This window comes from Oncorhynchus mykiss, chromosome 27 (assembly GCF_057628025.1).
Source record: "Oncorhynchus mykiss isolate SJ-2025 chromosome 27, ASM5762802v1, whole genome shotgun sequence".
Lineage (NCBI taxonomy): Eukaryota > Metazoa > Chordata > Actinopteri > Salmoniformes > Salmonidae > Oncorhynchus > Oncorhynchus mykiss.
Window position 1 is genome coordinate 10,965,905 of NC_143048.1, and position 216,596 is coordinate 11,182,500.

Below are 216,596 nucleotides of genomic sequence, written 5' to 3' on the forward strand. Positions count from 1 at the left end.
GTAAATAAACACTATATACAGTATATACTGAATAAAAATTTAAACACAACATGCAACAATTTCAAAGATTTTACTGAGTTACATTTCATATAAGGAAATCAGTTAATTGAAATAAATTCATTAGGCCCTTAACTATAAAAATATGAACGCAACATGTAAAGTGTTGGTCCCATGTTTCATGAGATGAAGTAAACGATCCAAGAAATGTTCCATAAGCACAAAAAGCTTATTCTCTCACATTTTTAGCACAAATCTGTTTACATCCCTGTTAGTGAGCATTTTGCCTTTGCCAAGATAATCCACCCACCTGACAAGTATGGAATATCAAGAAGCTGATTAAACAGCATGATCATTACACAGGTGAACTTTGTGCTGTGGACAATAAAAGGTCATTCTAAAATGTGCAGTGCCACAGATGTCACATGTTTTGAGGGAGCAGGCTGACTGCATGATTGTCCAACAGAGCTGTTACCAGAAAATGTAATGTTCATTCCTCTACCATAAGCCACCTCCAACGTCGTTTTAGAGAATCTACCCCTGAAACACATAAAAGCCTATAGTAGCAAAATCGCCCTAATACGGTGTGAGTCAGTCACGGTTCAGACATAGCAACATAAGCTAGGTGAAACGATGTGAGTCCTCACTCATAGCCTGGGGTTCCCATAGTCAACTGATGTACTCTGACATCTGGACAGGTGTTTAATTACCAACAACACAGAAGGTTGTCTTGGACACGTTAGGAAACCATTTGTGGGTTCACCTAGTAAAAATGATAGTGTGGCCTTGGCCTATAGAAATAGTACAGTTCATTCCATTGAATTAATTTGACTACGGTCACTATAGGAGCATTTAACATTAAGTTGCTCTTATAGCCTACCTGTACTTACACAGTAGTAACATCAGTCACAGTTTTGTATTTACTTACTCTGTCATTTTACTGTACTTGTCTTTACTCCTTTATAATAGAGTGGTGACCAATTAACAGCTGTGTAAAAAAAAATAGAAATCTGATGAAAATGTATTGTTAGTCATATGAGCTTTTCATTCTACATGAGAATTTTAACACATTTGAAATTCCCACATAGCTTAAATTGCCTCATATCCCTAAATTGCCATGATTTTTTCCAAACAATAGAGTGCAGTTTTGCAGCACAACCCAGAATTTTGGGGGGATTTACAAATATTCATTCCCACACCTGAGGTCTGCTCTATAGTGCTGGTGAAGGATCTTGCTCAAGTGTACAGAAGCCACACATTCTGAGACATAAGTTTGTTTGGTATCCAGAGCCAAGCCACTGTTGTTGTGTGTGCACATGCACAGAACTACACGCTCATTGGAATGCTTTAAAGATCTCCAATGTGTCCCGTTCTGACCTGAGTTCTTTTGTTATGTCTTTGTTTTAGTATGGTCAGGGCGTGAGTTGTGTGGGTTGTCTATGTTCTTTTTTCTATGATTTGGGATATCTGTGTTTGGCCTGGTATGGTTCTCAATCAGAGGCAGCTGTCAATCGTTGTCCCTGATTGAGAACCATACTTAGGTAGCCCGGTTTCATCCTTTGAGTTGTGGGTGATTATTTTCTGTTATGTGTATGTCACCTTTCAGAACTGTTTCGTTTCTCCTTTTGCTATTTTGTTTAGTGTTCTCGGTTTAATAAATATATGATGAACACTTACCACGCTGCGCTTTGGTCCTCACCTCATTCCAACGACCAACGTTACACAATGGAACGTTGTGATACAAAAGACCCACGTTTTTAGAGGTCCATATTTGCACACTCTGTCATACTGTACACTGTATGCGCTTAGACACTCAAGCACATTCTGTCATGCACAACTGAACACAAACACGTGCAATGGCCCAGAGACCCACTAAGCATAATGAGAGTGTGGGGAGAAAGGGTCGAGGAGGGGAAGTGTAAGATATTCCAAAGGCACATCTGACTTCAACACAAACAAACAGCATCCCTGCTTTGAAAAGGATCAGACTGACCAGGAGTTTACCAGTCTGCATGGGCACAAGGTTTATTTTGGGAAGATAAAGAGAAATGTCATGTTTGCTCCGTTCATGTGAGTCTTTGGTGCCACAGATGAGACATTTTTGAGTCCCATTTTCTCTGCTAACATTCCATTCAAATGAGGAGCCAGTCACATATTGGAGTGGATACCCATGCTAGGAGTCGCGGAATGTCAAATGATTACAGTGCTTTGTCAATAAAATAAGCACAGCTCAAACTACTGTAGTTCCACATGATGACCATATTATGTGCTCCTTGATCTGTTATGTCATCAAATACCATCTTTGATTTACTATTGCAATACCAATAATCCTATACTTTTTCATTGATAATAATCACACACTGCAGCCATGTGGAACCGTTTCCCATATCATTACTGTTGAAGGCCCAGCAGGTCACATTGACGCATCCGACCCAGTCTGACTCTGACGACCAGACGGAATTTGCAGCAGACAGCTAAAAACTAAGTGATTCCACAGAACATTCTGGAGTTCAGATATATCTGATATGTAATGCCATCCCATGACGCTCCACTCCAGTGAATCTTGGGTAGAAACAGGAAGCTAGCAGGAAGCTGGGCCAGAGGCGGTCTTCAGATGTCTGATGGGTGACTGGCGCTTTAACCATGTAGAGGCTTTCAAGCCCAATAGTCAAAACTATCCCGAGAATCCTGCATTCCATTCTAGGTCAGGAGAGGGAAGCCAAACAGAAGTCGTAATATGGTTTAGCATTGTTTCAACGACTGACCTGCTTGCGCTGAAGCTGCTGAATAGCTGATCAAGGAGGAAAGAGGGTAGGAGAATTGTACAGGACAGGCGTTGAAGGAGAGGAAAGGCTAGATATTTCACCATGCAACGATACTACTCTAACAGGTCCATATGGTCTTAGATATAGCTTTTTAATATGCACCACAAAGTACAGAGCGAGATCTAAATGAACAGCAGGAATGGTGATTAAAGAGAGGAATCTCTGGCCCCCGGAGTTAGAATATCATTCATTCCACTATGTTGAAATATCACAGGACTACAGCCAGCGTCTCTGCAGCCAGCCTTGCCAAACGTAAACCACCAGCCGCAGAGTGGAGGGGAAAAAACACACGCTTCATCTCCACCACAGCTGAAAGTGCTTGACTGGAGCAAGCCTGTAGATTAGGCCCGGGGCCCAGCCAAAGCCACACGCATCCCAATGACCTACATATACACTGCGGTGGTTTTTAGCCCCTGCTTGGCCCTGTGAGCCTTGTTACCACTAGCAGCTAGCACTGTCCGGGCCCAGAGGAGAGCAGGCTCATGTTACTCTTAATTACCCTTGCCTGGTCATTGGCATTGACCCGTAGCTGTTCAACTGCACAGAGCTCCATCTGCACTATGATGTGTGACTGAGTGGCAGCCCTCAGGTGACTACTGTACCCAGAGGTTTACACAGACACACCCGCTTTCGCAGCACAGGTCAGCTCTCAGCCTGGGAAGCCAGGGATTGGCCCTTTGACTAATCACCCTGTCAGACACCTGCCGTGGGAAACCAGTCATCACGTCAGACTTGTAGCAACAGCCGAGGTGTGACAGTTTGGCTGGAGTAATAAGGTGAGTGAGCTGCTGGAAGGGTTTTTGGATTTTAAAATGGCAGCTGAACATCCCTGAGGAGGGATTGCATAGGTTACCTGGATGAGTCCGAGCACGTGCTAGGGAACACACACAGCTGCCAGTCACTAGCTCTAGGCCTGTTTCAGTGGAGGAAATTACAGGCCTCCGACAGAGGCTGTAGTTAGGCCGATATTTTGAGAAGTATGGGGGAACAGTGTCAGTGGAAGCGGCCATGTAATTTTGTCCTCTGCTGTTTGTCATTTCAAGAACAAGTGACGTAACAATTCAGATGTGGCTGTTCTTGTTACTTAACATTACCGGTGTCCAAATTCCTATCCCTCTGAACAACATTTTTCTCAAGATGGAAGTTAAAAAACTGATAAGTTTTTTCATTGTCCTCTGATGTAATGAATGCTATCTAGGAGAACATGTTCCTTCAACAACTAGCTTACCAAGCACGTAAAATAATTAGTGTCATGTTTCACATTAGAATCTCCAGAGCAGATAAGAACAAGCAGTAATCATTTTATTCAGAGAGAACTCTGGGTCTTGGAAAAAACTTTACCATGTGTTTTTTTTTTTTAAGTAACCCCTCCCCTTTCCCTACACTGAAAAACAATAAAGGTTCTTAAATGGTTCTTCCTCAGCTCTTAAGGTTCCTTGGAGATCTCTTACCTGATAAGGAAAACTCCACTCAAAAAACAATATTTTGGTCATTTTTGTCATTAGTTCACTGTTGATACAGTCCCAAAATGTTTTGCGTGTCAGCAGTCAAGTTTTAAAGATATTGGACTTTCAAGAAGCAAAGTGTCAACAGCCACATCGTCATGATGATTCAATATGCAGTTGTGTAAAAGAAGCTCAGTGTTGGTGTTAATAACCAGAATTGAACCAAAAGCTAGCCCATCATTATCATATTTCTCAGCATGCACTATCGCAGGTTGATTTTTTAGAATTTTTAGTTTTTGATACATATGTTCTTGCGTGTATTTTGACGGACTAATTAGTCTTGTACATTTTTCTAAACTATTCCAAGCTGTTACCTGGACTTATTGCACCCGCTATTGAAATGGTTGTTCCAGTTTAGATATTTAAGACGTTCTCATATGTTATTTTTCCCGACCCTGACAGTCATTTCGAATGCAGGTTGCGGGTGAATAAAAATTTCTAATGTTGGATATCCACACTTTGGCTGAATAGGAATTACACATCATTTTGCGAGCCAGCATAATGTGACTTCCAAGCCTGATGTTGCCTGTAAACGATGAGTTTCAGGTCACTGTGCTAGGCTAAAACCAGGCCCCCAAAAGAAGGCCTTATGAAAAAATGTATTGTATAGTCTTAAATAATAACATTTTAATGACACCCTTATTCACCTAGGATCTCACTTGGCGAAAGTCACAGAACTGAAAATGACTGCAACAAACATGTCTCTGTTACTAGCAAACACAGTATTAGGTGGCACTGTTAACTCTAAAATTCACTCAAAATGCACCCTGGGATATATGCAAATAAGGCTTAAAACCCTTCAGCAGGACTATTCAATTCCAGTCCTGGAGAGCTGAAATGTTTCTCATTTTGGATTTTTGTATGGTTCTTCAAAGCACCATAACATTTATGGCTCTTCAGATACCCTAAAATGGTTCCCAATGGCATCGCTCTCAATTATCTTTTTTGGTTCCACCTTGATTTCTAAGAGTGTAATGCACACATGGGCTTTCACAGTTTCAGCTTTTGTGTGGCTCATACTGTAGCGTTGACACTATATTTTGACAATGAGCACGGTAACCAACACAGGGCCCATCGACCCCAGGCCTGAGCATGCAGTGACCAGACCAACAACAGGAAAAGGTTGTAGCCTTTGGCCAAGAAAACAGTCCCCCAACTTCCTGCCCCGTGCATCTTGAGACTAGAAGACGATGCTCACCGTCCAGCAGTGGGTTGGCAAGGACCCCAAAGTTCAGCAAAATGACCCCTTTGCCCTCCCTTTCACCCATTGCTATGACAACGGGGGCATAAGAAGTGCATTGCCAATTGTGTTCTATTGTCACAGCTGGTGGCAGTTACAGTGTTTGCACCCCTGTCCTTATACCCCCCCTCTCTCCTCTACCTCAAGACCCTCACACTCTTAAATGGTGTCTGAAAATGTTGGAGTTGAGGTGCGCCATGGGGGGGGGGGGGGGGGGATTGTATCACCCCACATGGGATCCAAACCTTAATGAGGATAAATCTACACATTAGCAACAGGGCCAAGACACACTACACTGACACACTTTAAAAAATAACTCCCCAAACAGTTGTGGCCATTAGTCTACAAAGGGAAGAGTTACATAAGTGGACCTGGTGGAGTTGTACTAATTGTCTGTAATCTAGTCCCTGAGGTCTTATTGGTGGGGGCAGCTGTGCAGAGCCATATGATTACTGACCACCCATAAAGTGTGGATCAGGAAGAGCTTCTAAGGAAAGCCTCTCTGACATGAGCATTCACAGCTACTTGAACCCCATGTACAGTGCATTCGGATAGTATTCCCTTGACATTTTCCACATTTTGTTACGTTACAGCCTTATTCTAAAATGGATTAAATAAATACAATTTCTGATCAATCTACACACAAAAGCAAAAACAGGTTTTTAGAAATGTTTGCAAATGTATGTAAAAAAAATAATGAAATACCTTATTTCCATAATTTTCAGAACCTTTGCTATGAGACTCAAAATTGAGCTCAGGTCAAAATAAAATAAAATAAAATATGTTATTGGTCACATACACATGGTTAGCAGATGTTAATGCGAGTGTAGCAAAATGCTTGTGCTTCTAGTTCCGACAGTGCAGTAATATCTAACAAGTAATCTAACAATTCCACAACAACTATCAAATCAAATCAAATTTATTTATATAGCCCTTCGTACATCAGCTGATATCTCAAAGTGCTGTACATAAACCCAGCCTAAAACCCCAAACAGCAAGCAATGCAGGTGTAGAAGCACGGTGGCTAGGAAAAACTCCATAGAAAGGCCAAAACCTAGGAAGAAACCTAGAGAGGAACCACTACCTAATACACACAAATCTAAAGGGATGGAATAAGAATATGTACATATGAATATATGGATGAGCGATGGCCGAGCGGCATAGGCAAGAAGCAATAGATGGTATAAGATACAGTTTATACATATGAGATGAGTAATGTAAGATATGTAAACATAATTAGAGTGGCGTTATTTAAAGTGACTAATGATCCATTTATTAAAGTGACTAATGATTTCAAGTCTGTATGTAGGCAGCAGCCTCTCTATGTTAGTGATGGCTGTTTAACAATCTGATGGCCTTGAGATAGAAGCTGTTTTTCAGTCTCTCGGTCCGAGCTTGATGCACCTGTACCGCACTACCCTCTGGAGAGCCTTGCGGTTGAGGGCGGTGCAGTTGCTGTACCAGGCGGTGATACAGTCCGACAGGATGCTCTCAATTGTGCATCTGTAGTTTGTCAGGGTTTTAGGTGACAAGCCATATTTTTTCAGCCTCCTGAGGTTGAAGAGGCACTGTTGCGTCTTCTTCACCACACTGTCTGTGTGGGTGGACCTTTTCAGTTTGAACATTGTAAGAAATAATACATAATCCTGTTTAATACATAATGCCTAATCATGTTTTCATTGATCATCCTTGAGATTTTTCTACAACTTGATTGGAGTCCATCTGTGGTAAATTAAATTGATTGGACATGATTTGGAAAGGCACACACCTGTCTTACATAAGGTCCCACAGTTGACAGTGCATGTCAGAGCATAAACCAAGCCATGACGTTGAAGGAATTGTCCATAGAGCCCCCGAGACAGGATTGTGTCGAGGCACTGATCTGAAATGGAAGTTATGAACCACCAAGACTCTTCCTAGAGCTGTCCGCCCTGGCCAAACTGAGCAATCGGGGGAGAAGGACCTTGGTCAGACAGGTGACTAAGAACCTGATGGTCACTCTGACAGAGCTCCAGAGTTCCTCTGTGGAGATGAGAGAACCTTCCAGAAGGACAATCATCTCTGCAGCACTCCACCAACCAGGCCTTTATGGTAGAGTGGCCAGATGGAAGACACTCTTCAGTAAAAGGCACATGACAACCCGCTTGGGTTTTCTAAAAGGCACCTAAAGACTCTCAGACCACGAGAGTCCAGATTCTCTGGTCTGATGTAACCAAGATTTAAGTCTTTGGCCTGAATGTCAAGCGTCACGTCTGGAGGAAACCTGGCACCATCCCTACGGTAAAGCGTCATGCTGTGGGGATGTTTTTCAGTGGCAGGGACTGGGAGACTAGTCAGGATCGATGGAAAGATGAATGGAGTAAAGTACAGAGAGATCCTTGATGAAAACCTGCTCCAGAGCACTCGGGACCACAGACTGGGGCGAAGGTTCACCTTCCAACAGGACCATGACACTAAGCACACAGCCAAAACAACGCAGGAGTGGTTTCAGGACAAGTCTCTGAATGTCCTTGAATGGCCCAGCCAGAGCCCGGACTTGAACCCGATCGAACATCTCTGGAGAGACCTGAAAAGAGCTGTGCAGCGACGTTCCCCATCCAACATGACAGAGCTTGAGAGGATCTGCAGAGAAGAGTGGGAGAAACTCTCCAAATACAGGTGTGCCAAGCTTGTAGCGTCATAGGGAGGGCGGTGTGGGGTAGAGGTTAGGGGGAAGAGATGAACAGCCTCCACCCCATACACACTGTCACATCCTCTAGCATGAGGCTGGAGAGAGCAGGGGAGAGGGAAGAGAGGAAGGAGGGGAAGGAATTGGGGAGAGCGATGGAGAAGGAGTGAACAGATTTGAGATAGGGGGAGAAAGATTGTGAGACTAAGCGAAAAACAAAGAGATGGAAAGATAGCGACAGACAGATTAGTTTATCAAGATGGCTTAACTGTGTCTCCAAACTATTTTGCACATCATCACTTCCCTTTGTCTCTCAGTTCCGTATTATTAGAACAAACATTAAGATGTGTACTTTATAGGGTCTCTTTGGGGAAAAGAGAGGGCTGTGGTAGAACATTCTAACTGTGTCTAATTTGGCAGATGACATCACCCTCTGATGTCATACTAGGACGAATAAGAACCCAATGCTTTGATTACTACTCTCACCATGCAGGGATCCTGGCTCCAGTTCACCAGATATGGGAACATTGGGATGAAGAAACAGAGAGAGAGAGAGAGAAAGGGAGGCCGACAGAGATAGAATCTCGCGACAGATGTTGGAGTCTGGGAGAACAAGATGGTCTGCAGTCATGGTTGCTAATCGCTGAGACAGCAATAACCCATCAGACAATAGGAGAGCTCCTATTATTATATATCCAAAGCGACTAACAGTCATGCATGCAAACATTATTTGTTTGGGTGGCCCACAGCAGGAATCAAACCCACGATCGTGGCATTGCATGCGCCATGCTCTACCTATCAGGTTTGAAGTCAAGACCCAGATGCAGACAACATTGAATAAACAACAGTTTAATAAACCAACAGGGGCAGGCGATAGACAGGTCAAGGACAGGCAGAGGTCAATGATCCAGAGGTGGGGCAAAGTTACAGGACGGCAGGCAGGCAGGCAGGCTCAGGGGCAGGCAGAGTAGTCAGGCAGGCGGGCTCAGAGTCAGGACAGGCAAAGGTCAAAACCAGGAGGGCGAGAAAGAGAGAGACTGGGGGAAAAACAGGAGCTGAGAAAACGCAGGTTGACTTGAACAAACAAGACGAACTGGCACAGACAGACAGAAAACACAGGTATAAATACACAGGGGATAATGGGGAAGATGGGTGACACCTGGGGGGGGTGGAGACAAGCACAAGGACAGGTGAAACAGACCAGGGTGTGACACTACCACAGAGGAGAACATGTGACTACCTACATCATGATAGGGAAAGGGTTAAAAGACCCAGAGGAGGTCAGGGAAAGGGACATGTGTTTTCATGATGTGGTGAATACACACTAATTGAATACAGCAGGCTCCCCTAACGGATGGCGGGCCCTCGATTTAAGCCCCCCTAAGTGGCAGACATTCCCTAACTGTTTGTCACCCTCTTTCCTGGTACTGGCATATACTACGCGTGTATGTTTCTCTCTGGGGGGGCTGGAAAAAAGGTTTTGTCCACGCTGCAGACGGCTATATCGGTCCGCTAATACAGGACATTTAAAGGCCCAGTGCACTACTTTTGTGAAAAATAAATTTAAAAAAAATGTATATATATTTTTTCATTTCATTACGATTTTAAGGGGGTGCAGCACCCCTACTTCCTGCAGCTATGTATCTGTGTGTACGTGTTTCTGTCTCTGTATGTGTGTGAGTGTGAGCGTGCGTACCTTTGTGTGACTGGATCAGGTGAAGTGGCATTTGCTGCATAAGCACGGTTCCTGTTCACACTGTAGAAATAGTAGGGTACGAGTTGGTTAGGGTGTGTGTGTGTGTGTGTGTGTGTGTCTGAATGACTGTTTACAACACCGTCTATTAATCAATTGTTTTTATAGAGCCCTTCTTACATCAGCTGATGTGACAAAGTGCTGTACAGAAACCCAGCCTAAAACCCCAAACAGCAAGCAATGCAGGTGTAGAAGCACAGTGGCTAGGAAAAACTCCCTAAAAAGGCCGGAACCTAGGAAGAAACCTAGAGAGGAACCATGCTATGAGGGGTGGCCAGTACCTTCTGGCCGTGCCGGGTGGAGATTATAACAGAACATGGCCAAGATGTTCAAATGTTCATAGATGACCAGCAGGGTCAAATAATAATAATCACAGTGGTTGTAGAGGGGGCAACAGTTCAGCACCTCAGGAGTAAATGTCAGTTGGCTTTTCATAGCCAATCATTCAGAGTATCTCTACCGCTCCTGCTGTCTCTAGAGAGTTGAAAACAGCAGGTCTGAGACAAGCTAGCACATCCAGTGAAGAGGCCAGGGTTCCATAGCCGCAGGCAGAACAGTTGAAACTGGAGCAGCAGCACGACCAGGTGGACTGGGGACAGCAAGGAGTCATCATGCCAGGTAGTCCTTTGGCATGGCTCTAAGGCTCAGGTCCTCCGAGAGAAAGAAAGAGAGAAAAGAGAGAGAGAATTAGAGAGAGCATACTTAAATTCACACAGGACACTGGATAAGACAGGAGAAATACTCCAGATATAACAGACTGACCCTAGCCTCCCGACACATAAACTATTGCAGCATAAATACTGGAGGCTGAGACAGGAGGGGTCGGGAGACAATGTGGCCCTGTCCAATTATACCCACGAACAGGACCAAACAGGCAGGTTATAATCCCACCCACCTTGCCAAAGCACAGCTCCCACACCACTAGAGGGATATTTTCAACCACCAACTTACTATCCTGAGACAAGGCCGAGTATAGCCCATGAAGATCTCCCCCACGGCACGAACCCAAGGGGGGCGCCAACCCAGACAGGAAGATCACGTCAGTGACTCAACCCACTCAAGTGACGCACCCCTCCTAGGGACGGCATGGAAGAGCACCAGTAAGCCAGTGACTCAGCCCCTGTAATAGGGTTTGAGGCAGAGAATCCCAGTGAAGAGAGGAGAACCGGCCAGGCAGAGACAGCAAGGGCGGTTCGTTGCTCCAGTGCCTTTCCGTTCACCTTCACACTCCTGGGCCAGACTACACTCAATCATAGGACCTACTGAAGAGATGAGTCTTCAATAAAGACTTAAAGGTCAAGACCGAGTCTGCGTCTCTCACATGGATAGGCAAACCATTCCATAACAATTTAGCTCTATAGGAGAAAGCCCTGCCTCCAGCTGTTTTCTTAGAAACTCTAGGGACAGTAAGGAGGCCTGCGTCTTGTGACCGTAGCATACGATGATGTGTCTGGGAAGTTATTTATGTAAATATCTCTGTAGCCTACTAGGATGTGTTGGTTAGTCTGGAATGTGTGTACTTCATGATTGTCTGGGAGAGAGCGAGAGCGAGAGAGAGAGAGCGAGTGCGAGAGAGAGAGAGAGAGAGAGAGAGAGAGAAGAGTTTGTTACACTGTCTTATTGTGTCCCTGTTCATAATACCTTTGTCAGCACACCTTTAAAAGCCTCTCATCTTTTCCCCCTGCGGTGGGTCCTCTCTCTACCTCCACAACCGTGGTGAAAGACCCACTCCGAGCCTCTGGCCTGGGGAGACTCATCTGGTTTCACTTAGCCCTTACAGCTCAAACCACAAAATGATTCAGTCAAATATATGTGTCAGATGAAGCTCCATCCCTCCAGGTGTATGGAAAATAAAAGCCAGCTCTTAGATGACTTCAGTTACCCAACATGGTCATATGCATACAGAGAGCTAGTCACGTTCAAACCAGCGGCACTACCTTCGAACAGTAAACATGGATTATTCATATGACTGACTAAAAAAAGTATCTTATAGTTGTGCAATGTATGGAGCCGCATTTGAACTCCTGGCTGTGCCAGTGTCAACTTTGTCGCTTTGCCTACAATGAATCATCCATTATGTCTGCACAATTATCTATTACTCATCTGTTCCCTGCGGCAGGATCACCATGGAAGTGTCTCTGAGGGTAATGAGAGAGTACAGTTGCTTCTCACTCAACCCCCCCCAGGTAAACTCCCTGGTATTTCTGTTTTCATTGGCTCAAATGAAATAGCTCAATGTGGTCTGTAATCATCGCTGGCAAACTACAAAGTGTCTACCCCACTCATGTCTCACTCCAGAGTATTTCCCTGTTTGTGTCTGAGTGGTGTGACTGACATGTGTCTGGGAGAAGACGTCAAGAGAGGAGGAGGAGGAGAAGCATTATGGGTAGAGCGTTTCATATGCCTAATTTCACCTCATGTCGTTACAAGCAAAGTACTAACACGGTTTCCACATTACCGGTATAACCACAAGAATTAAATACTGACCGTAGTAAAAATGTGCATGTCTTCAACTTTTTTCCCAGTCTCTACGCACAACGTTGTTTGACTAGCGGTTAATTACATATTTGAATCTACACCGAAACATTCCTAAACACTGACGATTGCATCTCGTAATACCACAATAGGGTCATTCTGACAAAAGTCCAAGTCGTTCAGTTTCACCACAACTGAAATGACCTTAGAACAGCTTAACTTCCCTCAGGTTTGACACCAAACTGAAGAGTCCTACCTCGGAGGTGAATAGCTGCTCGATTAAGAATGCCTCTCTCCCATTCCTCTAACGTCATCAACACAGTTTATTGCCTGTAAAGTTTACCACACACATCGACTTGGCTACCATGAGGAACACGACACAGATTTCACCTGGCTTTAACTCGCAGTAGATACAAGACCCTGATTGGTCTGTTGTCCTGGCAAGGGAGGTTTAGAGACGTACAGCCATCAAGGGCCATTTGGTGTTCATCTCAAGGTAACAATAGGTTATAAACTGATCCCTGATGTGACACGGAGTCTGGCGGCATTTAGCATACAGTTTGCATTAAAAAAATGACCAATATTTGTTATGGCTGTCAGGTGTGTGCGTACTGGTAGCGAAGTCAGATGCAGGAGAGCAGAGTTGTGAACAGGCACTCACTTTATTGAGGCAGAAGAAATCAACAGACGGACACAACTGCGTCGAAACCTCCAGCCCATAGGCAAAAGTGCAAAACCCGAAAAACAGTCACAATGATTTATGTTGAACGATAAACATCTTCGTGAACAACACGGTATAAGCAAACCAGTCTGGCGCGTCAACAATTAACACAAAGACATGAGGGGGAACAGAGGAATAAATACATGCAGTGTGATTGGGGAATGTAAACCAGGTGTGCGGGGAACAAGACAAAACAAATCGATCAATGAAAAAAGGAGCGGCGAAGGCTAGAAATCCGGTGACGGTGACCGCTGAACGCCGCCCGAACGAGGAGCCGAATTCGGCGGAAGTCGTGACAATGGCCCTCTATCATAGAATGTGCGTCCTAAAAGAAGAGGTTGGGAGAACATACACAGTACGTACCTCTTCATACAGGTGTAGCCACATATTTAACTTGGATACTGTTAAATAGACTAAATACTCATTCACAACACTTCACTTCACTTCATTGACTCAGTTGGTAGAGCATGGCACTTGTAACGCCAGGGTTGTGGGTTCGATTCCCGGTGTCCATACGTAAAATGTATGTCGCTTTGGATAAAAGCTTCTGCTAAATGTTATATGTTGTTATTATGATATTAACATTATGTAACATATCTTGTATCTTGTCAATCTTGTTTTATGCTTGTGAGGTTCTCATGGCCTGAGAGGTTCTCATGGCCTCGACTTACAAACATGTATAAACCCATCAACACTTTGCCCAACATATGTCTTTGACAACACTTTCCCTCCTCCACACATTCCCTCTATCATCATACTGCTCTCGGTGTTTCTCTCACACTTTCACAAATCAAAATCATCAGTGAAATAGAGCCACATACCAGGAAGTGTTTGGAGGGGTCAAAGGACATGGTGTCGTCTAGCCTTCTAAACCATCCGCCAAAACCTTTTTCCATTTCATAGCCATTTTATATTTCTCAAGGTCGCTTTTTTATAAGCATCTTCCACTCCAACCCGGTGAACCCATCCCCCCTCTTCGTCTTGCCTTTTTAAGTGTGACTGGTTATGACCAACGGTCTAAAATGCCACCAGACTTCCCATTTATAGGCACGGGGACCAACGAAAGAATGAGAGAAAGAAAGAGAAAATAGAGGGGAAGTGGAGAAAAAAAGAGAAGTGGAGGTCGCTTGGTGTCGTGGGAAATGGGAGCGGAGTCTGGATCGCAAACACTTCGGCCCTCCAGAGGATTCGCAACTGCTTTCAATTTTAGTCGGGGTCACTCGGATTTCAGTCCCCTTTTCCACCATGATATCAACTTCCCTTTAGGACCTCCCCTCCACGCTCTAGAGAGCCAAAGTCATGACATCATACTTAGTGGAGAAGTACTCTTCCTAGCTTTCACCTCCCTACTGTCTTTCTCTCGCTTTTCCTCACATTCCCTTTGTCTTTCCTCCCTTTTTGTCTCTCACACTTTTCTATTATCACACCATAACCTCTCCAACTCTTCCTCACTCTAATTCGCTCCTTTGATAACTTCCTTCCTTCCCTCTCTCTTTCTCTCCTCTGTTCCTCGTCTCTGGCATGGCTGATCTGGGGTCAGTTCCTGTGGTTGGCTCTGTGGAGTTTCAGGGCTCTGTCATCAGCCTGCTAATGATGAGGTGATGGTTGGGAGCGGGCTTGAGGAGAGGGGGAGTACCGGGGGTGAACTGGCCCACTGTTACAGGTCCTATCCTGCTGGGGGGGGGGGGGGGCAGACCGAGGTGTCTTTCAGAATGAAGAGCTTACACACATAAACAGACAAACTCACTCACTTGTCCTTGCCATCACAATAACACACCATCTATAACTTCCTGATACACAAACCCTAACATTGTTGGAGAATGGGAAAAGGGGGGACCACACTCACACTCATTTGCAGGCAACTGGTGAGTGGTGGAGGTGTAAAGGGGGTGGGGGGTTAGGGGTTGGGGGCTGAGGAGGAGAGGGGGTGTCTTGCACAATTGCACAAAATAAGCACAATTACACCAACACCGGATGGAAAACAGATGACCACAGGCACTGACAACAACACTGAGAGAGATTACCAAGGCCAGGGTACACACCGGGCCAAACAAAGCCCTGCATAATGCACACCACTGGAACTGCATGAGGAGAGTTATAGGTTACAGGCCTGGGAGCACGACTGTGGAGAGAAGAGAAGGATTAGACTGTATAAGCAGGGCTGACAGTGTCCTATGGACTTTCCTTGGACAGTCAGTGAGAGTTATAGGGGTGGGCAGTGTCCAGAGTATCTGCTTTCAGACAGTGAGTTTAGGGTTACAGGCTCCCTATAAACATTATCCCCCCCATGCTGTGCTGTTGGAGTTGTGCTTTCGAAGTTTCCCTGCTCTACCCAACATCCTTATCGCTAACACTCCCCTGTACTTTCTCTTTGGTTTCGCTATCTATCCCCCTCTCCTCCTACCCCCGCAATCCTCTTTGATCATCAGTTACCTTAACGTTTTGTGTCAGAGCCGGGGCACAATTGCAATGATCATTCTGTTTGACTGTTTATGGAAATGAGTTTGAATCTCATTGACTGATAATGAGTGTGATTGTGTGTGTGTGTGTTTGCGGGAGGAGAAGTTGGATTTACATGGTTTGGAAATGAGCGTATCATTTTGTCTTTAGGGCCTCATTTTAGAGCTCAGCAAAAGCAGAGGACTTCAGTACCCAAGGACACAACGACAAGGAGGCCAGCTTCTTCGTATTGAGCCTCTTCAGCAGAAAGGAACAGGAGAGGAAGGTGAACTTTACACTGGGGGGCGCTATCTCAATGTCTTTCCGTGGTTCCTCGCATTCTATCCATGCGCCTCCTTTTCGACAGCATTCGAGGAGAAGGTCCAACGTCACTCCCTTCCAATGGATTTTGAGAAGGAGGCGAGGAGAGAGGGTGCAAGGAATCAAGATAAATTGAGAAAGAGCCAGGAACATAACACAGAACCACTCCACAGCCTCTGTAGCAGACTACCTACTTTATCACTAACCATTTCCCAGGCCTGGAACCAATTCATACGGAATTAAGTTTGCTCAATTAGCTAGGTCATTTTCAAAATCGGAATGAAAATGTTTAGCCCATTTCTGCAATTAATACAAAACGACTCACCCCATCAAGATAAACTAAGAGGTTATGAGCTTTTCTGTATGGCGACGAAATGTGCAAAGTGATAAATTGATAGTGAAATACAAATGGCATTTAGGAACCTACATTACTATGATCATTCTGAATAGGATGTTTTGATGTAGAAAAAATCACGTAAAATGTACTAATAGGGTCAGTTTAAGGAGCGCCGTCAAATATCAGTCTAGTTTCTTCACCAGGAAGATCCTGATTATGTATCAGTGGTGCAAAGTACTTAAGTAAAAATACTTTAAAGTACTACTTAAGTTGTTTTTTGGGGTATCTGTACTTTACTATTTGTATTTTTGACAACTTTTACTTCACCACATTCCTTTAAAAAATATTGTACTTTTTACTCCATACATTTTACCTGACACCCAAAAGTACTCATATTTTGAATGCTTAGCAGGACAGAAAAAATGGTCCAATTCACACACTTATCAACAGAACATCTCTGGTCATCCCTACTGCCTCTGATCTGGCGGACTCATTTAACACACAGGCTTCATTTGGAAATGATGTCTGAATGTTGGGAGTGTGCCCCTGGCTATCCGTAAATGATGTCTGAATGTTGGGAGTGTGCCCCTGGCTATCCGTAAATGATGTCTGAATGTTGGGAGTGTGCCCCTGGCTATCCGTAAATGTAAAAAAATAAGAAAATGGTGCCGTCTGGTTTGCTTAATAGAAGGAATTTGAAATTATTTATACTTTTACTATTTGATACTTAAGTATATTTAAAACCAAATACTTCGACTAACTCAAGTAGTATTTTACTGAGTGACTTTTATTTGAGTCATTTTCTATTAATTAAGTTATCTTTACTTTTACTCAAGTATGACAACTGGGTACTTTTTCCCACCACTGGTATGCATCATGGTCACTTCTGCCCTCTAGAGGTAAGAAAAACTCCAGCCCTGTCCTCTCCAATCTCTAGTAAAACATGCAGATGGGAGTGAGTTGACAAACTGTTGACATGAAGAAAAAGCTCATACCTTTCACCTAGGGCACTTTTAATTGTCTGTGTCACCATCTTCATTTATAAATGTATTACGCTTTAGTCATTATGTATGTGAAGCACTTTGCACTGCCTTGTACAGCATTTGCTTTATAAAAGAGACATTCAGCAATCAACAAAAAAAAAGTACCAGTATATTTTATTTATTAAATGCATTCAGTAGTTAATACAGAGGACGCACTGTTGACATCGTCCATCCCTCTGCTGAATTACAAGTAGAACAGCAAAGCCCACAATAAAGCCACTGAATATTTACATTCAATATGGAGGAGATAAGTGTTTGGTATTAGTGTAAGTCGTGAAGAATATGTCATCCATGACACGTTTAAGATTTAAAATTGTAAGTAAAACATGTTGCATTACATATGTATTCATTCATTAAAATTTACTTTATTATATTTTGATTTAAAAAGGCAATTTTGCCACTGAATATCGGCGTACAAAATAACTTCTCACAGGTAAAAGAGTGCATAGTATAGCAGTTCGTTCATTAACTAAAGCAAAGGTCACAAAGGGTTTTAAAACCACATTCAGGTGAGGTTCCCTGGACACACATTGACGTGCCTAATCCTGGACTAAAAAGCATTTTAAATGGAGATTCTCCATTGAGGTTGTTTTTTACTCCAGGATTAGGCTTAATCTGTGACCGGGAGACTGCCCGTCAAAATTTCAGCCTTTTAAATAAACAAAAGTAAAAATGACAGCAGCAGAAATTCACTACGATCTGAAAATGTCACGCACAGTCTAAAACTCACTAAAACGTCACACCCTGGCCTAAACACCCGAGAGGGGTGTTCAATATATCTAAGTAATTAGTAGTGGCTAATCGGACAAAAAGCCACAATTAACACTTTCCCATTGTATATGAATACATCCCTTGACAAATCAGCAGATGCAGGCATTCTGGGTCAGTGATATTTAGAATGGAAAGTTACAGTGGAGTAAGGTGAGTGTCTCCATGGCGAGGGGGGGGGGCTCCCTCCTTATGGTGCGGTGGCCACTTTGGGGAGCTCTTCCTCAGGCAGCTGTTCCTCAGGCAGCTGTTCCTCAGACAGCTGTTCCTCAGACAGCTGTTCCTCAGACAGCTGTTCCTCAGACAGCTGCTCGTAGGGGAGCAGGTCCTCCTTGTCGCTGAGCCGGCGGTGGTCATGCTGCAGCCTGGTGCGCCGGATGGTGATGAGGATCAGACCCACCAGGATCAGGGCTGAAATCGCTGCCAAGGTAGCCACCAGGAAGAATGCTGGAGGGGAAGGAAGGACACATTTATTTAGTTATTTATTAAGTGCACTCCCCTACGTATTTATTTGGACAGTGAAGCTAAACCTTTTAATTTGGCTCTATACTCCAGGATTCTGGATCAAATGTTTTATATGAGGCAATAGTACAGATCTTTTATTTGAGGATATTTTCATAAATATCCGTATTACCATTTAGAAATGAAATCACTTTATGTATCTAGTCCTCCCATTTGAAGGTGCTATAAGTATTTCGACAAATTGAATAAAAAAATATCACATTTAAAAATCACTTTACTCAGTACTCTGTTGAAGCACCTTTGGCAGTGATTACAGCATCGAGTCTTCTTGGGTATGACGCTACAAGCTTGGCACACCTGTATTTGGGGAGATCCTCTCAAGCTCTGTCAGGTTGGATGGGGAGCGTTGCTGCACAGCTATTTTAAAGTCTCCCCAGAGATGTTCGATCGGTTTCAAGTCTGGGCTCTGGCTGGGCCTCTCAAGGACATTGAGACGTGTCCCGAAGCCACTCCTGCACGGTGTTGGCTGAGTGCTTAGGGTCGTTGTCCTGTTGGAAGGTGAACCAGTCTGAGGTCCTGGGAGCTCTGGAGCAGGTTTTCATTAAGGATCTCTGTACTTTGCTCCGTTCATCTGATCCTGAATAGTCTCCCAGTCCCTGCGCTGAAAAACATCCCCACATCAAGATGCTGCCACCACCATGCTTCACCATAGGGATGGTGCCAGGTTTTCTCCAGACGTGACGATTGGCATTCAGGCCAAAGAGTTCAATCTTGGTTTCATCAGACTAGAGAATCTTGCAGGCTGTCATTTCCCTTTTACTGAGGAGTGGCTTCCGTCTGGCCACTCTACCATAAAGGCCTGATGGGAGAACCTTCCAGAAGGACACCAATCTCCACAGAGGAACTCCGTGGCTGTCAGAGTGACCATCGGATTATTGGTCACTTCCCTGACCAACACCCTTCTCTCCCGATTGCTCAGTTTGGTCGGGCGGCCAGCTCTAGGAAGTCTTGGTGGTTCCAAACTTTTTCGGTTTAAGAATGATGAAGGCCACTGTGTTCTATGGGATCTTCAAATGCTGCAGAAATGTTTTGGTAACCTTCCCCAGATCTGTGCCTCGACACAATCCTGTCTCAGAGCTCTATGGACAATTCCTTCGACCTCATGGCTTGGTTTCTGCTCTGACATGCACTGTCAACAGTGGGACCTTATATAGACAGGCGTGTGCCTTTCTAAATCATGTCCAATCAATTGAATTTACCACAGGTGGAGTTGTAGAAATGTCTCATGGATGATCAATGGAAACAGGATGCACCTGAGCTCAATTTTGAGTCTCATAGCAAAGTGTCTGAATACTATGTAAATATTTATTTTTATACATTTGCAAAAATTTCCCCCCCAAAACATTTTTGCTTTGTCATTATGGGGTATCGTGTGTAGATTGCTGAGGATATATATTTTTTTTTAAAATCCATTTTAGGCTGTAACGTAACAAAATTTGGAAAAAGTCAAGGGATCTGAATACTTTCCGAAGGCACTGTATGTATGAAAATAGCCTCAAAAAGGTGACATTCTGTCAGTACTGTCGCTGAAACATTTGATCTCAAATCCAAAAGTTGTAGCGTCCCTGTCCAAATAAATACGTAGTGGAGTATACAGTGAGTGTACCAAACATTAGGAACACCAGCACTTTCCACTGACTAGGTGAAAGCTATGATCCCTTATTGGATGTTAAATCCACCTCAAAATCAGTGTAGATGAAAGGGAGGAGACAGGTTAAAGAAGGATTTTTAAGCCTCGAGACAATTACGAAATGGCGTGTGTGTGTGTGCCATTCAGAGGCTGAATGGGCAAGACAAAATATTTAAGTGCCTTGAAAAGGGTATGGTAGTACGTGCCAGGCGCACCGTTTTAGTGTCAAGAACTGAAACACTGCTGGATTTTTCCTCGCTCAACAGTTTCCCTTGAGTATCAAGAACGGTCCCAAAGGCCGACCAGACAACTTGACAACTATGAGAAGCATTACCGTCAACATGGGACAGCTTTCCTGTAGAACACTTGACACCTTGTAGAGTCCATGCCCTGACGAATTGAGGCAAAATAAAGGTGTTCCTAATGCTTTTCTACACAGTATATGCTCAGTGAATGTATCGGTTGTTCATTATCGCTCTTTGGTTTCACATCACGTGGTGTTGTTTATAAGTGTCTAATTTGACCAACGAGACCAACTCAGTGGCTTGTGGTTAGTGTCCGCCCTCAGATTGAAAGGTTTGGAGTTGGCCGGGTCATACCAAAGACTGTACAAATGGGACCTGAGGCACTTAGCATTAAGGAGATAGATTGGTGGTAATGCCCTGCGATAGACTAACGTTCTGTCCAGGGGTTGTACTTGTACCTCAAGCTGCAGAAACAGGAGATGGGCTCCTGCTCCTATGAGCCATTCTGACTTCGCACAAGCCAAGTTCATATACTACACCCCCACCCCCCAAAAAAAGTTGAATCCCAAACCTCTTTAGAGACTCTCCTGAAGTTGTATTCAGAACTGTTAAGTGCTGCTATATCACACCCGGTGGAACACAACCCTTTAAACCTCCCAGCCAGCCTAGAACTTAAGGAAGGTTAGCTTACCTGGTGTCATGCGGTTACGGCCATTGTGTTGCCCATGCTCGCCTGTGAAAAGGACGGAATCGGAAAAGAGAAATATCACTACATCCTTGCCTCACATGAACATCCCTCAATTTCATCTTGTTGACTTGACTATTGAAAGTCTGAAGACCATGAATATTCAATTTGGTGTTGGAATGGGAGCGCAGGCATTGGCTGCTCACATTTCATTGTCTCCAAGTAGGAAAGGTGAATTCCCCTCTCAGTGTCTGGTGTAAAGCATACTGACCTCTAGGATTTTGCATGTGCTTAGCTCCATCCCATTTATTTTATCCTGAAAAGCTCCCCGGTCTTTGCCAATGTCAAGCATACTCATACCATGATGCAGCCACCACCGTGCTTCAAAATAAGGCGGCAGTTACACAGTGACGTGTTCGGTTGGATTCTCCCCAAACATAAGGCTTAGTATTCAGGCAAAAAACTGTGTTCCTTTGCTGTTTTTTGCAGTATTACTTTAATGCATGTTTTGGAATATTCATATTCTTTTCAGTCTGTCATTTAGGCGGTTATCGTGGTTTAGCGATTAACTGATATGTCGGTTATTATTATTATTTTTTTTTTTAACTAATTGAACAACGTTTCAATTATTAGAATTCCATTTAGCCAAACTCAGCTAGCCGAACCAAAAGGATGTGCTTGCATACTTGCAACAATAGTACTGTTTGTCCATTTTGAGACTGTAGTCACTTCCTCAAGTCAGAATCAATAATCAAAGACTACTCAACAAAAAAAAAATCTGTCATTCATTTTGACGTTGCCGAGATTTTAGTCGTGCAATTTTACATTAACCAAGATGTTTGGCGCAGTATTTTGTAATGAAAAGATGTGCATGGAAACAAGTTGTCTCTCAAGTTTTCACGTTAACCTATGGATATTATGTCACAGAACAAAACGTATAAAGATCTCCGAAACCGGTGTTAAACTCCAAAAATAAGGTCTGAGGTTATCCCTAAACCTTAAATCTTTCCCTATAGGAATGGCTGAACGAACCAGAGATAACTCATTTTCGGGTTTTAGGACTACAAGCTGAACGAGCTCTATCGCGCTGCAGTTGCTCTAGATATAAATACGATCAGGCGCGAACTGTGCAATGTTTTCAACAGGCCAATGTTCTACAAAATTATCACGTTTTCTGTGATAAACTACAATGACCATAATCCATTGCTACTTGTCTGGTCTGTTTCTTTTACGCCTGCTGTGTAAAAGAGACAAGAATGTGGAGATCGAGAGAGGATACAACGAGAGCAGTCGCTTCGCAAAGTATTGGTATTCAGCAGTCATGAAAGTATGCTTGTTTACTTTGAAGAATTACTAAAATAGTGACTATGTCAAGACAGCAGTTCTATAGAGAAGAGATGACTTGGAATGAAATTAAAGTCCTCGAATAAAACAATAATTCACACGACTATTTTAATAAAATATTTGTTGTGTGTAACTGATGGTTAATAAGTGATAAGCAGTCATGGGTCACTTCCACCATAAGACTTTTGTTCATTGTTTTATTCCGTGTTACAAAATTCAACCGCATAATGCAGAGTGCATTTAATGTTTTTTTTTAAAAAGTGTTTAATTATTATTATTATTATTTTTTTAAATATTCGAACCAACCTCAAAAGCACTAATCATTCAGCACGATCGTGGAGTAACTGCAATGTTGTTGATCCATCCTCAGTTGTCTTTCTTCACAGCCATCGTAGCTGTTTTAAAAATCACCAATGGTCTCATGGCGACATTTCCTTCCTATCCTGCAGCTCAGTTCGGAAAGACTACTGGTTCTTTGTTGTGTCTGGGTGGCTTTAATACATCCTCCACAGCATAATTATTAACTTGACCGTGCTTATTTTGAACTCTGTGAGAAGGCTGAAGCTAACTTTAATCACTCCCATAACCACACAATTTATATTATCATCCCATTTGTCATATCGCTGAAATGCAGTCCATCCTTACCGTCCTCTCCAGTGCACCGGGCCATGCATTCGTCCAGTGTGCGGTAACGGTTGTTGTTTCCTTTGCAACCACCGTAGATGAAATGCTGGCAGGAGCTAGTGCTGTGGTCAAAGTAGAACATAGTGAAGGCAGCACGGCAAGGGCCCGAGTCCGAGGCCACCATGCAAGCATCTGTGGAGGAGAGGAGCAGGAGACAATCAGAACTGATCTCAAACCTGATGACCGCAACTTGTGAAAAAGGCAACCCGCATCAGGAAGGACATGTTTGAGACTGATCCCAGAACAGCCAACTACACCGTGCCGGGGGAATGGTTTACACTGAAACTCAACATAAAGGAGCTAGCCAAAAGCCATACTGCAGAAATATATGTCCTTCATCCAGTTACCTTTATATTCAATGCGCTTGTCATCTGTAGGTTTGTTTGCACCAGACCCTTTCCTTCCCTTAGAGCCAGGGATGACGGTCACTGGAAAGATTCAAAATAAGTCAATGTCAGAGAGGGAGGGGTTGCTGGGTGGGGAGGCCTGTTGGGAGGTGAGTAGTGTCAGGTAATAATGGGAGGAGGTGAGAGAGGGGGAGGTTGAAGAGCACCTGTGCAGGTGGCGAGGCACCTCTCGGCGGTATCATAGTTGTTCTTGTTGCCAAGGCAGCCGCCGTAGGTGAAGGGCTGGCAGGCGCCGGTGGAGCTGTCGTAGTAGTAGTGGCGGAGGGAGGCGCGGCACGGCCCCGTTTCTGGACCGGCCTGGCACAGCTCTAATGGGACAGGAGGAAAAAAAAGTTTGAAGGTCAGCACCACTAGAACAGGAAGTGACAGATTAAGAGAGAATAGGAAGGAAAGAGAGCATATCATTCACTAAACACAGTTAAGATAGTTATCCATTTAAATTTACAGGGAAGGGAAGACAGCAGGAATAAAAATAAACAGGAGTGAGAGAAATAGACAACTTGCCGATAAAGTCATCTGACGTCATCTTGGGAAGGAGATCCTTAGAACTGGCAGGATCCTCAGAACTGGCAGCTAGGGACCCAGTCAAAAAATGTTTGAATTACAGTGATCCCACACTACACTGTCACCATGGATACAGTATGTTGACCTTTGTGCCGTAAAAAAATAAAAACGCTTCCCAGCCAGTGTACTTGAATAGGCCCGCACTTCTACTTTTGGCATAGGAAAATAATCTCAGCGAATCAGAGATCAGCTTCCCTGTTATTAACCAATGACGCAATGTGTCAAGACAAATGTATTTACCTAATCTTCATAGTAACAAAATGCACATATTCAGGATTCAGAGCATGCCTAGGAGTTAGGGCTGGGCGAGATAAGTTTGTTTTGCACAATATTCCAAATGCCTCTATCACAAGAACCAGTTTTTTTATTCACATTTTAATTTATGTCCACTTGTTCTCATGTTGTCTTTTTGGTCTTATCCTTCCTAGCTGTCAAAGTACCAGGATGTGGTCTCTGGTTTTTCATCTGAATTTAGAGAACTGAATTTGAAAACTGAATCTGAGAAGTTGAAGATATGAAACTTTGATAAACTTGAAATTAGAGCACGCACACAGTGCATTCGGAAAGTATTCAGCCCCCTCTACTTTTTCCACGCTACATCACAGCCTTATTCTAAAATGTATCAAATATATTTTTCCCTCATTAATCCACACACACACACACACACACACAATGCCAAAGCGAAAAACAAGTTTAGAAATGTTTACAAATGTATTAAAAATAAAAAACAGAAGTGGCTTCCAGACGAAAGCCACTCCTCAGTAAAAGCACCTAAAGACTCTCAGACCATGAGAAACAAGTATCACTGGTCTGATGAAAACCAAAATTGAACTCTTTGGCCTGAATGCCAAGCTTCACCTCTGGAGGAAACCTGGCACGAACCCTACAATGAAGCGCATGGTGGCAGCATCATGCTGTGGGGATGTTTTTCAGCGGTAGGGACTGGGAGACCAGTCAGGATCGAGGGACAGATGAACAGCACAAAGTACAGAGAGATCCTTGATGAGAGATCCAGAGAGATCCTTGATGAAAAACTGCTTCAGAGCACTCAGGACCTGACTGGGGCGAAGGTTCACCTTCCAACAGGACAACGACCCTAAGCACATAGCAAAGAACGCAGAAGTGGCTTCTGAACAAGTCTTTGAATGTCCTTGAGTGGCCCAGCCAGAGCCTGGACTTGAACATCATCAAACATCTCTGGAGAGACGTGGAAATAGCTGTGCAGCAACGCTCCCCATCTAATCTGACAGAGCTTGAGAGGATCTGCAGAGAAGACTGGGACAAACTCGCCAAATACAGGTGTGTCAAGTAGAGGTCGACCGATTAATCGGAATGGCCGATTAATTAGGGCCGACTTCAAGTTTTCATAACAATGGGAAAACTGTATTTTTGGACACCGATTTGAATGAAATAAATAAATAAATAAATAGATAAATATATATATATATATATATTCAATGACGGCCTAGGAACGCTCTAACCACCTGCTTTACATTGCACTCCACAGGGAGCCTGCCTGTTACGCGAATGCAGTAAAAAGCCAAGGTAAGTTGCTAGCTAGCATTAAAATTATCCTATAAAAAACAAAATTAATCATAATCACTAGTTAACTACATATGGTTGATGATATTACAAGTTTATCTAGCGTGTCCTGTGTTGCCAATAGTCGATGCGGTGCGTATGCGCGAAAAAGGATTGTCTTTCTCCAATGTGTACCTAACCATAAACATCAATGCCTTTCTTAAAATCAATACACAAGTATATACACTGCTCAAAAAAATAAAAGGGAACACTAAAATAACATATCCTAGATCTGAATGAATGAAATATTCTTATTAAATATTTTTTTCTTTACATAGTTGAATGTGCTGACAACAAAATCACACAAAAGTTAAATGGAAATCAAATGTATCAACCCATGGAGGTCTGGATTTGGAGTGACACTCAAAATTAAAGTGGAAAAGCACACTACAGGCTGATCCAACTTTGATGTAATGTCCTTAAAACAAGTCCAAATGAGGCTCAGTAGTGTGTGTGGCCTCCACGTGCCTGTATGACCTCCCTACAACACCTGGGCATGCTCCTGATGAGGTGGCGGATGGTCTCCTGAGGGATCTCCTCCCAGACATGGACTAAAGCATCTGCCAACTCCTGGACAGTCTGTTGGTGGATTGAGCGAGACATGATGTCCCAGATGTGCTCAATTGGATTCAGGTCTGGGGAACGGGCGGGCCAGTCCATAGCATCCATGCCTTCCTCTTGCAGGAACTGCTGACACACTCCAGCCACATGAGGTCTAGCATTGTCTTGCATTAGGAGGAACCCAGGGCCAACCGCACCAGCATATGGTCTCACAAGGGGTCTGAGGATCTCATCTCAGTACCTAATGGCAGTCAGGCTACCTCTGGCGAGCACATGGAGGGCTGTGCGGCCCCCCAAAGAAATGCCACCCCACCCCACGACTGACCCACCGCCAAACCGGTCATGCTGGAGGATGTTGCAGGCAGCAGAACGTTCTCCATGGCGTCTCCAGACTCTGTCACGTCTGTCACATGTGCTCAATGTGAACCTGCTTTCATCTGTGAAGAGCACAGGGTGCCAGTGGCAAATTTGCCAATCTTGGTGTTCTCTGGCAAATGCCAAACGTCCTGCACGGTGTTGGGCTGTAAGCACAACCCCCACCTGTGGACGTCGAGCCCTCATACCACCCTCACGGAGTCTGTTTCTGACCGTTTGATCAGACACATGCACATTTGTGGCCTGCTGGAGGTCATTTTGCAGGGCTCTGGCAGTGCTCCTTCTGTTCCCCCTTGCTCAAAGGCGGAGGTAGCGGTCCTGCTACTGGGTTGTTGCCCTCCTACGGCCTCCTCCATGTCTCCTGATGTACTGGCCTGTCTCCTGGTAGCGCCTCCATGCTCTGGACACTACGCTGACAGACACAGCAAACCTTCTTGCCACAGCTCGCATTGATGTTCCATCCTGGATGAGCTGCACTACCTGAGCCACCTGTGTGGGTTGTAGACTCCGTCTCATGCTACCATTAGAGTGAAAGCACCGCCAGCATTCAAAAGTGACCAAAACATCAGCCAGGAAGCATAGGAACTGAGAAGTGGTCTGTGGTCACCACCTGCAGAACCACTCCTCTTGCTAATTGCCTATAATTTCCACCTGTTGTCTATTCCATTTGCACAACAGCATGTGACATTTATTGTCAATCAGTGTTGCTTCCTAAGTGGACAGTTTGATTTCACAGAAGTGTGATTGACTTGTGTTGTTTAAGTGTTCCCTTTATTTTTTTGAGCAGTGTATTTTTAAACCTGCATATTTAGTTAATATTGCCTGCTAACCTGGCTCGTTGCAAACTCTGTGAAGACTATTTCTTCCTAACAAAGTCAGCCAACTTCGCCAAACGGGGGATGATTTAAAAGCGCATTTGCAAAAAAAGCACAATCGTTGCACGACTGTACCTAACCATAAACATCAATGCCTTTCTTAAAATCAATACACAGAAGTATACATTTTTAAACCTGCATATTTTGCTAAAAGAAATCCAGGTTAGTGGACAATATTAACCAGGTGAAATTGTGTCACTCCTCTTGCGTTCATTGCACGCAGAGTCAGGGCATATATAACAGTTTGGGCCACCTAATTTGCCAGAATTTTACGTAATTATGACATAACATTGAAGGTTGTGCAATGTAACAGGAATATTTAGACTTATGGATGCCACCCTTTAGACAAAATATGGAACGGTATTATAACTAAGTCTATGATTTGATAGAGCAGTCTGACTGAGCGATGGTAGGCACCAGCAGGCTCGTAAGCATTCTTTCAAACAGCACTTTCGTGCGTTTTGCCAGCAGCTCGTCGCTGTGCTTCAAGCATTGAGCCGTTTATGACTTCAAGCCTATCAACTCGCAAGATTAGGCTGATGTAACCAATGTGAAATGGCTAGCTAGTTAGCGGGTTGCGCGCTAATAGCGTTTCAAACATCACTCGCTCTGAGACTTGGAGTGGTTGTTCCCCTTGCTCTGCATGGGTAACGCTACTTCGAGGGTGGCTGTTGTCGATGTGTTCCTGGATCGAGCCCAGGTAGGGGCGAGGAGAGGGACGGAAGCTATACTGTTACACTGGCAATACTAAAGTGCCTATAAGAACATCCAATAGTCAAAGGTATGTGAAATACAAATGGTATAGAGAGAAATAGTCCTATAATAACTACAACCTAAAACTTCTTACCTGGGAATATTGAAGACTCATGTTAAAAGGAACCACCAGCTTTCATGTGTTCTGAGCAAGGAACTTAAACGTTAGCCTTTTTACATGGCACATATTGCACTTTTACTTTCTTCTCCAACACTTTGTCTTTGCATTATTTAAACCAAATTGAACATGTTTCGTTATTTATTTGAGGCTAAATTGATTTTATTGATGTAGTATATTAAGTTAAAATAAGTGTTCATTCAGTATTGTAAAAAAAAAAAAATGTTTAAAAATGTATTAAAATAAAATACAAAAATCGGCATCGGCTTTTTTCTGGTCCTCCAATAAATCGGTATCGGTGTTGAAAAAAAATATATATCGGTGCACAATATATCGGTGACCACATCGGAATCGGACAATATTAGGTAAAAATGCGTACATCTGCCCAACGTCTACTTTAATGCCGATGAGCAAAACCGATGTCAAAGCTGACATCCATATCTATATAACGTAGATAACGTATACAGCACTATACGTGCAACACAGCATTCCTAACCTAGCCCACAATGTCTGCATCAAGCAGTCAACAAGTCGAGCAGTCATTTGAAAGAGTAAGAACATTTCAGCGAGACAACTCAAAGGCGAAATCCATTAACACCAAGATGATGGAATTCATTGCCCTTGACAATCAACCGTTGTCGTGGGTGATGTTGCCGTTCGTGACTGGTCGCACCAGTACACGCTACCAAGGGCGCTATTTTTCAGATGTTGCCCTACCAAAGTTAACACAGTAATAGCGTCACTGCTATTAGCTTCACGACATACAATGTAACGCCTTTTGGGTCTGCGTGTCACAAAAGATAGATACACGTCAAATAACACTATTTGACAATAACACTATTGACACATTAAATAAGCTTTTAATTTGACATGTCAAATAAACAGTTCTATTATAGAATGTTGTGTTTTCTGAATTTGAACCTGCAAGCCAACTGCCACCACTACTATCAGTAGCACTGTCAAAGCTGTACAAAAAAGTATTCTAACACCGGCCACGAACAATGTGTTTACAATACCGCATTGGTAATAAAGCATTATTTGTTCGACCACAACTTCTGGGGTAGCTAGCTAGCTTTAGCTTGGTACCTAGCTAGAACCAACACAACCAGCCTGAAAACAATGACCAGTAGAAACTGCAGTCATTTTCATTATTCTTAGCAATGATTTGTTTTTCGCCTATTGAAATTGAACAGTTCATGAAAATAAATAGCTAGCCAGCTACTTAACCCTGTTGCCCAAAGCTAACGTTATAAGCAGCCAGCTAGCTTCATCTGGCTAGTGAAGCTCAACCGGACCGTGTTATGTGTTGTGAAGCTAGCCACAATAAGGATTAGGCACAATAGTGGAATTTGCAGTTTGCCTTCAAAATAAAAGTGCCTATTTGAAAGTAATGCAGAAGGTTACAATTGGTGGAAACAAACCTTATTTAGACTAGATAATGGTAAACAAGGTTGGAATGTGAATCAATGAAATGGGCTATTAGTTTACTCAGTGACACCCACAGAACACAACTGTGAAGAGTTGACGCAAATATTAGCGTTGTAGCTGTTATCGCGGGACTGTGACTGTGTGAAATCACCTCCCCAGTCAGTCTAATGTGTGTATTGACATTCATAATGCACTGCACAGCTTTACCTAAGGATTGGGGGGGTCAATGAAATGGGGTAACAGTATACGCAAGATGGTGTCCTTGCTGGGATGACAAATCTACTGCCGGAGAATATCAACACCAAACACATTGGTTCACCGTTCCACGGGAGCGGACAGTACACAGCATACCATAATGTTCTGAATAATGACCAAGTCTACCTCGCTCCCTATTCCACTGAACCGCTTAGGCGTAACAAACACAAGTCCAACATTTATCGGAAACTGTTAAACTACCTGTTCACTACCCTCCTCTGCTCTCCGGGGATGCGCAACTCAATCCTGGGCCTAACATCACAGAGCCAGCGATACTCACCGGAGTGGAAGGCAGTGGATGGCCTCATCCACTGATCGTCGCTGCTGTGGAAGTGGGTGAGTGCTATGGTCCCATGGTTTCTCTCGACTCACCCGGCATCGGATAGATTTTGACTCTTCAAACATACCCAAGTCGCTATATGCGATCCCTGACTCTGTTTCTGGTATGCAAGCTGTTTTAATAAGTTCCCCGCATCCAGTGCAGGCGGGAGGGATTGTTAATTGAGCTACCAAACTGCCCCTAATCAAAACTAAACAAAACGGCCTAAACCCAGCAGTCAGAAAATGTAACTTTTTTCAATGTGTCAATCACTCTCGAGTCATCTGGGACCCACGAGCTAAGCCCAAGGGACTACTAGGGGGGGGGGGGGGGGGGGGGGGCACTTGAACATTCGTAGTGTCATTCTAAAAAGTGATCAAATTCAACATCTACTCAAAGACGCCAACCTTGACTTCTTCTGGAGACATGGCTCCATAAAACCTCTCCATATGCTGCTGTGATTGTGATTGGCTACAATGTCTTCAGGAGAGACAGGATTGAAGGAAGAGGAGGTGTGATGATTTACATTAAAGAACATATCCGATGTAAACAAATTGAGTGGTCATGTGATAATGAACTAGAATGTATTGGCCTGAAAGTTACACTGTCTCCCCAAATGCCTTTTATCCTTATTGGAATGTATAGGCCACCTTCCACCAAAAGTGTGTTTTTTGATCAGTTTAATAACATGCTTAGGGAATGTGACTTTGGGAAAGAGGTCATCTTAAATGGGAGATTTTAACATTAATTATGAAGACAAGTCTTGTAGGAAAACCCTCAAACGAATCACTAATACCTCTGACCTTACACAGCTAGTTAAAGGGCCAACCAGGGTGACTTGTTGCTCTAAAACACAGATTGATTTGGTGTTCAATAATAAACCAGAGAGAGTGACTAAATCATTCAATATGGTTACTGGGCTATCTGATCATAATCTGACACTTATAGCCAGAAAGCTGTGTAAGAGCAGGTTTAACCTCTACTGTTGTAAGCCGGATCAACTAAGAATATCTAAGAGTGAATTAAACTACTTTGAAAACGCAATAAAGGGAATTAACTGGAATGATCTCTTGTCCTATACAGACATGGAAGCTGATAGTCAAGTTTTTCTATCCACAATCCAGACTACAATAAATGGTTTCCTAAAGGAAATCAAATCCAAACCTGGCCAAGAGAGCACGCTTCCTTGGCTAAATGAAGAAATCTGGAAATTGATGAAAGAACGATATTATGCTCTAAAAATAGCCCTAAGATCCAAATTAGAGAATGACAGACATATGTTTACCATGTTGAGAAATAAGGTGATGAAAGAAATCAGACAGGCCAAGGCAAACTTTTTTATTAACATAATCGGTGAAGCAAAGGGAAATTCTAAACGGATCTGGGAGAATCTAAAAAAGTTAAACAGGGAAAGACCATAGTAACACTGCAAAAAGACTAGAACTCATGGTGAATAACAATCTAACACAGGATGCAGTCGAAATAGCAATAGCCTTCAATTCCTACTTTATTGACTCTGTCAGGGTACGGACACAGAACCCCTCCTATGGTTTCTTGGGCTCAGTGCTAGTGAATGACACTCAACCTGTCTTCATCATAAGGGAGGTTTCTGAGTCAAAGGTGAACAAGGTGATTAGCTCACTAAAGAACTCTAAAGCCAGAGATGTGTTTGGGCTGGACTTTCTTAAAAACTACAAGAGTCACTCATTGGCCCCATTACTAAGGTCACCAACACATCTATTGGTCTCGGGGTGTTTCCAAGGGTATGGAAGTCGGCGATATTAACGGCCATCTTTAAATCAGGCGACCCTGCTGACGTTAGTAACTACAGGCCCATTAGTATACTACCTGTGGTGTCAAAGGTTGTTGAAAAGTGTGTAGCAGAACATCTGATTGCCCACCTCAACAACAGCCCCTTCACATTACACTCAATGCAGTTTGGCTTCAGAGCGAAACACTCCACAGAAACAGCCAACTGCTTTCTTCTGGAAAATGTGAAGTCCAAGATAGACAAAGGGGGCGTTGTTGGGGCTGTGTTTCTGGACCTAAGGAAGGCTTTTGATACTGTTAACCATGAGATTCTCATCACAAAATTGGCCAAGTTCAACATTTCCCCCCAGTGCCTTGAGATGGATGAAATCATACCTTGAAGGCAGAACTCATTGTGTCAGAGTGAGCAATGAGCTGTCACCACTCTTAGCTATGATGTTGGCGTGCCCCAAGGATCAATACTGGGGCCCCTCCTGTTCAGCCTGTACATTAATGATCTGCCTTCTGTCTGTACTGGGTCTGAAGTTCAAATGTATGCAGATGATACAGTGATATATGTGCATGCAAAGAGCAAACAACAAGCTGCACAAGAACTCACTACGGTAATGGTCCAGGTTACAAAGTGTCTCAGTGACTCATGTTTGCATCTCAATGTGAAAGAAACGGTTTGCATGTTCTTTTCAAAGAGGGCAACAGATGCTACTGAGCCAGATGTCTATGTATCAGGGGAGAAGCTCCAGGTGGTATCTGATTTTAAGTACCTTGGCATCATACTTGATTCCAACCTCTCTTTTAAAAAGCATGTGAAAAAGTTCATTCAAATAACCAAATTCAACCTAGCTAATTTCCGATTTATACGAAATTGTTTGACTACAGAGGTAGCAAAACTGTACTTAAAATCTATGATACCCACTTAACATACTGCTTGACTAGTTGGGCCCAAGCTTGCTGTACAACATTAAAACCTATTCAGTCTGTCTACAAACAGTCTCTCAAAGTGCTTGATAGGAAGCCCAATAGCCATCATCACTGTTACATCCTCAGAAAGCATGAGCTCCTGAGTTGGGAAAATCTTGTGCAATACACCGACGCATGTCTTGTATTCAAGATCCTAAATGGCCTGGCTCCCCCGCCACTCAGTATTTTTGTTAAACAGAAAACCCAGACATATGGCAGCAGATCCACAAGGTCTACCATGAGAAGTGACTGTATAGTTCCCTTAAGGAAAAGCACCTTTAGTAAATCCATTTTCTCTGTGAGAGCTTCCCATGTCTGGAATACACTGCCATCAGACACACATAACTGCACCACATATCACACTTTCACAAAATGCTTGAAGACATGGCTAAAGGTCAATCAGATTTGTGAACATCCCTAGCTGTGTATTGCCGCTTTCCATGTTGCCTGTAGCTTATGAGGTGTGGAAACACTGTTGCTTTTATGAATTTTGTCTTGCTGCTTTTTGTTCTATGTTGCTCTGTCTGTATGCTACGTCTTGTCCTATGTTGCGCCGCGTGTGCTCACTGCTCAATGATTGTCTATGTTGTAATGGTTTTTAATAACCTGCCCAGGGACTGCGGTTGAAAATTAGCCAGCTGGCTAAAACAGGCACTTTTACTGAAACGTTGATTAATGTGCACTGTTCCTGTAAAAATAAAATAAACTCAAAGACACTATCTTTTTTTCCAATGTCGTCCTCAGACTCAAAAACTAATGCAGTATTGTTTTCCTCAGGAAAAGTGTTAAATACACATAGGTTGACAATAAATGTGGCTCAATTCAGTTGTTTCAGAGTCCCGCAATAAGAGCTACAGTGCTAATGTTCTCTGGGTGTCACTGAGTAGACTGATACCCCATGTCATTGATCCACAATCCATACTGTAGGTAAGGCTGTACAGTGAAATAAGTATGCCCACAATGGAATTCTAATAAGTATGCCCACAATGCAATTCTGACCACCATTAATCAAATAAGAACCATTTAAATAAATGAGGGTTATTTTAGATGATGACACCTGGCTATATAGTTAGCTAGCTAACAATAGCTACCTAAACAGATTGTCATTTGCTATGTTTTTGGGGAAGAACATTGTTTGCATCCATGAGCTAGCTAGCGTTTTTTTAAATAACCAGCACTGTAGGTGCACGAGACAACTTCACCAGTATCATAGCATACGTGTCAATTAATCGTTGTGACATATGAAATACGAGTGAGTGTAATAAATACGTGAAAAATTGATTAACGTGTTAAATTATGTGATGTGCAGTCATATTCAGGTCCTAATTGGTCAACAAGCTTATTTGACGTGTATCTTTGACACGCAAAAGACCCAAACGGCGTTCAATAGAAATCCTGGTTGAGAATGAAACAGCACAGCAGGTAAGTGAAAGAAATAGGTTTTGATCATGTTTTACTGGTAATGGTGCCATATGTAAATGCCAACAAAGTAACTTTTGTGTGTGTAACCTTTTTATTTAACTAGGCAGGTCAGTTAAGAACACATTTTTATTTACAATGACAGCCAAACCCGCTGGGTCAATTGTGCGCAGCCATATGGGACTCCCAATCATGCCCAGATGTGATACAGCCTGGATTCGAACCAGGGACTGTAGTGACACCTCTTGCACGGAGATGCATTTCCTTAGACTGCTGTGTGTGTTAACTATTTAACTGTACTAGAATGCTTAAAAGGCCGCTAAAATTTTTAATATTGGTATCGTTTTTTTTGGGCAAGGAAAATATCGTCTTTCAGTATCGGCCAAAAATGTAATATCGGTGCATTGATGATTTTTTTATTTATTTTTATATACATTTGCAAACATTTCTAAAACTGTTCTCACCTTGTTATTATGGGGTATTGTGTACAATACCAGTCAAATGTTTGGACACCTACTCATTCCAGGGTTTTTGTTTATTTGTACTATTTTCTACATTGCAGAATAATAGTGAAGACATCAAATCTATGAAATAACACATATGGAATCATGTGGTAAACAAATCAAAATCTATTTTATATTTGAGATTCTTCAAAGTAGCCACCCTTTACCTTGATGACAGCTTTGCACACTCTTGGAATTCTCTCAACCACCTTCATGAGGTACTGGAATGCTGGTCAACTGGAATGCATTTCAATTAACAGGTGTGCCTTATTAATTTGTGGAATTAATTTTCTTCTTAATGGGTTTGAGCCAATCAGTTGTGTTGTGACATGGTAGGGGTGGTATACAGAAGATGGTCCTATTTGGTAAAAGACCAAGTCCATATTACGGCAAGAACAGCTCAAATAAGCAAAGAGAAACAACAGTCCATCATTACTTTAAGACAATCTGGAAAATATCAAGACGTTTCTTCAAGTGCAGCAGTCAATTAACTCATAAGTCATTTTTAAAGGCTCAGTTGTAACAATAAAACTGAATCAGAACCATTTAATGAGTCAACTACTAAGCTAGTTAGTTTTACATCATCCTTTTGAGGTGTAGTGTTTGTCATGGGTGTGTCGTGTGCATAGCTAGTGTTATGATTGTTTGAGCTTACCCTATACCAAACCGGTTAAGCGACCTCTATACGATGAGATTAACTGCATTTTTCACAAGGGTTGGCTTGAGCCGTGCTCTACAAAGTCTCGCATCATAATAAACTGTTCATGGTCAGGCTCTTGCGGTTGGAGCTAATGTGTTTATATCTAATGTGTTTATATCTGATCATATCTGTGCTGTGTCTATTGTAGCTCAGGCTTACTTCCACGAACAGCCAATGAACCTCTTCTCTGGTTCCTTTTGGTCATGTGAGCCTTCTGGCATTGTGTTTTCCAAATTCCTATTGGACTAGTAGATGAGAGTGAGAAAGGAGATGGGTAACTCGTGAAAATGTCTAGCCAAAAGATCTAGCAAATTAAAATAAAAAAATAAATATAAAAAGTATGTATGTGATCTGAAAACAAGATTCAAAGATGTCTGCAGAAAGAATGGAGTGTCTCTTTTGGTTATTGAACTACAGTAAATAAGTTAACACAGTTACGGTCCTTGAGCTGTACTACACAGAAATGCATAATTATGGATATGAATGTAATTCTCTTCATAGTGGCGTATCCTAAATGGGTAAACAAAAAAAAGGTAGAAATCTGCAATATCAATTTTTTTTTGCATATTTGGGTCTTGTTCTAAACACTGGCTATTATTTTAATGACCTCCGCCCCCAAACAAGACATAATATGGTTGGACCCGACCAAATCTGAACCAATTGTATACGTCTGTTTTAATAAGTTTGGACATTAAAGTACAGCACAGTGTGCATGGTCAAAGAGCTATATTTTCATGTCATCCAAACAAATGTAAACGCCTGGAGTTTGCTAAACGGTATTGGCACTTGGATTGAAACCGGTGATATGGTCAGTGTTTAAGGATGCATGAGAAGAAATTAACCCAATACCTACTGTAAAATATAGTGTTGGGTCTTTGCTGTTATGGGTGTATTTTGCTTCCACCAGTCCATTGTTAAGGTCAATGGCATCATGAACTGTACCTAGTACCAGGACATTTTAGCCCAAAATCTGGTTGCTCCCGCCCGCAGACTGAAGCTTGGCCGCAAGTGGATCTTCCAGCAAGACAATAACCCCAAGCGCGCATGAAAATTGTTAATTGACCACAAAATAAACATTTTGCAATGGCCATCTCAGTCTCTGGATTTAAATCCCATTGAGAACCTGTGGTTTGAATTGAAGAACTACAGACGCCTAAAGTCCTCAACTGGCAGCTTCATTAAATAGTACCCGCAAAACACCAGTCTCAACATCAACAGTGAAGAGGCGACTCCGGGATGCTGGCCTTCTAGGCAGAGTTGCAAAGAAAAAGCCATATCTCAGACTGGCCAATAAAAGAGTAAGAGGGGAAAAAGAACAGACACTGGACAGAGGAACTCTGCCTAGAAGGCCAGCATCCCGGAGTCGCCTCTTCACTGTTGATGTTGAGACTGGTGTTTTGCGGGTACTATTTAATGAAGCTGCCAGTTCAGGACTTGAGGCATCTGTTTCTCAAACTAGACTCTAATGTACTTGTCCTCTTGTTCAGTTGTGCACCGGGGCCTCCCACTCTTTCTATTCTGGTTAGAGCCCCCCCAAAAATGTAATACTTTCTCAAGGCTCTTCTCCTAATTTGGGCTGGGCGATATGGCCGTAAAATCTTATTTTTTTCCTGACTTATGCTCGATTCAAGATACAGTGCATTTGGAAAGTATTCAGACCCCTTCCCCTTTTCCACATTTTGTTCGGTTACAGTCTAATTCTGAAATGGATTAAATAAAATGTTTCCCTTATCTACACACAATACCACATAATGACAAAGCGAAAACTCAAACTCAACAAATAAAAAAAACACATCACGAATACATAAGTATTCAGACCCTTTACTCTACTTTGTTGAAGCACCTTTTTAGCAGCAATTACAGCCTTGCGTCTTCTTGGGTATGACGCTACAAGCTTGACACTAGAGGTCGACCGATTATGATTTTTCAACACCGATATCGAGGACCAAAGGAGGACCAAAAAAGGCCCACACCGATTAATTCATCCAATTTTTTAAAAGTTGTATTTATTTGTAATAATGACAATTACAACAATACTGAATTAAGACTTATTTTAACTTAATATAATACATCAAATAAACAATGAAACATGTTCAATTTGGTTTAAATAATACAAAGACAAAGTGTTGGAGAAGAAAGTAAAAGTGCAATATGTGTCATGTAAAAAAGCTTCCTTGCTCAGAACATGAGAACATATGAAAGCTGGCGGTTCATTTTAACATGAGTCTTCAATATTCCCAGGTAAGAAGTTTTAGGTTGTAGTTATTATAGGACAATCTCTCTATACGATTTGTATTTCATATACCTTTGAATATTGGATGTTCTTATAGGCACTTTAGTATTGCAAGTGTAACAATATAGCTTCCGTCCCTCTCCTCGCCCCTACCTGGGCTCAAACCAGGAACACATCGACAACAGTCACCCTCGAAGCAGCGTTACCCATGCAGAGCAAGGGGAACAACTACTCCAAGTCTCAGAGCGAGTGACGTTTGAAACGCTATTAGCACGCACCCCACTAACTAGCTAGCCATTTCACATTGGTTACACCAGCCTCATCTCGGGAGTTGATAGGCTTGAAGTCATAAACAGTGCAATGCTTGAAGCACAGTGAAGAGCTGTTGGCAAAACGCACGAAAGTGCTGTTTGAATGAATGCTTACGAGCATGCTGCTGCCTACCATCGCTCAGTCAGACTGCTCTATCAAATATCAAATCATAGACTTAATTATAACATAAGAACACACAGAAATATGAGCCTTTGGTCATTAATATGGTCGAATCCGGAGCATGCATGTCTAGACATGTCTAGTGAGTATGCAGGCCATGGAAGAACTGGGGCATTTATTAGCTTCAAGGAACTGTGTACAGATCCAATTGTGTTCGATGTCCGTAGCTTATGCCTGCCCATACCGTAATCCCACCACCACGGGGCACTCTGTTCACAATGTTGACATCAGTAAACCGCTCGTCATACAATCTGAGACATCTGTGGCATTGTGTTGTATGATAAAACGGTGTCTTTTTATTGTCCACAGCACAAGGCGCACCTGTGTAATTATCATGCCGTTTAAACAGCTTCCTGATATGCCACACCTGTCAGGTGGATGGATTATCTTGGCAGAGGAGAAATGCTCACTAACAGGGATGTAAAGAAAATAGTGTACAAAATGAGAGAAATGTAACATTTCTGGGATATTTTATTTCAGCTCATGAAACAAACACTTTACATGTTGCATTTATATTTTTGTTCAGTGTAGAATACACAAGATGCACTATCGAAATTTGGTTGTGCATCAGCAGTTTTTCTATTGTTAGGTCAGTCACTGACAGTCCCTCAACTAGCCGATGAGTTCCGATTTTTTTGGGGCCCCCACCCCCATCAAAGTTGCCCATCCCTGCCCTACAGCAAAGCAGCAACAATAGAACCACTACCCATTGCTGTGAAAAAGGGAATTCACTAAGCAGTAGAGTTAGTTAAACCTGCTGAAAAAAGGTGTTGACAAAATCATTCTGTCTTTTGGCAGTTTGAGTTGAAACAAAACACCTACTGCCAAATCCAGTTTAGGAGTTAAGACTTTGGGAGATTAAATGCACATTAAATAATGATCAACAATACACAAGTTGGGGCAGGGGGAAAATGTAAGATGTAGAGAAAATTACCAAGAAAACATACTTAACCCTAACATGGCATATCTTTTAACCCTGGGCACTTCCACAGTGACAGATTTACACTGACTCAGATTTTTCACTTAAAAAAAAAAAGTAAAACCATTGACTTCAAACTATGCACAACGATGACTTTGAACAATTTACGCAGTAAATTAAACATTTAAAAAACGTTTACTTGGAAAAACTGTGCAGATGCAAAGGTGGACAACAGAATTACAATAAAAGAGCCCTCGTTTTTATTCTGTTACCAAACTTTGCATCTGCACAGTTATTCCCAGTAAATGTTTCTCAAAATGTTTAAATTTACTGCGTAAATTGTTCAGTCGTCGTCATTGTGCATAGAGTTGTATGGGAGGAACCCACTACCACGGGCATGCGGCACTTATCTGTGTAAAGAGGAAAGAGCCGACGATAGTTTAACACTGAAGCTGGTCACGATGATCAGCTCAATTCACAAGGAAACATTGCATTTGTCGCCCTAAATTACATGCTTAAAAAGGTGCAATTTTTTTAATCAAAGAGTTGTAAAATCGGGAACTTCATCGGGCAAGATGAAAATATGATTAACAACAATACAAAATAATATAAGTATAAATAAAAATGTACGATGAGGGCCTAGCTCCCAAAGAAAAATCCCCTTTTCTAGGATGGGAGTTAGTAGGTCTACTGTAGGTCTCGCAAGCTTTTATTTACCTATGATTTACATACCGAGTGAAACCATGAGAGCTGGAATGGAAAAACAAAACAGGACAAAAAGAGCTGAGACCCGAGTCTCTCCACACCTATGGAGCAGGGTCATAGGACAGTCAAAACCCCAATGTGGCATTTCAAATGAGAGAGAACGTGTATTGTAGGCATGTTTGTGTGTCCTGGCACACATTACTATAGACATGTATATTCTGGGACATTATTTGCATTCAGCACGACTTTATTACACGTCAGAAAAACATTCCATCCGATTACACAAATCAATCCTGTTGTGCACCTGGTTGACTGGTTGGCCCAGTCTCTTACGGCGTTCAAAACAACTGCGAAGTGGGAACTCGGAAATCTCCGACTTCCGAGCGTTTTAGACAACTGGGAACTCGGAAAAAACGAGCTCCGATGGGGGAAAAAATCGTTTCACGCTCATCCAACTCGGGAACTTGGGCCTCTTTCTAGACTAGAGCTTCGAATTTCGTCATAATTTCACCTCGTTTTCAGAGTTCCCAGTTGTCTTGAAAGCAACATCTGTCCCCATGAAAGCTCACCTATCAGGAAGTAAGTGTGCATGCCAGAGAAATTGGGTGGAGTTGCTACACACAACAACTTCCTGTATACTCCAATGGGAGTCAATACAGATAAACCCCTCTTTCCTAATTGTTCCACTTTGTAAAACGCACCTGGCCTGGCTACGAATTTATGACTGTATGCAAAGCAGTGCATGGCGTATGTGAGATGCAAACACAGCACCATTGATCGATCTAGAAATAATGAGAATGAAATCCAGAAGAATGAGCACCTGTCGCTACTAGGTTATTGTGTATTGGAAGAATCAAATAGAGAAAATACTGTATAAACTTGAGTGGTGGTCCACAAGTAATTTTCTCATTTTAACTGAAAGTCCAGGTAATATTGAATTGATAGAGTGCTTAATTTACACTGACTCCTTAGGTAAAAAAGGATTGCAAAACCAGGACAGAGCTGGGGAATGGTCCTCTGCCACATGACCCTAATTTATAAGCCATACCACCCCCCCCCCCCCACCCCCCAAAAAAAAAGGCTATTGGCAAATTGGCTGATAAAACCTAGGCTAGCCTAACGTAGTCCCTAGAAGTGCCAATGACGCACCTGCATTTCCATTGTCCTAAAGACCAATATGCATACCTGTTGAGTTGACTTCCCTGGGGACAACAGCTTCACTAAGAGCGTCAACTTCGACTTTTGTTGTCTTGGGCTGAGTCTTTTTGCGGTAGACCTTGAACTGTGTATCGGACTGTAACACGCAGACGTCCTTTCCATCTTTCATGCAGCTGACGAGAAAACACTCCGGTGTTCCATCCGCTGGGGTTCCAATCAAAGCGAGCTGACAGTCCTGGTTGCCGCAGCACGCGTCCTGACACCCCTTGCTGTCTGATATCTCCGGCAAGGGAGCCAAATGTCTGGCTCCAGCTTCAAGGGATTTTGGGTCAAGACCTTGGTCGGGGTTGGTGTCCTCATCCCAAGCGCATCCTTGTTTCGCTTCGTCGAACTGACCGCGGACCAGTACCGCGAGCAGTAGGAACAGTACACCATAGCTCCACACCTGTTTCATTGTTTGTTTGTTTTTTCTTCCGTGAAAGCCTTCGTCCAGGTAAATAATCGTCTTCCAAATAAGCTTTTCTTGATCGAAGTAGCAATTTCTCTTAGGCTAGAAGAAGTAAGTTAAACTACTTCCCTGTTGAAGCGACTTCCCTTTGTCTTGAATACACCGTAGCCGAGGTGCTCTTTTCCCCGCCCACGGAATAATGAACAAGGCCACGTTTAGTCACCAAACGTTTTCGAACGTTGCATATATAAATGTTGTGCATAGAGTCAACGTGATTCCTCAACCTGGTCTCAGCGCATTCCGTATTATTCTGCACGTAAATTCTATGCACGTATATTACGTTTCGTATGGTATGTATTCATTTTTGGATTTGAATTGTAATACGTATATGTTACGTATTACAATTCAAATGATATATGTTGTGAATTTTCTAAAAATACAATATTTTACGAATTTTCTAAACGTGATATGTTACGAATTCTAATTTGTTGTGGCTAATGTTAGCTAGCTGGCTAATGTTGGACAGTGGTTAAGGTTATGAGTTAGGGGAAGGGTTAGCTAAAAGGATTAAGGTTAGGCGAAGGGTTAGCTAACATGCTAAGTAGTTGCAAAGTAGCTACAAGTAGTCATAGTAATTTGAGTGTCCCGGATTGACATTTACTATGTTAGGTCTAGAGACCAGGCTAGATTCCTAATGACCTAGAGAGGATTATTTGTTCATATTTATATCTGAAAGTTCCAACCCGTTCCGTCCTGCTGAAGCGCCCCAAGGGTCCTTATGGGCGTGACGTCAGGTTTAACTTTTTCAAAATGTCCCTCTTCTGTGTTCTTTTGCGTGACTTTCAGACGTATCAGATATTTACTTCGCCATTGTTAGTCCTTCGGATTCGTTCAATCTAATCACTAGTTGAGTTATTTTGTTGTTGTCGTAGACTAATACAGATACTGTATTACAGTATACCTGAATACAGGTAGTCGACATTACTCTCCCAATAGAGAATCAATTTTATTTAGATACCACAAGATGTCACCATTACCCTTCTGCCATAAACTTGATATCCAGTGGTACATGGTATGTCACCCCACTAGAGCGCAGTCAAGAGCAAGAAAAAGTACAAAAAAGACAGACACACTCCAAGGTTGGAGCATAGGACAGCCACAGTGGAGCGCCTGCACATTATTAGGTGCCTTGCTCAAGGGCACAACGGCAGGAGATGGCATTTAGAACACTGATGCCAGTAATCCTCCCGTTGCTGGCCCACTCTTGACCATATTTCTTTCCGTCTGACGTTGGATTTAAATCTGCAACCCTCTAGTTCTGGGCTCTCCAACCCTGTTCCTGAGCAGCTACTGCCCTCTAGGTTTTTTGCTCCAACCCTAATATAGAGCACCTGATTCAAATACTTAACTGGTTGATAACATAAATCAGGTTAGTAACACCTGGGGTTGGAGTGAAAACCTACAGGAGGATAGCTCTCCAGGAACAGGGATGGAAAACCCTGCTCTAGTTGCTGGCCCACTTCTCTATTAACCTCTAGGTGTGTGTTACATTCAACCAAATCATTGTCATTACAGTATGACAGTTCTGTATGTTTATATATCACCTTAAAACAACCAAATATTCTCCCCTGCTGTGTTCATGATTTATGGAGGTTCAGGCTTTCTGGATATAAATAACCAATGAAAACAGAAAGTCATCCCAGGGTGAAGCTTTAGGCCCCTCAAATTCAAATCTGGACCATGATGCCAGTTCCACTGCTTTTTTCCCCCCTTCATTATTCTCCTCTATTCAGGGACTGATTTCGACCTGGGACACCAGGTGGAGGCAAATCATTATCAGGTAGAACAGAAAAACAGAAGGCTCCACACCTCATAGGGTAAGATTTGAATACCTCATGCACTAGTGGGCAAACTTTTTGGCTCGAGGGCCACAACTGATTTTTTTTTTACCTATTTGTTTGTCAAAATCCATTTGCAGGCCAGAAAAGGGCAGGCTGTCATGTAGGCTCATAGAGATAGATAGAGGACTCATCTTTGCATCTCTGCTATTATAGCGTCTGTGACAGCATGGGCAGCGCCATTGAGAGGCAATCACCATTTATAAGTAGTCCATTTTCTTCTTTCTTTGATTGGCTGATCACCAAGAGAAATCAGACAATTAAGTTGGAAGTCCGACCCAGTTGTCTACATTAGAACGATGGAAGCCCTCAATGGCGTTGCCCATGCTAATACGGCTTTGGCCTTTTGGCCAGTAGAGGACTCTATCATTCCTTATGTGTAGGCTAAATCATTTATAAATAGTGGTGACCATGGTGAGTCATTGTACTTTCCCCAGAATACAGAATACCTAGTTCTTGTAAATTCTTATCACACGATTCAGAAAGTGTAGAACTTCCTTATGGACACAATTGTACAGAGCTAAGTTCAATTAAATACTGATCACATTGCTCTCGGCGCACAACTGTTTCCCTGACCTGTATCGGTGTGGCACTAGGACCCATAGCCGAGTTCTCCAGCAGTGCCCTACTATTGCCAAATGATAGCGCACCTCTTCCACTCTCTAGCCACTGTTTGCACGTGTATGTGATCCGAAGTGGATATGGCAGCGAACCGGGTCGGGAGGAGATGTAACAACAAGGTCCATTCCCCGAGTAGGGGTCTAGGTAGGGACCCGGGGCTTAGCTTGCAGAAGAGGCAAGCACGGGTCACGGTAAAGTACAACAGAAAGGAGCTCCAAAGGCGCTTGGATGTGGAGAAGTGGATTGACTGTAGTTTGGACGAGCTCTATTTGGGCAGGGTGAGTCCCATTAATTTGAACTGAAACGGATCTCGATTGATAGGCTACGCATACAGTCACATACCAATGGGAAACGTTTATTTGATTTATTGTAAGAATACAAAACGGGTTTTACGCAATAACAATTATTAATCTTAGCATCAGTGTCCACCGAATGACATAAAGCCACTTTGGCAGCAGCTTCGGTGTACGAAATTCATTGTAGCATGGCACATCACTCTTCAGTGGGACATAATCGCTATAATGGATATATCGGTTTGGCGCATTTGGGACCATAATAGTCATGTTGTGAGCGGTTACGCAACCATGGCGTATTTTCAGTCTCAAGATATGTAAATACAACTATTCACAGAATGTCATGAAGTCTGTTTTTCAGAGATCGTACTGCCTCGTGTCCCTTGCCAAATGGGATGTGCCTACGACGTTAATCAATTTTACATGGGGGTGGCTGCCTTGTCTCCCTTGTCTCCTTGCGCCCTGGGCCTGTCTGCTTCACATTCGATGAATCAAGAATGTGGAGATGGATGCCTTCTAGTGTTTTGACTGTCTCGTCAACACTGGCTGTCATATTGGTAAATTCATGGTCTCATCAAATCCAGATAAATGGTATTGTGCGTGTTTTCTTATCAGACACTATTGACTGGACACTTGTCCTTTAGTTAATAATACAAGCAAACGTTTCTCTGTCGGCAGAAGAAGCGGGATTAGAATGATCTACAAAGCCATGATTAGCAAGGCCATGGAGTACGTGCAGAGGACAATAAGGTTAACCATGTCAAGCTTTGTTTTCTCTTTACACCCTTGTTAGCCAATGACATCAATGCTAGCATGGCGTCCTTCTCTACAGTCATTAAGGAAATGAGGGTGTGTATTTTATTAGCTGAACACAAATCTATCACACTTCACACACCACAGTTGCACAGGTTTATTTTGATGTAGGAGAGCACCAGCCAAGGTGTTATACACCTGCTTGGCATGCTTCCTCATATTAGCAAAGAGTGGAAAGACCTAGCACAAAAAAAAATAGACTTGGCATCCAATGCAAAATATTAAAGTAGATATGGTAGATTCCCTTCATGTTGTTCCCTTCTTGTTGTATGTAAGGGGATAGACAGTCATTGGAAGACATGGAGGGGTCAGTATACTCCCTGTGAGTGTGAAAGTCTGTCTCTTTGCCAGGGGTGACATGGGAAAGGTCAGAGGTCCAATTGAAAGTGTTCCCAGAAACATAACTGGTCTGTGGCTTGGCGCTTGTTGCTTTACATGGACAGCCTTGAGGGTTTATGGCTTCTGGCTGACACAACAGGAGGATCCTGGGGGATCAGGTGCGGTGTGTGGCATCACGAGCGAGGGCATGGGCCGCCAAAGGATGTTGGTGGGCGTTGGGCCAAGGCACTGCATGGTGGAGTCTGAGCGGGGTTGGGGAGGATGGTTGATGTACCAACCACTTAAAGAGCAGAGAATATATAAATATAGCTTTTGATCCTATTTAGTGTTCATGACAGCTTAACCTAGTGTACCATTCTGTTTCTTGTGGATGCTTTTCATGTTGTTGCTTTCTCACAAACCCATGGCCACAGCTTTATATCTTTTGTTAATGAGTTAATTGCTGTGCTGATAGTGGAACGGGCATGTGTAATGATGGCGTAATCAGATATCACCAATTCTAATTTCCTCCTAGACCAAAGCCCACACTGGCTGCCCCGGCAACGTGAAAACCCCTTGACCAGGCCTGAACGGACGCTAACTATCCCAGTTATTGATTGATGACATCTCTGTCTCCTGGGATGATTCTGATGAATGGGAGAATGGGGAGGTTTGGAGGAAGTGAAGGTCCCATATGTCACCAAATAGCACAAAGAGAATACCCCCCCCCCCCCTCCCACCACAGAGCCTGTTGTTAAAGCTCAAAGCATTGAATGTAGAACATTGCTTGGGCAATTAGTCTCGTATCAACGCTCTATCAACACTCTCTCAACGCTCAATCGGCGGCCTAGATTAAGACCCCCGCAGTGTTCTGCTATCTGCATGATTGTCTGCGAGGCTCGGGGTCTTTTCTCTTTTAGTCCCACCCCTACACCCAGCCATTTATAACCATTCTATTGAGTCGTCACTGCCCACTAAGCCACACAGATGTGACAGCCAGTTGTTATGCAATATACCACCGCAAACTGGGTGAGAGAAACATCGGTGAACTAAGGTTTTTAGAGTGCAATTGTTTACTTTTGTACAAACAATAAATATCTAATGGGTGTGAAACATCTATTGTAACTAATCTATAGCAGCTGGTTCCCCGACATGGAACTTCATCTCATAAGACTCATCAAATATATAAATCACATAATTATGTTATGTCTTGAACCAGAACATATGTCCACAATTTAGTGATAAATGAATAACCTAATGGAAATACCTTTTAATTTGCATGCCTATGTAGATGAAACGGTCATCAATCTCCTGATGAAAAGGCCCATTTCCTGGTGTAGAGGGAACCTCTTGGAAATCTGTGCCGATCATATATCTCAATCATTATGGTTTTAACTTTGAAATGAAGTCACCCACCCAATCAATAACCATGATTTCACTGATGGCACTAAACCATCTTTTTTTTGTTGTTGACTGATTCATTTTTGGTAGTGCTCTGACCACATGCTAATACTGTTGTAATTAATACTAGATCACGTGTCAAACTCATTCCACGGCGGGACGAGTGTCTGCAACTTTCGCACCCCTGTACTAGATCATATTAATCAAATGTATTTATAAAGCCCTTCTTACATCAGCTGATATCTCAAAGTGCTGTACAGAAACCCAGCCCAAAACCCCAAACAGCAAGCAATGCAGGTGTGGAATCTATCGGCTGTAGCAGTAAGTAACTGTGGGAACGCAACAATGATGTTTTGAATAGGAATGACTTGTTAGGATGTGACAGCAGGGGTTGGCCTTTGAGAGACAAGGTGTGAGAAACGGTAGAAGAGAGGAAACATGTAACGGCATGTCATACAGGCAGTAATGAGGATATGAATATTAAGAGGAGAAGACCAGTCATGAATCTGGAAATGATATGTTAATGTACTGTATTACGGGGTAAATGGATATTGTAGTGCGTCTGCATTTAGCAGTCAGCCTGTTGCAGGATATGAAATGGTAGAATGAGAGGGGTTGGAGGAAATGGTGGTTTGGAAACTTGAGTCAAGCCAGATAAGCGTCTGTCAATACTGCAGGCTCTAAAGGAAACCCAACAGTTGAGGGTTAACATGGTGTACACAAACTGACCCACAACAATTTCTATTTCGAGACATTTCTAAACATTTGTGTCAGTGCAGTATAATGACTCATCAGTGAAATGAATTGAGGCTGAATGTTTTGTGTTTATTGATTTGGTTGAAATGATTTTATAAATCATGTCCTTCCACCTCAATGGGTTAAGGAAATTCATGTGCATTTTTAAAGTGTGGTCGCCACCCTTATAAATGCATTTTACTTTACGTTCGTCTCCAGTTCAACCTGACAGGTTATTTTGGCCCAGATTTCTTTTGTCACTAGTGTGGAACAGACCACTTACTGTATCAGGGTGTTGGCTTTGGAAAACATTACACACACATGGACACAGGTGCACAGCTGGACACTGACACAGGGACCAGTGGACTATCACCCAGAGTACCCAAGCGAACAAAAACCACGTTACCCTCGACCCACTGGCCTGGAAGTGATGTGGACTAAATCACTGCCTTTTACCGCCCTCGACTGATGTGAAACTGGGTGGAATGACTCGCTCCCATTTTCTGTCTCTGCTACAGAGGAGTGAGGGCCCAGCCATACTCGTTTCAAAAGTACCACCTTGATATGATATTGTTGCTGGTGTTACATTCTCACCTTTTTTAAAAATTTCGTTCATAGAATTATACTGCCCCTTTAGCCAAACGCAATTTTTAACAGGCCTTAATGTTCTGCTAAAACACAGTCATCACACAGATAAACTAAAGCCACAGATGAAAGGGAGTTTGTTAAAATGATCGTTGCTGGAAATCAACGACTGCTAAAAATCCTGGGGTGGGCGATATCGTCAGATCATCGCGAATGTAGGCGACATGAATCAGTTAGCTACACTATGCTTGCGAACTAGTCTTTGCTTGTAACCTACTACTGGTGGAATTAATTTCACACTCGTGTATGCAGGAAGAGTGCAGCAATATGTTTGAGAAATGGTCTACTTTGATGGCCAATTTGTTGCATTAAGTTACGAGAAAACGGAGACAACATGGCATTATGCCACCAAACAACTTTTATTAAACTTTTTACATATGAGGGCTCTATCTGCACCTGTCTGCTCACATTTACTATTAGCCTCCTGCACAAGTAAGATAGGAAAAAAGGATGGGACACATTAGCCCACCTGACATCACACATCCCCTCACAGAAAACTAATTTGATCTAAGCGTAATGTGAAATCCGGGCATGGACAATGAAAGCAGTTGAATCCCATTTTTCTTTTCTTTTTTTAAATATATATTTTTAAAGCATTGCATCAGCCAAAAGTGACTTAACGCATCCTGACAGGCCTGAGTCATCATGTTTGTCTCACGATGGAGGCTGTGTTTACTCAACCCTGCCAGGAATGTGATTTTTAGCTGCTTTACTGAGCCTCATTATCCTCAGAGTTGAGCATTACAATAATCATTTTTGATGTTAGCGTTTGAATTAAGATTTGTTTTACCAGCTCCTGTCATTACGGAATAGATCTGCTGGTGTGCACATGTCGTTTCATTGCATATGTATATTACAACATCATGTATTACATTGTTTGTGTGGTATGAGAGTGATTGTGGACTTGCTCATGTGACTATTTTTGATATATGCCTGTGTGTGTGGGCAGAATGAGACAGTATTTCATTGGCATTTGGAGTTGAAAGAAAGGTCAGGGATGCCTGGGCAGGAAAGGACTGCTTGGATCTGCCTGGACGGACCTTTACACTACCGGTATCCGAATCACTAAGTCCCTCCGCCCCGACGGCACCCACAGACAGACCCAACGGGGCTGGTTAACCTTACTGCTGAGGATTCAGGTCAGACTGAACTCTCATATGGCCTATTGCATGAGTGTCACTAGTCAACATGTCACATGCGCGTCTTTGTTGTGTACTGTGGTTGATGTTTGGATTAGGTTCTGAAAACAGCCTCCCATCTAGTCTAAAGTGATATTTGCAATCTTCATCAATTTCCATATGTTGTTATTCAAAGAATCTCTGCATTACCAAAAAGGGCAATAAAAAAGCGATCAGGGTTAATTTTTGGCCACTATGTTGATAGCAGCACATCATGAATAATTCCCTTTTGAATGTGCTGTTTGTGCCAATGAGCAGACTTGCCCCAAGGGAAAAATAAATAAGGTGGAATCTCAGCATGAGACGCTTGGCCAGAAGCCATGGTGGAATGTTTTTCTGTTCAGAATGAGAGAAGCTGTTTGAAAACAGGGTGTGTTCGGGGCGACTACATCTTATACCGAAGAAAAATATAAACGCAACATGTGCAGTGTTGGTCCCATGTTTCATGAGCTGAAATAAAAGATCCCAGAAATGTTCCAAATGTGTTTAAATCCCTGTTAGTGAACATTTCTCATTTGCCAAGATAATCCAACCACCTGACAGGTGTGGCATGTCAAGAAGTTGATTAAACAGCATAGTCATTACGCAGATACACCTTGTGCTGGGGACAATAAAAGGCCACTTTGCCTTCAATGCCCTTTTAGAGAATTTGGCAGTACATCCAATCGGCCTCACAACTGCAGACCACGTGTAACCATGCCAGACCAGGACCTCCATCTGGCTTCACCTGCAGGATCAGCTGAGACCAGCCGCTGTATGACAGCGTATTCCAATTCAAGCCAATATCCAGCAACTTCGCACAGCCGTTTAAGAGTGGGACAACATTCATTAGGCCACAATCAACAGCCTGATCAACTCTATGCGAAAGAGATGTCGCGCTGCATGAGACATAGTGGTCACACCATGATCCACGCCCCTACCTTCTTTCTTTTTTTAAATGTACTGTATCTGTGACCAACAGATGCATACAGTATCTCTATTCCCAGTCATGTGAAATCCATAGATTATGGCCTAATGAATGTATTTATTTATTTTATATATATTTATTTTTTAACTGAAACTGAGAAATCTTTGAAATAGTTGCATGTTGTTATTTTTATTTATTTTTTACATTTCAGTGTAGTTACTTCATTTGGGACATTTTCACAGATCATTAACTACATAGACTGTAATACAAATAGTGTCTGCTTTTCTGAGACTTGGGGGGAGCTGAAGGCACTGAGTATGACCAATTTTAGGAGGCTGTGAGAAAGCATAGTTTTCATGATCTGTGATGGAGAATGTCTGGTCTTGGCGGTGGCTTCCGTCCTTACAGCATACCTAGACTAGTAGTAGCCTGGTTCGTTCATTCCCCCCCTCTTCCTTTCTCCTCTCTTTCTCCTCTCCCTTCTCCTCACATGCAGTGTCCCCAATGAAACTTAATCCTAAGACTATGGAGGCACTTGACCGATTCCAAGACGGCACTGCCATCTAAATGATAGTCCCCCCCCCCCCCCCCCCCCAGTCATCCCTAGCCCTTAACTGCCAGCCCACCCATCAATCATCCTGCATCTTGCATATGTTGACTCAACAGCCACCATGGACACTCAATTACACACACACACACACACACACTGCAGTGCTTCAGGGTCTGTGAATATCTCATGGTGTGTTGCACTCTAAAAACACGTGCAGCTCTTCCTCCGTGTCTGCAAGACCCACGCAACTCCAAACATGGCAAGACCTGACTTTTGCGAGTGACGTGTATATATTTATATGCTTGTATCTGAGCCTGTCCCTTTTTTCATATGGGGTATGTGATAGTTGTACGTTAGGATACTGCTCTGGGTGGAGGATGTGGACAGTTTGACTGACACTCGGTCACTTTGTGTCCCCAGGAGGAGGAGATGCCGGAGGAGGTGAACATCGACGGGCTGTTAGACCTGAAGAGTGACGAGGAGAGAACGCACAGGCTCCAGGTGAACTGTACTACTCACTAGCTAAATCATCGGTGGACTTTTATCATTTTATCAATTAAAAGCTGTGTGAACAAGTTGTACTGTTTTGATTGTGGGAATAACAGTAATAGCTGTAGATTTGGTTGCTATTTTATGCTATTTTATATATTGTTTCAGCAGCAGGCTGGCCAGATGAACTAAAATCTTATTTGGTCTGGGGATTTTTTTTTCCAGGAAATGTTTCACACGTGCAATAACACAGAGGTAAGTGAGGTAATCTATGTAAAATAGTAATATCTAACAATGTGTTTTAAGATTGTTTTGGGTAGTATTTTATGCCATTTATGTCCATAGACTGACTATACAGAATGATGTCACAGTGAAGGGACCCAATCAGAGAGCAGTTATGACTATTTCATTATGAAGGGGCCAATCAGATTACAGGATTACGAAGCCATTATTAAGGGACCAATCAGAGAACAGGGTTATGACCATGTCATTATAAAGGTTGCAAAACTGTACTGGTTGGTTTTCCTTCTTATTCCCTCCTGATTTTGGAAATCCTCCAACCTGGGATTTTGGGGAAGCCAGGTAATTTATTGAACGTTCCTAGAATTTTTCAACCCTAGTCATTATGAAGGGACCAATCAGAGAATAGGGCTATGACGTCATTATTAAAGGACCAATCACCACTGGTCAAGTCTGAGTTGAGTCACAATTCATGAAAATTGTGACTTGATTCCCAAGTCTTAAACTCAAGTACTACAACATTGCCTTTCTCCCTCTCTCGATCATCTCCTCGCTCTTTCTTTCAGGAACAGAAGTAACCAATGACGACTCCACATATAGTAGCTGACAATGCTAGTCTTGTCCCTCATATGCGAGGTCCTTCTTTCACACTGTCTCTGTATCCTTCGTGGTCAGCATCACTCAACCTGTCTGTGTTGGCAGACTATGTTGACACCCCCCCCACACACACACACACGTTGATATCATACACACGAAATTAAGTGATGTCTCTGAAACATGTTTCACTGTGAATTATTCAACGTTACTGACGCTGTGTGTCGCTGCCTTTCACTGTATCCATTCTGAGCATGTTTTGTATGTTGACTGACTGCCCTTTTTCCCTGCACACACAGGTTTTCATCAAGGAACTGGTGTTGAAACTCCACGGGCTGCAGAAACAGGAGGACCTCCACAACAATGGCATCGAACAACCCCAGCTACACATCTTCCCCAACCGGCAAAACTCTGCAGACCGAGAGGTGATCTGAAGGCCGTGTTACGTTACCCTTCAACCCCAGAACCCGACTCCCCATTCCCCCCCAGCCTGATGCCACGGACCTCATCTGAAAAACATGGGGTCTTGCTGGTCTTTACACTGTGCTCTACACACTGTGCTCTACACATCAAGCAGCTAGCCAGATCTGACAACTTATCACAAACTTTGCAGACACCTTATCTTCTGTCCACACACACACACACACACACACAGCCACAATGCACAGGCAGTCCCTGCAACATTTGTACCTCTATGATGTCAAATGAGTTCTGTTTTATTTTTGTTAAGGCCGTGTCCGAAATGTTTGAAACATGCTGCTCTCTGTTGGGTCGCTACCGCTACTTGTGTTCTGTGTGTCCTTGAATTGCTTTAATTGGACAACTCATTAGGGCCTCGACTGTTGGTCGGTGTGTCTCATGTTGTGAGATGCACCTCTGATTCTGTTTAGCTCATAAACCAGAACCAAAGAGTCCAGCAATGTACTGTAGATACCAATGTCAGTCGGAAGGTAATAGAGACTCTATAGAGCTTTCATATACCCCCAATGGGTTAGTCAACGGTTCCTTGCTATGAGCAGGTCTACCATATTTCCAAACTGCATCCAGTAACATGAGACAGTAGCTCACGAGGTCAACTTGAAGAAAAATATATAAATATACACTGCTAAAAAAAATAAAGGGAACACTAAAATAACACATCCTAGATCTGAACGAATGAAATATTCTTATTAAATGCTTTTTTCTTTACATAGTTGAATGTGCTGACAACAAAATCACACACAAATTATCAATGGAAATCAAATTTATCAATCCATGGAGGTCTGGATTTGGAGTCACACTCAAAATTAAAGTGGAAAACCACACTACAGGCTGATCCAACTTTGATGTAATGTCCTTAAAACAAGTCAAAATGAGGCTCGGTAGTGTGTGTGGCCTCCACGTGCCTGTATGACCTCCCTACAACGCCTGGGCATGCTCCTGATGAGGTGGCGGATGGTCTCCTGAGGGATCTCCTCCCAGACCTGGACTAAAGCATCCGCCAACTCCTGGACTGTCTGTGGTGCAATGTGGCGTTGGTGGATGGAGCGAGACATGATGTCCCAGATGTGATCAATTGGATTCAGGTCTGGGGAACGGGCGGGCCAGTCCATAGCATCAATGCCTTCCTCTTGCAGGAACTGCTGACACACTCCAGCCACATGAGGTCTATCATTGTCTTGCATTAGGAGGAACCCAGGGCCAACCGCACCAGCATATGGTCTCACAAGGGGTCTGAGGATCTCATCTCGGTACCTAATGGCAGTCAGGCTACCTCTGGCGAGCACATGGAGGGATGTGCGGCCCCCCCAAAAAATGCCGCCCCACACCATGACTGACCCACCACCAAACCGGAGGATGTTGCAGGCAGCAGAACGTTCTCCATGGCGTCTCCAGACTCTGTCACGTCTGTCACATGTGCTCAGTGTGAACCTGCTTTCATCTGTGAAGAGCACAGGGCGCTAGTGGCGAATTTGCCAATCTTGGTGTTCTCTGGCAAATTCCAAACGTCCTGCACGGTGTTGGGCTGTAAGCACAACCCCCACCTGTGGATGTCGGGCCCTCATACCACCCTCATGGAGTCTGTTTCTGACCGTTTGAGCAGACACATGCTCAAACGGGGCGGCAGGGTCGCCTAGTGGTTAGAGCATTTGACTAGTAACCGGAAGGTTGCAAGTTCAAACCCCCGAGCTGACAAGGTACAAATCTGTCGTTCTGCCCCTGAACAGGCAGTTAACCCACTGTTCCTAGGCCGTCATTGAAAATAAGAATTTGTTCTTAACTGACTCGCCTAGTTAAATAAAGGTCAAATAAATAAATAAAAATGTGTGGCCTGCTGGAGGTCATTTTGCAGGGCTCTGGCAGTGCTCCTCCTTGCACAAAGGCGGAGGTAGTGGTCCTGCTGCTGGGTTGTTGCCCTCCTACGGCCTCCTCCACGTCTCCTGATGTACCTGCCTGTCTCCTGGTAGCGCCTCCATGCTCTGGACACTACGCTGACAGACACAGCAAACCTTGCCACAGCTTGCATTGATGTGCCATCCTGGATGAGCTGCACTACCTGAGCCACTTGTGTGGGTTGTAGACTCCGTCTCATGCGTGAAAACACCGCCAGCATTCAAACGTGACCAAACATCAGCCAGGAAGCATAGGAACTGAGAAGTGGTCTGTGGTCACCACCTGCAGAACCACTCCTTTATTGGGGGTGTCTTGCTAAATGCCTATAATTTCCACCTGTTGTCTATTCCATTTGCACAACAGCATGTGAAATTTATTGTCAATCAGTGTTGCTTCCTAAGTGGACAGTTTGATTTCACAGAAGTGTGATTGACTTGGGAGTTACATTGTGTTGTTTAAGTGTTCCCTTTATTTTTTTGAGCAGTATATAGATATATATATTAAAAGGGGGAGAAATATTGTTGTGATATTCCCAATGATTTTAATGACCATATAGATAAAGCTACAAAGGATATTTTTTATGAAGACTAAGCAGTATTGCTTGGTAGGTTGTCAACTGCCACTCAAAGATGGTTTTGACTAGCTATTAAGGATAATTTAAGATAACATTTAAGCTGTCAGGAATACCAGGTATTTTTATTTCTCACCAAAATATTTGTATATCTGTAGAGGTTTTTTCAGTCAGCTAAAGGATAGAAACCCAACTGTACTCCTATGTGCCTCCTCAGGTACACCATTTAAAAAAAAAAAAATTGTTTACACGAGTTTCAACACGGTTTGTAAATGTGTAGATCTCGGTTGGCTGTATTGGTTTAAATACATTTTGAATTCAATGTTTCCCAGAGTAACTTTGAATCATTATCAGCATAGTGTTTTATAGATTAGAGGCTGTATTTACATGCTGCTGTACCATAGAGAAGGCCCGTGTTTAAAATAAATAAAAAAATGCTATGAGTCGTATTGATAAACAGCGCCCTCTTCTGACTAAATGTACTGAGTTATTTACAAAAACATTACATTTTGGCATGACAGTCTACTCTTTTGACAAACTGGGTGTTTATTTAATCCCATAGGGGTCAACCCATTTACCATCATTGTAAATCGATTGCTATGGTGTGGGGGTTGGTAGATAGATAGTAGCCTATATGATGCTAACTGAAGTGTCAGCCCGAGGATGCATGTAATATCAGAGACGGGTCAGATTTTTCAAGCACCCATAACTTTATCACAGCAATCCTACAGTATGAACTCTTGCTCAAACCAATCCAATACTATCTAATCTGACAGACTGTCATGTTTCATTGGAATAACCTGTAGATGGCAGGAGAACACAAGTCAACATTTCCTTTCTCATTATATTAAGGACACCATAGAGTCAGCTTCAGGAACGTCATTAGTAAGATACAACCGCTTACAGAGCATTATTATGGCTACTGTAGTACATCATGCCGCATCTCTTTTGAGCTCCGCATCATGCTACGGACGTTAGCCTCAATTTAACAATTTTCTGTTGCTCAAAAAAACGCTTTGTGTATGTATATGCCTGTTTGTTGCTGAAGCTCCGCTGTTCCACCAGACACAGACCAACCAGGCTCAACACACCTTTGTCTACGTTTGTGAAGTAAACATGACACATTCCACCCGGGCATTGAGGACTTCTGGTCTGTAAGGTGCACATTTATAAATGTCTTCGTGTGTCATGATCATGGAATCAGATGGATTTGTGAAGTGAACTTTCCCCGTTTACATGATGGTTTGGTATGCGTATGCATTTAGACCTTGTAAGGGTCGTTCCCACAAAATGATTGCCTTTTGTGTCCCTTTGATATTTGAAGTAGAAATTGTGCACAACTATTGCATTTTAAAAGCCTGTTATATTAATAAATGTGCCCCTTTCATACGGACTACATACATTATTCCTATTTAAAATCAGATTTTTTTTAATGAAGACTTGCTAAAGTGTAAAAATCCAGCATTTTGCACTCTGTGAAGTGTTTTAACCCACTTCATCCGCAAATTTCTCCCAAGTTTTCACATCACTGTATTTTGTTGCTTTGACTAAAGTCAGTCATTTCTGAAAATGATGATTTCTTTAATGTGATTAGTGAATAATTGATGTCTACCTCATTTTAAAGTCAACCCTGTAACGTGAACTGAACTCTCGTTTTTACGTGGTGAAACTATTGCTTTTCAAATATAATTTTTTTCTCAAAATAAACATTGAACATCTAACCAAACATTGAACATTTAGTCAAACCATAGAGTAAAAGCTGGTTCTAGAATTTTTGGCTATGTTCTGGTGTTTTGTGGTGGGGAAATGAGTGGGTCGATCATAAGATGTCAACCCTGTTACCCATAGTTAGACAGGCTGTAAATGTAAAAATAAATATTCAAATAAAATTTGTTAAGCTTAATTTCAATCGCCTCTCCCTGTTGCGCATAACAAACTCCCCCCCCCCCCCCCCCCATGCAAGGGGATTTACCTCTGTTTTATGATGAAATCATCAACCCTGTTACTTAATAGGCATTTACTATAGTACTAAATGTAACCTCTTGAGATGGGAAAACACTTTTTATGAAGTTGAACATGTGCTCCTTATGACAAAATGTTCAAATGAGAGGAAATCCCTCCCCCCCCAAAAAACTTGACACTACTCAAAAGGTTGACAATTCATGCTCCAAAAGACTAAGGCTATTAAGTGGGCTGGACAAACAGTATACAGTAAAGGGTTAGAACTCCAAGTGCTTTGTTCCACAGCATCAATACATCCCAAAGTCTCACAGATGCTCAAAGCACATAAACAAACATGGGCCTCAAACAAAGAGCTTTACACATGAACTCTATGACCACATCCGTGTGTAGGTGTGTTCATTGCAGAATACGTTCATAAACAAAGTTCAAAACAACTAGGTGACGGGAGAATACTCCAAAACAAATCCTAGATCCGGTGGATAGGGCATAGGGGGGTTGCCTATGGTAGATTACTTAAAATAGATAATCTCTATGAGGTGGGGGGATTCAATATACATATGGGTCTAAAACAAACAAACAAATTAATAAACGAAATGAAAGTCTAGCCACAATAACCCCCCCCCCCCCCCCCCCCCCCCCCCCTCTCCAAAGGCAATTAGTATAATCAGCCTCTCTCCCTGAGGGGCCTGTAGCTCGCTGTGGAGGAGGAGGCAGGGTTGGGGGGGCAAAAATGGGATGGCCCGCTTCCTCAGGAAAAAGCATCTTGCGCTATAGGCAGGAAATGGCCAACGCCAGCCCTGGAGTCCAGACGAGCCTCTGGAACGGAGAAGCAGGCATTACTTCTGAGCTGTCGGACCTGTGAGGACACAGCCACTCACACACCCACTTCGACCAGCTACATTGCCCGTGTGGCCAGGGATGCCACTGCTGTGAGAATCACAGGGATCCCCTTTTTAACAGCATAACAAGGTAAGAGCTGGACTCTGGGCCCCGGGTGATGCCATTTTAGACTTTTCATCTCAGTTTCATGTTGTCCAGGTGCCCCTGGTTTGGTTGGGCTCCAGTCAGAGCTCTCCTCAGAAGCATGTGTCCTCACCCACTCATAGAGAGCAGGGCTTGGGTTCCGTATTGGTCAGAGCGGAGACCAATGAGAGACCAGTGAGCGGCAGTATTCAGTGGATAACATTCTGTTTGCTTTTTTCAGAGTCATACAGTACATCACTGTTGTTTCATGTATAGTCTTTATGGAATATTTATGCGTCTGCTGTTGTGTCTTTACTAGGGCCTATAGAATACCATAATTTAAATATAACTTCCTCCAATATAAGTATTTTGTTATCATGTATTGCAGCACTTATAATACAGACAGGGCTCCAAAGCCTTGTGGATCAGGAAAAGCCATGCATCGATAACTACAGGAATATACAGTGCATTTCGGAAAGTATTCAGACCCCTTCCCTTTTTCCACATTTTGTTATGTTACAGTCTTATTCTAAAATGGATTAAATAAATACAAAAAATCCTCATCAATCTACACGCAACACCCCATAAAGACAAATTGAAAACAGGTTTTTCGTAATGTTTGCTAATTTATACACCTTATATAAGGTCCCACAGTTTACAGTGCATGTCGGAGCAAAAACCAAGCCATGAGGTCGAAGGGATTGTCAGTAGAGCGCAGAGACAATATTGTGTCAAGGTACAGATCTGGGGAAGGGTACCAAAAAATGTCTGCAGCATTGAAGGTCCCCAAGAACACAGTGGCCTCCATCATTCTTCAATTGAAGAAGTTTGGAACCACCAAAACTCTTCCAAGAGCTGGCCACCCGGCCAAACTGAGCAATTGGGGGAGAAACGCCTTGGTCAGGGAGGTGACCAAGAACCCGATGGTCACTCTGAAAAGATGAATGGAGTAAAGTACAGAGAGATCCTTGATGAAAACCTGCTCCAGAGCGCTCAGGACCTCAGACTGGGGCTCTGGAACATCTAATAGGGTTCACCTTCCAATAGGACAACAACCCTAAGCACACAGCCAAATACAGGTGTGCCAAGCTTGTAGCGTCATACCTAAGCTGTAATCGCTGCCAAAGGTGCTTCAACAAAGTACTGACTACTTGAGTACTTCAACAAAGTACAAAGTATTTTAATTAAATTTGCAATAAATTCTAAAAGTCTGTTTTTGCTTTGTCATTATGGGGTATTTTTGTGTAGATTGATGAAGAGGGGGAAAAAAACAATTGAATCAGTTTTAGAATAAGGCTGTAACGTAACAAAATGTGGAAAAAGTCAAGGGGTCTGATGGCCTTCTGAATGCACTGTACATACAGAGCAGATTTGCTCCACTTTAGTCCTTCTAGAAACAGCCCACATAGTGGACTATCCACAGCTGTTCATCTGTTGGCTGTTTATATCATGTTTTATGGATGAAATGTGAAGAGTGCATTGTATAATTATTTTTTTTACAGAATTTCGTGGGTGAAGCTTTAACTTCGGTGCCGTTTTAATCCATGTTTCAATGGTATGAAAGCCTTGTTTGATGCGGTGTAGCACATTTGAATTACACTGACCGCTGACCACATGTCCAGTGTTGAGGGAGTATCTGATAATCTGATGAGTCATTGATGGTTATCTGAGTGTCCTTCAGGGAATCTCTGTTGTCTGTATTGTTTATCCCTGCATGTTCGTGACGCACGCACAGTCACGGGAAAATCTCAATAACCTTTTCTATAAACATTAGAGCGACAATGACAAAGTCTAAAGATGCAACATATGAACAGTAGCTTAATATAAGCCAATGTACAGTGGCCAGTATAGGCCTTCTTGTGAGATGTCTCACAGTGAGGAACCATGCAACCAAGGCCCCCATTAGTCACAGAGGTACACCTAGACAATTACAGTTAGGACAGTTCAAGGGAACAAGACCTGTTGCCACTAAGGATTTCAACATTGAACGATCTCACCAGTACTTCAAAACTTACCATGTAAAAGTTTCTGTCTAGCCTAAGTGATGGTACATGGTGTGGTATTACATAATGCTGTAGTCAGTACAGTAACGCAGTAGATATAGCAGTCACAGTACCTTATGAGAGATAATACGATGTTTCCAGGCTATAAAGTGTGTTAAGTGGATAGCTACACCGTTAAAATGAGTTGCTTTGTAACGCCAAAACTAGTGGCAACTGAGCTGCCACCAACTCCAAGGAGAATGCCAAGAGTGTGCAAAGCTGTCATCAATGCAAAAGGTGGCTACTTTGAAGAATCTCAAATATTAAATAGATTTAGATTTGTTTCACACTTTTTTGGTTACTACATGATTCCATATGTGTTATTTCATAGTTTTGATGTCTTCACTATTATTCTACAATGTAGAAAATAGTAAAACAAATCAAGAAAAACCCTTGAATGAGTAGGTGTGTCCAATCTTTTGACTGGTACTGTTCATTTGGGTTTTACATTCCAACACGCTCCGAACACCACATCTCAGCTTAGAGGCATTACTTTTCATGGTTTCATTGCACAATCATGGTGTTATGAGTCTTTCTATTTTCACGGTGTACTATGACCAGTAAACAAAAGCAAGCAATACAAACGTGACAAACAAAGAGCAACTTAATTGTCAACAACAAGGCCTGCCAAACTAAGGACATCATGGCCATGTTGCCAAGGTCAGCGGAACCAATGTCATGATTACAAAAGAGTTTAACTCAGGAAGGAAAAGCTGAGGCAGAGAGAGAAACATGGGATGTGTGGGAGTATACTGTACATGATTATGTTTGTCACCAAGCCATTACAGCGCACCCTTTGGTGACAAAAATGGTTCTGTGAGATCCTTTTTTATCCTCTTATTCCTACAGTCTACATTACAAATGACTCGCCTGCTGAGTGATAGGCTGGCTACCTTCCTCCTCCGTCCACCTGAATTAGCATTGAATTAGAACACTCTAAACCTCTTCAGGTCAGGGAAACGAGTCTGACGTCTATCCGCTCCCCAGATGGGTGAATCGTGAAGGCACCAGGATGCTACTTACTGCAGTCAGCGCAAATAAAGGATAACCTTAATTCCTCCTGTGCTGTTGGCTGTGTGTGTTTGAGTGGGACAGGGGACAGATTGATGCACTGAGACTGATGAACCGAGGGCATTCAATAGGGGCCCTTCACTCAGTGAGGGGTGGTAGAGGTGCTCCGAGGGGGCTTCCTGTGGCCCGTGTGGGGCGATCAGTACAGGATGCAGGCAGGCTATGATTGGAGCGCCCCCTGTTGACCCCACACACAGGTGCTGCATTGGGGAATGTTACATAACCATGGCGACAAACAACAAAAATGTCCTGATTGGATTTGTTTTTAGCATCTTATAGCTTATCAGTAGCAAAATGCTACCTGCCTATTTCTGCAGAGTTTGAGAATGTGAAAGTTAACGCAAAAGATGGAACCCTTTTCTAATAACATTATATAATCTTGTTCGTTTAGGAATTCCTCAACCTCAGTGGTAGAACTTCTACAACAAAAAGAATTGAGCAACTAGAACTACCCTCATTCTGTTACCTATCTTCCGCAGTCAGGAAGATGACCTGAAGATAACTCCCTATCTAAAACCAAAATAATAGTACATCTGGCCGTTTAGGATCCAACATGAACCAACAGGTCTGCTGGGGGCCGTTGCGAAACCGTTGAAACGCTGCCAAGGTGGACTGTGGTGACAGCTTGGGGAAAAGGATGGAGAGACAGAGAGAGAATGTTGCACTTAACAATGAAGAAGGCAATCTTATGCGTTGCTATTTCCTGTTCCCTAAAGCCTGAAATACACTCCAATTGCAGGCTCCTCCATATAGAAGCCAAGGCACACAGTGAAATAGCCACTCTGTATTCACGGCAGGCCTTAGATGTGCTGCCAGGAGCCATGTTTCCTGTCCCTCTCGCCACCCCCATGGCAATCAACAGGAACAGACCTGACTAGTGGTGTGCTCACAGTGCTTCCACTCAGACAGATCCAATCACTGCTCTGTAATTGATTAGTTCGGTCTGTTTGGGACAGGACGTGCGGGGACTCACTCAATGGAATGCTGAAAAGTGGCAAAGATGATATCTTTCATTCCAACTCTCATCCATGCAGTACTCTCAACCCGCAGACACCAGGCCCGCCATGGAATGAGTTTGACTCCCCTGCTGTAGAGTATCTTCATGCAATTCATTGGTCCTGACAAATAAGTTATCGTGCACAGTGGTATTCCACCATGACTTGGCACTATGTGAGGTGGGGTAACTGAGTACACAACTGTCCAGAACTGCAGGCCAACTGCCTTAGCCAAGGTGACTGGTGGTGCCTCTCATTATACCGGTTCAGAGTCTGTGTCCAGCGGCAGCCCAAGTTAATCAGTATCGCCATCCATTTTCAAAGTCAAAATCCCTAAAAGGTTGATGCTTGTTTGGTGAGTGTTGTGCAAAAAAACACTTATAAGAAACTATTGCTATTCTAAGTGTCCACCAGCTATGGAGAGTAAATATTTGTGATGAATGTGTATTAGACTCTCTGACTTGCCCCCACGACTTAACCTTGTAGAATGTTAAGATGGTTTTCCAGGTCAGCCAGGCCAAAAGGGTACTCTCCGGACCATCCTTTGTTTATGCATCAATACATCAGCGGCTAAGCTTTACCCAATTGTTTACCGTACTCTCAGCCTCCCAGGCTCAAACTGATTTCTCAATGTTGACATTGAGTGCCTGAATTGCGAGGGAAACGGGAGTTTATGTCGTCTGGGGTGCTTCGTCCAACACGGCTCCAAACAATGGCGTCCATATTGGCTGCCACAAATGAAATGTATCCCGCCGAGACGCACTCGTACACAACTCCTATTGTCTTTTTGAGAGTGAACTGATTTGTATTTGAGGGACTTCCTCTCAGCGCGTGCTGAGGCCGTTTGTTCTGGACAACTTACAGGCCAGTGAGAGAAGGGCAGAGACAGGGCATTGACCTGTTGAGGGGTGTGCTCCATCCGTTCACAAGGCACAAGGTGAACTTTTACATTCAATCTTAAAGGATCAGCCCTTTTCTTTCAATTTTTGCCTAAAATGACATACCCAAATCTAACTGCCTATAGCTCAGGACCTGAAGCAAGGGCATGCATATTCTTGATACCATTTGAAAGGAAACACTTTGACGTTTGTGGAATTGTTTGTAGGGGAATATAAAACAGTAGATCTGGTAAGAGATAAGAGATAATACAAAGAAAAAACATGCGTTTTTTTGTATTTTTTTGTACCATTCTCTTTGAAATGCAAAAGAAAGGCCATAATGTATTATTCCAGCCCAGACACAGTTTAGATTTTGGCCACTAGATGGCAGCAGTGAATGTGCAAAGTTTTAGGCTGATCCAATGAACCATTGCATTGCATCAAGACTGCCCAAATATGCCTAATTGGTTTATTAATACATTTTCAAGTTCATAACTGTGCACTTTCCTCAAACGATTGCATGTTATTCTTTCACTGTAATAGCTACTGTAAATTGGACAGCGCAGTTAGATTAACAAGAATGTAAGCTTTCTGACAATATCAGTCCTGGTAAATTTTCTTGTCACTTCCAATCTCATGCTAATCACATTAGCCTACGTTAGTTCAACTGTCCAACGGGGGACCCACCAATCCTGTGGAGGTTTTAATGGACATGTTCTTTTGGAAAAAATATGTGTAGGGAGCCTGTTAGGATTCAATTCTAACTCTATGGCAACACCTATCCTACAATATCCGTCATTGAATATTGCCATCAATGCTCATCATGATAGGTAGGCTTGCATAACACAATAATGTAATGCAGAACACATAACATTTCATACTGCATTTCTTTCGTGAATAAACTGTCCACATTCCTAATAAATCATCAGTTGGGATGATTGCCAGAAGCTCATGATATTGGCTGATCCTGGGTCATAATGTGACAGGTGTAGTGTAGCACTGTAGCACCTAATTGGAAATTCAAGGGGAATCCCATCTGTGTTTTTTTCTTCCATTACGCGGATGTATACTATTTTAATGGAAACGCGCGGAAAAGACAGAGTGGCATTACAAGTCTGTAAGATAAAACTTAGGAACTTGATTATAACAGCAACTCTGGAGAACTCAGTCGCACAGTTGTCAATGCCTTTGCGCGATGCCAACGCGGCTGCTGCGAGTGACAGCGATAGGCGAGGAGTTCAGAAACCAGCCCACAGAAAATAAAGGGTGAAAGCTTTATGGAACTCTCCGCAGCGCACTGAGCGCAGCAGTCTCTCACCTGACGAGACGACCTTATCTTGGTTTTGACTAGCTCAAGGATTTCACTTTTGTTTGTATTTTTGGTGCATGTTTTTAATAAGCGACTAATCATGAATCATGTAAGTAGATTCACCTGTTTCACCTGTGTGTTTCTCAGATTGTTATTGGATATCCATTATGATTATGTTACTAATAGACTGACACTGATGACATTGACAACTGGCATTAACCTACAAACAGTAATGTCTAGGGAAATGTGATACATTTAGACGTTTTCAGTGTTGTTATGTTGTGTATGATGAAACATAAAGTGCTGTATTTTGGGGGGTCTTTAATTGAAAGGTTTTTGCAGAGATCATCTCCGATTTTTAGCATTTGTGTTATATTTTTGTGGCAGTAGGCTATGACAAACTCTGGTCTGGGATTAGCTACAGATTGTAATAATAGACAGTTGAACAATTATTACACATTATCTGGTGTTACAATCTGTAGCTAATTGAGGCATGTGACTCATTCCCGAATCTCTTGAAAATGCTTGAGTTTCTAAAGAGAGTCATGCTCAGGGTTCTGCGTTAGAGACTAACCTGATCAGTTAATAAGTCATATTTATTCTGAGACAACTCAGGCCAAACCTTTGTCGAATAAATATGATTTATTAACTCTCTTTATAAACTCAAGTATTTTCATGATTCATGATTTATTCCTCTGTACTCTCAGGAGAACTGAACTCTAAATGAGCTGACTGTGACATATTTTCTTCCTGCAGAAGAAATTCCCCCCCTTTAGATCTACCCCCCCCCCCCCCCCCCCCCCCCCATTTAGCTCTGCTCACAGCCAGCCCTGTGTCAGTTAACAATTTACTGCCCTAAATATGTTGAAATAAGGGAAGTGTCATGGAAAAAACACAATCTTAGCAGAGGTCTTGTAGGGCACGCACAGCCATTATGTGAACTGTTGCAGCTACTGAGCAATGCTGATATGATAGTGAACTGCTTTGCTTCATCCTTTAACATTATCCTGATGATTGGCAAGGTATTAGAGTTCATTGTTCATAGCCAACACTGAGATTGGAAGCCTTGATTGAGAGGAAATCTGGTCAATCAAGGACGTTGAGGGGCGAAATCACATGTTGATACATTTGATAGATAGTTGATAGAATTGAGAGAAAAAAAAGCAGCCTTTCCAAACTAATCGTACTTACTCATATAGGTATTTCCTATGTTGCTAATATGTTTTATTGGATTCACCGACCCATGTCGCCAGTCTCCATAACCCTGTCACTCTCAGAACAGCTTCTGTCCTCAAGGAAAGTTATACAAGACCGTATGTTTTTGGGGCCCTTCCAACAATATTGGGCCTGTCCTCTAACCGCTGCCTTCATTGAGTGGCCTTAGGCCAGAATGGAGCCGCAGCGGAGCCCCTCATATCTGACACATCTTGACGGTAGGCCTGGCCTCTCTGCAGTAGCCTGATGCCCGCTCTCTCCCTTCTGAAGAGACAAGATGTCTGCAGAGAGGGGACTTTGGACCAAGTGAAGTCTTCAATTACACACTATTGTGTTCAGTTCGACAGTTCAAACGTATTCTAAAATGTTAAATAGCTGAAGTTCAAGCCTGAGTGTAGGCCTATTCAAGACATGAGATTAAATAGTGTTATTTGTTGATATGGCTATAAAAAAAACACATTGGCATCATACATATCCAGCCAATCCAGAAGGACATGATGTACAAGCTTTTGAAGTTTATCTGTGTCAAGAGAGATGAGACCCTCGATAGTGTGTGTTAACGAAACAGAGATGTCTGGCCTGGCTGGTGGGTTGTGCTGTTGGCCTGTTGGAGAGGTGGAGAGGAAGGGACCAATGGGAACCTGTCCCTTTTGTCTGCTACTTGGTCCTGGACGAGACAGGAAGTGGAGTTAGTCTGGGAAAGTGGTCCCCGTATCTCCCCCAGTGATCTAACCGCTGCTTTCATAATGGCAGCTCTGATTAGGTTATAATTAGAGCAGGAATTGCAGTGTGGCTTTAGTAGCTGAGTAGATGAGGAGGTGTGGGAGAGCACGGGATAAACAACAGGGAGGGCTGTCCACGGGACCACTTGTTACAGCCGCTCTCGAAAGCTTATCAGACATCCGTGTCGCTGGTGTCACCGACTGTCTGCAATGCCACATGCTTTACGTAACTCGGGTTGTCGACATCACGTTTCATGTTGATATCTGTGAATTTAGAAAGCCATTGTTCATGAGGCTTTGTGTTGACTACCAAAGGTCAAGGATAGGCCTGGCATTTGCTTTGCAGAACTATTCGGTATCTTTTTTTGTTTCCTTGTTGTCACGCCGCTAGTTGCGCTTGCGTCTTGTTGTTTGCTCACATGGCTTTTCTTGCAAGTCATGACATGGAACCAAATGGACAAGATCTAACTTCATTAGTAAGGGTGTGTAATAACACATTTTATAACCCTATTCGGTCACATCTTTTGGACTCATATAGCCAATGTATAGGCTAAGTTCATGTTGTGTAAACAAAAGTGAAAGGGTTCACTGTTATGTAATATCCCTTTTGCCACAAACCAGTCATCAGTCGTACGTTTCAGTCGTAGCAGTTTCCTTTGCCCCATGGTTAACTTCCCCTCTCTAGACAGGTGGGTCTTTTTCCAAGCCGGCGACCTGGTCTAAATAAGTTCAGCTGTGTATGAAGCTTCTATACAATATCACAACATTCTCAGTGTAGTTCCCCTGAAGGTTGGCTCTCTGATTGTACATGGACACCTTGAATGCCCCAGCTACCCACATGGAAAAAGCATCCAGAAGCACTGTCATTCTAAAACACTTAGGGACGCTACAAAACAATAGGTCTTCTTTGGGAATTGAAAATGCCCTGGCCATAATAATTTGTGTAAAGCCATGCACGTTACTGTGAAACATCATAAATCAAGTCATTTTTTAAAATCTAATATGGAATGTGTTTTAGTATATGCTATATCCCAAGCGTACCATTCATAATGTTTGACTTAGTTTATAGTTTACCCAGAATTCATCATGGAATTTTTATTCATTAGAACAAAATCAATACTTTTTATATTTGTATCTGGTATCAGTAGGAGTAGGAAGGAGAACATTGTAAACTGGTGAGCAGAGGTCTCTTGAGTTTTCAAGTGATCAATTCAGGACTTTCCACTCAAATGTTCTCAGAGGTCACTTTCAATTTCCCCAAAAGTAAGGGCACGGAAATAGCGGTCTCCATTATTTTCCCAAAGCTTGTTGAGCACACACATACACATAAGAGGGAAGTGATTCAGCGTTGTCCCTTCCCCTTGTCACCAGACGTAAATATCCCAGGGCTCTCGGTGTGGCAGGAAGCCCATGAAGAGGGACAAACATGTTTTATTGAAAAGGGTCAAAGGGCATCAAAGACTGTAGCACATAAACAAGTAGAACAAGGATCTGAAACCTAATAAAATAGGCCCAGATCCTGGACCTCAGCCACATGACCATGATAGCATAGCACATCTATTCACAACTGTCTTTCCACCCAAACGGAAGCAAGGTTGGTGTTTCCATGGTGATTCCTGTTTGGGTGGTAAAGGCAGAAGGTTACCTGTTAATGTTTTATCAGATAGACTCTCTCTTTAAAGATGATTAATGATTGCTGATAACCATCCTGTATCTGAACTATCCTATTACCCGGCACAAGGGTGGGGCGATGACACTGGGTGAACAGATGACTGTTATCGTAAACTGTATATCTGAGTTACTTTAGTAACTATCCTCGTTAGCTGTATCAGACAAAATCTTATTAGGTAGCCTATTAAAATGAACAAAGAAAGATGTGTGACATACTGTGCTATCAGTTTTATTCAGGTCCAATTTAAAGGAAGCATCTCTTGGAAGAGGTCCTAAGTAATCATTCCACATCTCTTTCTCTGTCTGTTCCTTAGTTTAAACCCCAAGTGGAAGCATGCCCATCCTCAAGAACCTCCCAGCGCGGCTGAAGGGAGGCAGCAGGGTAAACGGGGAGTTGGAGAACACGCGTGGCGAGCTGATCCTTCGCAAAATGAGCCTGAACCTGAAATCCAGCGCCTTTGAGGAGCCCAGTGGCAATGAGAAATGGGCTCAGGCAAACTCACTCCTGGACGGGGGAGCGCCACGAGACCGTAACCCCTTCGAAGACGAGGAGGATGAGAACGAGGCGAACGAGGAGAGACGTGGCGGGAAGAGTTCGTTCAAGGGCACCCTGGACCGTATCCGAGGCGTCTCCCCGCTGAAGACTCTGGGCAAGCTGGGCAAGGGGCTCCGTATGTCAGGCCGCAGTAAGGGCACTGCCACCCCTTCCCCTCAGGGGTCCGTAGCAAGCACCCCCACCTCAGAGAAGAAGAAGAAGGGCCGACGGAGCTCAGAGGGAAGCTTACTCAGGTACGAGAGGTGTAGAGGGAAGCTTACTCAGGTACGAGAGGTGTAGAGGGAAGCTTACTCAGGTACGAGAGGTGTAGAGAAAAGCTGTTGAGGAGTGGTTTAGTAGAGGATGTTGAGCCCAGCCCACATCTCCTATAACATAACCCCTTAACCCTCAATTCCACCTCTTCTCTGCACAGATTTGCAGGGAAGTGCAGGGAGAGCCTTCGCAAGGAAAGCCTGCCCAACGGGGAGCTGTGCTCAGAGAGCGAGGGGGGCGACTCTTCCAGCCGCCGGCTCTCCTTCATGAAGATGGTGGGCCTGGGTAAGCTGAAGAGGGAGTCCGTGGCCGACCACTCGTCTCATGAAGAGGAGGTGGTGGAGGAGGAAGTGGTGGAGGAGGTGAAGCCAAGGGAGCCCCTCTCAGGTAAGGACAGCCCTCAGTGGAGCACTGGGTTACTAAGGGTCAGCCAGTATGCACTGGGATCCACTCTAAATTATTCCAACGGGGGTCTTATGATGACTGTTGATTGGTAACTGAACCAGTAGGGTATGCTATCCCCCCATTACATTTGAAGAGATAAGATACTGAAAAAATGCATGGAGATCATGGCCGATAATAACCCAAACAGTTAGTTGATAGTCATGGCCAAGGTTTACTTCAATTCAGCTGAGCATTCCATGTTTCACAGGTCTACCATAAAACAGGGTCAGCCTCCCTTCCAGTAAACAATCAATCCCGCTTATATTCTCCGCAGTGTGCTGCTATTTTCACAACAGAGATGATGCTATGAATGTCTCAATGTCTGGGGCTGTTTTTGGACACTTTGGAAACAATGGGAGAAAGATGTCGCTGGGATAGAGGAGACCAGGTCCAACTAGGCCACGGCTGAGCGATGCGGTCATCCCCATGCAGGAGGACCAACCTAAGGGTTTCCCACAGAGATATTCGATGTAAGATGTGGCATAGAAAAAAAAAGCATAGAACTTGATTCCGTGAGTCTGAATTGAATAATCCAGAGCTTAACGTTCGGGATAGCGTGAGGGAACTCGGTAATGGTGCACCACCATGTCAGCATGGCTAGAGATCAGCTTTCATGTTTAATACCAACAGGATGTGCCTGTCTCTCTGTGTGAAGAGTAAAGGTAAGGCTAAAAGTGGTAGCAACAGTCCCATTTAAAACAATTTTTTATAAAGAATGTACAAGTCCTTTTAACCAGCTTCACCAACAGCACATAGAAACTGCTGAGAGCTCAGGATCAGACATGTTCACTCTTTATCCTGGCCTTTCACTAAGCAAGCTGTCCAAATACCATCGTATCACACTCAAAATATCACTGAGATGTGTTGTTTACAGGCTGTTGACTTCATGCCTCCATTGATGTGACCCAGAGGACATGTCACACATTCTGAGTCTTTATATATAGTGGGGAGAACAAGTATTTGATACACTGCCGATTTTGCAGGTTTTCCTACTTACAAAGCATGTAGAGGTCTGTAATTTTTATCATAGGTACACTTCAACTGTGAGAGATGGAATCTAAATCCAAAAATCCAGAAAATCACATTGTATGATTTTTAAGTAATTAAAAATTAAAATTAAAATGAATTTGCATGAAGTGTACCTATGATACAAATTACAGACCTCTACATGCTTTGTAAGTAGGAAAACCTGCAAAATCGGCAGTGTATCAAATACTTGTTCTCCCCACTGTAGATGCTGCTTCTCCATGTTCATGCCATTCTACCTGCGCCACTGGGCCCCATGACATATCTGAGACTAGTGAAGCAGGACAGAATGGCCTTATCGCCTTAGAGATTCAGCCATACAGGCTGTCATATCAAAGCTTTACACCATTACACCTCGCCCCGGGGATCCATGCATGAGTGCCGTACGAAGAGAGTGATGAAAGAGGGATCCATGGAGGAGGAATGGGATGCGTGCTCCACTCTGTGTGTTTCAAACATGTGTGTTATTTCTTGGTTGAACCCCCCCCCCTCCAGCTGACCCACAGCGAAGAGGCGTTATATTTGTTTATTTGACCATGTTTGTTAGGGGAAAACACAGCTCTTTCTGGCATTGTTCTCTCAGCTGTCAGCACAAACTGTTGTGCAGCAGAACAGTGACGGTGGTTGTTAGCCCCCTTAAATCACAAAGACATGACCAGTAGGGAACTCTTGTTTCTTTCAGTCATCGCTTGTTAGATTCATTTCCTCATTTTACAAAACTGAAACCTCTACTTTAAAGGTATTTTCAGGGTTATGTTGAAGCTGGTAAATATTTAACACTATCATTGTCTTCATAAGAAAGGTTGCCGGATCGAATCCCCGAGCTGACAAGGTAAAAATCTGCCGTTCTGCCCCTGAACAAGGCAGTTAACCCAATGAATTTCTTCTTAACTGACTTGCCTAGTTAAATAAAACAATTAGGAGAAGATGGTTTAAGAGCAGTAGCAGTAACATTCTCACCAGGCCATCCCTCTGTAAAGAGTTGGGCCCTCCTTCAACATGGAACAAGCCTTTGTTCCTTGAGGCTGTTTGTTTCTAGACTGGTCCTTATTAAAAGAGCCAGGAGCTAAGGAAAAAAGAACGGACAGTGTATGTTTGCGGACATCAGTACTGTGGCATTGATTCCAGAAAGAAAAACAGCCTGTGCTCGGCTAAGTAGACTGTGTGGCTGTGCTCAGGTGTCAGGAAATACCTGAGTAATGGAGAGTGAGTGACTATTCAGACTCTTTGCCAACTGTTTCAGACAAATTGAGAGCTACATTTGAATGATCCCTCAATCAAAGATGCAGCATGTTGATACTAAATCATTCAAGACAGAATAAAGAAAAGAGGATGCAGTCATGATAGGTATTGAAACTAAGGAAACACATATTCATAGGTGAAACCACAGCACATCTTGCAACCCATCTGTACCTTGAAAGTAAAGCAGTGACATATGTATAGCGTGAAAGGGCACAAAGCCACAGCAACCTCAACACTGCTCCCTGTACCTCCGCATGGGATGTCCCCTTCGGTGTTCTTCCAATCAGATAAGTGTGGCAACCAACCTGGCCTCAGGTATTCAGAAAGCTAGGGTCAGATTACAACATATTCTGACCAAGCCCTCAGCCCACAGCCTCCTGTTCCAACCCACTTTCCCCATCATCATCAGCCCTCTCTGGTTACCCAGCTAACATGGCAGTCGTAATCTCTGTGTGTCATACTCCTCTGATTGGCTGGGTGCGTCCACATTAGGTTGAGTTCACAGCGGTCCAGACGGCATCCGAGAGCGCCTTGATAACAGGGCCATATAGGAGGTGCAGGCCACAGCCTAGTGAATGATTTCCAGGCCTTGCCAAATGACAACCCCAAGGCCCCTGGACCATAAAACTGTAACTAGCACTGGCTCATGTCCTGCAGTAACTGCTATGAAAACTGTGTCCAGCTCAGGATCCTAGCAACAAATGGCTATGTTAGCCATGATGGAATGCATGCTGCTTCCTCTCATATTCAATATATGACCTTGAAACACACCAGCTGTAACACAGTCAGTTTCACTATGGCAGCAAATAGAAAAACAGTATAACGAGCAATCAGTTGGTAAAAAAATAAATAATTCAAACTGGGCAGAGCCGCCTTTTCTGCCGGAGTGACAACCCAGGCAGTGCACTTTTCCTATGATCCGGTTAGTGTTTGTTTTGTCAGTGTCAGTTGAATGTCCATAGCAATGAGGAGAAAGGGGAATTTGAGTACAGTGCACTATTGACTCCCAGGATGAGTTAATGTGATCAGTCCCAGCCCTGCCGGGGCATGTGCTGACGGGAGGGAGTGGCTGGGGAGGAGGCCTCTTTGTTTCTGGGCCGACGCTCACTTCACATGGACGCCATGTCACTCTCCGACCGAGGCCTGGAGGGCTTGCCTGGGACCAAAGGCTTTCTCAGGACATGGCCGGGTCAGGGCCAGGTTTGCTTTGTTGTGGCTGAGCTTAGGATTATGGAGAAAAGGATGGAAGGAGAGGATAGGAAGGAAAGGGGGGAACAAATTTGACCCAGCTGTGCCTGCAGGAATATGGGGGATTTTGGTGGAGCTGTGGGAAGGTTGTTGGATGCTCCTCTGCTTATTTGATTTTCTGCTTTTGGATCGCACGCGCTTAGATGTGAAGGCGGGCAGGCTGCCTCTAGCTTGGTCCCATGTCTGTTTGACATTGACAACAACCATAGCAGTTGGCTTCACGACAGCACAAACAGATCTGGGACCAGGCTAGGCTTCTTCTGTCTAGATAAAGGCTGAATGGGTACCAGAGAATGGGAGATGAGGTTCTAGAGCTCAGGTGTCCACCTACAGTACCCATAGAAAGCCTGCCGAGGACTGAGGAGGTGGTGGGCGTAGATGGGGGTCTTAGATCTTAGACATGCAGTTTAAGGGGAACATATGATGCTGCTTTGAATTCACTGCAGAGAGAACTGTGGTTTTGCTATCCAGGAAGGAGGCTCATATTTTACTTCATGCTTGACACCCCCGGACAATATAACCCTCTGTGCTGCTAGGCTCTGAGCAACATGACTGGAGATCGTCTTAATGGCAGTTCTGCAGGTGCGTTGATACCCTGCATAATTTGAAAAGAGAGTACACTACATATCCTGCTTAGTCAGTGCTTTTATTTGAGGGAAGAATTTATTTTACTCCCTTTGGGAATAAAAAAGGCCAACATTTCTCCCTAAATTCCTCAAGGTAAAGTTACATAATATGTAAGCCTTTATAGATCCCATAGGCGGCCCTCGCAACATTATACCCTTTGTGGTTTTCACTGAGGAAGGGTGGTGCCACTGCTATACATTAGCTGGGCCTGTTGCTTATGACAGGCTTAGAGGGCAAGTGCCTTGGAACAAAAGACAAGTGTTCCCCTGTTCTGTATAGCTTAGCTAAGCATCTGTGGAACTGCCCATTCCAGGCCAATTCGTGCTTTTAATGACTCCTGGATAGGCCGTCAAATCTCTGTGCAGAGCCCTCAAACATCTGGCAATCCAGTTTTGGTGCATTTTGGGGCTGACCTCTCACCTTAACGTGGTGATTGGGCGCAGGCTGAGCCACGGCGGACTAATCGTCCCAGTGGGTGACACAGTTACACCCTCTGTGACACGTCACCACCAGCTACATCATGTGACAGGTAACGCCCAGGCTGAGGGCTCTGTCTGGGGGGAGACACCCATCATGTGGAAGACGTGGTGTCCTCCTAAAGGGAGGAAGAACAGTCATTTTCCACCTCCCACTCTCTTTAAGGGAGATGTGCCTGGCTGCATTGTGTTTCATATTTAGATGTCCTTCCGCTGCGTTGGCAGGCAACTTTGGCCATAATGGAGTGTTGTTGGGGGAGGGGTATCGGCGGAGCCATGGCATCGCTGGGCGCAACTTCTCTTCCTCAAGCGGGACAGGGAAGGATGAGCAAGGAGGCAGGCCGGAAGCGGAGCGCCCCCGCATCCTCTAAACGGGCAACTCAGCACTGCAAAGGCTCCTGGAAGCCGTGCAGTGCCCCGAACAGAGAGAGCGGGATGGTTATTTACACAGCTGATCTGTGATGCACCATAGCATTGGTGCGATGTGCTTCGTAGGCCTATAAGAGAGAGTCCCCAAAGTGGTGTCATGTCACCGCCCCAGCCCCACACCTCCCTGCCCCTTTTCCTGGGGTCGTTGTGTTCAGTTACCACACCACTGGACTGGAGGAGTAGGAAATTACATCATTTCCTGCCATGCTGCTGGGCTATGCAGGACAACAGCATGTAAATTGCTATCCGGCTGCCCAGAGCCACAAATGAGCTATGCAAGCAGATCGGGAGCCTTATTGAGTTTGACACCTAATGCTGAGACACACAGCAGCCCAATCATTAGCAGACAGTAAGAGACATGGCTGACTCCTCCTGGTTCTCATCCGACAGTTTCCTTCTCCTCCAAGTGCTATGCTCCAGTCACCTCACTTGGGCTGACCGGTATGCTGAGACAAGCATCTCCAAACACTCTAGGACACAGTGATTCACTACACTAACCCCTCTAATCACATTGTGTAATGACTGTAAATACCAGACCTACCCCCTAGCACTTATCACACAGAATGTGTAAACAACTCTTTGAGTTTTCTTTTGAGTACACTATTGTAACACAATAGCATTCCATGTACAGTTGAAGTCAGAAGTTTACATACACTTAGGTTGGTGTCATTAAAACTAGTTTTTCAACCACCACAAATTTCTTGTTAACAAATTATAGTTTGGGAAAGTTGGTTAGGACATCTACTTTGTGCATGACACAAGTATTTTTTCCAGCAATTGTTTCTGACAGATTATTTCACTTATAATTCACTGTATCACAATTCCAGTGGGACAGAAGTTTACATACACTAAGTTGACTTTGTCTTTAAACAGCTTGGAAAATTCCAGAAAAATATGTCATGGCTTTAGAAGCCTGTGATAGGCTAATTGACATAATTGGAGCCAATTGGAGATGTACCTGTGCATGTATTTCAAGGCCTACCTTCAAACTCAGTGCCTCTTTGCTTGACATTATGGGAAAATCAAAAGAAATCAACCAAGACCTCGGAAAAATAATTGTAGACCTCCACAAGTCTGGTTCATCATTGGGAGCAATTTCCAAATGCCTGAAAGTGCCACATTCATCTGTACAAACAATAGTACGCAAGTATAAACACTATGGGACCACGCAGCCGTCATACCTCTCAGGAAGGACGTGTCTCCTAGAGATGAATGTACTTTGGTGCGAAAAGTGCAAATCAATCCCAGAACAACAGCAAAGGACCTTGTGAAGATGCTGGAGGAAACAGGTATAAAAGTATCTATATCCACAGTAAAATGAGTCCTATATCGACATAACCTGAAAGGCCGCTCAGCAAGGAAGAAGCCACTGCTCCAAAACCACCATAAAAAAGCCAGACTACGGTTTGCAACTGCACATGGGGACAAATATCGTACTTTTTGGAGAAATGTCCTCTGGTCTGATGAAACAAAACTGTTTGGCCATAATGACCATCATTATGTTTGGAGGAAAAAGGGGGAGGCTTGCAAGCCAAAGAACACCATTCCAACCGTGAAGCACGGGGGTGGCAGCATCATGTTGTGGGGGTGATTTGCTGCAGGAGGGACTGGTGCACTTCACAAAATAGATGGCATCATGAGGCAGGAAAGTTATGTGGATATATTGAAGCAACATCTCAAAACATCAGTCAGGAAGTTAAAGCTTGGTCGCAAATGGGTCTTCCAAATGGACAATGACCCCAAGCATACTTCCAAAGTTGTGGCAAAATGGCTTAAGGACAACAAAGTCTAAGTATTGGAGTGGCCAACACAAAGCCCTGACATCAATCCTATATCAAATTTGTGGGCAGAACTGAAAAAGCGTGTGCGAGCAAGGAGGCCTAGAAACCTGACTCAGTTACACCAGCTCTGTCAGGAGGAATGGGCTAAAATTCACCCAACTTATTGTGGAAAACTTGTGGAAGGCTACCTGAAATGTTTGACCCAAGTTAAACAATTTAAAGGCAATGCTACCAAATACGAATTGAGTGTATGTAAACTTCTCACCCATTGGGAATGTGATGAAAGAAATTAAAACTGAAATAAATAATTCTAGACTATTGTTCTGACATTTCACATTCTTGAAACAAAGTGGTGATCCTATCTGACCTAAAACAGGGCCATTTTTACTCGGATTAAATGTCAGGAATTGTGAAAAACTGAGTTTAAATGTATTTGGCTAAGGTGTATCTAAACTTCCAACTTCAACTGTATGTTTCACAAGCAAGCATTCAATACTTAAAAAAATAACTGTAGTTAGTTGCTTTGAATGGAGGGGTTGGCTTTATAAAGGTGTAGTTGTACTCTGATAGCTTGGACCCACAACTAGTTCTCTGTAAGTCATAAAATGGTTTGGTTTATTGGTGCGGTAAAAACTGGTAATATATACCTTGACGTGTTCCTTGCGGTATAGAGCTTAGAAGCTTTAAATATGTCTGTATTGAAATATACATAGTGCTAGCTTTGTTGCTTTGTAGGTATGATTGGAAAGCTTCCTCCATCCACCTGTTTCAGGTACTGGGAACACTCTGTCAATGGCTGATCTTTGGATTGGTCAGTTAATAAGCAACTTAGAATGTGAGACCGTTCCCCATTTGTCCTAATGTTCTCTTGAACTTCTGCTATGCTTTTGTTACCTGCCGGGTCCCACCATAGAGTCCCGAGTGGCGCAGCGATGTAAGGCACTGCATCTCAGTGCTAGAGGTGACACTACAGACACCCTGGTTTGAATCCAGGCTGTATCACAACCGGCCGTGTTTGGGAGTGCCGTAGGGTGGCGCACAATTGGCCCAGAGTCGTCTGTATTTGGCCGGTGTAGGCCGTCATTGTAAATAAGTATTTGTTCTTACCTGACTTGGCTAGTTAAATAAAGGTTATAAAAAAAATTAAAATGTGGACAGAGGCACTTTTGCCAGCCAAATCCCATAACCACCAATAAGTTAATCAACATGGGTACTTTGCCATCAGATAAAAACTGACTGAACTTTGGTCTGAAATGTTATCGCAGTATACAGTTCATGGGGCCCAGACAAGAAGAGCATTTCAAAGCTCTCTGCTCTAGAAAAGCATCAGAACCTGAAGTGGTGTATTCCTGTAAAAGGATAGCACTTAAGACTGTTTATTGGGAATGAACTATGTAAATGAGTCACAGTGTTTTGCACAATATCCCTAAAAAAGGGTCTGTTCCATTTCACAGTTGCATTCAGTGTGTGAGGTCAAGTGAAAAGGACTCAAGGAGCCTGACAGTATATCAGCCAATTACATTAGGGCGGAAAACCACAGATTGAATGAAAGCCATAAAGTAGGGCTTGATCTCAGGGGCATCATGCACCCATTGTTTTAGAGGTGTCAGGAAGTATGTGACAAAAGATTTTTCCTGCAATCTACAGCCATAATCACTATGTAAAAAGAGTATATTTTTCTGCATTAGTTATCGAAAGCATACCTCTTTGCCCGTTACAATTTCATTTTAATGAGTGTTTTATTCTGACTGCCATAAATCACACATATTAATATACTGCACGAACATGCCTAGGATATTACATCGAAGTTACAACACAGTACATGGGCTCATAACACACATCATCAACACAGGCACATATCATCTCATCCTAATGAATACACAAACATCAAAATATTATCATAAGGTGCCAGATTACATTTAAACCAAGCATTTTTATATCTAAGCATACCTCTTGAGCTGTCTGTACACTTCCTCACTTCCCTCATCAACTCATCCCTGACCATATATATATGTAGGGTTTTTCTTTATTTTATCAATACTATGAAATAACACATATGGAATCGTGTATTAACCAAAAAAGTATTAAACAAATCAAAGTCCTTTGCCTTCATGACAGCTTTGCACACGCTTGGCATTCTCTCAACCAGCTTCATGAGGTAGTCACCTAGAATGCATTTCAATTAACAAGTGTGCCTTGTTAAAAGTTCAAATGCCGGCCATATTACCTCCCAAGATAATTCTCGTCAGATATCATCACAGGTGTGTACATTCCCTCTCAAGCAGACACCAAGACGGCCCTCAAGGAACTTCACTGGATACCATATAATACACTCGATCACTGCTACTCTAACTTCAGCGATGCATACAAAGCCCTCCCCCGCCCTCCCGTTGGGCAAATCCGACCATGACGCCATCTTGTTCCTCCCGTCTTATAGGCAGAAACTCAAACAGGATGTACCAGTGACTAGAACCATTTAATGCTGGTCTGACAAATTGGAATCCACGCATCAAGATTGTTTTGATCACGCCGACTGGGATATGTTCCAGTCAGCCTCAGAGAACAACATTGATCTATACGCTGACTCGGTGAGTGAGTTCATAAAGAAGTGCATTGCAGATGATGTACCCACTGTGACTATTAGAACCTACCCTAACCATAAACAGTGGATGGATGACGGCATTCGCGCAAAACTGAAAGAGTGAACTACCGCATTTACCCATGTAAAGAGGTCTGGGAATATGGCTGAATATAAACAGTGTAGTTATTCTCTCCGCAAGGCAATCAAACAAGCAAAATGCCAGTACAGGGACAAAGTGGAGATGCAATTCAACGGCTCAGACACGAGACGTATGTGGCAGGGTCCACAGGGAATCACGGACTACAAAATGAAAACCAGCCATGTCACGCTTCCAGACAAACTAAACACCTTCTTTGCCTGCTTTGAGGATAATACAGTGCCACTGTTGTGGCCCGCTAACAAGGACTGGGCCCCCCTCTCCTCCTCCGTGGCCGACCTGAGTAAAATACTTAAACGTGTTAACCCTCGTAAAGGCTGCTGGCCCAGACTGCATCCCTAGCCGCGTCCTCAGAGCATGTGCAGACCAGCTGGGTGGTGTGTTTAAGGCCATATTGAATCACTCCCAATCCCAGTGTGCTGTCCCCACATGCTTCAAGATGGCCACCATTGTCCCTGTACCCAAGAAGGCAAAGAGAACTGTACTAAATGACTACCTTCCCGTAACACTCTATCATCATGAAGTGCTTTGAGAGACTAGTCAAGGATCATATCACCTCAACCTTACCGGCCACCCTAGACCCACTTCAGTTTGCATACTGTCCAAACAGGTCAACAAACGATGCATTCGCCATCGCACTGCACACTGCCCTATCCCATCTGGACCAGAGGAATACCTATGTAAGAATTCTGTTCGTTGACTACAGCTCAGCATTCAACACCATAGTACCCCTCCAAGCACATCATCAAGCTGGAGGTCCTGGGTCTCAAACCCGCCCTGTGCATTTGGGTCCTGGACTTTCTGATGGGCCACTCCCAGGTGTTGAAGGTAGGAAACAACATCTCCACTTCAGTGACCATCAACACTGGGGCTCCACAAGGGTACGTGCTCAGCCCCCTCCTGTACTCCCTGTTCACCCACGACTGCGTGGCCATGCACGCATCCAACTCAATCTTCAAGTTTGCAGTCGACACAACAGTAGTGGGCTTGATTACCAACAACGACGAGACAGCCTACAGGGAGGAGGTGAGGGCACTCAGAGTGTGGTGTCAGGAAAACAACCTCTCACTCAACATCAACAAAACAAAGGAGATAATTGTGGACTTCAGGAAACAGCAGAGGGAGTATCCCCCTATCCACATCGAAGGGACAGCAGTAGAGAAGGTGGAAAGTTTTAAGTTCCTCGGCGTATACATCACAGACAAATGGAAATGGTCCACCCATAAAGACAACCTCAGAAGGCTGACAAAATTTGGCTTGTCACCCAAATCCCTGACAAACTTTTACAGATCCACAATCGAGAGCATCCTGCTCCGCCTTCAACCGCAAGGCTCTTCAGAGGGTGGTGAGGTCTGCACAACACATCACCGGGGGCAAACTACCCGATCTCCATGTCTCCTACAGCACCCCATGTCACAGGATGGCCAGAAAGATCATCAAGGACAACAACGACCCGAGCCACCCCCTGTTCACACTCCAGAAGGCGAGGTCAGTACAGATGCATCAAAGCTGGGACCGAGAGACTGAAAAACAGCTTCTATCTCAATGCCATCAGACTGCTAAACAGTAATCACTAACTCAGAGAGGCTGCTGCCTACATTGAGACCCAATCACTGGCCACTTTAAGAAATGGATCACTAGTCACTTAAAACAACACCACGTTAAATAATGCCACTTTAATAATGTTTACATATCTTACATTACTCATATCATATGTATATACTGTATTTTGTACCATCTATTGCACCTTTCCTATGCCACTCGGCCATCGCTCATCCATATATTTATATGTACATATTCTCATTCACCCCTTTAGATTTGTGTGTATTAGGTAGTTGTTGGGAAATTGTTAGATTACTTGTTAGATATTACTGGACTGTCGGAACTAGAAGCACAAGCATTTCACTACACTCGCATTAACGTCTGCTAACCATGTGTATGTGACCAATACAATTAGATTTGGTTTGATATGATTTTGATTTGATACAGAAGATAGCCCTATTTGGTAAAATACCAAGTCCATATTATGGCAACAATAGCTCAAATAAGCAAAGAGAAATGACAGTCCATCATTACTTTAAGACATGAAGGTCAATCAATACGGAAAATATCAAGAACTTTGAAAGTGCAGTCGCAAAAAACATCAAGCGCTGTGATGAAACTGGCTCTCATGAGCCAGAAAATGAAGACCCAGAGTTACCTCTGTTGCAGAGGACAAGTTCATTAGAGTTACAAGCCTCAGAAATTGCAGCCCAAATTAATGCTTCCCAGAGTTCAAGTAACAGACACATCTCAACATCAACTGTTCAGAGGAGACTGCGTGAATAAGACCTTCATGGTCGAATTGCTGCAAAGAAACCACTACTAAAGGACATCAATAAGAAGGAGAGACTTGCTTGAGCCAAGAAACACAAGCAATGGACATTAGACCGGTGGAAATCCAAATTTGAGATTTGTGGTTGCAACCGCCGTGTCTTTGTGAGATGCAGAGTAGGTGAACGCATGTGTGGTTCCCACCGTGAAGCATGGAGGAGGAGGTGTGATGGTGTGGGGGTGCTTTGCTGGTGACACTGTCAGTGATTTATTTTGAGTTCAAGGCACACTTAACAAGCATGGCTACCACATGATTCTGCAGTGATACGCCATCGCATCTGAGTTGCGTTTAGTGGGGCTGTCATTTGTTTTTCAACAGGACAGCCAGTCTGTGCAAGGGCTATTTGATCAAGAAGGAGGGTGATGGAGTGCTGCACAACCAACCGACCTCAACGCTATTGAGATGGTTTGGGATGAGTTAGACCGCAGAGTGAAGGAAAAGCAGCCAACAAATGCTCAGCATATGTGGGAACTCATTCAAGTCTGTTGGTAAAGCATTCCAGGTGGTTCCAAGCTGGTTGAGAGAATGCCAAGAGCGTGCAAAGCTGTCATCAAGGCAAAGGGTGGCTACTTTGGTTACTACATGATTCCATATTTGTTATTTCATAATGTTGATGTCTTCACTATTATTCTACCTAGTAGAAAATAGTAAAAATAAAGAAAAACCCTAGAATGAGTAGGTGGTTCCAAATACTGTATGATAGATAATTATATATATATATATATATATAGGCCTTTCTTTGATGGCCTAGTTATACCCTAACACAGCAGCGTTAGGACACTCCTGATTTACAGGCCACATCAAGTCACATTAAGCTGGCTTGCAAAGTGATGTGTAATTCCTATTGGAATCCAGCCAGAGTTAGGATATCCAACAACAATTTTAACTTCTAATCACCCGCAACCTGCATTCAGAATGACTGCCAGGGTAGGGTAGATTGAATACTGAGACTCAATCATCTAAACTGGAACAACCATCTCAGTAACGGATGCAATAAGCCCAACTTCTAACAAATTGGATGAGTTTAGAAAAATATATGTTATTTATCTTTGTGTAGCATACAAATATTCAACCAATCAATGCAAAAACACAGATTTTAAAACAAACAATTCTTAAAATCACCCTGCAATAGAGCATGCTGGGAAGATATGATGTACATGTAGGGTTCTATGTACAACACTTAATGCCTTCCAAAGAACCCTTTTTGCCTTCCAAAGAATATCATAAGAACATTTTTGAAAAACTGGACAAATCTGAGCGCGCATGTACCCTTGTATGACGCCTCTACTTTGTTTTATCCTCTAGTTGAGGACCAAAGGACTTATTGACAGCTTCTACCCCCAAGCCAAAAGACTCCTGAACAGCTAATCAAAGGGCTACCCAGACCCCTCTTTTACACTACTGCTACGCTCTGTTCATTATCTATACATAGTCACTTTAACTCTTCCTACATGTACATATTACCTCAATAACCACGACTAACCGGTGCCCCCCCACATTGACTCTGTACCGGTACCACCTGTATATAGCCTCGCTATTGTTATTTTAGTGCTGCTGTTTAATTATTTGTTACTTTTATTTTTCTATTTTTTACTTATCCATTTTTTACCTAACACTTTTTTTTCTTAAAACTTCTTGAATCATTGTTGGTTAAGGGCCTGTAAGTAAGCATTTCACTATAAGGTGAAATGTACCTGTTGTATTCAATGCATGTGACAAATACAATTGAATGTGATTTGATTTGATTTGACACACAGACTTTTCTGTGAACTGAATCAAAAAGGACTGTTAGACGTAAAGTACAGGCTTGGTCTTGACAGTCAGACTTCGTTGATTTTGACGAGCTGTGTTGCTCCTCCCAGAGGGCGAGGGGTGATGTCAGAGAGGAGTGTCTGGTGACTTCGATGGGAAATGGTCGACTTCATCACTGGTTTTAGTACTTCATTTAAAAACTTTTTCTCAGACCACGTCAGAGTAAGAGAGGATGAGATCACCTCAATGGGTGAGACTGGACTCTAAAAGTCTGTGTACACTTAACGCAACTCTCTGAAGCCAAGATGGAGTTCCACAAGAAATACAATTTCTCCACTTTAATGCAAAGCACTGGGTACTTTTATTATATACTATTCCATAGCTATGCTAGCCGTATAAGAGGCCTCAAACTGATAGGGAAGCGTCTAAGGAGAGGACAGTGAGTGGACACACGATTAGCCATTCTGTGGGAATCTACTGTAGGATGATTTATGTTTGGCACCCACATGTCCCTGATGGGATCTTTTGAAGTGTGCAACTGAAGTCGAGATGAAACTAACCCACCTCCAGAGAGATCGGTCTAACCGTGTCCAATCTGCCCAAAAACAACACGCCAAAAAGGGACAAACAACATCTGTCTCTCAGGCCTGGAGCCTCTGATATGGATAGGACCTGATGTGGGAACCTGTGTAGGAAGTGACACTGTGGCTCAGCCTTTAGCTTGACGCGAAAACAAACATAGCTCTTTGACACGTTCAAAGCAAAGAATAGTCATGTTTATTTGAGTGGGTCTTGGATTTACATAGGACTTGATCCATTTGACCAGGTCGTGGGTTGTGTACCATAACAGATAGGCAGGTGAGAGCCCAGACCTTTCCATTAGGATTGTGTCTCCATTATACCTTTTGACTTCATACAGCTGTATTGCCTACGCATGGTTTATCATGTGTTATGTGGAGTTGTATCACGCATTTCCCTCCTCTCTCCTTTAGTTCTAGAAATTCTGCAGCTGGTGACTAAGAGAGACCTGTTCCTGGCTGACACACACATCCTGGAGCTGGAGCAGGAGTGTAACGAGGCGGCCGCTGCGACCCTGCCCTCATCGCCAGCAGGTGGTGCTGTCCCAGAGGACCTCAACAGCCCTGGGAGCAAAGATGGCGGCAGGCGCAAAGCCAAAGACGTGGAGCTGCTGTACGAAGCCCTGCAGAAGGAGCTGTGGGCGGTGGTGCGTGAGTCACTCCGCTCCCCAACGGCGGGGCCCAACCTGGGGCTGGTGGTGCAGGTGCTGCAGCAGGAGGAGCAGGCGGACCGGGACTGGGCGCAGGGTGAGGGGGCGCTCCCCGGAGGCCCCAGACCCAGGCAGCTGAAGAAGCAGTGGAAGGAGGCGTTGGCGGAAGCAGCAAACGGGAGCCTTCCCCAGAGGAACGAGGCCCAGGGCGGGGAGCTGGCGGACTACCTGGACAGGGTGCGGACCCGGGTGGTGGAGGACCTGGGGGCGGCCAAGAGGAACGTGGTGCCAGTGTACCCAGAGGAGTATGAACCCTTCCAGGTGTACCTACAGAGCTACCACCAGGCTGTAGCCCGCAGACTGCAGAGCATCACAGACGACCAGCTGCTGATTACTGATATCTACTCTCTGCTGGACTGGCTCTACAACATCTATAACAAGTGGGTGTCCATCCATTCAATAATTGTGTATTGCAACTTGTGGTTTTATGCATATCAGATTCTGGAAGTAGCAGAATTGCATGAAAAACAAGAAAGAACAAAAGTATATAGCTAAATGTCAGGTTGTAAAGAACTTGCACAACTTGTCAGAAATGTTTCATTTCGTTTTCACTGTAACGCATGTTACAAGGTAGTGTAATGTTATTGTCCATAATACTGTACATAAATACTGTCTTCACATAAACAATTGTTTATTAGTTAAGTGCTACTGTATGAGTATGCCACTGACTCTGTCCTCCTACTGTAATCGCTCCAGGGACGTCCTTGGAACAGTCAGCATGACGATGCCCTTCAACAGGTCCAAGCTGGGGCCACTGTTGCCCTCGGAGACCGTGGACAAACTGGAGCTGGACTGCCTCAACTCCGTCAGGGTAAGGGCCGAACCATCCACCCCTCAACCCCCGCCCCCCCCCCCCCCCCCCCCCCCCTTCATTTGGTGCGCCCCGTGTCTCCCTACCGGCCTAAGGAAAGGGTGCACCTATGGTCCTTCCTGTCCACCTAAAGGGAGGGCTATCACTCCGACCAGTGCAGCCAATCAGTGCGCGGCGTCTCAGGGTCAGCCCATGGGTTTTCCTGTCTGCAACGGCCACCACACAATAGAAGCCAGACAACAGGCCATTTAGCTTAGGTCATTATCAGGTCCAAGTAGGCTAGAACACTGTTGTATGTGTATTACAGTCAGTGTTTGAGATGGAGGGTCCACGTAGGTAGATATGATAGTCCACAAGTGAATCCTGCAGTGGAAAAAGTGAACAGGGGTTATTGGCAGCGTGGCCTGTCGGCTGGCAATCACTCAGCTGGGTCAAGCAACAATGGGAGGAAACCTTAACTTAAAATACAGGGGGGTATTTACAAGGGTTTAGCTATTACTGGTGATATACTAAATATCACAACAAACCAAGTCAGATTTACAGTATTGTATTATCTTTGATTCTATACCTTTTTCCATCTTGATGTCTTGATGGCATCAATTGGAAATATTTTGATGGTTTGTGGCTGGAGAGCTCACAGTGGTTCAGTGCATGGTTGAGTTGTGTCTGACCGCACGGTCTGGTTGCGTTTCAGGAGAAGGTGACCACAGAGCTGTCTCAGGTGCTGGACGAGGAGGAGAAGCGTTGGATGGAGACGCTGCACATCGAGGAGTATCAGATCACACTAGCTCGCACCGTCATCCAGGTACGCACACGCACGCATACACACACACACACACCAGGAGCTTATGTAAATAACTGATTTCTTCCCCTGATTTTGATGAGGCCGGTCATGATGGTTTTGTGTTGCACGCTAAATGTGGTCCTTTTGTATTTTGAGGATAAGCTCATCCATCTGGTGGAGCAGAGAAAACATTCCTCAAGCAGCAGCCAAAGTCAATACAGACACTTCCCTTAGAACTCCATCACAGCTCACTGTTTTAGAGTCACTTCACTGGCCTCTAGTGGCCGTGATTGATACTAACACCTTCTATACATCATCGTCATTCATGCGTCAGTTCATGTTTCACAGATGCGGTGGAAGAGAAAAAGAAAGCATCTGTTTGCACTTCACACATAATACACATTTGCCAACGTAACATCGTGTGTGTGTGTGTGTGTGTGTGTGTGTGTGTGTGTGTGTGTGTGTGTGTGTGTGTGCGCAGAGGCTGCAGGTAGATCTTGAACAGTCGGCTGCCATCAACAGAAACCTGGGTTCCCGTGTGGCTCAGTGCAGTCTGAATGGTCTAGCAGACTTCCTGTACAGGTGAGAGGACCACACACTGTAGTAGACCTGAACACACTGTATCATTCCATATGACATACTAAGGCCTAGAACACACTGTATCATTCCATATGGCATACTAAGGCCTAGAACACACTGTATCATTCCATATGGCATACTAAGGCCTAAAACAAAGTCTCTGTCATCCTTCATAGAATGACACAGGGCCGAACCTATAGTTTCCTCACTGCCAGCAACATTTTATTGTGCAATAATTCAAGAATATATCAACTGGAACCAACCAGTTCAACTGGAAAATGGAAAGGAACATCTCTATGAGACATGAGACATACTGTTAATACTGCTTAACTTAAAGCTTCCAAAGGAAAGTGGAGATGTTCCACGAGTGTCTGGTCAACATGGTTGGGGATAACGAGGACGGATATGTCTCCAAGACCATCGCCCTGGTCAACTGCTGTCCCCCTTTCAGGTAGGACTGTTGTAGCAGGAGTAGCCTGCATTGTGTTATAGTAGGTCTATGCTGCAAAACGCAGCATCGTTTCGATATATTTTAAGTTATATATCTTGAAAACTGGATTGCAGACATGCAACTTTATCAACAATGGACTAATAAAACAAATACCACCATTTTGTTTTTGGGTGGAGTTTTCTTTTAACCACTCTACTCAAAAAACAGATTCTAGTATTTTGTCCATTAGTCCACTGTTAATACAGTCGCCCAAAATGGTGCATATCAGCCGTCAAGTTTTCAAGTACAGAGCAAGAACTGTCTCGATTATGTGTTTTGCATCATAGTATTCCTTAAAACATGCGTAAATCATGTAAGTGTACAATGTATTCATTAGTCTGCTGTGACTGTGTGTGTGCAGGGGTTTTGTCCAGCGCTGTGTGCAGTGCGACCCTGCCATCAGTGAGGACTCAGCCAGGCGAGCAAACACTTCCCTGGACAGAATAGTCAACCAGGGAGTGAAGGTGCTGAGCGACAGACTGTATGAGTGCATAAGGGTAAGTGTTCTTAACACACACACACACGCAGGCGAACACACACACCACATACACACACTCACACAAAGGATTCATAAACACACCCATGATCACAGCTTTCCAAAACAACATGTAAACAACCTCAAATGCGCACACACACACACACACACACACGCACACACACACACACACACACACACACACACACACACAGCTATGTCTTACTATACTTGTGAGGACTTTTTGGGGACCAACAATTGATTCCTATTCAAAATACAATCGAACCCTTACCCTAACCCTTACCTTAAACCTAACCTTAACCCCCAACCCTATTCCCTAAACCTAACCCCTAACCCTAACCCTAATTCTAACCCTAACCCTAATTCTTACCCTAACCCAAAACCTAACACACAAACCTAAAATAGCCTTTCTGTCCTCACTTCTCTGAATTTTAGTTGGTTTACTATTCTTATGATGACTCCTGGTACTCACAAAAATAGTGAAACGTTTACACCCCCCCCCACACACACACACACACACACACACACACACACAGACACACACCCTCAAGCGTCCCTCTGTCTGCCAAGTGTCCCAGAATATAAAGCACATCTTATCAGTGTTCTCCTCATGGCTTGCCCTCAAAGTTCTCAGGGATGTGCTGAGGAACTGAGGCCCTAAAATAGACGCTCCAATGTGACAAACATGGTTAAATAAGATTAGATTGGCAGCATGCCACATAGTTACTGGCAGGCTATGAAGTTCCACTCCTCTTCAGTAGCCGCCATAGAGACGGGCACTGCCAGTCCTCCAGAGGCACAGAGCCGCATGTCGCATCCTCTTGACCGGGCTGGGATTTTTTATGCTGTTGTCGTCGGGTAGGAAGTCACAATCTATGGAATTCTTGGTCCAAATGGCCCACACATCCTGATAGGAAGACACAGCTCCAGTCAGACTGTAGTTATGCATCAAACAAGGATCTGACTCAGGTAACGTGGCCGTCTCCACACCCACATCTCTCTGCCTCCTTCTCTTCTTCACTCTCTCACCATTTTCCTGTCTCTCTCGCTCCCTCACATTTTCCCTCTCCTGGCCATATTTAGCCCTTCTTTGACAAGCTGGTGAAGAGGAAGTGGCTGAACAACACAGAGACCTATGAGCAAATCGAGTCCCATATTAAGGAACACTTCAAGAAGTTCCGCCGGGTGGACAGCCCACCCTATCAGGTACATGGCAGAGACGCAGCAAGTAGGAGCCATGTAAACATGGAGAGGTGCTTAAGGTCCTCTGACACAATGTACACTAATAACTCAAAGTTCTGGTACTGTTTTTAATTCTAAGCCACAGGTTTGTTTTTTTATCGATTGACTGAATGGATGATTGGTTGATAGAATGGATGAATCAATCTTTATCCTTGTTCTCCCAGGTCCTGGTGGGAGAGGTGCATAGAAGGGTTCTGATGGAATACCTGCGCTCCATCATGAGGGGGAGGATCATCTGCACGTCACTCAGAATGAGGAAGAGGATGGCAGGGCGACTGCGCGACGAGGGCAAGCAGATCGAAGTGCTCTTCAAAGATCTGGTGAGCCATTCTAGAACAACTGTATTAGAGAAGCGTAGTCAGAGCAACAGTGCTGCCTGTGACATGACGCAACGAACAGTGTGTGTGTGGGAGTGTGTGTGTTTGCACGAGTGTGTGCTCATTAATCACGTTTGACTGGTATGTGGCCTGTCTGTGAGGGTTACTGAAACAACTCCGGATGAGTTCAAACAAAGGAGACAAGTGAAGAATGGATACTGTAGCCGAGATAGAGATGGATGATCAGACAGGCCGTATGCACAAGTGGGCAATCACCTCACCCCAGCCCACTCCCTATCCTTCCCCTGTGGCGTCCGCCCCTTGCTCTAGATAAAACATCCGTTTGTCACCTCTCTGGACAACAGGATAGCGTTGTTTACAGACGAGTGGTCTGGCATCCTGCCCTGGGCTTTAGAAGCCCTGACCGGCCTTTCGGGTCGAGTGGAGGACCAGGATGGACCTCTGGTCGACCACACGGTTTAGTCTTCTCAGAATAACAGGGTCACTTTGATGCTCAGGGGATCGAGTTTGCACGCTCAATACTGTCGCTGTACTTCTAACCTTGGGTGTTTTGGGTCTATGTTATCTGATGGTTCCCTCTAGTCAAACGAATGTGTGAACATCACCAATCTAGTTGTAACCATTAAGACTTGAAACCACGTAATCTAGTTGCCAAGGTTTTAGATTCAAAGGCTTTGAGTCAGAGTCAGCCAGTTGACCTGTCATGAGCTGCAGAGGTATTTGAACATGACTAGCCCTGTTTAGACGGTTGTATCCTCATCTGTGCTGTGTAGAGGATCTGTTCTGATCACATCTCTCTCTCTCTATCTCTCCCCTTTAGGAATCTCCCTCCTCCTGGCTGGACAGTTCTATCCCACACCTCTCTGAGATCATCCTCCTGGAAGACATCCCCTCCATCCAAATGGAGGTGGGGGTGCTGGTGAGGGAGTTCCCAGACATTCGGTAAGGAACACAGGAGGCAGCGAACACCTATGCGGAATGACAGTCATATTTTCAGGACTTCCATCATGCCACATGATCACCAACATTTCCAAAAGCTCAGGTTGACTGAAACACCCCAAAACAAATGGCTACTGTTCTATCTTGATTGTGTATGGCAAATGAGGGACTTGTTAAAAGCAAACAAGAGCTGAGTCGTTTCCTTATTTTTATGGGGAGCTGTTTGGCTTTCGCTGGCGCACATGAAAGGATGGGGGGGGGGGGTCTTGTCCGTTTGTCCGTCTCGGGTCCTGGGCGAAGACGAAGCAAAAACACGGACTTCCTGCCCAGGCGTGACATGGTAGCTGTGTAGCATAACCTGGCGTTGGCAGCCGGCTACTAAAGAGTCCCGTAGGAACACACAGGCGTGAGGAGGCAGTCCTCAATGGAATCTTTTTCTAAATTAAGATTTGTCTCCATCCTTAACTCATAACAGACCCACATGTATTGTTTGGAATCTTGACTTGGATCTGGTGAATGCTAACCGTTGCCCTCTGGGTTCTCCCAGTTCCTTTTGAAAACAGGAACTATAACGTACAATCCTTGACATATTGTAAGTATGTTAAATACCTCTGTAAAGTACACACCTGATGTTTTCAACTGTGCCAGATATTGACCCTTCAGAGTCTCATACTATCCTGTATACTATGTAGAATAATACCCTCATTGGTTTTATGGCATCATTCGCTCCAAAGACCAATTGCAATCAACTGGTTTCATGTAACTGCTAGTTAAGCCTCTGTAGCAGCTAACAGGAAAATAAAGTTTAAATTCAGATTTCCCGGAAGCCAAGAAGCCCACCACTTTATCGTTGTATTCTTTTGGGTGATAGTCACTGGTCATGGTGGGAATTGAGTTTAGGCTCCATCATCAAAATCAAATCAAGTGTTATTGGTCACATACACATATTTTGCAGATGCTATCGCGGTTGCAGAGAAAATGCTAATGTTCCTAACTTCAACTGTGCAGTAATACCTAACAATACAAAAAAACACACGCAAATCCCCCCCAAAAATTAAGTAAGGAATTGAGAAATATTAGACGAGCAATGTCGTTGTCCGGAATATAAATGTAAATGTATATGATAGTGTTTGTAGACAATATGGACAGCATATGAATAGAAAAGGTGTGTACAGCAGTAGTTATATAGGATGAGCCTTGACTAGAATACAGTATATACATATGAAGTGGGTAAAACAGTATGCAAATATTGTTAAAGTGACCAATGTTCAATGACTATGTACATAGGGCAGCAGTGTCTAAGGTGCAGGGTTGAGTACGGGTGGTAGCCGATAAGTAGCAGTGACTAAAGTTCAGGGCAGGGTATTGGGCGGAGGCCGGATAGTGGTGAATACTTAACAGTCTGATGGCCTGGAGATAGAAGATGGACTGTCTCCGCCTTGTAGATGGTAGCAGGGGTGAACAGGCCATGGCTCGGGTGGCTGATGTCATTGTTGATCTTCTTGGCCTTCCTGTGACACTGGGTGCTGTAGATGTCCTGGAAGGCAGGAAGTGTGCCCCCGGTAATGGGTTGGACTGACTTCACTACCCTCTGGAGAGCCCTGTGGTTGTGGATGGTACAGTTGCCATATCAGGCGGTGATACAGCCCGACAGGATGCTCTCAATTGTGCATCTGTAGAATTTCTTCAACCTCTTAAAGTTGAAGACGTACTTTTGCGCCTTCTTCACCACACTTTCTGTGTGGATGGACAATTTCAGGTGGTCAGTGATGTGCCTGCCGAGGAACTTGAAGCGTTTCACCCTCTCCACTGCGGCCCTGTCAATGTGGATGGGGGCATGCTCCCTCTGCTGTCTCCTGAAGTCCACGATTATCTCCTTCATTTTGCACCATTTCGCCAGGGCCCTCATTTCCTCCCTGTAGGCTGTCTCATCATTGTTGGAAATCAGGCTCAACTCTTTTGTGTCGTCCGCATACTTGATGGTTGACTTGGAGACATGCGCGACCACGCAGTCATGGGTGAACAGGAAGTACAGGAGGGGCTGAGCACGCACCCTTGTGGCGCCCCCGTGTTGAGGATCAGCGTAGCGGAGGTGTTGTTGCCTATATTCACCACCTGGGGTCGAACCGTCAGGAAGTCCAGGACCCAGTTGCACAGGGAGGGTTTCAGACCCAGGGCCCCAAACTTAGTGATTAGCTTGGAGGGCACTATGGGGTTGAAGGTAGTGGGTCTAGGGTGTCAGGTAAGGTGGAGTTACTATCGTCCTAGGGCTAGGGCTGCTTTTAGTCTTCAGAGCTGGTTGTCATTCAGCCTCGTGCTGCTGCTCAGCTTGTGTCGCCACAGACAGGAAGCTGCATCAGAGCAGCTCCTGCTTTCTTGCAGGGAGACTTCCAGAGGCCAAGGTGTCGAATCGAAGGACAGTCAGGCACCCTCGAACAGGGACAGATGTTTTATTCATTTTGTGTGTGTGTTTGTATGTAAGTGTGTGAGCCAACCATTGGGAATGTTCTCTAACTAACTGTATTTTGCAAACTCTTTTGTCCAATTTTCCCTGTTCCTTAGGGACTGCCCTCTCTATAATGTATTTTCATGATTATTTTTATTCCTAGCCTTATCATGTCCTTGTGATGGTTGACTCTGCCATTGCAGTGATGCAAGATACACTCTTCTCAATTCAACTCAATGTTTATTGGCTAGATGTGGCCTATATGACATCTTTGTTGCATATCAATTTTTATTGGTAGATCAAAACATGAACTAGACTAAGCCCTCTTTCTCCTCCTCTGTTTGCAGGAAGAAACATGTGTCGGCCATCTTGAACATCCGGGGGATGACTCGGCAGACGGAGCGCCAGGAGATCCTGAATATCGTGAAGGACATTGAGAACAGTGACACACTGACACGGCTGTCCCGCGACCGTGCCCTCTTCTCCGAGGTGCCCGTCACATCCGAGGTGCACTGCCTGAACTTGGGCCTGAGCCGCATCGCCCTCACTGCCTCCTCCTGCTTCTCCAGCCTGAGACCACGCCGTACCAAGAGGGCCCCGGTCAGAGAGGCGTACGACGACATGCTCTAACGGCCCCAACCGCTCTGGAAACGTTCTGATGACTCAAGCAGACAGACAGCTGTTTAACAGCAAGTCACAATGGAGCTCGTTGTCAAGTTCTGCACATGGTGCCGATACCATGGGCGGACAGCACAACACATTGAGGAAGTGGAACAACACAGGGAAAGAATAGCCATGTTGTGACCTTTCACCTTTCACAGCCACCTAGATAAAGAAAGTGTGACGGCTGTTTCCCTTGTGAGCGATATGCCTAGTCCTTGCTCATCTAGAGAAAGACTGGGGAAGAGCTTTCATAAGTCCAATTTAAAAAAGACCAATTTAAGAGAACTTTGTGGACTTGAATCTTTGTGGTTTGTGGGTATTGACTCCTTTTGACAAAGGGCAGTGGAAAGAGACACAAGCAACATATTGGGGAAGATCTTAATGCTGCACATACTGTATGTGACTATGAGGGTAACATAGGAACGATGGTTTAAATCAGTACTACTGATAAAGAGCACTGTTTGGAAAAAATAAATCAAAATGTCACATATAATCCCATAACGTGCTGACATTGATATGGGTAAAGTTGGAGTCTGTTTTATAGTTGCACACGATAAAGGCTCGATCTAAGGTACTACATCATTTTTATTATCTATCATCTCTGTGCTGATTTTCATTGTATTTAAAATAAAAGATTCATAGTTTATTTTCATTTTGTGATATACAGTATATGGGCTAATGTATGTTGAGCAACTCAAGAGATGATTGAAGCCTGTGTGAATGGATGACATCATAACAAGCCTATTTATGTACCAACCAATGAACGTATTTATTGTAGGTGTGGTTTGATTGTCTTGTAATCAATGTCAAACTCTAAATCCCAGTCAAACGAATGTCTAGTCATTTCAAGCATGTGTTTTCTCCAGGTTTTGTCAAATGCTGAGACCCTGACTAAAATAATCTGACAGCCATCATTGAAGATTAAGATAAAGATTATTTTCAGAAGTGTACTTTTACCTCTGTAAATTAAACAGTTAATAATTACTGTTATTCATGATTGTTGATCATTTAAATATTGTAATCCTCAGATAATTAGATTGATACTTAGATTGTTAGTCATGATTGATACACCTTTTTATTTTATTTTAATTAGCCGTATTATTATTATTATTTTTTTACCAACAAGCAGACATTGTAGACTGAGACTACTCCACCTGTTCTGTGGTCACACACTGATTTAAAACGTTTCATCGGTTCACCCTGCCTGTGATGTTCCATAATTGAACAGCTGGATGCAGTAATTGATCTACCTTGAAATTGTACATAAATCATTGAATTAAATGAGAATAAACGACAACAGAGATCAAATATTTTGGCTTTGTTTTAAATGACCATTAAGGATGGGATATTGATGGGACCTCAGTCCCAAATCATCTCAGTGTTTTGAAGGGACTGCTGTTCACTTTCCTTTATGTCGTTGACGAGAGAGGGTTAAACCAATCATGTAACGTTTTCATTGACAGAGCTGAGCTGACAACTCCTGGGTAACCAACCTGAATGGAAAACAAGGTTCACAGACAGATCTTACCATGCGCTGTCTGGATGGAGTCATCTGCCGTAGCTGTTTTCTGGCACCTAACTACAGGGTTAGAAAGCTACAGCACAACTGTTGTGTGTAGGTCTGCATCTATTTGTGTTTTACAATGCTATTTCTTTCTGTTTTGTTTTCCACCCATCCACCCAAAGAGTCCCCAGGGGTGTTACAGAGACGAGACTCAAGCTTGGTTTCCGAAAGAAAACAGCAGGGGGGGGGGGGGGTCATATGGGTATGTGGTGTATTTGGGCAACGTGGAAAAAGTGCTTGGTCGGTTCAGGAGTATAGGACTTCTAATAATGCTTACAGAGAAGCTCTTTTTCAGTAAACAGAGCTTTCCTGTTGTCCAACTAGGTGGCAAAATAAAATGTTTAGTTGAGGCAAATGTACACCACTCAGTGGGAGAAAACTTCCTGTAGTCGTTTTTTCCCAAGAAGCTTTTCTGTTACACTTTCATGTAAGGTAACAACAGTAATTTACCTTAACAACAACAAAATCAACAGCAACCATTTGAGCCTGCAGTGTGTTTAGTACACAGTGGTGGCCCTCGAGGCCCTGGCTCTCTTCTACTCCACCAGGGTGTTCAATCTTCTCTCAGAGCATTTTGTATTATTCTTTACATAAATCCGAGACACTCCATTTAGTACAATATGCTACGTTTCACATGGGGTGTAGTAATTTGTGGATTTGTTACAAATTACAATTCGTATGATATGTTACGATTTTGCTAAAGTAAAAAATGTTACGAATTTGCAAAACCTACAATATGTTACGAATAGTTAGGGTTAGGGGAATGGTTAGCTAACATGCTAAGTAGGTGTAAAGTAGCTAAAAAGTATTAAACAGTTGAAAAGTTGGTAAAATTTGAACATGCACCCTTTGGGTTGCTAGACGTTTGCGTTATACATCCACCCCGACCAACCATCCTCCTTTCAATTTTTACCTTAAGTAGCCATCTGCCTTATTTACAGTATCAAAACTAATATACTAATTTGAGTGCCGCGAATATACATTTACTATGTTACGTCTAGTATGAAACTAGGCTGGGATGTTCAGTACAGATGGCGCCAGTACAGTGACAGTAGAGACAGCGCCTCTTCGGATTGAACCAAAACAACAAGCTTCTCTACCAGGAGAGTGGGGTGCAGGACAGGGCAAGAAGGTGATTGCCAGTCAGGGGAATTTCAGTGACACTTGTCATGAACAAGTGAATGTCCTAGCTTTTTCCCAGTCAATGTCATCAAACTTAATTCATAATTTGTATTTGTATGCAACAGCAAGAAGAGAAGGAAGTGTATCTCTGAACACATTTTAGCAGAGATAGATGCAACATATTTCGTCAGCAAACTGATTGTCAAGCCTTTCCATCATTACCAGTGTTAAATCTAGTCAGCTATAGTAGCATTACCTATGACTCAAAATGGGTTATTATTACCAATTATGTATTCAAAGACATGTAGTATACTGTTCAAAGCTGCGCATCCACGATCTACGGAAAATATCCAGACGTTTCATGAAGCCACGTCATTTCCGGGATGAGAGGGGGGGCAATGACAGCTGGATCAACAACAAGACATTTACACAGAGTAGGTCAATAAAGGTGAGTTTGGAAATGCGAAAATATTACATGCATGTCTATTGCTTTTGGATTATATCTAGCTAATGCAATCGTATTATGACAATAGTATTTGTGCCATGTTGATGCATTGTCTTTACATTGGGTCATTCAATGATGCTGAGTGTGGAGTCTGGACCAGTCTGACCATTCGTAGAGGAGAAGATGCAATGTAACGTTTTGGTTAGCTGATCTAGTTTGCTAATCGTACTAGTGTAATCGTAATAAATTGTCAGTTTGCAAAACACTGATCCTGCAGATAACTAGCAGGTGAAAGCTACAGTCAAATTGTACAGAATGATTATGTATAACGTTTATGAAATAATGTTGTAATCATCCTCGACGTTTATCCTAGCTATAAAATACGTTTCACGCTTGACATCTTTATTTTCTAACGTAGCGTTGTCCGTTCACGGTTCTTGTTTCGTGTTCTTTTTCGTGCTCGAGTCCATCTGCACGTAATTGTCCCTGGTATGATTGGCATATTATTAGCTAGCTCTCTGCAGTACTCATTATGTACATTTGCTGTACTGTAGTACTAGCTAGTATATAAAATACTTAATTTGAGCAAAAAATTAGCTAGATAGCTATTCTCACAGAATGAGTGACAGGTATTTGGCACGGATTGCACAAACATAATGTTTGGCTTGACAATGACAGAAATGTAATTGGCAATAGCACAAACAGATCTGAGACCAGACTAACTATTCTCACAACCTATCTTATGCCCATAGCTTTTTAACAGAGGTTCAGATTTGTAATTCGGTCCTTCTATTCCCTCTATTCTGAAGCTAACAGCACCATATTATGGACAGTTAATGTGCCACTTGATATTCATCAGAGCCAAGCTATTCATAAAACATGATCAAATGTCAGTGACATCACCTAGGCCAGGTTTCCCAACTGGTGGCCCGCTTGTCATTTTATTTGGCCCCTTAATTTTTCTATGCAAAATGTCCAACAAATGTTTTCAATGTTGGACATAAAAGACTGAAAGTACCAGCAAATCAGCCCAGAGTGATTTTAATTTTGTAAATATGTTCCAAAGTATTGCCACGCATAATAGAGAGATACAGCATGTGATTGTATGCAAGGTTTGAAACGATTATGTTTTAGTTGTGATGCACTTAGGCGTGCGTAGTGGCTGCGGAGTCAGGTGCAGGAGGCAGAAGGTACAGAACAATGCTTTAATCTCCGGCACAGAGAAAATAGTACACGCCAATACAGGGCGCACATAAACGACCGGCCCAAAACCAGGACCTAACCAGTCCGGAGAAAAACAAAACTGAAACGCACTACCACACACAAACACAGAGGGAAAAATAAGCCCGCACAAAGAGCAGGCGGGCCTTACCGGCTTAAATAGCCCAACTAAAAACCTAAACAAGAAACAGGTGTAACCAGGTGTAAGACAAAACCAACAGAAAAGGGATGTAAACTGGCTAACATAGTGCTTCAGCACAAAGTAGTACCTGATAATAACATACAGTATGCCTACAACTGAGTAACAAGCATTCTAACTGGCAGCTAGTAGACCGGTGACGACGACCGCCGAGCGCCGCCCGAACAGGATAAGGAGCCACCTTCGGTGGGGGTCATGACAGGACCCCCCCCTCTAACAGAAACCTACCCACCTCCTGGTTCACTCTCTCCACCTGCCCATTACTCTCGGGGTGATAACAGGAGGTCAAGCTGACCGAGACCCCCCAGACGCTCCATAAACGCCCTCCACACTCGGGATGTGAACTGGGGACCCCGATCAGAGACGATGTCCTCCAGCACCTCGTAGTGCCGGAAGACGTGGGTAAATAGGGCCTCCGCAGTCTGTAGGGCCGTAGGGAGACCGGGCAACGGGAGGAGACTGCAGGACTTAGAAAACCGATCCACAACAACCAGGATCGTAGTGTTCCCCTGAGACGGGGGAAGATCGGTAAGGAAGTCCACTGACAGGTGAGACCATGGTCGTTGTGGAATGGGGAGGGGCTGTAACTTCCCTCTAGGCATGTGCCTAGGAGCCTTACTCTGAGCGCACACCGAACAGGAAGAGACATAGAACCTCACGTCCCTAACTAAGGTGGGCCACCAGTACTTCCCCCTAAGACCCCGCGCTGTCCTCGCCACACCAGGATGACCCGAAGAGGGTAGTGTGTGAGCCCACCGAATCAATTGATCACGAACACCAAGCGGCACGTACTTACGACCTGTAGGACACTGTGGAGGCGCAGGTTCCAACCGTAATGCCGGCTCAATGTCCGTGTCCACCTCCCATACCACCAGTGCCACCAGTTTAGAAGCTGGAAGGATGGGAGTAGGATCGATGGGCCGATCCTCCGTGTCATAGAGACGGGACAGCGCGTCGGCCTTCGTGTTCAGGGAACCTGGTCTGTACGAGATCGTAAACCTAAATCTGGTGAAAAACATAGCCCACCTTGCCTGACGCGGATTCAGTCTCCTCGCTGACCGATATTCTCCAGATTACGGTGGTCAGTCCAGATGAGGAAAGGGTGCTTAGCCCCCTCAAGCCAGTGTCTCCACACCTTCAGGGCCTTTACCACAGCTAACAACTCAGGGTCCCCCACATCATAGTTTCGCTCCGCCGGACCGAGCTTCTTCGAAAAGAAAGCGCAGGGGCGGAGCTTCGGTGGTGTACCCAAGCGCTGTGATAGCACGGCTCCAACCCCAGCCTCGGATGCGTCCACTTCCAGTATGAACGCTTAAGTGTGGTCCGGGTGTGCCAACACGGGAGCATCAGTGAACAGCGCCTTCAACCGACTGAAGGCTCTGCCCGCCTCTGCCGACCACCATAAACGCGCCGGCCCCCACTTCAGCAGTGAGGTAATGGGAGCCGCCACCTGGCCAAAACCCCGGATAAACCTCCTGTAGTAATTGGCAAACCCTAAAAACCGCTGCACCTCCTTTACCGTGGTTGGAGTCGGCCAATTACGCACGGCCTTAACGCGGTCACACTCCATCACCACCCCCGAGGTGGAAATGCGATAACCCAGGAAGGAGACGGCTCGTTTGGAGAACACACACTTCTCAGCCTTAACGTATAGGTCATGCTCCAGCAGTCGACCAAGCACCTTGCTCACCAGAGACACACGCGCGGCGCGTGTGGTGGAATTGATCAGGATATCATCAATATATACCACCACACCCTGCCCGTGCAGGTCCCTGAGAATCTCGTCTACAATGGATTGAAAGACGGCTGGAGCATTCTTTAACCCATATGTCATGACAAGGTACTCATAATGGCCAGATGTGGTACTAAACGCGGTTTTCCACTCACCTCCCTCCCGAATGCGCACCAGATTCACCAGCTTCTGAGGTCCAGTTTTGTGAAAAAACGTGCTCCTTGAAATGATTCCACCGCCGTAGTGATGAGAGGTAGCAGATAACTAAACCCCACTGGGATGGAATTGAGACCTCGATAATCAATGCACGGATGCAGACCGCCCTCCTTTTTTCACAAAAAAGAAACTCGAGGAGACGGGGGACGTGGAGGGCCGAATGTTCCCCTGTCCCAGAGATTCCGTGACATAGGTCTCCATAGCCAACGTCTCCTCCTGTGACAACGGGTACACGTGACTCCTGGGAAGCACAGCGTTTACCTGGAGGTTTATCGCACGATCCCCCTGTCGATGAGGTGGTAATTTGGAAGAAGGCGATAGCCACAGTAGGCGATAGCCAAATCAGCATACTCAGAGGGAATGCGCACAGTGGAAACCTGGTCTGGACTCTCCACCGACGTGGCACCGATGGAAACTCCCATACACCTACCTGAACACTCCTCTGACCACCCCTGGAGAGCCCCCTGTTTCCACGAAATCCTGGGATTGTGACTGGCCAGCCAGGGAACCCCCAGCACCACTGGAAACGCAGGTGAATCGATAAGGAACAGACTAATCCACTCCCTATGATCCCCCTGCGTTACCATGTCCAGTGGAACCGTGGCCTCCCTGGCCAGCCCTGACCCTAACGGTCGGCTATCTAAGGAGTGCATGGGGAAGGGTGGATCTATCGGCACCAGCGGAATCCCCAGCTTACGGGCGAGTCCGCGATCCATAAAGTTCCCAGCTGCGCCTGAATCGACTAGCGCCTTATGCGCGAGAAGGGAGAAAATGGAGAAGGGAGAAAATTTAAGAAAAAAAATAATACAAACATGTGACCAACAGGGGGCTCTGGGTGAGTTTGATGCTGACTCACCTGGGGTGACCGAGAAGTGTTCTGCCTGCCCTCTCGACTCCCAGACAGGCTCCTCCAGCACCGGTCGGAAGTGTGTCCTTTCCGACCACAGCTAGTGCAGGAGGAGCCTCCTCCTCCGGTACCCCTCGATGCGGCCCCCCCTAACTCCAGGTATGGGAGCGGGAGGGCCAGGAGGTGGAACTGACAGGACCCTTTCTGAACGCCCGCGGGCAGCTAGCAGATTGTCCAGCCGGATTGACATGTTTATGAGTTCGTCGAGGGAGAGAGTGGCGTCCCGACAAGCTAGCTCCCTGCGGACGTCCTCCCGGAGACTGCACCGGTAGTGGTCCATCAGGGCCCTGTCATTCCACCCGGCCCCAGCGGCCAAGGTCCGGAACTCCAACGCGAGGTCCTGCGCGCTCCTCGTCTCCTGCCTAAGGTGGAATAGCCGCTCACCCGCCGCTCGGCCCTCCGGAGGGTGGTTGAACACGGCCCGGAAACGGCAGGTGAACTCTGGATAGTGATCCCTCGCCGAGTCTGGACCATTCCAAACAGCGTTGGCCCACTCCAGGGCTCGGCCCGTCGGGCAGGAGACGAGGACGTTCACACTCTCCTCGCCCGAGGGAGTCTGCCTCATGGTAGCCAGGTACAACTTGAGCTGGAGTAAAAAACCCTGGCACCCAGCTGCCGCCCATCGTACTCCCTCGGGGGCGCAAGACGTAGTGCCGCCAGAGGAGTGGGTTGAGGTGAGGTGGGGAGACCACTCCTCTCCCATCGGTCCATTCGCTCCATCATCTGCTCCATCGCCGACCCAATTTGATGGAGGATGGACGTATGATGGAGGACGCGCTCCTCCATCGATGGAAGGGGGGTGGCCGCTGCTCCTGCTGACTCCATTCGATGGTGCGGGCTTCTGTGACGCACTTAGGCGTAGTGGGTGCGGAGTCATGCGCAGAAGGTACAGAACAATGCTTTAAATCTCCGGCACAGAGAAAATAGTACACACCAATACAGGGCGCACATAAACGACCGGCCCAAAACCAGGACCTAACCAGTCCGGAGAAAAAGAAACAGGTGTAACCAATAAGACAAAACCAATAGAATAGGGAAAAGGGACCACCGCGCGAACAGGAAGAGGAGCCACCTTCGGTGGGAGTCGTGACATTAGTCAAATATTATATCTGTTTGGGATTGTTTCTGTCATTTTGCAGTCTACAAATTATTTGTAATGATGTTCCGGTCCCCTGACCATCTGCCCAATAATAAATCGGCCCGCGGCAGAGTCTAGTTGATGATCCCTGAACTAGGCTATAGCCTACTCAAACTAATATAGTTAGTAAGCCTAGGCCAGTTTACCATCTGAATTCCTTTTCATGCAGATATTTATTTGACCTGCTCCTCAAAGTTATGCTTTAACAAGTCAACAATGCATATATATTTATGTAGATTTCTTTAATGTCATTTGAATATCATGCCTAACTGCATATGGTGTCACGCCCTGACCTTAGTATTATTTGTTTTCTTTATTGTTTTGGTTCGGTCAGGGTGTGACATGGGTGATGTATGTGTTTTTGTACTGTCTAGGGGTTTTGTAGGTTTATGGGGTCATTTACTATCTAGGTGTTTATGTATGTCTATGGTTGCCTAGATTGGTTCTCAATTAGAGTCAGCTGTTTTTCGTTGTCTCTAATTGGGAACCATATTTGGCAGCCATCTTCTTTTGGTATTCGTGGGTTATTGTCTATGTCTATGTGATGTTTGCACTCAGTTTTGATAGCAGCCACGGTCGTCTTGTTATTTTGTTTGTTTAGTGTACTTCGTGTTTTTTCGTCTTTCATAAAAAAATATGTATTCACATCACGCTGCGCTTTGGTCTCCTCACTACAACAATTGTGACATAGTTTGTTTTGATTTCAGTGTCTACTCTCACGTGGTGCCTGCGTGTCCCTCCTGTTCACCTAGCAGCCCTTCACTGGAGAGAAGTCTGAAGGAGGAGGGCTCAGCCTCTCTTCCCCTGCCCAGCCAGCCACTATGGAGTAAGCATTGAGACTGATAGAGATATCATCTTTATAAATGTCCCATTATGGCGTCTGTGTGCGCACAGGCAGCGCCATCACAGAGATCAAGGAGCCAGATGTTTCATCAGCTGTATCAATCAAATATGGGTGAGGACAGGAAGCCCAGTGGTTGGCAGTGGGAGAGCATGGACCGAGATGGAACCGGGCCGACATTCTGCTGATTTTCTCATTGAAGAAAAGCCCAATCTCAATACAGTTTATAGTTCAACTAGAATCTGTTGTGAACAGAGTGCACTAAGCTTTGTAGACTTGACCCTTTGATTTAAAAAAAAAAATGGCATTGTTTACAAGGAGTGCAATGGCAAATTGAGTTATTGCACACTGTTCAAAGGAGGTGTTCCCTAATGGAAATATGCAAATACATGATTGAATGCGTCAATAGGATCTCTCTAGCGCGTGTTTGACTCTGCCCACCTCCTTGCTTATTCTGCCCACTATGCTTAATTTGCTCCCATTGGAAATTTGATTTTGGGTTAGTTATAAATATCTTTGGTTCCACTGAGGCATCTCTATTTTGAAGTAGTCCATTTTGGCAAAAAAAAAACTGAAAAGGTGTATACTGCCACCTAGAGTGTGTTTTGAATGAACAGGTGTAAGTCCAAGGTTTAGCAATTTACTGCCGCCTACTGTTATGGAATGTTTGCTCACAAGTATAATCCCAATGACCTGGATACAATCATGTGATCCTTCCTTAACCCATATGAAGTCCCACCCAGTTGACTACTTTAAAATGGTGTAAGCACTCAATGGCACTGTCCATGCCAAAACAGGTTTATCCATCTAGAGTCAAACTATGGGAGTAAGAGAGATGTGTACTTCCTTTTATACTAATTTTGCTTGCAAGTCCGTCCCACCAGCACATGACTTGTCCTTAATTCCAAAAACTGTGTTCCTCTGACAGGCCTTCTCTGCAGAAACCCACAATGAGCTGTGATAGTGGACCGGTGGAGAGGAACATTGCTGGAGGTAAGACACTTAGCCTACAGAGCACACTTGTTCCTGTATAGTCATTGTACTTTATACTAACTATTGTTTTCCTCACACTCATGTATGTTAAGGACATAATTTAAAATCATGTTATTATTAGGCTATTGACTAATAACGTGTCAGTTTTGTACAATGATAAGTATATTATGGATACTGTAATCTATCATTTCCTTTTATGGTTGTTGTAATATAACAGATCTATAGGAAAATTCCACTGTTTAAGAACACATCATCATAGGGAATATTTCTATAGCATTTAATTTCCGTTCTCTTGTACTTATCAACATGACACTGTGGAACATAAACCATTTTACACGCAGTGACGACCATAAACACTTAGAAACGATGAGTATACAACAGGAGTTGAAATAAATAAGCAAAAGTGGAAAAGTGTTTACTGTGACCTACACCTGCCCGGTGAAGTACTTTAATTTGATACTATAACTTTCATCTCAGTAAAACCTCAACATTATTTATGTAGCCAGCAGCAGATGATGGTTTATCTAGGGCAACCTGAGAGGCGTTCAAAAATGTGTTTTTGTTTTTTTTCACTGTTGAATATCGTTATTTTTGTCTTTTTTGTTGTCGAAATTTCACCACTTGACAACCTCATTCATCATCTCCAGCACCACCCCATTATCAACATATTTGAAAATGACATTTTTTATGTTTTGTAGTCAAACACTACTAACATTTGCCTGCTCATAGTTGTTTAAAATCACATGATGCACACCAGATGATGTCATCAGTGTTTCCGGATTATGTCAAACTTTGCCTGCTCAGTTGGTTAAACATGAAATATTATGGCCAAAGAGCAGAAGTCTATCCACTTTTTCAATTAATACATTTTTGGTCTCGAGTACATAAAAAGAGAATCACCGGGAGAGGCCTACCCTTTCCTCAGGCGTTCAGAGGGCTTTAAAGTTTAAATGGCAAAGTCTCACTGCGTTTTACTGATAAGGACTTTAGGACAGACGACTCCCTCCGTCACTCCCTTCTTTAGTATTATCACTGAGGCTCCTTTTCCCTCTTAAAGGGAAATACATATTGAAATACCAATAATTATGCTCTGTCTGTTTTGTGTCCAAGGCATTTATATCAAGCAGCATCAACTGACTGACCATGTAAAATAGTAACCGTTTTAAAAAAGAAATACAAATCGAACCTTTATTTAACTAGGCAAGTCGGTTAAGAACAAATTCTTATTTACAATGACGACCTACAGGGATACAGTGGGTTAACTGCCTTGTTCAAGGCCAGAATGACAGATTTTTACCTTGTCAACTCAGGGATTCTATCCAGCAACCTTTCGGTTACTGGCCCAACACTCTAACCACTAGGCTACCTGCCACCCCATAATCTAGTTGATCTAATCTGTTAACATGCCTGATTGAAATACTGTAGCTGAAAATGGAATGTCTCGTATGTGACTAGCATACTTTTCAATGAAGACTGGTATGTATTGTAAAGTGCATTCGGAAAGTATAGAAACCGTTATTCTTCAATGTATTATATCATTTTTTTTCGTCATCAATCTACACACAATACCCCATAATGACAAAGCGAAAACAGGTTTTTAGAAATGTTTGCAAATGTTTAAATGTAAAAAACAGAAATACCTTATATTACATAAGTATTCAGACCCTTTGCTACGGGACTTGAAATTGAGCTCCGGTGCATCCTGTTTCCATTGATCATCCTTGAGATGTTTCTACAACTTGATTGGAGTCCACCTGTGGTAAATTCAATTGATTGAACATGATTTGGAAAGGCACACACCTGTCTATATAAGGTCCCACAGCTGACAGTGCATGTCAGAACAAAAACCAAGCCATGAGGTCGAAGGAATTGTCCGTAGTGCTCCGATACAGGATTGTGTCGAGTGGCCAGACGGAAGCCACTCCTCAGTAAAAGGCACATGACAGCCCACTTGGAGTTTGGCACCTAACTCTCAGACCATGAGAAACAAGATTCTCGGGCCTGATGAAACCAAGATTGAACTATTTGGCCTGAATGCCAAGTGTCACATTTGGAGGAAACCTTGCACCATTCCTACGGTGAAGCATGGTGGTGGCATCATCATGCTGTGGGGATGTTTTTCAGTGGTAGGGACTGGGAGACTAGTCAGGATCGAGGGAAAGATGAACAGAGAAAAGTACAGAGAGATCCTTAATGAAAACCTGCTCCAGAGCACTCAGGACCTCAGACTGGGGTGAAGGTTCACCTTCCAACAGGACAACGACCCTAAGCACAAAGCCAAGACAGTGCATGGGTGGCTTCTGAACAAGTCTTTGAATGTCCTTGAGTGGCCCCGCCAGAGCCCGGACTTGAACCAGATCGAAAATCTCTGGAGATACCTGAATATAGCTGTGCCGCGATGCTCCCCATCCAACCTGACAGAGATTGAGAGGATCTGCAGAGACGAATGGGAGAAACTCCCCAAATACAGGTGTGCCAAGCTTGTAGTATGATACCCAAGAAGACTCGAGGCTGTAATCACTGCCAAAGGTGCTTCAACAAAGTACTCAATAAAGGGTCTAACTACTTATGTAAATGTGATATTTCAGTTTTGAATTTTTAATATAATACAATGTCTAAACTTGTTTTTGCTTTGTCATTATGGGGTATTGTGTGTATATTGATGAAAAACAACAATTCAATTCATTTTAGAATAAGGCTATAACGTAACAAAATGTGGAAAAAGTCAAGGGGTCTGAATACTTTCCGAATGCACTGTATGACCATAACTGTTTAGAAGGGGAAACGGGTCAGGCTAATGTCAGTGATGGCCAAGCCCCTCCGAGGGATTGGATGTGGGCGTGAAGGTGAATGACTTCCACTATTGTCTCAGCCAGCTGACCCTGCCAAGCTAACCTCTATGAGTGTTTGGCTCTTTTACCACTTCGGCGACCCAGCCGACCCAGAGGGGATGTGGGACAGTGGGGCCGTGGATCCACCCGAGGAGGAGGGCCGCACCTTCATGCAGGTTCTCAGCGAGAAGTACAGCCCGGAGAACTTCCCGTATCGCCGAGGGCCCGGCATGGGCGTGGTGGTAGTGCCAACTCTCCCACAAGGCTCACCCATGAAAGGTGAGGTCTTCGATATGATCCATCCACAGTTTTACCCATTTGAACCCTGTTTTAAAAATGCCATTGGCATCCCTGAGTAGGTTCCTTCCTCTTCAGCAGCTCAGTTAGGATGATGATGAGGATTTTAATGATTGAGCGGTGGTATAGATAGGCCTGGTTTCCTCAAGTTATTCTGCTCTCTCTCTCCAGATCGTTTGAACCTTCCCAGTGTGCTCGTCCTGGCTGGCTGTGGAATCAGCCATGCGGGAGAGCAGAGAGAGATCGCAGCCTTCTGTGCCCACGTGATGGAGCTCGACTTGTCCCACAACAAGTTCCAGGACTGGCATGAGGTGGGTAGGCTCAACTAGGGTACTCTGCCAAGATGGGAAACATTGAGTACAAGAATTGGGTACATTTCATAGTAACTTTGTACAAGAATTCCTCTACCAGTATGCAATCTCACCCATATCCTTGTAGCTATTTACATGTATGCATGAATCATTATATTGAGGATGTCACACTAAGTTTGAAGCCACTCCTTTCAGATCAGTAAGATTGTGTCAAACATCCCCAACCTGGACTTCCTCAACCTGAGCTCCAACCCGCTAAGTGAGGTTGTCTTGGAGCCTAGCGGTGCTAAGGCCTTTGCCCGAGTCCGACGCCTGGTCCTCAACAACACTCAAGTATCCTGGAACACGGTGCTCGTACTAACACGGGAGATGCCTGAGTAAGTTAAACCTTGATGCTACACTGCTATTGAACACCTTTTTTAAAAAATCAGTCAACTTCTGATTGTTCACTTCTCAAGAGAGAGAAATGTGTTTTCCCAAGCCAGTGAGAGGGATTTTGTGTCCTTCTCGAGTATTGTGGATTGGAGAGAGTAGTGAGTGGTCATCTGTTATGAGGTCCAGGTTTCAGGCAGCTAACAGTACATTACAGTAGAAGCATTAAGAAAAGTTAATGGTCTCTATACTGAGCCTTGTGTTGCTCCCTGCCCTGCCCGCCAGGCTGGAAGAGCTGTTCCTGTGCCTTAATGAGTACACCACCGTGTCAGCCTCTACTGTGCCCTGCCCCACACTGCGCCTACTGCACATCACTGACAACAACCTGCAGGACTGGGCCGAGGTGCGCAAGATTGGCCCCATGTTCCCCGGCTTGGAAACTCTGGTCATGTCCAACTGCAACCTGAGTTCCATTCAGGACTCAGAAGAAATGCTGCGACGCCTCTTCCCCAACCTACGCAGCATCAATCTGCACAACTCAGGTATCAACCAGAGCCTTCACTGGAAACTGTCCTTGGACTCCTTTCAGTTCTTGTCAGAGCCGGGGCACAAATGTAAAGATCATTCTGTTTGACTGTTTATGGAAATGTGTTTAATAAGGTGTGGGTGTGTGGTCACCTATGCGTCTCTGTGTGTGCCAGCTCTTAACCGATGGGAGGACATAGAGAAGCTGAACCAGTTTCCTAAACTGGAAGATGTGAGGCTGCAGGGGATTCCCTTACTGCAGACCTATACCAACACGGAGCGTCGGAGCCTCATGGTATCACAGTAAGTTTCTCTGGGAGCTACTGGGTGAGTGAGGCAACCACACAGACCTCAACACACAAATAGTGGAAAGATCTAGTTTTTATCTGAGTACGGTTACATGCACACAATAATGTGAGAATTGTGGAATGTCAGATGAATATAATAGTTTGAATAATAATGTTTACATGCTTTGCTGGAGATAACAATTTCCCTAACAACCCTGTTTCCATGGACACATCTGAAATCAGGCTGCCTGATGGGACTCTGATAAGTGCAGAACATCGGCAATCGAAATAAACATTCTACCACAGCAACCATGTTGTTTTTGGGAAGCAATTCTCATCCGAAGGTCGGACATGTACATTTTGTATGTGAAAACTACTTCTAAGACAGATACGTTAATTTGTTCCGAACTCACCTCACTCGCTCTGATGCGGGAGACTCACTCTGCTGGTGCTGGCATGTGTGCAGATCAAAGACACCGCTGGGAACGCCACTTAAGTTGTTTATATGTCCTAATAATTAGAAAGATTATTCAGAAAAACAGGTGTATTTATCGGTGTATGCTTACTTCAATTTTGTCCTTGAGCCAATAATGCTAAACAGAGTAAGGTGTTTACATTACTATTGCCTACTGCCATAATCAGTTTAATATCAAATTATTCCTCTGCATGTAAACGTACTCACTGTGACATTGCGTTAACACACACACACACACACACACACAATACTGCAACAGTGCCATATATCTCTAGATAGTGAAAAGCTCACCCTTTATCCTCGCAGCCTGCCCTCTGTATCTTCGCTCAATGGCAGTGTGGTGACGGATGGGGAGAGAGAGGACTCCGAGAGGTTCTTCATCCGTTACCATGTCGACTACCCAGAGGAGGAGCTACCTTACAGGTATACCACACTATGCTACTCCTTTAACTGATCCAATGAGACTGCATATATCCATTCAATAGAATTTGGCACGTACTTTACTGGCTTAATTGTAGTATCAGTTGCCTATTAAAATGTGCACATTCAAAATAAAATGTTCATGTTCGTTAAAAATAATGACTGTAACCTCACCTAACCGTAATGTTAAATAACTTAGTCTAGATGACTGTGGTATATTTAGTATGATTGTGTGTTGCTAAACCCGTCTATACCTGCCGTTCTAGGTACCACTGTCTGGTGACCAAATACGGGAAGCTGGAACCCTTGGCTGAGATCGACCTTCGACCCCGCTGCCACGCCAAGGTGGAGGTGCACTGCGAGGACAAGGTGGCGGAGGTGAGTATCCGCCTGGACCAGACTGTGGCCGAGCTGAAGAAACAGCTGAGGACAGTCGTGCAGCTGTCGGCCAATCAGATGCGTCTTTACTACATCGACAAGGAGTGTGTCTTTGGGCCGGAGGAGATGAAGTACCACACCAGAGCCCTCCACTCCTACAGTATCCAGGACGGAGACGAACTCCTGGTGGTGCCTAAAGCTGGCCGGGGGACTACCACCACTGCCAAACCACTATCAAACCTTAACTCCAAAACCTTAACTCCCCCGCCATAGAAATATAATTACTAGAACGGTCCACCTATCATGGCACATTGATTTGAAGGGGGCGCAGTTCTAGTAATTATATTTCTATGCTCATACCCTTCCCCATCCTAATCTTGTCTGAAGAGTTCCCTGCACCCCTCCTTTCGCCCGTCCTATGTTCTACATTCAGTGTGGGACACACTATCAGGAATAACAGTGACTCTGACTCTGATTCTGACTGGCTTTGTTGTGTTTCACCTCACTGCACCACACATGCACACACACACCAACTAATCACAACAAATTTGTCTTGTATGCTGCCCTCTAAAGGTGTGCATATTCTGTGTGACTGAGTCCCCTCTTCGTATTGGTGTAGCACCTCTGCCCTTGACTCCTAAAAAGTATTATCTTCAGGGGAGGAGCACAGGAGATATTGCAGAGTACAACTAGTGTATCTTTTATCTTTAAAACAATCAATCTCCCCTTTGCATACCCTGTGGTATGCAGAGGATGTTGATTAAAGGATATGGTATACTGCTGTGCCACAGACTCTGTTTTGAGTGTACTAGGGTGACTGTACTGTAGCTAATGGAAGTCTTCATTGCGCTGTGTCATTCCACTTCCTCACAAGACCGAGCCATCGTTTTTGATGGGTTATTCTAAGTTAGGTTTAGTTATTCTAAGTAGTGTTCAGTGAGATGAGTATTTTTGGAAGATACGTCTTATTCAAACTCAAATCACCTTGAGTTTTCAAATTGTCTTTCTTTGGCCAGTTGTACCGTAGTGTTTTTAGGCTATTGATGCCTCTGGCTGAAAAAATTGATGTACCATATAGTGCTGCATGACAATGTCCTTTGCGAAGTATGTTTTTATGTAGTGTGTGTTCAGTTTTTTTGCATTCGTGTGGATCCTTCCACTGTCGGGGACCGTCAGTACACGGTAGATCTAGGTTACGTTTGAACACCTATTGACACGTTTGCTTCTGTGCCAGAGCCACAGTATTTTAGGTCTATTGCAGACAAGAGGCTTTGTGTGTTCACCAAAGATTTGTATGAACTCTTGTGTGCTATTCATTGCATTGTTGACGCATTTTCCTTGCGTGTAGAGGCTCATGCTTGGTGTTATTTTTGTCATCGCGGGGGGCGAAGGTCACTAGGTCAGTAGCTGGGACAGTAGAACTAAGGCATTGCTTGGTACTTCACAGCTGAGGGGCACCGCCACTTTAAATCCCAATTTCCACGCTGCTTGTTTCCCTGGAATTTACAGAATTTGTCAGCTTTATGTCATTGTCTGATTTGGAAGACAGTAAAGTATTGGAAGATGCACTTAGCAGAGTTAGACCTCTCAAAAGATTGAACGTTAGACCATAGCAATATATCTTATACAGCTTGTTGTATTTATTTTGCCATTGCATAGTAATATGCAGTAAGGGTCCATTAGGCCTGATCTTTTTATGTGGCCTAGACCGCTTCCCTTGGTTAGTGAACCCATGCTTTAATGGAGTCAGCATGCACTGGCAGGCACACTTAATGCACGAATGTTACGACTGAGAGGGACACTGTGTAAAGGGATAAAGATGTAATCAAATATAAAGGAATAAAACATTCATTTGAATCTGGAGTCGTGGCTCCATGTACATTTAGATAATGCCATAGGCCTAGATGTAATGGTTTCTGAAGTATCGTTTTAGTGTAGGCAGTAGGCACCACTGCTTAGTGTGATAATTGAGAGTGGCACAGTACAGTAATTTAAAGGAAAATTGAATCAGCTATTGGCTAATGGCACGTGACAGTCATCTGAGCCTGTAACCATTGCTTCCTGGACGTGCAGTTCTTACTGCAATGTTTTTGTTTCACTTTCATCAGCTTAAACATTGCACATTTGAAGGATTCTGAATCAAGTTATCAACTTATATCTGCTAGAGTTTGACATGTTTGAAGTGCAAAAATGTGTAATACATTTTGATGGATTATTTTTGTGTGATGAGCTTTCCCTAGTAGTGTCAGCACACACTGAATTGGTGCACTAGTTACGTTCAGGATCGGTATGTTTTAGTGTGAAGGACCTGTCTTTGATCTATTCCATGTCACCACCTCACTCTTGTCTGGCTTTAATAGCCAATGCTTTAGAATTCATTCATGTGTTATTTGCTCCGGAGTAGTAAATATATTTATCATTGTTGTGGGTCAGTGCCTATCCTGAACTGCAAATTATTTATAAAGCCATTATGCAGGTCCACAATAATCAGGGACAGTACATATATCTCCTGCTGTTGTGTTGTAGGTATGAGACCTTCTGCTTATTCAACCTAACCCAGTGTATTCTCATCGTTGTGTAAAATGTGGGAAGAAGAAAGGAATACTTAACGTAATGTACCACTTACTGTTTTATTGAAGGGAATGGGTTTACGTGTGGCAAAATAATCGGAACATTTCAGCCATTACAGGCTAGGTAAACTGGGGCAGCTAGCTACATCGAAATTAGCGTGATGCTAAACACCTGATATGTGTGTTCCATGAGTTCAACCAGTATAGAGACTGTTTTCTGATTGTCTGCCTCCTGGATGTAACAGTGCTGTACAAATGTGCTTACTACAGTACATGCAAATGTTTAGAAAAGGTATATCTGTGTGGCATAAATATAAGTGTGGAACATGGATCATTCAATGATGGCTTTATGAGTTTACATGATCGAATGCAACTTGAATGGTAAATGAGCAGACGGATGTAAGTCCTCTGAACTCCATATTACTTACCTGTGTAGAGAAAGATGCATACAAGAATAAACAGTAGTGTTCTTTCTACAGTGCAGCATTCAATTATTCTACTGTTACTTTGATTGTGAGATGTTGGAAGACATAGACAAGATCAATGCTGTCATTGCTATCAGCCTCTGTTTTGTAAGGCTGGCTTATTATGAAGTTGTCTGTGGTATTGTTTCCAGTCCCAGTTATTTTATTTCCCATTGCATTGGTGGAAGTTACAAAACAACTGGCCCCATTTCAGCACAAATACGCTGCAACACTATAAATCCAAATCAATGTGGCACATTTTTTTTTAGGGCATGGGACTTATAGAGGTGCTGCTATAATACTGTTAAAGATTATGCTGGCTTCTAAACCATTATTTTCATAAGAGGCAGGGCAGGTGATAAAACATTCAATGACACAGATTGTAGATTTATGATTTGTATTATGTGAATTATATGTGTCCCCCTGCTGAATGACAAAAAAAAGACAATTGGTCGCTGCAGTGTGAGTAGCTAGAATGCAAAATAACTAAATTATTCTCATCAGCTTTGGTAGCTGTGAAACAAACTAAAGGAATTGTAACCAAGGGACACACATGCACCATTTAATTTAACTCATTGGCTCTTGCATTAAACATGTATTAAATATTGTATGGTGTTGGGTGTGTGAATTATGTGGTATTACTGAATTCCAAATCAAACATTTTGAAGTGTCAACCACTATCCTTAGCCATGACATATATGAAAATGTCTGCGTGGTTATGTGACCAGATGGATTTTGGAAAAGCTTTGTTGTGACGTAACAGGCACTCATTATGACACAACACTGCCCTCTTCCGGAATTGTCATTTTTCTAACTTGATTATTTTCAAGCGACGAGTCTAGAACTCAACGGGACGCAAGGGGAGTTGTGATAAATATACAATTGTTTGCAACCAGTTGTGTGAGCAATGTCAGATCATATGTGAATGTGAGTGTGTGGATCTGAATCAGTGTGGGGGGTCTGCTTGCTGTTTACGTCCGTCACTAAGGTGAAAGTGTGGGAGGCGGTCCTCTGGTTTTACGTTCGTGGACAAGAATAAACCAATCAACGGCAGCTATTTGTTGAACCAACGTCACAGTTAAAGAGAAACGGCCGTTACTTGGTCAGCTAAAAAACTATTGAAACGCAAAGGCAGTGATGGCGAAAAGTATCTAGCTATTTTAATCTGTCAAATGTTATCGGTTCAGCATACCGATATTCAAAACTGTGGTCTAACGACGCCGATAGACTAGCTAGAAGCCACTTTGGGGACGCTCTGCCAGCGGGACTGACAGTAGACGGGATGATCTCGGACTGGGGTGAGTGAATAATGCAGTGGTCAGTAGCTGCAGGCAAACCTTGATCAGTTGCTTTGATGCCGCTCGGATAGTTTATCTAAAATGTGTATGCTTCATATGTGTATGCTTCATCTCTTAATATGAATGCATCTAAGCTAAAAAACCGGTGGTCTTGAGTCACATTCAGGTGCTTAGCTATAAAAAACAAAAAACTCTGCCCCCCCCCCCCCCTTTTTAATACACGGCCGCGCTCTGACTAGTTCGCGTGCACGCTCTGCTAACAAGTTAGCCTAGCTAGCCAACTTGCCTGCCATGGGAGTGGTGCGAGGTTCCAACCAACTGCTGCAGTATATCATTTTGGGGAGCTGCTAGCTCCTAGTGTATTAACCGTTAGTCCTTCATCCACTGCAAATGCACAACCATGAATCGAGATCATTCATGAATTGCTATAGAAGCTTAAAACAACTTCTGGCTGACTTTGTAGTTCGGTGTCATAGAGGCTTGCTCTCATTGAATTTGGCGCTGACAGTAGCTGGCTGTAATGTCACTGCTTCCTCGCCCCCGTACACCCACTCCCATCCCTGCACTCGAAGTAGCTGTCAGCTCAGGGTTTCAGTTTTCATCACTTTCAACTATCCATTATGTGATATGCATTTCAAACCAGACTATGTAATATTGCAGGTGAACTACCCCCATTTTAAAAATAGGCCTAACACAAATTATGACAAAAGCTGCCTGTTTGTATCCAAATGGTGTCATACACCCATTATAATATAAGTATAATTTATATTTTTAATATAAAACTAGCCATGGTTAGTAGATATAAACGATATTTTCATTAGTCTTTTTCTACTTTTGGATGACATTTATGGGGACATTTCACTGACTACCATTCCTTGTAGGTTTACAATGAAAACACCTTTAGATAACAGAGAGAGAGCACATCCCAGTGGTTGCTGCTGGCCTACATTGCATGGCCTATTCATGGCCTATAAAAAAAAAAACTTGACGTGAGTGTTGAGTGACCTGTGGAGGTCATAGGCAACTGCTATATTTACCATCTCTGTAACTTGATCTCTGGCATTCTGGATCGCTGTGCTCATACAATCCCTCCCTGGCTCCTTTCACTCAGAGGCTACAGCCTCCTATACAGCACCCTACTCTGGCTGTCCGCTTGATACGCCACTGGTGAGCCTCTCCACCAATTGACACATTGTTTCCCTTTTACAAGGGGTACCTTTCTGTTATTTTAACTGACAATCATTGTGTGTGGTGTTGGTTGTTTGAAGCCTAGGCTTACTTACTTTTTTTTGTCTTCATTTTGCTTATCCATATTTTGTTTTGTTAAAGAGACAAGGTATAACGTTTCTCAGAAAATCATCTTGAGACCTATTTATTCATTGGTAATTGTCTGTTGGCTGTGCTAGGCCTATTCGTTGAACTTCATTGGTTGTGCCAGGGTTGTGGGGACGCAGGTCTGTTGGTATGGTGTGTTTGGACCATATTGGGACGCAAGTGCTGGATTATTAAGATACTCAACAAGTACAGTATTTCCGAAACAGATAATTTTTTTGTGGATTTGACAACAAGCACTGAAGAATAGTCTACAGTCGTTATGCTTTTTACATTTTTTTTTATAGATGAACCTAAAATACTGACAACTTGCTGACTGGAGACCTGTAGTGAATGATCACTTGGACCTATTTCTGTGCCTGTCAATTGATGCAGTTGATGAGGAGGCATGAGGTGTAGCCTAGGCTACTGTAGGCTACCGGTAGATTGTTTTGTTATGGGATGTTTTGCTCCTCCCATAAAGCGGTGTTGTTTTAATGCAATTCCTTGAATTCTGTGTAATTTGAAGAGGAATAATTGGACATGATCAAACCAGTAATGTTAGAAAATGTATGTTCTAATGGCTCAACATCGATCTGCTAGCCTCATGGCAGTGGTATCCAACAAAGTCCATGTTAGCGAGACTGCAAATCCATTACCGTAGTCATTTTTTTTGCCCGGGTAATATCCGCATGGCTGTGTGTCTGTCATTTGATGTGTCTCTGTCTCCCCACAGGTCTGATCAGTGAGAGGTCCCTGTGACTGTGAATGGGTCTGTGAAATACATTAGGATGAGCGGGCTCCACTCCATCGCTGCCTGCGTGGACTGAGAGACACCGCCCTATACACAGCAGGTGATCATAACTGAATAAACACACGTGCACACGCGCGCACGCACAGCGTGCATCTCACAAACACGATGAGAGGCAAGCACTTTCTCAAGGACTGATGGTACTTTGGGAGTGAAAAACATGTTCAAAGATATGCAGTGGCTCCGACTCTCACACAGACACGAGGCTTAAACGGGCAATCAGCAGTTGCTACATCCATTTGTGGACTTCTAAATGAACGATATGTACCCATTGATTCTTGAAGAATATAACTTAGAAATGCCTCACGAGGTCAGCTCAACTGTCGTGCCCCATCAGGACCCAAAATATAAGCTTGTTTTGTAAACAAAGTAAATGTAAACAAACCGTTTATACTGCAGCCTCAAAACACGGTTAAAACTATATTTGAGAGTGTTTTTTGAGAGTGGTTACATCCAACCCCACTTCTCAGCTTTTTGACGAAACAGGGGCGAGGAAGACGCTTTGTTATTGTTTCTACTGCTGATTGCCTCTTTTTAAAAAAAGAGACACAACGTTTGATTTGACCCTTTTCCTATAAGTATTCAGTACAGAACAACATTTCACACAGTGGCACAGAGCACGGATTGATGGTGTTTAAAATAGTAATGATGTCTAATTGAGCTAATCTTTAGGACAGCGAATAAGGAACGAAGTCACTTACAGCAGACATTGGGAGCGTCAATCACGCACACATTCTGCCCTTTCTGAGGTTACTTTGAGCTAGTGCTCTCATCTGAGTTACGAAACAGAAGAAAGGGGTTGTTGTTAATTGTGCTATAACTGAGTAGGCCTATCTCTCAGCTGACCGGATGATATCAGAGTCTAATTCTTAGTGTATGGTAGACTGTAAAAAAAAAAGCTCATTTAACCAATTGCATAATCAGCGTTATTCGGTGAGTTGGGTGCACTTCAGAAGGACAAGAAATTGAGCTAATGTGTGAACGTTTGTTCACTCAACAAACTTTGCTCACGGGAGCTGAATATCTAAAAAAAAAAAATGTGTTGAGGCGAATTACAAATTCATGTTTGCCTTTGGAAGGTATGTTGTTTCAGCTAGATTATATGCCCAAATGTTTAGCAAACTCACAAGCCTATTGTCGCTGGTTTCCTAACGATTGTACGTTGAATCAACAAACTCAGCTTGAAGTGAGCTGAATTTGAACAAGCTTGTTGAGTAAAATTACAAATGTACGTTTGCTCAAAACCACGTCCGTCATTGTCATATTTCCCATCATGCTCTATTGCGGGTTGATTTTAAGAGTTATTTATTTCAATACCTGTATTTTTGTGTCTACATTGATTGGTTTAGTAATCTTATGCAACACAAACATAAATAACATACATTTTTATAAACTTATCCAATCTGTTAGGAATTTGACTTTTTTGTTACTGTTCGAGTTTATATGATTTAGGGAGTCTCAATAATCAGTTTACCCTACCCTGGCAGTCATTCTCAATGCAGGTTGCGGGCGATTAAAAGCTTCAATAATAATGTGACATGTGGCATGTAAAACAGAAGTTCCAGACCACTGCATTAAGTTGCCACTGGGCAAACATGGGTTGAAGCAATGTTGTTTCAATGTAATTGGTCAATGTATTGTGACATGGAATCAACATAGAAAATACATTGGATATGAACATTTTTGAATAACTACTGTACTGTTTTCATCTCATTTCAACCAGCGTTGTAAACATTGATATTAGGGTAAAACTTACATTTAAATATATTGACTTAACCTGACTAACCGGTTGTTGCATCAATATAATTTCAACGTAATTATCAGAACTATGTATACATTGAAATTGTGTTGAAAATTTCACATAGAAACCTAAAATATATTTTTCATCCTTGTATTCAATATATAGTACACTGAGTGTACAAAACATTAAGAACACCTTCCTAATATTGAGTTGCAATGGACCCGACAAGGTGTTGAAAGCGATCCACAGGATTGCTCGCCCATGTTAACTCCAATGTTTCCCACAGTTGTGTCAAGATGGTTAGATGTCCTTTGGGTAGTGGACCATTATTGATACACACTGGAAACTGTTGAGTGTGAAACACCCAGCAGCGTTGCAGTTCTTGACACAAACTGATGCGTCTGGTACCTACTACCATACCCCGTTCAAAGGCACTTAAATCTTTTGTCTTTTCCATTCACACTCGGAATGGCACAGATACACAGTCGATGTCTCAAGGCTTGAAAATCCTTCTTTAACCTGTCTCCTCCCCTTCAGCTACACAGATTGAAGTGGATTTAACAATTGACATCAATAAAGGATCATAGCTTTCACCTGGTCAGTCTATTTCATGGAAAGAGCAGGTGTTCATACTGTTTTGTACGCTCAGTGTATATTGGGTGGTTGAGATTATGTTGAATTTTAGATTAGATTAGACATATTTTATTTTACCTTGTTTCAATGTTGATAGTCAAATGGTATGTTTGAATCAACTAAATTATCAAATGAAGACTTACATTGAAATAAAATGTAAAGACACAGTCCAACGATTTCTTCCTGAACAGGGACTCCTACTGGTATATGAGGGGTATTGCACTTCAGTGTGAACTTGTTCACCATCCAGATGCCGACCTCTATGTACCCTGCTTGGCTTTTGGAATAAGCGGCGCTATTGTCAGCTGAGCTATGACGTCAACACAATTATACATTGATCAGCTTCCATACTCATTTGCATTGACTACCTAAATAGCGTTGAAAGTAACTAACTTTTCTTACATGTGACCTTTATTTAACTAGGCAAGTCAGTTAAGCACTAATTCTTACACAAGCTGTATGTGAAAGTAAATTTGGGGTGAGGTTGGGTTGATGTAGGCTACATTAACATCTGATCTGCCCAACAAAGGACACCATGATTTCAACATGTAGCTAGGTACTTTCATTCATCCATGGCTGATTGGATCTTTGGAAGTTTAGAACTAGTTACCATTAGCCCTATAAATAGGATACCAAATGTATGATATTGATAATACACTTTTACAGTGTCATTTTTTTGGGGTGGGGGGGGGGGGGTGATTTCAATTTTTTGTGATTCTTTTTTTATCTGCTGAAAGTTGCTTCATGGTTATCGAGTCTAAGGAGGATCAGTTCAACTGTTATTCCATTCTGATTGATATAGATTTTCAAAGAAGCTTTTCAAATTGTTATTAATAGTGTTGTTTTTTTCTAATTAAAGCATTTGTATCCTTATCTTTCAAAATGATAACTGGTTTGCCGTGTATTCGTTTTGTGAGGGCTGCGAGGTGTTTACCAGGTTTGTTTGCCATTAAATGGTGTGCTTTATTTGAGTTGTGGGCTCTCTTCAAAAGTAAAAGATCATAAGCCTGCTTAAGTTCAGAAATTGTATTTTCTTTACCATGTAAAGATTTTTTTAATGGTATTTTTTTAAGATAGTGATTTCTAACTCAGATTTAACTTTTGCCGAGTAAGAGATTATCATTCCCCTAATGCACGGCTTTAAAGCCTCCCAACTCGTGTTGGCTATTCTCTGTCCTCTATGTCTACATTTGTAATGGTAAAGGTCTTTATTTTTTTTGTTTATGTATTTAATACATTTCGGGTCTTGAAGGTGCGCTCTGTTCATTCTTCATATTCTGTCACTAAGCGTATTTTCTGTTGGTGTAATTAAGCATGATACAGGGGAATGATCCGGTATCACTATATCATGGATTTTAGATCCCAATGTGTTGTTGAGTGCATTTTGTTTTTAAATGTAGCTCATTCTTGAATAGCTTTTCTTACTTTGAGGGGGGGGGGAATTATAGTAATCTCTGGGTGTCCTGTAGGAGTAACCTTTCAACTTTTCAATGTTATTTAGGTAGTCTACGTAAATGAGTATGGAAGCTGATCAATGTCTAAATGTGTTGGCATGATAGCTCAGCTGAGCATCTGGATGGTAGACTAGTTCTCACTGAAATGCATTACCCCTCATATATACCAGTAGATGTTGGACTGCGGCTTCACGTTTTATTTCAATCTTTATTTAGGTTGCTATAGCGTGACATTGAAACAATGATGTGGATTCAAACAAACCATTTTACTATCAATGCTGAGAAAAAGGTCACATGAAATATGTCTAATCAAATATGAAATTCAACATCGTTTCAACCAATCAATTGAATATAGGATGAAAAAGATTTGTCAGAAATTTCAACGTATACATAGTTCTGGTGATTATGTTGAAATTATATTGATGTAGCAACATGTTAAGTCAATGTATTTAAGTTGAAGTTTTACCCTAATTTCAATGTTTACAACGCTGGTTGAAATGAGATAAACAGCACTTGTTAACTTTTCTCAAATTTGATATTTGTATTGTATTGTCATAAAGAATTTAATTTAACACTGGGAAATATGCAAATATGGTAGAATAAATTCTCAAGCTGAATTGTATGTTTGCTCAACCCAAAATAAAAAATTGAGTGAACATACACTTCAAATTCAGAATGTATGCTGGTTCAGCTATATGCCCAAATGTTGAGCAAACTCACAATCCTATTGCAGCTGGTTGCCTTACAATTGTACGTTGAATCCATTTTTTAATTTTTTTTGTGCATAGAGTTGTGATGTAGACTAAGTTGGCATGGACAGTTTGCTGCGATTGACGGTGGGCCGAGTTAGGGCTTTGGCGTCAGTGAGGCACCTCACAGACGCTAGTCTCTTATCTGCTCACATTTCAGGGTAAATATAGCTCCCCCCTAAGATCCAGGCAACAGGGTACATTACGTGCTCTGATTTCCAACAGTATTCCCAATAGCATTTGGTTTTGTAAGATGACCAAATATATATATATATACAGTGGGGCAAAAAAGTATTTAGTCAGCCACCAATTGTGCAAGTTCTCCCACTTAAAAAGATGAGAGGTCTGTAATTTTCATCATAGGTACACTTCAACTATGACAGACAAAATGAGAAAAAAAATCCAGAAAATAACATTGTAGGATTTTTAATGAATTTATTTGCAAATTATGGTGGAAAATAAGTATTTGGTCAATAACAAAAGTTTATCTCAATACTTTGTTATATACCCTTTGTTGGCAATGACAGAGGTCAAAAGTTTTCTGTAAGTCTTCACAAGGTTTCCACACACTGTTGCTGGTATTTTGGCCCATTCCTCCATGCAGATCTCCTCAGTGATGTTTTGGGGCTGTTGCTGGGCAACACAGACTTTCAACTCCCTCCAAAGATTTTCTATGGGGTTGAGATCTGGAGACAGGCTAGGCCACTCCAGGACATTGAAATGCTTCTTACGAAGCCACTCCTTCATTGCCCGGGCGGTGTGTTTGGGATCATTGTCATGCTGAAAGACCCAGCCACGTTTCATCTTCAATGCCCTTGCTGATGGAAGGAGGTTTTCACTCAAAATCTCACAATACATGGCCCCATTCATTCTTTCCTTTACACGGATCAGTCGTCCTGGTCCCTTTGCAGAAAAACAGCCCCAAAGCATGATGTTTCCACCCCCATGCTTCACAGTAGGTATGGTGTTTTTTGGATGCAACTCAGCATTCTTTGTCCTCCAAACACGACGAGTTGAGTTTTTACCAAAAAGTTATATTTTGGTTTCATCTGACATTCTCCCAATCTTCTTCTGGATCATCCAAATTCTCTCTAGCAAACTTCAGACGGGCCTGGACATGTACTGGCTTAAGCAGGGGGACACGTCTGGCACTGCAGGATTTGAGTCCCTGGCGGCGTAGTGTGTTCCTGATGGTAGGCTTTGTTACTTTGGTCCCAGGTCTCTGCAGGTCATTCACTAGGTCCCCCCGTGTGGTTCTGGGATTTTTGCTCACCGTTCTTGTGACCATTTTGACCCCCACGGGGTGAGATCTTGCGTGGAGCCCCAGATCGAGGGAGATTATCAGTGGTCTTGTATGTCTTCCATTTCCTAATAATTGCTCCCACAGTTGATTTCTTCAAACCAAGCTGCTTACCTATTGCAGATTCAGTCTTCCCAGCCTGGTGCAGGTCTACAATTTTGTTTCTGGTGTCCTTTGACAGCTCTTTGGACTTGGCCATAGTGGAGTTTGGAGTGTAACTGTTTGAGGTTGTGGACAGGTGTCTTTTATACTGATAACAAGTTCAAACAGGTGCCATTAATACAGGTAACGAGTGGAGGACAGGGGAGCCTCTTAAAGAAGAAGTTACAGGTCTGTGAGAGCCAGAAATCTTGCTTGTTTGTAGGTGACCAAATACTTATTTTCCACTATAATTTGCAAATAAATTCATTAAAAATCCTACAATGTGATTTTCTGGATTTTTTTTCTCATTTTGTCTGTCATAGTTGAAGTGTACCTATGATGAAAATTATAGGCCTCTATCATCTTTTTAAGTGGGGGAACTTGCACAATTGTTGGCTGACTAAATACTTTTTTGCCCCACTGTGTGTGTATATATATATATATATATATATATTCATTCAAACATCTGGACACACCTACTCATTCAAGGGTTTTTCTTTATTTTTACTATTTCCTACATTTGTCGAATCATAGTGAAGACATCAAAACTATGAAATAACACATATGGAATCAAGTAGTAACCAAAAAAGATGATTGAGTAGCCGTCCTTTGCCTTGATGACAGCTTTGCACACGCTAGGCATTCTCTCTGAGAGATCAAAAGTACACAGTTACACTGTGATAAGTGGGAGAAGTAGGAATGGACAGACTGTGGGAAAGAGTGGCTCATTGTGAGGTTTCAGAGTTTAGGCCCTATTCAATTATATAGCCTACACCTGCTTGGGAATTACTGGATTTTACAGGTAAAGATGGTAACAGAAATATATCCTCTTCGGCAATAAACTTGGATTAGGCCTATAAGTCTTTTCAATCTATCTGCCCTTTCTGTATGCTCAAGTAGACTCCCATCTACTGGACCCTAGGCTATAGCTATAGCTTTGTATTTCTGCAGGGTAAGGGAATCAGGAAGTCAATGGGATCAGTGCAACACCTGCTTTCCTGTTTTGACACTGAGATTGTGTGGCAGTCAAATGGTGCTTGTTGCCATGTAGTCATGGAAACCCCCGTTTAACAGAGCCTTTGGGGAGGCTGAAACGCAGGGCAACTAGCATATTTGTGTGTTTTTGGTTTGAGAAATGAATAACATAATAGTGCTGTGCTACCGCCATCTTACAAATCCCATGTCCATTTAGGCTGTATTCCCCATGGATGTTGTTTGCGTTTTCCCATTTGAAGTGACGCCGCCAGGCTAGCCTGAACTTGTCTCAGTCAAGGCCCTCATTTTTTGGGACGAGACACCTGCAGCAGCCTAAACGATGTGTATGTTTATAATGAGGGCAATTAGGAATGGGTGGGAGTAGGAGTCAGGGATTACAAGTACAAGCACTCTCTCGGGTTTGTACATTTAGATAGACATGGCCAGGTTTGCCTTGTAGTGCAAACTGGCACTGTCGCTGTTGTTTGGTAGTGTGATGGAGGTAGTGTTCGATGTTTGTTATCACCTGTTCTCTGCCTATTTAAACAACACACTAAGAGAGGTTGACTTGAAAACATTCATCCCAGCGAAAACAGGGAATCACAAACAAGCTACATTATGTCTGCGTACTCTAGGACCTAGGGGTGTTATAGTACTGCTGTTTTATTTAGGGGGGGGGGGGGGGACAAAACAATAGTGATGCAGACTACAGTATATTGACTTGAGATACTGGCCCATGTTTATCAGCTGTGTACCTTTACAGTCCAGCCATCTTTGCGCAGGATATAGGCGAAATGGTAGGGTGCATAAGCAGAGGCCTCTTGTACCCACAGTGGGGTTTTGGTAAGAACCTAAGCAAGGTTCGGTTGGGCATGGCCTAGCTAAGCTAACCTAGCAGTAGTATTCCGGCTGGGTCTAGCTAGCGGCACAAAGCTGTATGTCTTGGCCTGGCTCCAGTGCTCTGCCTATTCCAGATCCATATGCTGAATTATTTATATATATATATATATATATATATATATATATATATATATGAAAGAGAGAGAAGCCTCCCCCACTGAACCCAACACGGATCGACAACACCAGATACTTTTATTTATTCAGACGCTGCACTGCCTGTCTCTCCTCAGGAACAGACTGTGCCACCAGAAACATTCGGGTGCTTCGCTTAGGTGCTTCTCCCATTACAGGATTCCCAGGGGGCGCGTTCAGCCGGCAACAATGTTGTGCAACCCAACGATACGACAGTACATCATATTATCAAACATGACGTTCCAGTTGGTTGCGTAAACAGTGTTTCAGGGTTCTACTTCAGGATGAATACTGATGACACAGTTGATATTGTGTAATGTGTTCCAATGAGGGTCACATAACGTTGCTTGTCAAATATCTGTATCCTGTACACGAGTAAAACCTCAGGCTCGAGCAATGAGCCATGGTATAGTGTATTCAGCCCGTTGATAAATAGTGCACCCGTATGTTAAGAGTTGGATGATGCCCTAGTGACCTTTGGCATCCTACCTCTCTCGGGATCAGACAAGACTAACCCATAAAAACTAAGATGGAACCGATATGATATAAAATATACAATTAAATTTGGTGGTTATAAAGATTCAAATGTTGCTAAATAAGTTTTCATTTTTGGAAATGAAGTTTTTCCCGCTCACAGTCTGAAAATAGAAACAAACTGATTTCTGTTCTTTCTCTTGTCTTGTAGTCGATGCGGTCTTCCACTGCATCACCCGTGGCTGAGAACCCAGCATGTCTCGCGTCTCCACCACCGCCAAGCGTTACACCGGCTCCTCCTATACCAGTGCCTATAGCTCTTATGGCTCCTCCCTGACGCCCTCCTCCCTCAGCTCCTACACCTCCGACCGGGACAGGCTGCCCTCCTACAGGAGCAACGCTGCCTCCTCCTCGGGCTACTCCTCCTCCAGCTACCTGAGCAGCGCCGCCAGCCGCGCCCGCAACTACAGCACCTCCTCGGAGCTTGACCGGGGCCGGCCCATCCCCCGCACTGACCTCCTGAGCAGCAGCAGCCGGCGAAGCGAGAGCCTGAGCCGCACCCCGGTGAAGACCTATGGCTCGTCGGGCCTGAGCGGCGGCTCCGGTTACACTGGCTACAGCAGCTACTCCTCGTCCACCACGCCCAGCCGCTCCAGCTACCTCTCCTCGTCGCCCGGGGCCTCCAGCATCTCTCTCAGCCGCCGGAGGTCGTCAAGCCAGAGTGACCTGACGCGGGACCTGTCGTCCCTGGGCCTCACCGAGCCCACGTCCCCCTCCTGCTCCTCCTCCAGCGCCCTGAGGGGTTACCGGAGCAGGGCCAGCGATGTGGCCGACTCCTACAACAGCAGCCTGCAGAGCTCCAGTTATGGCTTGTCCCACAGCGCCACGCAGGAGGCCTTGAGCAGCAGCAGCCTAAAGAGCGGTGGTGGTAGCCGCTTCACCTCCTCCTATGAGAGGAGCGACAGCAGCAGCAATGGACGATCCAGCTCCCCCACCAGGGACTCCCTGGTAAGACCAGTGTTCTTCTGTTTGCTCAACTGTTTTGCTGTGATCTTAGATTTAGCCTCTCAGGCCACTGACATGGCAGACTGACACCATGTGGGGGCACTCATGGTCAGTACAGATGCTCTGCACAGTTACTATACAGTACTAAGATCCTGTGTTGGGGAACACTGTCACTCACTACACAGTATAAAATAGGCATTACACAATTGTCACAGTATTCATTCATTCGTACAGTATTGAATTAGAAAATGCATCTATGTCAGCTAGCTATATTAGGTCTATTTCCTATAAGAAAGGAAATGAATCTCACAGAGACAAGAACATGCTTAACAAAATCTCCAAGCCCCTATATGTAAGATTGTAAACATTCCTGTTGCCATAGCTCCCATAAGGTCCTCAGAAATTCAATTTCTCTCTATGATGATGAATCAGGAAGTTCCTCAGTGAGTCCGTAGCTATAGCCTGGTCCCAGATCTGTTTTTGCTGTATTGCCAACTCCTATGGGTCCTGCATGTTTGACGTGACAATGACCATAGGAGTTGGCAAGGCAGTGGGACCAGGCTAGACAAACAGGCTGTGTGTCTGTCTGTGTGTCACTAGCTATGTTTCCATGAACTTGTCCAGTGATTTAATTTTTTTTTTTAGATAAAATAGATTTATTTAACTATCGTGTGTCGTTAAAAACAGCTGGATGTAATGATGTCATACCAACAACAAAAAATGACCCGTTTAGGCAAATTGCGCATTTTATAAATTGTCGACAGCCTGTATGACATCCCCCCTATCATGTCTCAGGTAGACCGCAAAAGCCAGCATGGATAGAATGCAATAATTTACAAATATTTGCCATATTCTAATAATTCTTATGTGCCAACGTATCGCCACGGTTCGTGCCATGGTGAGACTTGCACTCCCGTAGATCTGTAATAATTGGATGATGAAACTTGCCAGCCAACCAGAAAAGCAAGGCAAAGCAATTCAGGCCTTGAAAGTCAGGATAGGCCTCCCGGGTGGCGCAGTGGTCTAAGGCTGCAGAGACTCTGGGTTCGAGCCCAGGCTCTGTCGCAGCCGGCTGCGACCTGGAGGCCCATTTGGCCTAGCGTCGTCCGGGTTAGGGAGGGTGTGGCCGGCAGGGATATCCTTGTCTCATCGCCCACTAGCGACTCCTGTAGCGGCCCGGGCGCAGGGCCAATTGTGCGCCGTCTCATGGGTCTCCCGGTTGCGGACGGCTGCGACACAGCCCGGGATCAAATCCGGGTCTGTAGTGACGCCTCAAGTACTCAGGAGGCCTCGCATGGAGAGTAATGACATCTGCGGAGGTGGCTGGCCTGGCTATCCTCCTCTCCCTCTCCTTAGAGAGCAGAGTGTGAATTAACCCAGTTACGGGATTAGCCCTGATTGCTGACAAAGCGATCTCTTTGACAAGGCTGTTTTGTTGTTGTTACTTTCGCAAACATCATCTATCATCTATCACCTGAGCATCAGGCTCAGGCAGACAACCGTTAGCCTCAATGCATCCTTCACTGAAGAGTTTCATTACAGCACATCAACAGCCTCTTTGCCTGCCTGAGCCTGATGCTTGTGATAGATGTTTGCGAAAGTAACAACAACAAAACAGCCTTGTCGACTTGGCTGGTTGTGAAACAAATGGTGGCAAACAACCGTCAGCCTGTTTACTGAAGCCACTCAAAGGTTGTATGGAATCGTCTCCGTAATTAACAGTTATCAATCAATGAGGGAATGAATCTCCTGGACTTGGAACAGTGGAACTGGGTTGCCTATTGGACCAAGAGGTTCAGATTTTGTAATTAATGTCACGAGAGGATTTCGTGAGCCCTGTGCTCGAATGTTCTCATCAAGTCATTTTAATTATCCTTCCTAATTCTCATAATGTTCCACCCGGACTGGTTTAGAGAAGGGAGTTTATACAATAAATCCCCTTACTATGACAGGAGAGTAGCCAGAGCAGGTGAAGTAAGGGCTAGGGGGTCATGTATAACTGTGATTGCGCTGTATGTGGGTTTGATTTAGGAGATATGGGCTGAAAGTTCACCCCACTCTAGAAGATCAACTTGCCAAAGGAGGTTTCTAACCGCAAGGGTCTTTCCTGGTTAAATAAAGGTTAGCATAAATAAATATCTGCGCTGAATCTTCATCCTGACTGTCAGGCATCCCTGTTGGCTGAGTAACAATGTTCTGTCAGCTCATCCCTGTTGGCTGAGTCACAATGTTCTGTCAGGCATCCCTGTTGGCTGAGTCACAATGTTCTGTCAGCTCATCCAGTCCAATGGTTAGGAGGAGTTTTTATGGAGTCATGTTTTGAGGAATGTGTTGGATTATGACTCAGTGAGACCAGTAGGACCAGCAGCTCCTCATCAGAGCAGCTCTCTCCCAGGCTGAGTGCTGGAAGGTCAGGATGGAAGAAGAGAGGTTGTGTAGGTCAAGTACACTGGTGTATTGATCATTCTAGGAAGACTGATTTTCGGCCCCTCCCTGCCCACTCTCAAAGACATCTAATTATTCACCTCTCTCTCATTGATTAACAAGATGTTGTGTTTTACACAAGCATCAAAAGACAACTGGCCTAGCTGCTTACTTTAACCAGGTTTCCATCCATTAATTACCTGATGCATGACAAAAGTCACGACAGGGCTGATAGAAACAGGACATTCCAGTACAATTTAATAATTGTTGATAAACAATTTGTTCGCTCGACGTGGTGGGATCTTTTTGTCTTTAAAATTAATGATGCGAGAAATGAAGGTGGACACATCTTTATGCGCACATATTGATATAATAAGCACCATATCGAAGTAAACTTGAGCTGTGTTTGAATACTCATACTAACCACACTAACTGTACTATTTGTGACGTGAATTGAGTATATTGTATTCTTATTGGTCATAGTATGGATATAGTTAGTAAGCCAAAAGTTCCCAGATGTCGTACTAAATTCACCAAAATATGAAGTATACACGGAGAGGACACTATTTCCGTACTTTATGGCATAATGCAATTCTTCAGGAAATGGGCGTGGCTTCACACCGTTTTCAGATTTGAAGAAAATGGCGGAAAATATGTAGTCGAAGTTGAGCAATGTAAAAAAGTAATGACTTTTCAAATAAGTTACCTTACACGTTATATTGGCTGACAATTTGTTAGCTACAGTTTTGAAGTCGGAAGTTTACATATACCTTAGCCAAATACATTTTATCTCAGTTTTTCAAATTTCCTGACATTTAATCCTAGTAAAAACTCCCTGTCTTAGGTCAGTTAGGATCACCACTTTATTTTAAGAATGTGAAATGTCAGAATAATAGTAGAGAGAATGATTTATTTCAGCTTTTATTTCATTCATTATATTCCCAGTGGGTCAGATGCAGGCAATTAGTATTTGGTAGCATTGCCTTTAAATTGTTTAACTTGGGTCATACATTTCCGGTAGCCTTTCACAAGCTTCCCATAATAAGATGGGTGAATTTTGGCCCATTCCTCCTGACAGAGCTGGTGTAACTGAGTCAGGGTTGTTCGCACATGCTTTTTCAGTTCTGCCCACAAATTTTCTATAGGATTGAGGTCAGGGCTTTGTGATGGCCACTCCAATACCTTGACTTTCTTGCCCTTAAGCCATTTTGCCACAACTTTGGAAGTATGCTTGGGGTCAATGTTCATTTGGAAGACCCATTTGCGACCAAACTTTAACTTCCTGACTGATGTTTTGAGATGTTGCCTCAATATATCTACATAATTTCCCTTCCTCATGGTGCCATCTATTTTGTGAAGTGCACCAGTCCCTCCTGCAGCAAAGCACCCCCACAACAAAGCACCCCCACAACAGCACCCCCACAGCACCCCCACAACATGATGCTGCCCCGTGCTACACGGTTGGGATGGTGTTCTTCGGCTTGCAAGCTTCCTCCAAACATAACAATGGTCATTATGGCCAAACAGTTCTATTTTTGTTTCATTAGACTAGAGGACATTTCTCGAAAAAGTACGATCTTTGTCCCCATATGCAGTTGCAAACCGTAGTCTGTTTCTTTATGGCGGTTTTGGAGCAGTGGCTTCTTCCTTGCTGAGCAGCCTTTCAGGTTATGTCGATATAGTACTCGTTTTATTGTGGATACTTTTGTACCTGTTTCCTCCAGCATCTTCACAAGGTCCTTTGCTGTTGTTCTGGGATTGATTTGCACTTTTCGCACCAAAGTACATTCATCTCTAGGAGACAGAACGTGTCTCCTTCCTGAGCGGTATGACGACTGCTTGGTCCCATGGTGTTTATACTTCTTATACTTCTTGTCAGATTTCAAATCAAATGTATTTATGTAGCCCTTCTTAAATCAGCTGATATATCAGTGCTGTACAGAAACCCAGCCTAAAACCCCAAACAGCAACCAATGCAGGTGTAGAAGCACGGTGGATAGGAAAAACTCCCTAGAAAGGCCAAAACCTAGGAAGAAACCTAGAGAGGAACCAGGCTATGAGGGGTGGCCAGTCCTCTTCTGGCCGTGCCGGGTGGAGATTATAACAGAACATGGCCAAGATGTTCAAATGTTCATAAATGACTAGCATGGTCAAATAATAATAATCAGAGTAGTTGTCGAGTGTGCAACAGGTCACCTCAGGAGTAAATGTCAGTTGGCTTTTCATAGCCGATCATTGAAAGTAATTCTACCGCTCCTGCTGTCTCTAGAGAGTTGAAAACAGCAGGTAGGGACAGGTAGCACGTCCGGTGAACAGGTCAGGGTTCCATAGCCGCAGGCAGAACAGTTGAAACTGGAGCAGCAGCAATCTTTTGATTTTCCCATGATGTCAAGCAAAGAGGCACTGAGTTTGAAGGTAGGCCTTGAAATACATCCACAGGTACACCTCCAATTGACTCATGATCCTAAACGAGGACCTAAGCGATATCTTAACTGCCATTGATAAGAAACAATACTGTGCAGCCATATTCATTGACCTGGCCAAGGCATCACCACATCCTCATCGGCAGACTCGATAGCCTTGGTTTCTCAAATGATTGCCTCGCCTGGTTCACCAAGGCGGAGATGTCATTTACAAAATAGCCTCCAATACCCTATTCAATAAATTGGATGCAGTCTATCACAGTGCCATCCGTTTTGTCACCAAAGCCCCATATACTACCCACCACTGCGACCTGTATGCTCTCGTTGGCTGGCCCTCGCTTCATAATCGTCGCCAAACCCACTGGCTCCAGGTCCTCTACAAGACCCTGCCAGGTAAAGTCCCCCCTTATCTCAACTCACTGGTCTCCATAGCAACACCCACCTGTAGCACGCGCTCCAGCAGGTATATCTCTCTGGTCACCCCCAAAACCAATTCTTCCTTTGGTTGCATCTCCTTCCAGTTCTCTGCTGCCAATGACTGGAACGAACTACACAAATCTCTGAAACTGGAAGCACATCTCCCTCACTAGCTTTAAGCACCAGCTGTCAGAGCAGCTCACAGATTACTGCACCTGTACATAGCACATCTATAATTTAGCCCAAACAACTACCTCTCCCCCTACTGTATTTATTTATTTATTTTGCTCCTTTGCACCCCATTATTTATATCTCTACTTTGCACATTCTTCCACTGCAAATCTACCATTTCAGTGTTTTACTTGCTATATTGTATTTACTTCGCCACCATGGCCTTTTCTTTTGCCTTTACCTCCCTTATCTCACCTCATTTGCTCACATTGTATATAGACTTATTTTTCTACTGTATGTTTGTTTTACTCCATGTGTAACTCTGTGTTGTTGTATGTGTCGAACTGCTTTGCTTTATCTTGGCCAGGTCGCAATTGTAAATTAGAACTTGTTCTCAACTTGCCCACCTGGTTAAATAAAGGTGAAATAAAATAAATAAATAAAAATGATGTCAATTAGCCTATCAGAAGCTTCTAAAGCCATGACATAATTTTCTGGAATTTTCCAAGTTGTTTAAAGGCACAGTCAACTTAGTGCATGTAAACTTCTGACCCACTGGAATTGTGATACAGTGAATTATAAGTGAAATAATCTGTCTGTAAACAATTTTGGGAAAAATTACTTGTGTCATGCACAACGTAGATATCCTAACCAACTTGCCAAAACTATAGTTTGTTAACAAGAAATTTGTGGAGTGGTTGAAAAACAAGTTTTAATGACTCCAACCTAAGTGTATGTAAACTTCCGACTTCAACTGTACTTTGTCCAAAAGAACCACATAGCATATCATTACAGCAGTATGTACTGGCATGTTGTTAACTAGCTACCTAATGTTACTTATACTTCAAACTTGCCAGTGTATTAACGATAGGCTGTCTAACTAACTACCCAACGTTTATTGACTTGATTATTGCCGTCATTATTAGCTTAGCTAAATGGTATTGTCTTTGTGCGTTCTCAATGGATATTCGGGTGCTTTCGTAAATTCGCTCTGGCTAGCTACTCCAATTTCAGAGGACTCTCGTCTGAGTGTGCCAGAGCACAGAATAATTCATTTACGAGCGCTCAACACCCGTTGAATATGGCCGACGTCAGTAAACGTTGGCAAAAAAAGCGTAATTAAATTGTCTACATATTGTCTACATACCACCACAGACCTAGGTTGGCACTAAAACCGCACTCAATGAGCTGTATTCCGCTATAAGTAAACAGGAACACGCTCATCCAGTGGCGGCTCTCCTAGTGGCCGGGGACTTTAATGGCCGGGGACTTTAATGCAGGGAAACTTAAATCAGTTTTACCTAATTTCTATCAGCATGTTAAATGTGCAACCAGAGGGAAATAAATTTGAGATCACTTTTACTCCACACACAGAGACACGTACAAAGCTCTCCCTCGCCCTCCATTTGGTAAATCTGACCATAACTCTATCCTCATGATTCCTGCTTACAAGTAAACATTAATGAAGGAAGCACCAGTGACTCAGTCTATAAGGTAGTGGTCAGATGATGCAGATGCTAAACTACATGACTGTTTTGCTAGCACAGACTGGAATATATTCCGGGATTCTTACGAGGGCATTGAGGAGAACACCACATCAGTCACTGGCTTTATCAATAAGTGCATTGAGGACGTCGTCCCCACAGTGACTGTACGTACATACCCCAACCAGAAGCCATGGATTACAGGCAACATTCGCATTGAGCTAAACTGTAGAGCTGCCGCTTTCAAGGAGCGGTACTCTAACCCGAAAGCTTATAAGAAATCCTGCTATGCCCTCCGAACCATCAAACACGCAAAGCGTCAATACACGAATAAGATCGAATCGTACTACACCAGCTCCGACGCTCGTCGGATGTGGCAGGGTTTGTAAACTATTGCAGACTACGAAGGGAAGCATAGCCAAGAGCTGCCCAGTGACACGAGCCCACCAGAAGAGCTAAATAACTTCTATGCTCGCTTCGAGGCAAGTAACACTGAAACATGCATGAGAGCATCAGCTGTTCTGGATGACTGTGTGATCACACTCTGCGCAGCAAACGTGAGTAAGACCTTTAAACAGGTCAACATTCACAAGGCCATTGGGCCAGACGGATTACCAGGACGTGTACTGGTATGCGCTGACCAACTGGCAAGTGTCTTCATTGACATTTTCAACCTCTCCCTGTCTGAGTCTGTAATACCAACATGTTTCAAGCAGACCACCATAGTCCCTGTGCCCAAGAACACTAAGGTAACCTGCATAAATGAGTACCGACCCGTAGCACGTCTGTAGCCATGAAATGCTTTGAAAGGCTGGTCATGGCTCACATCAACACCATTATCCCAGAAACCCTAGACCCACTCCAATTTGTATATCGCACCAACAGATCCACAGATGAGTCAATCTCTATTGCACTCCACTCTGCCCTTTCCCACCTGGACAAAAGGAACACCTATGTGAGAATGCTATTCATTGACTACAGCTCAGTGTTCAGCACCATAGTGCCCTCAAAGCTCCACTAAGCTAAGGACCCTGGGACTAAACACCTTCCTCTACAACTGGATCCTGGACTTCCTAACGTGCCGCCCCCAGGTGGTAAGGGTAGGTAACAACACATCCGCCACACTGATCCTCAACACGGGGGCTCCTCAGGGGTGTGTGCTCAGTCCCCTCCTGTACTCACTGTTCACTCATGACTGCATGGCCAGGCACGACTCCAACACCATCATTAAGTTTGCTGATGACACAACAGTGGTAGGCCTGATCAACGACAACGATGAGACAGCCTATAGGGAGGAGGTCAGAGACCTGACTGTGTGGTGCAAGGAAAATAACCTCTCCCTCAACGTGATCAAGACAAAGAAGATGATTGTGGACTACAGGAAAAGGAGGACCGAGCACGCCCCCATTCTCATCTACGAGGCTGTAGTGGAGCAGTTTGAGAGCTTCAAGTTCCTTGGCGTCCACATCACCAACAGACTAACATGGTCCAAGCACACCAAGACAGTTGTGAAGAGGGCATGACAAAACCTGTTCCCCCTCAGAGACTGAAAAGATTTGGCATGGGTCCTCAGATCCTCAAAAGATTTTACAGCTGCACCATCGAGAGCATCCTGACGGGTTGCATCACTGCCTGGTATGGCAACTGCTCGGCCTCCAACCGCAAGGCACTACAGAAGGTAGTACGTACAGCCCAATACATCACCGGGACCAAGCTTACCTCAATTACCTCGACACTGGTGCCTCCGCACATTGACACATTGACTCTTTTCCCCGCTATTGTTATTTACTGCTGCTCTTTAATTATTCCTTTTTCTGATCTCTTACTTTTAAAGAAAATGTTGGTTAAGGGCTTGTAAGTAAGCATTCCACTGTATTTGGCGCATGTGACAAATAATGATTTGATTTGATAGTATGGGTATTCAAACACAGGTTTTGGGTCACGTGATGGCATGTTGTGTGGTCTTCCCACTATGACTCGGGAAAGCATGCAGTTTGTTAGGCTACAAATGAACTTTGTTGATGAACTTTCCACAGGGTGGTGAAAGTGCGTGGTGATGATCTTGATACTCCTTTCCAATAAATACTGAGGGTCTTATTCTGGTGACAGGTGACATGATGATCGATGCATGGCTGCCATTTGACAAATATCAAATGATCTCGCTCTTATCCAAGATAATCTCATCATAATGTAGGCTAGCCTCCCGCACTTGATCTGCGAGCTGCTGGCTAGAGTGCAGGTGCCAAAACCAGAGTGGGCACATTTGCTATAATATAACACAACAGTTTTTGTGACAAAACCATTGGTAGAGTTTAAAATGCAATTTGTATTCGGTACATAGGAATTTAACTGCAAAAGTTATTTTCATGTGCACTACGTCATCACGCACAGTTTGATGAAAACATCTATTGTGGGAACATTTTGAATATTCACATGAAAATCTGTCGCCAATTAAAGGGAAACCGAGCTAATGATATCAATCAATCAATTGTATTTTATAAAGCCCTTTTCCCTTGTTAAGGTTAACAGCATCATGAACTCTACAAAGTAGCAGGACATTTTAGCCAAAACTCTGGTGTCCTCAGCCAGGAGGCTGAAACTTGGCCGCAAGTGGATCTTCCAGCAAGACAATAACCCCAAGCACACATCAAATTCCACAACTAAACGGTTAATAGACCACAAAATCAACATTTTGCAATGACCATCTCAGCCCCCATTGAAAACCTGTGATTTGAATTGAAGAGGGCCGTCCATAAGCGCAGACAAAGGATATCAAGGATCTGGAAAGATCATGTATGGTAGAATGGTCTAAGATCCTTCCCAATGTGTTCTTTCAATGTCATAAAACATTTTAGAAAAAGGCTCAGTGTCGTTATCCTCGCAAGGAAAGGGTGCTAGAGTATTGAAAACAGGGGTGCCAATCATTTGGACGCCTATCATTTTTAGATTTGTTACTTGTTAACAAAATCTCTTTCTCTTAGCAATTGTATTAGTATAAAATAATATACATTTTTGGAGAATACAATATAGTTCAGTATTTGTATTATTAATTTTATACTGTATTTCTTGCTCATCTTTATCAAGGGTGGCAATAATTCTGGCTTATTGCAGCATAGATACTGGGGACCGAGACAGGGAATGTCGGAGGACACTGTAGCCCCGTTCAAAGTTACCCCTGGCCAACCATGCAGGATAAACCTACCCACTTTGCCAAAGCAAGCCCCCACACCACTTAAAGAGCAACTGCCCCTAAACACCAACTTCTCAGAGAACAGCCCATGTGGCATCAATGTGAGTCCAACATTTATTCTACTGTCAAAATGTACTACAAAGTGAAAATAAGATCATTTTAGAGTTCTGTGAGAATTGTGGTCGTGACTGCATCACAACTTTAATGGGTTGGGTTTGTTACAATCCTGCCCACATGCCCACAGCTTGCAGCACACAAGTAATCATAGATTTGGACTGCAGCTGCCTATGGGGGATAATTTGGACCATTGGTAAATTACACAATGTACATGGAACAATATGTTAAAATTCCAATATCTCCAAATTTCAATGACCTAAAAACCTTAAACCAATGATAAATTGTAAAAATTCATATACAAATATTGAAAGCATTTAATGAAAAAAATAAAAGGTGTGAAACATGAAATTGTCTAATTTACATTGTGTAATTTATTGACGGTCCTTAACTATCCCCGGGAGATAGGCTATCCAATGTCAAACCAACTTTGCCACAGTCGCACACCAGCTGGCTAAAGCCAATTGGCAAAATAATTTCAAACTCACGTTTGAATTCAGTCATGGCCACTACCATTTCTTAATGAAACAAATCTAAAAACGAGGCCAAATCACAAAGGGCAGTCGCCCTTTAAGTGATATCAACAGACAATTGACTTACTACCCTGAGACAAGGCTGAGTATAGCCCACAAAGATCTCTCCCCACCGCACGAGCCTGAGGGGTCGCAAAACCGGACCGGATGATTACATCAATAACTCAACCCACCCAAGGGAATTGAGAATAGCGAAAAAAGCCTGGCATGACAAGATGCGCTCTGGTAGCGACGGAATGGGAGAGTGCGAGCAAAATAGTGGCTCAGCCCCCGTAATAAGATTCCTAGTGGAGAGTAGGGTGGTTCGTCACTCCATTGCCTTGCTGTTCACCTTTGCACCCTTGGGCCAGACTACACTCAATCGTAGGACCTGCTGAAGAGAAGAGTCTTCAGTAAAGACTTATAGGTTGAGACTGAATCTGCGTCTCTCACATGGATCGGCAGACCATTCCATAAAAGAGGAGCTCTAAAGGGGAAAGCCCTGCCTCCAGCTGTTTGCTTAGAAATTCTAGGAGCAATAAGAAATCTTATTGACCGTAGCATACGTGTAGGTATGTACGGCAGGACCAAATTAGAGAGATAAGTACAAGCAAGTCCATACAATGCTTTGTAGGTTAACAGTCAAACCTTGAGATCAGCCCTAGCCTTAATAGGAAGACAGTAGAGAGGCTAGCACAGGAATAATACTGTAAGATCAAAGTTTGGGGTTCTAGTCACGATTCTAGCAGCTGCATTTTGCACTAGCGGAAGTTTTAGTGCCTTATCCAGTTAGCCGGAGAGTAGAGCAGTGCAGTAGTCTAATCTTAAAGTGACAAAAGCAAATTCAAAGGTAAACTCGATGTATTCGGCTGTGATGATGCCTAGTCAACTGAAACCGTTCCTAATTAAGAGCGTCAGAAGTGGGTAGGATGACGAGTGATTGGGTGCCACCTCCTGTGACTGTTAGCAAGCGGCATTGTAAAATAGGCCTCCATGCCTATTATACTGCGCGTCCTTGGGAGTCGATCCACATAAGCCTACTGCGTGGGATTTGTGTTCAGCCTCACAAAGCTGATTGACCGACGAACCATGGGAAAACATTGTGAAGGAATTTCCAGTTTTGTGACGCCATCCTGATCTCACATCATGCCATTTTATGTCATATAGCCAGGCACGGCCCGGCAAATGGTTTAATCCTAAAGCTCAGTGCTGCCTGCTCCAGCTGTTGCACACTACCCAGTGCCCTGGGTTGTATTCATTAAGGCACACTATAGCAAAATGTTCTGCAACGGAAAAAAATAAAATGAGCGTTTCTTATCGGTCAAGTTCAGGTACTCCCTCCCTAATTCAGTTAGTTTTCTTCCATTTGGAGCATAATACAACCCCAATACACAGCTCCTAGTTACAACGAACAATGGCATCGACATTAGAAGTGGCACTGAGAATAATACCTCCGTTATTTTCACCAAATCCCATAAACTAATTTTCAATGCCAAATCACTGGTGTGGTGGAATCTAACTCTAAACTCCCTCGTGGCAGTGGTCCTAGAAATAGCCCTGGCAGTAAAGTCAACTCCATCATCCTATCTCTTGACCCGGGGCGAGCTGGCTGGCACAGTCCTGGACACAGTAATAATAACGCTGTGTAGTGCTACACCTTCATGCACAGCCTACTGTTCTGTCTTCATACTGTTCTATAGTCTGGGGTGGAAAAGCCTGGGCTTTAAAAACCTAGCTTTTAGGCTACTTCTCTATCACCCTTAGCGCTAAGTTTGAGTTACATAGGCCTACTGTGTTCTATAGTCCGCACAGCAACCCTTTTCCCTTTACCTGAGAGGGCTAGGAGGAGTTTTGGGTGGCTGAATAAGTGGCCAGGTCCTTACAACAGGTACTAACACACTTTCAGAACCATTGTACAACTCCTGTCAGATGAGACCCCCGGCTTCCCATTATGTGTCCGCAACTCTGCATAAGTGATGCCAGCCTATCACACGTGGGGGAAATTTGTCTGTCGTTTGTCTCTTGGTTGCTTTAGCCTAAGTCTGGCCACCTTGTTCAGTCCGATACAGTAGCATAATGCTTTGCTGAAAATGTAACGCCAGTCTGGTCTGTGTGAGAGCTTTAATACTGAGCCCTCTGGAAAACAATTACCCAGAACTCATTAGGCATTGTATTAATTCCGAGGAGTTTAGAGGGCGGGATCGTGAGAAATAGGTCTACCACTCAGCAAGCTGCCCATGATGTCAAACAGTAGCCTAACATTCACACTGCTCAACGTCAACATCTGGTTGGCTGTTGAATTTAAAGCCTTGGGGAGTGGATTCAAACAGTTCAGTGTGTAGCCAAACTGTATCTCTGTACTCTACTTGGCACTGAGAACAGCAGGCCTTTTGATGTTGGTATTTTAAGTGCAACGATGACCATTCAGAGCGTTTTCCTCCTTTCCGTTCCAGTCAGTGCCCGCAGAATGATGAGTAGCCTAAATATCAACAGAAACACAAAGTCCTTTCCATTAATGTTGTGTTCTGTATTTGAGTGACTGTTGGGTTTAGCCTAGTTTCAGAACTTTGAAATGTAGCCTAGCTTTATGCTGAACCATGGTATTACTTTCCTTTTGGTTGTGCTGACCAATTTGGGTGTTTACTTAAACAATTGAATCTCCTTGACATGCCCTTATCTAGGAAATGTGGTTGGCAGATGTTCATTGATCAAATGTGTAATGATTTGCCTAGCTAACCAGGTCTTTATCTCAGAAGTCAAAATACAAAAATTGATTTCTTTGTCGTGTTTTGTAGTTTGCTATCCTTTAGGCTCTGTGTTTTCTTGCATCTCCCCTCAAGGTGGGATTGTTTTACACACACACACATGCTCAGCCTGGTGAGTAATGGAATGTGTTCCTTGGCTGTTTGTTGTGTACACATGCTAGGTCACAAGACTGAGCCGAGGACATACTGCTCTCTCTCTCTCTTTCCCATTTAGCCTACACATCACCTCAATGAAACCCAGTATGTACAACAATATACCTCTCCTCTTGACTCACATTCATGTTTTGAATATTTTATTGAACCTTTATTTATCAAGGTTAGTCTCATTGAGATCAAATCTATGTTTCAAAAGAGTCCTGGTTCAGACAAGACAGCAGTTGTAGGGGGAACAAATGTTTCAGACAAATATCAGACATAACAACTTACAGACTTAGACACCATAAACAGAATGTGGTCGTAGACGACACATACATTACAGAAACAGACGCAATGCTCACGGCTTTTAATAAAGTTAGTCCGGTACAATTTAGCTCAGATGAGCATGAGTCACGTCACAGCCAGCAATGCTTTTGGTAGGACATGTGAATTTTAACGTCAGATTCCTTCTAGATCAGAAGCGCAATTACAGAGGAAGACATTTCGAAAGCCCAAAGGCTAAAGAAGTAGCTGTGGCAGCATGAAAGCAGTTTTGGTTCATTAACCCATAATCTATGGCAGTGTTGTTATATTTTAGTAGACCTATCTAGTAGATCATTTCATATGGAATCAAGGCAATAGTCTAGGTAGCTTATAGGTAGACAGTTCTCCTGGCAGCGGTCTGCTGTTCGCGCTAGGCCTAATGCTACTCTCTGCAGCTGTTATCCTACTCTGACTGAAGTTTTAGACCAGCTTCATATCGTCTCCTGTTTACCAATCCCCTTTCTTGGCAGACCGCTGTTCTATGTGTGACTGGTATGGGGAAATGTCATTCTGATCTCCTCAAATGTAATAGGCAACATCATTGCAAATACAATTATCTGTGTCTGTACTCTGTACTTTTCCAATGCCTATGCCATTTGTTAGGTTTTAAGAGAGGTGGTGAACTTGAAATGGAGTGATGGAATTTTAGCTGCCTAAAGGCATCTGTATTTTCCCACTCACTTTTTTAATCCTAATGAATCGGGGTATTTTTAGACTTTGAGCAAGAGGGGTGAGCAACAAGATTGAGTGTTGAAGCCTGTAAACAAGCAAACATGTTTGTCTCTCATAAGGTGAGAGTTCAGAACTAACGGTGCTAAATGTTTATTACAGAGGGTGTCAAGTCAGCACTTTTCACTTTTATTGATTAACAGGAAATTGACAATGGTTTGTCAATTATTCCTATTTGTTCCATGTTCTACCCTACAATCTGTTTGTACCATCTTGTAAAACCTCACCTTTTGTACTTCTCACCTTTTGGTACTGTATGTAGCTCAAATATATTAGGCCTACCATATTCTCCTTCAGCAGAATTTTCACATTGCAGAGAATGAGCTCTTCTTTACTAGGAATTTACAAAAAAGGCTTGATCCTGATGTTTCTCCCCATCTGCCACAACGAACAGAAGAGCCATACTGTAGGCATCACAGTTTGACCTTCAAAATAGCCTGAAAACCTCATGCTGTGGCTGAGTTGCAGGTGTCAGAATTAACAGTCTTCCTCTGTGAAGCTATCTACAGTTGAAGTCGGAAGTTTACATACACTTAGGTTGGAGTCATTAAAACTCGTTTTTCAACCACTCCACAAATGTCATGTTAACAAACTATAGTTTTGGTAAGTTGGTTAGGACATCTACTTTGTGCATGACACAAGTCATTTTTCCAGCAATTGTTTACAGACAGATTATTTCACTTAAAATTCACTGTATCACAATTCCAGTTGGTCAGAAGTTTACATACACTAAGTTGACTGTACCTTTAAACAGCTTGGAAAATTCCAGAAAATTATGTCATGGCTTTAGAAGCTTCTGATAAGCTTATTGACATAATTTGAGTCAATTGGAGGTGTACCTGTGGATGTATTTCAAGGCCTACCATCAAACTCAGTGCCTCTTTGCTTGACATCATGAGAAAATCAAAAGAAATCAGCCAAGACCACAGAAAAAAAATTGTAGACCTCAACAAGTCTGGTCCATCCTTGGGAGCAATTTCCAAACGCCTGAAGGTACCACATTCATCTGCACAAACAATAGTACGCAAGTATAAACACCATGGGACCACACAGTCGTCATACTGCTCAGGAAGGAGACATGTTCTGTCTCCTAGAGATGAACGTACTTTGGTGCAAAAAAGTGCAAATCAATCCCAGAACAACAGCAAAGGACCTTGTGAAGATGCTGGAGGAAACAGGTACAAAAGTATCTATGTCCACAGTAAAACGAGTCCTACAGTGGGACAAAAAAGTATTTAGTCAGCCACCAATTGTGAAAGTTCTCCCACTTAAAAAGATGAGAGAGGCCTGTAATTTATCATAGGTACACTTCAACTATGACAGGCAAAATGAGAAAAAAAATCCAGAAAATTACATTGTAGGATTTTTAATGAATTTATTTGCAAATTATGGTGGAAAATAAGTATTTGGTCACCTACAAACAAGCAAGATTTCTGGCTCTCACAGACCTGTAACTTCTTCTTTAAGACCTGTATTAATGGCACCTGTTTGAACTTGTTATCAGTATAAAAGACACCTGTCCACAACCTCAAACAGTCACACTCCAAACTCCACTATGGCCAAGACCAAAGAGCTGTCAAAGGACACCAAAAACAAAATTGTAGACCTGCACCAGGCTGGGAAGACTGAATCTGCAATAGGTAAGCAGCTTGGTTTGAAGAAAATCAACTGTGGGAGCAATTATTAGGAAATGGAAGACATACAAGACCACTGATAATCTCCCTCGATCTGGGGCTCCACGCAAGATCTCACCCCGTGGTGTCAAAATGATCACAAGAACGGTGAGCAAAAATCCCAGAACCACACGGGGGGGACCTAGTGAATGACCTGCAGAGAGCTGGGACCAAAGTAACAAAGCCTACCATCAGGAACACACTACGCCGCCAGGGACTCAAATCCTGCAGTGCCAGACGTGTCCCCCTGCTTAAGCCAGTGCATGTCCAGGCCCGTCTGAAGTTTGCTAGAGCGCATTTGGATGATCCAGAAGACGATTGGGAGAATGTCAAATGGTCAGATGAAACAACAATATAACTTTTTGGTAAAAACTCAACTCGTCGTGTTTGGAGGACAAAGAATGCTGAGTTGCATCCAAAGAACACCATACCTACTGTGAAGCATGGGGGTGGAAACGTCATGCTTTGGGGCTGTTTTTCTGCAAAGGGACCAGGACGACTGATCCGTGTAAAGGAAAGAATGAATGGGGCCATGTATCGTGAGATTTTGAGTGAAAACCTCCTTCCATCAGCAAGGGCATTGTAGATGAAACGTGGCTGGGTCTTTCAGCATGACAATGATCCCAAACACACCGCCCGGGCAATGAAGGAGTGGCTTCGTAAGAAGCATTTCAATGTCCTGGAGTGGCCTAGCCTGTCTCCAGATCTCAACCACATAGAAAATCTTTGGAGGGAGTTGAAAGTCTGTGTTGCCCAGCAACAGCCCCAAAACATCACTGCTCTAGAGGAGATCTGCATGGAGGAATGGGCCGAAATACCAGCAACAGTGTGTGAAAACCTTGTGAAGACTTACAGAAAACTTTTGACCTCTGTCATTGCCAACAAAGGGTATATAACAAAGTATTGAGATAAACTTTTGTTATTGACCAAATACTTATTTTCCACCATAATTTGCAAATAAATTCATTAAAAATCATACAATGTGATTTTCTGGATGTTCTTTCTTATTTTGTCTGTCATAGTTGAAGTGTACGTATGATGACAATTACAGGCCTCTCTCATCTTTTTAAGTGGGAGAACTTGCACAATTGGTGGCTGACTAAATACTTTTTTGCCCCACTGTATATCGACATAACCTGAAAGGCCGCTCAGCAAGGAAGAAGCCACTGCTCCAAAACCATCATAAAAAAATCCAGACTACGGTTTTCAACTGCACATGGGGACAAATATCGTACTTTTTGGAGAAATGTCCTCTGGTCTGGTGAAACAAAAATACAACTGTTCGGTCATAATGACCATCGTTATGTTTGAAGGAAAAAGGGGGAGGCTTGCAAGCCAAAGAACACCATCCCAACCGTGAAGCACGGGGGTGGCAGCATCATGTTGTGGGGGGTGCTTTGCTGCAGTGGGGACTGGTGCACTTCACAAAATAGATGGTATCATGAGGGAGGAAAATGATGTGGATATATTGAAGCAAAATTTCAAGACATCAGTCAGGAAGTTAAAGCTTGGTTGCAAATGGTCTTCCAAATGGACAATGACCCCAAGCATACTTCCAAAGTTGTGGCAAAATGACTTAAGGACAACAAAGTCAAAGTATTGGAGTGGCCATCACAAAGCCCTGACCTCAATCCTGTAGAAAATTTGTGGGCAGAACTGAAAAAGAGTGTGTGAACAAGGAGGCCTACTTACTTGACTCAGTTACACCAGCTCTGTCAGGAGGAATGGGCCAAAATTCACCCATCTTATTATGGGAAGCTTGTGAAAGGCTACCGGAAATGTATGACCCAAGTTAAACAATTTAAAGGCAATGCTACCAAATACTAATTGAGTGCATGTAAACTTCTGACCCACTGGGAATATAATGAATGAAATAAAAGCCTAAATAAATCATTCTCTCTACTATTATTCTGACATGTCACCTTCTTAAAATAAAGTGGTGATCCTAATTTACCTAAAACGGGGAATTTTTACTAGGATTAAATGTCAGGAATTGTGCAAAAACAGTTTAAATGTATTTGGCTAAGGTGTATGTACACTTCCGACTTCAACTGTATGAAGAGATGTATTATTACAGCCATGGTCAATAGCCTAACAGATTATGAGCTTGTAGTACAGTAGTAGTAGCCTACTCTCCCCAACACGATATACTGTACTCCTCTGAAATGTAGTCCTGCGTTGAATGAATGGGTCTCACGCTGAGTAGCCCTTCAGAAAAGCCTTATTCGACCGTGAATGTGTTGTATCTCTCTGCTTGATGTATGGACAACGGGAATGAATGTTCCACGGGTGTCATCGGAAGCACCATTCGAGTAATAAGCATAAACGTAATTCGTAGAAATGTGAATGGACCACATGGTGTTTGACGTCGGAGAGGTTTGTGGCAGCGGCTGACGTCTGTTGTACTAAACCGAAAAGAGGCGTGTCTTCGGGGTTGTAAAAACGATGGAGAGGCAGTGGTCATTTACTTCTCAAACAGCCCGGTGATTGATATACTGCACGAGTGAAATTGTTTTGATTTGCGTATACTCAAGGTCTTCGATTTCTGAAATATATAGGGGAGAAAAAAAGACCTTGCTCAGTCTGTTTTCATTGCGAAACTATTTCATTCATGTATTGTTTATGTGTTTTTTCATGATATCAGGAGTGTCAGTCTGGTATATATCGCTTGTAAATCAAGTGTAGATGAGATGAATGGCTCGGTTTTTCTTGACAACCGCAAAAAGGAAACGAACAAGCTCGAGCAAAAATACTGATATATTCGTAACGTAGGCTACACTTTCATACAAAGATCCTGCGACATAGAATATCAGGAGAACGAGCGCAACTCCCGGTGAATCAAGAGCGCACCGGCTCTATCTGCCTGATACCGGCAGAGCATCAGAACACACCGGTAGCCGACTATATCAGACAGTCATCATGCCCAGCATGAGACAGTCATACACGGTGACCGTACCCGAAGAACCCCCGGCCTCGGTTTTCCCGTTCTTGAAGCAAGAGATGCGGCGGAAAAGCTCGAGCATGTCTGGCTCCGTGCTGGTGTCAACCTTTGTAGGACTTCTCATTAATCAAGCCAAGGTAAAACATTTAAAAAAAACAAGAGAGGATATATTGGCACCAAGATAAACTATCGAATGTTTGTCTGCGAATTAGTTACAGTAATATATATGTGTTGTTAATCAATAAGGATCTAGGATTGATGTTGCGTTTCCTGGATGAAAATCACTAGGGGTTCTTCTACACGGCATTGACGGCGATATAGCGTTGCAGTCACTCTAGCAGTAGCCTAAACCCCCGCTAAACCTCTGTGGAGGATCAGTATTCTGGCAGGTCATTAGACTAGTTATACAATCTCAAATTAATCTCACTCCATAGCAGGCCTTTGATACATTATATTACATAGCCTAGGCCTGTATCAGAATATATTTAGAATGGGGTTTTGTATTCTTTTTTTATTATGCAACATCTGTGATATCGTATGGGACAATATATCCCACCCTCTCGCTATTTTTATCCATAATTCCATGTCCATAGAGAGAAACAAATCAAGGTACAATTGTTGGTCAAGGGGTCTATTTTCAGACTGATGTTGAAATCATCTGACATGAGCTAATGGTGTTTATGGCTCTAGCAGTGACTGGATTACTCGTTGGTCAACAGTCACCCACTGTAGTCTAATGATTGACTATTTTATTACAACCTTCAACGTTGACACTTCATTGATCATCTTCAATAATCGGGGTTCCTCCTAGAGAGAGTGTATTGAACGTTTCAGGAAAACAAACTCAATAGAAGGAGCGGAGCGGCATGACTGAAAGCGCCTGGCTACTCTATCTTTGGCTCCCAGGCTTCGCTCTCATGAGGCGAAAGCCTGTGGCAGACGCTAGTATCTGGCTATCACAATGAAGAGTGTTTTTTTTCTTCTTCTCGCTTGTCCCTCATGTTTTATCTATGGCTCATATTAGATCTTGCGAGGCTTTTCTATAACCTGTTTTGGGAACGTGTTGCTATTGTTTCAGTGCATTATCTTGGTCTTGAATAGTCTTGAGAGACAAGTGGATGTAAATATCAATTGATTAAGCTGGCCCATGACTGGTCCATCCATGACTCATCCATGGCTGGTCCATGACTGGTCAGTCACTCCATGTGAAGACAGTTGGTGGGTTGCTGTTGTTGTTGTCCCCCAACAGGGGCCAGGCACAGGGAGATTAGAACATGCTGTTCTCCATCTCCAGCAGCCATCAACACAACACAACCCCGCTGCCAGCTAATGATTATAGCGCATTCCATGGAGCAAGGTGGAACCGTGTCAGGCAGGCCAGGCCTATTCAACCCATTCAGGGCTCAACTTGTTTCATCATGAGATAGTTCAGCTCAGTATCGATGTCAGTGACGGCCAAGGGCCACGGAACCCAAAACAGCAAAACAACAGATAACATTTAAATCAAATGTCTCGGATTGGTAGTGTGGTGGCAGTAATCATGGTATGTGTAAATACATTCCGAGTGCAAGGCAATTCATTAATCGGTCTCTGTGTTACGTGAAAACCAGGCCCACGTTTGTATCTGTAGATGGAATGACTGTAGACGAGAGATTGGACTACTGTAGCTACAGTTTGAACCAAACATGGCCTACTACTGAATGGCCTCCATCATGGATTTGGAGTAATGGATGTGCCTGGGCATGTTTTAACGCTCCACATAGCCTGGTCCTAGAAGTGTTCTGGCATGACAATAGGAGTTGGCAAGACAGCATGGGACCTGCACGGCTAGCATTCAGACAGAGAGTACAATATTGGTCCTTTTGCACAGATATTCTTCATTTGTTGCTGTCACACAACACAGGCTGGGAGCAGCACAGGGGCAGTATACAGGGATATTGAAGCCGGTAACGCTGCCTGTTCTGCAAATTTCACCGCAGGCAGCTCGGGGGGGTTTGAACCGGCAACCTTTTCCGATCACAAGGTGATTGGTGCACTGCTATGATGATTAACAGCAGTGGGCTTCTTGCATGTGCTGGGGCTTGTCATACCACTGTGAAGACTAAGAGTTCTATAACTAAGTTTATCATCAAAGGTTAATGAATAAGACATTTTCATAATGGGGGACACGGATTCATCTGTTGCTAGTCCAAAGAAGAACACTGGTCGGTCAGTCAGTTCATCAGTAAGTCACACTAAAGCCCTTGCCAGATGTTGTGAGTGTGACCAAGTGCGTTTGTCATATTGTCCTCTATCTTGTTCATGTAAAAATAGCGTTCCCTGGGAGAGAGGCTGTCAGGATGACTTCTGCAGTGACAGTCACACCGCTCTGACAGCAACCAGCCAATGGGAACGCGGCAGCCAGTTCTGAAGGAAAGGTGCTATTTTGGGCTCTGATGATATTACTCAGCAAAGTACGGCACATGGTGACGTCATGGGGCTCATTCCGGAAAACTCTTCTGGAGGTGAAAAGCGGTGTGAGTTTGTTATGAGCATTATCCAGTATGATCCTTGCCTTGCAGCGACCTAATAATCTGCCCTTCCTCCTGAAGTGTAGCCTACACTCGCACACTACTTGCCACAAATGTAAAAGCATTGGATTTGTGGGGGCTACAAAAGGAATCATACCAGTCAATTCCTTTCAAATGAAGGGAAGTGAACAAGTGAACACGAGGGGGAAAATGAGATATATTGTCTCGGACAGTAGGAACCAACCCATTACAAGGAACTGACTGTATACCAATAACTGACAACAGGAAATGTTTTGTTCATGTGGTCGCGGACTAATAAATCACTTTATTTTACGTTGGAATTGAGAAAGAAGGATTTAGATAATCCTGAGTTAATTAAACTGTTGGATGGGTTTTTCTATCCTGTTGGGAAAGGGGGACAGATGGCGTTGGGTTATTTATGTAATAGTGAAACGCTACAGCCCGTCCCAAGTTTGTGTTCTCTTAACTGGAACACACTGTCTGGTTGAACTCCCAGACACCAGGAGCACATGGGTGTGTGTCTGTTTTTCACTGTGTGTCCTGTGGTGATTGGTCACTCCTGCGGTCATGGGGAGAGACTAGGGAGGGAGGCTATATGAGCCAGCCCGGAACAGAACATGCAGGTGAGGGTTGCTGGAGAGCTTCAGTCAGGGTCACTTCAGTGTTATATTGAGGTCCACTGGAAGCTGGATTGGGTTCCCTCTCCTGTGCCCCAGCAGCGCTGTGCTCTACATCAACCCATAAAAACATAATTGTGTCAGGTTTTTGGCCTGTCTGACTCTGCGTGAATTGTACTCTACCTCTCCCAGTCTCCCTTCCTCCTGGTCTAAATGTGGGGCCTGTATCATTGTGATGGGACCTTGTGTTCACTTATGTTCAAAGTACGAGGCATAAATAATTGATTGTAGCATTTCTACAGAGGCCTTAAGGCACAACACATTGCATTCCATATTAAAGAGATATGTACTTCATGTAAAGTTTTGTCCACAGTCATATTGGTGCTTTGGTAATTATTTCCATTACTACTCAATTATAAAACGACTGAACTTTATATAATTAAACTGCAGTGACGTCAGTCATGTTCTTTTCTACAAAGCCCTTATTCTACATTCGTAGACCGTTATCCACTTTTAAAGCCTTTTTAAAGATTTTTCAGTTGTGTCGGGAACGCTGCACATCTGAGGTATGGCGTGATTCCCCTTGTATTGAAACAGGAACGTGTGCTTTTGTGTGCTTTTGTCGTAAATGGTTTTCCTTGTCATGTTCTTCTCCTCCCCAGAACTCCAAGAGCACCCAGGGCCTGGTGGGCCTACGGAACCTGGGAAATACCGTAAGTAGTGGCCGAGCACACACACACACACACACACACACACACACACACACACACACACACACACACACACACTATATTTAAGCCTCTATTCATGTGTGTTGTGTAATAAATGTGGAATATTGTCAGTGTACCGAAAAAGTAGTGTAATCCACAGCCATAAGGGCTGTGTTTTGATATCACAAACACTTTCCCTTAACTAGTCTATTTCCATTAGCTGAGATGATTTGCCATGCCATCTCATGGCTCTACAAACAGGAGGGGAGGGGACAGGGGAGGGGGGCATTTGCCAGGCAACAGGGAGAAGGATGGGTCCTGAAATAAACTGTCTACTTTGCACCGTAACCTTATCAGAGTGTTTCTGCTGCACTCTGTACCAGCTGGGGGACTGTCTCTCGCCCTCTCTATCCCTGCTACCTTTCATTCACTCAGCCCGCTGTTCCTTGTTTTCCCCATGCTAGCATGTGTAACATGTGATGTTAATTGTTCATTTAACTAGGCAAGTCAGTTAAGAACAAATTCTTATTTACAATGACGGCCTAGGAATAGTGGGTTAACTTCCTTGTTCAGGGGCAGAGTGACAGATTTTTACCTTGTCAGCTCAGGGATTCGATCTAGCAACCTTGCGGTTACTGTCCCAATGCTCTAACCACTAGGCTACCTGCCTGCATGCATGTATGTAACAAACAAACATCTAAAAATAACTTCAGCAGACACGATTTCACCTCATTTGTCTTCAACATTGAAACCGTAATTGTCAAATTATTGTGTATGCAGGAATTAAAAAAAATATATATATTTCTCAACAATCTCGATATTGAAGCTGTAACTTCCTGCACCACAAACAGCATGGTAGTGTGTGTGTTAACCCTCTTCTAAAGACTGTGTGTGTGTGTGTCTCTACAGTGCTTCATGAACTCCATCCTGCAGTGTCTCAGCAACACGCACAACCTCCGGGACTACTGCCTCCACAACTCCCACCGACGCGACCTTAACAAAAACAGCCGCACCAACACTGGGGCGCTCATGGAGGGTGAGACAGCTAGCCTAAGTCCCCTGCAGTCAATGAATGCTGAACATAGTATTTACCAGCCAGTCCCCCATTTTACAATGTCTACCCCTATTCCGAGGGAATCTGATCTATCTTCCTGGTTGTGCTTCTAGAATTTGCCAAGCTCCTCCAGACCATGTGGACGTCCTCGAGCAGCGAGGCGGTAGGCCCCTCAGAGTTCAAAACTCAGATCCAGAGATACGCCCCCCGATTTGTGGGATACAAGTATGTGTTGTTCCTCAACTAGCTATTCACCAAGGCTACCTGTGAAATGGCACCCTATTACCCATGTAGTGCACTACTTTTGACCAGAGCCCTATGGCACCCTATTCCCTATATAGTGCACTACTTTTGACAACAGCAGAGCCCTATGGGCCTTAGTGTAACATGTGTGCACTTTATACAGATGTAGGATCTTAATTTGAGCCAGTTTGCTACAGCAGGAGAATAATTCTGCCACAACAGGTAATGTGAATTATTGTGTGGATTATAATTAACAGACATTTTTGTAGAGGTTACATTTTTCGTAAGGGAAAATCAAGTCAGAAATTTCAAAGTGGAAATGACAAACTTCAGAAGCGTTTTTAAAACTTCAAATGCGCTGCAAGTTTGACATTTCCTAAGATCCTACATCTGTAGGGAATGGTATTGTAGATGATTTTCCAATGTCTGTCTGTGTCCCTCCCTCCAGCCAACAGGACGCCCAGGAGTTCCTGCGCTTCCTGCTGGACGGGCTGCACAACGAGGTAAACCGGGTCACGGTGCGGCCGCGGGGCAGCTCGGAGGACTTTGACCACCTGCCGTAAGTGTCTCCTGCTCTTTCTCTCTCCGTGAACGACCGTGGGACTACGGTCAAGAGAATGTTAACTGGGAGAGTAGGACAAAGCCAGGGCTGTAGCATGTCCCATATTATTAGTACACATCAGTGGGTGTGGAGGCGTGACGCCTCGTGGGTTTACAAGAGGGGAGGGTGTGGGAGCAGTGAGCATGAATACTGACACACCCTCTCCTGTCCGGTCGTCCCTCCCACAGTGACCGAGAGAAAGGGGATAGAATGTGGAGCAAGTACCTGGAGAGAGAGGACAGCAAAGTAGTGGGTAAGGGCACGCATCAACACCCACAGGGGTTGAGTAACGCTTCTGTGCTGTTAATAAATTGTGTTTCCTGGTCATGTGTAGTCTGTTGATGTCGTGCGTGTGTGCGCAGGTTGGCATTTATTGTCATGTATCTTTCCCTGGGGGCAGCTCTGCAGAGTGGTCACTAGCTGGCACTGCCACAAAGTCAAATGAATCTGTTTTTTGAACCTTAATCTTAACCACATCACTAACCTTGATGCCTAACTTTAAATGAAGACCAAAAAGCTACTTTTTGTTATCATACATTTTTATGATATAACTAGGCAATTTTGACTTTGCAGCTGGCCCATCTAGCGGAAATTGCTCAGTTTTGCCTCCAGGGCAAGATTCATGGCAAGCAACATCAATCTGCCGTGCATGCATGTGTGTCTGTCTGTGTCTGAGTGTGTGTGTGTGTGTGTGTGAGGGGGTAGTAATGGTCCCTTTCTGGCCTGCCCTCCACAGACCTGTTTGTGGGTCAGCTGAAGAGCTCGTTGACGTGCAGCACATGTGGCTACTGCTCCACTGTCTTTGACCCCTTCTGGGATCTCTCGCTACCCATCGCCAAGGTCAGTGTCGACAATGGACACCAGCTTCTTCCCCGCAGTGTTGCACATTCACCCTTCACCAGACCCACATACAGTCCCAGCGTTTTTATGTCGCCTAAATGTGCCCTGTGTCTATGTGTCAAGAAGGGCTACGGAGAAGTGAGTCTGATGGACTGCGTGAGTCTCTTCACCAAAGAGGATGTGCTCGACGGAGATGAAAAACCAACGTGCTACAGGTGTAAAGCCAGAAGACGATGCACAAAGAAGTTCACTGTACAGAAATTCCCCAAGATCTTAGTGCTTCGTATCCTTTCTCAAGCCGCTCATATTTGTGGGCTCCGTTGGTCTGATAGTACTCTATCCCATTAGATGTTATAGAGGAGAGAGGAGTTGGCTGACGCCTGGTCCCAGATCTGTATATAATGTGCATATGCCAACACGTCATGCATGAGACAATTGTAGTCTGAGGAGTTGGTTATGGTTCAACTAAAACACACAGATCTGGGACCAGCCTAGAAGTGCTCTCTGTTACTATAGAGGCTTGCCTATGGGTTAATGTATGCATGTCAACCTTCATGTGAAACCCACCCAAGGTTCCATATGAAGCCCCCGTCTCTGTGTATTTACAGACACTTCCTCCCTACACTGTTTTGTCCTTTACCCACCTACGTGTCCAGATCTGAAACGCTTCTCTGAAGCGCGGAGAACCAGCAAACTGTCCACATTTGTCAACTTCCCCATGGAGAAACTGGACCTCAGGGAGTTTGCCTCGGAAAACAGCAGTGAGTACCATCGTCTGTCGGGTAGAGTCGTCCGTCGAGGTACCACAGTGGCATTCTACTGATTCCTCTCTTTCCCCTGTCCCTTCCCCCCCCCACAGTAAATGCAGTTTATAACCTGTACGCAGTGTCCAATCACTCAGGCACTACCATGGGCGGCCACTACACAGCGTACTGTCGCAACCCCACCTCGGGAGAATGGTACACGTTCAATGACTCCAGGTATGTCTTTCCCTCTCCCTTTATGACACTACACTACCCACAAGGCTCTGCTAGCAAACCATACTGCTCAGAACTGAGCTCATTTGCGTTGAATCGACTGGAAATCTTAGAACACTGGAAATTCTCCTGATTAGAACATTAGAGCCCTCTTCCACCCCACTGCATACATCTGAAATTGCACCCTGTTCCCTTTATAGTGCACTACTTTTATCACTAGTCTGGTCAACAGTAGTGCACCACTTTATACAGTAGGAAATAGGATGTTGTTTAGAATGGACCACCACAGTGTAGGACCTCTGTGTAACAAATGATCTGCTGGGCCTCATGTTGAGTGCTAGAGCAGAGACTGTCAGGAAGAGGACATGAAGAGCCTGTGTCCGTCCGTCTGTCGGTCTGTCCTGCTTGCTGGCTACATACCATTCACCCAGAGCTACTTGCTTTCTTAATAACAGTACCTCCCCTAAATTCTGTCAAGTGTGCAGTAGCCTACCTCCTCCCTCGCTCCGCCTCCCCCTCTCTTCTCCTCGCTCTCTCACCTCTCTCCCACTCATTGCCTCGTGAGAGCCTATCTGCTTCTCTCTCTCTCTCTCTCTCTCTCCCAGCAGCTACCTGTGTCTTCTTTCCCTGCTACTCCGCTCTCATTCATTATGCAGTTCTCTCTCTCCTGTTTTTTCTCTCCCTTTCCCCCCTTATCCTTCTCTGTGCTTAATGCACAGTATGATAGTACCCACGCAAGGTTACTCTAAAAACTCTCTGCCCGTAAAACGAGTACCTTTTGTTAGAAAACAACCGTCTGAATACACCATCCATTTTCATGGTTTTGTGACATAATAGTGGAAGGGAGCCTCAATATGGCTGTTCCCAGTTCAACATAATTGCATTTCTCCAATGATATTGTCAATTCGTTGCACTGGTAGGACTGTCAACAACATTACAGCTCATTCACATGCATCCCCTCTTCCTCTCTCCCCTCACAGAGTATCGCCAATGTCCTCCAGCCAAGTGCGCAGCAGTGACGCCTACGTGCTGTTCTACGAGCTGGCCTCCTCCTCGCGGATGTGAGGGCCTCCCGGAGGAGGAGGAGGAGGTGGAGGGCACTGCGGGCGGCGGGAGGGAGGAGGAGGAGGTGGAGGGCACTGCGGGCGGGAGGAGGAGGAGGTGGAGGGCACTGCGGGCGGGAGGAGGAGGAGGGCGAAGCCAGGCCCTTTAGGACTAATCACATCCACAAGAGGCTACTGCTCCCCCCTCCCCAACTCCATCCACAACAGAGAGAGGCTACTACTCCCCCCTCCCCAACTACATCCACAACAGGGAGAGGCTACTACTCCCCCCTCCCCAACTCCATCCACAACAGAGAGAGGCTACTACTCCCCCCTCCCCAACTACATCCACAACAGAGAGAGGCTACTACTCCCCCCTCCCCAACTCCAACCACAACAGAGAGAGGCTACTACTCCCCCCTCCCCAACTACATCCACAACAGAGAGAGGCTACTACTACTGCTGGACGTCCACCCTCAGACTATGGAAACACTACAGGAATCTGTCATCTTTGCAGTTGCCGTTCAACCCAGCCCTCCTCACTCTCTTTTCTCTCTGCCACATCGCTCTCGCTCTGCTCTTGGAGAGCAGGGTGGTCGGAGGAGTCGGCCTGTGCTTGTGTGGTGCGTGTGTGTGTGTGTCTCAGAGAGTATGTGTGTTAGGTTAAGACAGGGGAGCATCACCGGGCAATAAAAACCAATCGTCTCCGAAGTCCCTCTCAATGCACTGCAACAAACCAAACTCTCGTCCCGACCGCACCTTCTTCTCTTCTTGTTCGAGATCGCCTCAATATTAAAAGACATTGTTTCAATGTTGGTTTTGGATTTTCTTGTTGATTTTTGTATTGGTATTACCACCATCATCACGGTGGAAGATTAACTGAACTGTGTTGCTGCGGCAGCGCTCCCTGCTGACAGGTTGGAGTAGAACAATATGGAGCCGTCAGAAAGTCTTCTTACCACACCGCTCACACAAACCTGAGTGCCCCCTCCTGCCGACACACTGCAATATCTCATCCCAGTTTCTCTGTTCAGCTGTGTACAGTACTACTCTGTCCTCTCACTGCTGCTCTCTCTCTCTCTCTCTTTCTCTCCTTGTCCTGCATCTTCCTCTCTGAAGGTGGGGGGCAGGTTGTCCTCTTGAGAGTGCTACGTGTTCAGAGGATGCCCTGTACCTTGTGTTATTTTCTTCAGTGTGGCTGCTACTGATGTTTTAAAGTGCTGTGAAGGAAAGGACGATCCCGTAGGAAGTCACACTATTGATCCCAATCTTGTCCGTATGGATTTGTTCATCCTCAATTGTCATGCCAATGAACAACACGGGAAGAATGTTTTCACACAAAAAAAAAACATATCTGTATATTTTTATATTCTGATGCAATATAGAGAATGTAATATTACAGTGGTGCTGAAAAAACCTGTTAGTGTTTTCAGTTCATTTAACAGGTGAATGAGAAAGGATTCTTAATTATGCTTACAGGTGACTTACATGTGATACGAGTCGTACTTTTTAACAGTGGCAGTCAAAACACATGAATTTATTATATATATATATAAATGAATTTAAAAAAAACTGTGGCTTTTAGTTTCGTATTTTGTGTTGTGTTTATGTCCAGTCAGTTATGGGTTTTATATTTTTTCATTACAGACATGAGTCTAACATTGTGCTGCCAAGGCACATAGCCCTTACGTAGCCTGGATGCTTGTGTACGTATTTCAAAAATATTCACGTTATAAAACAACTTGCTTTTTATTCGGGCAGCTAGTTGAGCAAACAGATCTTCACATAAATATTTGATTACCATCATCTACATCATATAGGCACCCCGTGTTGTGGCTTTAAATGGTCGAAGACCGTGGTTGCAATGGTTTTATGGGTTAGAGCATAGTGCCAACAACACCAGGTCTATGGGTTCAATTCCCGCTTGGTTAACATACTGAATGTGTATCACTTTCAATTTTGACCGTGCTGTAATCTCATTCACCAAACACTTCCTCCCATTGCTCGTAAACAAAGATACTGCTTAACTTCCCCTTTCTGCTGCTATACACAATTAGCCCGGGGACGAGGTTAACAGTTCTGTTGCTCTGGATAAAAGGGTCTGCTAAATGATCGTGTTAGTAACAAACCACCACCCCCCCCTCCCCCCTATGTCATGGATAATAATGTTTTGTACACTCAGTGCCTGGTTGGTTGCATATTAACTAGAACGACTTCTGAAGAACTGTAAAGTGTCATTTGGAACTGTTATGAATGCCTTGGGCATGACTAGTCTACGATACCACTTATCATAGGGTGGGTTTGTTATACTAATCAATGGGTACTTTTGAAGCAAATGGGAGGTACCTTCTTTACAATGTAGCAGGCTAGGGAAGAGATGTGTTATTGCCGGAACGTAAGTCACAGGAGCATGAACTTGGCTGTCGCAATCTACTGCACTTCTCAATCGTAACATAAAGAGTGGCACCTTCAAATGGCAGCTCACAGTTCAACCACTCTTGGTAAGTCTTTTGACTGTTATTCTGTTGTATCATTATGTATCACATGCATTAGCTATAATTATAAACTGGGTGGTTCAAGCCCTGAATGCTGATTGGATGACAGCCGTGGTATATCAGACCAAGGGGATGACAAAATGTTTATTTTTACTGCTCTAATTACGTTGGTAACCAGTTTCTAATAGCAATAAGGCACCTCGGGGGCTTGTGATATTTGGCCAATAAACCACAGCTAAGGGCTGTGTCCAAGAACAGCCTTTAGCTGTGGTATATTGGCCATGTAATGTTTTTTCTCCTCTTCTGAGGAGGAGTAGGAAGGATTGGACCAATATGCAGCTTGGTAAGTGTTCATCATTTTATTTTTATTTTACTTTTTATTTAACCAGGCAAGTCAGTTAAGAACAAATTCTTATTTTCAATGACGGCCTAGGAACAGTGGGTTAACTGTCTGTTCAGGGGCAGAACGACAGATTTGTCCATTGTCAGCTTGGGGGTTTGAACTTGCAACCTTCCGGTTACTAGTCCAACGCTCTAACCACTAGGCTACGCTGCCGCCCCGGCACTGAACTGAACACCACAATTCAAAGTAAACAAAAAGAACAACAAACTAATACTAAGTCAGAAAACAACTACCCACAACCCATAGTGGGAAAACAGGCTGCCTAAGTATGGTTCTCAATCAGAGACAACGATTGACAGCTGCCTCTGATTGGGAACCATACCAGGCCAAAACCAGAAATACAAAACCTAGAATACAAAACCTAGAATGCCCATCCCAACTCACGCCCTGACCAAACTAAAACAGAGACATAAAAAAGGAACTAAGGTCAGGACCTGACAATATACCACAACCTCCTCGGGCCTTATTTCTTAATAAGATAATGTGTTGTTACTCAATGAAATGAAAGCATGAATAGATATAAAATACGTTTGAGGTGTGTTTAACTCTTTAACTCCATATTAGGTCAAGACCCATGTATTTCAAAGCGGATCCTGCTTTTACTTGGAGAGAGACTGAGTGGAAAGAGCTCAGTGGGGAACACCATCTTGGGCAAGAGGGAATTTGACACAGGGATAATGACAACTCACAGCTCCAAGAGGAAGGGCACTGTTGCAGGAAGACGGGTGACTGTGGTGGACACTCCTGGATGGTACGTCGGGAGCAGCACCCCTGGCAGAGTGGCACAGGAGCTGGGGCGAGCCCTGTCCCTCTGTTCCCTGGGGCCCCATGCCATCCTCCTGGTGGTCTCTGCCATAGGTGACTTCAGTCAGGGAGAATGGAGGGCCATGGAGGAGCACCTGAGGCAGATCCAGGCCCCTATCTGGCAGCGAGCTATAGTGCTCCTCACCCACGGAGCTGAGATACCAAGAGGAACCTCCGCTGAGGAACACATCCGAGGGAAGGGCAAGAGTCTCCTGTGGCTTGTGGAGAGGTGTGGGAACAAGTTCCATGTTCTGGACAGCCAAGCCAGGGACAAAGAGGTTCAGGTCCAATTGCTGTTGGAGAAGATTGATAGGATGGTTGAGATAAATAGGCGTCCAAGGGAAATACAGGAGAGGTTGTACACCCAGGTGAGAGAGAGCTTAAGGATGGGAGGAGGGAAACAGCAGGGAGAGGACATGGAAATGCTTGTCATGCAGGACATGAGGACAAGGCAGAACCAGCGGGTCACAGCAGTGGTACCCATAGGTAAGTGCTCTGCTCTCACAAGGCTCAATGATGAGCTGGGGTGTAAAATTGCATGTTTGTGGCAAAGGTTAAAGAATACCATTGCAAATAGAGAACATTGGGCTACTTAGTAGCATTGTATAACTGCACAGGCTGTATTCAGATGTTTTTGTTTATTTTTCTGACAGACACATCTAAATGTAGGCCAGCTGCGTTTGGCCTTGTGCTGCTGGGAAGAAGATGTTCTGGGAAGAGTTCAGCAGGAAATACCATTCTTGGCAGAAGAGAGTTTGGTAGTGGCAAAAGAACAGTCCATTGTGTGGTGGGACAGGGAGAGGTGGGAGGGAGGACAGTCGCGGTGGTGGACACTCCCGGTTGGAGTCTCTACGGTCTGTCCAACCCGAAGCAGGTCAGACTGGAGATGAGAGGCAGTGCATCCCTGTGCCCCTATGGGGTAGTTTGTACATTCCTCTTGGCCATACCTGTTGACTCCTTCACAGAGAAAGATAGGTGTGCTGTGGAGAAATACCTGAGTGTTTTGGGTGAGGGGGTATGGAGAAGCACCATGGTGCTTTTCACCTATGGTGATGAGTTAAGAGGCAGAACCATTGAGGAGCACATTGAGGAGACTGGAGAGCCCCTCCGTGGGCTGCTGGGGAAGTGTTGTCACAGGTACCATGTCTTAGATAACAATATTAAGGGCGATCTAACCCAGATTATCGAGCTGTTGCAGATGGTGGAGCAGTTGTAGACACTGGATCATTCACCTCTGCGGATAACACCCTGTTAATTAAAACGGTTGAAATTATACATTGACGTAATTTGCGCCAAATTATTTAAAGTAAGTTCTTGTATGGCCTTATCTAAAACAAAATGTCTATGTTCTTCTGTATCCAGTCAAATCATTTAAAAGGTCCACTGCAGCCAAAAATGGGGTTTAATATATATTTCCACACCATGAGGTTGGAATAATACTGTGAAATAGTGAAAATTAGGATAATGTCCTTTCAGTGTTAGAGTTGTTTGATAAAACCACCTGAAACCTCTGTCTGTTTTGGTGGGATATGGTTTTGGTCTTTCCATGGTGACATTACCATGCTGTAATTTGACATTCCTCGATTAGACTATATTTGAAGGAAAACATAGATTATATTAATTCAATTATGATTGGCTTGATTAAGTTACCAATGTTAGATGTAGACAGTTCAGGAATACTTACTTTTCCCCTTTTGATAAGAAATGATCATACTGTATTAAGTCTGTATTAAGTTTTTATTAATGTATTAAATACATTGGAAATGAAAAGTAAGTCAACCAACAACACAAGCTTTACATTAATAAAAATGTGTCGAGTAAATTGCCACAGTAGATTCTCTCTTGTAAACAAGGAAATACCTACTATCAATTTCAACGGAATTGATAGTTCTCAAAGAGTTAAAGCTATGCTTAGTCTGCTCAAACATTAGGTTTATTTACACTGAATGTAATACCCACCAGACGGATAAATAGTCTTGAACATGTTTGGCAGCAAACACTGCAGTCAACATTGTTTTTCCTGTGTTTTCTATCACATTGTACAACAGCTGATGAAACTAACACTGTAAAATTGTGAGAAAATGTGATCACTGTTATTTCCAGCCGCGTCCTCAGAGCATGCTGGTTGGTGTGTTTACGGACATATTCAATCATTCCTTATCCCAGTCTGCTGTTTCCACATGCTTCAAGAGGGCCACCATTGTTCCTGTTCCCAAGAAAGCTAAGGTAACTGAGCTAAACGACTACCGCCCCGTAGCACTCACTTCCGTCATCATGAAGTGCTTTGAGAGACTAGTCAAGGACCATATCACCTCCACCCTACCAAACACCCTAGACCCACTCCAATTTGCTTACCGCCCAAATAGGTCCATAGACGACGCAATCGCAACCACACTGCACACTGCCCTAGCCCATCTGGACAAGAGGAATACCTATGTGAGAATGCTGTTCATCGACTACAGCTCAGCATTTAACACCATAGTACCCTCCAAACTCGTCATCCCTGGGTCTCGACCCCGCCCTGTGCAACTGGGTACTGGACTTCCTGACGGGCCATCCCCAGGTAGTGGGGGTAGGAAACAACATCTCCACCCCGCTGATCCTCAACACTGGGGCTCCACAAGGGTGTGTTCTGAGCCCTCTCCTGTACTCCCTGTTCACCCACGACTGCATGGCCATGCACGCCTCCAACTCAATCATCAAGTTTGCAGACGACACAACAGTGGTAGGCTTGATTACCAACAACGACGAGATGGCCTACAGGGAGGAGGTGAGGGCCCTCGGAGTGTGGTGTCAGGAAAATAACCACACTCAACGTCAACAAAACAAAGGAGATGATTGTGGACTTCAGGAAACAGCAGAGGGAGTACCCCCCTATCCACATCAACGGGACAGTAGTGGAGAGGGTAGTAAGGTTTAAGTTCCTCGGCGTACACATCACGGACAAACTGAAATGGTCCACCCACACAGACAGCGTGGTGAAGAAGGCACAGCAGCGCCATTTCAACCTCAGGAGGCTGAAGAAATTCGGCTTGTCACCAAAAGCACTCACAAACTTCTACAGAGGCACAATCGAGAGCATCCTGTCGGGCTGTATCACCGCCTGTTACGGCAACTGCTCCACCCACAATCGTAAGGCTCTCCAGAGGGTAGTGAGGTCTGCACAACGCATCACCTGGGGCAAACTACCTGCCCTCCAGGACACCTACACCACCCGATGTCACAGGAAGGCCATAAAGATCATCAAGGACAACAACCACCCGAGCCACTGCCTGTTCACCCCGCTATCATCCAGAAGGCGAGGTCAGTACAGGTGCATCAAAGCAGGGACCAAGTGACTGAAAAACAGCTTATATCTCAAGGCCATCAGACTGTTAAACAGCCACCACTAACATTGAGTGGCTGCTGCCAACATACTGACTCAACTCCAGCTCACTTTAATCATAGAAACTGATGGAAATTGATGTAAAAAATGTATCACTAGCCAATTTAAACAATGCCACTTAATATAATGTTTACATACCCTACATTACTCATCTCATATGTATATACTGTACTCCATACCATCTACTGCATCTTGCCTATTCCGTTCTGTACCATCACTCATTCATATATCTTTATGTACATATTCTTTATCCCTTTACACTTGTGTGCATAAGGTAGTAGTTGTGGAATTGTTAGGTTAGATTACTCGTTGGTTATTACTGCATTGTCGGAACTAGAAGCACAAGCATTTCGCTACACTTGCATTAACATCTGCTAACCATGTGTATGTGACAAATAAGATTTGATTTGATTTGATTCCTGATCATTGCTGGTTGAAAATACAATCTACACAGGATTTTCTAAATAGCAGATTTGCATGGGCGGGAGTTTCGGGTTTCCATAGTGACATCACCATGTGTTAAATTGGTTAATAGCGTACCACAGTATGAGACATAATACTAACTAATAAGTAAAATTCTAGTACTACCCAGTACTGAAGGAAGTCCCGCCTTCGCGAGAATCCCATGTGGCTTTGGCCTTAGGGATAAGTGACCCTAGTAGTGAATGTACCCTAACATTTGAACTCCTGTTTACACTTATGATGATCCAGCCAATCTCAATTGATTGGATGTAAATTCAATTGTCGAACATACCTTTTCAGGTTCTTCCAAGTAAAATGAGACATGTTAAACTTTTCCATATTAATCTAGATGAAGCAACACTTTCAGGTTAATTAAAGTTTACACAATGACTAAGTTGGATGACAGGTCAGTAGAACTCATTGAAGTCGCTGACCGAATGAATGATGAGAGAACTCAGGTGAGGCAGATGGAAATATTGATTTCTAAGCAAGTGGAGGAAATCTCATCACTGAATCTCTCATACTCACGACCTCTATCTGCAAACCATGACAGATAAGTATGAGACCGACAGTAGCAAGTACGACACTCACGTGTCCAAAATCAGTAGTCTAAGCGCTCAAGTGGACTCTGCAATGGAGCAGAATACCACCCTTAGGTATAATCTGGTGGAATTCCAGAACGCTCACATGCTACAGCGTGACGACCCAACCAAGCAACTGGAGCCCGGCACTCAAAGGAGTGAAGACGATAGAAGTTTTCAGACTTTGCCTCCCTCATGTGTCCCTCAGTTTTCTCCTCTTGGCCATTTGGCACTGAGCAATATGCTCCTCTTTGCCAACAAAGCCAAAGCTTGGCTTCTCCTCTTGGCCTTTCGGCCCCAATTTCCCCAAAGGATGAAGCCAAACCTCTCCACCTGCTTGACGTGGAAACGCCTTGACAAACTCGTCAAAACTTTCCCCACCTTTGACCTCATTCCAGGACAGCCAAACAATACTGAGACGTTCCTAGTTGACATAGAGGACGTATTGGATGGCTATCCGAACACTACGGGTTCTATAAGGGTTTACCTGTTGAAGCAAATGTCGAATAGACACGTGACGAGGTTCATTCGTCTCTACAACAGCAACAAGTGCTAAACGACTATGCTAAACTTGCCACAGCTTTGAAATTAGAATTCAGTGGTTCTGCAACTCACAAACACGATAGCTCAGTGACTAACACTGTCAAACAAGCTCAGAATGAACACCCCCAAGCTTAATATCATAGGCTTCGTTCAGCTTACTTTGGCCTACTCACTGAAACAGGAATGGAGGAGCTGTTACCATTCAAACAAATGTTTCTGTCGAACATGTATCCCACCTTCATTACCTACTTGGGCCCTACAGCCCACGTTGGCTTGCCTATCTTACAACTCAGAAAGCTTGCAAGCACAGCTTGCGCATGTGTCCAAAGGGCAAGAGAAGTTCATCTCAACTAGCTATTACACAACTTCAACCGGAGAACACATCTAAGATATTACCGAGGTGTACCACACTGGTGGTAAAAGAAGTCCAGTGGACGTTCCACCTGCAAAACAATTGCAAAAATAGTCATGCCTTAACATGTGTAGGTTCAACTACAATACAACTAGTACAATGCTCTAATCATGTGTTCCTGTAGGATAATATTTCAGAATAAATCAGTAGGACAACTGGTCCCCTTGAGTACCAGTACCAATGCCAGCACAGTCAGTCCAGTCACAATCAGTAAGGTTAGAGACCTCACAAGTCTAATTGCTATTGATAACAGCGACAGAGGAGTTAGTAGTCACTCAGATTGCAACACGTGTAAGGGAATCTCCAGAACAATCTTCTGATGGTTAACACACATGCCACTAATAAATAGAACCCTCCATTCAGGAGGAATGTTATTAGAAGTCATGAACCATGATCACACCCCGTACGACTGGTTCAGAGCTTATAGAGTACAGTACTTCCGTCGTGAGGTTAGCTCCTCTGTGGAGGACATAGCTATGAAATAGACTCCTTCATACCTATCACCACTACAATGGTGTAAGACACATTGACGTGTAGTAAAACTACTACAGGTCCCCTTAACACGTCTTGACATCAATTCTTACTGACCTCCAGGCATTGACCTGGAAATGATCTGATGACATCAGACTCATTCTGAATAGGTTGCAGCCTATCCGGATACTTGGTTTCTTTCCCTTGGTATGTGCGCTTGTGTAAGCACAAATGCCAATGTACAACGGAACATTAAATAAGGATTTATGCTCGGATCACTTAAGGGTCAGAACAAAATACCAGCCTTCGTAAAGTTGAAAGGTTACTCTTAGGCCTTTTGACTCTACAGCTACAGTACTCACCAGTTTCTCCACAGAGGTCCATAGGTCATCCCTGTAGACTGCCCGAAGCTGGTGCATTACAGCTGTAGACTTATCATGTAGTTACCGACTTAGGATAGTGCCCTAATCAACACCCTAGATTTAGACAATGCCATGATAGGGTCATTTTGCCAAGACCTTGGACGACCTTACATATCTCTGTTTTTTTTATATTTTGGTTAGGTCAGGGTGTGTCTAGGGTGGGTATGCTAGTTTTTGTATTGTCTAGGGGTTTTGTATGTCTAGGGTTGTTGTAGGTCTAGGGGTTGTTGTATTTCTATGTTGGCCTGATATGGTTCTCAATCAGAGACAGCTGTTTATCGTTGTCTCTGATTGGGGATCATATTTAGGCAGCCATTTCCCTTTTGTGTTTCGTGGGATCTTGTCTGTGTAGTTGCCTGTCAGCACTTGTTTAGCTTCACGGTTCCTTTTGTTAGTTTGTTCAGTGTTCATTCTTTAAATAAAATTGAATGTACGCATACCACACTGCGCCTTGGTCCGATCCTTATAACGAATGTGACAGACGTAAATAGAATACAGTCCAATTAGAAGGTGTGATAACTATATTTTGTATATCTTTTTTTATGCTTTCATTCCTTTTAGTTTAATTTCCTTTGACACTTTGGAAGTGATAGAGCCATAAACAAGCTCCCCATACAACCATCACTAAGTGCCACAATGCCGCTCATTTGGGAAGAAATGTAATTACAGTTGAAGTCGGAAGTTTACATACACTTAGGTTGGAGTCATTAAAACTTGTTTTTCAACCACTCCACAAATGTCTTGTTAACAAACTATAGTTTTGGTAAGTAGGTTAGGACATCTACTTTGTGCATGACACAGGTCATTTTTCCAACAGCTATTTAAAGTCAGAATATTTCACTTAAAATTCACTGTATCACAAATTATATAACAGCTTGGAAAATTCCAGTAAATTATGTCATGGCTTTAGAAGCTTCTGATAGGCTAATTGACATAATTTGAGTCAATTGGTGGTGTACCTGTTGATGTATTTTAAGGCCTACCTTCAAACTCAGTGCCTCTTTGCTTGACATCATGGGAAATCAAAAGAAATCAGCCAAGACCTCAGGAAAACAATTGTAGACCTCCACAAGTCCGGTTCGTCCTTGGGAGCAATTTCCAAACGCCTGAAGGTACCACGTTCATCTGTACAAACAATAGTATGCAAGTATAAACACCATGGGACCACGCAGCCGTCATACCGCTCAGGAAGGAGATGCGCTCTCTCCTAGAGATGAACGTACTTTGGTGCAAAAAGTGCAAATCAATCCCAGAACAACAGCAAAGGACCTTGTGAAGATGCTGGAGGAAACAGGTACAAAAAAAGAAGCCACTGCTCCAAAACAGCCATAAAAATTCCAGACTACGGTTTGCAACGCACATGGTGACAAAAGTCGTACTTTTTGGAGAAATGTCCTCCGGTCTGATTAAACAAAAATAGAACTGTTTGGCCATAATGACCATCGTTATGTTTGGAGGAAAAGGGGGGGGGGGGGGGGGCTTGCAAGCCTCGTTATATTTGGAGGAGGCTTGCAAGCCGAAGACACCATCCCAACCGTGAAGCACGGGGTGGCAGCATCATGTTGTGGGGGTGCTTTGCTACAGGAGGGACTGGTGCACTTCACAAAATAGATGGCATCACGAGGCAGGACAATTATGTGGATATATTTAAGCAACATCTCAAGACATCAGTCAGGAAGTGGTCACAATTGGGTCTTCCAAATGGACAATGACCCCAAGCATACTTCCAAAGTTGTGGAAAAATGACGTAAGGACAACAAAGTCAAGGTATTGGAGTGGCCAACACAAAGCCCTGACCTCAATCCTATAGACAATGTGTGGTCAGAACTGAAAAAGTGTGTGCAAGCAAGTAGGCCTAACAAACCTGACTCAGTTACACCAGCTCTGTCAGGAGGAATGGGCCTAAAAATTACAAATACATTTATTTTACCTTTATTTAACTAGGCAAGTCAGTTAAGAACCAATTCTTATTTTCAAAGACGGCCTAGGAACAGTTATTCTGACATTTCACATTCTTAAAATAAAGTGGTGATCCTAACTGACCTAAGACAGGGAATTTTTACTAGGATTAAATGTCAGGAATTGTGAAAAACTGTGTTTAAATGTATGCTTCTTCACCTGCATTGCTTGCTGTTTGGGGTTTTAGGCTGGGTTTCTGTACAGCACTTTGAGATATCAGCTGATGTACGAAGGGCTATATAAAATAAATTTGATTGATTGATTGATTGATTGATTTGGCTAAGGTGTATGTAAACTTCCGACATCAACTGTATGTATTTCATGAGTGTGTGCGCGTTGTTAACATCTGCCTAAGTTAACATCTGCCAGATCCACCAGGCTGGACGACCAGACGACTGGTCCGGAACGGCGATCCCAATCCGGACATCTGCTGCTCCCCCTTGTGGCTGCCTGCCCATTTGCATAAATCCTACCCGGGTCGACCACCAGAGGGGGACTGCAACAGCGATCACCAACTGGACATCACATGGTCATTATTTTTATGTTGGTTTCCAACTTGCAGGATAATCCCAAAATTGAACCCACATGAGGGGGACTGTCACGACGTGGGCCGTTTGGGGTGTATATCATGGCTCTCCCCCCTCTCTCACTTTCTCTCCCACATCAGGTTTTACAATGGTCATACATTCCTGCTAGAAACTCTCTCTCTTCACTGCCATGGAGTATGGATGGAGAAAGCCTATGGAGAACAAAGAGCTTCTCTTTAAAAACTCCTAATCCCCACAATGGGAGAATTAAACAATATTTATATTTTTGAGAATGGTCTGTGGACACTTAAGGGACAGTCATGTCGAGTGTGTTTCATTTGGTGATCTCATGAAGGACAGGAAACACACATAGCTATATCTCTTTAAGTGTACATTTCCCTGCTGTCAGGTTTACTTTTGAATGTTGTATAAGATGGATGAATAAGTATAAGAATACTTTTTATTTTATTTCACCTTAATTTAACCAGGTAGGCAAGTTGAGAACAAGTTCTCATTTACAATTGCGACCTGGCCAAGATAAAGCAAAGCAGTTCGACACATACAACACATAAAGTAAAACAAACATACAGCCAATAATACAGTAGAAAAATAAGTCTATATACAATGTGAGCAAGTGAGGTGAGATAAGGGAGGTAAAGGCAAAAAAAAGGCCATGGTGGCGAAGTAAATACAATATAGCAAGTAAAACACTGGAATGGTTGATTTGAAAAGATAACAATGTGATTTAGTCTTCTAAATTAGAATTTGTTGTTTTATGGTAACTTATGCACAGTCAGTAGCCATGCCCAGCCTGGCATGACTGGTCTGAAGGGTATTTAGCATCCCCAGTTGCTCTGCAAGCGCGGAGAAGGTATTCGCCGCTGCTGGCCTGCTCTCCAGGCATGAGCCTGAAGCCACAGACTCTGACCAAACTCGTGTTTCTAAAAATTAATTCAAAGGCACTAAGCCTAATACGATAGTGTTATATTTATCTTTTTGTCTCTGGATAGGGCTGTGTCCTACTCATGTACCTTAACTAGGGCAAGTCATTTTAAGCAATCAATAGCACTACATAAAAGTGATGCCTAGTAGAAAAGAATATACTATTTACTCTCAGTAACGTTGTAATGAAAAAGAGAATTGCATCACAAAGCTAAATAAACAGAGCAGTGAGTAGGAGAGGATAACATAAACTCGTACATCGCCTTGGTCCGTACAATTGCCCTTATTTTAGCGCCCCAAAAACAGGATACTTCCAGATCAACTGTAATGTCAATACCATTGTAAAGCATAATTTCTCCCCTTTCCAACAAAATCAATTACATGACCTAAACACTGCCCGTTTCTGCATAATTCAAGCAGGCAATGAGCCCCGTCAGGTCTGTCAGGTCTTTTTAAAAATGGCGTGTGGGGAAACGAAACTAATGCGTGATAGTGAGAAGGACAGATGTCGTGTGGGAAAATGGCTTTTTTCACTCGATCTATCCAACTTATCACCTTATCGCATCTAAAATGTCAATAAAACACTATAAAGAGTTATTACATACCTATTTGAAGGTTAATGTCGAATTTGAATCGGGTATTTAGGGCGGTGCTAAAGTGATTTTAGAAGTAAACAGCGGCTTTGAGAATGATGGTCGCATGTAATGATGACGAAAAAAATGACTAGGTTTCTCCCCTTACCCCCGTCACTGTCCATTTCTTGTTTTTAAAGGATGAGAGAAGTGCTACACCTGGTGGAGAGAGATTGTAAGATATAAATAGTAACTTTATGCGTTGTTGGGGAATAATCAGAATTGGTTGGTAACATAGGTAAGATGTTTTATATTCATCATATGTTTGTAAGTTACTTCTCATCAGAATGTTATTTTTGTATAATACTGTGGTGGGGTTGCAGTATCTGTTCTATGTCAAGACTAAGTTACTTGGGCCGGAGAGAGTGGAGAGGTCAAGCGTGTATCTCTTGGCTCCACAATGTCTGTGTGCCAGTGAATGTGTCTCTGTGATCTTGTCAAGATAGGATGGATTTGATATATGCCTTGATATGGAGGATTGGTTTATGGTTCTGAGTTTGAGAAAAGAACATAGTTTAGGAGACAAAGCTGAACGATAAATTATGCCAATGCTGTCTGGCTATGTGTGTCTTTGCTATAAAGGATCTCAGTTGCAATGTGTAAGGGACTCTCAGAGAATTAATTTATAGACACTGAATTGATCTGAGAGTCACAGGGTTGTTATGGAGCTCATATAATTAAAGATGGACTTTGTGATAACTAACTCTGACTTGTGTGTGGTTTGCTCTCATGACTTGGTAAATACAGGAAATTTCCACAACAGCGTGCTGTACGTTACGACATGACACGTCAAGATGTAACGGAGGGTCAGTTTTTTCAACTTTTCCCCAATACTATAGAGCCATTACCATGTCGATCAACGCTTGAATAGAAACTTAGTTCACACCCCAGATTTTGACGTCAACACAGTCGCTACAGTCCCATTCGTTTTCTTTGTAGCCTCGTTTAAATGTTGTGGTTACGCACATTTGTACGGAATGGGGTGAGTTCACGTTACTAAGTTTTTCTTTCTAGCCCACTTTCCAGCTCACACTCTCAAACACCTAGATCCCCTAAATGCAGCTCACTCTCCAGATCCAATCAACTGAATTCTAATCACCTGTTCACACACCTGTATGTCATTATCACACACTATTTAGTTCAGTTCTTTGCACCCCCTTACTGTGAGGTATTGTTTGTTTTGTGACACACGTCTTTCAGAGCGCTGGTTTTTCCTGTTTATTCACGCTTCCCGTGTATAATAGTTTTTGCCTGCCTCACTAACGGTGCCATTTGCCTATTCCCTGCCCGTACTTTAGCCTAGGGGATTTCCTGTTATCTACCTATTGCCTGATCTCCAGGACTACGTTACTAGCCTTTTTCCGTGTCTGTACTGTTGCCCTTTTGGACCTGTGTATGATCTTGTGCCTGCCCCTGGACCCAGCTACCTGCCTCCTCCTGCGGTCCTTTGCAATAAACACCCGCTGCGCCTTGCTCTTGAAACCAGCTCTCTGTCTCCCCTCGTGTTCATTACATTCGCCTTACTTTATTTAAGCCTAGCGAGCTACCTATCTCTTTATTTACTTCCTTTCGTTCCGATTTCCTTTCTTGAAGACCAATAGTAAGACTGTGTAATTATCCATTATTACAATTTTTATTTAACTAGGCAAGACAGTTAATAACACATTCATATTTTACAATGACGGCCTACCCTGGCCAAACCCGGACGACGGTGAGCCAATTGTGCGCCGCCTTATGTGACTCCCGGGACCTTGGAACTTCTCCTCCAATGCGTAGAGAAAGAGGTAACGAAGGACAATTGAGAAAGCGATTGTTACATATCAGAGGCATGTCTTTTCTACACAACATTTTTTTTTATCTGAACATTTCCCAACATTGTATAATACGGTAAAAAGGAATGTTGAAACTGGTGCTCCACATAAAGCAAGTGGACACCACAAACACATACAGAACAATTATCAAAAAACGAATTTATTTACATGACTTGCCAGCAGATGGAATTTGCTTGCGGTTCCTTTGCTTTACGATCTCTCTGGTCCATCTCTTTGGGAGAATCTAACGTCCCTAGGAATGAAAAAACTAAAACATTCTACTGCTTCAAAGTCTCTTGGGAGATGGACATCCCCTCCACATTTTTCCATACAGAATCAGAATGTACAGTAGCAGCCTCCAGTTCAGTGGGAACTGTAGACAGAGGAGACGCTGTGGCCACACATTTTAGAACCACGAAGAAGAGTATCTACCGGATTACATACTATATGGAAGCCCTTTGCGCGTGCACAAAAGTAGGTCTTTGTTTTTTATACTTTTTTCATTAAACACCACAATCATTGTTTATGTAACAATGAATACACCGTTTTTAATGCAATTTAGGTCATTTCAGATTATCTGCATTTTGATGTAAAAATACAGAAATCTAAATACTCAAACAATGGACCTAAAAACTGTTGTCTGGGGTACTGACAAACAGCCAGGTAAGTGTTGTAAAGGGCCCAGGGGTATTTTTGGGTGAACTTCCCCTTGAACTAAGGTTACTTGTTGGTGGCCCTTATAACTAATATATGACTAATATAACAAAAAATGAAACATCCCTTTTTCAGGACCCTGAATTTCAAAGATAATTTGTCAAAATCCAAATAACTTCACAGATCTTCATTGTAAAGGGTTTAAACACTGTCTCCCATGCTTATTCAATGAACCATAAACAATTAATGAACATGCACCTGTGGAACGGTCGTTAAGACACTAACAGCTTACAGATGGTAGGCAATTAAGGTCACAGTTATGAAAACTTAGGACACTAAAGAGGCCTTTCTAAAGACTCTGAAAAAACACATAAATAAAGATACCCTGCTCATCTGCGTGAACGTGCCTTAGGCATGCTGCAAGGAAGCATGAGGACTGCAGATGTGGCCAGAGCAATAAATTGCAATGTCCGTACTGTGAGACGCCTAAGACAGCGCTTCAGGGAGACAGGACGGACAGCTGATCGTCCTCGCAGTGGCAGACCACGTAACAACACCTGCACAGGATTGGTACAGCCAAACATCACACCTGCGGGACAGGTACAGGATGGCAACAACTGCTTGAGTTACATCAGGAATGCACAATCCCTCCATCAGTGCTCAGACTGTCCGCAATAGGCTGAAAGAGGCTGGACTGAGGGCTTGTAGGCCTGTTGTAAGGCAGGTCCTCACCAGACATCACTGGCAACAACGTCACCAAAGGACACAAACCCACCGTCACTGGACCAGACATGACTGGCAAAAAGTGCTCTTCACTGACGAGTCATGGTTTTGTCTCACCAGGGGTGATGGTCGGATGGAGTTTATCGTCGAAGGAATGAACGTTACACCGAGGCCTGTACTCTGGAGCAGGATCGATTTGGAGGTGGAGGGTCCGCCATGGTCTGGGGCGGTGTGTCACAGCATCATCGGACTGGGCTTGTTGTCATTGCAGGCAATCTCAACGCTGTGCGTTACAGGGAAGACATCCTCCTCCCTCATGCGGTACCCTTCTTGCAGGCTCATCCTGACATGACCCTCCAGCATGACAATGCCACCAGCCACTGCTCATTCTGTGCATGATTTCCTGCAAGACAGGAATATCAGTGTTCTGCTATGGCCAGCGAAGAGCCCGGACCTCAATCCCATTGAGCATGTCTGGGACCTGTTGGATCAGAGGGTGAGGGATAGGGCCATTCCCCCCCAGACATGTCTGGGAACTTGCTGGTGCCCTGGTGGAAGAGTGGGGTAACATCTCACAGCAAGAACTGGCAAATCTGGTGCAGTCCATGAGAAGGAAATGCACTGCAGTACTAAATGCAGCTGGTGGCCACACCAGATACTGACTATTACTTTTGTGTTGAGTGACAAATTATTCAATTTCTGTTAGTCACATGTCTGTGGAACTGGTTCAGTTTGTCTCAGTTGTTGAATCTTGTTATGTTCATACAAATATTTACACATGTTTAAGTTTGCTGAAAAACAAAACAAACAAAAAAACTGTATAAATAAAGGTAAAATACTTTTTTTCTTTAAATTACTTCGCCACCATGGCCTATTTATTGCCTTCCCTTATCCTACCTCAGTTGCACATACTGTATATAGACTTTTTCTACTCTATTGTTGACTGTATGTTTGTTTATTCCATGTGTAACTCTGTGTTGTTGTATGTGTCACACTGCTTTGCTTTAGCTTGGCCAGGTCGCAGTTGCAAATGAGAACTTGTTCTCAACTAGCCTACCTGGTTAAATAAAGGTGAAATAAAAATCAATAGTAAAAAAAAAAAACTGAAATTAGTTAACTCTGGATTATTCAGCCATTCTTAAAGGGAAATTAAAGGGGGTTTGGGGATCAAGGTTTAGGTGTCGTTCTATGAGATGATATCAGACAGTTAACATGCCCTTTATGAATGATGAAGCCTTTATGTGCTTGTTTAATTACATAAATGCTTCAAAATCCACAAAAAGTTACGTTGGCTGATGAATATTATCTCATAGGACAAAACTTAAGATCTCCTAAGCCTGTGTTTACTATATTTAAGGTGTTTATTACCTGAACGCCCATCTGCGGCCCGCTAACCGTTAGCTGTCTTACCGGCTGCTATCTGAATAGACAATCGGACAATTTATTTATTTTTATTATTATTATTATGTTTTCTTCTCGGGCCTCTATAACTATATCTATTGTTCTTATTTTTGTTGTTGTTGTGTGATTTGGATTAATCCCCTCTACCACACGGAACCCCACTAATCTACTGACCGAACGCAAGAGGTGGCTAACAACAGACCTCCATTCTATGCTAGCTTGCTAACGATGGCCTGGCTAGCTGTCTAAATCGCCGTGACCCTCAACCAACCTCTCCACTCACTGGACCCTTTTGATCACTCGACTAAGCATGCCTCTCCTTAATGTCAATATGTCTTGTCCATTGCTGTTCTGGTTAGTGTTTATTGGCTTATTTCACTGTAGAGCCTCTAGTCCTGCTCACTATACCTTATCCAACCTATTAGTTCCACCACCCACACATGCAATGACATCTCCTGGTTTCAATTATGTTTTTAGAGACAATATCTCTCTCTTCATCACTCAATACCTAGGTTTACCTCCACTGTATTCACATCCTACCTTACCTTTGTCTGTACATTATACCTTGATGCTATTTTATCGCCCCCAGAAACCTCCTTTTACTCTCTGTTCCAGACGTTCTAGACGACCAATTCTTATTGCTTTTAGCCGCACCCTTATTCTACTCCTCCTATGTTCCTCTGGCGATGTAGAGGTGAATCCAGGCCCTGCAGTGCCTAGCTCCACTCCTATTCCCCAGGCGCTCTCTTTTGACGACTTCTGTAACCGTAATAGCCTTGGTTTCATGCATGTTAACATTAGAAGCCTCCTCCCTAAGTTTGTTCTATTCACTGCTTTAGCACACTCTGCCAACCCGGATGTTCTAGCTGTGTCTGAATCCTGGCTTAGAATTCCAAACTACAACATTTTCAGACAAGATAGAACTGCCAAAGGGGGCGGTGTTGCAATCTACTGCAAAGATAGCCTGCAGAGTTCTGTCCTACTATCCAGGTCTGTACCCAAACAATTTGAACTTCTACTTATAAAAATCCACCTCTCTAAAAACAAGTCTCTCACCGTTGCCGCCTGCTATAGACCACCCTCTGCCCCCAGCTGTGCTCTGGACACCATATGTGAACTGATTGCCCCCCATCTATCTTCAGAGCTCGTGCTGCTAGGCGACCTAAACTGGAACATGCTTAACACCCCAGCCATCCTACAATCTAAACTTGATGCCCTCAATCTCACACAAATTATCAATGAACCTACCAGGTACCTCCCCAAAGCCTTAAACACGGGCACCCTCATAGATATCATCCTAACCAACTTCCCCTCTAAATACACCTCTGCTGTCTTCAACCAAGATCTCAGCGATCGGATTGGAAAGCAGCTGCGGTCATCCCCCTCTTCAAAGGGGGGGACACTCTTGACCCAAACTGCTACAGACCTATATCTATCCTACCATGCCTTTCTAAGGTCTTCGAAAGCCAAGTCAACAAACAGATTACCGACCATTTCGAATCTCACCATACCTTCTCTGCTATGCAATCTGGTTTCAGAGCTGGTCATGGGTGCACCTCAGCCACGCTCAAGGTCCTAAACGATATCTTAACCGCCATCGATAAGAAACATTACTGTGCAGCCGTATTCATTGATCTGGCCAAGGCTTTCGACTCTGTCAATCACCACATCCTCATCGGCAGACTCAACAGCCTTGGTTTCTCAAATGATTGCCTCGCCTGGTTCACCAACTACTTCTCTGATAGAGTTCAGTGTGTCAAATCGGAGGGTCTGTTGTCCGGACCTCTGGCAGTCTCTATGGGGGTGCCACAGGGTTCAATTCTTGGACCGACTCTCTTCTCTGTATACATCAATGAGGTCGCTCTTGCTGCTGGTGAGTCTCTGATCCACCTCTACGCAGACGACACCATTCTGTATACTTCCGGCCCTTCTTTGGACACTGTGTTAACAACCCTCCAGGCAAGCTTCAATGCCATACAACTCTCCTTCCGTGGCCTCCAATTGCTCTTAAATACAAGTAAAACTAAATGCATGCTCTTCAACCGATCGCTACCTGCACCTACCCGCCTGTCCAACATCACTACTCTGGACGGCTCTGACTTAGAATACGTGGACAACTACAAATACTTAGGTGTCTGGTTAGACTGTAAACTCTCCTTCCAGACCCATATCAAACATCTCCAATCCAAAGTTAAATCTAGAATTGGCTTCCTATTTCGCAACAAAGCATCCTTCACGCATGCTGCCAAACATACCCTTGTAAAACTGACCATCCTACCAATCCTCGACTTTGGCGATGTCATTTACAAAATAGCCTCCAATACCCTACTCAACAAATTGGATGCAGTCTATCACAGTGCAATCCGTTTTGTCACCAAAGCCCCATATACTACCCACCATTGCGACCTGTACGCTCTCGTTGGCTGGCCCTCGCTTCATACTCGTCGCCAAACCCACTGGCTCCATGTCATCTACAAGACCCTGCTAGGTAAAGTCCCCCCTTATCTCAGCTCGCTGGTCACCATAGCATCTCCCACCTGTAGCACACGCTCCAGCAGGTATATCTCTCTAGTCACCCCCAAAACCAATTATTTCTTTGGCCGCCTCTCTTTCCAGTTCTCTGCTGCCAATGACTGGAACGAGCTACAAAAATCTCTGAAACTGGAAACACTTATCTCCCTCACTAGCTTTAAGCACCAACTGTCAGAGCAGCTCACAGATTACTGCACCTGTACATAGCCCACCTATAATTTAGCCCAAACAACTACCTCTTTCCCAACTGTATTTAATTAATTTATTTATTTTGCTCCTTTGCACCCCATTATTTTTATTTCTACTTTGCACATTCTTCCATTGCAAAACTACCATTCCTGTGTTTTATTGCTATATTGTATTTACCTTGCCACCATGGCTTTTTTTGCCTTTACCTCCCTTCTCACCTCATTTGCTCACATTGTATATAGACTTGTTTATACTGTATTATTGACTGTATGTTTGTTTTACTCCATGTGTAACTCTGTGTCGTTGTATCTGTTGAACTGCTTTGCTTTATCTTGGCCAGGTCGCAATTGTAAATGAGAACTTGTTCTCAACTTGCCTACCTGGTTAAATAAAGGTAAAATAAAAATTTAAAAATTATCCACAACTCTTTAAAAAAACATTAATTTACCCATAGGCTTTGACCAATGAGCCCTGGCTGAGTTCATGCCTACAAAAATACACCATTACTATTGCTCTGCTAGGTTAATTAAACTGCCTTTTTCGTCAGCATGCACGGCTAGCAAATGACCACCCGTAAATTGTATGGGTGGTAATTTGATTAGTTGTTCAGCAGTCTTATGGCTTGGGGGTAAAAGCTGTTAAGGAGCCTTTTGGTCCTAGACTTGGCGCTCCGGTACCGCATGCCATGTGGTAGAAGAAAGAACAGTCTATGACTTGGGTGACTGGAGTCTTTGACAATGTTTTTGGCCTCCCTCTGACACTGCCTAGTATATACTGTAGGTCCTGGATGTCAGGAAGCTTGGCCCCAGTGATGTAATGGGCCGTACACACTACCCTTTGTAGCGCCTTATGGTCAGATGCCGAGCAGTTGCCATACCAGGCGGTGATGCAACCGGTCAGGATGCTCTCGATGGTGCAGCTATAGAGCTTTATCCCATTATCCATGCCGTGAAATTGAACAGTACAAGCGACACCTTTCATCCCTGAATTGAGGAACGTTTTGAAGCCATACCCCTCATTCGCCACCCTGGAGCAAACATTTAGCATGGCATCGTTATGACTTGAAGGGAGGATTTGTAACTTCTTGCTGAACCTCAAGTCGAGACATATTGGCTAGATTGGGGTGTGACGTCGTTGTGAAAAATATGAGAACAATTGTATTCCATTCTCCCAGAAGCAGGAAATTATGCTGGCAGCACAAACATGATTGTTCGGAAGGTCTGGAGAAGGAGAGAGAAGTTTCTGTGTTTCTGGAAGAACAAAGACCTTGGTGGGAGAGAAATTATTTGTAGCTTTTATATTTTGTATTATTTCTAACAGCATTTATTTGGAAGATTTACACAAATACTGTTATGTTAAAAACTATTGTGTATATTTAACGAAACACACTTTATATGCTATTGGAATTACTCAATAGATTCTGTAGAATATAAATGGTCTCTTGTGCTGGGCACCTGGTTTAATACGGAGTGCTGGTGACTCCTTACTCCACCCACCCCATTCATTGCAATGCAATCCAATACACCATATACAAAATACATACGGCCATAGAGAAAAATACTACATGTTTCAAGCTAGAGGGGGTGGAAATTATTCAGTAAGGTCTCTACTAACCAGATGTTTCGTTTTTTAGGGGAACTGTGTCGTAAATATCCAGCAGCACCCCATACTCCGCCTATTCCATTCCCCCAATGCAATACACTATATATGAAATACAAATTGGGTTATAGAGAAAAAAACCTATTCTTTGTGCAGAGGTAAAAGTGGGGTTGGGAGTAGTCAGTAAGGACTGTAGAATCTATATCTGGTGTCATTTCATGTGCACTACTTTTGACTAGGGCCCCTGGTGAGATGAGAAGAAATGGGAGTAGAGGAGGAGGAGAGAGGAGAGGAATCTGACATTACTCTTAAAGGTGATTTGGCCTTTTTTTTATGCCCCCTACTGTACCACTTCCATTGCTTTTAGCTAGTAGTGGCTAAAGTTAGCTGGAGTTTCTAGTATCTGTTTAAATAATAACTTGATTTCATCACGGCTACTGAAGAGAATCAATGAATTAGAAATTCCTAATATCTCACCCGTAACCACAGGCTGTCAGTCTGGTCCAGCCAGTATGGAACGTTGCAACGGAACAGGATTCGTCGAGGGCCGGCAAACCGTGCCAATATGTCCTCCAAACACCGGCTTCAAGGGCATTATCACTTTTCTACAACGGGTTACCAACATACTTAAATAATTATTGTAACATTTTCATTAAAAACTTTATTTTGATTAATTTACTCACACTATTTCATCCTTCCACAACATATAGTCCCGATACAAATCTAGGGTTGCTAGAGACGCGACCCAGTCGTTCAGTCTTTTGGTTCTATATCTATGGACTCAACCCAGTCGTTCATTCTAAATGTTCTATATCTATGGACTCAACCCAGTCGTAAATTCTAAATGTTCTATTGCCATACTGGCTGGCAACGTTCTTATATCTTGCTTGCTAGCTAGCCAACTACGGCTAACTTACTGTCATGTCAAACAGTGCAGAGAGAATAACAGCAACGTAGCTGCATTTGCATTTGTTTAAACTGTTTTCTAGTAACATTTATTTGGATACATCCTTAATAAGCTGATGAGGCGAGATTTCGTCTGGCATAGAAAATGTGCTCACTAGTCAGGACACTGTTGTTCAGAGGAGCTAGCCAACAACACAGCTACAGAAACACAATCACTTCAAACTGAAGCTGGAAAGACTGCAAATTAGCTGCGTTTCGTTTGACCTTTTTTCAAGTCACATTTTTTTGTATATATCCATAAAAATGATGCCAGTTGAATCATGATTTAGACTGGCTGAGAAACGGTACCTGCCTGTCTCGTCCCGAATCACGACACGTTCATTACAATGGGACAGCAGGAGATCGAATTTGAATATTGAAACAATGTTGCAAATATCGGAGAGACCGACAGCAAGGATTATACAAATCTCCGCTGTTGAAAACTAAATGTTTATCCAAAAAAAAAGTGAGATAATGTCTAGATGCTTTTTATAGTGGAGATAACGTTTATAAATTGCTTGGCTGACGAGACAATGCGCAGTCAGATGGAACAGAGTAAATAGGCATTTTAACATCATAGATTTAGCTGGCGGCAATTTGTGGAATAGACACTGGCTGGAATGCGGTTTTAACCAATCAGCATTCAGGATTACACCCACCAGTTGTATAAATTATATTATTCCACAGGAGAGGTGATGGAGCCTGAAGGGGGGATAGGAATGTGGAGAGGAATGTGGAGAGGATGGGAGGAGAGAGGAAAATGAGGGAGGAGAGGAGAGGAGAGGAGAGGAGAGAGAACAGAGGGGAGGGGAGAGTATAGGAGTTTCTGCGTTTCTGGAAGAACAAGACAATGGAATGGAGTCCAAAGTCTGCCCCTGACCAGTCTGCCCCTACTATCTGGTCCGTCTTCTCTACAGTCTAATGACAGGCTCTAGTGGCATAACCTCGGACCTCTTATAGTGTAAGGTTTCTTGTGTAAAAAGGTACTATAAGGGTGAAATGATCGTAGTGCAAAAGTATTTTCAAAGCACAAAAAAATTTATAATAGTCTGGACATAGGGCTCTGGTCAAACGTAGTGCACTATATTGGGAATAGTGCCATTTGGGAGGCAACCTGTGAATTCCTTAAGGTATCTTGTGTAAGATGGTACTTTATGTACAAGTATGCAAAATATGTTGTTGGCTTGAGGATATGTTGCTTAAACACTCCTTAGTCTCCCATGAAAATAACATCAGATATAGATTCTACAGACCTTACTGAGTAGCTCCAACCCAACTTTAACCTCAGCACAAATAATCGTTTTTTCTCTTTAACCAAATGATTTCCATATACTGCGTATTGCACATGTCAAACTCATTCCACGCAGGGCTGAGGGTCTTCGGGTTTTCACTCCTCCCCTGTACTTGATTGATTAATTAAGGTCGCTGATTAGTAAGGAACTTCCCTCACCTGGTTGTCTTGGTCTAAATTGAGAGGAAAGACTAAAACCCAGCAGAAACTGGGCCCTCCATGGAATGAGTTTAACACCCCTGGTGTATTGCATCGGGGGCAATGAAATAAACTGAGTACGAAGTGCTGCTGGATATTTAGACCACAGTGCCCCTAAAAATAATATATGGTTAGTAGAGACCCTAATAATAAGTACTTCCAACCTTTTACTTTTATCTCTGAACAGTTTTTTTTACATCCAATTATTGTATACCAGTCTCAACATATTTTAAAAAATATGAGTCATTTTTTTTTTCATTGTTTTCATAAATTCCTTGTTATATTTGTTTATTAGTATAATACAAATGGCCACTGATTAATTTGAATATATTTTTTAATCTACATTGCAATGTTTAGAAATGAGGGCTTTTATTTTGAAGTAATCCTTATTGAAAAACAGGAAAGTCTCTGCACATGATTTTAATAGTAGCTGAATTTAAAACGCTCAGCTACTATTCATTTGCATCTGCACGGTGAAAGTTCTCTTCCTGCTTCCTCGCACTTTGACCTTGAGGCGGGTTAATGCGAGTGTATCATGTTTATGTTAGCTTGGGGCACTGCATTTTTCCCGGGATTGTTCTTCATATCCAGGAAAGTGCTTAAATCCGTTTTCAAAAGTTGGAATGATGCAGATGTGTTTGTGGTCAGCGAAAGGTAGGCTTTATTACAGTAATATTTACATATGCATAACCTAGCTAGTTGTTGTCCTTGAATGACTTCACTAGTAACTGACAACAGTTATTTCAGTGAGCAGATGTCTAGTTATATCAAAACAACTCCGGAGATCAATCTATCAGAACTGAACCACAACCTGGATTTACAGGAGACATTGAATTTGGCGATTCTCCTTTAAACCCAGGAGCCATCCAACTTGCAATTCACCAGCTTTGCAAGCGTAATAATGTCAAAATACGTTCGGTACTTACAAAATAATGGAGTTTCACTGAGCAACTATCGTCATTACAGCCGCCACAGCCGATGGACTTCCAGAATAGGTCTAAATAAAAAGTTACATGTAACCGAAAAAATGCCTTATCTGAAAATAATCCATTCTTTTTGACGAAGTGTGGATGGGCCAAATACCTCTTCTGTACCCCCTGCAATATTTGTAATATCATTATAATACACAAAATATAGAAATATACAATCACTGAAATGTAGCCTATATTGTCTACTTAACCCTTTAACTGGCATGCCAATAAATACAAGTGTGTTTATTTTAAATTAATATCAGAACAAATTAATAACCAATTGTGTGCACTTTCATAGCCTCATCATATATCCCATCTCTTTGCAAGGTTGGTGTCCTCCATCCATGCCACTCTGGCTACTATTGTTGGGTTCATAATTGCTACTGCCTCCAGTGATGTGATGTATGACAGGTAAGAATTTATATTTTGATTATTGCCATCAAACCAGCAATCATCACTTGTCGTGATTGAGTCATCTCCTCCCCTCTCCTCTGAGTGAGACTTACCAGTGGTACTTTTGTTTGACGGCTGAATGCACTACCCCCGGTGCCATAAAAACAAGCTTTTGGGGGCAGAGGCTGTAGTACACTCGGATACAAGACTGACCTGTATACGTCCCCATCACTAGAGTGATCTCTAGAGATCAATCCCCCCCATCTTAACACTGTGGTCAATTTACTCATTATCAGCAGGGGTTTGCTGTGTTTATTTCCTTAGTGACTGAAACTGTATCTCAAATATTCATAGTACTCTATACATGATCATCTCATACCAAACACAGGTTATAGATTAGAATAGGTAGGCTTCTAAGTGCACTGTGCAGTAGTATTAGTATTATATAGTCTTAAAAGCCTACAAATATCTGACTAGTCAGCTGGCATTGATGATCAGTTTATGATGTAGTTTGTCACCGCTCAAGAATTACACTTTATAATTAGGGCCCTGCGTTTGGGTTAATCATGTCACATGACCATACATTTTCATGCCTTTTCCTGAAATTAGAATTACACCAAAAATTAAAGCAATTGTCTAAGGATGGTTCTGGACTATCTGACATAAAAAGGGGTCAGTTTGTTGAAAAAGCTTTAAAGGTCACGAACAGTCAAATCATGTGTTCATGAAATGTGATGATACTTGGATGAAAACAGATCAAAGTATGAAAAATGACTGTTGCTTCCACAATGATAATGTTACTGGTCGATCCCCTACCCTGTGTCATAAGTACCGTCTTGTAACCAACATCAAAGAAGGCTTGTTTGCAGATGGCCGTGGTTTATATAGCGAGATGGCTACTCGACTGGTGCCAAAATCTCACTGTAGGGTCTCGGCAAACATAATTAAAAGTTGACCCTATTAATCTATGGCAAAGATACTTATGTTCCCCTTACATCTGTCTGGGGTTAGCTATTTATTGGTTAGCTAGGTCTTCTGCCAGCATGGAACAAAAGGGGGGGGTGGGGGGGTTGTTCAAAACTCCCAACGCCATTGTCAGGTCAACACCTGTCAGTGCTGCTGTGAACCGCCTCACAAGAGACGTGCCAAATGGAAGATGGATTTTTTTTTAAATGACATCATCGATGCAATTTCAGTGTTTGATTTGCTTTGTTTATCACCAAATTTGCTTGATGATTTTACTGCAACACTTCATCCAAGTTGCTTGACATGGGTGTTTCAAAGAGCTGTCACTCAAGGCGAGCTCATGAATATATGCTCCCCGCCCACTCAGCCTGTCTTTCTCAAAATGTTGAGTATTTTTATCCAAAGCAAATATTTAATGGGTGATTTATTTTAGTCACTCAAAAGGTTATTTTACATCGGAATCAGAATGACTGTTCGGGACCTTTTTAAAATAAATGTTCAAATCCAGGTCATGTGACATGATTAACCAAAACACAAGGACCTATTTATAATACTTTACTCAAAGCTCCAAAGTTGCATTTGGTGGAGGAAGAGGATTCTGTGATTTTTATAAGGATGAAGTAACATTTCTTTTTATTTCGCACAACAACAACAAAATTGAGTGTAAGTACTTACTTTCATGATCCTAATGTACCGGTATGTCACCATCTTCTTTAGGCACAGACTGACCAATGAATTTGTGTGGTTTGGCGCTCCTTACATGGCGTTTGATATTTATGCCATGTATCTGAGTAACTACCACTGTCAAAAGGTAAAAGGGCACGAGGCGTACAGAAAGCACTCCCTCCTTACCATCAAGCTGTTCCTCCTCCGGCATCCCCTGCTGGTTGTCCATCACATGGTCCTCCTCACGGTCTTCATGCCCACCATTCTGGTGAGGAAGGATCACAAACATTACTGGACCGTAACGTTAGGTCTGATGTGTTACAACGGCAGTTGAAATGTGTCATTATAAACTGGTTTGTTCGAGCCCTGAATGCTGATTGGCTGACAGCTGTGGTGTATCAGACCGTATACCACGGGTATGACATTTATTTATACTGCTCCAATTACGTTGTTAACCAACTTATAATAAGGCACTGCAGGGGTTTGTGGTATATGGCCAATATACAACGGCTAAGGCCTGTATCCAGGCACTCTGCGTTGCGTCGTGCTTAAGAACTGCCCTTAGCCATGGTATATTGGCCATATACCACACCCCCTCAGGCCTTATTGCTTAACTATAGTCCAGTTTCTGTTATTGAGAATCTGCTGTGTCATCCTCAAAAGCTGTGCTCATTTCACAGTAAGTTAGTGTTTAATATTCATATAGTGCTGTTTTTTTCCTCAGTTCCTTAGGACTGGTCTAGGTGGAGACTTCTTCATTGGCTGTTTCTTCATGGCAGAATTCAGCACTCCCTTTGTCTCGTTAGGAAAGGTTCTGATCCAGGTAAAGCCACACCTAGATTCATAAACCACTTTGTTTTTGTTGTGCTTTAGGAAGACTGAGCATAGTATTAAGTGTACTATAACTCGCTGTACAATTAGTAAACGTTCCCTATATTTTCCTCTAGTTGGGACTAGAGGACTCATGGCTTCACAGAGTCAACGGTGTGATGGTTCTGCTGAGTTTCTTCACCTGCCGTATCCTGCTCTTCCCCTACATGTACTGGGTGTATGGTCAGCAGTACACCATTCCCTTCCACAAAGTGCCTTTCCATCTACCGCTCCACTGTAACTTAGCCAACCTATCCATACTGGCACCTCAGATCTACTGGTTTGTGCTTCTGTGTCACAAGGCCTATCGCCTCTACCTGCGTCAGACTAGGTCAAAGGGTCAACTTGCTCACAAAGATGGCTCAAAAACAGATTAGAGTTGCCATCTAATTCTATGGTTAGCAACATGTAATGTCAATTATGCTTCTTTTGCTGCTGGTCTTCCATGCCATGAGTTAGCCGTTATTTCAATCCTTCCCTCTGAAGTAACAGTCTGTGTGGAATTTAGGACCTGCAACTGCCTATCAATACACAATGAACAGTATTTATCAAAATTCTCAGGGAGTGTGTTATACTGTCTGTACTACTACAGAATATTTAGTGATTTATCAGGATAACTTTCCACCTCCAAACTATTGTTTGATTAATAAACGATTGAAAGACATGCAATTTGTCATTTTTTGTATTCAAAATAAAAATAATTGTATTTTCAACCCAAGGTCAGAACACGTTTTTATTTGAGGCTGGAAACAATAAACCCTCATTCAAATGCTGTCTGAAAAAAGTACATCAACCCGAAGACGACAGCTGAGCAATTTTCTGATGCAACACGGCCTTCATCTCGGCGCTCTCCAGGTTGTCTGTGATAGTGGTGAAGAAGTGGCGAGTGTTCTCGATCTCCAGGTGGGAGCTGCTACTGGGGTGTGTGGCCAGCACTGCCTCGTAGTGGGTCAGGATCTCCAGGGCACACAGGAACAGAGACTCGCACTGCCCGCCGGGCATCATCACCTGAATGTGCTGAACATGACAGAAGAGCTGGCTCAGTACAAACAGCACCTCCTGGCTGGCAGTGGTGGTAGCTGCCCTCTCTACCTTTGAGTCTTTGGGTGAGGTGTTGGAGGAAGACGGCGACAGCTTTCCCCTCAGGGAGTCTATGACCTCTCTCATGGCGCTGGCGTACAGCAGCCCCACGTGGGCCCAGCCCTGGCCGGGCAGCCAGTCTTTGCAACTGGAGCCGCAGAGCAGCTGGAGGACACGCAGCAGTAGCACGGACAGACGCAGCTCGCAGGAGAACGGCCGCAGGTCCAGCAGGGGGAGAAAGTCCACGTACTCCAGTGAGTAAGGCACGTGGAGCCGGCCTGAGCGGAGCAGCTCTCGCATTGCTCTCAGCAGCCTGCCCCACTCGGTGACTGTGCACCAGGGTAGGGTCTGTGTCACTGCCACCAGCAGGCCTTTGCTGAACATGTTGACATCGTCGGGCCGGTGCTGGTCCAGAGCCAGAGAGGTCAGCATGGTGTTCTGAACCTCGTCAGAGAGAGCACAGCACTCCATCCACGCCAGCAGCCCTGTGCCCTGCCCATACTGGGCCAACTTTAGGCCAGACCACTCCTGCTCCGGCAGCTCGCACACAGCCAACAGTGAGGACGGCACCTCGTTTTTGAAGTGATCCCCCCACACTACCTTCAGATGGAAGCGAACAGTCCAGTCCAGGGCCTCCACTTTATTGTAGAGCCAGAAGAGGGCTCTGGACCAGGTGTTGGGGGCTGAGGCCACCTCCCGTCCCACCACCTTGCCCAGTGCAGTCAGCACAGTGACGAGCATCTCCTTGGACTCTGTGGATAAGTGACAGGGTGCGCCCTCTACCGGAAGCTCCCAGCACCTGCAGCCCTCGTTCAGAATCTGGCAGAGGATGTAGAGGAGGGGGAATGGGGAGCAGTTCATGACCCAGTGTGGAGATGGATCCTGGGATTCCAGAGAAAAGGCAGAGTGGAGCAAACGCAGGCACAGCTCCAGGCTGCAGGTGCTATAGCCAGAGGAGGGGGAGAGGTGAGGCAGGACGAAGGCACACACAACCTCTTCAGGGTGCAGGAAACTCTGGCCTCGCTCTAAGCTCTCCGAAATGCTCGGCTGCATAAGTGCAACCAGGAAGTGCAGAAACTGGTCCTCCTCCTTAGCCGAGGACAGTTTAGTCATGGCAGTATCTTGAAGACAGCTGCACAGTAAGCTCCCCGCAGAGCTGCCCGTCCCCTCTGTGCAACCGGGGGCACCGCCCCTCAGCCCTGAGAGCTGCTGGAGTATGTTGGAGAGGAGGCTGTGGGCCCCATGGTTCACCACCGCCAGATGGCAGCACCGACGCAGGGTGGCCTCGGGGTTCTGAAAGGCCACGCGGGCTATGGCGGCCACGGCCAAGCTGAGGTTGTTCTGCGCCGATCCACCCTGGATGATGCAGTTGAACGTCATGTTGAGCTCCTCACTAAAGCCCTCCATCACAGCCAGGGGCAGAGAGCCCTGGAGACCCCTCTTGGAGCAGGTTAACATTTCCGCTAATGTTGTGTTTTTCTCAGTTAAGGGGAGCTCTGCGAAAATGTTCACAATAATGTCCTTCAGCTTTCTGCAGTGCTCTACTTCACTATCCATTTGGCACTTTGCAATGAGAGTGGAGACTAATTTCATGACAATATCCTTTCGCTGGAATGCGTTTTTGTTTCTCTCCAGACAGCTGATCCACTCCTCCATGCTCAGGGACCAGCTCAGTTCAGTGGCAAATAGCATAGTGAAATCTTGGAAGCCCTCCAAGCGGTGGTTAATGATGGCTACGGCAATGTGGGCCATTTCCCCAGCGTTTCTCTCTGTGTCGGGGAAGGACAGTGAGACAAACAAGCCTCTCAAAGTGCTCTGCACATTGTTCAGTGTCTGCCGCTCACCCTCATCCATGGTCTCAGACATGGACCGTTCCTCTAGGGACTCGAGCACTCTGGCCAGACTGTTTTTCAAACGGCGTGTCAAGTCACTGGGGTCCCCGCTGTCTGTCATCTCCAGCAGCCCTCTCTTCTCCCAGGCCTGAGTGAGCTGTGAGACCGTCTGCAGAGCTTGCATTAGTGTCATTCCACAGGGTTTAAACAGAGAGGGTGTGTGGGCTGCCTTCAGGTCACTGCGGGCCTCGCTTATCACCTGGACCAGGTCAAACTTCTCTATCCCAGCATGCCTCTTTCTGACAGTCACCGTACTGGTCAGGCTCTGAAGTTGTACCTCAGCTGGGAGGATGATAGCTTGGTCTATCAGATGTGAGGTGTAGAGGGAGTCGAGGCAGTTGGATAGGGCACGGTAGCAAAGGTCAGAGGTGCTCAGATGCTCTTTCATCTCCTCCAGAGCATGAAAAAGAATGGACAGCACATCAGTGGTGGACGATGATGATGTTGAGGTTTCTGGGTCTGATTTGAACCTCTTGGCAGCCTGAGGTGAAAGGCCAGCGGTGTTGGTGAGGCTGGTCCACCGGTAAGTAAAGACCTTATCTAGGTCGTCCTCCTCTTGCCTTCCCCACCTGCCCTTCCACAGCTCCCACCACACCTCCAGCAGGACGCGGACATCCTCCTCAGTGCTGTTTCGGGTAACGTGTTGAACTAGCTCCCCCAGCTCTGCACTCAGGTGGGCCGATGGGAGGCAAAGCAGCAGCTGGGCGTAGATCTGAGAGAAGCCTGTCAACTTGACCAGCTCAAACAGCACTATGCGGTTAATGTCAGGTAGGCTGTTCTGCAGAGAGAAGAATGGATTCTCCCTCCAGCCGATTTCCATGTCTTCTTCGCTCTCCTTCCCCAGTAATTTGCTCCATAAGACGCAGATGATTTTCTTCTTCCAGCGGACACTGCTCAGACAGCTACCACGCTCCTGCCCACAAATTTCTCTGACAGCCTGTAGAATTGGGTGGCCAACCTTACTCCAGTCCTCCTTCTGCAGGGCACTGAGTGACGCTGGCTGGCACAATCTGTTGGCCAACAGAAAGCCTCCCTGGAGAATGGCAGTCTTCTCACAGCTCAGCCAGGAATCTGAAAGTACAAGCAGAACAGTGAGAACGAATGAACACGAGTAGACTAGAGAGTAGTTAGTTCAGTACAGAAACCAGGTTGCCAAGGGTAAATCCATTTGAATTTAATCACTTTGACAGCATCCCTTTTGTTAAAAAAAAATGTATTACTTCGTATACATGTAACCGAATGACAAAACATTCCAGGGATAAAGGAGCTCAAAGTTGACCCATTTTGCATACCCCACTATACCATAAGACATCCATGTCTTCATCACCGGAAAATATAAATCATATCAAACTCAACTGTTTTAAAGCTTACAAATAGGGTTGCAAGCTTCCGTTGAGACATGTTCTTGGATACAGGGTGTGTGTCATTTCAATCATAGAAATAGAATGGACCTATTCTTCAGACCATTGAAATTTGACCTTCAACTTACCACCACAAAAGATGTCCGCTGATCCGCCCATATTCGAATGTCAACTGAAAGGCGTTACGCCTATAATTTCTCCCCCCATGTGGAAGCTAGGTGAATTGCAACGGCACTAAGCTGCATTGAAAACAAAATCTCCCCCTCCACCGCATCCCATTTCCCCGTAACATGGCAGAGACTTGCCCTTGAGCCTTTTACTTTAGGTTTTGGTCCACCAGCTTCAAACAGATGTAGAAACAATATTTTTCTATTCGAAATTTCACACGATTTAGATGGTACAATGATTCCCTACACTATTTCAGTGCTTTTTTTTTTTTTAATTGAGCAACAGTGTAGAATATTAGCAACCAAAAAATGACAGAGTGATTTCTACATTGGCCACATGACACGATTTCCACTAGATAACAAAGTCAAAACAGCTTTCCCATTTTGACATTGGATGCCTCTCCGGTAGAAGAAATCAATAGGTGAATATCACAACACTGGAAGGTAGGTAATACTGTGACACACCATCATTCCACTATTACTGCTGATATTATGGAAAAAAAATTCAATTACAATGCAGTTTTTTAAAATAAAAAGTATGTGTGGCACCTTTTAAATGGTCACATCTATTCTATTATCTATGATGAGTAACAGTAATTTAAAACAGTCCTTTATTCCCATTCAAGTCAACATTCTCTTATGTGTGGACTCCCAACCATCTTTGTGGTACCATTTGAAAGTTGAAATTTTAACTTAGTACATTTATCAGCCAAAACATGACGCCCACTCTGTATTCAAGAGCATGTTGTGTCTCAACCTACGGCAGTCAAAAGACAACCTCCAGATTATGTAAAATAGGGTCTAAGGTACAACATACAGTACCAGTCAAAAGTTGACACCTACTCATTCAAGGGTTTTTCTTTATTTTTACTATTTTCTACATTGAAATAACACATGGAATCATGTAGTAACCAAAAAAGTGTTAAACAAATCAAAATGGTTTATTTGAGGTTCTTCAGAGTAGCCACCATTTGCCGTGACAGCGCTTGGCATTCTCTCAACCAGCTTAATGAGGTAGTCACCTGGAATGCATTGAAATTAACTGGTGTGCCTTGTTAAAAGTTCATTTGTGGATTTTTTTTCCTTCTTAATGCATTTGAGCCAATCAGTTGTTGTTACAAGGTAAGGGTGGTACACAGAACTAGCTCTATTTGGTAAAATACCAAGTCCATATTATGACAAGAACAGCTCAAATAAACAAAGGGAAATGGCAGTACATCATTACTTTAAGACATGAAAGTCAGTCAATCCAGAACATTTCAATAACTTTGAAAGTTTCTTCAAGTGCAGTCGCACCTGGACTTGAACCTGATCTAAAGTCTCTGGAGAGACCTGAAAATAGCTGTGCAGCAACGCTCCCCATCCAGCCTGACAGAGATTGAGAGGATCTGCAGAGAAGCCAAGCTTGTAGCATCATACCCAAGAAGACTCAAGGCTGTAATCGCTGCCAAAGGTGCTTCAACAAAGTACTGAGTAAAGTGTCTGAATACTTATGTAAATGTAATCAGTTTCTTATTTGTAATACATTTGCAAACATTTCTATAAGGCTTTTTTTGCTTTGTCATTATATGGTATTGTGTGTGGATAAGGGCTTTAAAAAGAAATCAAGTTTATAATATGGCTGTAACAAGGACACTTGTACAAATGGGCAAATATGTATGAAAGGTTTAGTTCAAATCGAAAGGTGTCCGTCCTGTCAAAAAGTGATTCAAATGGTTTAACCCCAACACATCGCTACACATTTCACTACAGGTACCACTGACAGTAAATAATGTGTGTCAGTGTCAGCTCGCTAGTTACACAGCTAACATGTTTATAGCTATAAACAAAGCACAAGCATTCAACTTAAATATCATAGCTACCTTGAGTCATCATTGTGTTTGGGTGAGGCGCAGTTCAGTCTTCAATGTGCACCTTGTCATCCACGCCGGACCCAACAGCACGCCAAGCCAACTACAACGAAGAACACGTGCACATTTTTGTTCATTTAATTAGTATACTGATTTATAATAAAAGGAGACAAGTTAATAGATTTAAATATATACTTACTTTCCAAGGCGATATGACAAGAAACCAATCAAATAAACGTGTTGAACTTTTTTTTTTTCGACCATTCAAAACAACTCGTCTTACTTCTGCATCAACGTCACGTGGGCGGGATTTTTTTTATTGAAGAGCGACGAAATGTATTTTCGTGACTTTACAGCGCCACTCATGGTATGGATGTATGGGGGGGGGGGGGGTGTATGTTTAGTTGCATTTTGTAACAGTTTCTTCCTCATTCACATATTATCTGATGATATTTAGTTTACTATTACAAGCCATTGTAAAAAATCTAACGTTAACTTGTCTTACATGCAGCTGCACGAGCAGATTCTATTTTTTTTCACTTGAGTCAAATTGCCGAAATGAAAGTGAAAGTTCTGTGGAGTCGAATGGCACAGGGAAAGACATCTCCGGAAGACAGTTTTGTAACATTATGCGTTTAAACGTCAATATTGTTATCTGTTTATTTCTCTGTGCAGGTAGGCTACCCTGTGAACTATTTTTGCGAGTATTTTTCATTCCCCAGACGGTTTCACGCGTGCTGTGATCATTCAGAGTTCTTATGAATGGACTATTTGTTAGCCTCCAATGATGATTGATTTTTAAAGCTGAAGTTACATTTTAAACTCATTGTGATTATTCTACTTATTCATCTATTTGACAGAGGTGCCAGGCATCCAGTCTTTACAACAGGTGCCTTGGCTGCCTTGTATGCTGGTGGATGAACTTGTAAAGTTCAATGATGAGGGACATGCTGAAACCCAGTATCAACACAGAAACGCTGGGCTGCAGTTTGGCCATCCAGGGGACAGTGCATTGAACCCTAATGCCATCACCTTCCTTGTTACAGGTGAATGAGAGAAACAGCTAAACAAATGTCAGATTTGGTTATGTTTTCTACGCTGGTGTTTGGTGTTTCAACACTGAGAGGTGCTCTTCAAACTGTGTGTGTTCAGGCTCTAAGGTGGACATGAGGAAGTACATTGAAGGAGCAGTAGTGGAGCACCAGCTGCAGTGTGAGATCCGCAGGTACAGCACAGAGGGTATCCAGATGCGTTGGCCAGGTTTAGGAGCCCAGGATCACGACATCTGGTTCACCAGCACCTTACGGCACACCGACGGCCACTTCGTCATCACCAGCTTCCTCAGACATACCCCTGCCACACCCACACCTGGCCAGGCAGACTACCGCAACTGGCCCGCCATCGCAGACAGAGAGATGCTAACCACCTCAAGTAATTCAAACTTTTGATTCCGTCTGTTTGTTGTGCAGTAGATCTCATGTCAAACTCATTCCATGGAGGGCCGAGTGTCTACGAGTTTTGTCTGAACTCTTTTATTTTAAAACCCTTTTATGGTCAGTTAAGAATAAATTCTTAATTACAATGACGGCCAAACCCTAACCCGGACGACGCTGGGCCAATTGTGCACCTCCCTATGGGACTCCCAATCACGGGCCGGTTGTGAAAAAGCCTGGAATCGAACCAGGGTCTGTAGTGACGCCTCTAGCACTGAGATGTGCTAGACCGCTGCGCCACTTGGGAGCCCAAAACTTGATTGATGAATTAAGGTCACTCATTAGCAAGGAACTCCCCTCACCTAGTTGTCTAGGTCTTAATTTAAAGGATGAACCAAAAACCTGCAGACACTCGGCCCTCTGTGGAATGAGTTTGACACCCCTGCAGTAGATGTAGTCTGCACTCTGGTCCAGTGCTTCCCATTCCTGGTCATTTGAGTTTTGAGCCTAGCCCTAACACCTGATTCTAATCAAATGCTTGATAAATTGATTATTTGAATCAACTGTGTTAGTAATAGGGCAACAAAAAAAATATGTACACCCCTTGGTGTCCCCTGAAACAGGATTGGGAAGCACTGCTCTAGTCTGTAGCGTGTGTCAGTGGAGGCGGCTGAGGGGAAGACGGCACATAATAATGGCTGGAACGGAGCTAATGGAATGGCATCCAACACATGAAACCATGTGTTTGACGTATTTGATACCATTCCACCTATTCCTCACCGCCAACCTCCTGGGGTCAGTGTTTCCTTTTTTACCCTTGTTTATTTACTTTAGGCGGTCGTTATCTTGAGTTATGATCTATGTGTGAGTTACATTTTCATGTAAATTGTAAAATACTCCTCTCTCCTGAAAGTCTGAGTCACGTTCTGTGCAGTATGTCTATGTCACACACAACAGAATAAGTCCCTAGCTATAACCTCCCTTTTTTTTCCCAAATTCCTCCCTCTCCCTCCTCTGCAACCCATGCCCCCCTTCCTGCCCTGCCTTGGCTGTGACCTGTGTCTGTGTGTAGCTGCGATGCTAGTCTTCACCCGCACTCCCTCTGTGTGGGTGGGCCTAATGAAGCAACCGAGCCTGCACTGTCAGTTTGACGTGGACCACAAGGCAGTCGACCTGACAGTGGAATGGCGTTTGCAACGACGCGGCGAACGGACCACGCTCTTCAGCCACTCCAGACGCTCGGGCCAAAGGGAGGGGGGTGGGGTGGAGCTTAAGGGCATCGGTAGGGGCGACGCATCCCTGACGCTCCCCCTCACCAAGCAGAGCAGCGAGGGGACATATGTCTGCCTTGTCTCGGTGCCTCCGCTGTTTGGCAGCCATGAAATCGCTCTGCACATCATGGGTAAGGTGGAAGGGTTAGGGGTCACGGGACATGAGGCAGATACATTTAATTGTTGAAACTTTGCTCACTCATTTGCGCTATCATTGAAAATTGAAAGGATAAACAAATGACTTTTATTATCACTACCTGATATGGTATACACATGTATGAATATGTACATATCTATGACATGATAACCATAACAACCAATTAAAGGTGTCATAGACTAGCCATTTTGATCACCTGGTATATACCGCCAACATCCTCATTGTAATGCCAGTCATTTCTGACATGGTCCCTCAGAGCCTCCTCGCGTGTCCTTGAACGTGGACTCTGTCATCTCCTTGGTGGAAACGGAGAAGCAGAAGGTGGTGTGTGAGGCAGAGGGCTACTACCCCCTGGACGTGGAGATGGAGTGGTTCAGGGAGCCCAGTGGTGGAGGTGGAGGCCTCCTACCAGAGAAGCTGGACACTGTCCTGTACTCCAGCCACCGCCACCACCAGGACGGGACCTACTCTCTGTCGGCCTTCTTCCTGCTCCACGCTTCCCTGCATGACTCGGGCTCCAAGTACTTCTGCAGGGTGTCTCACAGCTCCCTGCGCATGCCCATCCGCAAGAGTTTCACCCTCATCGTCACAGGTTAGGTGGTTTAGGAACTTCTCGCGAAGTCTTCAAGTAAAGGTCGTTTTCTCAGCCACAGCTGAGTACCTTACAACCCAGTCTGATTACGTACAGTGATACAGTATGTGTTCATACAAATTTCTGCAGATTTACAGAAGCATATTTTAAATATACAGTTGAAGTCTTAAGTTTACATACACTTAGGTTGGAGTCATTAAAACTCGTTTTTCTACCACTCCACAAATTTCTTGTTAACAAACTATAGTTTTGGCAAGTCGATTAGGACATCTACTTTGTGCATGACACAAGTAATTTTTCCAACAATTGTTTACACTGTATCACAATTCCAGTGGGTCAGAAGTTTACATACACTAAGTTTTGACTGTGCCTTTAAACAGCTTAAAAAATTCCAGAAAATTATGTCATGGCTTTAGACGCTTCAATTTGGTTAATTGACTTCAATTGGAGGTGTACCTGTGGATATATTTCAAGGCCTACCTTCAAACTCACTGCCTCTTAACTTTTAAAACAGCAAGGATCTCAGAAAAACAAAAATTGTAGACCTCTGCAAGTCTGGTTCATCCTTGGGAGCAATTTCCAAATGCCTGAAGGTACCACGTTCATCTGTACAAACAATAGTATGCAAGTATAAACACCATGGGACCATGCAGCCGTCATACCTCTCGGGAAGGAGAGATGAACGTACTTTGGTGCGAAAAGTGCAAATCAATCCCAGAACAACAGCAAAGGACCTTGTGAAGATGCTGGAGGAAACATTTACAAAGGTATCTATATCCTCAGTAAAACGAGTCCTATATTGATATAACTATAAAGGCCACTCAGCAAGGAAGAAGCCACTGCTCCAAAACCGCCATAAAAAGCCAGACTACGGTTTGCTACCGCACATGGGGACAAATACTGTACTCTTTGGAGAAATGTCCTCTGGTCTGAGCAAACAAAAATGGCCATGGAGACCATCGTTATGTTTGGAGGAAAAAGGGGGAGGCTTGCAAGCCGAAGAACACAATCCCAACCGTGAAGCACGGGGGTGACAGCATTATGTTGTGGGGGTGCTTTGCTGCAGAATGGGCTTGTGCACTTCACAAACTAAATGTCATCATGAGGCAGGAAAATTATGTGGATATATTGAAGCAACATCTCAAGACATCAGTCAGGAAGTTAAAGCTTGGTTGTAAATGGTTCTTCCAAATAGACAATGACCCCAAGCATACTTCCAAAGTTGTGGCAAAATGGTTTAAGGACAACAAAGTCAAGGTATTGGAGTGGCCAACACAAAGCCCTGACATCAATCCTATATCAAATTTGTGGGCAGAAATGAAAAAGTGTGAGCGAGCAAGGAGGCCTACAAACCTGACTCAGTTACACTGTCAGGAGGAATGGGCCAAACTTCACCCTACTTATTGCGGGAAGCTTGTGGAAGGCTACCCGAAACGTTTGACCCAAGTTAAACAATTTAAAGGCAATGCTACCAAATACTAATTGAGTGTATGTAAACTTCTGACCACTGGGAATGTGATGAAAGAAAAAAAAGCTGAAAGAAATCATTATCTCTATTATTATTCTGACATTTCACATTCTTAAAATGAAGTGGTGATCCTAACTGACCTAAGACAGGGAATTTTTATTGGGATTAAATGTCAGGAATTGTGAAAAACTGAGTTTAAATGTATTTGGCTAAGGTGTATGTAAACCTCCGACTTCAACTGTACACAATTGAGTCAAGTTGCCTGGATGTCCTTTGGGTGGTCGACCATTCTTGATACATACGGGAAACTGTTGAGCATGAAAAACATAGCACCATTACAGATGTTCACACAAACCGGTGTGCCTGGCACCTACTAACATACCACGTTCAAAGGCACTTACATTTTTTGCCTTGCCCATTCACCCTCTGAATGGCACACATACATAATCCATGTCTAAATTGTCTCAAGGCTTAAAAGGCTTAAAAATCCTTCTTTAACCTGTCTCACCCCCTTCATCTACACTGATTTGATGTGGATTTAACAAGTGACATCAATAAGGGATCATAGGCTGACCGGGTGAATCCAGGTCAAAGCTATGTCAAGCAGGTGTTCTTAAGGTTTTGTATACTCCGTCTATATAGTCTTCAGAGGATATTGATCCAAACACCAATTCATATGCATGCAGCACCAATTCATGGCCACTTGATGGCAGCCCCAATACATACAATACTGTAGTGTGCTTTGAGAGGAGAACATGCCACAAAAACTGCATTGACTGATAAAACTTTGGATGTTGTGTTTTATCAGAGGTTGACAGTTGGAACTTGCTGTGGTTGTTCTTTGGCTGTGGATTCATCCTGGTCATGGTGGCCACTTTGTGTGTGATGCTACCCCGCCTGAGCTCAGGTGAGCGTCTCTCGTTCACCACGACTCTGTCCTTTACCTTTTAGTCATTGCCAGGTTAAGTTTGTTAACGAGTTCACCCAATTGAGATATTGCTAATTGTCGTTTGCTTGCTAGGATAACCTTTTGAACATTTACTGTTTTTCTTTCACAGCAAGAGCAGCAAACAAGGTGGGTACATCTTCATACATAACGCGGGTGTGTGCGTTTCAAGTGTTATCGGTCATATATACGGGATACACATGGTATACATCATCAAATGAAATGCTTACTCGCAGATTTCGTCTCGACAATGCAACAACCATAAGAAATAATAGAATATAAGAATATGAACATAAAGTAAATGGCAGTAGAATACAATAAACATTTTAGCATAAGTATAATACCGGAAGGCAAACTATATAGTCCGATATTTACATGTGTATTGGAGAAGGAGGGAGAAGTGTTTAAGCTGTTTGGTAGCAGCAGTTGTGATGTGTGTGTAGAATGAATGTAGGGTTGTCACGATACCAGCATTGCGATACTCCGAGGTATCGTGGAAAGGAAACAAAACATGAAGCAGACTAAATGTCCTGGTGGAAAACAGTCCTAATGTTGGAAACAAGCAGCCTTATGTTGTCGCCCAGAATCACATGTTTATTTAGCAAGCTATAACACACAATATTTTACATAAAGTTGTCTGCTTTGTGTTTTCCTTTTTGCCATGGAGAATCAGGTATTGTAGTATCGCAATACTGGTATCGTGACAACCCAACATGACTGTATACGTGTGGGTGAGAGGAAGAGAGAAAGACTTCCCTGCTCATTGTGTGTGTACTGTATCTCTCCTGTTCAGAGAAAGCCCTACTGAGAGAACATGCCAGAGTGGTTAAAGCTGATCTCCATGGATACAGACAGTCCATTCCTACCCTCCTTCTTCTCCTCCTTCTCTTCATCTCAGTACTTCTCTATCAGGTGGTTTATTTTGGGAATGTGGGTATAGTGTGTGTCCATCAAGTCATTTGATATGGGGTAATGTTTCTTCCGATTCTCCCATTATAAAAGTACAGTAAATGTAGAAAGATTGATCATGTGTTTTTCATTATTTGGGAACGAGGGACTATCCCACAAGGTCATAGTACTGCTCTATGATAATACCACTCTAAGATTGTGTAAGGTAGCTTAATTTTGCTCTAAAAAATAATTGACATGGAATGATGATTTTCTTTTAGAAAAATGCACGATCATGTTTGATTTGAAAATATGCACTAAGAAATGTATTTGTTTGAAGTTATTGTTTTCATTAATTTCATGTATTTAATAGTTGCTGTTGTTTTGACTGTTTTCGCTCTAGAGAGTTCTACTAAGTCAGCGGGTCAGAGAGAGTGTGTGATGTCAAATCCAATCAAGCTTTATTTATACAGCACATTTCCGTCATGGAATGCAACGCAATGTGCTTCACAGGAAGAAAACAAATAAAAACAATGAAAATAAAAACTGAAATATTTACTACACAAGAGGATAAAAACAGAAAGAATATCAATGAAAACTGAAACACTATAAAGCACACTAAGGAAAAGCAATGCTAAAAAGGTGTTTTAAGATCTCTTTTGAATATGTCCACAGTTTTGGCCCCCCGTGGATTCTCTGGCAGGCTATTCCAGAGGCTGGGGGCATAATAACTGAAGGCTGCCTCTCCATGCCTCTTGGTCCTAGGCGTTGGGATAGTTAAAAGGCCAGTGTCAGAGAACCTGAGGAACCTACTGGGAACATAACTTAAAAGCATGTCTGACATGTATTGGGGTGCACAATCATGGATTGATTTAAAAACCAATAGAAGAATCTTAACATTAATTCTAAAACTCATAGGGAGCCAGTGCAGAGGCCTTAAAACCTGTGTAATATGTGCTCTCCCTCTGGTCATGGTCAGTACCCGTGCTGCAGCGTTCTGTATGTTTAGCTGTTGACCAATGGCTTTCTTGGGCAGACTAGACAGGAGAGCATTACAGAAGTAAAGCCTGCTTGTAATAAAAGCATGGATGAATCTTTATGTATTAGCCTGCGAGAGAAACGGCCGCACCTTGGCAATGTTCCTCAGGTGGTAAAAAGCTATTTTGGTCACATTCCTAATGTGTGATTTGAAATTGAGTTCAGAATTTAAAATGGCGCCTAGGTTTTTTACCTGGTGTTTTATCTTTATTGCCCATGAAATTAAAATGTGCGGCCAGATTCTCTCTGTATGCTTTGGCTCCAACAATAAGTAGCTCGGTCTTGACTTAGCTGGAGGTTAGCTGAAGTTGTGAGCCAGCCAAGTCTTTAAATCACTAATACAGTCTAACAATATATCTTTGGAGCTAAAATCCTTTGGTGCCACAGAAATGTAAAGTTGTGTATCGTCTGTGTAGCAGTGAAATGCAACGCTGGGCTTTCTGATAACGCTGCCAAGAGGCTGTCCGTTTGGATGTGTCCTTTTTCATCCTTACTGGAGCTCTAGCATCAATGGTTGCCCTTCATTTCCTATCAAAGTTGTCACCTAAATCCTACAGGAGGACTGCAGAATAGGTGATGGAGTATTGTTCATGCACTCAATGAAATCTGGAGCAACTTCAGAGTTTTTAAATAGCGTTTCTTAATAATGTGTTTAATATTACCCTGTGCTATGGTCAACAGGGTAGTAAAACAATCCACTGTGGTGATCTGATAAAGCGACATCAACAATAGAGGATATGTCAATAGAAAGCCCCTTGGTAATAACCAGGTCCAGAGTATGGCTGTGGTTTTTAGTGGGCCCAGTAACATGTTGGATACAGTCCATAGAGCTCAAAAGATTCATCAATTCAATGGCCTTGGAGTCAGTCTCTTTGTCAACATGAATATTAAAATCACCCAAAACAATGATTTGATCATAGCTCTCAAGGACAAATAGACAATAGTTTAGAGAAATCTGTAAAGAAAGTGAGGCAGTGTTTTGGTGGCCTATACAGGGTTATGGCAAGCACTGGTGGCTGACATTTAAGAAGTATAGCATCAAACGAAGTTGCCAACGAAATGTCCTTACAGCTGATGGCATTAGTAAAAATAGAGGCTGTCCCCCCCACCATTTTTCCCTTTTCTGATGGAGTATGAAAAGCAGTAGTTCGATGCATTTGACACACTATTTTCTGTCTTCTGCTGAAAACCAATCTGTTTCCTAGCTGGAAGCCTCATAGGCTTTGGAGTATTCTTGGTTATAAGGTCTTTAGTACCCTACAAATGGAGAAATACTGTGCCAAAACCCTATCTCTCAGTTGCTACATAGTCAAGTATACCATAAACCAGGGTACTCAAGTACTATTTGAGAAGTTCTGGTCATACATATTTCCGAGGTGGCAAAGGTCCTGATGGATAATGTAATTTATTGGCGTAGTAACAAACCCCCACCTCGCAACCCATGCGCCCCCAAACTGCACAGCCCTCTTGTTGGCGGAGAGAAAATGTTGCCGTTTTAAAGCTAATTTCCTGCAGTTGTATGCGTTCTTCAATGTCTTATGTGTGATGCCCAAAACATAGAAAGTGTTAATTATTTATTTTTTACTCGGGGCGTGCGGTCCGTATTGACCCCCGTCCAGAGTCCGGATCCAGTCCGCGGTCCACCAGGTGAGTATGGAAACCATAAACACTTCACTCTGGAATGGCAGCTGTTCTCAAAGGGCACATTGTACACCACTCACCCTCACCATCACCCTCTCTTATATACAGTGCCTTGCGAAAGTATTCGGCCCCCTTGAACTTTGCGACCTTTTGCCACATTTCAGGCTTCAAACATAAAGATATAAAACTGTATTTTTTTGTGAAGAATCAACAACAAGTGGGACACAATCATGAAGTGGAACGACATTTATTGGATATTTCAAACTTTTTTAACAAATCAAAACCTGAAAAATTGGGCGTGCAAAATTATTCAGCCCCCTTAAGTTAATACTTTGTAGCGCCACCTTTTGCTGCGATTACAGCTGTAAGTCGCTTGGGATATGTCTCTATCAGTTTTGCACATCGAGAGACTGACATTTTTCCCATTCCTCCTTGCAAAACAGCTCAAGCTCAGTGAGGTTGGATGGAGAGCATTTGTGAACAGCAGTTTTCAGTTCTTTCCACAGATTCTCGATTGGATTCAGGTCTGGACTTTGACTTGGCCATTCTAACACCTGGATATGTTTATTTTTGAACCATTCCATTGTAGATTTTGCTTTATGTTTTGGATCATTGTCTTGTTGGAAGACAAATCTCCGTCCCAGTCTCAGGTCTTTTGCAGACTCCATCAGGTTTTCTTCCAGAATGGTCCTGTATTTGGCTCCATCCATCTTCCCATCAATTTTAACCATCTTCCCTGTCCCTGCTGAAGAAAAGCAGGCCCAAACCATGATGCTGCCACCACCATGTTTGACAGTGGGGATGGTGTGTTCAGCTGTGTTGCTTTTACGCCAAACATAACGTTTTGCATTGTTGCCAAAAAGTTCCATTTTGGTTTCATCTGACCAGAGCACCTTCTTCCACATGTTTGGTGTGTCTCCCAGGTGGCTTGTGGCAAACTTTAAACGACACTTTTTATGGATATCTTTAAGAAATGGCTTTCTTCTTACCACTCTTCCATAAAGGCCAGATTTGTGCAATATATGACTGATTGTTGTCCTATGGACAGAGTCTCCCACCTCAGCTGTAGATCTCTGCAGTTCATCCAGACTGATCATGGGCCTCTTGGCTGCATCTCTGATCAGTCTTCTCCTTGTATGAGCTGAAAGTTTAGAGGGACGGCCAGGTCTTGGTAGATTTGCAGTGGTCTGATACTCCTTCCATTTCAATATTATCGCTTGCACAGTGCTCCTTGGGATGTTTAAAGCTTGGGAAATCTTTTTGTATCCAAATCCGGCTTTAAACTTCTTCACAACAGTATTTCGGACCTGCCTGGTGTGTTCCTTGTTCTTCATGATGCTCTCTGCGCTTTTAACGGACCTCTGAGACTATCACAGTTCAGGTGCATTTATACGGAGACTTGATTACACACAGGTGGATTGTATTTATCATCATTAGTCATTTAGGTCAACATTGGATCATTCAGAGATCCTCACTGAACTTCTGGAGAGAGTTTGCTTCACTGAAAGTAAAGGGGCTGAATAATTTTGCACGCCCAATTTTTCAGTTTTTGATTTGTTAAAAAAGTTTGAAATATCCAATAAATGTCGTTCCACTTCATGATTGTGTACCACTTGTTGTTGATTCTTCACAAAAAAATACAGTTTTATATCTTTATGTTTGAAACCTGAAATGTGGCAAAAAGTCGCAAAATTCAAGGGGGCCGAATACTTTCGCAAGGCACTGAATACTCAAGTGAACCTCCCATATTCTGCCATTCACCAAGGCATTGAAGAGATGTCCCATATCCCATCCAGAAAAGGACTTGATTCTTCAGTGTTTCATGCCACTGCACGGATGGTGGGTCTTGAGAAGCAGAGCTCCCCACCCGAGCACTTCATTTCGCCCAAGAGTAGATACTAAGTGGCTGGCTTTGGGTCTACAGTCAACAGACAGGCATGCACGCCAGAGCTGTCCAGTGGAGTACATGCCAATGCCCTGCTACTGCAAATGCCAAGCCATACCTCTGGACTCTAGTGTTGGCACATGGGGAGAAGTGTGGCTCTGGAGAGGCTATCATCACAGAGCAGAGCCAGTGTAAAGCTGCGTGCCTGGTGGGTCAGAAGTGAGCTGAGGGCCAGGGGGGGGCTCCGCTCTGACACACAGCCCAGCTCAGAGCTCCACAAGTGGAAAGGGCTGTAATGGGATCAGGAGGCTCAAGGATGCACAGAGTAGACCCACTGGTAGTTCTAACTAAGCATCTGCTTCCTGTAAACTATGATGATGCACAATCTGGGGTCTTACTGGGGTCAGGATTGGTTGTGGTCTAGCTCTATTATAGTCAACTATTGTTGTGGGTTAGATATTTAGTCCCTCAGATGGACTCCATTGAATATAAACTGGGAAAGTGAAGAGACAGATATGGATGGTAACTTCCCTTTAGTAAATGTTTCCAGATGAGATTCGGAGATATAGTCCTTCATCAAAGGGATTGTCAAAAAAAATCTAGGTTGTAGCAGGTGTATTTGCAAAAATGATTCATGCCATTTGTTGAAAAGCATGTTCCTCTTTATGAAACTGAGAACTGTTTGAGCCCCTGGAGTGATGATGAATTGAAAATGTGTCTGGCTCAAAGAAATGATGCAAAAGAAGTGGCAAACAAGTCCGGCTGCTCAGCTGATTTTTTTGGCGTACTGTAAATGGAGAAATGACAAAACCCCATTCATCTCCAACGTTCATTGACGTTGATGGGTGTAACAAAAGCTTTTGATATTGCCAATCATTTAAATGACTATTTCACTAGTAAATTGGAGAAACTCAGATGTGAAATGACAACATTGAACAGTGAACCATCATATTTTTGTATAAAATATCTAATAATGAAATAGAAGGATTGTTGTTTTGAATTTGGTCAAGTTAGTGTGAGAGAGGTGGAAAAACTATGGTTATCCATCAATAATGATGAGCCACCAGGTATAGACAACCTTGATAGGAAACTATTGAGAATGGTAGGGACTGTATTGCTACCCCTATTTGGTATATATTTAACTAAAGCCTAAAGGAGTGTGTTTGTCCACAGGTGTGGAAGGAAGCTAAAGTCATTCCACTGCCTAAAATGCCTTTTATGTTATTGATCATAAATTGTTATTGAAAAAACGAACTTGCTATGGTTGGAGAGTTATTTATCCAATAGAACCCAGAGAGTGTTCTTCAATGGAAGCTTCTCTAACATCAGATATTTACAGAGCGGTGTCCCTCAGGGCAGTTGTCTTGGGCCGCTACTCTTCTCTATTTTTACAAGTGATTTGCCACTGGTCTTCCACAAAGCTAGAATGACTATGTATGTGGATGATTCCACACTCTACATGTCAGCACCCAAAGCCATTGAGCTCATGGAAATGTAAAATAAGGAGTACAGTCAGTATCAGAATGGGTGATTTAATAACAACTGGTCTTAAATACATCTAAAACTAAAAGCATTGTATTTGTTTCAAAACATTCTCTAAGACCTTAACCTCAACTGGAGTTGTATAAAGGGTGTGACCATTGAGCAAATTGAGGAAGCTAAACACCTAGATATAACATTGGATGGTCAATTATCATGGGCAAGTCATATTGACAAAATTGTTTTGAAGATTGGGAGTGGTATGTATGTTGTAAAAAGATGTTTTGCGTTTTTAGACACATCAACTGTACTCGTTATTCAGGCTCTGTATTTATAAAGCCCTTTTTACATCAGCAGATGTCACAAGGTGCTATACAGAAACCCAGCCTAAAACCCCAAACAGCAATTAATGCAGATGTAGAAGCATGGTGGCTAGGAAAAACTCCCTAGAAAGGCCAGAACCTAGGAAGAACCCTAGAGAGGAACCAGGCTCTGAGGGGTGGCCCATCTTGATTACTGTCCAGTAATATGGTCAAGTACAGCAAATAAAGACCTAGCAAAGCTGCAGATGGCTCAAAACAGAGCAACATGCCATGCCCTTACTTGCACATACAGCAAAGAAAGACCTAGCAAAGCTGCAGATGGCTCAAAACAGAGCAGCACGCCATGCTCTTACTTGCACGCCATGCCCTTACTTGTCATCAACATCATTCATGCCAGTCTTTCCTGTTTGAGGGTTGACTAGAGATTAACTGCTTCTCTCCCTAGTTTTTATCAGAAATATTACTGACTAAAATTCCAGATTGTCTGGATAATCAAATAACATTAAGCTCAGACACCCATACATACCCCACAAGACATGCCACCATGGGTCTCTTCACAGTCCCCAAGTCCAAAACAAATTCACGGCAACGGACAGTTTTATACAGAGCTATGATCGCATGAAACTCCTTTCCATCTTACTCAAGCATACAGCAAAATTACCTTTCAAAACAGATTTAAAAACAACTAATGGAAAGGCGGGGACTGTGAGAGGGGACGCGCAAACACACAGACACACTAACACAAATTGTTTTATTTTTTGTATTATTTTTTGGTGAAATTTTTTGTATATCATTGTATTTTACAAATGTGTGACTGTCTTATCAGTGTTTTGTTTCTTCAGTCTGTCAGGGATAAAAATTTGCCAGAAGGATAAACAGAGTTTAGGTGGGACCAGATGGAATGGCTGTTGAGTTGCCCTCAGACCTGGTCCCCTGTCTACAAAGTCTACCCTGGGACCCATGGGGCCTCTCTGCTGCTGCTGAAAGGGCATGTGGTGTGGCCCCTGGCTTAATCAAATATGCCAATGGAAAACAAACAGCACTAGATCTCACTGGGAGGTGGAAGAAGGTAGATGGAGGCTTGTAAAAGAAAATGAAAGCTAATGCAGAAGAAATTGTGCTTTTGTTTTCCAGTGCAGTGCCAGACTTGGCTTTCCTCCAAACCAGCCACCTGTGAACCTGCTGGTGGAGTGTAAAGCTTGTTCTGGGAGAAAAACACTAATTATAAGGTAAATGATGGTAAATGTGCTGGTAGAGGAGCTTTTACCGGAGGGTGAAATCAAGGTTCAACAAGAGCAAACAGATAGGACAATTGGAAGGGAACAGGAACAGTAGGAGTTGTGCCAGTTGGCTAGGATTAAACTGACTTCATTGAACATCACTTGCCCAGTTTTTGAGACAAGGGTAAGTTATGTGTAGTTTAAGGCCACAGGCACAGTAGTGGTTTCGCTTGAGTTCAGTTATGCTGCTTGTATGATCCATTCGAATGCCACAGATGTTGTTACACTAACTAAACAATTAGCTCAGGATAAGACCTTAGTGTCTATAAGAGGCTGCAGACATGTGTACAAAAAGTCACAGCATTTTACGAGTGGTGGAAAAGGTACCCAATTGTCACACTTGAGTAAAAGTAAAGATGCCTTGATAGAAAATGACTCAAGTAAAAGTGAAAGTCACCCAGAAAATTCCTACTTAAGTAAAAGTCAAACTATTTGGATTTAAATATACTTAAGAGGTAAATGTAATTGCTAAACTATACTTGTTTCAAATTCCTTATCAAGCAAACCAGACGGCACCATTTTGTTGTTGTTTTTTTAAGGATGGCCAGGGGCATGCTCCAACACTCAGACATCATTTACAAACGAAGAATGTGTTTAATGAGTCCGCCAGATCAGACGTAATAGGGATGACCAGGGATGTTTGTTCTCTTGATATGTGTCCTGCCAAGCATTTTTTTTTTTTTTTTTTACCTTTATTTAACCAGGCAAGTCAGTTAAGAACAAATTCCTATTTTCAATGACAGCCTGGGAACAGTGGGTTAACTGCCTGTTCAGGGGCAGAACGACAGATTTGTACCTTGTCAGCTCGGGGGTTTGAACTCGCAACCTTCCGGTTACTAGTCCAACACTCTAACCACTAGGCTACCCTGCCGCCCCAATGCCAAGCATTCAAAATGTAACGAGTACTTTTGGGTGTCAGGGAAAACGTATGGAGTAAAAAGTACATAATTTTCTTTAGGAATGTAGTTAAGTAAAAGGTGTCAACAAAATATTTAAAAAACGAGTCAAGTATTTTTACTGTACTTTACACCACTGCATTTTACCTCCCCATAAAATGAACTTTCTTCTAGTATCCTTAACCGTTTTCATATGTCTGGCCTCTGGCCATAGCTTTTGTCTCATTTTTGGCCCCTTGTGCCTCAGTCAGTCTCTTTGTTTCTGACAGTCTGACCCTCCTCTTCTATTGCTGTCCTGTTTTTTTGTACTTTTATCCCCAATTGGTAGTTACGTTCTTGTCCCATCGCTGCAACTCCCCTACGGACTCGGGAGAGGCAAAGGTCTAGAGCCATGCGTCCTCCGAAATACGACCCTGCCAAGCCGCATTGCATCTTAACACACTGCTCGCTTAACCCAAAGCCAGCCGCACCAATGTGACAGAGGAAACACTGTCCAGCTGGCAAAGAAAGTCAGCTTGCAGGCGCCCGACCCACCACAAGGAGTCACTAGAGCGCGATAGGACAAGGAAATCCCAGAAGGCCAAACCCTCCCCTAACCCGGACAGCGCTGGGCCAATTGTACACCGCCTCATGGGTCTCCCGGTCACGGCCAGCCTTGACACAGCCTGGGATCGAACCTGGGTCTGTAGTGACGCCTCAAGCACTGCGATGCAGTGCCTTAGACCACTGCGCCACTCGGGAGGCCCATGCCATCTCTCTTTTCGTCAACTTGTGTTTGTGTATGTTTGAACATTATGTCACACACAAGGTGCGCGTCTGCCCTCTATGTGACAGGTAGTGACCCTGTCGCCATGTTATCTCCACGCAGACCTATGGAAAGCCTAGCTAGCAGGGTGTAATGTCGAGGTCAAGACCAGGGAAAGTCCACCCGAGTCAGAATTAGTAGCATACCGGGCCTTGTGACAAAGCCACAGTCCACACACTTTAACTGGCACTAACTTAATCAACATCCATGCAGAGCAAGTCGAAAGACTTGTGTGTGTGTATGTGTCCGTCTGTCTGCCTGTCTGCCTGTCTGCCTGCATTCATCTGTCTGTGGCAGTTCTCCTATAACCCAACACTCATTGCCCTCTCTCCTCACGAGTAATCCCACAGTTTCTTATTATCAACTCAACTTCCAGCCTGTGTCTGCAGGGACCATTTTCTACTCATTACTGTATGTACTATAAACAAAATACCATGTGCTATTATTATGCATCAGTCTCTAGAGGACAGAGTGAACCCGACTGCCCTCACTGCCCCATCCCAATTCAGTTTTCTGACCTGTTGTGAAGTTTCAGAACTGTTTTGTTGACTGGATAGCGAGAGCAAAATATTGTGTACCACATGTAAATTGAACACAGCCCCGTCAAAGGATCCTCATCTCCCAGTGCTGCTTATCCCACCCATCTCTGGGCTGGGTCATGTTGCCTGAACTGGCCTCACCAAGACATGGGTTCAAATACTCTTTGAAGTTTTTCCAAAACCTTGAGTGTTTGCGTTAGCCTGACTGGAGTGCCAGATGGGCGGGTTTCACAGTTTCTGCGACTGTTCTGTTGGTTCAATTGCACCAGGCAAGCTCAATCAAAGGCAGCTAAATTCATTGAAATATATATCAAATAATATTTGAACCCAGGTCTGGCCTCACCAAGTGTGTAATGAAAGGCATAAATACTAGCAGCAGCTTGGAAGGGATGACGTCACGTGAAAGACGCATGCATCTTGGCACCTCGGCAAATGAGACACAACTCATCATCATCGCCCAAAGAACCAGCAGCGTCCCCTTCTCTTTCTTCTCTGTTTGTCTTTCCCTCAGTTGTCTTCTCTCTTCTTTCATTAAGAGCTTAATAAATCCGTGAAGAATCACCACTAGGACTGCGTTCCCGAGCTAGGCATGTCCAGTTGCTCTCTATCCCCTCTGTGTTCTGTTTCAACACCCTATCATTACTCACAGCTAGTTGTTCAGCAGGATCCACTCTGAGTTTTACGTCTATGTATAGTCTTCTGTGGGAGTCCTTTACTACCTGAAGTACCACGTTGCAAACGTTTTGTCACTGTTCTATTGCTTCCATTGCACCAGGCAAGCTCAATCAAAGGCAGCTAAAGTAATTGAAATATATATCAAATAATATTTGAACCCAGGTCTGGCCTCACCAAGTGTGTAATGAAAGGTATAAATACAAGCAGCAGCTTGGAAGAGATGATGTCATGTGAAAGACACATGCATGGTCTTTTTTTCCTTCATGTTGAAGCGTTGTGTAAGTGGCTATAGTATGATTCATATGGCTTTCAACAGCTAAACATGAAGTACGATCAGAAAAACATACGTGTCATAGGATAGTTATGTTCTGTGGGCCCAGTGTGAGTAGGAACTCTCAGCAGCAAGTTTGACCAGAAGAGGCTTCCGTTTCTAAAGGCCCTGTGCGAATTCACAGAGAAGTGGCTGTGTTTCGTGTGGCTCTGAGGCCAGGCTGAGAAGGTCAACTGTAAAGTGCACCATGGTGATAGGAAGTGGGGATGGTGATGGCAAGCATTTGAAAGCTGAAGTTGTTTTGACTCCTGAGATTTGAGATGCGCATTTCATGTTGAGTAACAATGTATTTTTAACATTTTAATGCTCCGACTGTTGACCTGTTTGTTTACATGGAAACTGAAAGGGATATACAGTATGGGAGTTAGTCCCCTGAGATTGAGTGGTAATATACCTGTCTGAGTGCTTGTTAGTGGGCTATATTCATCCAGGATCCAGTGATAAAGGAGAGGCACCCAGACAGACACAGGGGAGTAAGAGGGGAAAGCAGAGGGGTCACATTATAAACATTATCCTCGTAACCATTTCTTTGGTGCATGTCGCTGGCTTGGTTTATGTCTGAAATGGCCCCTTATTCCCTATACACTGAGTGCCCCAAATATTAGGAACACCTGCTATTTCCATGACATAGACTGACCAGGTGAATCCAGGTGAAAGCTATGATCCCTTATTGAAGTCGCCTGTTACATTCACTTCACTCAGTGTAGATGAAGGGGGGGGAGACAGGTTAAGGAAGGATTTTTAACCCTCGAGACAATTAGGAAGGTGTTCCTACTGTGTTGTACTCTCAGTGTATTACAAACTGGTCAAAAGTAGTACACTGTGAATTGAGTGTCATTTGGGACGTGCTCTACAGTACGTGCTCAGTTACTACACTGAGTCTGGCCTGGGCCTCCCGGGACCTCTCTGTCATCTCACCAGTTTGTAGTAACAAATACAAAAAAGTACTTGATGCCACTTACTGACGACCTGGGGATAATTCCGTCGTGTAGAATCCAATAAAAGAGAAGAATCCAAGAATACGTTTAGTCCGTTTATTTCCTCTTATTTTCTTAACAAACAGAAAGAGTACGTTATGATACGGTTGGAAATTGTCTGTGCTCTCAAACACACTAGTTCCCAACCACAACATTTTAAAATGTTTTATTTAACCCTTATTTTACCCGGTAAGTTGACTGATAACACATTTTCATTTACATCAACTGACCTGTTACAGGGGAGAAGAGGGGGGGGGGGGATGAATGAGCCAATTGGAAGCTGGGGATGATTAGGTGGCCATGATGATATGAGGGTTCAGATTGAGAATTTAGCCAGGACACCGGGGTTAACACCCCTACTCTTACGATAAGTGCCATGGGAACTTTAGTGACCACAGAGAGTCAGGACACCCGTTTAACGTCTAATCCGAAAGACGACACCCTACACAGGGCAATGTCCCCAATCACTGCCCTGGGGGATTGCGATATTTGATTTTAGACCAGAGGAAAAAAAGCCGTCCCTTGCCGTCTAGGCTTCATGTGTGAGATCTCTAATAGCGTCATTCTGGCGGAATCCAGAAAGAACAAAACCTTGTCCTCAAACATTTTACATTTGATGTATTTATTCTTCATCTACCTTCATCGATTTGGGATTTGTTTTCATTCTTAGTGCACATTTTAAAGACCTAGCTAGCTAAAAGACAAAGTCAACCGGTTCCTTTAAAAATTGAAGTTCATTATCTCAATCACCTGGCAGCCGCATATAATCAGCGGGAAAAAATCTAAATCAGGGGGGTCAGTCAGGTGCTAAACAGATAGGGAGGAAATCAATAGAACAGAAACATGATAAATAGCTCCTATAACCCCCTCTTCCCTATATAATGCACTGGTCAAAAGTAGTTTACTGAGAATAGTGTGCCCTTTGGAACACACCCCAGGTGCTCAGTCATCTCGCTGAGTCTGGCCTTGGCCTCCCGGGTACCTCAGTCCTCTCGCTGAGTCTGGCCTTGGCCTCCCGGGTACCTCAGTCCTCTCGCTGAGTCTGGCCTTGGCCTCCCGGGTACCTCAGTCCTCTCACTGAGTCTGGCCTTGGTCTCCCGGGTACCTCAGTCATCTCGCTGAGTCTGGCCTTGGCCTCCCGGGTACCTCAGTCCTCTCGCTGAGTCTGGCCTTGGCCTCCCGGGTACCTCAGTCCTCTCGCTGAGTCTGGCCTTGCCCTCCCGGGTACCTCAGTCATCTCGCTGAGTCTGGCCTTGGCCTCCCGGGTACCTCAGTCATCTCGCTGAGTCTGGCCTTGGCCTCCCGGGTACCTCAGTCTTCTCGCTGAGTCTGGCCTTGGCCTCCCGGGTACCTCAGTCATCTCGCTGAGTCTGGCCATGGCCTCCCGGGTACCTCTGTCATCTCACTGAGTCTGGCCTTGGCCTCCCGGGTACCTCAGTCTTCTCGCTGAGTCTGGCCGTGGCCTCCCGGGTACCTCAGTCATCTCACTGAGTCTGGCCTTGGCCTCCCGGGTACCTCAGTCATCTCACTGAGTCTGGCCTTGGCCTCCCGGGTACCTCTGTCATCTCACTGAGTCTGGCCTTGGCCTCCCGGGTACCTCAGTCATCTCACTGAGTCTGGCCTTGGCCTCCCGGGTACCTCTGTCATCTCACTGAGTCTGGCCTTGGCCTCCCGGGTACCTCAGTCATCTCACTGAGTCTGGCCTTGGCCTCCCGGGTACCTCAGTCATCTCACTGAGTCTGGCCTTGGCCTCCCGGGTACCTCTGTCATCTCACTGAGTCTGGCCTTGGCCTCCCGGGTACCTCAGTCATCTCACTGAGTCTGGCCTTTGCCTCCCGGGTACCTCTGTCATCTTACCTGTTTGAAGAAGCAATTCGTAGTAATTACAGTCTGAGCATTTTAATCAGTGCAGCTTTGCTAAGGACTGATCTGATGTCATGGTCCATATGGGAGTAGATTCTCCCAGGGCATGCCAGGAAATGCGGCCAGGCTTTTCCTCACTCCTCGGCACATTGCACCGATTAAAGAAGAAAATTGTCCACTGAAAATGCATCTTCTAAAACTCGCTTGACGCCACAAGCTTGAGTGATGGGGTTTACTTCCAAAAAGGCATTTCCCTACATAGCCATACAGTAAATTGAAGGCAGACATCAGCAGGCAAACGACTATGTAAAATGAATTCATATTGAAGGATGATTTAAGCGACGAGGGACAGAAGTTGGAAAACCTCATGATGTCGTCACATCAGACATCACTCTTAAACTCGCTGGAACTGTAATTGAGACTGAGAGTTGAGGTTCAATTGTATTACTTGTATATAGATAGATAGGATGGAAACATTATTAAACCCCAAAGGACAAATTTATTTAATTTGTTTAGGGCCAATGTGGGGGTCACAGATCAGGATCAGACCACCTCCCCTAAAGCATGACATGGGAAAGGTCAGGGGGGGCAGATTCCCAGCCAGTAAAACACCCTGAGTGGAAATGTGTGTGTGTGTGTTCTCTCCTCCACCACTCAACGGATTACTGTCTATCCATCCTCTGGCTGCAGCAACAGGAAGTGAGGCCATGCAGACAGTGTTTTATCAGGCCTTCTGGGAGCCAGTTAATCAGTTCTGTCTGTCTGTGTGTGTGCGTGTGCGCGTGTGCGTGCGTGTGTGTGCGCGCGCAGTCAGGTCATACAGTGCATGACTCCAAAAGATACATTGTGTACTCTGTGTGTGTACTCTCTGTGTGAGAGTGTGGGCCTCTCCTAGCAGCAGAGATCTATCAGTTATGCGGGAGTATGTGGGAGTCCTCTGCAGTGAATTATCTTGGCACCTCGGCAAATAAAACACAACTCATCATTGTCACCCAAAGAACCAGCAGTTTCCCCTTCTCTTTCCTCTCTGTTTGTTTTTCCCTCCATTGTCTTCACTCTTCTTTCATTAAGAGCTTAATAAATCTGTGAAGAATCCTAGCACCACTAGGACTGCGTTCCAGAGCTTGGCATGTCCAGTTGCGCTCTATCCCTTTTGACTGGTACTGTAAATAGGTCAAGCAAGTCACTTTCTCTTATTGCTGTCCTTTAGTAGTGGTTTCTTTGCAGCAATTCGACCATGAAGGCCTGACTCACACAGTCTCCTCTGAACAGATGTTGAGATGTGTCGGTTACTTGAACTCTGTGAAGCATTTATTTGGGCTGCAATTTCTAAGGCTAATGAACTTATCCTCTGCAGCAGAGGTAACTCTGGGTCTTCCCTTCCTGTGGCTGTCCTCGTGAGAACCAGTTTCATCATAGCGCTTGATGGTTTTTGTGACTGCACTTGAAGAAACTGTCAAAATTCTTGACATTTTCTGTATTGACTGACCTTCATGTCTTAAAGTAATGATGGACTGTCATTTCTCTTTGCTTATTTGAGATGTTCTTGCCATAATATGGCCTTGGCCTTTTACCAAATAGGGCTATCTTCCGTCTACCCACCTTACCTTGTCACAACACAACTGATTGGCTCAAACGCATTAAGAAGGAAAGAAATTCCACAAATTAACATTTAACAAGGCACACCTGTTATTTGAAATGCATTCCAGGTGACTACCTCATGAAGCTGGTTGAGAGAATGCCAAGAGTGTGCAACGCTGTCATCAAGGCAAATAGTGGGTACTTTGAAGATTCTCAAATATAAAATATATTTGTTTAACATATTTGTTTAACACGTTTTTGGTTACTACATGATTCCATGTGCTATTCCATAGTTTTGATGTCTTAGTCAAATAGTCAAATAGTCAAAATAAAGAAAAACCCTTGAATAAGTAGGTGTGTCCAAACTTTTGACTGGTGCTGTATCGTCTTCCAGAGGCTAAACATGAACAAATCTGATGTGTTCCACTCTTAAAGGAAAACATAGAAGCATACTTAGAGGCTGCTCAGAGGCTGGTTGGGTTTCTTCCCCATCCCAAGGCCGGTATAGCTCTACCAGTGTTGCCAGATTCTACTGACACTTTCTAGCACAATTGGAACCAAAATCCTGCCCAATCCACTCAAAAGTAGCCACATTTGAACAGTTTGCTCTGTGAGCTGGGTGTGAGGGGTTTGTGTGTTTTCTTGCATCCCATTCTTTTTGGTGTGGAACTGTCTAATCTGGCAACACCCGAGCTCTACCTCCAGGACCACCAGTGGTAGTGAGGGTCTGGGGGAGGGGATAGTAGGGAGGGGCCAGAGGTGGACCCAGAGGGGAGGAAGCAGAGGTTGTTGTGGTTACTGGTGCTTCTTCATTTGAACAGAGGTGTGGTCTCCTTGATGGCTTTCTCACACTCCTCTCTCTGGACTGTTAAGCACATTAGGCCCTGATCTCTCCCCCTGCCTTTCTTTTCACTCCTCCTCTCAGATCAACAGCCCTTCACCTCTGTGTTGTTCTTCAGCTGTGACAGACGCACAGAAGGGTGTCTCCCCTCCTCTAAAAGCTCAGACACACTGATAGGATTGTCAAACGTTTGCCTGCCGACAGTACTTAGCACCTCTGTTACAGAGTGTTGGCAGTCTATCTCTTATGTGTTCACACAGCAAAGACCTTCAGCTACTCAGCCTTGCTAAAATACTCCAAACCAGAAGGTGGCAGTAGCGTTGTTTGGCAATGCATATATGTGCGTATTGCTCATGGTCTACGTTACAACGTTATCTGCGCTAATGTTGCTATTTTGTAGAAAGCCCTTGTTGATACTAGCCAGATGGTCTCAGCTAAATAATTACCTAGCAAGATAAAGAAGAAACAATTTAAGTCACTCTCCATGGTCCATAGCCTACATTGCATATGAAGTGTGAATGGCTCACCTGTGGATGTACGCAGAAAATGCCATCTTTATAGTATATATATTTTGTTGGCTCGCCCATATGGGGGTTTGTGCTCTCTGACTGGCTCAAAGTATTGGCCAATTGCTATTTGACAAATAGAATCGGTAGGTTCGTTGCTACTGGGTCGGCACGCAGCAGGCACCGTTTTTGTTCTAGCTAGAGAAGGAACGGCCTCCCACTGTCATGGCCCAGTACTAAATGCATTTGTGGAGTGGTGTGATGAATCACACTTGGTCCTCAATACCAACAAGACCAAAGAAAAGAAATGTGCATAGACTTCAGGAAGCGAACAACACCTACCTCTGCAACATCTATCAGAGGTCAGAACATAGAGGTTGTAGAGGAGTACAAATATCTGAGTGTCCTCTTGAACAATAAGCTTGAGTAGAGTAAATGTACAGACCTGATCTACAACAAGAGTCAGCAGAGACTGTACTTTCTCAAAAAGCTTGGATCTTTTAATGTTGACTGTACTATACAGACTGTTTTACAAATCTTGAATTGAGAGTATTTCAACTTTTTGCATTGTTTGTTGGTTTGGCAATGCCACTGTCAGCCAGAAAAATATGCTGAGAAGGATTATCACCACAGCAAGCAAAGTGATGAGATCTTTAAGTTCAACTAACTCTGCTTCATGCGTTGCCAAAAGAAGTCGCTCTGTTTGTGCTCAGACAATCCAACATTTCACACACACACACACGCACACGCACACATACACACACACATACAAACACACACACACACACACACACACACACACACACACACACACACACATACAAACACACACACACACACACGCACACGCACACAAACACGCACACGCACACATACACACACACATACAAACACACACACGCACACATACACACACACATACACACACACACATTCACCTGCATTGCACAAGCCCCAGAAGCACTGAGAATAGTGGGCCTCATTTGGCTCTCTGTCACTGCAGCAAATAGCTAACGCCATAATGAAAGGCTTTTAGTATGAGTAGCTGTTTTCCCCTGACGTGTCTTCGTCGAACTGTGGAAGTTTATTTAGTGGTGAAAGTCACGCTCAATCATTTTAACGTTCAACTGTCTCCGTAATTAGAAGGTTCACTGCAGCGGAGGGGTGTTTTGGAATGACACCGTCCATTATATGGTGTGCAAGGACTGAACACCCGATGCTGCGCAACAGAATGTACATAGAGAGAGAGATTTTGGGTGTCTTTATGCCAACAAGGGCTCCCGAGTGGGGCAGCGGTATAAAGCACTGCATATCAGTGCTAGGGGCGTCACTACAGACCCTGGTTCGATTCCAGGCTGTATCACAACCGGCCGTGATTGGGAGTCCCATAGGGCGGAGCACAATTGGCCCGGCATCGTCCGGGTTAAGGTTTGGCCCGGGGTAGGCCGTCATTGTAAATAAGAATTAGTTTTTAACTGACTTGCCTAGTTAAATAAAGGTCAATAAAAAACATGTAAGGTGTGATTCCAGAGTTTCTACACTTAAGTAGGTTATTTTAAGGACCTATCTTGTGCATCCTCGCCACAGTGCTCCTATGCCCTCAAGCAACTCTGAGAGAGAGGGAGAAGCTGAAGGGTTTTTAAAGTGGACAAATTCAATGAAAACCATTCTCTTTTTTCATGAGTGTTCCGGAGGACAGACCTTCATTGCCAGGACAAATAGTGATGTTGTTTCCAAACCACACTTCAGGGTCTTTAAGTGAAAAATGTTAGGTTTGACAGACAGACAACCTTTATTGTCCTGCTGATTTCTCTGTGTGTGTGTGTGTGTGTGTGTAAGTGTGTGTGTGTGTGTGTGTGTAAGTGTGTAAGTGTGTGTGTGGATGATGTCATGCTGAATCAGGGATCGTCTGGTTGCCAGAGGAGGGAGGCCTGGGAGAAGGTTGTGAGGTTTCGATATAGGAGAGCAGATTGTGGGGAACAATTGATGGATACGACAGAGATGTGTTTTGGCTCGGCCTGGGAGTATGACATCAGCACTGCTCACTTCCTTGAGAATCCATCATCACTGAAGTATCAGTTTTTGTTGAAGCTGCACACAGACTGATAGCTCTTGGCACATGGGAAAGTTTCAGCGTGTCTGTGCGCGCGCGTGTGTTCTTGTGCGTGTGTCACAATCTTTCACATGCACTCCAGCTCTCACAATTACATCTAGCCTCTTGGAGACAGTGGACTGAGAGTACCCGGGGTGTTGATAGTAGGGGTTAGTCTGTTTCCCACCTTCCTCCTAGTGCAGGCCCAAGGAGGTGACTCATCTCTCATTCATAATTTGCCACTTTCCACAGAGCCAGTGTGTGTCTGGTCATTGTCTTTTCAATGTAATTTCCTGTCTCTGAGGATATCTTAAACGTGGTGTATGAGGATGACAGAGCTACACGACGTGTGTGTATGTGTGTGTGTGTGTGTGTGTGTGTGTGTGTATGTGTGTGTGTGTGTGTGTGTGTGTGCGTGCGTGCGTGTGTGTGTGCGTGCGTGCGTGCGTGCATGCGTGCGTGCGTGCGTGCGTGTGTGTGTGTGTGTGTGTGTGTACAGACGTCTTGCTGCCTGGTTAGCGCTTACCACTTCCTCCATTCAGCTCACATCGAGGCTTTAACCCCGGACCTCTGCTTTCCTAGCACACGTGACTGCCCTCCAAAAGCATCTTACCAGTCGATGCAACCGAAAAGTGAACTATTCAACTGTGCAAGTGGTCACACTTCATGCTGAGGAGAAAGTTTCAAACATTCCCATGCGCTACATGTGCATGTGTGTGTGCTTGTGTGTTTGCTTGCATGTCAAATATAATCTAATTGTATTTGTCAAATGTGCCGAAAACAACAGAGTGTGTTTGCACACATGTGTTTGCGCGAATGTGTGTGTGTGTGTGTGTGTGTGTGTGTGTGTGTGTGTGTGTGTGTGTGTGTGTGTGTGTGTGTGTGTGAGGACATGGGCCCAGCCCATCCCGACTCTGGGAGCTGGGGGGAGCAGGGCTGTAATTATCCAGAGCCAGTGATCTCAGTAGGTTAGCTGGGGTTTGGGGAATGTACCCCCCCTCTCCACTCTCCTCCCATCCTCCTCTCCCCCCTCTCCTCCACTCCTCCATCACGCCTTCTACTTTCTATCTGCTAGCTATAATACAGTACTAGCCCACTTGTCTTTAGGCTATGTATGGCAGATATGTGACAGTATTTTCCAGTTTAGATTAAGTTAAACTCTCCTATAGGGATCTCATTCTCATTCTATTTGTCACCTTCTCATGGGGGGGGGGTGCAGCGCAGCATGAGACTGAATGCAGAATGCAGCGCAGCATGAGACTGAATGCAGAATGCAGCGCAGCATGAGACTGAATGCAGAATGCAGCGCAGCATGAGACTGAATGCAGAATGCAGCGCAGCATGAGACTGAATGCAGAATGCAGCGCAGCATGAGACTGAATGCAGAATGCAGCGCAGCATGAGACTGAATGCAGAATGCAGCGCAGCATGAGACTGAATGCAGAATGCAGCGCAGCATGAGACTGAATGCAGAATGCAGCGCAGCATGAGACTGAATGCAGAATGCAGCGCAGCATGAGACTGAAGAGAGAAGAGACAGCATCAGTGTGCACTCTGGGAAGACAGCGGAGAGTGGAAAAGCAGCTTGCCAGTTACAGCAGCGTGTTCCCTGAACGATAACGAATAGGTATTAGCCAATTTCTCTCTGATCAAATGATTGAGTTTATGAAAATTAATAAAGTCAGACAGCTACAACATCAGATGAGCTAACATTAGTAACCAATTCGCAATAGTATTAATTGATATACGACTCCTTGCGGTTCCTCAGGTTATAACGCGTTAGTTGCTTACTGGACCCTGGCAACCTGTGTGAAATGTTAACCAACTAGCTAACAAACCTACCACTATCTGTGAACGAATGTTTTCCCTCTACAGTGTGGGGTTCGTTTTCAGAATGAGAGAATTAGGTGTAAATGAGGCGTTGCTTGTTAAACAAGTGTAGCTGGAGCAGGGCCTGGCTTCAGATGGATGTCACTACAGAGGTGAAAGGAACACCACACACTTTTCCCTCTTTCTCACTTTCTCACTTTTTCAATACAGTGGAGAAAAAGGGGTATGCCAGGTGTACTCTCTGCCTGAACGAGATCAATTATGCCAACAAGGGGTATCATGCTCTGCTGGCACA

General features: G+C 43.7%; 9 protein-coding genes and 1 long non-coding RNA gene across 26 annotated transcripts; 7 read left to right on the top strand and 3 right to left on the bottom strand.

Annotated features, from left to right (window-relative positions):
* Positions 1–17,421: 17,421 nt before the first annotated feature.
* LOC110507506 (uncharacterized) lies at positions 17,422–42,754 on the bottom strand. Of its 2 annotated transcripts, XM_090224448.1 has the most exons (8): positions 41,322–42,754; positions 24,114–24,182; positions 23,756–23,917; positions 23,550–23,630; positions 23,164–23,334; positions 21,181–21,222; positions 18,381–18,539; positions 17,422–18,335 (listed from the first exon to the last, which is right to left on the bottom strand). In XM_090224448.1, the coding sequence occupies exons 1-8, from the start codon at positions 41,746–41,748 to the stop codon at positions 18,283–18,285; spliced, it is 1,164 nt and encodes a 387-aa protein (XP_090080574.1). In that variant the 5' UTR covers positions 41,749–42,754; the 3' UTR covers positions 17,422–18,282. The 2 variants fall into 2 exon arrangements, with proteins under 2 accessions (XP_090080574.1, XP_021443212.3); XM_021587537.3 differs by having other exon boundaries at positions 17,422–18,539.
* Positions 42,755–44,063: 1,309 nt separating this feature from the next.
* LOC110507507 (protein phosphatase 1 regulatory subunit 14A) lies at positions 44,064–56,755 on the top strand. Of its 5 annotated transcripts, none has more exons than XM_036965481.2 (4): positions 44,064–44,539; positions 51,522–51,602; positions 51,816–51,854; positions 52,724–56,755. In XM_036965481.2, exons 1-4 carry the CDS (start codon positions 44,342–44,344, stop codon positions 52,856–52,858), a joined length of 453 nt encoding a protein of 150 aa, XP_036821376.2. In that variant the 5' UTR covers positions 44,064–44,341; the 3' UTR covers positions 52,859–56,755. The 5 variants fall into 5 exon arrangements, with proteins under 5 accessions (XP_036821376.2, XP_021443213.2, XP_090080597.1 ...); XM_021587538.3 differs by having other exon boundaries at positions 51,816–51,845; XM_090224471.1 differs by having other exon boundaries at positions 51,816–51,845; positions 52,397–55,825.
* A 1,351-nt stretch (positions 56,756–58,106) lies between these two features.
* On the top strand, positions 58,107–94,525 carry LOC110507509 (exocyst complex component 3-like protein 2). Of its 3 annotated transcripts, none has more exons than XM_036964978.2 (13): positions 58,107–58,299; positions 68,511–68,985; positions 69,165–69,391; positions 84,134–84,809; positions 85,126–85,240; positions 85,935–86,045; positions 86,506–86,606; positions 86,941–87,054; positions 87,455–87,590; positions 88,673–88,795; positions 88,996–89,151; positions 89,990–90,111; positions 92,902–94,525. In XM_036964978.2, the coding sequence occupies exons 2-13, from the start codon at positions 68,531–68,533 to the stop codon at positions 93,182–93,184; spliced, it is 2,619 nt and encodes an 872-aa protein (XP_036820873.2). In that variant the 5' UTR covers positions 58,107–58,299; positions 68,511–68,530; the 3' UTR covers positions 93,185–94,525. The 3 variants fall into 3 exon arrangements, with proteins under 3 accessions (XP_036820873.2, XP_036820872.2, XP_090080545.1); XM_036964977.2 differs by lacking the exon at positions 58,107–58,299 and adding an exon at positions 64,243–64,697; XM_090224419.1 differs by lacking the exon at positions 58,107–58,299 and adding an exon at positions 64,576–64,697 and having other exon boundaries at positions 68,511–69,047.
* On the bottom strand, positions 83,896–86,598 carry LOC149971230 (uncharacterized). The gene is made up of 2 exons (XR_016492651.1): positions 85,809–86,598; positions 83,896–85,603 (listed from the first exon to the last, which is right to left on the bottom strand). It is a non-coding gene; the product is annotated as an uncharacterized LOC149971230 (long non-coding RNA).
* Positions 94,526–95,882: 1,357 nt separating the features above from the next.
* Positions 95,883–112,539, top strand: LOC110507511 (tubulin-specific chaperone cofactor E-like protein). 3 transcript variants are annotated; one of them, XM_021587547.3, is made up of 10 exons: positions 95,883–96,351; positions 102,469–102,587; positions 103,531–103,595; positions 106,532–106,705; positions 106,895–107,034; positions 107,230–107,411; positions 107,692–107,948; positions 108,108–108,234; positions 109,000–109,116; positions 109,380–112,539. In XM_021587547.3, the coding sequence occupies exons 2-10, from the start codon at positions 102,583–102,585 to the stop codon at positions 109,762–109,764; spliced, it is 1,452 nt and encodes a 483-aa protein (XP_021443222.1). In that variant the 5' UTR covers positions 95,883–96,351; positions 102,469–102,582; the 3' UTR covers positions 109,765–112,539. The 3 variants fall into 3 exon arrangements, with proteins under 3 accessions (XP_021443222.1, XP_021443223.1, XP_021443221.1); XM_021587548.3 differs by having other exon boundaries at positions 96,275–96,351; positions 106,468–106,705; XM_021587546.3 differs by having other exon boundaries at positions 96,275–96,351; positions 106,472–106,705.
* An 811-nt stretch (positions 112,540–113,350) lies between these two features.
* usp2a (ubiquitin specific peptidase 2a) lies at positions 113,351–154,178 on the top strand. Of its 6 annotated transcripts, none has more exons than XM_021587541.3 (13): positions 113,351–113,823; positions 115,871–115,988; positions 124,656–125,452; positions 148,562–148,612; positions 149,519–149,645; positions 149,777–149,888; positions 150,355–150,465; positions 150,696–150,760; positions 151,244–151,347; positions 151,471–151,630; positions 152,004–152,108; positions 152,207–152,327; positions 153,305–154,178. In XM_021587541.3, exons 3-13 carry the CDS (start codon positions 124,700–124,702, stop codon positions 153,387–153,389), a joined length of 1,794 nt encoding a protein of 597 aa, XP_021443216.1. In that variant the 5' UTR covers positions 113,351–113,823; positions 115,871–115,988; positions 124,656–124,699; the 3' UTR covers positions 153,390–154,178. The 6 variants fall into 6 exon arrangements, with proteins under 6 accessions (XP_021443216.1, XP_090080570.1, XP_021443215.1 ...); XM_090224444.1 differs by having other exon boundaries at positions 151,474–151,630; XM_021587540.3 differs by lacking the exon at positions 113,351–113,823 and adding an exon at positions 114,882–114,990.
* A 1,234-nt stretch (positions 154,179–155,412) lies between these two features.
* LOC110507512 (GTPase IMAP family member 8) lies at positions 155,413–163,784 on the top strand. Its single transcript, XM_021587549.3, has 3 exons — positions 155,413–155,868; positions 156,830–157,555; positions 157,723–163,784. Exons 1-3 carry the CDS (start codon positions 155,841–155,843, stop codon positions 158,283–158,285), a joined length of 1,317 nt encoding a protein of 438 aa, XP_021443224.3. The 5' UTR covers positions 155,413–155,840; the 3' UTR covers positions 158,286–163,784.
* A 15,376-nt stretch (positions 163,785–179,160) lies between these two features.
* On the top strand, positions 179,161–183,278 carry LOC110507514 (TLC domain-containing protein 3A). Of its 2 annotated transcripts, none has more exons than XM_021587551.3 (5): positions 179,161–179,402; positions 180,047–180,130; positions 181,796–182,012; positions 182,469–182,567; positions 182,692–183,278. In XM_021587551.3, exons 1-5 carry the CDS (start codon positions 179,284–179,286, stop codon positions 182,989–182,991), a joined length of 819 nt encoding a protein of 272 aa, XP_021443226.1. In that variant the 5' UTR covers positions 179,161–179,283; the 3' UTR covers positions 182,992–183,278. The 2 variants fall into 2 exon arrangements, with proteins under 2 accessions (XP_021443226.1, XP_090080577.1); XM_090224451.1 differs by having other exon boundaries at positions 179,171–179,402; positions 181,890–182,012.
* A 42-nt stretch (positions 183,279–183,320) lies between these two features.
* On the bottom strand, positions 183,321–189,292 carry LOC110507513 (gem-associated protein 4-like). The gene is made up of 3 exons (XM_021587550.3): positions 189,164–189,292; positions 188,977–189,067; positions 183,321–186,657 (listed from the first exon to the last, which is right to left on the bottom strand). The coding sequence occupies exons 2-3, from the start codon at positions 188,987–188,989 to the stop codon at positions 183,404–183,406; spliced, it is 3,267 nt and encodes a 1,088-aa protein (XP_021443225.3). The 5' UTR covers positions 188,990–189,067; positions 189,164–189,292; the 3' UTR covers positions 183,321–183,403.
* Positions 189,291–196,265, top strand: LOC110507516 (tapasin-related protein). 2 transcript variants are annotated; one of them, XM_021587552.3, is made up of 8 exons: positions 189,291–189,639; positions 189,825–190,010; positions 190,117–190,395; positions 191,470–191,799; positions 192,082–192,417; positions 194,694–194,792; positions 194,944–194,960; positions 195,625–196,265. In XM_021587552.3, the coding sequence occupies exons 1-8, from the start codon at positions 189,411–189,413 to the stop codon at positions 195,637–195,639; spliced, it is 1,491 nt and encodes a 496-aa protein (XP_021443227.2). In that variant the 5' UTR covers positions 189,291–189,410; the 3' UTR covers positions 195,640–196,265. The 2 variants fall into 2 exon arrangements, with proteins under 2 accessions (XP_021443227.2, XP_021443228.2); XM_021587553.3 differs by lacking the exon at positions 194,694–194,792.
* The last annotated feature ends 20,331 nt before the right edge of the window (positions 196,266–216,596 follow it).

Coding starts and splice junctions, on each gene's coding strand:
- LOC110507507 (XM_036965481.2), top strand. CDS start 44,342: ATGGCAGCGAACCGGGTCGGGAGGAGATGTAACAACAAGGTCCATTCC. Junction 51,603..51,815: donor AGAGAACGCACAGGCTCCAG/GTGAACTGTACT, acceptor TTTTTTTTCCAG/GAAATGTTTCACACGTGCAA. Junction 51,855..52,723: donor ATAACACAGAGGTAAGTGAG/GTAATCTATGTA, acceptor CTGCACACACAG/GTTTTCATCAAGGAACTGGT.
- LOC110507506 (XM_021587537.3), bottom strand. CDS start 41,748: ATGAAACAGGTGTGGAGCTATGGTGTACTGTTCCTACTGCTCGCGGTA. Junction 23,918..24,113: donor GACGTCAGATGACTTTATCG/GCAAGTTGTCTA, acceptor CTGTCCCATTAG/AGCTGTGCCAGGCCGGTCCA. Junction 21,223..23,163: donor CCGGTGCACTGGAGAGGACG/GTAAGGATGGAC, acceptor TCCTTTTCACAG/GCGAGCATGGGCAACACAAT.
- usp2a (XM_021587541.3), top strand. CDS start 124,700: ATGTCTCGCGTCTCCACCACCGCCAAGCGTTACACCGGCTCCTCCTAT. Junction 125,453..148,561: donor CCCCCACCAGGGACTCCCTG/GTAAGACCAGTG, acceptor TCTCCTCCCCAG/AACTCCAAGAGCACCCAGGG. Junction 149,889..150,354: donor CCCCGATTTGTGGGATACAA/GTATGTGTTGTT, acceptor CCCTCCCTCCAG/CCAACAGGACGCCCAGGAGT.
- LOC110507514 (XM_021587551.3), top strand. CDS start 179,284: ATGTTTATGTTAGCTTGGGGCACTGCATTTTTCCCGGGATTGTTCTTC. Junction 179,403..180,046: donor GTGTTTGTGGTCAGCGAAAG/GTAGGCTTTATT, acceptor TCTCTTTGCAAG/GTTGGTGTCCTCCATCCATG. Junction 182,568..182,691: donor TAGGAAAGGTTCTGATCCAG/GTAAAGCCACAC, acceptor ATTTTCCTCTAG/TTGGGACTAGAGGACTCATG.
- LOC110507512 (XM_021587549.3), top strand. CDS start 155,841: ATGGCAGCTCACAGTTCAACCACTCTTG. Junction 155,869..156,829: donor TCACAGTTCAACCACTCTTG/GTAAGTCTTTTG, acceptor ACTCCATATTAG/GTCAAGACCCATGTATTTCA. Junction 157,556..157,722: donor CACAGCAGTGGTACCCATAG/GTAAGTGCTCTG, acceptor TTTTTCTGACAG/ACACATCTAAATGTAGGCCA.
- LOC110507511 (XM_021587546.3), top strand. Junction 107,949..108,107: donor CATCAATCTGCACAACTCAG/GTATCAACCAGA, acceptor TGTGTGTGCCAG/CTCTTAACCGATGGGAGGAC. Junction 109,117..109,379: donor GAGGAGGAGCTACCTTACAG/GTATACCACACT, acceptor CTGCCGTTCTAG/GTACCACTGTCTGGTGACCA.
- LOC110507516 (XM_021587552.3), top strand. CDS start 189,411: ATGATATTTAGTTTACTATTACAAGCCATTGTAAAAAATCTAACGTTA. Junction 191,800..192,081: donor AATCGCTCTGCACATCATGG/GTAAGGTGGAAG, acceptor ATGGTCCCTCAG/AGCCTCCTCGCGTGTCCTTG. Junction 192,418..194,693: donor TTTCACCCTCATCGTCACAG/GTTAGGTGGTTT, acceptor GTGTTTTATCAG/AGGTTGACAGTTGGAACTTG.
- LOC110507509 (XM_036964978.2), top strand. CDS start 68,531: ATGCCCATCCTCAAGAACCTCCCAGCGCGGCTGAAGGGAGGCAGCAGG. Junction 84,810..85,125: donor CTCTACAACATCTATAACAA/GTGGGTGTCCAT, acceptor TAATCGCTCCAG/GGACGTCCTTGGAACAGTCA. Junction 87,055..87,454: donor AACTGCTGTCCCCCTTTCAG/GTAGGACTGTTG, acceptor GTGTGTGTGCAG/GGGTTTTGTCCAGCGCTGTG.